At 33.9% G+C, this 288,358-nt stretch overlaps 16 protein-coding genes and 1 non-coding gene across 21 annotated transcripts in view; 10 read left to right on the forward strand and 7 right to left on the reverse strand.

Moving 5' to 3' along the window:
• LOC129803535 (transcription factor SOX-14) overlaps positions 1-6,140 on the forward strand; it is a 6,155-nt gene extending 15 nt beyond the window's left edge. Inside the window, exons 1-2 of the mRNA XM_055850167.1 lie at positions 1-491; positions 5,435-6,140. The exon at positions 1-491 is cut by the window's left edge and continues 15 nt beyond it. Of these exons, the coding sequence (XP_055706142.1) occupies positions 295-491; positions 5,435-5,900 (663 nt within the window). The 5' untranslated portion in view covers positions 1-294 and the 3' untranslated portion in view covers positions 5,901-6,140. The remainder of the gene's footprint in view (positions 492-5,434) is intronic.
• A 31,092-nt stretch (positions 6,141-37,232) lies between these two features.
• Positions 37,233-45,325, reverse strand: LOC129803497 (peroxisomal ATPase PEX1). Its single transcript, XM_055850098.1, has 3 exons — positions 45,119-45,325; positions 42,231-44,996; positions 37,233-37,561 (listed from the first exon to the last, which is right to left on the reverse strand). Exons 1-3 carry the CDS (start codon positions 45,209-45,211, stop codon positions 37,382-37,384), a joined length of 3,039 nt encoding a protein of 1,012 aa, XP_055706073.1. The 5' UTR covers positions 45,212-45,325; the 3' UTR covers positions 37,233-37,381.
• Positions 45,326-47,864: 2,539 nt separating this feature from the next.
• LOC129803513 (uncharacterized) lies at positions 47,865-49,783 on the forward strand. The gene has a single exon (XM_055850123.1). The coding sequence runs from the start codon at positions 48,095-48,097 to the stop codon at positions 49,739-49,741; it is 1,647 nt and encodes a 548-aa protein (XP_055706098.1). The 5' UTR covers positions 47,865-48,094; the 3' UTR covers positions 49,742-49,783.
• A 236-nt stretch (positions 49,784-50,019) lies between these two features.
• Positions 50,020-60,348, forward strand: LOC129800922 (zinc finger protein 271-like). The gene is made up of 5 exons (XM_055845665.1): positions 50,020-50,438; positions 50,517-51,236; positions 54,251-54,472; positions 54,529-55,224; positions 59,067-60,348. The coding sequence occupies exons 1-5, from the start codon at positions 50,137-50,139 to the stop codon at positions 60,121-60,123; spliced, it is 2,997 nt and encodes a 998-aa protein (XP_055701640.1). The 5' UTR covers positions 50,020-50,136; the 3' UTR covers positions 60,124-60,348.
• Positions 54,069-55,280, forward strand: LOC129803529 (zinc finger protein 287). Of its 2 annotated transcripts, none has more exons than XM_055850159.1 (2): positions 54,069-54,472; positions 54,526-55,280. In XM_055850159.1, the coding sequence occupies exons 1-2, from the start codon at positions 54,168-54,170 to the stop codon at positions 55,223-55,225; spliced, it is 1,005 nt and encodes a 334-aa protein (XP_055706134.1). In that variant the 5' UTR covers positions 54,069-54,167; the 3' UTR covers positions 55,226-55,280. The 2 variants fall into 2 exon arrangements, with proteins under 2 accessions (XP_055706134.1, XP_055706135.1); XM_055850160.1 differs by having other exon boundaries at positions 54,075-54,472; positions 54,529-55,280.
• A 4,125-nt stretch (positions 60,349-64,473) lies between the features above and the next one.
• Positions 64,474-66,780, forward strand: LOC129803527 (coiled-coil domain-containing protein 177). Its single transcript, XM_055850157.1, has one exon. The coding sequence runs from the start codon at positions 64,519-64,521 to the stop codon at positions 65,617-65,619; it is 1,101 nt and encodes a 366-aa protein (XP_055706132.1). The 5' UTR covers positions 64,474-64,518; the 3' UTR covers positions 65,620-66,780.
• On the reverse strand, positions 65,636-78,311 carry LOC129803501 (tetratricopeptide repeat protein 7B). The gene is made up of 5 exons (XM_055850104.1): positions 78,099-78,311; positions 77,758-78,037; positions 77,580-77,694; positions 72,262-73,636; positions 65,636-68,944 (listed from the first exon to the last, which is right to left on the reverse strand). The coding sequence occupies exons 1-5, from the start codon at positions 78,220-78,222 to the stop codon at positions 68,376-68,378; spliced, it is 2,463 nt and encodes an 820-aa protein (XP_055706079.1). The 5' UTR covers positions 78,223-78,311; the 3' UTR covers positions 65,636-68,375.
• A 3,303-nt stretch (positions 78,312-81,614) lies between these two features.
• LOC129800923 (alpha-(1,3)-fucosyltransferase C-like) lies at positions 81,615-88,698 on the forward strand. The gene is made up of 2 exons (XM_055845667.1): positions 81,615-82,210; positions 85,933-88,698. The coding sequence occupies exons 1-2, from the start codon at positions 81,615-81,617 to the stop codon at positions 86,390-86,392; spliced, it is 1,056 nt and encodes a 351-aa protein (XP_055701642.1). The 3' UTR covers positions 86,393-88,698.
• A 1,088-nt stretch (positions 88,699-89,786) lies between these two features.
• Positions 89,787-144,798, reverse strand: LOC129803496 (tyrosine-protein kinase-like otk). Of its 2 annotated transcripts, none has more exons than XM_055850097.1 (7): positions 144,551-144,798; positions 129,235-129,372; positions 128,946-129,107; positions 99,708-100,752; positions 95,759-96,033; positions 94,284-95,672; positions 89,787-90,615 (listed from the first exon to the last, which is right to left on the reverse strand). In XM_055850097.1, exons 1-6 carry the CDS (start codon positions 144,618-144,620, stop codon positions 94,312-94,314), a joined length of 3,051 nt encoding a protein of 1,016 aa, XP_055706072.1. In that variant the 5' UTR covers positions 144,621-144,798; the 3' UTR covers positions 89,787-90,615; positions 94,284-94,311. The 2 variants fall into 2 exon arrangements, with proteins under 2 accessions (XP_055706072.1, XP_055706071.1); XM_055850096.1 differs by having other exon boundaries at positions 129,235-129,375.
• Positions 144,799-148,474: 3,676 nt separating this feature from the next.
• On the forward strand, positions 148,475-150,776 carry LOC129803510 (glycerol kinase). Its single transcript, XM_055850120.1, has 2 exons — positions 148,475-148,682; positions 148,784-150,776. The coding sequence occupies exons 1-2, from the start codon at positions 148,611-148,613 to the stop codon at positions 150,509-150,511; spliced, it is 1,800 nt and encodes a 599-aa protein (XP_055706095.1). The 5' UTR covers positions 148,475-148,610; the 3' UTR covers positions 150,512-150,776.
• A 6,288-nt stretch (positions 150,777-157,064) lies between these two features.
• LOC129803519 (homogentisate 1,2-dioxygenase) lies at positions 157,065-165,511 on the reverse strand. 2 transcript variants are annotated; one of them, XM_055850133.1, is made up of 4 exons: positions 165,154-165,511; positions 157,958-158,815; positions 157,709-157,835; positions 157,065-157,645 (listed from the first exon to the last, which is right to left on the reverse strand). In XM_055850133.1, the coding sequence occupies exons 1-4, from the start codon at positions 165,178-165,180 to the stop codon at positions 157,335-157,337; spliced, it is 1,323 nt and encodes a 440-aa protein (XP_055706108.1). In that variant the 5' UTR covers positions 165,181-165,511; the 3' UTR covers positions 157,065-157,334. The 2 variants fall into 2 exon arrangements, with proteins under 2 accessions (XP_055706108.1, XP_055706109.1); XM_055850134.1 differs by having other exon boundaries at positions 165,163-165,501.
• A 395-nt stretch (positions 165,512-165,906) lies between these two features.
• LOC129803498 (protein piwi-like) lies at positions 165,907-183,867 on the forward strand. Of its 2 annotated transcripts, none has more exons than XM_055850099.1 (4): positions 165,907-166,024; positions 175,738-176,851; positions 176,922-177,102; positions 181,696-183,867. In XM_055850099.1, the coding sequence occupies exons 2-4, from the start codon at positions 175,769-175,771 to the stop codon at positions 183,369-183,371; spliced, it is 2,940 nt and encodes a 979-aa protein (XP_055706074.1). In that variant the 5' UTR covers positions 165,907-166,024; positions 175,738-175,768; the 3' UTR covers positions 183,372-183,867. The 2 variants fall into 2 exon arrangements, with proteins under 2 accessions (XP_055706074.1, XP_055706075.1); XM_055850100.1 differs by having other exon boundaries at positions 165,928-166,024; positions 175,735-176,851.
• A 1,021-nt stretch (positions 183,868-184,888) lies between these two features.
• Positions 184,889-210,780, forward strand: LOC129803499 (protein aubergine-like). The gene is made up of 5 exons (XM_055850102.1): positions 184,889-184,995; positions 196,804-197,607; positions 200,540-200,720; positions 200,784-201,270; positions 209,120-210,780. The coding sequence occupies exons 2-5, from the start codon at positions 196,813-196,815 to the stop codon at positions 210,312-210,314; spliced, it is 2,658 nt and encodes an 885-aa protein (XP_055706077.1). The 5' UTR covers positions 184,889-184,995; positions 196,804-196,812; the 3' UTR covers positions 210,315-210,780.
• A 3,725-nt stretch (positions 210,781-214,505) lies between these two features.
• LOC129803523 (uncharacterized) lies at positions 214,506-221,056 on the reverse strand. The gene is made up of 2 exons (XM_055850147.1): positions 220,532-221,056; positions 214,506-215,234 (listed from the first exon to the last, which is right to left on the reverse strand). Exons 1-2 carry the CDS (start codon positions 221,016-221,018, stop codon positions 214,534-214,536), a joined length of 1,188 nt encoding a protein of 395 aa, XP_055706122.1. The 5' UTR covers positions 221,019-221,056; the 3' UTR covers positions 214,506-214,533.
• Positions 221,057-221,233: 177 nt separating this feature from the next.
• On the reverse strand, positions 221,234-221,305 carry Trnad-guc (transfer RNA aspartic acid (anticodon GUC)). The gene has a single exon. It is a non-coding gene; the product is annotated as a tRNA-Asp (tRNA).
• Positions 221,306-228,386: 7,081 nt separating this feature from the next.
• Positions 228,387-278,203, reverse strand: LOC129803522 (dual specificity protein phosphatase Mpk3). The gene is made up of 4 exons (XM_055850146.1): positions 277,079-278,203; positions 245,672-245,792; positions 245,390-245,582; positions 228,387-236,215 (listed from the first exon to the last, which is right to left on the reverse strand). Exons 1-4 carry the CDS (start codon positions 277,428-277,430, stop codon positions 235,655-235,657), a joined length of 1,227 nt encoding a protein of 408 aa, XP_055706121.1. The 5' UTR covers positions 277,431-278,203; the 3' UTR covers positions 228,387-235,654.
• Positions 276,880-288,358, forward strand: part of LOC129803528 (UPF0489 protein C5orf22 homolog) — a 12,221-nt gene continuing 742 nt past the window's right edge. Inside the window, exons 1-2 of the mRNA XM_055850158.1 lie at positions 276,880-276,959; positions 288,010-288,358. The exon at positions 288,010-288,358 is cut by the window's right edge and continues 742 nt beyond it. Of these exons, the coding sequence (XP_055706133.1) occupies positions 288,033-288,358 (326 nt within the window). The 5' untranslated portion in view covers positions 276,880-276,959; positions 288,010-288,032. The remainder of the gene's footprint in view (positions 276,960-288,009) is intronic.

The raw sequence follows: 288,358 nt of genomic DNA on the forward strand, positions 1-288,358 counted from the left end.
TGAATATTCAGACGTCGAAGAACCACAGAACGGAACAGACCGCAAAGGACTTGAATGTAAAACAAAGTTATCGGAGATTTATTCACAATCTTCGGAATTATTGTGATTTCTTGTGAATCAAATATAGTGAATTATTTGTGATTTAGAACACACAAGGACATTTTATCATGAAATTTTCCACAGAGTTCAAAATGAAGAGAAATTTTTGACTGACAAAAAATTGTGTGCATTTTTATTAAAGACTTTTGTTTTTGGAGAAGAACTCAGTTAAGGCTATATAAACTTGTGAAAAAAATGTCCAAAAGCCAATCGGATCACATAAAACGCCCCATGAACGCCTTTATGGTGTGGTCTAGGGGACAACGACGAAAAATGGCCCAGGATAATCCCAAAATGCACAATTCAGAGATTTCCAAAAGACTTGGAGCTGAATGGAAACTCCTATCAGAATCCCAAAAGCGACCATTCATCGATGAAGCCAAGAGATTGAGGTAAGAAGATGAGTCCTTTGCAAAAAAAAAAAGACGCATCATTTTCAGTAAAACGTGCTAAGCAATTTTTTTCCACTATCATACCATGAAGATAACAAAAATGCTCAAGAGTGATAAGGGCACCCCAAAGAGAGAAAGATTATTTACTCCTCGATAGCGACAATCCTTAGCAGCATAAAGAATAAATAAAACTGCTTCACGTCCACTTTTGTGGTGAATAAACATTGGATTTCGATTGAACAAATAACAATTCTCTGGGTGTTCAATAAAAGTGTCGTGGATGAGACGTTGAATGAAGGAGATAAAAATAGCGGAATTGTGGATATTTAGATTATAAACATATCATTCCTTTTTTTTCTTCCCCTGTCACCACATATCACCTTTTCAGACAAATTATCAACGACTTTTTATTCTTCAACTTGAACCAATAGAACCCTACGTGTTTTCTTCATAACAAGATATTATCAAAAATCAAATATCGATTAGAAGAAAAAAGGGCTTCTTTTGATAATAAAGATGATTTGGGTGACCAATACGAGCGACTATGAGAAATCAACATTCTACATGCTCTTTTATAATGATTCAAACTAAATACACATTAGAAAATCAACATTATTCGATGTCGTCGGAATATCACAATAGATAGATTTGTTTAAAATTTATAACGTGCAAAAATTATGAAAGCTTGTCGAAGATAAAAAAAGCACACATTTACAAAAAAAGTGTCTTTCTTCAGTTTCTTTTACCATTGAATTAATTTTGTGAAAAAAAAAGTATAGGGGAAAGTGGCCTGCCTTTGAATGCTTTAATTTTTCTCTTACTTCTCAAAGCTAAAATTCCATTTTGTTAATCTAAGTTAATAGAAAACAGTTAATATTATTAACTATAGTTCACAAAATAGAATTTCGGACTACTCAAGCTTTGGACAACTCAATTTTTTCATATGCTTAATGTATTTCACTTATAGCTGTATTCTGAATATTAAAATATAACTTTAAAATAAAATATTAAAATATAATATTATAATGGGCAAAATTAATCTATAACAAATTGGAAAAAAATTGTTCGAAGCTTGACTCGGCCGAAGATAGAACGCTTTCCCCTAAGGGAATATGGGCTGAGGGTCACACCGCCCAAGAGCTCAAAGATCTTGAAAATTACACCACGCTCAGACACCTCCGATCGGTAGGGTAAATGTGCCAAATTTCGGCATAGTTGCATGCAAGCGCCAAAATCTCAAGTTTGAAATGTAATATTTTTAACCCTTAAACGACGAGACACTTTTTACGGGCTGAAAATTAACAATAAAAGTTAAACTGAGTAACATAATCTATGATAAGTTTTACATTTAACTTCGGAAAGTCCTACAGAGTCTGATTCGGTGTATTTTGTGCTTCTATGAACGATAGGGACAAAAATAGCCCAAAAATTTAAGTAATTTTTCTGACAATACCAATGAATAATATTTTTCGCTTTAATGAAAAATATTACGTATGAGTATAGTAGTTTTTATTGCCAAAACGATTTTGTTTAAAAAGATTGGGAGTGTAAAAAATAAATAAAATAAATTATGAATTTGAGAATTTAAAAATCGCCATTTTTGAGCTTAAATATTTACTACATAGCAAATAGCTAGAGACTTGCAAAAAATATTCTAGATTCCTTCAAATTTCTACTTTACAATAATGTACAGACATAAGAAAAAAATAACTTTAGTCAGGAAAAATTATTTTCTTTATGGGATACCGGTGTTCCAATCGTCCTTAAAGGGTTAATACAAATTGATTTTTTTCATTACTTCTTAAGTAGTGTTGCTTGGAATCTTGTAGACCGTTTATCGTCTTTATTTTCATTAAAATCATTCTTAATACATTTTAAAACGAACAAAAATTTAGACATAGCTTTGGTGGCCTATTTCGGCCACCTTCGTTCTCATAGTTCCTTGTTCTTTCGGTTTTCTTCCATTGTCTTTATCATCACATCTCGTTCGTCGAAGCAGCATTTTTCGTTATTTCTCTGCATTGCATAATTTATAGAGTACGTAAAAACTAAAAATTCATGGAAATTCGAGGAACAAAAAAATGGCCGGAATTGCAAGCCTTGCGAAATTTAGTACACTTATGCGACTTTTTCATATTTTTGTGGTTTTTGAAAATTCCTAATTACGAGGAAAATAAAGCATAACCAGCTGCAATTTTCGAATCCAAAGGTTTGTTCTGTTCAATAATTTCAATTTGGAAAGTGATATCTTCATATTTTATCTTTTTAATCAAAATATCCTTTATCTCAGAAAATCTTAGTCACTCAGGTTTTTAGGGCGAACAGATTCTAAATCGGTTTTAAATTCCAGAGGTTTTAATTTTTTAATTTATCTATGCTACCTCGAAAACCACTTTTGTCCCTCACACTATTTTCGAAATTCAATAGATATAATTTCAGTTGACTCAAACAATGGTGTCATTAAAAATGCGTCAAATTGTTCGTTGCTGAGATATCGCGTTTTGAAAATTGCTTTTATCATTATCAAACTTTAGGAAAAATAGAGTTAAAAGTGGATTTAAAACAGATTTGATTTACATTTTCTATGCTATTTTTGAAGTCCTTCCTATTTTTCCCATTTTTGAAGTGTGATCCTATTTTTCAGTAGAATTTTATTGAGAGAATCCGGTTTCAAAAAAGATTAACTTTTCTGTAAATTTCTTTCGAGTTTGTTCACATATCGAGTATACAGAAGGACAATTTAAATTACATCTTCGTATTTAAATAAAAATATTCTAATATTTGGCACTGCAGAAATGAATAGCAATATCTCCGGCATACCTTTTAAATCAGAAAAATTTCGTAAAATCAAAATTTACATCCTTTTCTATCTCAAAAGGCACTCTTCTTCTTCGTACTCAAAAATTGTTTTGAACTAAAATTGAATTTGTAGCGATATTCAAAAGAAAACGGGGACTGCAAAAAAAAAACATTTGAAGAAAAAATGGATGAGTTTTTTGATTTCAAGAAATTTTCCTGATCTAAAAAGTATGCTGGAGGTATGAAAAATTGATCACCGAAAAATCCAATTTTTTCAGTACTTAATGTAGAACTTTAAAACCGTGCAATTTTTATATAAAATTTATCAAAGATACAATAAAAAAGTTTTCCTTTCACATACAACCATCTTACATAATAATTAATTACGTAAATTATGCCCTAAACAGACTTACGGTTTAAGCTGAGAGACGTCTTAGTGGGAAACTAATGTATTCTAATCACAATTTACGTATATTTACATTTACGTGTATTTACAATTTAGTATATTTACGTTAAACCATTCCTAGGCTGGAAACATAGGTCTGTCTATCATATTAGACTCATCCTTGTGAATCAAAATGTCATAGATAAAATAATAGTGTTGAACACAACCTAACGTATACTTATCAAGTGTAATATAGTTTGTAAAATAACTAATAATTGTTATATGATTAATCCATAATTCAATTAATTATATTAAATAAACTACGATTAACCCATTAAAGACGATAACAAATCTTACAAACCAGATAATAAAAAATGCACTTAATTTATCAGTTTTAAAGACTTCGGGGACTACTAAAGTTCTTCAGGTATTTAATATCAATTACACGGAAAGTGCAGAGCTCAAATCACTAAATTTCTCTTTCTTATAAAAAAGGCTTTTTATCTTCTTTCTTAAAGATCGTGACCCATAGAGAAAATTATTTTTCCTGACCATCTAAAGTTATTTTTTTTCTAATGTGTGAACGTAATCACAAAGTAAAAGTTTGTAAGAATTTAGAACATTTTCTTCAAATCTCCAACTATTTGCTATATAGTAAGTATTTAAACTCAAAAATGACGAATTTTCAAATTAGCGCATTGATGAATGATTTTTTTTTATATTTCCAACTTTTTTTAAGCAAAAATCTCTTGGCATTAGAAAATACAATAAGTATAGATAATATTTTTCATAGGAACGAAAATTATGATTCAACGCCATTGACAGAAGAATTATTTTAATTTTTGGGCTATTTTTGTCCCTATCGTCCATAGAGACAAAAAATACACCGAATCATACTCTGTTGGATTTTCTAAGGTTAGATGTAAGACGCTTTATTCATTTTGTTTATCGGTGTAATTTTTATTGTTGTTTTTCGGTCAGTAAAAAACTTCTCGTCCTTAAAGGGTTAACAGCTGGAGTTTGATTCTCCAAGTGTCTTGGATAAAATGTAAATAAAACTCTATTTGCACAAATAAAACTCTATTTCGAGTTTTCAAACTATATTATTGCACAAAGTTAAAAAAAAAATGGAAAAGCTCACTAAATAGCACGATTTTTCGCAGGAAATTGAGTGAGCCTAAAAAAGTCCAGTTTTCTTTTGAAATATATATAAGGTGAATTGCCCTCAAGTCGACCGGTTTCATAATTCGACCGGTAGAGTTATTTATTCAATTTATTTATATTTGCACTAATATTTGCCGTGATCTAACATTAATAGGTCAATTATTCCATAAATGAATACGAATCAGTGACAATTTTTTAGAAATTCACCATCAAACATTCAAATATTGACCACCGGTCGAACAAAACGAAAAATAAATTTTCGCATTTTCGATAAAACGAAAATGCGATAAACGGTGAGCAAAAAAACTGTACGGTCAATCACTCGTACAGTTTTTTTTGCTCGTCGTTTGTCGCATTTTCGTTTTATTTCTTCAATTGTCTTATATTATTTTCATCTAGTGCCACCGAGTATAAGATAAGGTAACACGGTAATGGAAAATTTGCGTAAGAATTGCAATGGAAATGCATAAATTAACGAAATACGGTGAGGCTACGGCGAGCATTTTGTTGTCAATATGATTCTGCCCTAATCTACCTTAGATTAATATCTATAAATCGAATAGGATAATTTCACTTTGTTACTATTCACAAAAAGGGCATTGCACATGAAGGAGCATCCAGACTACAAATACCGACCACGACGGAAACCCAAAACCCTCGTGAAGTCACCCGTTCCACAAGGAAATCATCATCATTCACCCACCTCCAATAACCATCAACATTCCAACAAGGATTCTCCAATGCCAGCCAAGTACCCTTTTGTGCCCAGCCTTGACCTCAGTCTGAGTCTACCACCTAGGCCGCCGGGTTTTCCACTACCGCACTATTCCACCCTTGATCCAGCATTTGCCCTCGATCTCCAAGCACGACTTCAGGCCATGTGTGCCAACGGAGGTCTCTACCATCCTTGGCGGTACTTTGGTTGCCCCACCATTCTACCCACTTCAGATTCACCACCTTCACCACCCACACCCGTGTCATACGTCTGCGTCAAGTCACCCAAATCATCACCGCCGCCCCCAACGGCACCCGGGGCTCCACCACCATCCACAGTCATTTGACCCACACCGCTAAGGTTCAACGTGGAGCACACGGCTGTTTAGGGGCAATTGGAAAGAGCTAACAACTTGTACGAGAATGAACCCGAGTGAGAAATTTTCAAAATTACAAAAAAATATAGTTTTCCTGCAAGTTTAATGGGTTAGTTAGTGAATATAGTCTCAGTTATTCTGACATATTATGCAAATTTTCGAAAACCAACTTTATAAAATAATAAGTCCGATTCTATTTTAAATTGATAAATACCTAATACCAACGATTCAACGACGTAATACCTGAGCCTAAACAGAAGTAGATTTTGATTCTCCAATAGTGTCTTGGATGAAAGGTAAATGGAACTCTATTTGCACAAAAAGTCGTTGAAGTTCGAAGAATTCAAATTCAATTTCGAATTTTCATACTAAATTCTCGAACAAGTTGGGAAAAATTCATCAAATATTGCACTAAAAAGCTCGCAAAAGAGTTACTCAGTGATTATGGAGTGATTAAATATTGGGGCAAGAAGTAAACGTCGTTGTTCAGTTTTTTTCCTGACAACAATGTGTGAAGACCGACACTTTTTGACACTTGAGCACTACGAAATTCGAACAAGATGTAACTTCCGCCACCTTGCGAAAGTATTAAGAAGTAAGAAAGTCTCTTTTTTGGATCTTCAAATAGATTTTCGAATTTTTCAAGATATACTTCTGTACGGAAAAAATACCTCACTCAATCAAATTTACAGGGGTACAACTTGTTATTTTTTCGAAATTTTGTAATTTTGATTTATTTAAAAAATAATAATAAATCAAAATAATAATTATTTTTCAAAAATATAAACTTTTATTTAGTTATGCAATTAATTTGTAGAAAAATGGGCACAAAAGGAACTATTTTTGTTGTTTTTCTTTTTTATAAAAAAGGACATCGCACTTTAAGCTGTTCCCTGTTTTCATGTTACTCTTATTCGGGAAAGATATACCTACTCATTATTAAAAATTACAGGAGAAATTCTGCCCTTCTGGTGAAAAGGTAGAACCTGAAAGTTCTGATGAACACTATTTGACCTAACATTAGTATGAAACATATTTTTACAACAAATTGGATCTATTATTGACTTCTGAAAAATTGCTCAAAATAAGTTGAACCCTTGTAAATTCGAATGAGTGAATGAGCGACATAACATTGCGAAAACATTTCAAATAAGGTTAGGGTTATCCAGTAATCAATTTATTCCAATTATTCGTGCTATAATTCAATTTCCCTATGAAAATTTACGCCAAAGGCAAAAAAACAGCATTGACTATCCCTCCACAAAACGGAACAGGATAAAACCTCAAAATGGTCATCTCAATTAAAACAATTCCTCCCAGCAAATAATACATTGCGGATATAGACAGGTTAATGGTCTCATAATTGCATATCATCGAGACTCACACTTTGTCCAACCCCCAACCCAGGATGTTCGAAGAGGGTGACTGTATGAATGAAAGGGTTAAATTGCAGGGAATTTACAACCGAGATGTTTCAATTTACATCAAAATTATCTATTTCGTTTTAGCGTTATGGGCTCCGCATGAGGTTTTTACTTACGGAAAAATCTTCTCTTTTTCTTGAAGCCAATGTAAAACGCACGAAAATCGTCATGTGTATCTCATTATAAAATCTTCCTTGTAAATTTGTTTTTACAATTCCTAACTGTCCCGTAAAACTTGGAAAAAAACTATTAAGCCAATAAAACGTCAAGAAAAAAAATTAGTATGAAAGAATATTTTTAAAAATGTGATAGTTTTCATATCATTCAGAAGAGCAAATGAAAGAAAAAAAGATGTTAAAGATACAAGTAATCATGAGATGTAATAAATAAAAAATGAAAGAAATTAATTGCATTAATAATTTTTTTGAAATTCCTCTTTCTGCTGATCATTCCTTCTCCCCCTACCCTCCCCCATAAAATAAATTTTCATCCCCAAATACCAAAATTCAAAATGAGAGCGCGAGGGGAAGAAGTCGATAGAATCTTTCGATATCCGGTCAAGTTGGTGTAAAAAATAACCAAGAAGAAATGTGACAAAAGAGCATAAATCAACATATAAATCTTCTTGCTATTTTTTTCCATCCCACCCCCATAGTATATCCTATTGAAATTGGCATTTGGCGTATTCACAGTCAATAATACAACACTATAAAATGATATTATGTATTCTTGTCCATAAATTCATCCCTTTTGTCACCATCAATTTATTTCTCACCCCTTACAATAGCAAAAGAACTCAACGTCAGACCTTGTACATCGTCACCGTGGAATAAAGGTAAGGAGACGTTCTTTGTTGCTGTGAAAATCCCCAAAAACGAAGACAGGAAGCGTGAGAGGTAGGAAATGAAGATCATCGTGTTAAATATACAATTTACACTTGAATGTTCAAAACACTAGAAAGGGTATTTATGAGTGAAAGAATAAAAAAAATGATACTACATTGAATTTAATATTGCCAAGATTTTTGAAGGGTGGAAAACTCACAGGGAAGAGTATCCCAAAGCACACTACAGCAAGAAAATTGAGATGTTTAAGAACACTAGAAAACACTAGAAAAGAATTATTGCATGTTTTAATCAAAATGAGTATCTTTAAAATCTGGGTATAAATTAAAATGGTCAAACTCTGCGTAAATGTTTTATTTTCACTTCATTGTGAACAACATTGTAGGAATAAAAACATGACGGATTTATTTATAAATCGTCGGATAAATCATCACTTGCCGTAAATTCATTTTTGCGATTTTGAAATATGCATTTTGTTCATTAATAATTTGTAAGTAAGGTAAAGTGCCCTCAAGTTGACCGGTTCCTCAATTCGACCGGTAGAGTTATTTATTCAATTTATTTATATTTGCACTAATATTTGACTATGATCTAACATTAATAGGTCAATTATTCCATAAATAAATACGAATCCGTGACAATTTTATAGAAATTCACCATCAAACATTCAAATATTGACCACCGGTCGAGTCGAGGAACCGATCGACTCGAGGGAACTTTACCTTATTTGTTGTAACTTCCATTTTTAGTGAAGTCACGACAAGTTTTCCTACAAAGTTTTCTTTAATCAGCACTTCCCGAAACTTCTTGCAATATTTCTGATTTTATTGCAATTTTTTTCAATAAGACATTTATATACTTTTTCAAATATCCAGCTTAAATACTGGTAATTCATTTAACAATGTAAGAAAAAAATAAGTAACATACCTTCTGACTACCTGTCATCAAATCAAAAGAAAAAAACAATCCAACACACAAAATTTTTTTCAACAGAACTCATGAAATAAAATCTTGTAGGAATAGAAACATTGTTGGACATTTTTTAGTCTGGTTTGTCGAATAAAGACTCTTATTATCATTTTAATAATTGAAATTGATATTTTGTATTTTGGCAAATTACGGCTGAAGTGACGAAAAGTTCTTACTCTACCCTACTTTCTCGAGTTAACACACATTACATTAGTACTACTTTCTATATTTCTATTCAAAAGTGTCTCATTTACAACTAATTTTAAAAAAATAAAGCTGAGCTGAAAAATATGCCCCCTGACAAGTTGTCAAAATGAAGTTACGGCAAATGCTGATTTAACTGACGCGGTGGCAGCCAAAATCTCGAAAGCCAAAATCCCGCACGCCAAAATCCCGAAAGCCAAAATCCCAAATTTTCAAAATCCTGAACGGGATGAAATTATATGGAGGAAAATGTTTAGAATAATTTCCTAAGACACAGAAGATTTCTCTTTGCCTCCAGCAAGCGCGGGTACAATCGTGGGAGTAGCTGTGACACGCTTAAGAATTCGGGATTGTGGCTTTCGGGATTTTAGCCCATTCGGGATTTTGGCTTTCGGGATTTTGGCGTTCGGGATTTTAGCTTTCGGGATTTTGACCGAAACCCAACTGACGAAATGCTTTACTTATGTACATTGCTGCAAAGACGCAAATATTGCAATTACTTTTGGTGAAAAAGAAAACAATTCTAAAAATTCAAGGAATAAACGAACGTACAAAAAATAGGCACCTTCAAAATGTATCTTCATAATATCGCTCCTTGGAAATTACAAGAGGCTAACTCATTTTGAGCAATTTTTCAGGAGACAACACAAAAGATTCAATTTTGGGTAAATATAATTAGGGTAAATTAAGCTAATTCAAAACCTGCTCCAAATGGAAATTTCTCGCTACGTCAAATGGAAACGTCATTGTTTTCATGATAAATACAGTACTAAATTATTATATTTATATATTCTCTATACCACAATTTCATTATTTTGTTAATTTTGCTTCAAATAAAGCGAAGATCCATTAATATTCACAAATTTTAATTTGTTAATTTCTCAGAAAAATTAAAACTGTACCTTTCACAATCGAATTCTTCATCGACCGACCATGTTTTCCAATGAAAAACACAATAAAGTGACTGTTGTTTATTCGTTTTGTTTAACATTCATGTCATATTTCTGTTTAATTTTAGTTAAATTAAGTGCTAATCTTTATTGCTAACGCTACGTTAAGTTTTTAAATGAAATAATTACCTAATTCGTGAACAAAAAGCGTTTTTCTGAAGTGTCTGAATCAATAGGAAGCCCCGGAAATATGATATTTTTGGAGAGATTTTCTTATTGTTTTAGATGGAAAAGGAAAAAATACCAGGAATAAGAACAAATTCTGTACTCAGGAGCAACTCAACAAGGTTTTGGAAGCCCTTCGTCGCGGTTTCACTTACACTGTTTGTCTCCAATTAGAAAATTTTCCTTGTCTCCATTTGGATTAATTTGTTTTCAATAGAAGCATTGTGCACTCGTATATTTTTCTTGTATTTTAGAAGTTTTCAAATTATATCTAAAAAATTTTCACTAAACAGTAACATTCTAGAATTGTCAAGGAGCAAATTTACGTAATTCTCTTCAGAACATATATGAACTTAATGTGATGAATCTTCTGTCAAAGTTAAAGCATCTGGAAATGGTTTTGAATTAGGACATTTACCCTATTACGCTATTTAATAAACAAATAAAAAAATCGATTTTTGAAGCCTTCAAACCCGCTTACCCCCTTAATACAAGCTAAGATTCTTGACGATACCAGCTAGTATTGTCAGTGTTAAGCCATGGTAGTGACATATTCAGTATTTTACTGCAAGAGAATTCTAACTTTTTGAATTATTTCTAGGATTCTGGAATATTCGCGAAACATTCCTAGAGCAATTTCCAAGGATTTCTCTGTATAAATCACCACTTTCCTATACTAATAACTGCTCAAAGTACTACAAAAATATTGTTCAACCAACAATTTATCAAAATTCTACCAAAAAAAATTGTCATTTGTTCGTAAATGTTCGTAAAATGTTCGACAGGAGAACAAACATTTACGAACAAATGACAAAAATTTATGAACATTTTTTGTGTGTTTACGAACATTTACGAACATATGTTTGTAAAAGTACAAAAAATGCTCGTCAAATGATCATGTTACGAACAATGGCCTCAATTCTGAGACCAAGATCAAGATCAAAATTTCAAGCTGTCAAATATTTTCAAGATCAAGATTTCATATTCTGACGCCAAGTATTTATGGAATTTAAAATGTCTTAGCTAAGAACCAAGATTTCAAGATTTTCCACACTTAACGAAACGTCACTTCTGACAAATATCTTCATTTCTTTGAAAAATTTGTTGAAATTTCGCCATATAAATTAGAAAAGAAAGATTAATTATAGGTTGTATTAAATAATATATGACAGGCCATAATCGGGAATAAAAGAAGTTCAAACAAAACTTGTAACGTGTGATAAACCCTGAAATGCTTATACAAGATGTGATTATTTTGCAGGTATTCTCAGAGTGTTGTACTTCGAAACGTACATCTTGAAATATGTATCATTACGATTAAATTACAAGATCAAACATAGAATTTTTCATAGTAATTCTCTTTTTGTATCATCTCTTACAGAAATATTCCTTATCAAAAATAATTTCCGCATGGAACTCTTCATATTATTAGTATCTTGAAAATTCCAAGCACCTCCGAGAGGTTCTTGGAATTATTTCAAGAAAACAAGAAATTTGACGTCTTGAAATCTTGAAATATTGGTTCTAGAATTGCAAATTTTGATATCCACAAGGTTTGTGTCTTGGATTTCAAGATTTCAAAACATTTGACAGATTTGACATCTTAATCTTGATTTTTTGATTTCAGAATACCAAAATCTTGAAATTTTCTTGATCTTGATCTTGATCTTGGTCTCAGAATTGAGGCCAATGTTTGTGAAAAAATACAAACTTTTATGAACATGTTTGTGGGTTATACGATTCACGAGCATTTCGTAACTCTTCCATAGGAATTCACAAACATTTACGAACATTTATACAAAATTTTTTTTTCTGTGCCGTAAAATTAGTGAATATACTTTTAACTGTTGCTCAACAGATAGTATGAGCATGTAATCGAGCTTGAGATGAGATACACAAATCGTAACTTTTGTGTAAGATTACAATGATAGCCGTTTTTTTTTATTTAGTATTTATGTAACAAAAGTGTTTCATGATAGACTTGAAGTTTGCAAACAACATTCATTTTCACGACATGACATTTGCGCTCTTACACAAATTAATTGATAAGAATCAGAAACAATCAATGTGACAATAGAAACATCCAAAATGGTACGATTGAAGAAATGAATAAATTAGGCAAATCAATACTATTTGACACTGATGATACGACAAATTTGTCTTCCGTCAACCACATAGCGATTTATATTCAGCCACCCTTGAAATATTATTTGAAGAGGGCAAAAGGATGAAAGAGCTACTCTCTGCTTCGATGGTGCTGAGGATAATAAAAGCAAGAGGAATCGTGCAATCCTGTCACGTAGACACTGCAACAATGGTAATACAAAGGGTAAAATTTGCACATAGCGTCAATTGATAAAACATTCTCGCGCCATACATTCCATTCAACGTAATACAAAATTTTGCTGAGAAGTATATCAAGAATCTCAGTATTACTTTTATCCTATTATTTAAATGTTCATTCAAGAAGTACACAAGATGCTTACATTCCATGAATAACTGTTGGAAGAGTAATTTCACATGATAATTTACCATTGCCACCCACGAATAGTCAATCCTAAAATCAGATTGAAACGCAATTGACATGCATCTAAAGTATTGAGCTAAAATCAGTGCAAAAACCACCCTGAAACCCTCCGAAAAAAAAAGAATCCAACACACCCACACGATTCCATCCAGTGAAGGGGGTATTAAGGGCTATTCAGAAACATTTTAGCAAACAATTGCAAGATAATTCGTTTAGATCGGCACGCGTCATGCAACAATACCAACGATGAATAGAAGCTTTATTTGGTCATCAAAATGAAAACTATTTTCACCCATTCACACCCCCCCAAAAATTTTACCCAGTGCAACGCCCTGAATACAACAAATATTCATCATCAGGTTCAATTGCATCACTTGAAACTGACACAATTTGTTTAGAATGATTTTTATATCACCCCTCAAATAGGATGGTTATCTTTTTTTCTTTCACATTTTCAACCCTCAATTGGCGGAAAATTTCTCTTATGGACTTTTTACAAAGGAAGACACATCAGAAAATATTTTGAAAAATACTTTATTTAAAAAAAATTCAATGAAATATTTTTTATTAATTCGTAGGAAAAGTAATTCCCACAAACTCCCCAAAAAATGATACACGAATTTTCCTGAAATCAAACACATGTTTCAAATCATGGGAAGCAAGAATAAGATATTTCGTTGAAGAATCACAAAATAATTTTCATCCCTCTCAATTGTCACCCCTTCTCAAACATCTTACTTATTATTAGTGGTTGTTTTTCATCCCCATTCACGCCTCACTGTTAGAAAGAAAGAAAAAAACATTTGGGGTGTTGAGGCCTGACGAGGGTGATTTGTTGTTGTTGATAGCACAAAAGAGAAAAAAAACACATCCAAGGTGGAGATAAAATTTATGATGATATTTTCATAAGAGGATGTTTCTTTGAGAATTTATTTCAATGATATGTGGCTTTGTATAGCTTGGTGGAAAACAAGACATGAAATTTCTACCCCCTTAATATAGCAAAGATATATAAGTTGAAAAGTCAAGTCCTAATGATAAGAATGTATAAATTGATAGAAAAAGGGTTGATTTCATTTCTGATTTCATTCCTTTTCCTTCCGCAATCCTATTCGTGCTCAATCTCGAAGTCTTTGGAAAATAAATACTTTTATATTTTCTTTCTAACATCGTGATCTCAATAATAAGGTTTCTTTTTTTCTTAAATATTTTAAAATGGGTAGCAAAGCGTCCCAAGCTTTATAACTTATGGAGGGGTCCCCAGAAAGTCCCAAGTCTCTATCTCTAACTGTTTAGTCTCTAAACGAGATAACGGTCAGACAGATGGACAACGAACAGACGTATAAACAACGCGATATCAATTTTAAACATAGAGATATGTTGCGAAAAGTGGTCCTCGGGGTCTAAAAAAATCGAGGAATTATATATTGAAATTGGACTTTTTTCTTTTATTTTTAAGTGGAATTGACCATTATCATGATACAATTTAGCTTCGTAGGGGAGACCGGGGTAGAATTAGCTACCAAATTTCATTGTGTATAATTTGTACAAAAAATGTTTGTATGAGGCTGATAAATATTTTAATGAATAGTAAGGGAGGTATATATTTAGAATAAAGAGTGATTTCTCAATATTCCTTCGAAGGCAAACTATAAGATACCACTATAAGGCTATACGTGGCTAATTCTGCCCCGGTCTCCCCTATATGGTTCATTCATTTAAAAAGAGGAGACAAAACCCAATTTCAGAACTGCTTCAATTTAAAAGTGCCCGACTGTCCGCTACTGATCTCTCTCTCTCTCTCTCTCTCTCTCACTGTAAACTTCGAGCAATAAAAACTCGGTTTATCAGTTCCAAATTCGAACAACACCGAAAATCTTTTCGCATATCCGGAGTTTTTTTTTTTCAAAACGAAAAGACATTCGAACTTCAAATTCGAAAGCCAACAACATTTTTGCTTTTCAATTCGTCGACGTATTGGATGAATATATTTCCCGTTAAAATTTCGAAATGTTTCCCGTGTCAGTCAGTCTTCACTTTGTAATGGGCAAAAAAAAGCAAGGCTCGCAATATTCCGGCCCCAATATTCGATCTTTCATATAATCACTGAGAAATTTCTTTGACAACTTTTTAGTAGGATATTGAATACATTTTCATACCCCTTTGCGAAAATTGAGCTTGAATTCTTCAAACATCAGAGGCATTTGTGCAGAGAGACTTCCATTTACCTTCTATCCAAAATACTTATTATAGAGAATCAAAATCCAATTGTATCTGTAGAGAAGATGTGTGATTTGTAGTGAAGTGACTTAAAAGATTGCGTACTCTGTGCAAAATAATTATGTAGTTGACGTTCGAAAATTCAAAGTAAGTTTTCGAAAATTTATTTTTTTAAAACTGCACTCTTTTGAGTGTGTTAAAGGAATTCCAGACCAATTATATAAGGTCAACTGCTGAGAATAAGAAACGAATAACTCGCAGTAGGCAAATTTTACAGGAGAGCGATATGAAGCTGCGATTTTACATGCAAAGTATAGGATTTTTGAGATTTGAAACCTCTATAACTTTGAAAATAATTATCTTTCAAGTATGATATTCACAGGGAAGGTAGTGTATAAAGAAATATCCAAAAAGCAAATAAAACGATTTTTGTAAAAAATCGAGTTGTTCGACTTATATTCTGAGTGGTCGAAGTTATAAAAGAACATGAATATTACCAACTTTCGTTTATTTTATTCCTCTAAAAGCGAAAGATTGCCAAACTAAATTTCGAAACTGATCTTCAAATTGCTTTTCTCTGTTTGATGAAAATATATCTGTGATTAGGCAAAATATTAAAAAAAAAAGATATGGCAATTCCACCCAACTTTGCAGAATGTTCGAATTCACGAGAAAGTCCTCTTCGTGGGTTGTCTTTTGGTACAATGTTTGAATTTTCTATATTAGTAGTTTACTATCGTTCCAAACAGGTTAATAAATTATAAGGAAATAATTACAAAATTGATAAATAGTAAAGTAGAAAATCAGTATTACTTGTTTTAAATAAACTCTTGATTGTTTCCACAAGATTTAATAAAATTTGAAGATCATTCAAAAAATCCAAATTTGAGCAAATATAAAGTTAAAATTGAGCCATATAGAATGGTTGACTTTAGACTTCCATAATTCAAGTTGGCGATTTTTCCGGTCAAAAGTGACTATGAACGATATTTCCGCCTACACTAACGGCCAAAACATTAAATACACCCTTCGTAAGCTTAAATACACGTGATTTGGACCGGGAAAACGCTGTAATATCCAGTTCTATTGACTGAAATAGTTTCATATATAAACCTAAGAATGTTTTAAACAAGATTTGAGAAAATACATGAGCTACAAAATTTATAATTTGAGGATCAGTCAAAAATGAGCTTTTTGGGAAAAAATGCAAAAGTAGCTCTATATTCTAAAACTGATCTAATCTTTTAATAATCATTTAATACATATAAGCTAAATACTATTAGTAAATATTATTAAGAGTCAGAAAAACTGAAAATAATACCGAGGCAATATTTTTGGTATGGATTGTGGTCGGTTTCCGGTGTGATGTGTTCTGAAAGGGGTTTCTTCTATATGAATATTGAAATTTTCAGCCCAAATTCTACTTTTTCATATATTTTTTATTATTTTTCAAATTACTATTTATTATTGTTGCAATTTCATTTCTTTTACTTCATTATTTTATTTAAAAAACATGAATAAAATCATCAAATTCAGTTTTCCTCGAAGAATTTTCCTTTAGCTTTGGTAAGCGCCTCACATATTCGAGACATCCTGTTGACCAATTTCTACAAAATGTCTGAAGGAACTTTGCCCACACATCCTGAAGTGTTTCCACCAAGATTAGAACTGATGTCGCGCCTAATCTCGAACCTTGTGGTCGAGGAAATCCAAGAAAATTGCAATGAGGCTACAATCGGGTGACTGGCGTGTCTAACGCATTCGGTTTATTGGGCGTGGGTTTTTTTTCCAAGAGGATAACGATCCCAAGCATTCCTCAAAGCTTTGTAGAGGTTTCCTTCTTGAGAAAGAGAAACGCAGGGTCCTAAAATACATGCATTAGCCACCCCAATCACCCAATTGTAACGACATCGAAATTTTCTGGAATTTTCTAGACCAGATGGTTCGAGAGAAGACGCCGACATTAGTTCTAATCTTGGTAGAAACACTTCAGGATGTGTGGACAAAGTTCCTTCAGACATTTTGTAGAAATTGATCAACAGGATGTCTCGAATATGTGAGGCGCTTACCAAAGCTAAAGGAAAATTCTTCGAGGAAAACTGAATTTGATGATTTTATTCATGTTTTTTAAATAAAATAATGAAGTAAAAGAAATGAAATTGCAACAATAATAAATAGTAATTTGAAAAATAATAAAAAATATATGAAAAAGTAGAATTTGGGCTGAAAATTTCAATATTCAAAGAAGAAACCCCTTTCAGAACACATCACACCGGAAACCGACCACAATCCGTACCAAAAATATTCCCTCGGTATTATTTTCAGTTTTTCTGACTCTTAATAATATTTACTAATAGTATTTAGCCTATATTAAATGATTATTAAAAGATTAGATCAGTTTTAGAATGTGGGGCTACTTTTGCATTTTTTTCCAAAAAGCTAATTTTTGACTGATCCTCAAATTATAAATTTTGTAGCTCATGTATTTTCTCAAATTTTGTTTAAAACTGTTCTTAAGTTTATATATGAAACTATTTCAGTCAATAGAACTGGATATTACAGCGTTTTCCCGGTCCAAATCACGTGTATTTAAACTTACGAAGGGTGTATTTAATGTTTTGGCCGTTAGTGTAAGTGAGAAAAATCTGAACAAGATGTTTTTTTTAGGAATTGTAGGGGGGATAAAGAAGGCTAGGGAGAAGGGGGTAAAAGTACACAAATATACCTTTAAGATAACATCAGGAATTATTATTTCGACGAAGGCCACAAATCGATATCTCTTACAGTTTGGCCTCCAAGGCGATAGAAAGTCTAAAAATCTATAGAAATAAATATTTTCAAAAATTATTCTATTGCCGTTACTTTATCGACTTTATCGACAATTAAAACCGATGCAGTCGGGTCGGAAATTTCAGGACCTTTCAAAAAAATCCAAATTTGAAGAAATCAAATGAAAATTGAGCCGCATAGTGATTAACCTTTGACTTTTTATAATTCAAGATGGATTTTTCCGTTCAAGGGTGATTATGGACGAAATTCCCGGCTGAATTACCTCCAAAACATATCCAAAAATGAAATCGTAGAAGTAAATTTTGTGAAAAATCAGGAAAAATGTACTTTTGCAGGAATTGCAGGGATGTGACAAGAAAAAGAAAATCTAGATATAATGTTTTTTTATTAGAGATCACCGAAAACCGAAAATTGGTATTTTTTATCGTTTAAGCTCAAGAGCGGTGACAAATTGAAAAATGCGGATTTGATAACTCCAGTTAAAATCCGCAATTATAGTGAATTCTGCGTATTTTAAAAATAATTCACGAATTGTTTTATCGTAAGTGCGAGTGATTTTGACACCGTCCTGATCATAAGCTTTTCTTTAATTCTAATGTTTAAGAACGGTTCTCACCGATCAAACATGATTTTAAACCTGGTAATAGTAACGTAATGGTGTATTTTAGCTAAAATCCTGATTGTTAGAAATATTCTCTTTCCGATTCGCTTCTAAACTTGATGCGGTGTTTTGATTTCAGTTTCATGCAGATAAGATTTCATTTAAAACTTTCTTGCCAAACGAATACGAACCATATTTAAACTAACAAATGTTTCGTTTCTCTTAAAAATTTTCTATCTAAAAATACTGTCAAGTGCGCTAATCCGGGCGCTCCGCTATGTGGATTGTTATGACTACGCTAACTAGATAAAATCTACTTAAATAAATATTTCTATTTTTATTTCCGTAATATAGTCAATACAGTAACATAATATAACTATTCAACTTTGAGAAAATGCAAAAATAATATTTTTATCCATTGAATAAATCGATTGGATCGGTAAAGGAAATCCTTAAGTTCTAGAAGTCACCCGCAATTACGGCACATTAACAATCTCGCCTTTTGTTGATCTAGGCTTAGACTTATCACTGTTTTTTATGAAGCGAGCTTTCTACGAAAGTCATCTCTTTCAACTCATGTTCTCCTGTAAACTCTTCTACCCTCTTATACCCTTTTGTAACTTGACACGGCATTTCGATAAGACACCGACAAAGAGGTGAGGAAGACAACATCAAATCACAAAAAAAATCCTCCTTCTAGAATATGGAATTGTTATTATTGTAAAAATGACGTTGAAAGTATTAGAAATATAAAAGCGGATTGCGATGGATGAATTTGTACTGATTTCCAAGAGCCAAATTGCTTATTAGAAACAAAGTTTAAATATAAAATAAAACTTTCAGAGCTGAAAAGCTCTTTTCTTTATAGTTTCTTCCATTATAAGACGCCATTTTCCTTTATCTCCAAGAAGAAAGATGAATAAAAAAGAAGGACAAAAGTCATTGTCGTTTCTCTATGAGCTTTCCTCTCTGTCTTTCCCATATAGGAGCTTTCTGCTATTTCCTCCGCCAAAACACGAAAATGTTATGAAGAAAAGCCATGAAAATTTCCATCGTGTCTATTCTCTCTTCCACACGTTATATAGAGGGTATTTTTAACGTCTTTCCACCTACCCAACAATAACCAACACTTTGAGACACTTCCGTAGTGCTTTCTTCTCGCTTTTCTTGCCCTCATAATGCCATAATATGATCATAGCTTCTGATAACCTCCCCACACTCTCGTGAATTTTCCAGCATCATGTACAATCTTTTCCACAAGACCACCCATCTCATTTTCCAGTGTGGCATCTCTCCTTGCCACTTCATTGTCCGGAGAGGAGAATCACACTTTCCGGTGAATGATAAAAAAATATTTAGTGTGTCACACAAAGAAGAATTCTACCCTTCTTATATTTTGGAAAAGAGAGCAGAAACATCCAATGGAAATAAAAGTCTTCATCGCGAACCATTTGAGAGAGAAGAAAAAGAACCACAAACACATACCAACTAACCACCTACAAGTTACAAACCAAGAAAAAAAAGAATGTGGAGTGGAAATTGAATAAAATAACCTCAAACCATGGGGTAGAGAAAGTTCTACAAGAGGATGAGTACTCCAACCCCTATAAAAAAGATATAACCAAGCGGTACAAATTCTACATTATGGTGCAGAAGAATTGAAATTGTGGGTGACATACAAAAGCCATTGCAAATATAAATCTGCAAGATATGGTGTGTGTTCCTTGAGCGATAAGCCAACCCCCAAGCAAGAAGCGCTTCACATTGTTTCTGTCGCCACGATAAAAAGCTCAACTGCGGGTGGAGGAAATTATCATGACAAAACTCAAATATTGCCCTCTTCTCAACACTACTCCTTCTCCTTAGAATTTTTTCTCTCTTTTTTTCTTCATCACCCCTCGAAAATTGGCAAGAAATGAGTATGGGAATATTTTTTTTCTTAACGATTCTTCAGGCTTTCTCCTCATTAAGCTGTCTACACATTATGAGCATTTTTTAAAAAAATTCTTTAAAAAATTTTTTAAAAAATTTTTAAAAAAAAACTGTTTTTTAAAAAATTTTTTTAAAAAAAATGCCTCCACACTAGACTTAATTTTTGTAAAAAATTTCTGACAGATTACTCTCAGCATTTCACTTGGGATTATTTTTCATGAAAATTTGTCATTTGAGTGGTGGAAAAAGTGTGAAAAGTGTTTGTTGGAATTCCCTGGGATAGTTGTTAGTGAATGTTCGTGGAAAATTTTCCAAAATTGCGAAAGTGCAGTGTTTTTCTACAGAAGTTGTTCCCAGTGGAATCAATATTCCGGAGTGTGTGAACATAACCTCAAAATGTTGTTTTTCCCTAAAAATTTTGTGTGACTATCGCAGTTATTTATGTACAGAAATTGTTTTTCTTTGCGATAATCTGGAAACCAAGACATGCTCATCAGAAGAACCGCAGAAATTACTCGGAAGGACAAATTTGTTACCAGGAACAATGGGTAGAGTGGAGAAGAAGGTGTGCAGCTCAAAAGATCCTAGATTCCATTGATCAGCAGCTCTTTCTGGAAAAGCTTCAGGACTTCAGGAAAACTTATGGATACGTTTGGATGAACAGGAGTATTTGTAACCAAGAACATTGACGTAAGTACTATGAATATGCTAAAAAAAAACTCGCTGATTTTATTGCAAAGCTATTCCTGCAAAAAATTCAGGACTACAATTGGAAGAGCATGATAGTGGATGAGGGGAAGGACTTTGAGGAATAATTAGAAAGTGCTTCACCAAAATTCCTGCAAAAATTGATCCAGTGCAACTCTACAAATTTGATTCCGGATACTGGATGACACTGATTTGATTCCGGACACTGGTGATAATTATGATAAATTTTATGAAAAATAAATTCTCATATCTTGGTTTCCAATCCGAAATCTTTTATTGGTTATCCGGTGTACATTAAAGCCTTCTCCCTCTATCCACTACTGTCCAAGCAGGAGTCCCATGGAGGAAGCAAAAGTTTGTAGCCATCTCATCCTTGTGCTTCCGGATGGGAACATTTCCATCGTGGTTGAAAAGGATGAATGATGGGAGGTGGTTCTGGGGCTTCAAGTGATGGGCTGTGGTAACTACGGATGACTCTTGTATGTACTAGGATCTCCTCAGTGGCTCTGAATAGGTCTATTGTCTTGATTGATTTACCAGGTTCATGTTCCAAAATTCTTCAATTTCCTTCTTTCCATTCATGTTTTAATTTGGTGCACGAGGTTACTGTACCATAACAATCTTCAAGAATACACAGACATCACAACTTTCGGCAACTTCAAAAGAAAAATCAGCGAAAATGTTCCTCCACAGCTGGCTTTGATTCCACTGGGAACAACTTCTGTAGAAAAACACTGCACTTTCGCAATTTTGGAAAATTTTCCACGAACATTCACTAACAACTATCCCAGGGAATTCCAACAAACACTTTTCACACTTTTTCCACCACTCAAATGACAAATTTTCATGAAAAATGTCTCGAGTTGCTGTGATTTTTTAAAAAATTCTTTAAAAAACTGTTTTGTAAAAAATTGTCCCAGTGTGTAGAGGCATTTTTTTAAAAGAATTTTTTTAAAGAAAAAACCTTGATTTTTTAAAAAAAATGGGTCGTTTTTTTACAAAATCGCCTACACACTATACAAATTTCTGTAAAAAATCCAGTTTTTTTAAAAAAAATTTCACTAGTCTGGAGGCGATTTTTTTAAAGAACTTTTTTTAATGTCATTTTTTACAGAATTTTTTGATAATGTGTAGACAGCTTTAGCCACAAAAGACACATAATTGGCCCCAGAAGAGAAGAAAAAGTAGAAAATCTAAACAAAAGTTTCTCAAACTGACTAACATCTTCACAATAATCTAAATTGCTTTTTAATTTCAACCAAAATGTTGTTGGTATATACTGTTAACCAATATATGGAGACTCTACACTAATATTCTACTTTGCCCATCGCCGGCTTATCATTGGAAAACAACCTCCATAATACAACAAAAATAGAACAAAAAATTCTCGTCAAATGATCATGTTACGAACAATGTTTGTGGAAAAAGTACAAACGGTTAGGAGCTTTTCTTAATGAATTATATGATTTACGAACATTTCGTAAATCCCGAATGGTAATGCAACGATCCATCTCGAAAGGTTTTTAGGCGTAAACTATAAATGCATTCAATAGACGAAACCAATCCAGATTCTGCTGAAACGGTTTTGAACCTAGTCCCTACAAAAAACCTAAAAAGTTAAAACAACTCTGGCAGAGTTGAATTAACTCTACGAATATCGATGTAATTGTTACTCTTTTTCGTTGTAAATTTTAGTAGATAAAGTTGAAACAACTCTGCGTGCGAGTTGAATTAATTCGTCGGATATAAATGTAATTATTACTCTTTCTCGATGTAAAATTTCATCTTGACTGAAGTATATGCTTAAGTGTTTTCGTTTTAACAATATACTTCAGTCGAGAAGATTTTCGTGTGACAAAGTTCATAAGGAACAACAATTAGAAATATGCCTAACGGCGTTATCACACTTGCACATTAAAATTTTAATGTGATTCACATTAATTGTCACTTGTGAGCGTCCAAATATGTTATTTGTGTCTTTGAGTCACTTAATATTTGGGGTTTTTCTATTTATTGATAAAGAAGTGAACTTGGCCTGCAAAAATAAGTTCAAATTTACCTAAAGCATAAATATTTTTCACATTAAAAAATTAAAGAGAAAATCGCATTAATTTTTCGCATTAATGCTATAAATCAATTTATATCAAATTTTGCGGGCCAAGTCTACCGATTTATCAACAAATAGATCAAATTTTGAATATAAAATGATTCAAACACACAAATTATACATTTGGACTCTCACCAGCGACAATTATTGTGAATCATATTAAAATTCTAATGTGCAAGTGTGATAACACAGTAACAGTGCTTCATAAAGACATGTGCTTGCATCATAAGTGATATTTCGCTCGGAACATAGGGAACTTGAGGTCAAGAAAATATTAATAAAGAAAATAATAAAATAAAATAAAACATAAAATTGCAAAACATATTCATTTTGGGATTTGAAAGAATTATTCTAACTATAAAAAGATTTTTTTTTAACTCTTGAAACGAGTTGTTTTAACTCTTAAAATGAGTTATTTTCAGTGTTAAAAAGAGTATTTACACTCTTTTGTCAAATTTTAGGAAAACAAAGTTAAAACAACTCTTCCGAATATTACACCTAAATAGAAGTAAAATCAACTCTAAAATATTGTTAATCGAAAATCACAACAAAAAAGAGTTAATTCAACATCGATTCGAGTAAGTTTTACTCGATTATTTTTCTGAGTGTAGTAATGGTGCATTTTAGCTAAAATCCTGATTGTTAGAAATATTCTCTTTCCGATTCGTTTCTAAACTTGATGCGGTGTTATTGATTTCAGTTTCACGCAGCTAAGATTTCATTCAAAACTTTCTTGCCAAACGAATACGAACCATATTTAAACTAACAATGTCTCGTTCTTTTTCTTAAAATTTTCTATCTAAAATACTGTCAAGTGCGCTAATCCGGGCACTTCGCTATGTGGATTGTTATGACAACGCTAACTAGATAAAATCCACTTAAAATAATATTTCTATTTTTATTTCCGTAATATAGTCAATACAGTAACATAATATAACTATTCAGCTTTGAGAAAAAGCAAGAATTATATTTTTATCCATTAAATAAGTGAGTGTAATCAACTCATTTCAAACTTGTTCCAGCTGAGTTCTGTACTAAAAACTTTCCTTCAGAGATATTTTCGCTAATGACACCTGATTAATTGGAAACATTTATTGTTTTTTTTTCTTTGTCAGCGTCATTCAGAGCTCAGCATGCGCAAGCCAAAGTCCTTCTCATTGGAAAGGGCTGTGGTTACTGCTGAAGATCTCACGGAATGGTTTCAGAATTGTCGATAATATTCTTGTAAATTGAGTGATCCAATTAAAATACCATTTGACCCAACTAGCGAAGAGGCGATCCACTTAGTGAATGCTAACTTATTTCAATATTATTATAATTATTTTATAAATTTTCTTTAATATTTTTGATAATTCCTTTTATATTATGTTTCTGAATAAATTAGTGAATAATTCTATGTATTTAGCAGAAGTAAAAAGGAATTTCATCGGTCCAAAAACATGCGTTGAAGTAGCACTCTACGGAAAACGATCCGGTTACCGCACCTTACTATAGGCAGCACAATTCCTAGACCGTTATTTAGTTATTTATATTCTCAAAAGTAGGTACTTTCGAAAGAAATGCATTGGTGAAATTACGCCACCCTTCCCTAAGCTGATAACCATAAGGTACTTATAAATGGTTCACTCTTTCCCAGTTCTTCTAACCTAAACGACATCCCAACTAGAAGATTCCCCGGTCTGTCAGACTAACAGATCATAAGGGTTGCAGAATTGTAACACAGTATCCCGAAATAGACTTAAATAGTAACGGTTCCTGGAGATCCTGAGATCATAATCAGAAAATTATTATAGACAAGAAATCTACCCATTTTTGTAAAGAATTTACTAATTTTACAATGTGAGTAAAACGACGTAAAGGTATTTGTCAGTTCGTAATAGCCTATGAGAGTGTAGAGCGAATAGCGACTTGAACTTGCAAGAATTCAATTGGATCAACAACTAAACCATCTACATACATTTCCTTTTCTTCTGTTTTATTATGGCTACGGCCCAACTTTCAGATCGGTCAAATTTCATGAAATCAAAATTAGCGTCCCTTTTTTCATAGGATTTGCATAAGTCTATCCCACTCTTTCGGAGTCAAAATTTGATTGAACCAAATTTAATTTGGTGTGATATTTAAAAGAAGAAGAAGAGTTCAAAAGAGCGGGATAGTCATATATAAAGCTTTTAAGAAAGGGATGTGAATTTTGATTTTATGAAATTTTCCTGATCTAAAAGATGTTCCGGAGCCATTAGGGCTCCGACACACCTCTTAGATCAAGAAAATTTCATGAAATTAAAAATTCACATCCTTTTCTTTCCCATGAACTTTGCATATGTCTGTCTCATTCTTTCGCACTCCAAATTCTATTGAGCTAAATTGAATTTGGGGTGATGTTTAAAAGAAGAAGAAGAGTGCGAAAGAATGAGATAGACATATTCAAAGCATGTGAGAAAGAAAGGGATTCAAATCTCGATTTAATGAAATTTTCCTGATCTAAAAGATGTTCCGGAGCCATTAAAAACAAAATTAAATTTTGATCGCAAGTTTGAGAAACTCTGGGCAAAAAAAATAATGATGAAAAGAGAGCAGAGACAGAAGAAAATTTCAAATTGAAGAGGTAGAAAAGTTTTTTTTTCATACTTCACACTCAATGTAAGAATTGTATAATGAGGAGAAAGGAAATAAATTTGCTGTTGCTTCATTTGCAGCCATTTGTTAGTCTTTTAAACCAATTAGGAAATTTTCCTCTTGATTTTTTTCCCACATTTCTTACCTTTTGGGCTTTTTTTCCTCGGGGAAATTACTTATCGAAAGCAGAGGGACCATCTATTTGGGGTAAGTCACCTGAAATGAAAAAAATGAAGACTTTTTTTGTCTAGTTTTTGTTGATTGTAAATTTTAATCGCAAAATATAGTAACACAATGAACATGTTGATTGTAAAGATTTAGGAAATAAATTTATGTACATTTCGCATTATTATATCTCATTTTCTGTGCATTTTTCATCTACAGAAAAGTTCATTATTACTTGTTGTATACTTTAGAAAAAGTGTTTATAAAGTATACAAGTGAAACTTTTACCAAATTGATGCACTTTTCCTCAACTCAATGAATTTTCCAGTGTTTGTGGCACAAGAAAAATTATGGTAATTACACTTTTCTCATGTAAATATTCCCTTTTTGAACTCTCTCTCTTTCTCCCAAGACCACCCAAAAAAAGAACATTCATCCAAGATATTTAATCACATTTTGTTGGAAAACAAGAAAGTTGAATAGCTCTTTTGCTCATTTTTCTTCATTTTCGCGCCCTTTTCCCAAAGTCTCCTCAACAGCCAAAACTTTACAAGAAGCTCCCAGAGAAAATTCCTCAAGTGAATAAATCATTTTACTAATTACTTCATTATTGCCAAAAGAGAAACATTAGATTGTACACATTTGTTCTTCATAAGTAGAAAGGGATGGAAAATTTCACAAGTAGACACTTGAAAAGTTACCACGCGAAGAAGATTCTTGGATGGTGCAGGATGGAAAAGTTTTCCCATGGAAAATCCACTTTCTGTATAATTTTCGAAGATGGTTCATATATGGAAAAGTTCTCTCTTTCGCGGAAGTATTTCGCAGTTATTCACTTGATTAAATTCACCGCAACAGCAACTTCTTCTCAAGGAGACAACCACTCGTAAAATATCGCCCATTTCTTGTAAAATTTTACCCCAAACCCCATCCTATTCGAGAGGCATTTTCCATACATAACCAACCACAGTGGTAAATTTACATTGGGCAGGAAATGGATTTAAACCACACTGATTGGATTTTCAAATTTATTGTCCTTAAAATATGTTTATAACAATAAATTAAGCGGTACGCTGTGCGAGAGGAAATTAACAAGTTAAAGGAATGAGAAGGGTTGGAAAATTCCTGAGGGCATTATTTTGAGGAAACTTAGGCTTAGAGTTTATTGGTCTTCATATCAACGTATACGGGCTTCAGACCTAAGGCTTAGCCATATGGCTTAACTGCTCCAAGTTCTTATCTTTCACGATGCTTTGAGAAAATTTAACTTAGGATTGGATTATTAAGGATAAATGACCTATTAGGCTGTCAAAGAGCAAAGAAATTGCTCGCTATATAGGATTTTGATACCTTCGGGAACTGGGCTAAACCTCTAGTCTGAAGACCGCTATATAGTTATATGGCTGTTCTTTTCGCACGATATTTTCTTTGCAATCGTTATTTTCTTTGTATCAATCTTAAAATCCATGTGACAATTTGGTCCCACTTACACGGATAAGCGAGAATCTACTGCACTGAGAGAAATCCAAAAAAGTTAAAATAACATGGACTATTGTAAGTAGACTTACAATAGTCTTATTCGGAACCGACGAAATGTTAATTTTACCCTGCAGTATTGATCCAAAATCGGTGTAAATATTACCCTTTTTAGGTGTATTGGGGGTTAAAGTTACCCTTTTTCATGGTGATTTTATCCATAAAAAGGTGTAAAATTAACATTAAAAAATGTTGATATATTTTTACACCTAAAAGTGTTAAAGTTCTGAGGAGAAAAGTTAATCGCACCCTATTTTTTCTCAGTGTGTATAGGCACATTATGATAGTCATAGATTACGAATATGATAACCACAAAAAATCGATTTTTCCATGTGTCCTGTTGAACAGCCTTCTAATCGCTTTTACATATTACAAACGCTTCTGGGAAGAGTGAAAAGAGATCGGAAAATTCAATTAATTATTAATTTGAATTATTTAATTAATTCAATTAGGGCAAAGGCTCATAATTTTGGACAAAAGGTTCTTATAAGCATCAATATTCCAAGTTTGAAGTGCGATATTTTCAATACTAATTGATTTCTTTTGTTACTCTCTTTTCAGAATTGTTGTTTAGAAACTTCGCAAGCCGTTTATCGTCTTTGTTTTTACTAAAATTAGTCTTAATACGTTTAAAAATGAATTGATCTGTAGAGGTGAATTTGACTCGAATTTTGGACACCTTGGCTGTATATTTGGACAGCTAATTCGCCTCAATAGGAAGTCCATTGTTGTCCATTTCTAGAAACTATCTTACCAAGTCCTCTTCCAGTTTATATAAGTGAACCGTAGAATATCATAAGAAGCCCGGAAACTTTCCATATCATTCATTAAAATGAGTCGACATCGGTACTCCAAGTACCAACTCACTACATATCGTTCGTAGAGATGATGCTCCTTGGTTCTCCAGGCATTTATACAACCTAGTCATCAAAACAGCTGAAACTTCACGAAATTTCGAGAGAAAACGTTTGTCCAAAATGAGGAGTATCACCTCAGTTAAGAATCTGAGAAAATTGTCCATATTTTACACAAAACACAATATTCACAAGGTATATCTCACTTCAGACCAAATGTACAAATCACAATTAACGTGAATTAACACAATATTCAATGCTTATTTAATATCACTCAAAAACGTGTCTCAGTGGCGCAATAGGCAAGACCGTTGGTTCTTGGGCGGATGAGATCTCTGGCTCGATTCTCACAGTTGTGAGTTCGAGTCCCGCCCTGGGAGCATGAAAGACGCATCCACATAACGAGGAAGGCGCTCCTGGGCGATCTACACATGGACTTAGCGGATTCTTCCAACACGGGATACAACAGCAGCAATATAACATGATTACATTGCAATAAGTATTCCGACACGATTAATAAAAACTCAAAAGGATTATAATGCAAAATTATAAGGAAAAATTGTTAGTATACTTCACCACAGCTAAATGAGACTGAAGTAAAAACGAAATTCTGTCAAAGCAATTGCTCACACTGAAATTTCAACAAAGCAATTTTAACTCAAATCATATTCAAAATTTAACGAATTTAGTGTTAAAATCTTCCAAAAAACAAATATTTAGATAAAATTCATTATATATCAAATATTGGAATAAAAAACCATAATTTTAATCAATTTATATTTAGTGTCCAATTACCATCAAAGTGTCCAAATTTAGAAACTGTCCAAAATTATGAACTCTTACCCTAATCGATTTCAATGAACTTTTTTTCTTCTGTTGGCCTTCTATATTAAAACTATTTAAAATGGATAATGACCAGTGTGATAAGCCCAGATAAGCTTATTATAGATTCTTCACAGTCAACCTCGGAGTACTTGAAAATTCGATTGTGAGTTGAATTTTGGGCGTAGAGAATGCGCATTAAACAAATTTCATCTATTTCGATCGCCAAGAACAATTTGATCAATGCGATTCTTTACCCCCAAAATTCAATTCACAATCGAATTTTCACGCATTACATTGCAAGCACCCCGAGTTGCACGCATTTTAAAATCCCCTGTAAAGAATCTGAGCTACTATAAGGTTATCTGGGTTTATTACCGGTTTTTAACCCTTTAAGGACGATTGGGTCACTCGTGACCCAAAAATGAGATTTTTCCTATGGCCTCCTAAAGCTGTATTTTGCTCTAATAAGGTAGAAAAATTATTTTTTCTGACCTTCGATTTTTACCTTCTTGTCCTTAAACCCTTTAAGGACGATTGGGTCACCCGTGACCCATAGAGAAAATAATTTTTCCTGACTACCTGAAGTTATTTCTTTCTAATGTTTGTACATAATCACGAAGTAGAAAGATGTAGGAATCTAGGATATTTTTTGCAAATCTCCAGCTACTTGCTTTATAAAAAATATTTAGATTCTTTGAGACCAAAAATTGAATAAGATTTTTTAAAATTATTTTTTGATCGTTTTAATTTTTACTCGTACTCTAAATATTTTTTTTTATTATTACAAATATATTCAAGTTATTTATCCTTCAAAAATAACAGAGCAAACGAGTAAACTAGTCGTCTGGAAAATTTTGTGCTTTTTTACCTTTAAGGACGATTGGGTCATATATGACCCATAGTTTTCCAGGACTCCTTGGGATGGGAAAATTTCTTTTTAACCATAAATCTCTTATTTAGGCTAAAATATCGAGGGAAACTTGATTTCATTGAATTTCGCTCAGCGGAAAGCTTCTCGTCCTTAAAGGGTTAAAGCGTTAATCAATAATGCTTCACTGATGGTTCATTTGCAAGTACACAGCTCTCTCCGTTATCCGGCACTTCGATATCCGGCTGACAGCTGCCAATCACTGACAGATGACAGTGCCACTGGCAGTATGCAGCTTGTCCATCATAAATTAAAATGTTATTTTCACTTTATCAAAGCCTTTGATACTTTATTGTGATACAAAATAAAATATAAGCGCACCACAAAGAAAATTATGTTGTTTTTGGACAGAAAATAATTTCACACAACGCAAAACAGAAAAACCGTTGACCAGATTCGAAAAACCCAAATGTCATTTTGTTCCCACGTCAGCCGGATATCGGAGAGAGGTGTGTACGACGTGTCTTTCGAAATTTCAATAGATCGAATTTTTGCTTCCGAATAAAAAAATGCAAAATTGAGACTTTTCAAGTTCCAGACAAAATTTGGCTATAATTCAGGAGGAATTGTAGTACATTTTCAGGGAACTCTTCATATCTCAGCAAAATATACTCATCTCATTTTCTACTGTCCCTCGGGGAAGTGTTGAAGAATAAAATTCAATTGTCTTTCAATTTCCACCGTAACTTGAGCATGAAAAAGCTCCTTGAAAATTGTCAAGTGGTTGCTGTTGGCACAACATTTGATATTGTTGGATGATTGTGTTGTGCAAAGTATCAAGAGTGTATAAGAGTCATTTTGCTACCCGGCTGAATTTTCATTCGACGATTTCACGTCCAATTAGCCCCATGACACCCTACAAAATACACCATATTGCAATTTTCCACCGTGTTCAAAATTGAGTTAAAATCTTGAATATTGTGTTGATAAAGGCCCAAGAGTATGTTGTGAATTTACATATATAGCATTTTCCTCTTTTTATCAGAATGTGTCTCAAGAAGACAAGAATAATTTTAGCATGGATGGAAAATTGATCCTTGGCGCTTTTCTCTTGCTTTCACATTTTCTTGACTGCCAACAACCTCCAAGATATTGAAGTCTCTCAGACAAATTAACAAAATGCTGCTTTTTATCCCCAATGGCACTTTTTTTTCACTTCCTCACAACATCAATATTATTATATTGTAAAATATCAAGATTTTCAATTATCCATTCCTCCTTGATATTTCTCACATAGATTCCTCTTATAAAAAAATACCCTAAAGTTAAATGTTATTCATATTTTTATTCCTTCTCCACAATTTTGTTATTTATGATAGGATTTTTTTTCCGCAATGTTGATGGGAGATGGAAGAATTAATATTGGATGAACGTACCTGGCAATGATTGCAAATGAGAAAATTTTCCATCAAGATGCAATTTTGTCGCATTCATTTAATTATTTTGCAACCCATTTATCGATGCACATGGGAAAAATCCAATATGTGTACGGTGATAGAAGCTGAAAAAAAGTGCAAGACGAGGTCGAATGTCCTGTGATTTCTGTCGTTACATCCGCAAATTCAATTTTCATCAAATTGCAATTTTTCCAGTTGAACTACTTCATAGCACATGGTCGTTTTCTTGTAACTTTCTCAATACGGAATTACGAAATGTAGATACTTTGTTCCGGTAAAAAAAATGATATACATAAAAGCAACAGCCTACACCGAAAAGCTATAATTTTAAATTAAGACCCAAACAGTTTCTTAAGATTAAATTTAATTTACAGTTTGGTTGTGGAGGTAGGTTACCAATGCTAAGACGGCAATGAACCCAAATTGATGTACAGTACAACTCCGATAGAGTCGACCCCTAAAAATTTTAAATACCTTTAAAAAGTATATGAAAATTCCAGCATTAAAAAACAAACTTTAAAACTGCTTTTGTTGAGTATAAGAACCTGAGACATATTTTTTAACGAGTGAAATTGTAATGAGAATAATTAATAACTCTGAATATATTCACATATGAACGTATTCTATACATTCATATATCATATTCTATCTAGAATATATTCATATATGAATATATTCTTTATATCTAAGAATATATCTCTAAGAAAATATATTCTTAGAATATGTGCAATATTAATATTGCAGAAATATAGAAATCAATGAATTGACTCTATTGAAATTAGAATCGCATTGTATAATTTTTTTTGTCCGAAATAACTTCCATTCATTCTGGTATCTACAGTCCACTCCTACTGACATTAAATTATTTTGATTTTCTTGGTTTACAAATTTATAATTTTCTATGTATAACGGATTAAAATGAATCTTTTGAAAATTTTGAACATATTAATTTATCCTTCAAAACTCAAAATGCTCTGCAGAAAACAATTACAAACTGAGCAAAAATAATTTCGAATGTTTCCTTAAATGTTTTTTGTTTAAAATAGTCTTCAGACTAGAGCAGATGTGCAAGAACCGTTTGAAACCGGACAAACGTCAAATGAAACTTGTACGTCAATGATCAAAACGCTACTTGAACAAACTTATTTTCACGTTTATTCGGTTTCAACGGTTGTTGCACACCCCTTAACCCTTTAAGGACGATTGGAACACCGGTGTCCCATAAAGAAAATAATTTTTCCTGACTACCCAAAGTTATTTTTTCTTATGTCTATACATAATTGTAAAATAGAAGGTTGAAGGAATCTAGAATATTTTTGCAAATCTCCAGATATTTGCTACGAGTAAATATTTATGCTCAAAAATGGCGAATTTTTAAATTCTCAAATTCATAATTGATTTTATTTATTTTTCATACTTTCAATTTTTTTTAAGCAAAACCTTTTTGGCAATAAAAACTACAATACTCATATGTAATATTTTTCATTAAAGCGAAAAATATTATTCATTGGTATTGTCAGAAAATTCGCTTAAATTTTTAGGCTATTCTTGTCCCTATCGTTCATAGAAGCACAAAATACACCAAATCAGACTCTGTTGGACTTTCCAAGGTTAGATGTAAGAATTATCATTGATTATGTTTCTCAGTTTAATTTTTATTGTTGATTTTCAGTCCGTATAAAGTGTCTCGTCGTTAAAGGGTTAACTAGAGACTGAGCTCAGTTCTGGTTTTTTCTAAAGTACCAGAAATTATAATGATTTTCTAAGACAATATTTAGTCTAATTGTTATAAATAACAATATTAAATTTAAAAAAATCAAAAATATTGCTTATTGAGAACTTACAGCAGCTAAGCTCTTTGGCTGAGCCGACTAAGCCTTAAGCGGTATTTAGACTACAGGTTTAGCCCAGTTCCCGTAGTATCGGTTTCAGACCTGAGGCTTAGCTAGTTAGCTTAACTGCTCTAATTCTTTATCAATCATATTTTTTTGGAATAATTTAAATTTATTGAAATTTATTAGGCTCTCAAAGAGCAATAAAATTGCTCGCTATTTACGTTTTTGAGATCTTCGAGAACTGGGCTAAAACTCTCGTCTAAAGACTGCTTAGGTCTCAAAATCCTAAATAGTGTGCAATTTTATTGCTTTTTGAGAGCCTATAAAGTTATTTATCTTTAATATAATCAAATGCTAAGTTAAATTTTCCTAAAAAATTATGATTGATAAGAAATTAGAGTTAAACCATTTGGCTAAGCTTTAGGTCTGAAGCCCGTATTGCACATTCTTGAAACGCAATGACTAGCCGTATGGCTTAACTTCTCTAATTTCTTATCAGTAAAAATTTTTGAAAAATTTTGACTTACGATTATTAAGGGGAAATAGAATAGAATAGAATATATTAGAATAGAATAGAATAGAATTTCAGAATGAAATCATCCATTAAATTTTGTAAATCCAAGAAAATTGGTTGCTTTTTTTCAATTTTGATACTTTCGAGAACGGACCTTAACTCTTTCGCGTCTTTAGGGTCATATATGACCCGGGGAAAAAAGTTTCTTTTTGGCTATTTACATTAATTGAAATCTAACTGGAGTCTTGAGAAAATGAGCCAAGAATCTTACATCCTTCTATTATGATGTCGTGCACGAACAGATAGATTTCAATTAATGTAAATACCCAAAAAAAACTTTTTTCCCCGAGTCATGACATTACCCTAAAGACGCGAAAGAGTTAAGCTTAAGTCTGAAGACCACCTTAGGTCTCAATACCGCATGACGCCTTATTAAATTCATTGATTATGGCACAGTTTTCAATTTAATGTCATTCAATTTATTGAAATTTTACCTTTTAATCTTTCAAACTGTAATTAGATGAAATCTCTTTCTGTCAAATGAAAATTCAATTTAAAATGAAAAAATAAATTGAAATTTCAATTTTGATTTGATATAAACACAATTATATCTTATTTTACTTTCAAAGAGTAAGAAGTAAAATTTCAATCTGTTGAATTTCACTAAATTAAAAATGTGTGCCTGTTCCATTATATTCAAAATAAGATTGTAAAAAATTTCAGTTAAGCTGTCTACACATATGAGCATTTTTTAAAAAAATTCTTTAAAAAAATTTTTAAAAAATAAAAATGGGTCGGTTTTTTTTACAAAATTGCTTACATACTAGGCAAATTTCTGTAAAAAAATCCATTTTTTTACAAAAATTTTCACTAGTGTAGAGCCGATTCTTTTTAAAAACCTTTTTAGGGTTATTTTTTAAAGAATTTTTTTAAAAAATGCTCATAGTGTGTAGACAGCCTTAAAATGCATGGCTTAATTTGTGGACAGAAAGTTTTAGGTCCGCCTACTACTAAATTTATCGGAGTGACTTGTTCCTGAAAAATCATAGTATACTGTCATTTACCATTAAATAAACACTAAAACTGAGGTATGAGTTATTCGAAAAAAAATGTATTTAGGGTAAATGTCCTAATTCAAAACCATTTCCAGACGCTTTAACTTTGACAGAAGATTTAATACATTAAGTTTATATTTTTTCTGAAGAGAATTACATAAATTTGCTCCTTGACTCTTCTTGAATGTTACTGTTTAGTGAAAATTCTTTAGATATAATTTGAAAACTTCTTAAATACAAGAAAAATACGCGAGTGTAAAATGCTTCTATTGGAAACAAATTAATCGAAAAGGAGACAAGGGAAAGTTTCTAATTGGAGACAAACAGTGTAAATGAAAATGCAACGAAAGGCTTCCAAAATCTTGTTGAGTTGCTCCTGAGTGCAGGATTTGTTCTTATTCCTGGTGTTTTCTCCTTACCCATCTGAAACAATAAGAAAATCTCTCCAAAAAACATATTTCCGAGGTTTCCTATTGAAATATTTGCAGACACTTCAGAAAAACCCTTTTTGTTCACGAAATAGGTAATTATTTCATTTGAAAACTTCACGTAGTGTTAGCAATAAAGATTAAAACTTAATTTAACTAAAATTATCCAGAAATATGACATAAATGTTAAACAAAACGAATAAATAACAGTCACTTTATTGTGTTTTTTATTGGAAAACATGGTCGATCGATGAAAAATTCGATGGGGAAAAGGTACACTTTTAATTTTTCTGAGAAATTAACAAATTAAAATTTGTGAATATGAATGGATTTCGCTTTATTTGGAGCAAAATTAATTAAATAATGAAACTATGGTGTAGAAAATATATAAATATAGTAATTTAGTAGGGGAATGTAGGCATGGTTCGCACAGAGTGAATCTTCAAACGATGCGAATTTTGTCTTTGTTTGCATAGAGCTGACTTACCATTTTTCATCTCGTTTCATGAGCTTAATAATTATCTATCTTATGGCTAAGAAATGACGAACTAGATCTTTGCAAATAAAGAGAAAATTTGCGTTGTTTGAAGGTTCACTCTGTGCAAACCATGCCAACTTCCCCCTACTGTATTTATCATAAAAACAATGACGTTTCCATTTGGAGTAGCGAAAAATCTCCATTTAGAGCAGGTTTTGAATTAGCTTAATTTACCCTAAATAACATGGTTTCGTAAATTCCGATAACTTTACATAAAACTATAGCTTCTAGAATAATTTTTTAAAGATTTCACTTTGAAGAAAAGAATAAGATTTGTCTGTGCACAACTCTTTTTCACCATTCTTTCTTATCACAAACACAATATGAATAATAGATGGAATAAAACTCAATTCAATTTTCTCTATGTCGAATTGGCAAAAAGATGTATAGAAAAAAAAGAAATAGAAAATGTGTGAAAGGAAGAAAAGCCCAGGCCAGGCATGTGAGAAAAGGACTGGTGTGTGCAAATTTTCCTTTATTGTTGAAAAATGCAAAAGAAATCTCTTTTTATTGGGTGATAAATAAGGAGCAAAAGAAGAGAAGAACCAAAGTATAAGAATGTCTTGTGTGAGAAGAATTTTCTCCAGAGACTTTTTCCCTCATAATAGAGGATCATATCACAATTGGGGTATATATTCCTAATGTTTGTGTGGGAATTTTATTTTCTTCTTTTGAATATACCAGAGACATTTTCCCACCCTCTCTCTCTCTCACACTATACCACCCTCAATATAAGAGAAAGTCTTGTGAAATGGGAAAAAGGGTATTTTCTGTGGCAAATCAAAGAGGGAAAAACCATTTTCTTCTGCGCCTCCTTCACGCCCCCCGAAAAAAAAGAGGGAAAACCTTGGAAGAAAAACCATTCGAAAGGGATTAGTTTCACAAAATGTTTGAAGCTTCTTTTTCTAGCTCTTTCTCTCTTTCTATCCACTGCACCTATATCTTGTCATTCAATCACACCAATCTGACGATTGAATATTTTGAGAATTACCAATGAATCCTTCACTGAATCTCTACCACAAAATCAATTGGAATTTGCGTGAAAATCCTCAGCTATTCTCTCCATTTCAAAAGGGATTTTTCATTGTGCTGAACTTGCTTTTCAAGAAAATTCTCTCATTGGCTTGAAAAAAATAATGAAAATTCTATCTACAGAACAGATTTACTTATTTTTACTGAAATTTCTTTATTTCTTTTTTTTTTCTAAATCAGTCTTTGAGACATTTTTAGACTTTCCAAAACACAATACAATATTTCTCCAAAAAAACCAAACCTTACATACACCTTGCCCAATCCAAATTCATGACCTAAAAGAAAATTATGCTAAAGTCGCTCTTTTAGCCACAAAATCCCTATTAGCTGCCTGACGATCTTTGTTGGTGAACTTTGCATAAATCTTACGATATCGTGCAATGTCCTGCGAACTAAGTGAAGGCCTGGTAGTGGCTAGAGCCTCAAGAAGATGCTTCTGATAGAGCATCACACTATCCGGAACTTCCTGTACACAAAACATAAAAACAGGAAAATTCTCAATTTTCACTATCAAAAACCTCCAAAATCAAAAAAAAAAGAAACAATATGCGAAAGATAAAAGAAAATGAGTTTGAAAGTTGTTCATTGAAAGAGAAACGACAAGTCATCAAGTATAGTGATATCGGATAAATTGCTCGATTTGTCTTCAATTAACCCTCTCAACGAGAAACTCTATTGAATTTTCATTTACTCTTACTCCTCTTCACTTCATCATGAAGCGCTAATAGACAATAATTACCATCCATCGAGTTACTAGGTGAAAATTTTACCCATTTAACTTTATACTCACAGAGTTGGGGAAAGGATGTTTCAATAGAATTCTTGATATGGGATTAAATAAATTTAGGGGTTGAGATGAAAAAGAGTTTGTGGTTAATAATGAAACCCATCAGATATTAAACCTTATAAGAAAAGCAATTCAACTTTTTCAACAGATGTCATTTTTCATGTTTACGATAATTATTTAAATTTTGTGTTTTATTTCCCTTCCCGCGCGATTTTTCTTCCAAAATGTAACGTTTTGCTGTTTTTCCATCCGTCTGCCTGGTTACCAGAGCTAAAAGCCAAACGGTTAAAGATGGCAAATTGGGGTATTTGTGAATGCTATTTGGTGCCGACCAAAAACCTGAAAAGCCAAAATCTCGAAAGCCAAAATTCCGAACGCAAAATTCGAGGAAACAAAATCCCAAATGAGCTGAAATCTCGAATGAATCAAAATCCCGAAAACAAGAATCGCGAATGGTCAAAATCCTAAAAATGGACAAAATTACACGGAATATAGTTTAGAATAATTTTGCAAAACACAGAAAATTTAAATTTTTCTTTGCATCCAGCAAGAGCGTTTACAATCGTGGCAGTAGCTGAAATTATAATCACGTTTTTCATGATCTATTTTATATGTAGGAATTATGCGACGATATGCTGTCTATAGAGAATGGTCGAATTGGAGTATTAAGGCGTCTACACATTGGGAGCAATTTCCGTCAAAAATTGCGTTTTTGACAGAAATTTGACGTTTCCCCCTACAACGCTGCAGGGAATTTCCTTCAAAAAAGCAATTTTTGACAAAAATTGCTCCCAATGTGTAGAGGCCATTAAACATACTTCCGACCACCAAATTTTCACCTTGGTCCCAGGAACAACATATTCCTCGGAGTAATATAATGACCTCCTAGACACACTTGCGAATTAAGCCGAGAGATGGCTTAGTGGAACATTGTAGAAATGCAGTTTAACTATTATTTTAAATATAATTACGCTAAGTCGCCTCTCGGCTAATCCTCAAGTCTGTCAAGGCCCTAAGACTAAGGGCAGAATCACATTGATAGTAAAATGCTCACCGTCATCGTCAAAGCCCTCACCGTATTTCGTTAATTTACGCATTTTCATTGCAATTCTTACGCAAATTTTCCATTACAGTATTACCTTATCTCATACTCGGTGGCACTAGGTGAAAATAGTATAAGAAGATTGAATAAATAAAGCGAAAATGCGATAAACGGTGAGCAAAAAAACTGTACGAAAAACTGTAGCAAAAAATCCTACAGTTTTTTTTTGCTTACCGTTTATCGCATTTTCGCTTTATTTATTCAATTTTCTTATACTATATTCACCTAGTGCCACCGAGTATGAGACTAGGTAATATCGTAATGGAAAATTTGCGTAAGAATTGCAATGAAAATGCGTAAATCAGCGAAATACGGTGAGGGCTTTGACGGTGACGGTGAGCATTTTACTGTCAATGTGATTCTGCCCTAAGTCGACTTAGCATAGTATGGCATGGAGCCGTCAAAATGCGATTTTTTTTTTATTTTGGGATATGTTTTAGAGATTGTCAAGGTGAGCTTTTTGTTCATTAAATGCCCTAATAACGGTTCCTTTTAAGGTCAAAGCCTAATCAACTCTAAAAGGATATTAGGATATTAGGTGCTATTTTAAAAGTAAGCGTGTAGTCAAGATTTTAGTAAGACGGGAGCTACACTTTCAATAATGTCAACTGGATTATCTAAGGAGAATAGTTTTGAAATATTATCCTAAAAAGAAATGTTATTTCGAATTCAGAAAAAATAAGAGTTTCCTCGAAAAAATTGCAAAAACTCCAATAAAAATCTTTTATTTTTAAAGAATTTTAGGTTAATTGAAAAACTAGTAATTTTTTCTGGGGCCTTTAATTTTCACATATTTAAAAAAAAAATACTTAGTAGGAACTGTATTTAGAAGAAAATCTATGTCTCTGATCCATTGTATAAAATTTGTATGTAATGTATTTATTCCATTGTATAAAACCTTCTCATACCACAACCAGTTCCAGTTTCCAAGTTTATTAAAGGCAATCTTTTTCAGGACCTACAAATCAGTTCCAATCGGCTATGAACTAGTAAAAATAAAAATGGCGTAATAGTAAAAAAAAACTATACTATTCGATCTCGTGAGAACAGTGCTTTCCCTTTTGAATCTGATCGCAAAGCAACTTTTCTAACTGTGACATATACATTATCGGCCAAAGAAGCTATGTTCGATAAATCAGATGGAAAAATGATAGAAAAAATTAATTTTTCAATTTTTCCTTTTTGCAAATGAGTTGTTTATAAATTGTAAATATTATTTACGTGTTTCAAAAAAAAATTAACAAATTTTATTTCATGCCAAAAATAATTCTTTTTCAAAAGTTAATCATTTTTCATAGGCCAAAAGTTTCTTGACAAAATTTGAAAAAGTGGTTCAAAATGGTCAAATACGTGCAATTAACATCCTGTTACCCGTTATATTATGAAGTTATCTTATTTAAGACAAAAATCGTCGGTTTGCACAATTTTAAAGTTTTCAGTAGTCAATATAAACATATAAAAGTATAATGAAAAACACTGTATTTTTTATTAATATATAATTTAGGTTAAAATGGCGAGTTATAAGGAATTAAAAGAAGGAGAATCGTTCAGAAATATTTCCGGAATATAGGGAGTGTATCCAGTGTTCGCCAATGGAAAAGTGGTCACCCTAAGAGGAAAACACTTTTCTGGTCTTACCCAGAGCTTTCGGTTCCGATATGGACCTTCTTCATCGAAAACTCTGGGGAAGACCAAAAAGTGTTGTCCTCTTAGGGTGACCACTTTTCCACTGGCAAACACCGGATATACTCCCTATCAAGAAAATCGTGCAAATTCCTACTGTTAGATTATTTTCGGAATGAATTTGCGTCGTTATTTGTTTAATTTTGTGGAAAATCACGACAGCATATATATAAAACCGTCGAAACTTATGATGATGAGACACGAGTACATCTAAAAAACGCAATTGGTAGACCCAAAGTTTCGACTCAGAAGATTGGAAACCACATTGTGGGTATCTTTGATAGTGACCCCATAATTTCTGCTCCAGAAATCCAAAGAATACATTCAGTATTTCTTTTTCCTCATGATCACTTTATTATTACTCATATTAAATAATTTTTCTTCACTTTAATTTCAGAAATCAAATTATTAGACTCTTGCAGAAAGTAAACAAAGCAGATTTGACAACTGAGAATGTATGAATTGAAGTTAGCGTCGTCTATTGAAAAGCAATGGCGACAGGTGGTGAATCAATTTTATAATATTACCACTTTCCACCATGGCTAATCTTTACATAAAACTAATATAAAATGAAGCATTAACTAACTATATACAAATTTTATGTATTCACCGGATGTAATTAAATAGTAAGTAAAAGTTTCATGACACTTACAATATTTGGTAAGAAATATTGGATTCGATGCACTTGCTTAAAATATTCCTCTAAAAAATGCCCAAACATTTAAATTTAAAACAAAAAATTAGTGTTTTTCGATTCTATAAGTAACAGCAGTAGAATTTTATTTCACAAATAATGGAAAAATTGCGATTTCAATATAAATGGCTAAAAGTGGGGCACTGGCGAGAAGTGGTGTTCCCTGAGGATCTAAGTCACAAAATCAAGCATTCCGTGAGGCTGGAACGTTTTTCTATCGTAAAACTTAGTCAAAAGGATGTTCTTATGTACACTCAATGGGTTGAGCGGTAGACTGCTTGCTCTCTGATGCAAATTTCCGGGTTCGAATCTTCTTTAGGTCACTAAAAATGTTCTGGCAGTAAAGATGTACGAGAAGGCCGAGTTCCTGAATCCTCGGTCACACCGGAAGAGGGAGTGGAAAAATCCCTACATTTGAGAGAAATCCGAAAAAGTTAAAATAACATTCCGGAAATGTTAATTTTACCCTGCAGTATTGATCCGAAATCGGTGTAAATATTATCTTTTTTAGATGTATTGGGGGTTAAAGTTACCCTTTTTCATGTTGATTTTACCCTCAAAAGGTGTAAAATTAACATTAAAAAATGTTGATATATTTTTACACCTAAAAAGTGTTAAAGTTATGAGGAAAAAAGTTAATCGCACCCCTGTTTTTTCTCAGTGTAGTTACACACAAGAATAAACTGGGAAGCTGGGAACCTGTGGAAATTTAGGCGAATGTTCTACCAATTTGAGCCATGGTCCCTCAATTCGTAATAAATCTATAAACTTCCCAACTCTGTATTTGCATCTAATGGATGGTAATTAGTGCCTCCAGCGAGAAGACGTCACGCAGCGCAACTGATAACAGTGAAACAAGGAAAACTCACCTCGCTCCTCGCGAGAGCCTCTTTTACCGCAATCATCGTTGCAGACGTGAGAACACTGTGAATATCCGCTCCTGTAAAGTTTGCAGTTTTCTCTGCCATCTCCTTCCAACAAACATCCCCATTTAGATCGAGGCTCTTGGACAATTTCACAAAGATCTCCTGTCGAGCATTTGTATCAGGAATAGGACATTCTACAAGACGATCAATCCGACCAGAACGCAAAAGAGCCGGATCGAGAAGTTCTGGACGTGAGGTGGCCCCAATGACTGTTACTCCCTGAAGTGATTCTACTCCATCCAATTCAGTCAGGAGCTGATTAACCACACGATCTGTCACTCCTGTGGAATCATGACCCCGTCTAGGGGCTAAACTGTCGAATTCGTCAAAGAATAGAACACAGGGACGAGCACTTCGGGCTCGATCGAACAACTGTCGTACATTCTCTTCACTCTGACCAATGTACTTGGCCAGGAGTTCGGGTCCCTTTACCGAAATCATTCGCAGATGCCAGGCTTTGGCTATTTGGGCCATAAGGAAGGTTTTACCAACTCCTGGTGGACCAAAGAGCAAAACACCAGCTTGATTCCGAAGCGGAGATTCGGCAAAAATACTTGTGTACTTTGATGGCCAGAGAAGAACTTCTTCGAGAACTTCTGTAGCCTTTGCAAGGCCAGGTATCTCGTCGGATATTTCCTCGTCAGCCTCTTCATTCCTCCCACTATTGCTCTCTATACCTTCCAGGCAGAAATTACTTGTGATTTTTAGTGTTTCCTTGAGGATATCCTCAGTAAATCTTGGAGTCTTGGAATTCTCCTTGACACTGTGGAAAATTGCCCGTTCTATGAATTGCATAAGATCTCCAAATTTATAGCCTTCTGTCAATCTGGCAAATTTCTCCCAATTTACCTCACCACGGACACCACTTTTTCCTGCCACTTCCTGTAAGATGAATTGCCTGTCTGAACCATCGAGATCGGGAATCTTTACAAGACGCTGAAACAGATGCCTGCCCCGGGTTGTGTAAATCCTTCCGGAGAGAGACTTTACACTCCCCACGGTGGCAATTACAGAAATTGGAGCAGTGGCTGTGAATTCTAGGATTAGACTCTGAATGGTATCAGAGATTTTGGCATAGTATTCAGCATCTTGCGTATGCTGTTCTCCAACATTCTTGGTCAGCACATCGAGATTGTCCAGGAGCAGAATCGATGGACTCTGTGTGAGGCACGTGGTGAAGATGAGACGTAAATCTCGATGGATTGATTCGGGTTTTCTTCCCTTATTCCGAGAACAGAAAAAAATGTCAAAGTAGCAGTGATACGGTGCTTTTGATAGTCTCTCGAGGATTTCTTCACAAATTCGACTCTTCCCACTATTCGCACCGCCCACAATTAATAAATTTTCCGGAAGAGGTTTTCTCTGACGTCCATCGAGGCAGAGATTCCTTTTGAAATTCTCCACAGAATCCTCCACAATTCCCAAAAAAGATGGAACTTTGACAAATTCACTCTTTCCACTCTCCTCATCCTTTTTCTCATCTCCACCATTCCTGACCACTCTCACCTCGTCACTGACAAAAATCTTCGATTCCCTGACAATATCTCCATCCAAAAGGCAATACCTAAATGTCTCCGGAATCAATTTAATCGTTACAAATTGATTTTCTGCCAATTTAACTGTTTGTTCCTGATTCAGAACAATTGGAAGGATTTTCGTATTCTCCAGGATAAAATGCTTAAAATTATCCTCAATGTCCCTTCCTTCCCGGAAGGATAAATTTCTACTTGGAAGTAAATCAATTCGCTCAATAAAATTCAAAACTGTATTCTTCGCCTTCAATTCGATCCTTTCAAACGGTTTAACTCCCAGAAGACGCAAAAGGGGTTCATAAACTTCCATCGATGGATAGATATTGCTGGGAAAATCCTCATCTGACTGACGAATTTTCACACTGACAAAAGCCTCACGATTCTCAGGACTTTTCACCACATAAACACGACTGAGATCAAAATTTGGCGGTAAATTTGTTCTAGTGGTAAAAATCTCATTAATCTGATGATCATCCCTCCATTCCTTCGGTATAACACGAAATTCCACAGTTGTACTGGCTTCCAGAAGAAGTTCCCGATGGAGATCTTGCAGTAGATCAATTTTATGTTCAATCCTATTGGAATTATTGAATGTCGAGACATTTGCAACAGTTGAACTTTTTGATAGAGCAGAAAATTTCACAGTACTTTTACTATCATTCCTCGGCAAAATTTCCGGAAATTTATCTTCTGCCTCTTCCTGAGGAATATGCAGAGATGTTCTATTGGCCTTTTTGGCCGGAAGAGCCAATTGATTGCTCACAAAAGGTGCAACAATTAATTCAGTGTCATTTTCAATTCGCCCAAATTCCATCTCAGGCTCAATTTTATCAACTTTCAACACAACTGAGATACTCTTATTCAGCCACACCACAATCCTCTGATCAACACCAACAATCTTCGTTTGATCGAGCATTGTAGCCTGAATCCTCGAAGCACTGAGCTGTGTCATCTCCCAATCCGTCTGACTGGCCGGAGTAACAAACACCCGAGCCACATACTTAGCCTCAGACACCAAACTACACTTAACAATAGAACCCTCTTTGAGCCCCAATGCCTGAGCAGTTGCAGAATTCAATCCCACTTCTGTATCATGCAAATTGGTGCCCGGATACGATGCCCAAGACAGATGACATGTCTCACCATAGTTGAATGAAACATTGAGACATCCATGTTCCTAAAAAGTGATTCACCATGTGAATACAAGAAAAAGGTTCCCAGGGATCCTAGGATACCCAACACATATCGCTCATATGGAAAAACTTCCGGGAAATATAAGAAAAATGCCATTAAACTTACATAAGTAGAGACCAGACGAAAGTAGCCTTCCGGAAGGACAATATGATTATTTTTCAGTGGTTTATAAACCACAGTCATTGTACGTCTATACATCTCTCCACATAGACACTTTTCCACAGAATTTTCACAAAGTTTTCACAGTGATTTTGCGTTTTTATCTCTGCAAGAGCTGATGTCGTGTGTTTATTTTTAGCCATACTTCCCTTTAGAAAATTTCACAGATATTGTATTCAAGACAAGAGAAAAAGTTTACCCCAGAAAATTAAATTTCAAATTAGGGCGAGGTTGGGCTACTTTGAACTGTGGGGCTACATTATTATACAATTTTTTTTGCATATTTCTAATGGAAACTGGGTTTTACCATGATGTAATTTCGATACATAAAATAATTGTGTATCTAATCTAAATAATTGTAACGACAAGCTTGATTTAGAAATGCGGGAAGGTCGTATAACAATCTAGCCCCACAGTCAAAGTAGCCCCGCCTCCCCCTATCCTTCAAAAAAAGTAAGTGGAATGGAAATCAAAAGCGAAACATTCCGCAGAAGTATCTAATATTTTCCCTTGAGAAATTTAACAGAAATCTTTCATTTATTATTTTCAAGGAAATTGATTGTACAGAAGACAGTTTGTCCTATTTTGATTATTGCATAAATTGAATTTACATGATATTTTCATGGATTTTTTGTGATTTTTTTGTGTATTTATTTTTTTTCTTTTTGGTATTACTTAACAAATTATTCAGAGATTTTTCCAAAGGAAGGGCCAAAAGTAGAAAAAAATCTACGGAAAATACTCACAGTAAATATTTTCGGATATACTAATCAAAAAATTGGAACAAATTTTCTTAGAAATAATTTTTTTCAATCAAAATTGTACCCAGAGAAGACATTTATTATTTCTAATTTTTCTTCTTTACTGTTTTGATATGAAATATAATAACAATTTTGTTAGAATTTCATTTTGGAACCGCTCTGATATGAGCGGAACCAAAATATTACGTGAATTAGAGATTGATACTCAACAAATGTTTTGAAATCCAACGATTTTTTGTTGACCGAATCGACATCGACATTCTCTCTAAATACGAATGTTCAAAAAAAGTCACAGCGAGAAAGAATCTCAGTAAATTAGAGCACATTAGCTTAAAACTTTAAAACACGAGCCAAAAAATCACGTAAAATACTAAACTGGCATAAAATGCCAGTTCAGATATTCTCAACAAAAAAATAATTTTTCAATAGTCTTTTGTTCCGTGAGATTTCTACAGCAGTTCTATAACTCTTAAATTCATTTTCCAATAAATATTTTCCCATTTTCCTGTTATTTTTATGTAAATTTTCTGAAAAATAACTATAACTGCCAAAGTGAATTTTTACAGATTTTCGTAGCAAAAAGCCAATTTCTATTAAATTTCCTTTTTCCTAGCAATTTGGCAAGAACACATATCTATATATTTTCCTGTAAAATTTTCAAATTCTCATATATAGTTTGCGCTTTTGTTTAACACTTAAAAACCCAAAATGGCATTTTACTCCAATTTTAAGTTTGGAGCTTCAGTAGTTCATTCTATTCAATATTATGCTGCTAAAGTGATAAAACGAATATGTAGGGAATTTAATTTGATTTCGTTTAGTAGAAAAAAATAGTTGATAACTTTTCTAATATTTAAAAAATTGGAAAAAACCAAAAACCAAAAAAATTGGCGTAGAATACCAAATTGGCGTAAAATGCCACCTTTTTTTATATGGAGTTGGCATCAGAAATGGGCATTTGAATGGCTTATATTACATAACCTAAAAAATGTTAACATTTTTTGAGTTTTGCCACGATTCGAAAAAATCGCAAAAAATACGTGAAAATGTTAAAATAATAATTATTATTATTACTTTATTTAATCACAAGAATAGGGTCATCCCTTTTACAATATTGTGATAAAAAAATCAGAAAAAAGAGGAACATAAAAAATAGAGAATGACAAGAATTCAAAATTAAGAGTGTTCAAGAAACAAATTAATTGCTTCTAGGATCCAGCCTGAGGATAAAAATTCCGAATTGCAGCCGCAGAAATATGGCAATCACTCGGAAGAGAATTAAACTGAATGACGCTTTTTACAAAAAGCGACCGATAGAGGCAGTCATCTTGAACTGGTATGGTTAAAAATAAAATGATAAAATAATAGTTAAAAATAAAATAATATAAGACCTAGAATTGTTGTAGAGTGGTATTGTAAAAAAAAAATAAGGTGAAAATTCACATCACGCTTTGTTTTTCTTTTTCGATTCCCTGTTGGAATTTCACATAAAATTGTCTTAAAAATGGTGGAATTTTACGCCAATTTGGTATTCTACGCCCATTTTTTCCTATTTTTTAAATAATAGAAAAGTTCTTAACTATTTTTTTTCTACTCACCAGACGAAAGTTAATAAAATTCTCTATACATTCGTGTTATCATTTTAGTATAATATTGAATAGAATTCCTATTGTGAAGCTCTAAACGTAAAATTGAAAAATAAATAAATAAATAAATAAACATATCACAAAAACATCGCGATTTTTTCCACTTCGTCAATGTTTCAGAAAAAAATAATTTTATGACATATGAGTAGAAGTACACATAAGAATCATACATCCAATAAGATAAAAAAGCTCTATTACATTTTTGTGACTTTTCAACTACTAACCCCTAGATGGCAGACAAAATTGCCAAAAATTTCCCAAAACAAATCCCAATGCTGTCAGATCTGACGTTTAAATTTCTGTGTTTTGGTATTTTTCTGTAAAACCTGAACGATTTTCTCTATTTTCATCAATTTCTTGATAGGTTTTCCTGTATTTTCTAAAAGAAAAAGCAATAAGAGACAGTAAAAAATGAATTTAGAATTAGACTTTGTGGTTTAAATTGAGTGATTAAAGTGTGAAGGGTTTTCTTGGTAGTGTCGGAAGTCTCTGGAAAGCAGAGTATCTGCTGAACAATGTACGCAGATGGCTTCAAGTATTGGTTAGCATATTCAAAGAACAACATCAAGTATTATCGTTGTTGCTTGCACAAGAAACAATGCCCTGGACGATGTGTGGTGGAAGATGGTAGAGCTGTTAGAATTACAACTGAACACAATCACGATCCGGAACCCGATAGAATTGTCGTGGAGAAATTCCGGAAGGTTCTCACACGTCGAGCCGCCACAGAAACTACAGATCTGCATAATATCTATTGGGAGGAGGCTAGCCATAGGCATGGTGAGGCAGCTCTCTTGTATAGCTACAATCTTGCCGAGAGTGCAATGAGAAAGGCTCGACGGAAGCAATTGCCCACAGTTCCCACAACAATGTACGAACTGACTGAGGCACTGAAGGTATCAGAGCTATTCCGGGTGAGCTGTGGCAATCGCAAAGAAGCATTCTATCGAACTACAGTAGATCTGGAGGAAGGTAGCTGTGTCATCTTTATGCATGCCAAAACCCTTCAGGCTGTTGGCAAAGTCGAAGAGATGCATGTAGATGCATCAGTGGATTGTATAGCTCGACCCCGGGGACACCTTTTGACCATTCATGCTGTTCAGGGTCACAAAGGTGTTCCCATCTTGTATGCAATCCTCACTACAAAATCTCAATCAACTTTTGCGGCAGTTTTTGCCTTTCTACGAGAAAACTATCCCAGTCAAGTGGTACCTAGTATCATTCTGACCAACTTTGATGCTGCTATGCACTTTGCCCTACTCTACACATTCCCCGAGGCCAATCTCAAAGGATCCTGGTTTCACTATACAGACGCCGTTGTTGGACGCCTGAAGCACCTCAGGCTGCAGCGTGAGATTACAAAAGGACACGGAGCCTGTGCTCTCAAGATGCTCCTTGTCTTGCCTTTCCTGCCAGCAGATCACATGGCTGCTGGCCTGGTGGCCCTTAAGAAGTGGATGCAAGAGAAGAAAGTCTTCACCGTGGGCCTTTCCACAATCTGCACTTATGTGGAACATGAATGGCTGAGAGGAGTAGGCCCAGAGAAGATGTCAATGTTTGGAGTCAATCGCTGCACCAATACCTACGTCCAAACTTTCAACAAAGAACTCCTGGACACTATCGATGGAAGAAATAATATCATCTGGCACTTTCTCGATTCCCTAACTCACATTGCCACAAAGACCTACACAAAATTGGCCAGGAGGGCCAAGGATACAGGTCTTCCAGGACCTAAACCACCCCGAAAGACCCAAATGGCCACGGAAGAGATCATTCGAGTGGCAACAGAACAATGGATCAGGACTCCACTTCATCTCAGATCTCCCTTTCAATTCCTCCAAATGGCCAGTCACTGCATCAATGACAGTAACTATGCTGTAATTGTCAGCACAATTGCAGCCCCTCCGGACACCCCAGACACACCTGCAGCCCCACCGGCTACAAAACGAAAAGCTCCAGAGCCCATCATTGACATTCATAGCAATGTAACCTTCGTGGAAGTTCCCCAAATAACCCAGCCATTGAGATTCATTTCCTCTGATCCACCACCATTAGCCTTCTTTCCCAAAGTCACCGCCACAAAGAAGAATTTACGCACACGACCACGCTTCCCCCTAGAACCACCACCTCTTGTTCCCATTAGCAGAAGAAAAGTCTCATGAAAGTGTCTCTTAAGTCAGTAAATACAGAAAATCTCTGATAAACCTCTGAAGTTTTACTCTAAATTCATGATTTTCACCAGGAATTCAATGCTTCATTTGGGATTTCTCCTAACAACATCCTAAAAGTGTATCTAATCTTCAATTTTCCCCGAGAAAATTCCTGAAATTTCCACAATTCATCTGAGGAGAATCTAAAATAAAAAGCGATTCTCCTAGAGTGAACATTTTAACCGCCATTGTTTTCAGAAACCCTTCAAATGCAAATGCTGTCAGTTTTTTGACAGTGAAATTGGGGGAAACACCCTCGCACAGTTTTTGTTGATTTCTTGGCGTTTTTTCGCCAAAATAGCTATTTTTGCTGGTCAAAAATTGTTAATAAACCTACTGTGAAAGAGATGTGTCGTATCCTAATTTATGGATGTCATGCAGTTGACAAACAAATCACCACAGAAGGCACACAAACATTAATATCGTGCAGACAAATAATCGGTGACAACAAGGAAGATTTTACAAAGCAGGAATATAAAGCTGAAATTCTCATAAATCATGCACAATTTCCTGATTTGCATGAATTGGTATTTGTACAATCGGTAAAAGAGGAAGAACCAGAAGTTAAAAGTGAATCCGATGAGCCGTATCAGGAGTTTGTCGAGGCAATTGCAACGTTCTCAGAAAAAGAGGAATGTGAAAGGATTAAGTGAGTAGGAGAAACCTATAAAATGTTGTCCGGAAAGATTTTTCTTTTTTCTAAATTTTATTTTTTTATCCACTTTAGATCTTCAGAAAGTGATTCTCCTGCCCCAGACAATGATGACTACGAAGAAGGGGATGAAGAGGAGGAAGAAGAAGAAGATGTAAAACCAGTGATAAAGAAAAGAAAACCCAGAAAAACTGATCCTGAAGCACCATACAAATGTTCTCATTGTGAAAAAATTCTCAAAACAAGACGCACCTACCGGACCCACATAAAAATGCACCGAGAACGGAAATACATCTGCGAATTGTGTTCTAGGGGCTTTGTAAACTTTGAAAAATTGAAGAGACACATGCGAAAGCATACAGGAGAGAAGGCATTTGCCTGTACAATATGCCCAAAATCCTTCAATTCTCGTCACCATCTAGACGTTCACATTCGCAGTCATACAAATGAGAGGCCCTTTAAGTGTCATCTGTGTCCAAAATCCTTCCAGTCCAAGTCAAATCTCAATCCTCATCTCCGTGGACATACTGGAATTAAATCATTCGTTTGTGAAGTTTGTGGCAAAGCTCTAGCTACCATGGCCAGTCTCACGAAACACATGAATAGCCATGAAGATGTAAAATTCGAATGTTTCGTCTGCCAAAAGATATTCTCATCAGTAGGCACAAGAGATCGGCACCTGAAAACTCATACCGGCGAGAAGAAACACAAATGCACAATATGCGATAAAGCTTTTGTCCGGAAAGATCATGCTAAGAATCATATGCTCATGCACGTCAAACGTGGCAGAGACAAGCTCTAGGACCGGGATAATCAGCTCGATGGACCATCTATCGCAGCATCATGTTTCCCGTCTATCCCTAATTTTACTCCCATTTGACACTAGATTTAATTCATATATATTGTACGTAAGCTAAATATATATCATCTCCATATACTTCCTGTTTGCATTCCTTTAATCCTAAAAAAAAACTTGTAAGAGAAAGCATTCAGATAAGTATACAAGGGCATAAATTAATTGTAAATCTTGTAGATGCAAAATGTTTGAGAATGAGAATCCTGTCAACGTTATGCTGTCAGTCATCTTTTTTTATAATCACAGCTATTGTAATGCTATAGGTAAGTGCACTATCATTGATCGGGCTAAAACTTATAGAGCAGGTATCTTGAGACGTCAATGGATCTTCAGATAGAGTAGTGTATGACTTTGAAATCTCCAGTTCGAGTCTAGGTAATTGATCAATTCGACAGCTCCATTCCAAACTATTCTAAGTCGACTTAGAATTATATTAGGGGAGACTGGGGCAAAATTTACCAAAACGGATATTTTATTTTTTCACAAGCTACAGTAGACTCTCTCAAATTCAGGAATATGGGACCGAAATGTCACCCGAATTAGAGAGAAATTGGGGCGACAAACTTTTTGAAATGCAACGATTTTTTATTCATGTGCATATAGATATTGAGTTTACACACTGATATATATCGTAAATTGCATGAAAATCCCTCAATAACGCAAAATTACATCAAAACTAAGAAAAACCATGCCAAATTTGAGCACATTTTATTCATTTGATAATCATAATCAAACTTGAAAAATGACAACAAACTTTTTTCAAATGTAACCGCTGCTCGAATTAAAAAGTAGTCCAATCTTAAAAGAGCCAAATTAGCGAGAGTCTACTGTATCAGTGAATCTGAATCATTTCTATTTATCATTTATAGGAAATTTACCATTCTACAACTTTGCCGAAGTTATATTCCTCTAACTCAAAAGGAAATGCACTTTCCGAGCCATTTTCTAAAAGATGATTTTGTGAAAATTCTCAAAACACCTGGGGCAAATTTTGCCAAACGTGGGGTATTTTTTGTCATTTTCTTTCATTTTGTTACGGGTTCTAGTGAATCAAAAAAAATATTCAATTGAGATATTTTGATACAAAATTTATTCTTTTATAACTCAAAATAATAAAATTTATTTTCTTTATATGTTTTTCAAATTATATTCCAAAAACTATTTTTGGAAAAAAAAAAATTCTCTTCGCCGGATTATAAATGGCAGAAGAGCGAATTGGGCGAGTAGAACTGAACGAAGTTTGCCGAGTAAATGTCAGATAGCAAAACAGAGGAAAGAAAGGTGGAGGATAGTGTTTTGTGTTTATGGATCTTCAGAAAAATTCAAGCCATAAAAACACATTTGTGATGTTGGGAATTGTTCCAAAAGTCATTTAATCTCTTTCCGTTGCAATTGTGCTGTCTCAGAAATCAACTGCAGTTTAATCAGAACCAGTGACTGTATGTGCCTTTTCGCCATGAGAAATATTGGAATTATTCGTTTTTTGCCAATTATTGCCCCAATGCCTTCTGACAAATTTTACCCCGAGTGTTCATTTTTAATAAAACTAATTCTGGAGAAAACTGAGTTTATAAAATTTATAAACGAAAAACAGATTGGTGTTCAGGATATCCAAATTATATAGCAAACACACACTAATGCATAAATTTAGGAAAGCAAGTTGAAGAAAATTGATATTTCATGAAGGGCAAATATTTTAAAAACAGGGCTCAAAATTTCAATATTTTTTTTTTATTTTCTATATTCTTTGCTCGAATTCCTTAAAACCTCTGACGTTTATTGAGGTTCGTGAAGGCAATCTATGATAAAAATTTGAAGCCTCGGTTCATAAGATATTTCAAATTTACCGCGTGAAAAATATTTGCATACATTTAGCGGAATTTCGAAAACTATTTTATGAAGAAGCTCCCAATAGTAGGCATTTCACGTCAAATTCTTTCAGTCCGTTTCCTCTCAAGCCGGAACTCCCTGTATGGAATGCAACCGTCAATTTTTTACTGTCGTAACAGAGTCAAATTCATTTAGTCAACAAATGAAAAGTACTGTCAATGCGTTTACAATGATTCGTCCTCTAAGTAATGCTACAAATAGGACGTTCGAATAAAAAACCTATGCCAGTTACAAAAAAAAATTCAAATTGAATATAATGTGTGTAACCGGCATTGGTTTCTTGGTCGATACACGCACTTTTATAATGAATTCAATCATTTCACTTTTTTTTAAATTGAGATCTCTAAAAAACCACTAAAAAATCGGGGAAGATATTCTCTTCCTTTTGTGGAAGATCATTTTCGTATAGTGGTCTTCGGTGAATTGGCATCTAAAAAGAAATTTCAAGATGTACTCATTAAAAGAAACCCTAAGATTTGAGCTTTTCATTGATCATGGAAGTTTATTTTTTCACTACCTAGCACTGCACTGCATCACTAAACACTATCCAGCCCTAGCACTAAATCCATTTCGGCTCTTAGGATTGAGAAAGACTTTGTTTGTATAAATTTTCGGTCTTCAATTTCAACACACGTGAAACTTTTAGATTTTAGAATGCAATTAATGTTTGAAAATCCATGGGAGTTCAAGGGTATTATGTACTTGGGAACATTTTTAGAACCCCAAGGGGATTGCTTGAGAACACATTTTTTAGAAAGGTTTATTTTTAAAACTTATTTATCCTCAAGAAAATCCCAATTCATAAAACAAAAATGTATTCTGTTTTCACATGACAAAAGAAAGAATCATAGCGCAAATAAGCTAAAACAGGCTTATCATTAGAGTTTTATCAGAAAAGCCGGAGTTTGTTATTGTTGTGTTTGGCCCCAAAAAGGCACTTTTCAAAGTGAAATTTGAAAAACAAACTATATCATCCAGAGATGTGTCGTATTCTAATTTATGGATGTCACGCTGTGGAGCAGAAAATAACAACCGAAGGAGTACAAACGGTAATACCGTGCAGGCAAATTGATGACTCCAAGGACGACAAGAGAAACGAGAGATACCAAGAATTTGATGCAGAAATTGTGATAGCCCATGCCAGATTTCCTGAATCTCACAAATTAGTATTTGTTCAGAATGCTAAAGAAGAGGAGTTTGAGGTCAAGAGTGAAACTGAAGAACTTGGAGAAGTGGTCGTACCAATTGAACCATATTCACCAAAGGAAGAATCTGACAGACTGAGGTAAGACCGGTTGTTATTCCTAAAGATTCGATTAAATATTATAGTCTCATTAGTAGGTTGTCCGACAGTGAAGATCAAGAACGAGAAAATGAACCAAAGGTTGATCCATTGAAGAAGAGAAGGAAAGTACGAAAACCACAGAAACCTATTTCTGACGCTCCATACAACTGTTCAGAATGCGGAAAGATCCTCAAAGCCAGGCGAACCTATCTCACTCACATGCATAGACATCGCAAACGGAAGTATTTCTGTGAACTCTGTTCTAGAACCTTCACCGACCTAGAAAACCTAAAGAGGCATATGCGTAAACACACGGGAGAGAGAGCATTTCCCTGCAACATCTGTCCGAAATCTTTCAATTCTCGCTACCATCTCGAGGATCATATTCGCATCCATACAAATGAGCGCCCCTTCCAATGTTCCCACTGTCCAAATGCCTTCCCATCCAAGTCCAATCTTCATTCTCACATGCGAACTCATGTGGGAGTGAAGGTGGTCTGTGAATTATGCGGAAAAACTCTATCGTCAATGTCTTGCCTCACAAAACACATGACCAGCCACAAGGATCTAAAATTTGAGTGTTCTGTCTGCAAGAAAACCTTCTCCTCCATTGCAATACGCGATCGTCATGTAAAAACACATACCGGAGAGAAGAAACACAAATGCAACATTTGCGATAAAGCTTTTGTCCGAAAAGATCATGCTAAGAATCATATGGCTATGCATGTCAAGCGTGCCCGGGATAAGCCATAGTGATACAAATTTTAAAATTGAATAATTTTAGGGAAAAATAAATATCATAAACTAATAATTCGTGTTTTATTGGGTTTCCGGGTGTAAAATTTGGCGGGAAAGACATTTCAAGGTTATGTGCCCAGAAAAATTATGGAACTGCCCCATAAAAAATCTAAAAAAACATAATTGAGGTGAAACTATATTGAAAACGCTATTTTCACGTATTTCTAAAAGAATCTGGGTTTTAACGTTATGTAATTTAGAAAGACGAAACAATTAAATTAAAGATATAAAGGCAAGATCTAATTTGCTTTAAAATATCCGAAAAATAGCGTTTTCAATGTAGCCCCAATTCCCTCTATTTGATATTAAGCATTGAGACATACGATAGTCCGCCCTTTTGCTCTAACCATACCAATTTAATGAATTTTGGACTAAATTATGTAAAAAAAATGTATAAGGCATAGGCCCCTGTATCGGTCATTTATAATTGGTTATACACTGCTGGTAATAATCATAGCTCCACTTTTTCATACTGGAAAAACTTTGAAATTTTTTTTTTGGAAAAAAATCATTTGAAGATATTTTCATACCGATATGAAAAATTTATATTTGAATTTCATACCGTTGGAACTGTTTGTACTAGTAAAAAAAATTACCACTATTATAGTGTGTAATCTTTCACACCACTATTATAGTGTTAAATTTGGAAAAAATGTTTAATTAAAAATTGTTTAATTTAAAGTTGTTGAATTTCAAGTTGTTGAATTTGGAGTTGGTGAATTTAAAAATTGTTGAATTTTTGTGTGTAAACTCAAAAATTGTTGAATTCTACATATATGTTGAATTTTTGCTTTTTTAGACATATGGAATGTTTTTTGCTGTCTCAGGATCCCCCCTAATGTGAGATGCTTACATCTGATGCTCGAATCTTTACGATATATTTATTATACTTATAAATATTTGATGTTCTATATGACCTTTGCCCATCGAAATGCATCTCGACTGAAGTATAAGTCTTAAATGGAAATTCAACAATTTTTACATAACTTTTGTTTAAAAATTCAACAACTTTTGTTTAAATATTCAACAACTTTGGTTGAAATACACACGGCTTCACACTATAATAGTGTGAAAAATTATACTATAATAGTGTTAATTTTTGATCATGTGACAAAAAATACCATAAAGTTGTGTATTTTTTCACACTATAATAGTGGTAATTTTTAGAATTTTTCAACACTTTTACTGCACAAAAAAACATTGTTGAAATTTTTTTACCACTATTATAGTAGTAAAATGTCAAAAATTACCACTATAATGGTGTCAAATTTTCAACATTTTCGAATTAAACAATATTGTTGAAAATTTGGAACTATAATAGTGGTAATTTTCAATCACGTGACAAAAAATTACCAAAATGTTGTGTATTTTTTAAACATTTTTAATTTAAACAACTAAAATCGTCGATTTTGCACTATTATAGTAGTAAAATTTTACACATTTTTTTACTGTGTGTGATAGAATCTTTATCAAAATGGCGATTTTCGGATGGCAATAATTATAGCTCCACTCAATAAATTTGGCTCCAGACTATTTATTTTCAATCAGTGAAGGTAAGTATCTTTTAGTAATTTAATTAATAACTTTATTAAGCTAATTAGAATCATTTTTATGAAGTTTTTCATGAATTTCGCTGAAATTTTGTAAGAAAAATATTAAATGAGCAAAAATAAGGAATTAATTACAGTCTTGAAGAGGATGGAAATTGACAACCAAAAAATTTCCATAAAAATGACAATATTTTATCACCTTTCAGCCGAATTTGGCCATATAGCCGACATATATGCATTTTAAACCACTCCCAGGACTAAAAATCTTCTTTTGTTAGTGCTTTTGTTAGAAAAGTATACAATTTTCCGTGTTACAGTCGAAAAAACAAGTTATCTACCGAAATTTGATGTAAAAAATGCTGACTGCTTGGTCTCATCATGTCCTGGTGATTTTGTCGCAAATCAGAATCCCAAGTGACTAAAGGAGGCTTTATAATACTGGAACAAAAAAAATATCAAAAAGAAGTTTTTGCAACTTTTTGCAGTTTGATGAACAGAAGGTGTTTTACCTAATTTAAATGTTACAAATTTTTTTTTCGAAAAAAAATTGATAGGTCTTGTCTTAACTTGTTTTCTGTCTGAAAAAATAATTTTAAACCACTTAAAGCACTTAAATGACGTAAAACACCTTCAATTCATCAAACTGCAAAAAGCTTCTTTTTGATAATTTTTTATTTCAGTATTCTGAAGACCACCTTCGTGACTTGGGATTCTGGTTTGGGGCAGAATCAACAGGACATGATGAGACTAAGCAGTCAGCATTGTTTTACAGTAGACTCTCGCAAATTCAGCTCTTTTAAGATCGGGCTACTTTTTAATTCGGGCAGCGGTTACATTTGAAAAAAGTTTGTTGTCATTTTTCAAGTTTGATTATTATAATTATCAAATGAATCAAATATGCTCAAATTTGGCATGTTTCGTCTTAGTTTTGATGTGATTTTGCATTATTGAGGGATTTTCATGCAATTTACGTTATATATGAGTGTGTAAACTCAATATCTATTCTATATGCACATGAATAAAAAATCGTTGCATTTCAAAAAGTTTGTCGCCCGAATTTCTGTCTAATTCGGCTAACATTTCGGTCGCATATGCCCGAATTTGAGAGTCTTGTAATATGCAAACCTGAAGTAGAGGGTTAATATTATATTTGCTTATTGTTGTATTATTGTAACGATTGTAACGCTCTAGATTTAGGCCAGACAATGTCCAAAGCCCGAGCGTCAACCTTAAGCACAGAATACACTTTTTAATGACTGTTCAATAATTGTAAAAAGGCAGTATTGTATCAGAAGTGAAGGTGTAAAGAATAAACGCCCTTAAGGAAAAGTCGAAGTGTTTTCACTGGCGCGTAGCAGGACATCTCAGTCTACTGTACCCTTTTATATCACAATTTCACATTTTAATTAATTTTTTTCGGATTCCGGTCACCGAATCCAATGGAGTCAGCAAGCCTGAAAATTAGTTGACTCTATCGAGGTTTGACTGTATTTAAAAATTTAGATTTTATTAATTTATTTTAAATTTAAAGAGTTATTTTTCAATTTTGCTTAGTTATTAAATTTATTTTTGATTGCCGATTAATTATTTATTTATACAAAATTATGCCTGGATTTTTCAAGGTTAGCGGTTGCAAGGATTCGAGCTGCGAACCAAAGCTTTTAGGCCTTGGCCAAAAAACATGGCTACCAAAACCAAACAAATCAAGTAAGCTGTGGAACCTGTGGGGCCCTTGATTTTGTTTTCAAGACTCCTAATGAATTACTCAAAAATATATTATAAATTTTTAAGAATAGTCTTAAAAGCCTCTTTCCCGACTTGTGCCAAATAAATAACTTAAAACTGAGCAAGAAAATGGTGCTTTTCTGGAGAAACGGGACTTTCGTGGAATGCAATTATTCTTCAATTTTCTTAAAATTACGCACTTACCTCGGATATTTTTCACTCTTATCAGCTCCATTAATAACTAAAGAACACTTTTACACCATTTTCACTCAGTTTTTCACAAATTTTCACTACAAAAAATCACTTTTTCGAGAGCTGCAAACGGCTGCGATGCGAAGTAAACAAAATTTCACCGCCAACTGTTTTGCCTCCATTTTTTTATGAGAAACGTGAGAAACCTTTCATCTGTCGTCAAAATAAACTTTTGACAGCCAATGTTTTGGGATATTTTTTTCTGCCCAGTATTTTTGTGGAATTCCTGAGGGAATCTTGAAGCTATCTCTGTGTTTCCCTTGCTGAAGTCAGATAGATTATTTAGCTATGTGTAGAATATTAATCTATGGATGTCACAGTGTAGAAAACCATAGTACGAAGAATGGAACGACTACAATTGTTTTCTGCAGGAAAGATGAGGTTGGCCAGGATCAGAAACCTCTGGATGCTAAGTTTGAGTCAGAAATATTCTTATCACACGATGTCCTGCCAGAGACACGTGAAATCATGTTTGTGCCATGGGTCAATAAGGAGGAATTTGAAGAGAAACTGGAATCTGAAGAACCCCATCAGGAGAAAGTGGAAGTGATTGCATATTTTTCTAATGATTCCAACGATGATGAGGAGGATATTGCTAATGATGATGTAGTTAAGGAGGAATGTGAGGCAGAAGAGATTGAGAAGCCAGTCAAAAGGACTCGTCGGAGAAGAATGTCCGGAAGTGAAAGGGATCAGGAAGCGTATGACTATGTGACGGAAAATGGGCGATTGAAGTGCTCTCAGTGCTCAAAAACCCTCAAGACTCGGCGTAGCTACAGGAATCACATGAAACTCCACAAGAGACGAAGATTCAAGTGTGACAATTGTGGCAGAGGATTCTCCAGCATCGAGAAACTAGAGCGACACATGAGAATTCATACCGGCAAAAAGCCCTTCCTATGTGAACTCTGTCAGCGCAGCTTTGACTATCGCCACAGCCTGGATGTCCACATGAGAAGCCACACCAAGGAACGACCCTATTCCTGCGATCAGTGTACAAAAACCTACACAACCAAAGGGAATCTCAATCTGCATCTCAGAGCTCATGCCGGCATCAAGTTATTCGTTTGTGAACTCTGTGGAAAGACCTGTGACACCAGAGGAAACCTCCGCAAACATATGGAAATCCACAATGACGACAGAGTGTTTGAATGTAAAATCTGCCAGAAGACATTCCTTCATCCGGCATCCAGGGATCGCCATCTGAAATCCCATACGGGAGATAAAAAACACAAATGCGACATTTGTGATAAGAAATTCATGAGACGGGATCATGCAAAGAATCACATGGCATTGCATATCAAAAAGGGCAAGGATAGATTCTAGTTTTGAACCCGGATTCAGCATTTTTCCCCGCCATCCGGAAGCACATAACCTCACATTTGACTATCCGAAGCGCCGCCTTGCGTCAGGTAGTGAAATGTGCGCTGGCACTTTCCCGCTACTTTTGTCCATGATGAAAAGAAAATTAGTTTTTCACAATAATTTTCCAGTAATTACAGCATTTAATGTATCTAAATAAAATAATAAAGTGGAAAAAAATAATTAAAAAAATGGCTAAAAATTTATCTATTTTAATCTTTAACGTTACTGCTGCATTCGATTTTTTTTTTATATATTTCTTGAGAACATCTTTAAAGCTGGCTATACACTACACAAAATTTATTGCAAGATTTCTTTTCAATATCCAATATTGACAAGGTTTGCCTCCACATTGCAAAGATTTATTGACATAAAAGTTTCAATATTGAAGGAAATTGTCCAGTGTGTAGGCAATTATTGCAATATTTGGTTCAATATGGATCATTTTTTATTTTATTTTATTTCATTATTTTGAATGGCTACACACTAGGCCAAATAATGTCAATAAAAATTTCCAGTCACATTGAAATAAAATTTCAAAGAAATTCTAAACATCAAATTGATTTGATATTTCCTTCAATATTTTTTAATATCACTCACAGAACTGTTGAGTTTCTTTTGTTCATAAATGAAAACACATCATACAAGATCAAAATCCAAGTATCCAAGTAAGGTCACATGGTCACATCTTTTCCTGCTCCCTCCAGAAAATCCCAGATTCTTGGAATTTCGCTGTACATTTTGTCAAACCTTCCCAAGAACCCAGCTGGTTACAGTGCCGGATTAGGTGGGTTCACAAAATATAAATTATTACACAAAAAAAAAAAACAAAAGAAAAGAGCTTTTACCATTCCATTTCAAATTAATTTCCCGTAATTTTCGTCAAGGAAAAATTTTTTCTTCGTGGCTTTAGTAAGCTTTTAACTTACGAGATCCTCCGAAAGATTGAATTTAATTTATGTTTTGAATTTTACACGCATAAAAGAATATTTTTTTCATTATCGGAATTACCCTCCAAGAAATCCATGAAGCAAAATATTTGCCTTATACAGAGTGGCTGGAAAAAAGTGTAACAAACTAAGACGCTGTATTATTCTTATTTTCTGTTTAACTTTTTTGAAATAAGAATAAAATGGTAGTAAATATATAAAGATTTCATAAAAAAAATTCCATATTTTCTGCAACTGGCCTTAAACATGCAAGTTAAGGTACTTCTTCGCTCTATCGAGTATAACTTTTTGTTTGGATCGATAAAATCTTGTCGTTTTTTTTAGATTTTTAAGGCTTCATGTGGAGGTCCTTTCCATTTTTTTTAAAGATTGTTTACGACATACGCGCCTCACGGACCATTTGGTTGCAGATATGATGCAAATTTTGTTCAATTTGTTCAATTTTTTGTTCAATTCAGAATGATGACTAGAAATGAAGCAAATTATTTTTATAGCTCCATTAAAGCATTTTAAAATGCTACATGTATCGTTGTACCAAAATATGTATCGAAAAATGAAAAGTTTTATTGAATTTAGGTTTTGAAGAGCCTCACCAATAACTACTTCCAATTTGACAATAAAATATATCATCATCAAATTGTCACGTTTGAGTTCCATTACAGATTCAGGAAGTTAACAAAATATTTTTAGAAATGCTTTCGTGAGCTTTTAACCAATATAATGGGCTATTAATATGCAAAATATGAACCCACTGTTACAAGTGGTTCGGAAGTTATGAGCTCTGAATCTTGTTGCATTTTTCTTCAGCCACCCTTATAACATTGAATAAAGCTTTTGATATGTCTTTTAATGCACCTTTATAAGGCTAATAATGAGATTTTTTTATTGAAATTTCTAGAGAAGCTCATGAACCCCTTAAGAGTTCACAACTTTACTATTAGTAGTCACAGAGACAGATCAAGAACGCTATGAGAATTTCAGTTCTGTAACGCGTATTACTTAGACAGAGAATAAGTTTTAATTTTAAACGTTTCAGAATTTTTTCGAAAAAATCGAGAGATTGTACTGTTTTTTTTTTTTTTGATAGTTCAAATCGGTTCGAGTAGTAAAAGCAAGGTCTCAGGTCTCAGGTAAATTTAAAGTTGCTTAAATTTACCTGTAGCACGGAATACCGTTATTTTATGTAAAATGTTAAAGTTGCGACACTGTTGGAAAACGTCAGATTTTTGGGGCCCCCACAAATGGGCATTGGACCCCCACATTTGTAAATCCGGCCCTGGCTGGTTAGCACTTCTCACTTGCTTCCTCCAGGAAATCACAGAATACCCAAGTTGGTCAGAAGATTTCTGTTGATTTTTCCAGGAAATCATAGATCTTCTGGGATTTTGTTGTGTATTTTATCAAATATGCCCACAATAATCAAATTGGTTAGAAGATTACTCCAGCTTCTTCCAGGAAATCGCAGATCTTCTGGAATTTTCTTCTGTATTTTATCAAGAACACTCGAGATACCCAAGTTGGTCAGAAAATGTCTCATGGTTTCTCCAAGAAATCACATGTCTTCTGGGATTTTCTTCTATATTTTGTCAAGAATACCCAAAATACCCAAGTTGGTCTTGGAGCAACCAGAAGAAATCTTCTGACCAACATGAGTATCCCGAGCGTGCTTGACAAAAGATACAACAAAATCCCAGAAGATCTGAGATTTGCTTAAGGAAGTAGTGGAGAAATACTGACAAAGATGGGTTTCTGGAAAGAATTGAGCAGGATATACAGCAGAATCTCTGATACTGTCTACGATGATATTCTGAGATGTTTTCCTGTTCATAAACATGCTAATTCTAGGAGTTTTTCGATGTTTGAATGGAACTGAATCTCCGACTAGAATGGTATTTTAATAAGTTGCAATATTGAAGTTTTATTATTGAAGTTAGGCATACGCACAACGTCAATGCTCATCTTATCGCCATTATGGAAGCCTGTAAATGTTATGTTCCTGAAGGAAATCCAATCCTGATAGCCACAAGTTCCCTCTCGGGTGTAGAAGAATTGATTAATCCAAAAAGTAAAAATTATTTTGTTTCATAAATTCACGATCTAATATGCTTCTCTCGGGGTCGAATAAAAATAGTTTGGGTTTGCAAAAAGACCCTTGGTATTAAGAAAGTTAAAACATTCGTCAAAGAAGATACCGAAAGTTACAGATGTAGAAATAATCTTATAGATTACCAAGATATGAAAACCACCATCAAAAGTATATTAAAGCAAAACAGACGCAAGGACTGGACGAACGTTGACATGACCAACAAATTAAGACGAATCTTTCAAGACCCAGACAAGATACTGCACCCTGACATGAACCGCAAAAATAGCTGTATAATAACGAGACTCTAAACTGGACATACGAAAGCAACGCACTCCTACTTGATGGACAGAACCGACCCTCCTATTTGTTCCATTTGTAACGTTCCATTATCAGTAGAGCACATCCTCGTCAATTGTCCCGAATATTCTCATCTCAGAGACAGAATAGGCATCACCAACATTGAATTGAAAAAACTACTCGGTAACGATCTAACAAATTTAGTTAAAGTTACTCTTTTCATAAGAGAAACTAATTTAACAATTTAATTTTTTATTCTCTCAACTGTTACTCAAAATAGCAAATTCATCCATAGCAATTAGGTAAACTTTTGTTCCGTTCTTTCCATTATTAATTTTTTTCCTCATTTCTCAGGTAACTTTGTAAATAACTTTTCTATTTATCTCAAATGAATTAGACAGGTATAGATAGTTTTGTATTAGAATTGTAGCTCTACTTCTATTTGTCCCTGATTTTTTACATGTATATGGCGTTTTGCCGATACATTACAATAAATAATAATAAGTCAGTTTGTTCAGTGTGTAGACAAATATTGAAATATTGGTTTCAATATTTGCTTCAATAAGTTTTATGTCAATGTCACTTGAAATGTTATTATTGCAATAATTTGCCTAGTATGTAGACAGCTTAAGTGTACTTGTACTTGTCATTTTATAGCGTCTACACACTTGAGAAATTTATGTCCATATTGAAGCAAATTCCCTACGCTTGTGTAGGAAAAACTCTTCAATATGGACATAAATTGCTCTAGTGTGTAGAGGCCATTACCACTTTTATAAAGTTCCCTCCAATTTTCGTTGAGAGGTTATGTGAAATGCTTCCCGCCCACTTGTTGAAACCTTGCGTGAGTATTTTCCTCATTTCCACCCTTTCCCCCATTTCAAACCACCGTTGGAAATGGTGAAAAATACTTCCACTTAACCACACGGAAAAATCAATAGCGTGTTTGATCGATTGAACTGTCCTGTGTGGTGTTTTTCTTGTGCATTGGAATTACCTCAAGGGCTTCCGGAAGAGCCTGATAAAATGCTCACAAATTTTAAGAAGCGTATCAAAAAGTTGAGCAAATCACGGTCAGTGTCACCCTTCGTGCCACCACGGAGGCAATTCTGTTCAAATGAGATTCATGAGCCCACATTTGAGTGTTGTTTCGCTGAAGAAGATAACGATGGAGCATTTCTCGAGGATTTTCACTTGAAGCCTGCCAAGAGAAAGTCCGGAGAGAGTTTCTTCTTCTGGAATCTCTGTGACAAACTAGAGAGTGCCAGAATCACCGACAATACCCCTGTGATTGGGAAAATTTACGAAAAGTTGCCAGACCATGATAAAAAGATACTCAATCGAATGGCCAGAAAACGAACGGAGCAGAATCTCATGGCTGAAGATGCAGAAATTGCCCATAAGTACTGGGATGAGGAGAAACAGACCCGGCGAAATATGCTGGAGCAGCATCAGGAGCAGCTCAATCGAGTAATTCGGGAGAATAGGGAGAGAGAATCCAGAGAGACGGAAGATCGCCTGGCATGCCTAGAGAATCGTGAAAAGTACCATCGAGAGAAGCTGAAACGTGAAATCTGGAATAAGAATCAGCGCCTGAGTCATCGCCTGAGGAATCTCCAAGTAAAACGTGAGATGCGACAGTGTGAAAAGAGACGTGCTCAAATGCAGCGTCTCCAGGTTGCAGCCATCAATCAACAGGAACACGATCTGGACAATCAAATCCGCCAGCAAATCCTCTATGACCAACTCGAGGTAAAGATCGCCCGGGCTGAGTGTCTCAGACGACGCATCTTAGATGTTCAGAGAAATCGCATTCAAGCCGACAATGAACTACAACAACGAATCCATGCTATAAAATACCAAGAAGTGCAGAGACTTAATCAGTTCCGCCACCAAAAACTCCTGCTGCACGTAAAAGAGACAGACAGGCGAGCTGAGCAGATCCGGGAAGCCAAGAAGAGGGACTTAGAGGAGAGTCGACATGTGGCTGAGAGCTCAAGGACACTCAGGGACTTTATCCGTCGTTCCCTCAGTCCTGAAGTCTTCCGTGCCATGAACTGCCGCAGTGTAGCATCCGAGAGACCTGTCTCCAATCTCTCCTTCCAGAGTCACGTAAAACTAGGCTGACGTAAAAAACCAGAGATCTTCTATTTATTCTTTTATTCTTCCTTTCAAATTAATATACGAGCTTCTTCCTAGATGCTCACCAACAAGCCACTAAAATGCATCAACGACGATATAGATTTCAATAAAATACTCAACAAGATCAACAGTTTGCTATCCCTCCCCTTGAACCCGATCCCATTCACCGGTTCACTGCTAAGGATGGATTTCTTCTGAAGAGATTCCTTGAGAACAACACCAAAGTTACCGTTACTGTTTAGACTGCATCCTATTTGCTGAACCTAATAATAAAACCCTACAAATACTGAATTTTACTAGAGCTAGGTTCCAGAAACCATTTCAAACTGAAAAAAATCCTCCTATCCAATTTTTGGAACCTAACTTGGATCTGCTAATTTTTTAGTCTTTCAAAATCTAGGATCCGAGATTTAGTTGTAAAAAGGGAGCCTAAAAACACTTCAGAAAATATACAGGCGTTTTGAAGCTATTCTAGGTTCCAACAGAGTTTCTTGATATAAAAGTCTAAACTGAGAATAGGTTCTACGGTCGTTAAAGAACCTAAATTGCTTCCCAAAATAGAAAAAATTAAAGCGTTGCCTTAAAGACACAAATTTAAAACCTATATTCATCTAGGATCTTCGTATTTAGGTGTCCGATTAGATCATTCAGGTTCCAAAACTTGCAACGTAAACATAAATTCGAAATTGATAACTCTACTATCTGAAGTTAAGAGACTACGACTACAGAATAGGGCGATTACAGAAGTTAAAGCAAACTTGAACCTATTTTACAATACCCTTGTCAGGAGTTATAATGCTAAAGATCAGGGCCATAAAGTTTCAGGAATGAACAGGGATAAAAGAAATTTAGAAACTTAACCATTCTTAAATTTATCGAAATCCTAGATTTAAAAATCTAAAGACCTGTTCCGAGGTTCCTAATGGCAACTCAAGGCCTAACGTAAACTTGTAACTAAATATCGAAATTAATAAGGGTGGTACCTAGAATTAGAGGCTGAAAAAACGGTTTTAAGATTCCCTAAACATCTACTAGGACCAAAATAAATTTGGAACCTAGGTATTTTCGGAATTAATAACACCGGTATCTTGAATTAAAAAGTCGAAGAACAGGTTCAGCGTTCATAATACAACTGCGGGGTCCAACCAACATAAGAACTTAACAATTTTCGGGATTTACAATTTGCACCTGTACGACATCTACGTTGTCAAATCCAAATACCACCGGGGGATTTAACCTTTGGGGAGAAGCTAGTGCTAACAAAATTAAGTTGGAACCTATTTTCGAATTTAATAATGCCGGCACCTAGAATTAAAATCCTAAAAAGCGAGTTTAAACTTAAAGTTCACAATTCAATTTCCGAGGTCAGAGCAAAATGAGAACCTAACAATTTTCAAGATTTACAATCTGTTTCTAGAATTGAAATATCTATAGGCGAGTTCTAGGATCCGTAGTACAACTGCAGGGCTCAAAATAAAATCGAATTCTATTTTCGAAGTTATAGCACTGATATCTGGAACTAAGAGATTGAACACCGATTTTTTTCAATATTATTAAGGCCGGCTGTTAGATTTCTTGGATTCATGGAGAACCTACTAGGACCAGAAGAAACTTAAATCCTATTTTCGAAATTAATATCACCGGTACCTCGAGCTAAAAAAACGAAGACTCATTGCAAGATTAAGATTCAGATTTGTCTATGGGTCGGTTATATTCCTTGCGGAACCGCTGCACCCAGGCCACTTATTTGGGCCCATTATGCACTCCCCATTCTCCTGTTCTATCTTAACCCCCAAAGCGAGTAAACCTGCTCCATATCACAGTGCTCTGTGTGCGTTCTGATACACACAGTACCGCTTTATATCACGGTAAACCAACCTTGGTTTGTGGATCTGGGCAGTGAATGAGTATTTGTATTCGACTGAACTCTGCATGTCGAAACTTATTTCCTATACCAACCTCTCTTTTTAGGCGGTTCATTGTCAATGTATTGGCATTACTTTTCCATTCATTCACTGGACGAATTCGAGACTATTACAGCAGCTGAAAAATCTGCAGCTGCCCAGTCTCGAACCCTCGACCTCACCATAGCCACTGCTCTATCCACTGATCCACTGAGGCCTAGACTCATTGCAATATGTTTATAAGAAACTCAAATCAAAATAAGAACCTAGAATATGTGGAAATCAATAGCACCTAAATTTAAGCTTATGAAATCCTCCAAATCCTGAAATCAAGATCCTAAATTCCAGATTATTTTTTTTTATTTAATTTCAAACCAAAAAATCTTCGAAAAACTAAATTGAAATTTAAAAACTTGAATTGGTTTCGAACTTTAGTTTTTCTACTGAAGCAAGCCTAGAACCTGTAAGCTTTCGAAGTTAAGAAGAAAGTCCTGGATTTAAAATTCAAATTATTTTCTCATTTTCAAATTAAAAGATATTCTGAAAAATGTAATATCGGACCAAGAATTTTCGTCGTTAGGGAACAAGTTGTAGAATTTAATTGCAACGAACCTAAATTTATGTGGTAAAAAATACCGAACAGTAACAAAGGTTTAGGAAGACTATTGTATTCCTATAAATATAAGAATTAAGAACACGAAATTTTCCCGAGAAATCTCTTTTCGAAATCATCCTTAACAATCTAGGATCCTTCATCTGAAAGTCTCTTCTTTAATGAAGAATGTTATGCAGAATTGAGATGAAATCACTGAAGACAAATCACGAACCACTCTTTCCTTACTCAAACGTTAAAGCTACGGATGTAAATGGAAGTACCGGACAATGAGTTTCGAGTTGTAGGGCACTGGCCATACTGTCAGCTGCCGCTTCGAAATCATTTAGTGTCTCCAGCACTTGTCCAAGGGTGAACCACAGATGAGCATGATTTGGATCAATTTGTACAGCATCCCTTAGGACTTTTTCAGCTAGCCTAGGCTGACCTAGCAAATGGTAAGTTTCACCTAGGGCCCTAAGGGCATCGGTAAAATAGGGATTAACCGATACAGCATCCAGGAAGTTCTGCTTGGCCTCAGTCAACTGATTCTGATGGAGATATACCTGACCACGTTGGTACATTACCTGAGGTGACAGAAGATTGATAGTAGCTGCTTCTTGGACACAATTCATGGCTTCTGAGGGTTGATCCAGAGCCAAATAGACATCTGACATTAGGAGCCAAATGCGTATTTGCAGGACTAGAGCTTTCTGGGGCCCCTGGCGCGGACTAAAGGAACTCAGAGAACTAGCAGCTTCACTTAGAGCCTGTTCGATGCGAGAGGCGGATATTGAAGCAGCATGGACAGAACCTAATAGGTGGAATAGACAAGATAGGAACTATTAGGTGACATTCTCATATCACATCGGAGAGGAAATCGTTAAAGAGATTTCGGTTTTAAGAAACCGCTTAGTCATCAATATGAACTTGCGGTTTCCGACATAAACAATTTCGACCTCCCTTATCTATGTCTTGATTGTGTTTGCCAAACCGATCCCCTGGCTAAAGCCACAAAGAAACTCAGGCTAATCCGTCATACACTGAGGCCTTGGCTTAGGATCATCAATTAGGGGTCCTTTGCAACATTCTCGAGGATCAGCCTGATCCTATTTGAGCTCCTAAGTCCCTTAATCCTAAGTTCTAAATTCTTTTTTCTTAGCTGCAATGAGTCAGTAAAAAACCCAAAGGGTAACTTATTTGGGGAATTCGAGCCAGATTAGTCAGGATAGGTAAGGAACCCGGGAGATCCATGCATTTTCTAGGGTAACCGGAAAACCGGTACATTAAAAAAAACTGAGAAAGTCTAGGAACCTAGGAACTCATTTCGAGAAACCGAGAACTCGAATTACTCTGATTACTTATCAGTTACCCCTTAGTGAAAACCACTAATAGAATTAAGTGTGATTCCTTCTAATCACACCTATTGTAATCCACGGATTTTCCCAAAGTGCTCAGATCGAGCTGAAATTCACAGGGTATATGGCTTGAACATCCCTGATGCCGGAAATCATAAGCCGGGAATTTCGGGTCCGGCCGACCCAAATTTCTTTTTAAACATATCTAAGGTAAAGTACCCTGTAGTCGGCCGGTTTCTCAACTCGGTCAGTGCGACTATTTATTCAATTTACTTAGATTTGTTATAATATGGTCTTACCGATTTAACATTATAAGGTGTATTATATTATATATAACGTAAATCAGTGAAAATTTCATAGAAATTGACTATAAAACGTTAAAAAATTGGTTAAGTAATTCAACTGGCCGAGTTGAGAAACCGGCCGACTAGAGGGTACTTTACCTTACACGCGCGTACGACGATTTCTGCGCTATTAGTTTTTTGAAAAACCAGTTCTAAATCGGTTAAAAATCACATTTTGTAGTTTATCTCGAAATCTAAATATGCGATTTTGAAAATTTTTTGTTTATGTTGTAGCCCAGAAAATTTAGACGAATTTTAAAACAAATTTTTGTGACATTCGTCGACTAGTTCTCGAGATATTGCAGTTCAAAGATTTCAATTTTTCGCGGATTTTCGTGGAGCGCGAATTTTTTCGCGGATCACTATTCTTTCCGAGGATTTTCGCAGGTCACGAATTTTCACGGATTTTCGCGGGGTGCGTATTTTTTCGCGGATTTTCGCGGGGCTTGTACTTCTTCGCGGATTTTCGCGGGGCTTGTATTTCTTCGTAGATTTTCGAGGATTTTCGCAAATCACGAATTTTCACGGATTTTCGAGGGGACGCGTATTTTTTCACGGATTTTCGCGGGGCGCGATTTTTTTCGCGGATTTTCGCGGGGCTTGTATTTCTTCGCGGATTTTCGCGGGGCTTGTATTTCTTCGTAGATTTTCGCGGAGCGCAAAATTTTTCGCGGATCACGAATTTTTTCGAGGATTTTCGCAGGTCACGAACTTTTTCACTGATTTTTGTGGGGTGCGTATTTTTTCGCGGATTTTCGCGGGGCGCGTTTCTTTCACGGATTTTCGCGGGGTGCGTATTTTTTCGTGGATTTTCTTGGGGCGCAATTTTATTGCGGATTTTTACTGGGGTGCGATTTCTTCGCGGATTTTCGAAGGGCGCGTATTTTTTCGCAGATTTTTACGGCTTGCGTATTTTTTCGCGGGGCGCGTTTCTTTCACAGATTTTCGCGGGGCGCGTATTTTTTCGTGAATTTTCGCGGGGTGCGTATTTTTTCACGGATTTTCGCAAAGTGCGTATTTCTCGCGGATTTTCGCGGGGTGCGAATTTTTCGCGGGGCGCGTATTTTTTCGCGTATTTTTGCGGGGCGCAATTTTTTCACGGGTCGCGACTTTTCTCGCTGATTTTCACGAGGCGTGAATTTCTTCGCGAATTTTTGGAGGGGCGCGAATTTTTCGCAGATTCTTACGGATTGCGAATTTTTTCGGTAATTTTCGCGGGTCACGACTTTCTTCGCGGATTTTCGCGAGGCGTGATTTTTTCACGAATATTCGCGGGGTGCGTATTTTTTCGTGGATTTTCTCGGGTCGCGACATTCCTCGCGGATTTTCGCGAGGCGCGAATTTCTTCGCGGATTTTCGCAGGGTGCGTATTTTTTCGCAGATTTTTGCTGGGGTGGGATTTCTTCGCGGATTTTTCGAGGGGCGCGTATTTTTTCGCAGATTTTTACGGTTTGCGAACTTTTTCGCGGATTTTCGCGGGGCGCGAAGTTTTTCGCGTATTTTCGCGGGTCGCGACTTTCTTCGCGGATTTTCGCGAGGCGTGAATTTTTTCACGAATATTCGCGGGGTGCGTATTTTTTCGCGTATTTTCTCGGGTCGCGACTTTCCTCGCGGATTTTCGCGGGGTGCGTATTTTTTCGTGGATTTTCTTGGGGCGCGATTTTTTTTTGCAGATTTTTGCTGGGGTGCGATTTCTTCGCGGATTTTCGAGGGGCGCGTATTTTTTCGCAGATTTTTACGGCTCGCGAATTTTTTCGCGAATTTTCGCGGGGCGCGTTTCTTTCACGGATTTTCGCGGGACGCGTATTTTTTGCGGATTTTAGCTGGGGTGCGATTTCATCGCGGATTTTCGAGGGGCACGAATTGTTTCGCAGATTTTTACGGCTTGCGATTTCTTTCGCAGATTTTCGCGGAACACATATTTTTTCGCGGATTTTCGTGGGGCGCGAATTTTTCACGGATTTTCGCGCAGCGCGTATTTTTTCGCGGTTTTTTACAGAGGAGCGATTTCATCGCGGATTTTCGCGAGGCGCGAATTTTTCGCGGATTTTCGTGGGACGAGTATTTTTTCACGGACCGCGAATTTTTCCGCGGATATTCGTGGACAATGAATATTTTTGCGGATTCTCGCGAGTCGCTGAGAGAGGCTTTAGATGGATGTAGAGTATGAGGCCTCTATCTCTCATAGTTTCCGAGATAATCAACTTTAAAGATTTTGAGATACTTTTATGCATTTTTCATCCAATTTATGCATAAATATCGTTCGAATTTGCCACAATCCAAAATTGCAATGAAGGAATCGCACTTCTACAATCTAGGCTAGGCCTAGGCTTATCAATGGCTTTTCAATTTTAAGGTTAGAGCACTTAGCGAATTTCCCTTTTGCCGCTATTTAGTTAATAAGAGGAACCTGAAAAGAACAAACTTACTTGAATCCCTGTCCGAGAGCTGTGAAGAATGATGATGAGTACTTCTAGTGTCCGAATGCTTCTCCATGACATCTGCTGTGGATTCCCCGGACAATTGATTCTCGTACAACTCTTTCCACTTCATCAACAAAGTTTGAGTGGTCGCCAAAGCCCTCTCGCCCTCATTTAGATGCAGTTCCAATTGCGCCTTCAACTGATACAGACTCAAATTGTCCGGAAACTCCAGGATGGCATCTTCAACGACAACCAAAGCCTCCTTGTGACGTCGATTGGCTGTCAGAAGGAGCGCAAAGAGTTGTAGGCTGTTGGCATGCTCAGCTCGCAGGGCCAGGGCTGTCTGGATGTGCACCACGGCTGAGGGAATGTCATGTGTCAGAGCAAATTGCAGTGCCAGGTAGTATTCAGCCAGGTGATCATTTGGATCAGCCTGAACAGCCTTTTCAAAGGCCTCCAGAGCCTGTTTATGGTACTTCTCCCGTTCTGACCTCAGAGTAAAGCCCAGAGCAATTTGCTGCCAACCAATTCCCACCAGCAACTGTGCTCGGGATGGCCTCAGTCCCTTCACTTCTTTGCTGAGGGCTTTCTGGGCATGCTCAATTCCCTCTTGCATCCTGCCCAAATGTTCATAACACAGACGAGCTGACATGAGGCAAGGAAGTGGATCTGTGGGCACCAGGAGGGAAGATTCCGAGAGAGCTCTCACAGCCTGAGCATGATTCCCCGTACCTGCCAGGCTCAGAGCATACTGACGCCAAACGTGCTGCTCCCCAAAAGTAAACTTCAGAGCCTTCTCGAAACTCTGATGCAGCAGCGATGTCAAGCCCCAGCGAACTGTGGCCAGGGCCAGAAGATCATACACTGCAGTTGCATTGCCAATCGTATGAGCCCGAGCTTCCCGGAATTCTGGGCTCACTGACAAAACAGCATCCCTGACGGCCAGGGCTTCCGAGATCAAGAGCAGAAGGATTGTTTCTTCATGCTGATTGCGTGGGAGAAATTGATTCCGGCCGGAATACTTGTGAGGTTTCCAGAGTTTCTTGGAACTGGCATTGGCGTTCCGTGGGAGAGTTGAGGTGGTCGGTGGGGTATAGATTGTTCCTGAGACACCTCGCAGAAGCACCTCAGCCAATTGTCTGGCCAGTGTGAGTCTCAGGGTTTGCGTTGTTTTGGCCTCAACGGCTCTCAACATTGATCGATATCTGTCAATGGCTTCTTGAAGCTTACCTGCCTTTATCAGAACAATTGGAGCTCTCTGAAGTGCAGTCTCCAGAATTGCTCCCATTCTTCTTGGTTCTGTTGCAGTTGTATTGGCCACACTGTCCTGATCCTGCAGATACAGTAACCCCAAGTCTGCAGCACGTTCGAAAGAATTAATCTGGAAAGCGGAATTAAATTGCTCCAATAAAACCCTTCCCAAAAGCATAAAGGCAGCACAGTGACGTGTAGTATGCAATATTATGAAGTGCTGAATGCAAGTATTGCACTCTGCCCTAAATTGGATATATTGCTCATTGCAATATATTTGGGGAGTCAGTGTCATGGTAATCAACAAGGTGTAAGCATGAGTTGAATAAAGTGATCAAGAGGAAGAAAATAAGGCTTTAATTCTACAGGCGTATCCAGACACTTATGTGGGGAATGCGGTTGTACGCGAAGGCGCCCTTACAAAGGTAAAAATTGTTCGAGAGGGGGGTTTTATTGTTTATCAGTATCATTGACCACTATATTCCTTGAAAAATGTAACTTTTAATTTTGAGTTTAACAGGTTTAATTTTCAAAATGCAGTGAAATTTTAAGTATTTTTAATAAAAGTTAAACGCAAAAGTAGAAGCTCTCCTTTTCAAAGAATGTAGTACTCAATGTTGATCAACAGTAAAAATCAAAATTTTGAAGAATAGTATTTTGATTAAGATTATTTTGAAAACACGCACAGCTTAAGCATGAAATGGTTAAGATTGTACTGAAAACATGCACAGCTGTTAGACTTATTAAAACAGATGGTGCTCGCCAAAACCGGTACAGCCGAGCACAGCTCAAGAATAAAATGGATAAAATTGTGCATAAGTCCTGCATAGCTCAAACAAAATTGAATCTAAATTTTTAACAGTTTTCTTAATCTTAACCGTTTTATGCTTGAGCTATGCAGATTTCATGCACAATATTTGAGAAGTACCAGTTTTATACATATACTGAACCATCTCATACTTCAGCTGTGCGCATTTTCAGCACAATTTTAATTTAATATTTTGAAGTATGTTTTTATTTCAACTCGAAATTTTGAAAGAATATAAGGACAATATGCGTTTTAGGAGCCAAGAGCAGCGTCAACAAAGCTCTGCAAGAAATTAGGCGCCCCCAAAAAGCACCTGAAGGACTTTAAAGTGTCGTTTTTTATTTCAACACAAAATCTTGCAAAAATATAAGGGCAAAATGCTTTTTGAGAGCTTTATGGGCGCCAAGAAAGCCTTTAGTATAAATTGGACGCCTCAGAAAGTGAGGAAATTAAAAAACTTTTTCTTTACTTTTACGCGAAATTTTGATAGATAAGGACAACATGCATTTTAAACTGGGACCACAAAACGAGAGGAACGCGTAAATTAACGAAATACGGTGAGCATTTTACTGTCAATGTGATTCTGCCCTTAACTCTTTCCGGACCACAACATATCCAGAGAACGAATTTCAGTAAAACTCACTTTATTGTAAGTCTTAGTGGTCAAATATGATACTTTTGTAGAGAAAGAATTTTTTCCTCCTCTGGGAAGTTGGAAAACTTATGGCTACTCTCGTCCCCAAAAGAACGAAAAGGATACAAACTTCAATTTTCCCAAATCCAATATTATCGATTTTGCAAACTATTTGTGCGTGTCAAAGGACTCCTGTACGATGTTGATAACTAAAACAAGGTGAATTATTGACCGGTATCTTGTGGGATATCCAGGAAGTGCTAAAAAAGACACCCCATAACACTTTAAAACACATTTCTATCAACACGATGTTATTGTAGACACATTAAGCTTACTCAAAAGCATAAAAGACACTTTCTGGACAATCAGAATTCACCAAAATCAGGAACAATAGGAAAAATTTCCCTGAAAGGAATCTCCCACGCTGCCAAATGTCAAAATTATCGGCCATATTGGTAAAAATGTCGCTCCCGCTTGGAATTTTGTTACAAGGTTGGTGTCAAAAAGCAAATGGCGGGCATTGGAGGGATAACCTTACATTTGACCTCTAGACTCTAGATTTTTGGGGACGAGAGTACCCATAAAGTTTGAACAAGTTCTTTGAAAATTTAAGAAAAATTTGTTTTTCGAATTTATGTAATCTGTAATTGTTAGTTATCATACTTATTGGCCCCGAGAGGTTTTTCTTTATTCTGGTCTAGAAATATCAAAAAAAGTCACAATATCTGCAAGGAAGCAGAAAATCGAAAATTCACGATTTTTGACAAAAATATCAAGCTCAGGAGTTAATTGGGATCCTGCAAAAAGTATCCTAGATTTGGACATCCTTATAGTTTGTATTTATCCAGAAGAATCGGATTTTTATCGATTCTAGATAGTCTAAAAAAATTGTTGTTTCCATGGGTACCCAGTGTCCCAAAGGAGATGAAAGAGTTAACAAGCATTACCGATTAAACATTTTAGATAACTAAAAAGATGCGAGTAAAAATACTAATTTCTTAAAAATCGGTAATGGAATGATACAAAAACACGAAATTTAGGTCGACACTGTGTTTAAAGTTTTCACTTCACTATTCTCTACTTATAACACGGCGTCGCAGAATTCTTCATTTTATATAAACACTGTGATATCACCAAGAATAACTCTATTGAATTTTTCAAACAAAATTCAATGAAAAATATTCCATCTTTTCTGATACAGCTGTCTGGAAAGCTTGGAATGTGGAAAAAAAATCTACGGAAAATCGGCAAAATATCTACAGAAATTCGTCAGAGTGTGCACCAGGATTCGTCAGAAAATCTGCAAAAAATTCTGACGAATTTTGTCCCAAGCCCAAATAAAATTCGTAGGAATATCTACAAATTTCTCGGCAGATTTTCGGTAGAGATGTAGATTTTTCTGCGGAAATCTGCAAGATATTTGACGAAATTATTTGACGGGTGACTTTATGACGTAATTTAGATTACACAGTAGATTCTCGCTCAATCGCCTCTTTTTCATTCGGCCGAAAAATGTTGTTAACTATTTTTACGTTTTATTTTAAAGCAAAATTGCTCAATTTCGCTGTAGTTCCTCACGTTTTATCGTGATTCTTTATTATTGAGCGCTTTTTGTGAAATTTACAATGACTTTGACCCCCGAATCTCTCGATATTTGGATGACATTTTGCCCCATATGCCCGATTGAGAGAGAGTCTACTGTATTAACCCATTCAGACAATGCACTAGAAATACTAGACATAGAATGTTCATATTTTGGGATTAGTTTCCTATAGATTAATAAATCATTTTTTTGAAAAGAAAGAATTTTTATCTATTATGGGGGCGCATTATTTTTTCCAAGTAATTGAAGGACTAATAAAGTAATTAAAAATCCATTCCCGAAAGAAATTCTAATATCAATTGCCCAGAAATAAATCATCTAAAATCACTAAATTTGCGTAAGATGCATAATACCATGGTAAGGAATGGGTTAAAAAGTTTTAATGCAAATTAAAGTTAAATTCGAAAAAAGTTTGTTGCCATTTTTCAAGTTCGATTATGATTATCAAATGAAGCAAATATCCTTAAATTTGCCATGACTTGTCTTAGCTTTGATGTGATTTTGCTTTATTAGGAGGTTTTCATGAAATTTATAATAGCAATGAGCATGTAAACTCTATAATGGTTATGCAGATGAACAAAAAATCGTTGCATTTCAAACAATTTGCTGCCCGAATTTTTCTCTAATTAGGTTAGCATTTCGGTCCCAAATTCCTGAATTTGAGAGTCCACTGTATTTTTTTTTTTTTGGAAATCGGGGGACCCATACATTTTTCCAGGGAATTCGGGGAACCCAAAACATTTTCTGGGAACTCATGGGGAACCAATAAATTTTTCCAGGGAACCCTGGCTTACTCATACATTTTTCATGGAACTCATGGGGACCTGAGGAACCCATATATTTTCCTGGGAACTCACGGAAACCCATGTATTTTATTTAGGGAAGCCATTTCAGGAAACCTAGGGAGCCCATACATTTTGCAAGCTTCGGGGAATTTTGGGGACCTATATATATTTTGTGGAACCGGGAACTCGAGTCATTCTAATTGCTTATGAATCACCCTTTTGGTCAAAAAGCACTTTACTCACCATTTCAGATTCCCTCTCGGCTATTTTGTACCGGGAAGATCCTTTCTGTGGCCCCTGATTCTCCAAACTCAACCCTTTAATGGCATAAGACTCTGCTAGGATTCTTAAACTCCTCCTGAATAAAGAAAATAAAGATTAACTTAGTTCCTGACCAGAAATTCTGATCAGAAAAACTTACGGCGTGAGTTCCTTCTCACTCAGAGAATTCAATTCAGCCTTGACAAAGTGCTCAAGAACTTCATTGTACTGCCCACATGCATAAGCTAACTTTGCTAGCAACAGATGAGCATCCAGGGCGATTCCTGCCCTCTGGCCATCCTCGCCAGTGACCATTTGGAGGTAATTTTTGGCTTCGGAGAGACCAGTTTTGGCCTTGGCATAATTTGCTTCAATAGGTGGATTTTCATCGAGAAAACTCTCCAGTTTTCCCTCCCCTATCAGGAAATTGGACAAACTCTCTGGAAAACAGGGAACATTAGGATCATTTCTGATCATATCTAAAAATTCTCCTGGTCTTACCGTAGTGAGGGCTTCCTAATTTCAGTTCCTCTGCCAATTCTATCACTTTCTTCCACTTTCCCTCACTCCGGCAATTCTCAATTGCCATTTCAATCTTCCCACTACCACGGCTTCGGCTGGTCATCTTTGGAATCTACTGGGATGATCCAGGACACAGGAAAACAATATTGAAAATTTTTCCCAAGGAATCCGTCAAAACTTCAACACTACACTGAAGTTTTCACAAAAATTACAATGACTATTTTTGAAAATTGATCGTTAATACACTGTTAAATTTGAACACGCAAAAAAGGTAAAAAAAAGAATTAAATTTTCCAAATAAAAATTATACCACTGCCAAATTTTACTTTTTATTGCAAAGAATATGATACTTAATTTTTTTTTTCAAAATAATATTTTAACAGTGTGAAGTGTGATTTCATGTAAAAATATGGGAAACCCTTCAAATGTTTGTAAACATTTGAGTACACTGTTAGAAAATATTTCGTTACACTCAGAAAAATAATTTTGCCATTTTTCCACAGTAACTCAATCTTCTCATTAACCCATTCAGTCAATGTACCAAAAATACTTGAGATAGAATGTTCATATTTTGGGATTAGTTTCCTACATCCAAGAAAACACATTGGCAACCAGAATTCAAATCAGGAAAGAGGATGAAGGTCAATTTTAACAAATTCGACGGGATGTCGAATTTTCCGTCCGCCATTTTGAGCAAAATTTTTGCATGACTTTCTGCGAAGCGAGAAAATAACAACAAAATGTATTCCCATCTCTGTCGGCCCTGTCGGCCTATTTTTCCAAATAATTGAAGGACTAAAGTAACTAAAAATCCATTCCCGACAGAAATTCGAATATCAACTGACCTGAAATAAATCATCTAAAATCACTCAATTTGCGTATGATGTATAATACCATGGTAAGGAATGGGTTAAAAAGGGATGACAAAGCACTCAAAGCTTTGCGAGATGTTCGAATTCGTGATTTAGATGCTATATACCTCAAAAGTACTTTCCCGGCATAATGACAGTTTTTCAAATTTTAAAAAGGCTTCACAAAGTGAATTTATCAACCGAATAGGCTCATGTTTGAGGTCGTGGGAAAGGTCTTGGAATTTCTGACAAGTCTGAACCGGTTTCCATGAGTTATGGATTGTATAGTTCTGTTTGTTATATTATGTAACCTGGGCATTAATCAATAAATTATTATTATTATTATTAATAATTTATAATTATTATTATTTAAATTTATTATTATTATTATTATTATTTTGTGATTATAAAGTAAAGTACCCTCACTCGACCGGGTTCCTCGACTCCACCGGTAGGTCAATTTTTGAATGTTTCGTGGTCAATTTCGTCAATTTCTGTGAATTTGTCACTGGTTCGTATTATTCATGGAATGATTGGCATATTAATATTAAAACATACGCAAAATATTATAGCAAATATAAATAAATTGAATAGATGAATCTACTGGTCGAGACGAGGAACCGATCGAGCGGAGGTACTTTACCTTAATATTTAATATATAACAAAATTGTTTAGTAAATGATTTGAAGACAATATGAGAAAAGCTAAAATCTAGAGTTAGATGAGGATGCATATCAAAGTATGTAGGGGAAAGCGCGCTACCTTCGGACGATTTATGCTTCGCACAAATAATTTTTTTCATTGTTTTATAAATGAATTTGGTCCATTATAATATTTTAATAGCTAGTACAATGCCTCAAATTTTTAGAAAAGTTCTATGGGTGAAATCTATAAGGAATATAGAGAAAAAATGAATTATCCGAAGCTTGAGTCGTCCGAAGGTAGCGTGCTTTCCCCTATTTTATTCATTTTATTTTAATTGTAAGTTCTTATGTTTATTATGCGATATTAGGAGAAACTGAGGCAGTAGCAGTAGTAAACATGTGGTAGTTGTAAACAAGGATCTTTATGTCTACACTACCTGCAGCTCTGGATCTCACGTTGTAGTTATATTGTAACGCGTTTGCAATTGCGGTCAGGATAATCTCCATTATCATTTTGTTCCATTGCTATCATATCGTGTTGTTCTTAGTATTCTGAGTTTACTGCACATGACTTTCGTCGGTTGAATCTTGCGCACGACCTGTGATGTTGTTAGCTGTTACATTGGAGGAAATTGATCGTGTTCTTCTGATTTTCTCAAGCTTAGAAGAGGATATTTTTCTGGTACATAGGGACATAACTCTTCTGGTCTCCTAACACGTCTTTTTTATAACCCACTTGGGATAGGATTTTGCACGTCCGAAGTGGAATGGATATTTTGCATACCTCTCGGAAGGTTAAAAAAACACGTCTAAGTTTCTCCTATGTATATTTTGCTATTTTGTGGATGATTCTTGAGATATCCTTTATTCATGAGCTTAAATAGAAGAGGTCCGATCCGGTTCTGACCTCTATTTTATAGCCGGGTCGGGCTTACCCATACATTATCACTTTTTACATCTTGTCAATACATGGCAATGCTGTCCCTCACACTACTTTTGAATTATCATCTCCTTCTGGTATACCGGAAATTACGTAGATTATGCAAAATGTCCATTTTCGCAATTGGCACATTTGATTTAGGACTTTCACTTAAATCTGGTTTCTCCTCAAATAATGCTTGGTTGCAAAATTGCAACCAATCTTATCAGATAAACGAACGGCAGTGGTTTCTACGGTTTACCTAATGAGATTGGTCGAGGTAAATCGATCGGCAGCCGCAATTAAGCATTAATTAAGAGAAAATCGAAGTTCCCCACAGCGATAATATCTTGCGACTTCATTCCATTCCAAGCTTTTATGCCTTTTATGGCCGAATTTTTGACATTTAAAGCAGGGAAAGAGAGTTCGGGATGAATTCTCAAGTTAGTAAGTTCATATTCCATCTTTATATGACTGGCATATTGAAGGTTATAAAAAAGTGGTGGTGCCTCCGTTTCTTCCTATCCTTTCCTACCTATCAAGACCTTGAACTCTTCGTTTCTTTTTCTTTACTTTTCTATATATCACTCTTTTAAAAGTTTTTGAAGTACAGTAGACTGTCTCAAATTCATTAAAATTTGAACAAGGACTCACCTTCCCTCACCTTTTCCCTGACGAAAGAAGAATCACTTTTTATCAATAATTTTTCTCAGTGTAAAAAAGCTCTACAAATGTCTGGTGAATTTTATGATTTTAAATATTAACGACTTCTACATACAATTTACTACACCAAATCTTATCATGCTTCATGCTATGCTATATAAAGTTTATCATTTTCCCACAAATAATCACCTTTCTCGTATCTTTTGTACGCCATGGTATGATAAGATTAATTCAGTTTAGGAGAATAATCCAACCAGAAATGGACAAATTCACACATTTTTACTTTTCTCTCAATGGTCCAAATGGGAGAAAGTATCCCAAAATTCACTCAATCGCGTCAACAATTGTTCGTGAAATAAGTTCAGTGAGAAATCTTCGCGTGAGCATCTCGATTCTATCAATTTTTGCATTATTCACGATGATTGTGCTCATGAAGCAACAAATGAGTGCATGGCAGTTGCAAAATTTGGATGTGAATCCACATAAGAAATACATTTTACTTTATAAAGTGCCCAAATGGATGGAATTATTGGAAACCGATGATGACTGTGTGATAACACCGAATGAAAATGTACTTCCGTCTATTGAACTGTTCGATGCTGTTGTATTTAGTGCTGATAATCCAATTGAATTTCCAAGAAAGAGATCACCCAGTCAATTTTATGTCTTCAGTAGCACAAAATCTCCTTTGTACACAAATCAACATTTCACGAAGAATCAACTGCAGCTCTTCAATCTCTCAATGACCTACCGGAGGGATTCTGATATTTTCTGGCCTCATGGATTCATCTCTAATTATGTATTTTATCCCTCAAGAGAGTTCACAAAGCCCAAGTGGAAAGATCCAAATTTTAACGATAAAGTTGGAGTTAAAGTTAGCTCAATCATTGCGGGAAAGTCAAAATTTTCAGCCTGGATAACTGATTGCAGTGATAAATCTCAGAGAATGGATCTGATAACAGTTCTACAAAATTACATTGAAATTGATATCTTCGGAAATTGTGGATCATTCGAGTAATGTATAAAATATGAAGAAACACCTTAATTTTGCAATTTAAATTAAAAAAAAAACTTTTGGTTTCAATCGCTTCAATAAAATAAAAGTTATATTAACCCTTTAACGACGAGACACTTTTTACGGACTGAAAATCAACAATAAAAATTAAACTGAGAAACATAATCAATGATAAGTCTTACATCTAACCTTGGAAAGTCCAATAGAGTCTGATTCGGTATATTTTGTGCTTCTATGAACGATAGGGACAAAAATAGCCCAAAAATTTAAGTAATTTCACTGACAATACCAATGAATAATATTTTTCGCTTTAATGAAAAATATTACGTATGAGTATTGTAGTTTTTATTGCCAAAAGAGTTTTGCTTAAAAAAAAATGGAAGTATAAAAAATAAATAAAATCAATTATAAATTTGAGAATTTAAAAATTTGCCATTTTTGAGCTTGAATATTTACTACGTAGCAAATAGCTAGAGACTTGCAAAAAATATTCTAGATTCCTTCAACCTTCTACATTACAATTATGTACAGACATAAGAAAAAAAAACTTTAGGTACTCAGGAAAAAATATTTTCTTTATGGGACACCGGTGTTCCAATCGTCCTTACAGGGTTAAAGTTATAGGTATATTAAAAAATTTTGTTTGGGCGAAATATAGATATAAATGTCCTCTACAATTATGGCTAAACATCAAAATTGGTTGAGCAAGAGTTGACATAATTGAGTTTGTAATATGAAAATTGGTTTTCGACTGTGGCGCCCCTAGCGTTGGTCCCACTAAGTTCAAATGTTTTAGAAAGTTGTAGCGCTTTACAAGACCTTTAATTTATGCCCTTATTCGTCAAAATGTTAATTTAAACAGAATACAGTGGCGACAGGATAAATAGCACACTTCAGCGATTTTTCCTATTTTCATGTTTTATGATACAATATCAATCTTTTTTCCTGATCATGTTTTATTTTTTAGAAAATATAATGCCAATTTATAAATAAAAATGATAATGATAATGATAATATTAATATTATTATTGGTGATAATGATAATATTTATGTTATGTTATTATTAATGATAATGATAATATTTATATCTGTTAAAACCATACGTTTCTGTCATTTTTTTGAGTTTAGGTATAATTCATGTGGACAATTTAAATAGCACACCTTCATTGTCTCTGAAAATATTACCTGAAATTTACTTTTATTTTAATACTCATTTATTCCTGTACTTTTGATCATTAGCAGACATTAATGCCACAAATTTTCATAAAATAAAGTTATGAGAACTGAAAAATCATGTAAATAGAGACTTTGGTGGAGATTTACAGGCTTTAGGTAAAAAAGTTTATGATAACTAAGAATTTTTTGTAAATTATATTGTTTAAGGAAGATAACCATCAATTCAATATTTTTAAGACCAAACTTAAAAATCACACAAAAACTCGAAAATTTCGAGAAAGAATTACGATTTCTAGAGAAGATTCTGCCATTGTTCTTATAGTAAAACTGAATTTATTTGCCGCCGTTCCAAAAATAAAGGAATAAATTAAACAAAATTTGAAAAAGTAACTGATGTCAGCATTACTGAAAGCCAATTATCTAAAAAATACCCGGTTTAGAAGTATTTCCAGACGTACAGAGTTAGTATTCAAACGAAACCATAGGGGGAACTGGGGCAGTAGTAATCTGGGGTAGTTGTAACCACTGTGATTTTTTTCATTAATTTTAAGACTCCAGAGGATAAAACCCATAAGCATTCATAGATACCATGGGGATGTATGTCCACAGATAAATTGGTCAATAAAATCCTATATACTTTAAAAATAAAAATCATTTTCCTGAAAATGTTGATATTTCGATTATTTTGATCATTTGGATTTCCACCTGGAAATTAAAAATTGTGTAAAATAATCGAAATGTAGCAATACCAGTTCTTTCCTACATCTTTTAGGATTATATTAATGCATTTACTAGAGAAATTGAGATTCTCATTATTTCAAAAGAATTAATAATTGGTCAGAAAACAGCATTTGGGGTAGATGTAACCAGGCAATTTCAATTTCACAAAATGAGTAGGTAAAAGATCGGGAAATTGACCTTCATGCGAAATATCTATAATTCATAGATTACGAAAAAAAATGGCGGCACTGTGTTCAATAAAAAGTCACATGGTGTCAAAATATGGGGAAAATCCATTGAAAAATGTCTTTGATATGCATGCTTTTAGTTTTTTTGCTATTTTAATTATTCTTTGTAAAAAGTGTCGTGATTTTTTGAAAAATATACAGTCTTTATATATCTCTTAAGTAATTAAAATAATCGAGAGTGGTGCAAAGTTAATTTCAAGGGTGGGAAAAAAGGTGTTTACATCCTCCCCAGAAAGTGATTACTTCTACCCCAGGTATTTTGTGAAAAGAGAAAAATGCACAGGGACACAAATTTTATTTTTATGGAAAACTCAATTGTTTTCCAGCATCCGCATTACCCTCGACGAATTGCCTATACCCAAGGATAAAACATGAGCTAAGAAATATTTTCCAAAAAATCACGGTGTCCTTGGAAAATCACCTCAAATTCGCATGTATCGAAAATGGTTACATGTGCCCCAGTCTCCCCTACCTGTTGTTTGATTTTTGTTAAAGAGCATATGCAAAAGGTCTTGAAATTCTGGAATAATATTCTCTGAACCAATGTATTACTGTTTAATATCATTGGATATGACATAATAATAAAATATTAGATGCCTCAGAAGTCAAGAATTTTGTCCTTGATACATAATTAAGAACGTAAAACTTAGCGGTGGTAATTTTATAGTATGGGGTTACTTTTTGCGAAGTGACGTATGGCCTGTATATGGAATATCAGGCAATATAAACGAATTTGTTCACAAGAATATTTTTTGACGAGACATGTACTTCAAAATTGAAAAGAATTTGCTTTTGGTTTTTAAGTTTTAACCAAGCTAATGATCCCAAATAGACTGCCAAGTTTTAAAAGTCGTTTAATAAGAACAAAATTCACCTTTTGGAATGGCCGGGACGGTCTAAGCTAAGGATATCAATCCTGTTGAATTTAAATGAAAAGATTGACCACAAGATAAATCTCTCGTATGTGACTAATTTGGAATAGTTTTAAGTAGATATCTACACTACATGAAATACAATCGCATTGGAATAGTGTCAAATCCTTATTTCCTATTAATGATCCTTAGTTATCAAGCGCTATTTTTTCCAAAAGTTACGTACCTCATCACTAAATAATTAAAATTTAAATTTCAAATAGAATTGTAAGTGTTAATTGTAGTAGAATCTGAAAACTAACACTTCTTATAGGCAGGGTGTGCTATTTATATTGTCCTCTTAATATGTGCCATTTCAAGAATATTTTTACCGTACTAAATTTCTTAAACTTTCAGGTTTTTCCTTCATATTCAAAATGTATTTATATACTAGTTCATTCATTGTTATTAGTTTCATCATTTAAAAGGATAATTTTTCGAAAAATAAAACATATATTAAAGTGTCCGAAACTGTGCTATTTATCTCGTCGCCACTGTATATAGGCCAGTCAATTTTCGACCGTTGCCCGTTATAGCTCGGGTCAGGGGTTATCGAACGACTTGAGTTTTTTTATCCTTTGAGAATATAAGAATTTAAGAATTTCATTTTATTACAGAAAAAATCAACATTATCTAAAAAATCAATTTCATCGCGTCTCTTTTTAGTTGCCCAAAAACGAGCAATTCCGAGTGCCTGGATATTGTTGAACGTGATTATTTTTTCTATTTTGCTCTGGAGAATTCTCTATGCACCGATTACGTGACTGAGATGCTGTTTAACGCAATGGAATACTACGTAATACCTGTCGTCTATGGCCGGGTGAATTATGAGGACTTGCTCCCACCTCACTCCTTCATCGACGTCAACCAGTTCAACAGGACGACGGATCTAGCGAATTACCTCATGGAGCTCTCTTCTGATCCTGTGGAATATTCCAAGTATTTCTGGTGGAAGAAATTCTACCCAAAAATCAACATAAACAGAAACTACCGAAATCTCTGCAGAACCATCCATGAATTGTCTTCCAGTGAAACTTCTACTGAAGATGCTACTTTTTACTCAAACATTGAATCCTGGTGGAAGGACAATCAGTGCCTCGAATCACCGTCCATTCAATTAATCTAAAATCATTAAGTTCCTTTCACTTAAATGTGATAACTGTTTATTCATTTTCTCTTATCAATTTATAATGCCTTATCGTAAGTTTCTTCTTACAAATTTTACATTAAATATATTTTTTTTTACTTTTAGGGTAGAAAAAAAATCTCTCAAAAAAGTGTTTTATTTTATTGACTAGAAAATAGATGAAAAAAATCTTAGAAATATTTTTTCTTTTTCTTTTGCGTGTCCTTTTTCGACAACACTTCGGAATTTGTCGTTTTGCTATGTCAATTCATAGACCGACAAATTTTCCTCATTTTTTATTTTATTTCTTTTTTTTTTAGAAAAATGTTTATCAATTTATATTTCTTTCTCATCGATGAAACCGACATTTTGAGGACTTGAAAAGTAGGTATTTATGCAAAAGATGTATATTTTAAGAAATTGATATGAATTAATTTTATTTTAAAAGCAATGAAGTAGCGGAGAGTGGAGCACATTCAACAAGATATTTTCCCTCAAAACTTTATCTTAAAAGTTTTGTTTTTTTTTTTACTTTTCTGGAAATCTGGTTAGAAAATTGATCAGGCAGGAATCTTTTATTTAATTTAGCTTTAGATATTGAGATAATTTAAAATCACAAAATAATTTACTCTTCTATGAACATTTAATTTATATAAAAGACAAATTACTGATGTCCTTTAAAAATTATTAATGATTCTTCCTTTTTTTTAGCAAAATATAGTAAGATGTGGAATTTCGAACAGTATGGAAATCCGAACAAATCAATTTAGAATCGGGCAACCCTCTTGACATTTTATAAAATAAAAAAAATCAAGCGAAAAATCTTTAAATATTCTAGAATTGCATAATCACAATTTTATTGCTAAATTATCAAATTTCGAACTTTTCCATTGGTTTGTCCGGAATTGCATTCCGAGTTGCAAGCACCCCGATTTTTTAATGAGTTTTTTATTTACTCTTTTCTAACCACATCCTGACCTCCTAAAATATATTTTTTTTTGGTTTTTCTTTCGAAAACATGTCTAAGGATTTTCTTTTAGTTTTCGAATATGATTTTAGAACTTCCTAGGGTACTTAGGTAAACATATTGGTCATATATGCCATTTTGGGAATCTCAAGTGACTGTCGGCTCTTAGATGAATATATCCCAAGCTGTTTATACACTAGGAAAAATATGGATAAGTGAGCCTTCAATATAATACTCTTGATAAAAAACTTCAATTATTGAAGGAATTATTGAAGAAAATGCCTCCACACAGGAACTAATGGCTTCGTTCAGTAATAAACTTTCGAAGAGACAAAGCCACTCCAAAGCCAAACCAAACCTATTCGACAATCTACCGGAAGCCTAAAGTGCGAGTTCACGTACACGCCGCTTTAGCGCTGATTGTTCTGTCATGTCGAATTTCGATATTCTTGACACTTCAATCGTCAACAATGTCAACAAGAGTGTGCAAACATTTGCTGCAAAATGTGATTTTTTTTGTAGTTTTGTGGAACATCAGGATGGCAGAACGTTTGAATTGCAATTTTATTAAGATAAATGTCCTTTTCATGAATTTTTTCAGTTTTGTGTAACCCGTCGGTTTAAACGTTCGAACTTCCAACGGGTTTTTAGGTAAGTTCTCTCTGATTTACCTTCGAATCGGTAAAGGAAAAACCTCAACCGGAGAGAGCTCTCAAATCGGGAAGGTTATTACTGAACAAGAGGAATATGGAAGAAAAGACAATCCATATTGAAAAGAATATTGAAGAAATTGCCTACACACTAGACAAATTTCCTTCAATAATCCAAATTTATGTCCATATATTTTACTAATGTGTAGGCGATTTTCATCAATATAACATATTGATTGCAAATATTGATGAAATTTTTTCCTAGTGTACAGACAGCTTTACTTGTCTCACAGTTGTGAGTTCGAGTTCCGTGTTGTCCAACAATCCAACAATCGTTGCCCAACAACTCCGAAAGGGCGGAAAAAGCATCCACATTGCGGTGAAGACGCTCCTGGTAGGGATTGCAAATCCTCCCAGGTTTTTGGCTATGCGGAAGCTGACGCGGAAGAGATACAGTAGACTCTCACTCAATCGGCTCTTTTTCAATCGGGTGCAAAATTTTGTTGACAATTTTCACGTTTAATTATAAAGCTAATTCGCTCAAATTCGCTGTAGTTCTTCCTATTTTATCGTGATTCTTTATAATTGAGCGCTTTTTGTGGAATTTACAAAGGCTTTGACGCCCAAATCTATCGATAAACCGGATGACATTTTGCCCAAAATGCCCAATTGAGAGAGAGTCTACTGTAGGACCAAGGGGTAACTCATTCCCATTTTTTCTGACAAGGGGTTCTGGTTTCTCGGGTTTCGCGAAGCGTTTCTCGGACAATTGACGAGGGTTTCTCAATATGAGTTAGCCCTTGGATAGGACTGAAAATTAATTAAGGAAAGGGGTAGCAAAGCGTCCCAGGCTTTGCGAAAAGATCGAACTCGTGACTTAGATTCTATACCTCAAAAGTACTTTCGCATCATTTACCATTTAGCGGGTCTCAACCGATTTGAACCAATTCATAAATTACTCAAATAAAATTCCTATTGTGAACCTACGAAATGCTCGTAAATCGTATAACCCGCAAACAAGTTCGTAAAATTTAGTACTTTTTTAGAAACATTGTTCCTATAGGAATTCACAAACATTTACGAAAAAATTTACGAAATATTTTTTTCAGTATAGTCTTTTGACTTCTACTAGGAATCCTCGAGTTTCTTTCTTTGTTATTTCTCAAAGTGCTTTTTGGTTTCAAATAAACCGCGTATTTTATCTCGACTGAAGTATAACGTTAAGTTAAAAATAATTTTTGTAGCGACCTTCACTTTTGTAATTCACTGAGAATGTAAGATTTTTTCCTAAAGTATTCTAAGGCTTTCTCTATATGTACAGAAATCCCTCTTAGTTCGTTTTTCTTTTGCTTTGCCAATTTTTTTTATTTATCAAAAAATTCAACATCTTTTTAGCCTAGAACCAAGGTTTTACTCGGATAAAAAAAAAACTTTTTTTAATATGGCTCCCAATCAATGTGTTCCGCTCTCCCCTATACTCATGAAATTATTGGTATTTTTTGAAATATTTGACGTAGAAAATTGTGGCATTTTTTTTTAATTTTTGTATTTCTTATGTAAATATTTATGAAGATGCTTCATGAATTCAGTTGTATTTTCGTTGGTACGTTTTCTAATAATTTAATTTGTTTTATTTTCTTTTTGTAATCGTCTATTTGCAAATATGGAAAGCACTTACATTACTATCATACTCACCTATATTACTATCCTAGAATACAATATTACAGTAATTCATCATCTTTTCAAGTATAAATTGCTTAAATACACATTACAAATAATTTTCATCAATTCTTCTCATTCATCTATTGTTAATTTATTATTATTATTAATTTTTTATAAAAATGAGATGAGATTTTCTCTTATTTTAAATATCAATAGAAAAAGATTTGAAAGCCACATTTTGAGTTGCACGTTGAGAAGATGTGAAATAACTTCATTAAGAATTTTTATAAAATTTTTTATAATCGTCACATCTATAAGGAAGATTAATGTCGATTAATTAGACAATTTACGTCATTCACAATGTTTTTTTCTGTTTTTCTTTTTTGCAAAAAAAAAATACTATGTCACATTAGTTAAAAAGAAAAATGTGTTGTGTTAAAAAGCAAAATTTTATCACAATTCACATTCTTTTCATGGATATTTCTTGCATTTAATATAAATGTTTTATTTATATATATGAATTTTCTTGAAATTTATAATTATAATTTTTCATGAAACGTTTTTTAATTTCATTCCAAAAAACCTCTCAATTACTAAAATTCTTCTGATTTTAATACTCACAAAATGCAAATTTTCTAAACTTAAAAAGAAAATTTAAAAGTTTTTCTCATTTATCTCTTTTCTTTCTTTCTCAATAATTTAACAAGGAGTATCTTAAAAGAACATTTCACTCTCTTTACTTTATCTTCTATATTATGATAAGTATTATTTATATGGCAGTTTTTATCCATTAATTCGGGTCAAGTTATATTATATATACTCACACATTCAGCTTTCTAATGAATCCTTCTGTGTAGTTCTCTCTACTTTCTCACTCAAAGAAGACTCAAGAGGAAGAAAATTTATAGTCACTGGAAGTTTTGTCACGGAAGTCTTTAATGTCACTGCAATGTGCATAAAAGATCGAATTAATCTTGGGATATAGACTCTTTAAAACGCTTCAGAAGAGAATTATTGAAAGAAATAAAACATAATTCCTAATTGTGAACCACTTCCAATAACTTTTGAGCAAGGAATAGGAAATTGAGAGGAAGGTCAAAGGAATAAAAAAAACTGCTAAGAAATAAAATTATCTCTTAAAAGACAGATTTTAGAAACCTTCTTTGGAGAAAAAAAACTTAATTTGCGGTGCACAGTAGGGGAAATCTCTAACAATATGAGAATGCCATACGATAAATTTTGGTGGTAAATTCGGGAGCAGGATAACATTAGAGGTCAGCCAGCATCAAATCGCTATTGCAAGGAGCTCTCTAAAGCTCTCAGTAATTGATATAAATCGCATTTTCGAATAGCTTTCCCGAACTTGCCACATAAAAAATTTTAAATTTGTCATATGAAAATGTCATGCAGTTACGGAATTCCCCTACAGCAGAGATGTGCAAGAACCGTTTGAAACCGAACAAATGTCTAATGAAACTTGTACGTCAATGGTCAAAACGGTCAAAACGCTTACCTGAACAAACTTATTTTGACGTTTATTCGGTTTCAAACGGTTCTTGCATACCCCTGCCCCAGAGGGACATTGTCCGTGTCAATGGGGATTATATCGAAAATTTGAAAAAAAAATCTATAAGATTTTGAATGTTTTTTGACTTTGTTTAGTAACGTTGTTTACTTTGTTTTCGTTCATATCAATAAATTACGTTTTTTTAATTTAAAAAAAAAAGAAAGAGAGAGATAAGTCTAGATCAGCTTATTGTAAGTGAGATTCTTAACGTAAACTCACTCGGAATGCATGCAAATTCGATTTAGAGCTGAAGTTGGGGGACGCCATTCAGTTATCTTGAATCAAATTCGTGAAATTATACAAATTTTGTATTAAAACCAAAATATCAAGGATTTGGATGGAGTGACAGAAAAGTGTTATATGGGTGAAATGTAGACCAGAATGTTCTCTATAATTTTGCCGTAGAACTTGATCTAATCGATTAATCAGAAGCCGAGATAATCGACGTTGTTTGTTTCTGAACTCGTTTTTTCGACCAGATCGTTCCAAGTGTTCATTTGATGAACTTCAACTGTATCAAAGAATTGTTGTATTTTGTAAAACTTTCCATTTAAAACCCTATTTTAAGTGTCTTGGCGGAGTAGAGGCAGTCAAATTGGCATCTGAGTGGTTTCAAAGCGTTATTATGGGAAAAATCAATTTTTTCACACTTAAACGACAAAATCGGACAGATGGCGTAGTCTGATCGAAAAATGATGTATGGAGGAAATATAGAGACAAATGTTCTCTACAATTATGTCGAAGTAATCATCAAGATCGGTTAAGCACGTGTCGATATAATTGAGGTTATGTGATATTGATATTGGTTTTTCGACTGTGGCGCCCCTGGTGTTGGTCCTACGAAGATCAAATGTTCTAAAAGGTTGTTGCATTTTGTGAAATCTTTCGTTTGAGTCTAAAATCGGTCAAATAGAACCAGAAGTCTGTTATTGATGAGCAGGAATTTTGACGATGAAAGTGTCATGAAATGGGCGGTCTTTTGCAGCTACAGCAAGATACCCAAAATCTGGATTTCCACTAAAAATCTAGCAGAGAAGTATCAGAATCTTCTAAAGATCGTACTGACTCCATTTATTCAGATCTAGCTCCTTGAAGATGTGATCTTTCAACAAAACAACGCGTTTTATAAAGGTTTTAAGAAAAGAAATTGAAGATTTCTGACTAGTCAGTGCTTTGTTCGGGTTTACATCCATTAGAGAACCCTATAGGTGATACTATCCCGTCAAATTTTTGAGGACTGCTGTCAATACAATCCATCTGTAGCGCTGAAACTGCCATAAAACGGGTGGAAGGAAATTACTGGGGAGCCGCTTTAAAAACTATATGTGAGCAGTGAGCATAACAAATCACTTAATGAATAAGAATTTTAGGAAAGCAAAAGATGTTGCCGGAGTATCCAACACTACCTCACCGGAGAGACGCTCACAAATTATATACTTTTTTACGCGAAATACAGGATCCAGCTGGGAAATTTCACCCGAAATTTAAAAATTGATTCACTATTAACATAAACAGAAACAATTTTTAATGAAAACTAACCAATTTTCATGAAAAACACCGAAGAAAAACCTTCTGGACTTAACCCTTTAAGGATGATTGAAACACCGGTGTAACATAAAGAAAATAATTTTTCCTGACTACATAAAGTTATTTTTTCCTTATGTTTGTACGTAATTGCAAAATAGAAGATTGAAGGAATCTAGAATATTTTTTGGAAGTCTCCAGTTATTTGCTATATACTAAATATTTAAGCTTAACCCTTTATCGACGAGACACTTTTTACGGACTCAAAATCAACATCAAAAATTAAACTGAGAAACATAATCAATGACAAGTCTTACATCTAACCTTGGAAAGTCTAACAGAGTCTGATTCGATGTATTTTGTGCTTCTATGAACGATAGGGACAAAAATAGCCTAAAAATTTAAGTAAATTTTCTGACAATACCAATGAATAATATTTTTCGCTTTAATGAAAAATATTACATATGAGTATTGTAGTTTTTATTGCCAAAAGGGTTTTGCTTAAAAAAATTGGAAGTATAAAAAATAAATAAAATCAATTATGAATTTGAGAATTTAAAAATTCTCAATTTTTGAGCTTAAATATTTACTACATAGCAAATAACTAGAGACTTCCAGAAAATATCCTCGAGTTCTTCAACATTCTACTTTCCAATTATGTACAAACATAAGAAAAAAATAATTTTAGGTAGTCAGGAAAAATAATTTTCTTTATGGGACACCGGTGTTCCAATCGTCCTTAAAGGGTTAAAAATGGCGAATTTTTAAATTTTCAAATTCATAATTGATTTTATTTATTTTTTATGCTGCCAATTTTTTTTAAGCAAAACCCTTTTGGCAATAAAAACTACAATACTCATATGTAATATTTTTCATTAGATTTAAAATTATCATTCATTAGTATTGTCAGAAAAATTGCTTAAATTTTTAGGCTATTTTTGTCCCTATCGTCCATAGAGACAAAAAATACACCAAATCAGACTCTGTTGGCCTTTCGAAGACCAGATATAAGACCTTTTATTGGTTTTGTTCATTGGTTTCATTTTTATTGCTGATTTTCAGTCCGCGAAAACTGTCTCGTCGTTAAAGAGTTAACCACAAATCGTAAGACTGCTAGAAACACAATCGATTTGTCATATTTTTTGTAAGACTCTTTTCACACTGAGCAACGCAATTTAAATTCAAATTATACTTAAAATTTAACGTTCTTTGTGTTAATACGTCCTAAAATGAATAAATATTTGAAAGCAAAATGAATTCATTGACTATTCGAAGATAACATACATAATTTTAATTAATTTATTTCCATGGCCGAAATTACACTCAAAGTGGCCGAAATTAGAAGCTTGTCGAAATTTGGCACACTTCCCCTATTTTAGAATAATTATTTAAACAAAAAATAAGGAAACAGGAGATAGGGACAGGATATTAGTCACGGAAAAATTGGCAACTTTTAATAGTTTAATTCTAAAAAAAAACAAAAAACTAAATGAAAAATTGTAGAAAAAATCTTGTACTCACTAGTTTTAAATTGGAAGAGTTTGTCTCTCTACTGACTGTCTTTGGTGGGGCATTCGTTCTTCAGTGCATTGACGAGGGCAACGGTGAGCTGACTGAAAGATGGCCTTTCCTTAGCACTCGTAGTCCAGCAAGTCATTAGAATGGGCCTTAGGCATTCAGGAGTTGCCTCTGAAATACTCCATTCGAGCTTTCCGGCTTGAGCCTGTGCGAAAACCTCCTCATTGGACAGACTCTCAAAGGGAATTTCTGTTGCTCGCGTAAATAATTCCCACACTACAACTCCATATGCCCATACATCACTCTTTGTGGAGTAATCATCATCCTGAAGGCATTCCGGAGCTAACCATCGCAGAGGAATCACCTGATTGCGATACTTAAAGTACTCACGCGAGTATTTATCTCGACTTAGGGCAGGATAGGAAATTTTGGCGCGAAAATCACTGGAAATCACACAATTTCTCGTAGCTAAATCCCGATGAATGAACTTTGCCCGATAGATGGCATCCATACCACGGGCAATTTGATGGGCTAGTGTAAGAATTTGTGGTACATTGAGGGGCGGTGGTGGTGATTTTTTATCATCATCAGCCCCAGAAGTTTTCCCCGATGTTGCCAGGAGAAATTGCTTCAAATCACCCCAATCGGTATACTCGAGAACCAAATAGTGAGGATCTTTGTCACGGCACAGCCCAAAAAGGGCAGATACACTACGATAGGAAACACTACGAAATAGATCAATTTGTCTCTTAAATTCCGCACAAACAGCCTCATCTTTGACCTTATTGAGAGCCTTTATCAAAACCAATTTGTACGTAGTATCATTCTTCTTCTCTTCATCCACTTTGATCTCATTGAACTCCTCAATGGACGTCTTTGAACGCCTCTTTTCACTTTCAGTCGTCACTTTGGCATCCACCTTGCCATTTTCCATCACCCTTATTGCTCCTTCCTTGATCTTCCCCACAAAAACATCCCCAAATTCTCCCCGACCAATGGGAATGATGTCAAAGAGACTCGATCGTGCTAGAGTAATCTTATCAAATTCATCTCCAGACTTCTTGGAGCCCTTTGAGTGTCCACTAGAAGCATCATCACTTCTGTGTTCACCTCCAATAGCCACTCCATTGGCTTTTTTAGTACCCTTAGGCTTCAGACATGGTTCAACTTCCCCATTTCTCCCTTCAGCATCAACTCCACCATCCCCAGTTCCAGCTGTGCCATTTTCCTTCCCCGCCACATTCATTCGATTCTTCCTGGCCTGACGCTTATACCGACACCAAAGCATCAAAGCCACCACGAGAATAATATAAGCAGCAGCAAAGGACATTGTTATGAGTACAGCTCTTGTGATAGTAAATCCATCGGATGTCTCTTCACCCGTCGCACCAGCTGCCAAAATATCCCCCAAAGAAAAATCCCATTTTATTCACTTCCTGCCCAAAAAACTTCCCCAAAGATTAACCCCATCAACTCACATTTAACCACCAATCGTACTTCCTCCCTCTTCAATCCAGCACTATTCCCAATCGTACATCCATACTTTCCCTCATCCTCCGGATGTACCTCAGCTATAAATAGTGTCCCATTGTCCAGAAGACGAAAACGACCATCTTCAGATGCATTCACATTGAGATACTCCAAATCTTTGTCCCACTGAACTGTTGGCTTTGGATCCCCAATTGCCTGACAGTGAAACATTGCTATTCCCATTTCAGATGCCTGAACAGGACCCTCCGGTGCCACGAGAAATCTGAATGCAAATGCATTAAAAGCCAGAGATTTACATAAATTTAATATTTATCCATTTTATCACTCTTTAGCCGAGTGAGCAACAGGTGTTGCTGGAGCGAGAATGACTCTTGAAATCTTGCCAACATTTATTCAGAGTATATTTTTGAATGATTTATCAATTTTTCATCATTTAATCTATTTACTCAACAAATAATATTAAAAAGAAAAAAAAAGAACTCTGCAGAAAAAAATCAGATGAACTAAGAAACTAGAATTTTTTTTTCTGCAGCAGTAGAGGACACCGGGATACAATTAGCCTGTGGATTTTTCTCGTTTCCCTTAAAATGTATATTGAGTAAAGAATTTTTTAATGAAAGTGGGAATACATCCCTATTATTCCTTGAAATATTTATAATTCTGATCAAAGGCGTACCCAGGATTTCAGTAAGGGGGGGGGGGCTAAGTCTTAAATTTTGTTGGCCTGGGGGAGGGTACATAATTTTTATTTTGAAAAAAAAAAAAATCCTATCTTTATTCATTTCTGATAATAAATAAGCATATGCAAAAACATTAAATAGTGTTTTGGAGCTTATATTTTTTTAAACTTAATATGGAACATTGGCCTTAACATATCGTTTTGTGAAACCCTTCAAGGCAAAAAGGACTATCAGTCTTTAGAGAATTAATTTCCAGCTTTGACATTTTTATTTAACGAAAATTTACTTAAAACTAATAAACAGAATATTTTTTTCCAAATTTCTTTTCCAGCATAATAAAAGAAAAATAATTCAAGTTCTTGGGCATAAGAAGAAGATTTAAACTATATTTTCTGCATTTTAATTTTAAAAAAAAAATCAAAATTCAGCCATTATTGAGCTATGTTTTCTCATATTAAAAACGTTAAATTTCCTGTTAGGTTATGAATTAAACTAGTCCTCGAACGAAGGATTTTATGTTTACTTGATCATAACTTGTTCTATAAAACGAAACATGGTGTAAAATACTTCAAAAATGCCATTCGTTCAAGGACGCAACTTCAATAAGGGATATGCTGTTGAATATGACAATGATGATGATAATCAAAGACTGGTTCGACTCATTAGCTAACAGGAAATATTTGGTTTTTGGATTTCGGATGAATTTATTTCAAGAAATCTTGTCCATCGAAACGTAAATTTTTTTCAAAAAGATCTCCGAATTCCGAAAATCAGATCCCTACAGCAGAATTTTTAAAGGAAAATTTCAGAAAATATACTTTAAATGTTGTGCTTTTATATGCATAAGAGCTTGATTAAATAAAATTTTTATTATGTTGAGAAAAAAAGTTAGAAAATATGCTATTTTCAGCCTCTTTTTGACCCGCATGGCCCCTCAACAGATCAAAGTTCAAAGTCAATATACGACCTCAGCTTTAATTACATACATATTCTTAAATTTCACGTCTGACTGCTCCATTTGATGGCTTCAAATAAACTTTCGGAGTCCTTGGTGCTTTTTTTAAGCATATTTTTAAAATGTCTTAAGGCCTCTACACATTGGGAGTAATTTCCAAAAAAAAAAAATGCTTTTTAGAAGGAAATTTTCTGCACTTCTCTAGGTGGAAACGTCACAATATTCTGTGAAAAATGCAATTTTTGACGAAAACAGTTCCCAATATGTATAGGCCATTAAGAAGAAGATTATTAAAAATAATCGGTAGAATCATTTTAAGAATTTGCTATCTTCTCATATGGTCAACCGTTAGTGCCAAAAATACGATTTTTAGAAAACTCAAGCACGACTTTTCTAAAACATATTCTAACACTATATTTTTACTTTTTTTTTGTGGATTTTTAGGCTTTCTTTATAAATTCTTAAATATACCTTAAATATGTGAAAAAGATTACGTGACAACTTCCTTCTTTTCGAAATTACTGAATAAATTTATTACTGAAATTATGTTAGAAAAAGAAAGCAAAAATAGTTACGAAATATTTGCCCATTTTTACACTTGTTTTAATTCTTGAATGTAATACAGTACGTACAAAAGCCTTGTCCTGCCCCCCCCCCCCATTGGGCTTTTAATAGTTTTTGAGTTTTTATAAGTTCATTATTGTATTGACCACAAATGAGCAGTAAAACATCAAATTTTAAGAAGTGACTAAATTTACAACTTTAAAAGCCGTAGAATTTTCATGAAAGTTTCGATCTTTATGAATTGAAAAATTTGACCCATTTTTGGAAAGATTTGGAGCTTTTACTGGTCAAACCAATTTTTTTTGCTGAGGTGAATATATTTTTTACATTTAATTTTTTTGACGCTCTTAGGAGAGGTGCAGCTGCCCCCCCCCTGCCCCTAGCTGAGTACGCCCATGATTCTGATCCTGTTATGCTAAAGGAAGAAGTTTCGAGTCTTTTGAGGTCACGGTGTTTGTACCACTTTTAGAGCCCAAACGGTGAGAGATAGAGACTTGGGATCTTCGGGGAACCCCACATAAGTCGACCTTGGGACCATTTACCCTCACTTAGCTCACTAACCCCCCCCCCCCCCCCCCCGAAACTACAGTGGGTGTCAATAGTTTGTTACCTAATGAATGTTTGAGAAATCAAGTGAAAAAAATGATAGAAAAAATACTTTTTCAATTTTTTTTTTTGCAAATGAAAACTTTTGATTTCTCAAAAATGACCAACTTTTGGAAAACAAATATTTTTGATATGAAATAAAATTAATAATTTTTTTGAAAAATATAAATAATAACTACGGATTACAGGGAACTCATCTGCAAAAAGAAAAATTTTAAAAAGTATTTTTTTCTATCATTTTTTTCACTTGTTTTCTCAAACATGCATTAGGCAACAAACTATTGATAATTGATACTCACTGTATGTTTTTTCGGGATTTTCGTATGAATCCGAATATGATTCGTATGGAACGGGCGGACACTGAGGGGCATGTTAGTGATCCTAGGGTCAACTTATGGGGTTCCCCGAAGATTCCAAGTCGCTATCTCTAACCGTGTGGACTCTAGAATTGGCAACAGCCTAACGGACAAAACTAAGCAACTTATGACGAAGAGTAATGGATCAACTCTTCATGTAGAAAATTTCACTGTTTTCAAAAACTTAAAAAATCAAATTTACTTAAAAAGATTGATATCACGATTTTTTGTAAAATGAGTATAATATTACTCATTCTCCCATTCAAGTAATACACTAAAAAAAAGTTCTCATTTTTTTCAAATTCAAATAACAAAAAAAAATAAAGTTAATTGAAATAATAGTGTTGAATACTAGTTCCTTCCATGAAAGACTATTTTTCGATTTTGTAAATGGAAGTATTTCAGTGAATGTAGAAGAACCTTCTGGTAAATTCTCCTGGAAAACTTTTATCTGTTCAAATAGCAAAGGTGGCAGAGAAATAAAACTCTCCATCTTACTGACCATTTAATTAAAAACTTTTACACATTGAAATTGCCAAGGAGTAATTTTTCAATATATTGTCGCGTTCATTTTGTGTATTTTTATTTCTCACTATCTCTCAACTGCTAATTGAGATTTTTTCATTATTTTTTTTTAGGGGAACAATTTGTCCAACTTTCTATATTATATTCTGATAAAATTCCAATAAAATACTTGAGATTTTCAATGTTAATTAAATCGCAAATGCAATGTTGAATGACTATATAAAATTGGTTTGGAAGACAATTGACTTACCGTGGCGACATGACAACATTTATCGTGACTGTAGCATGAATCTCCCCTTGACGATTCTTTGCTGTGCAACTGTAATTCCCTCTGTGATCTGCAGTGACATTCCTAAAGATCAGAGTGCCATTGATGTCATCAACGGAGTCATCAATTGCCAATGGACCCTCCCTATGCCACTTAACTTGTGGCGATGGTGTCCCTTGGGCTTTACAGTGGAGCTTCCCCATTGCACCCAATTCCAGATTCTTCGATGTTGGTCTGGGCATAAATTTTAACTGTTCAATCACTTGGACATCAAACAGTGGACTAACAAATTTCAGCTCATTAGTTGATATTGCTACCACTTGGCAATCATAATTGCCCTCATCCGTTGCCACGGATTCCACAAACATTAGACTTCCATTGTCCTTGGACACTGTCACTCTGGGATCTTCCCGGACAATTGAAACATCCCCACTGAGTTCTGTTGAATCTCCCATTGGGAGTTCATCAACTGTATTGATATCCAGGGATCTAAAGGGTTTGCCATCTTTGCGCCATCTTATGGACAGAGGAATTCCATGATCAGTAAATGCACAAGCCAAACGAATTGGCTTCCCTTCGTCAATCACCACCGAAGCCTGTTCCTGCTTCATCGTCTCACCCACATTCAAGTCCAAATCCCTATTTTTTCTCTTTTCCCTACACAAATTCACCTCTTCATCACCCTTCTGGAGATTCCGAATCACCACGAGATTCTGCCCATGACATGGCACCCTTGATCGCTTTGCCGGAATTCTCAAGATAAAATTCCTCCGGCTAAAGACACTTCCTGCCTCATTGTGACCAGCACATCTATAAATTCCATTGTCCTCCTTCGTCACGCGACGAATGTGAAGTTTTCTCCTCGTAAAATCATATTTTTGTGGTTCTTTTGTCAATTTCACACCATTCCTAAACCACTCAATACGCACGTGTTCAGCCCCACTGCCCACAATAATGCACTTCAGTGTCACATCATCACCCTCCTGAATGGCTGGTGAGGCCAATTGAACAGCAGCAGAATGAATCCCTGAAAATCAATCACAACAACAACAAAAAAATCTAATGAAAAATGCATCAATCCCTTCGCAGCATCTTCATGAATTTATTCATTTTTGTCCTCTCAAACCATATCTTCTTCATAACTTCCAATTAAAACTCATACTTAATATTCCATAAACCCAATTTAATAATAATCTTTAAAAATTTTCATGGTGAAAAACTTTGCAAAAAAAAACAGCAAGAAACCCCGTCAATTTTCAAGTGAAAAATAAATGAAGATTGATTGGCAGGAATATAGGAGGAATCAAATAGGGCAAACCCGCCACCACCATACACAAAAAAAAAACAATCCACAATCATCCCATCAAACCTTAAAAAGATACTCTTGAGAGAATCCCACAACATGATGCAATAAATATCTCAAAGAGAATGATCCAAAAGTGACAGAAGAGGCGAACAATGAGATGAATTCTTGCCTTAATCATCCCAAGAATACCTTCAGCAGCCAAATAGCAAAAACCAAAAGAAAGACAAGTAAAAAATGCAGAAATCACATTGAATTGCCAATGAGGCATTTTTTTGTAGATACGACCCCTTCTTCTTAAACCACTCTGAGAATTTTATCGAAAATTTATAGCACGGGCGATAACTCGTTTTGAGAAAAGACAGAACTACCGCACCTTCGAAATCGAAGATGCTTATTCAATTTAAAAATTACTAATTTACCAATTTAGATTAATCCATAAATATTTTTAGCATTTTAATTATTTTAGCCTTATAATGTTCATTTGAGTAGGGTGGTATCACCACTTCTCGCCAATGCCCCACTTCTCGCCACTTATATTGAAATCGCTATTTCTCGCAATTTGTGAAATAAATGAGCCGCAAAGTTCTTTGTATTTTTACTGCTGCTACGTATAGAGTCGAGAAATAATAATTATTCGTTTTGTATTTACGATTTTGAACATTTTTTAGAGTAATTATTTTTAGCAAGTGCATCGAATCCAATATTTCTTATTAAATATACTAAGTGTCATCAAATTTTCATTAAGCAAAAAATACCTTTTTGGATCAATATTACTATTTCATAATAATAATTACTATTTCATTTTATATTATTTTTATATAAAAATGAGGCATGGCGAAAAGTGGTAATATTCTGGAATTTATTTTACCACCTGTCGCCATATCTTTTCAATAGGCGACGCTAACTTCACTTCGTACATTCTCAGTTGTCAGATCTGCATTTTTTATTTTCTGCAATAGACCTATAATTTGATTTCTCAAATAAAAGTGAAGAAAAATCGTTTAAAGTCCGTAATAATGAGGAAAAAAAAAGCTGAACGTATTCCTTTTATAACATTGCCTAAAATAATCAAGTTTGGACCTTTTCAACTGGGTGGCGAGAAGTGGTTACAGAACTGGCGAAAAGTGGTAAAAAATGGCGACGAAGTGGTTATTTTTGCATTGTTAATAAAAAATAGTAGCCGTACTCACTATGGCGCTGTTATCTTGTAATATCGTTATCTCGTTATGTTCTCGTAATGTATTTTATAATTGAAAAATTATAACAAGATAACAGATTACGGAGATTACGAGATAACAACGCCATAGTAGCCGTACTCACTATGGCGTTGTTATCTCGTAATCTCCGTAATCTGTTATCTTGTTATAATTTTTCATTTATAAAATACATTACGAGAACATAACGATATAACGAGATAAAGATATTACAAGATAACAGCGCCATAGTGAGTACGGCTAGTTTTTTAAGTAGTCCCGCGTTAAATTCTAGGACTATTGTTTTCACGAATTTAAAGCCAATACATCTAAGTAGTTTTGTGTCAAATTTGAGTTATCTTGTAATAAGAGTTCAAAAGTTATAATAAAATTAATTCTTCTTTTTCCTAAACATGGCGATAAGTGGTTACTCCACACTATAGAAGTATCTGAAGAAAAACAAAATTCACAAAAATTTGTCGATTAGTGACAAAGAATTATTAACATAATTTTTATCAATTAAAAAAAAAAACAGTGTGAAAAATTCGCGAAGCAATACTTATAAATAAGAAGTAAAATATTAAAAATTGTAGATGAATTATTTGGTACCACTAATGCGTATAAATTTAAGTTAAAGTACACAGTAAAAATTTTTGACACTGACCAAAATATTGGAACAAGTTTTCCTTGGAACAATTTTTTTTGGAATCAATTTGTAACTAGAGAAGATATTTGTTTGTTCAAAAAAGTTTTCTTTACAGTTTTGTTACGAAAAATAGTTACAATTTTCTTTGAGTTTTCTTTTGGAACAGTTTTGATACGGTGGAATGTCTACAAATTTGAGTTGATTTCGTTTTATACAAATTTGTTCCTGAAAGTTGGAATAGAATTTGTTGCACTTGGCTGTTTTGTTCCCACTGTCAAGAACAAATTGGTACATATTTTTTCATAACAATATTATTCCTACATCTGTAACATATTTGTTCCAAAAATTTTCGATGTCCGTGGACGAGGTAATTTTTGGAACGAAATTGTTACTCATATGGGGAATCTTTTTGTTCCCATTGTCGGAAACAAATTCATGTAAAAGATTTCGTCTTACAGTTAAGGCCTATACTTCAGTCGAGATGGATTTCGGTGGCGAAAGTTCATAAGGAACATCAAATAAGAATACACTTAAGAGTGTTTTATACAGACGCGTGAATGACGAAATTATATGAGAGTGCTGGAAGCAGGTGGGGAAGGGAATCTCGAATTAAAAAAGTGAAACCATGTAGCACGAAAATTGCTACAGATTTGGCGTTCTCCTCGCTTCGGTGTAAGAGTAGGGATACGATTTTATACTAGACGAGCTATTTTTTTGGAACAAATTCGTTACTAATATTAGGTATCTTTTTGTTTCTCCTAGAAGATACAAATTTATTCCAAAAATTTTCGGTGCCCGTGTATGAGCTACGTTTTGGAACAAATTCGTTATTAATATTGATTATCTTTTTGAGTCTCGTAAAATGAACGATATTGTGCCAAAAATTATGGTCTCCGTGGACGAGCTAATTTTTGGAACAAATATGTGTCGAAATTATTAGTATTACATTTAATGCCAGAAAAATTCCTTCTAGTTATAACCTAAAGGAGAGTAGAACTTGGCACACTTGCACCAAAAAGTGAGTTTTCTTCTATTTGACTAATTGAATCCCTAAATAAGACAAGCCCTCTTGTATAAAAATTACAAACGAGAAGATTCTACAAAGAACTTCGAGTCACAGAAGCCACATTAATCTTTCAATGACGAACTCTGATTAAAAAGCTCCCACTTACACCCCCGACAAAAGAGTTTGCAATGCAAAACGTGACCTATCGATAAGGGAAGAGACAGGCTAAAGATCAACTTGATAGTTCGAAATCACAAATGGTTCAGGATTTTTAAGGATCCTACGAGAAATATAATCGAAGAGTCTAAGATCATAAAAATACTTTAGATTCTATTAAATAGGTTTGCTGTCTTCATGTGGTAATATGAAGTTTAAAAATTTATTGAGATCGATGTATGCCCTTCCGATCGTAAAGGTACGAAATGCAAGGATACATTTCGTTTTTTGATTGGCAAAATTTTCAATATAACAAATTTATTCGGTATAGAATAAGTTGAGTTAAATTGAATTTTTGATGAGACAGTAGAGGTTTCCAAGAACCTTATTATATTTAAAAGAAAACAATAGCTAAGAAATTTAGCGGAGTGCTCGAGCTTGTAAGATTCATTAAGAAGAGTTATCCTATACCCGTTTTTACAATATCACCATGAGTGTTGCTAAAAAACTACAAATTGAATAGTTGAGTTTGGTTCTCATTAAAATGCAAAGCTTAAACCTATATAATTTGCAAAAGTATCATCAAGTTTGTCTATGTTAGATAAATATAAACTTGTACAAAAGCTACAAAAGTCAGTCACCTTAAGTTCAATTTTCCCATTTTTCTCTCCTGTTTATAAATCCCCTTGGCATCGCTACATCCGCCAAAAAAAAAAACATTCTGTATTCATTTAATGGTTTCTTATCAACTAACAATAATTTAACGAAAGAAGCCATGCAATAAAATCACCAATATACCTGAAATTTTAGCCGCAAAAAAAAACTTTCCTGAAAGAATCCTGCGCAATTGATAAGAATTTTTAAGTGATAATTCTTGTATAGCAAGCTAGCGGTGTCATCAAACGTATTAAGAAGTTCGAAATTAAATACAATTCAATTGAAAAAAAAATCGTAAATTTAGCGCCCCCCTCCCCCCTAAAAAAACAGACTAATGTTTTATCTCACCTCATCCGATTGAATATTTACTTTTTTCCATTAACTGTTTATTATCCATATAATTCTTTTCTCTATCACTCACAAGGGATTTTCTTGAGTACATTTAGGTGTTCTACTCTTGGGTAAACATTATAGCAAAGGTATATTTAACTGTTGAATGGGTTAATGGGGGCTTTGTCTGAAATTGACAAAAAAAATATATTCTGAATCATGGTATTCCACTTCATATTGATGATAAACTGAATGGAAAGAGTGTAAAGGTGCCACAAATTGATAATCAGATTCAATTTTGGGTTTTATCGATAGTTGGAATAGGAACACAAATTGAAAATTAATTATTGCTCGAACTCTTAAGAGAAAGCAATGTAATGAATCTAATGAATTTAAATGTCTTACTTCTAATGTGCTGAAATGCGGCTGCCGCCGGCTTATCACAATCTATCCCATTAAGGAAACGACATTAAGACTGCCAATTATTGAGTGGGACCAATTCAGCAGAAATAAGTTATTTGAGGGAGAAAGTAACAGATCGGCCAATTAGGCATGTGATATGCTGTTACAAGATTAAAGTGAGTATGAGATAGTACTGAGGACACAAATAGTAAGGAATTAAGGGGTATCTCCGGTCTAACGAAAAAAATTGTCACATTAAATCGAAAACACTTTTCTGTCTTGCCCAGAGCCTCCGGTCCCGATACAGGGGGGGTGACATTAACTCTGAAAAATGCGACCAGTTTTAGTGTAAATTTTTTCCTGTTTTCGTACACATTTCACGAGATATCTCCAAAACTACGTAGGTTGTCAATTTAGGGTTTTCGGTTGCCTTTTCGTTATTAAAATTTCCTTTATATTGTATTACCATTATTTTCTAATTCATTCTACAATGACAGGAAACAGCTAATAAACTCAAAAGTTTTTTCGGCACGCTAGAAAAATATGGGAAACATAGGAAACGTCATACCCCTGTCCCGATATGAACCTTCTGCAGTGGCCGATTAATTGTGTTTTCGCGGACTGATCTCTGAGGAAAAACCGCGAAAACACAATTCAGTCGACTACTGAGGAAGGTTTATATCTGGACCGAAAGCTCTGGAAAAGACCAAAAAAGTGTTTTCCTCTTAAGGTGACAACTTTTTTCGTTTGCGAAAACAGAAGATACCCTTGCTTAACAAGGAAATCACGCGAGTTCCCATCGTTCAGTGTAGGGGATTATGCAATGATCCGCACAGTCGTAGAGATTAGTGACTGGTAGCCCCTGGACTAGCCCAGCTTAATGGTGATTCCAGGGTGCAAATAGACGAAACAGAATCTGTCACATACCCGACATTTACGTTTGTGAACAAAGAAGAAGCATAGAAAACCCAAAGGAAATCCCAGTAAAACTAGCCGCAGACAGACCAGATGGAACGTATGAAAAAAGCACCGCATGTGAATCTTCTAAGAACTACTTCATGGGCAGCAAAATCAGATAAAAGATGCAGGATGGCGCAAGTCAACCAAAGATCAACTCTACGGTCTCTCAGACACGTAGTAGTACCAAAAAACTGCTTACGTAAAAACAGAAGAAAAGTGGACTTATGCCCTAGACACACTGACGGCTTAAGCCGAGAGACGACTTAGTGGAAAATGATGAAAATGTAGTTTAACCATTATTTCTAATATAATTACGCTAAGCCGTCTCACGGCTAATCTTCAGGTCTGTCAAGGCCGTTATGCCGAAAATAGACATAGACTGATCCTGGAGAATACTCAGATCGAAAAATTTGGCGGTAAAGGATCAGCATAAACATATACTGAGGATTAAGGATCAAGGATTAGCGTTCTCAGCATAAATTTTTGTTAAATGTCTACACTTTGATTGCTGAAACACTTCATCAAAGACTATCAATGGATTTTTCGTACAGCAAGGACCACTATGACCTTCCCATTACTCCATTCTTAATTACTCTCCATGTTTTATCACCCAATTGACATTTCGAAAAGTACCCAAAACCGCCCAAAGTGAAGTTTTATATTTTTGGCACTGGCGTTGATGTCGCTAAATCTCGTAAACTTCACTAGACCTCACGAATTTAGAAGATCAGCCTGATCCTCCAAATTATGGGCTGATCCGTGAGTGTATCGACCCCAAGCCACATTTTTCGGGCTGATCCCTAAGCCGATCCCTGTGTCTATTTTGGACTTTACTCTCATCATGGATTCCGGGTTTTGACGTCGTTTTCTTAAATAGGATTTGTATCGTAACTGATATGATGCATCGCCTAAATTAGTTAATCCTACGGATAGACAAGGACTTATGATACCAAGCCTCATAGTTCAAGATATACTATATTATTTTGTCATATTTTTTTTTAATATAAACCAGATGTTTTGCTAAAAAAAATGGTAGCGCGCGCTGTTTGTCCAGGAGTACATTATGGATCTAGAGACTAATCGGTTAGTGAAGGAAAGAAACACAGGGTTTTCGAGTTACCGAACGGTTTAAAAGTTACGGATTATATATTGAATCGAAATCGTTTAAATGGTCTTTAATTTCGTTGTAATCTTAACATGTTTTCATGTTAAAAACTCTGAGAACATTTGCGTCATCAGATTCTTAATCCGAGAGACAGGGGCCCATCAAGCCTCATAAAAAAATGAAGATATTTTTCACTTTTCCTTGTAAAAATTTTGCAGATATTGCACCGTGACTTAAACAAATTTGCTCGTAGTTCTTGTAGTATTTCGGCGAACATTATGAAATATGTATTTTTAGATAGTCGTTAACGCACAATTTCGAAATATGTCAGACTTACAAGTCAATTCTCTTTAGGAAAAAACTTGCCAATAGTCGTCAGTGCCTCTATGCAAAAACGTATGGAAAAATGAAATGTCGAGAGGCCCCTGCCGAGAGACCTCATCAAAATATTAATTTGACTAAATTCCAATCAGTTTTCCATTAACTAAGCAGTTTCTCGGCTTAAGCCGGGAGACGGATTAGTCAGAAACTGATGGAAATGTAATCCGATCATTATTTTGATTATAACTACGTTAGGCCGTCACTCGGCCTAAGTCGTAAATGTGTCTAGGGCATTAACTTAAGGAATGGGACATTTAAAGCTTGGGACATGGGACAGTTGGGTTTAATCCCACAATTGATAGTATACTGAATCACGACTGCGAGCACTCTACGAACTCTCCTTTGCCATTGTTTTTTATTTATACTGACTTTTATTGACTCAAACGTACAAATACTCTCACTATTGCTCAAACCGGCAAAAAAAGCAAGAAAAAATACAAGTCGATAAGGAAAACAAGACAGCAAAATTTCGTAATAAAAAAAGACCAGAAAGAGTCCCAAAAGGAAAAGGTGATGAGATATAAAACGATAATTATTGCGCCTACACGATAAAATGTTATGGATTTTGTGGCAATATCATCATGTTTTCTTCATGTTTCTTCTCCCGAAAGAAAAAGGCAATCAAAAAAGTTTTGCCGATTGAACTGTGGATGTTTTGAAAGTGAAAATTCCAATCAAATTAATTTTCCGGTAATTTTAATTTTCTCTCTCATCTCGCACATTGATATTCTTACTTTTTGGTATGTACAAAATTGGTGTATCTGTTTTGTGTCGATAGAAAAGGAGATGAAGTCTAAGGAAAAAGAATTTCTGGTATTTTTTTGCATCTTTTCTTCTGCTCCAATCTCCTCCTCTGTTCTTGTTTCTCTCGTTTTTTTTTATTATTTTGCTTCCTTCATTCCTCTTCAGACCATATACACTTATAAACTTCACACAAATCTCCACAAAAGATTCACTCCATCTCCCTTCTTCTTCATCTTCAATTTTCTCAAAAGCAATAACACCAGCAAGAAGAATATTTCCAAGGAGCCTCCCATTCTCCAATATCTTTTCAAGATTATGGTGTTCATTTAATGATAGGTTTCCGCTCCAAATTACCAATTCGTGTTGGCTTTTTATTTAATTACTTTAATATCTCATTCCTCTGATATCGCCACAAGGTATTAAAATATTGTTTGTGGTGGAAAATTGAAAGAAGTTTTTACAGGAAAGGCAAAGACAAGAATACCTTTAACTAACCCCTTCTTCAATACCTTCAGCTTCCCCTCAAAAACCTACAATCTTTATATGTAACATCGTGTTGTATTCCACGTTTTAGAAATTCACACGTAAAATTCACCTCACCTTTTTATGAATTCAATTCACGCCTTCATTCACCACCAAATTTCTCCCTGAAAACTGAAAATCCTTTCTCTAAATTAAATTTCACACTCGATTTAGTGACATTTCCAATATACTTTTTACCCTTTCATCCATTTAAAAGTGCATTCTCGGTGCCAGAGGTTACCAGTAAAAAACAAACTATCACTCCTTGTACGACGTATCATTCCTATGTATCTACTTAGATCGAAATGTGCACGAAAAATTCACACTAAATCTATATAAAATGACAGTTTTTTTGTCGCTATCCAATAATACCAATGTGTTTATAGTGTCTGGAACACATAATCCACTTCGATTTTTGACCAATGCAATGTTGCAATAGTGAAATATTGAAGCATCACGTACTCCAAAGTATGTCTTTAATGGTTCGTATTAGCCACCCAGACAAGGGAGTTTAATGAAACTTTTCAGAGAGAATTGTACATAGTGATATTAAAAGCAAATTTCATTTTATGTCTTTTCAAAATGAATTTTAGAAATGACTTGGAAGAAATATTACGGAAAGGGCAAATGTGGACACTCACTCAGAAAAGAGCGGGTCTAACATTCTATGGGATTTGCAAAAATATAGGTTTCTTTTTTCAAATTTTAAGATCCGAATCCGAATAGGGGAAGGCTTTGATGTTTCGCACACAAAAATGATATTCAAATATATTCAAAAACACCTATATTATAGAAGTCTTAATGTTAAAATTATCTTTTTATTTTATAACTTCAATAATGGTACCTTTATAATGTATTTCGAGTATTTCTTTTAATATACTGTTTGAAATTTTCAATAAGAAAATCAATGCTTAAATGCCCATATAATAATTCTTACATACTCTAATAAATTGGCTACCGATTAAAGATATGTAAGATTTACAAAAGTTTCAAGAATGAGCTATATAACACTACTTTTATGTACAGTTGGTTTTATCCATGTGACAAGTTGGAAAAATCACATAAACAACAAACATTAAAGGCAGGAAATTACAGTGAAAGAAATAACTTTGGAGGATTACCAAGAAAATACATTGATTTCTTATCTTTTTGCACTGCTCCTTCTTTCCTTTCACACTCTTTATATTGCATTATATATAGTGTATATAGTATATAGATTGAGAAACTTTGAAGGAATAATCTATATTCTATTGGTGTCCCCTTTTTCCAAAATGAAATTGCTATATAGGATTGGTGTGAGAATTCTTGTGCACAATTTTCCCATTATTTCCTTACATTTCACATTTGGGAACAAATCCCACCAGAATGACACGGTATCGATTTGTCCTAAATTCCATGAGATAATTCACCATCACTCTATTCTGCACAATCATTTGGGATTTCATGCTTTCCCTATACTGATTGTGATGATTACTATATAGACATGAAAGGAAAGATTAAAATCCCTCAAATTTTGAGGTAAAATACTGATTTAGATCGATTCTTTGATCTCTCAACAAATCCACCACAGATTTTTCTTTAACACAAAAATAAATCTGACTTTGATCCTTATAGTAAATCTCTGTAAAGGATGGATTTATCACTTTTCGCCACATTACTATCACTTTCAAGTCAGTTTAGAAATTATTTCAAAAAGGGGTTTCAAAGAATCCCATGCTTTGCGAAATGCTCGAACTCGTGATTTAGATGCTATACCGCAAAAGTACTTTTGCATCATTTACCGTTTACCAGTTCTCAACCAATTTGAACCGATTCATAAATCTCTCAAAAGATTCCTCAAAATAGTTTTAAAAGTAATAGGATTGATTTTCAGATAAAAATTAGTTATCGGTTATGAACCGGTTCATTACCGATTCAAAACCGACTGGAACCGCTTTAGTTTTATAGGAAATTCCAAGATCTTTCAAACGAACCGGTTCAGAGCCGATTGGAACCGGTTCAGTTTTATTAGAAAATTCCAAAACTTTTTAAACGACCCCAAACATGACCCCATTTGCTTGATGCGCACTCTAGTGTCTTTTTAACCTTTGACCTTGAAAAAACCGTTATTAGGAATAATTCAACGGTATTTTCGTATATGCACGAAATGTTCGCCTGAATAATCTCTAAAACATATACAAAAATGAAAAAATCGCACGATGCGTTCTCGAGCAATCCCAAAAAAACATAGTTTTGGAGGGGAAAGGGAGGGGTTAGGGGGAAAGGGAGGGGTTAGGGGGAAAATGAGGGGCATGTTAACGATCCTTGGGTCGACTTATGAAGGGGTCCCCCGAAGGTTCCAAGTCTCTATCTCTAACCGTTTGGTCGCTAAAGCTGGCGACAGCCGGACGGACAGACGGACAAACAGCGGGACGACATTTCTCAGAAATCGTCTGAAACGTGAAGATTTGTTGACAAAAGCGGTCTCCGGGGGGTGGAAGATGGAAATTTGGAGGGTGTGAAAAAAATCGAGTAGAGTTCGAGCAGTAAAATATATAGAATTGTTTCTGATTTTAGTGAGATTATTCGGAGAGAATCTCCGTCCGGATGCGGCAACACAACTGGTGTAGTTTTCAACTCAAAGATCAAAAACTCAACTCTTCTACCAGAGCTTTCGACACGCTCCGTATCTTCCTCAGTGGTCGAGTGTGTCAGTGATTTTTGGGTTTCGTTGGGTTTGCCACTGACACACTCGACCAATTCTCGACCAAGTTTTGAAATTCACTATCATTGAAAATTGAATTGTGACTAATGTTATGGGCCAGGATTTGTTCTAAACTTTCAGTGCATTTTGTGGTCATGTTATATCATGGCTATAACACAGTCATAAAGTAGTCATATGTGGTCATAATGTGGTTACAATGTAGTCATAAAGTGGTCATTATCACAGTGAACAGACTGGGATTTTCTACATGGTCATTGCTTTTTTACGCCTTCATCGCTTTTTTTACACGTGATAAAGTTATTCAAAAAATTGCAGCACAAAACCAATTTTTGCACTAATTTGATATTTTTTACGCCTTATGAGACAATATTCTTTAAAAAGAAAATGTTATATTAGTAAAATTTCCTGATTATAAGTACCTTGAGAAAAGAGCAAAGACACTGAGAAAAAAGAGGGTGCGATTAACTTTTTTTCCTCATAACTTAGGTGTAGAAATATATCAAAATTTTTTAATGTTAATTTTACACCTCTTTAAGGGTAAAATTAACATGAAAAAGGGTAACTTTTACCCCCAATACACCTAAAAAGGGTAATATTTACACCGATTTTGGATCAATACTGCAGGGTAAAATTAACATTTCCGTAATGTAATTTTAACTTTTTCGGATTTCTCTCAGTGGAGCGATTGACCGGTCAATTGCTTTTTGCTCTTGATTCAAGGTGTTTAGATTTGGCAAATTTTTCTAATAAATCATTTTCTTTTTAAAAAATATTGTCTCAGAGAACGGAAAAACATCAAATTGGTGCAAAAATTGGTTTGGTGCCGCAATTTTTTGAATATTTTTTCCATGTGTAAAAAAGCAATGAAGGCGTAAAAAAAGCAATGACAATGTAGAAAAGCCCAGTCTGTTCGCTGTGAATGTGGTTACAATGTAATCATAAAGTGGTCATAATGTAGTCATAATGTAGTTATATAGTGGTCGTAAAGTGATCATAATTTGGTCATAATGTCGTCACTAATATCTCTACACTCTAGAAACAATTTTCGTCAAAAAAGGCCAAGTAATTTTGACTTTTCTTTGTGGACTCTACACGATAGAGAAATTTATGTCCATATTGAAAAGTTTTGCCTACACAAGCGTAGAAAATTGGCTTCAATACGGACATAAATTTCTCTAGTATGTAGCGGCGGTAGAGGCCATTACAGTAGTAGGTGATTTCTTTTGAAAAAATAGTTTTTGACGGATATTGGTCCTAAATTCGTACAGGCCGTAAAATTCGTATTATTTCGCAAAAATAGTGTGGTATGAGAATTACCCCACTTTCCCCTATAATTTACTCTCATGTAAGCAAAAAAATTGCACATTTAAGTGACTTCAGCTGGAAATAGAAATCCTACCTACCATATGCCAAAATTTTGGTTATCAATAAATTTTTCGAACGTTAAGAGTATTAGCAAAATTCTCTTAATTTTTCATGCAACTCCCTCTTTGTAGTAAATGTGTCTGGTAGGTGCATTTAAATTAGACTTTTATGTGCATCAATGGTCACAGGCTTGTGAGAGGGTAAAAATGCAGAAGAGAGTCAGGAGGGAATAGTATAAATTCACGTGAGGGATGAAGTAAAAATGGGGATCTCATTCAACCATCAACCGAAAAAAAACACAACTTTCATTCCTCCCTCAGAGTCCTAATCGCAATCGTAAAATCCTGCCACCGTTTTCCACGTCCTCCCCCTGAATTTCTCTTCAACCCTAAACCCCTCATAACCTCTCTACTGTTTCTTCCCATTAACACAGTATATTTTCGTATATACGGCTGAGGATGAAATGGGGAAAATTGTGACTCGAGTGGCGCCCCTTTTTATGCCCTTTTCTCTCTTTCCCCTTTCACTCTCTGGAGTCCTTCCTCCTCATCTTTTGTGCCCTTCTTCCAATTTTCCCTTTTAGTTAGCACACCACTCTCTTTCACTCTCTCTCTCAATCTCTCCGTGTTACTTTCCCGCGTGCAGCTTTTCCCGCCATGCTGAAAACCATAAAATTTTACGACACTCTACTAAACACTAAACGTTATTCTGTTGGCATAGCAACGTCCTCAGTGTACAACATTTTCTACAATTTTCCATCTAACACCAACAACAACAACAAAATCCCAACATGATGAAAAAGCAAGTCAATGGCAAGAGAAGATTCGTGGACAGAAATAGATAAGAAGGAAAAACCGCACAAACTAAAATGCATCATCATCTTTCTTTTTTTTTATACAATGCAAACAACCGTCTTATGAGATGATGACAACAGATTCCATTGAATCCACTTAAATATGCAAAAGATTTATCCTGTCGATATCATCTGAGATATACAAAATGGAAAACAATGTAGTGAAGATATGAAGTTAATTAATGATCTTCCTTTAAGGCACAATATAAATTCGAGTTCTGAGGGTAGAAAATGCAATCTCTGTGACATTTACTCAAACTCCCCACAGTACAAAAACCCTCTATTGCAACAAAAGGAAGCTACCTTTTGAATTACCATGATATTCCATTGGTATTGCGCTCTAGTGCGGGAGAAAGACTCACATTTGACCTTTAATATCTGATACACAAGGTCATAGAAGGTCGCTGATGAAGAGTTGGGACTAAAGCCTGAGGACATCAAGCAATAATTCCAAAGGGTTTACTGCTGCTTGGGTTTGATATTGAATAAAGTCATAAACTTTGAGGAATATTGAACAAATCAAAATTGCGTCAAAAAAAAATAAGAGAATATTTGAAGAAGTCGAGATGAATAAAGTGATATGAATGTTATTTAAAATTATAATTTCCAAAAACTGGGCAAAACTGTATTGTACTTTTTCTAAGAACAAGTAACTCATTACAAAAGTGAAAATAAAATGTTAGTACTCTAAATCAAAGCTTTCAAATAAAGTCTCGTCTCTGATTTCATATTCAAAACATTAGGAATGGTTTGGTTCAAGGGAATGACATTTCCTATGTTTCTCATATGTTTCTAGCGCGGTTTTCTGGTTTATTAGCTGTTTTCTGTCAGTGTAGAATGAATTAGTAAATAATAGTAATACAAAATAAAAGCCAATTTAATATAGAATAGGCAACCGAAAACCCCAAATTGGCAACATACGTAGTTTTGGAGATACCTCGTGAAATGTGTACGAAAACAGGGAAAAATTTTCACTAAAATTGGTCGCATTTTTCAGAGCTAATGTCACGCTCCTGGTAGGGAATTCTGTAACAGTATGAGAATGTCATGTGACAAATCATCGTGGTTAAATTCTGTAGCAGGGTAGCATTAAAGGCCGGTGAGTATCGAATGACCATTACAAGCAGCTCTATGAACCTCTCAATGATTGATATGAGCCACATTTTCGAATAATCTTATGGAATTTACCACATAAAAAACTCTAAATTTGCCATATGACATTGTCATACTGTTCCAGAATTCCCCTCCAGGAGGGGAATTTGGTTTACAAATTTTTCTAAAGAAAAATAATTTTGAAACTTTTAATTTTATCAAAATCCGTCAATTAAAATTGAATTAATAGTTTAATGGCAATTCACTCGATTCACTCAATTTAACGAATTCAATCTATATAAAATCTAGATATATTATTCTGTCAGACTATACTTTCATAATGCCCTCGACAGACTTAAGGCTAAAATCCAAAGACGACTAAGCTAATTCATAGCCAAGTCAGTTCCTCTCACACTACAAACGAGGCTTAGCATTCACTGATATCCACAAAACACAGCCTTTGTGGGCTTTTATGCAGATATTTTTATTGCAATGTAATGTAGGGTAAATTAAGCTAATTCAAAACCTGCTCCAAATGGAAATTTTTCGCTACTCCAAATGGAAACGCCACTGTTGTCATGATAAATACAGTACTAAATTACTATATTTATATATTTTCCATAGCTCAGTTCCATTATTTAGTTAATTTCGCTCCAAATAAAGCGATTATTCATTCATATTTACAAATTTTATTTTGTTAATTTCTCAGAAAAATTAAAAGTGTACCTTTCACCATTGAATTTTTCATAGATCGACCATGTTTTCCAATGAAATACACAATAAGGTGACTGTTGTTTATTTGTTTTGTTTGATATTTATGTCATATTTCTGGCTAATTTTAGTTAAATTAAGTGCTAATTTTATTGTTAACTGTACGTGAAGTTTTCAAATGAAATAATTACCTATTTCGTGAACAAAAAGGGTTTTTCTGAAGTATCTGCAAATGCTTCAATAGGAAACCCCGGAAATATGATTTTTAAAAGAGATTTTCTTATTGTTTTGGATGGGAAAGGAGAAAATACCAGGAATAAGTACAAATCCTGCACTCAAGAGCAACTCAACAAGGTTTTGGAAGCCTTTCGTCGTGCTTTCACTTACACTGTTTGTCTCCAATTAGAAACTTTCCCTTTTCTCCATTTGGATTAATATGTTTCCAAATGGAAAATTACGCTCACGTATTTTTCTTGTATTTAAGAAGCTTTCAAATTATATCTAAAGAATTTTTACTAAACAGTAACATTCTAGAAGAGTCAAGAAGCAAATTTATGTAATTCTCTTCAGAAAAAAATATGAACTTAATTTGTTGAATCTTCTATCAAAGTTAAAGCGTCTGGACATGGTTTTGAATTAGGACATTTACCCTACTCTATTTAAAATGAAACTATTTGTAAATTTATATCACAGTTCACGTCCAATAATTATTGTTAATTACAATTATTTGTGAGGTGGAAGCTGTCTCACGACTTAAGCCAATTTAGGATATTCTAGTAAATAATCCGTGTTGTTATACGTGAATTGTGAAGTAAATTTACAAGGAGTTTCATTTTCAAACGAGTATTAGTGCATTTCGGTAGAAATATCTGCATAAAAATCCACGAAAATTATGTTTTGTGAGTGCCAGTAAAATGTTAAGCCTTTGTTTGCAGTATGTCAGGAACTGATTTGGCTATAAATGAGCTTAATTGTCTCCAGACTTTAGTTGTAAGTGTGTCCAGCACATGAGGCTTCCGATAAGCCAGAATCCCAAACTCCAAAATTTCGAATTCTTTAAACTTTAAAATGTCATAGCTACTTCCACGATTGCAATTGCGCTTGATGGAGGCAAAGGGAAATTTTCTGTGTTCTGGGAAATTATTCTACACATTATCCTCCATGTAATTTCGTACCTTTCAGGATATTGGCCATTCAGGATTTTCGCTTTCGAAATTTCGACCCATTCAGGATTTTGGTTTTTCGGGAATTTGGCTTTCAGAGATTTTAGCTTTCCGGGATTTTGATCCATTCGAAATTTTGTCTCTTCGAAATTTTGGCTTTTCGGGATTTTGATGTTCAAAGTTCCCGAATATCTCAAAATCTTAAATAGCGATCAATTTCTGTGCTTTTTGAGAGCCTAATAGATTTGTCCCTAATAATCCAATCCTAAGTTAAATTTTTCCAAAAAGTCGTAATTGATAAAAAATTAGAGTAGTTAAGCCATATAGCTAAACCTTAGGTCTGAAGCCCGTATTAGGCATTCAGGATTGTGGCCGGCATAGCTTCATAATTAGTATGTTACGTAAACGCTACATGAACAAACTAATTTTGACTTTTATTCGATTTCAAACGGTTCTTACTCGACCTTGCCTTAGGGCTCAAATAGACTCAGGTTGATCCTCGAGGATATTTAACATGTAACATTTGGCAGTAAAGATTTATACAAACTGTCATGCACTGAGGTCTTAGGCTTATCGATTGGGGATCCTTTGCATAAATTTCCATTACTTGATCCTTTATGACCAAATTTTAAGGCTAAATATTCTCGGCTAAATAAATAAAAATAAATCTATTTGGTGGGCCCTAAAGGCCCAATAGACTCAGGCTGTAAAATAACTCAGGCATAACCCTGTAAAATTTGGTAGTATAGTAGATTAATTCCAAACTGTCTTAGGGCCTTGACAGACTTGAGGATTAGCCGAAAGACGACTTAGCGTAATTGTATTAGAAATAATGGTAATACCGCATTTCTGCTATTTTCCACTAAGCCGTCTCCCGGCTTAAGTCGTAAGTGTGTCTAGGGTATTACACTTAGAGGTGCTTTCCATAAATTTCCTTTACCTAATTTTTTTACTGCCAAATTTTACAGGCCAAATATAATCAAGGATCAGCGTTACGGCCTCGACAGACCTGAGACCTATATTAAACCACATATCCATAATTTTCCACTAAGTCGTTTCTCGGTTTAAGTCGTAAGGAGCCGACTTGGTTATTCACAGGCTTAGTCGTCTCTGCACTTTATCCGTATGTGTGTCCCGCACATTACCCGGCTAGGAATTTCTAACAACCAACAGCGAAAAGTAACAAAATGTTAACAGCCGCTGTTACCAATTTCATGCAAATGGAAAGTAGGTGACGGTTGGCATGAAATTCATGCCAGTGCTGTTAGGTTTTTCAGTTACTTTAGCGCTCCAAGCGGTCGATCGCAAATACTTTTGACATTTAGCTATTGATGCGCGGTGATTGTGAAATATTGTGATAAAAAAGTGTAAAACTCTTTGTCCGGATGATAATTTTCTGCAAAATAATTAATGAGGTAAGTACCCAAGAAACATGTAATTATGTTGAAGAACTAGTAAAGGTATAAGGTTGCATTAATACACATTTATTTGCTGAAAATTAAGAGACTTCTAGGATTCATTTTACTTCACAAAATTCTGGGCAGATAAGCATCGTAACAGGCCTGAGATCTTGTTCATCCTCCTAAGAATCACATGTAGTATACAGTGAATCTATTTGTTCAGGAAATTTCAGTTGCAATCCCAAAAAAATCAGAAAATCTGTGGAATCCTGCGATTCGAAATCCTTTTGACAATTTCCTGGTGAGAATACCACCGGAAGTGGATAATAGTATCAACTATCCCTGTCTACAAGAGCTACTCCTCATTCACTATCGTGTATTCAGGAAATTTCAGCTGAAACCGCAAAAGAAATTGAGAAAATCTATGGAATCCCGCGAGTGAAAGACATCCTGTTTTTTTGACTATTTTTTGATCAAAACATCACCGGAAGTGGATATTAGTGTCAACTATGTCTATCTACAAGAGCTACTCTTCATTCACTAACGTTTGTCCAGGAAATTTGAACTGAAACTTCAAAAAATTGAGGACAATCTGTAGAATCCTGAAATTCAATGTTTCCCTCTCGTTTTTTGACAAATTCCTGGTCAAAAGATCACTGGGAGTGGATTTTATTCTCAATTACCCCTGTCTTCAAGATCTCTTACTCTCCCAGTAACGTTGGTCCAGGAAGTTTGGACTGGAATCTCCAAAAAATAGGGAATCCCTGGAATCCCGGCGATTTAAAATTTCCTTCTTGTATTTTGACAAATTCCTGATCAGAAGACCACCGGGAGTGAATTTTCTTCTTATACCCCTGTCTTCAACATCTCCTACTCTTCCAGTAACATTTGTTCAGGAAATCTGGACTGAAAACTCAAATAATTGAGGAAATCCATGAAATTTTGGCAATGAAAAATTTTCCTGTGTTATTAGAAGAATTCTTCAAATTTTTGGTTAGGAGGCCATCGGGATGTGGATATTAGCCTCAATTATTCCTTTCTACATCAAATCTTCCAATTTCAGATACGTTTATCCAGGAAGTTAATTATGGAACCTTGGAAATTAGAGAAAATCCGTGGAACTCCGGTTTACTCTGTTTAGTAAATTCTTTATTAGAAAACTTTCAGGAAGGTTCTTCCTTTTTCATTAATTTTTGTCTAGGAAGTTTGACCTAAGACCTCAAAAACTACGAAAATCGTCTTGTTATTTGACAAGTTTCTGGTCAGGACCAAGAGAACATTTGGAGTGTATTGTAGTCTTAATTATCACTCTTAAAGTAGGTCCTCTCCTGTTAGTATAGTCTAGAAAATTTGAATTGCAATCTTTAAAAGAAATAAAAAAAAATACATGGAATCTCTTGAACTAAAGTTTCTTATGGTTCTTGGACAAATTTTTGGATAGGAGACTGAAGATCGCGACTTTCAGCTTCAATTTTCCCTTTCTAAAACATCTACTCCTTTTTCAATGATTTTTGTTCAGGAACATTATATACTTAAGTTTTAAAAATTTGAGAAAATCTCAGAAAACTCACGATTTTTAACTTTCTTTTTGCTGTTTAACAAGAATCCTGGTCAAGAGACTTGGGAAGATCTCCTTCTATTCACTCTCTTATCTCTTACATTTTTTTCTTCTTTGGAACAGATATGGTTTTCAAAAGGCTACGATGGACATTCCCGAAGATACATTTAAAAATTTTCAACAATTTTCTTGGACAAGGGAGGATGAAGCAACAAGGCTCCTGGTAATGTTACAACTCATCAAAGACTGCGACAATAAGTTAAGTGAAAGTCCTGAAACCTCTCCAAGTCATCCAATCACCGAGTCTCCAGGGCGTTTAAACAGCGATATTTTATCTAAGCTTAATAATCTTTACAGTTAAGTTTAAATTGTTTTTCTCTTTTTTTATTTTTTTTTAAAATTTTTTCCAATCCATATACTCTATGCAATTTTTTAAGATAATTAAAAAAATCAATTGATAATATATAATAGTAAACTAGTTACTTTTATGAAATTTTTATAATATAATTTTTTTTTTCAAATAAAATAGATTTTTTACAGTGAATTTATGTTTTTTTTTTTAATGAAATAAGAAAAAAATGAGCCAATGGAAAGTAAAAAAGAATTAACAGAATTGTAATAACGCTGTTAGAATTCTGTTAGCTAGTTCATCTATCATCCACCAAGAGTGCTGCTCCTATGACATTTTCGTGTTAAAGTTGGTGATGTTTGTTCGGCAAACTAACAGCTCTGTTACTATTTCTGTTAACAACTAGCAGCTAGTTGTTAACACTGTGTTGGCCGGGTAGTTATGAAGCCTGTATTAGGCAGGTGCTGAAAGATGCCACTGCTTTTGTTACTGAGACAATCGTAACTCAATACTGGGTAAGCCTTAATTATCGCGGGCAGTAAACTCCGAAAAAGTTACAAAATGAATTGCACCCCCTTATGGCCTCCACACACTATAGAAATTTATGTCCATATTGAAGACTTTGTCCTACATAGGCGCAGGGAATTTGTTTCAATATGGACATAAATTTCTCTAGTGTGTAGAGGCCATTAGTTATCCATTTTTATCTTTGAACTGAAAAATCTACTAGAACAAAACTTATTCATTTTAACTCATCAAATCCTGTTGATTTTTGAGAAAATGGACAGATAGGACAGATATAAAATAAAATTATGGAAAATTAAATCAAAAATTTATTTAATAAAACATCCTAAACCTATCCGCATAATATTCAATTTGAAAGACGTGGATGGAAGGACAAAATGTCTATCTCTTAAGAAACAATTTCAATCTGTATCATCCTACAGTCATGCTTTCACGCATCATCCCTACATACCAATCTATTTTCATCTCCCATAGAAGGTCAAGAAAGACAGCCAAAATTGGTTAACATGGCAAAATTCAGTTTTCCCAACACGTTGCTCCTAGACATAATCCTTTTATGGAGGGTCCTTTCCATCTCAGAAATGGACTAAATTATTTGAAATTGCTCTAAAAGTTTTCACAATAAAGACTGGAAAGAATCTCTCGTTTTGATCCTAAGGTGAGTGAGAATATAGTTATACCATCCAAATGTGTGTTATTTCATATTCTTTTCCCTTTTATGTATATAGAAAAGAAAATTTGAAAGATAGAAAAATCAAATAACACTTTTTGATTACACAAGTTAAAATGTTCATTAAATATTAAATACAGAATGAGGGAAGAAGGAAAAATGCCGTAAAAGAAGAGGGAAATATAAAATCCATGAAGTGAGGGTATACCAAAGATGCAGAAGTACATTTTATGAGTTTATATTGAAAGAACATTTCACACGAGAATTTCTCATTGGGGCAAGTATAGTCGAAAAAAAGGGAATTTCATTAGGAAGCATATAAGTGCACTTGAAGAAAAGTAATAACACCATGAAATGTTGGTGAAAATTTTTCAATAGAGTACATCAATAGAGAATTTCTTCAGTCAATCCTATATTATCCTATTATTATATTGATAAATTCGGTATTGTGTATAAAATTGTTTTGTCGAACTTCACCCAATGAAATTGACAATATTTCTCTATCGTTCCTAGAGAGATAGAATTCCAAGTATTTTTTCATCTATTTTCCAACTTCAAACCTCGTGATGATCTCATAAAAGCCAGGAAAACCGGGAAGAAGACAAGGAGAGAGAGTGGAGTAAAAAGTCAAATATCAAATTGTTTACACAATAGCAACGTTTTCATGTTAAATTGTAAACATCAATCTATCTCCAATGTGCATTTGACTTCACTTGTTACCTCACCTCAACCCCTCCCTCACCCGAAAATATCATTTATACACAGAAAGAGGATGATGGTAAAAGAAGTTCATCTTTGGAAGATGGGTAGTGCGTTATGGGTAGATAATAAAAAAAAAGTGGTGTATTTGATTTATTTGTTTGCTCAAACTCACGCAACACACGAATTTACACACACAAAATATTATAAAGTTAATAGTAAGACACATAGATCTTCCTCCTTTAGCACTCTCTTCTCCATTCCATCCAAAAAAGCATTGAGAAAAGTTCTCGGGAAGAATGGAGGAAAGATGAAAAACCCACCACATCGTTTTTCATCTCTTTACTCCACCTCAGAGATTTCTGCTTAACACTTGAGATGTTTTTTTTTTTTATTTCTTATATATAGGGTCAATAGGGCCTATTCGGACTAGGCAATTTTCTCGTGTTTAATTCTTTAAGGATGAATAGTTCATGCCTGAAACATTTTTTCTCAAATTTTAAAGAATTTAAATATCATTTTCTTTAAAGGAATTATCATCATAATGATGCCATACCCGTTTTAGCTTCTATTGCAACTCCCAAGATATGCATCTTACTTATAATATTAACAGATCACTTAGGAAAGATGGATGTCCCCAAATAAACAGCATAGGAAAAAAACCTAACCATAAAGGCCATTTTGCAAGGGCAAATACATTAGTGGTCAGTAAAATATTCCAATTTGGTAAGTTAAAAAAATAAGTTAAATATCAGTGTGATACGCAACTACTTTACTGTCCTTTTACCAATAATATTTCATTGTTTCAAAACAATAAAAATTTATAATATTAAATATTTAAAAATTAGTAATATTTACTGGTCATTTCTAACAGTCTACCTCCCAGAGTCTACTTAGTTTTTAAGTTTCTTTAAAATTTCTAAGCTTTGCGAAACGGTCGAGCTCGTGAATATTATTAAATTTTCTTATTGATTTAATTCATGAGGAAAAGAGTTGTATTCACGAGTTCAAAGAATTCATAAAGTTTTTCCCACTGAGCAATTTTTCTTAAGTTTAGGGGAATGTGGGCATGGTTCGCTTCACACACACTTAACTTTCAGACGATGCGAATTTTCTCTTTGTTTACATGAGTTGGTTCAGCGCGCTACCTTCGGACGACTCAAGATTCGGACAATTCATTTTTTTTTCTATGTTCCTTAAATGTTTTACCCATAGCTTTTTCTGAAAATTTGAGGTATTGGACCAGCTATCAAAATAAAATATTATAATGGGCCAAATTCATTTATAACACATTGAAAAAGAGTATTTGTGCGAAGCATAAATCGTCCGAAGGTAGCGGGCTTTCCCCTAGCCACGTTTCATCTTGTTTAGGGGGAGGTGGGGCTACTTTGAGCTGTGAGGCTAGATTGTTATACGACTTTTTCACCTATTTCTAAATGAAGCTGGTTCTTACAATTATTTTATTTAGATACACAATTATTTTGTCTATCTAAATCATATCATGTTAAAACCCAGTTTCCTTTAGAAATATGCAAAAACATCGTATAACTATGTAGCCCCACAGCTCAAAGTAGCCCCATTTCCCCTATCTTGTTTCATGAGGGTAATAATTATCTATCTTATGACTATGAAATGATAAACTAGCTTTTTGCAAACAAAGGGAAAATCCGAAACGTTTGAAGGTTCACTGCGTGCGAACCATGCCTACATTCCCCTACTTGTTCACAACTGGTTTGAACCGATTTATAAATCAATTGAAATATTTCCTAAAAGAGCTTAGGAGTAATGAAATTGGCTTAAGCGGGGAGTGTCAATTACAAGGTCAAAAGTGGCCTCTGTTTTTTTATTGTTTAGTTTAAATCGATAGTTCAATCTTAAGAATCTTAAGAAGTTAATCTTAAGAACATTATTATTTATTATTTATTTCAAATTATTATTATTTACGTTATTTATTAAAATGCAAGAAATTAATAAAAATATTTAATTGGGGCAGAACTTTTTATAATTTTTTTGCAATTAATTTTGTGAATATAAATTAATTGTACTATTGTTAATAAATCAGCTCAAATTGCTATATTTGGGCAGAAAATTTATTCTATTGCCTCGAAGCGAAAACATAATTAATTTTTACTTTTTTTATATTATTATCTTAAATTTGTCATCATTTGAAAATGTCTGTGGGATATTTTTGTTAATGTTAATGATAACGATATGTTCAAATTGAATGCAAATTTATTAAAGGTATTTGCATTTGTGAAACATATTGTATTAAATTGCTCATACAGGAGATTGGGGATATTTGGGATACGCTGCGCGATGGATTTCCTTTGATTAATATGTTAATTTGATTTAAATAAATAAGCAATAATAAATGACATTGAGATTCTTCTTGAATAAAAAATATTGGATATCTTTACTTTTTGTGGCTTATGGCCTCTACACACCAGAGAAGTTTATGTCCATATTTGACCGTTTTATCGTAGACAATTTACTTCAATATGGACAAAATTTCCCTATTGGCTTCTCTAACGCCGTGGGGCACATTTGAGTTGGGGCAGCATTAAAATTCGCCCTTTTCTCCTATTTTTAAAAGGATTTTAAAAAAAAAAATTAAAAGGAACCTTATCGTGGTATAATTTAGCTCCAAAAACCAATTGCGAAGATAAATTACATTATTATAAGGCTCAATTTCAATTAAAAATAAGAGAATTTCAAAGCTGCCCCAATTTAAAGGTGCCTTACTTCGCCCTACAAACGATTTTAGGAAATTTTATGCAATAAAATAGGGTAAAGTGATACAAGTTGAACAATTCGCCGGTACAAGTTGGACATGGCTTTTTTCTTGATAAATACAGTACACGTTTTTAAGCACAAGGAACCAAATTATAAAACTAAAGCATTAAAAATATACAAATAAAAATGAAGTACTAAATTTATCAAGAAAAAAGCCCTGTCCAACTTGTACCACTTTACCCTAGTAGGATTTTTATGTTTCATTTTTTTATTTGTTTTTTTATTAAACTATCATGTTTTCGCTATATAATTAAATTATTGACGATTTTAGGAAAGTAATTTCAGAAAAATGCATATAAATTGGATCATTTTTTTTTAATTCAAAGTTTGATTAATCACAAAAAATGGGGATGTTTGGGACAATGCAATGGGTGTTATCGTGACGTGGACAATCCAGATAATATTATGGGTGCCACTTAAAATCCTTGTCATAGCTGTAAATCTGTTCCAATCGGTCATGAAACGGTAAAGAACCGGTTATGAACCGATGACTAATTGTGGAGCTCAGATGCAAAATTGAACATATCCTGTGGCTAAAGCATAGGATATGTTCAATTTTGCCTTTGAACTCCACAATTTTCGTCGGGAAATGTATTAGTCCTAAGCAATTTAGGCGGTTATTTAAGTGATTTATCAAACGGCTCAAATCTGTTGTAAACCGATGAAAAATTTTTGTCCGAAAACCATTTCTATTAGTTTTCAAACTATTTCCGGCAATCTTTTGAGTAATTTATGAGTCAGTTAAAATCATTTGTAAACCGGTAAACGTGCAAACTTAAAGCATGTAGACGAAAATATTTCCCATTAGCTTGACATAAAGTTAATCGCAGTAGACTTTAGATTCTGTTTTTTACTTCGTTGTCGTTTCAAGAGAATTTTATTTGCTTTTTTTGGTGAATTTTTTTGTTAAAAAAATGGATTTTTGACTGAGTAATTGCAAAATGATGGAGGCCATGCGAATATTCAAAGTTGACAATCATCTCAAAAATCCAAATGCGATTTATGCTGAGATTGCAAAATTGACCGGGAAGTGTTACAGAAGATTATAATTCGGTTCAAGGAACTCAAGACTGTTGCTCAGAAGCCAAGAGGAAGTAACCAAAAGCCTGGGATTTAAGCCTGGCACCTTTTCTGGAAACAACTCAATCTTTTCGTGTAAGATATTGGCAAAAAGATGGGAATACATTGGAGCTTGGTCTGTAAAATCAAGAAGAGGAATAGTTCTATAACCTACAAAGCTTAGGCTGCTTCCCATCGGACTGACAAATAGCGTCAAAGTGCTAAAACAAGGTTACGACCATTTTTCCAAAGGATTCCAAAGCTGCGGAAAAGATGTTTAATCCATCTTATACCGGAAGATTGAGAAGAAATACTGGGGAATTTTGACGACAAATCAGAAGAAGGATCAGACAGCTGCAAACTTGCCGGATATTTAGAGGAAGTGGGAGAAGCACGTCCGGGACCGTGGAGACGGGTTTGTCAAGTCCCTAATGATGGAAGTTAAGAAAAAGTTAAGAAGTTAAGTGCGATGGTTTTCCATCCCATCTTATCTATATATAGAACAATAAATCCAACTCATTTTTGAAATTATTAGGTAGTCTTATCACTAACATTTTACATTTTTAAAAGTTTCGCAACAATCCCGCTCTCCCCTATTTTTTAATTGAAATAGCATTTTACTAATTTAATCATGAATTTTTTTCAACTGCGGAATAGAACTTTAGAATTAAAAGTAAATTCATTATTAACATTTTAAATATATTCATTTTCTCAGAAATATAAACTTGCAGAAAAGATAAATTTTGCACTTTATGAAAAATATTTCATGTTTTTTTTCGTGCAAAAAAAAAACATGAATGAAATTAAAAAACAACAAATTATAGAAAAAAGTTATTAACCCTTTAAGAACGACTGGGTCATCCGTGACCCATAGAAAATAATTTTTCCTGACTAACCTGAAGTTATTTCTTTCTAATCTTTTTACCAAATCACAAAGTAGAAAGATGTAGGAATCTAGGATATTTTTTGCAAATCTCCAGATATTTGCTATATAAAAAATATTTGACCTCAAAAATAACGAATTTTCAAATTTTCGCATTGGTGCATGAATTTTAATGTTTTTAATCTTTTTAATATTTCTAATTTTTTTTAAGCAAAAACCTCTTGGGACTAGAAACTGTAGTAACTATACATAATATTTCTCAACAAAGTAAAAATTATAGTTTATTGGTATTTTCAGGAAAGCTTCATAATTTTCATGGGTCATATATGACCCAATCGTCCATAAAGGTAAAAAACACCGGATTTTGTCTCTAGTGGATTTTTGAAGATTTGAGGTTAGACTGCTTCATGTATTTGTTTATGTGTGCGCAAAATAGTTAATTATTCGTGTAATATTGTGTGATTTATCAATTAGCTGAGATTTCCTAGTGCAATACTGACTGAAGAAGGTAATATTTTGATAATTTATAAGATACTTCTGCGTAAATGTTGTAAATTCATAACTTTTTACTCTTGTACATGACTTCAAAAATGGAAAAAAAATTCATGATCAATGAACCCGAAATCATCCACATATTATGCTCGGAAGATAGCGATGATGCCGACAATCTTGTCCTGAACGAAAGCGACATAATATATTTGGAACAAGACGTGGATGAAGTGGACTTTGAAGTCTTCATCGAAAACGCATCAACTCCGGAAGAACTCCCGGATCCACAGCAATGTGCAACTGTACGTCTTAAATCCCCAGAGACAAACAACATTGCACCTATCCATTACCATCAAACATAATTCGAAGAAAACTGAGGTGCACATGGTGCTATCCAGAAAAAAGGATTATAAGACCAATTGTATTTGTGAGGCATGCGACATTTATCTCTGTGTTACCAGTACTCGCAATTGTTTCGATGAATATCATAAAATTTAAAAATGAAGTAAATAATACATTTCCTCATAAAAATTATTGTTTTTGTGTACAAGTCTTTAAGAGTCTTTGAGACCAAAAATTGAATGAGATTTTTTAAAATAAATTTTTGATCGTTTTAATTTTTACTCGTACTCTAAATATTTTGTTTATTATTACAAATATATTAAAGTTATTTATCCTTCAAAAATAACAGAGCAAACGAGTAAAGTAGTCGTCTGAAAAATTTTGTGCTTTTTTTACCTTTAAGGACGATTGGGTCATATATGACCCATAGTTTTCCAGGACTCCTAGGGATGGGAAAATTTCTTTTTAACCGTAAATCTCTTATTTTGGCTAAAATATCGAGGGAAACTTGATTTCGTTGAATTTCGCTCAGCGAAAAGCTTCTCGTTCTTAAAGGGTTAAACTTAATTTCGCTCAAGAGCATTTTCAGAGTTAGTTAAGCAATTTTAAAACGGCGATTTGACATTTAAATATTAAGACTAAGTATAATGCAATGTGCATTAAAATTTTCCATTAAATCGAAATTTAATACATTTCTAAATAGCTCCACTTGGCCCTACTCCTTATTCACTCTCCTCTTTTCACATTTTCCTCCTTAAATTTTCTTTAAACTTTCCCCTTCATGTACACCATTCCAATGGACTCTTATAAACATTCACTGTAGAGACGGTAAAGATGGGATATAGGTTTTTATGTGACAGTGAGGAAAAGCATTTTATGGGATAGAGAGAGAGACTTGAAAATGGTAGAAAATAAAGAAGATTCAATGCACAATTGAAGGCGCATCAAATCTTTGAACTTTATATTTATGTTGGAGGATCAACTTTTTATCAGACTTTTTTTTTTGCTTTAGGCGGCATTGAAAAGAACGACCGAGTAAAAGATAGAAAATCCTAAACACCCCAGAATAAGGAGTGAGAGTATATAAATCATCCAAACACCATGTGATAGTTGAAAACACATTCAGGGAGTAAAGAAAAAAATATAAGAAAACTCACAGACAATATCCAATGTTGCTGGTGGTGTTGCTTCTCTGGCACCAGTTAAAAGATTCTGCACAATACACACATAATCACCAGAATCTCTAACATGATTCACAGCTTTGATGGATAAAATTCCATCATTCTCAGTTAACCAAGTGGCATTTTCCACCGGAAGTCCTGAAAGATGAAAGGGAGAAGTATCATGCATGTTTCCACAAAATTCATTTAATATAAATTCCAGTGTAATCGCACCAGAGGAATACTATTACACTTGGTTCCCAAACATCTCCTACTAAATACTCACCATTGTGTGTCCAATAATAACTTATACTGTCCACTGTGGAGGCTCGGCACCTAAATACAGCTCTAAGACCTTCGGGAATTACGAGACTCTCTGGTAATTCTGTAAATCTCGATTCAGTACCACTGGCAACTCCTGGAACTACTACAAAAAAAGGGAAAACGAAGAAAAGAAAAATAGTGTGAGCGTGTACGAGAAACGATAAAAAATCTGTGTCATGAATTTATGAGGATTACACAAATAGCACGAGACATTTGTGTAGGATATCTGTCTGAGTCAAAGGACTTTAGGAGAGAGGGATGAGAAAAGGAGAATATGAGCAGAGAAAATCTTTGTAGTCTGACAAAGATTTTCCAAACAATACACATGCAATAGTATACAGTTTTTCTTAAAATTTCAACCTAATCCAAGGATATGTTTGTATATTGTTCAAATTCTGAAGAAAATGCAATTACGTAATCCTTTGATTTGCAAAATCTTATTCAAGAAAATCTTAATTTTATACAAAAGCCTTGGCATAGAGGACGAGGAGTGTGACAAAGTGAACAGTTCATCGCTGAATACTCGTCATTGTGTGAACACTGTATTCAGGAACCTACTCTAAGGCCTAATAAAAATGAATTTTGTATAAAATATATGTGGAGCTCAGAATGAAAAATGAATATATCCTACGGTTAAAGCATAGGATATGTTCATTTTTTATTCTGAGCTCCACATATAAATCACCGCTTCATGAGTGATTTAATCGAATTTAAACTTGTACAGGATTCAAAGGCCTTTCAGATATTTCAAATTTTATTTAAATTGAGTGATAAATACACTCTCCAGATCAGTTAACCTTTTGACCTTGAAAAAAAACCATGTAAGTGTGCCAAATTTCGGCCAGCTTGCAATTCCGGCCACATTTTTTGTTCCTCGAATTTCCATGAATTTTTAGTTTTTAAGAATAACAAAAAATGTAGCTTCGACAAACGAGAAGACGTGAAAAAGATATTGGAAGAATTCCCGAAGGGCAAGGAACTATGAGAATGAAGGTGGCCGAAATAGGGCACCAAAGCTATGTCTACATTTTTATTAATTTTAAAATGTATTAAGAATAATTTTAAAGTAAATAAAGACGTTAGACTGTTTACAAGGGTCTAAGCAATACTCCTAAAGTAGAAGGAATGAAAAAAATCAATTTCTATTAAAGATATTAAATTTCAATCTTGAGACATTGGCGCTTACATGCAACTATGCCGAAATTTGCCACACTTACCCTAGAACTATTTTATCTTTAAAGTACGGACAAAAATTAAATTGACTAAAGTTATTTCTGCAAGACAGTTTTTACACATCGTTTAGTCCAGAAACACTCATTAATAAGTCAACAACAGAAGGATCTTTTCGAAAGTGGTTAACACGAATTATGTCACAAAATTTATCTTTCAAATACTTTCACATCATTTATCGTTTACTGGTGTACAAGTGATTTGAACCGATTCATGAACGAGTTGAGTCTTTCGGACAAAAATTACTTATCCGTTTATAACCGGTTCACAACCTATTTGAACTAATTTATAAATCACTCAAAATATTTCCCAAAATACACCTTAGGAGTAATATAATTAAATTCCAAGTAAAGATTAGTTATCGGTTATGGGCCGGTTCATTACCGGTTCATAGCCGATTAGAATCGGTTTAGGCTAGTCAGGGATTCCAAAACCTTTCCAACGAGCCCAAACATAATACCATTCGTTTGAGAAAGGCACTCTCTTCTAGAGCCCTTTAAGCCTTTGACCTTGAAAAAGGGGATCTCAGTGGCGCAATAGGCACGAGATCTCTGGGCGGACGAGATCTCTGACTCGACTCGCAAAGTTGTGAGTTCGAGTTCAGCCCGTTTCACGCAACCGAATATCAGGAAGACAGTTCACTGTGATAAAACGTAAGAAAATGCACCACTTCTGCCCAAAAAACTCTGGGAGTATGAAAGAAGCATCCACACTGCGGGAATGCGCTCCTGGGCTGTCTATACATGGACTTGGCGGATTCTTTCATCATGGAATACAACAGCAATATAATATGATCACATTGTAATACAGTATTCCGATACGATTATTAACAATAACCTTGAAAAACCTTTATTGTGATTGATTCAACGGTATTTTCGTATATAGGCGAAATGTCTGCCTGGACAATCTCCGATCAATTCCAAAAAACATTTTTTTGTAAAGAGAATGGAAGGAGTGAACGAAAACGATGGGCATATGTTAATGGGTCGACTTAAGGGGGGTTCCTGCGAAGCTTCCAAGTCTCTATCCCTAACCATTTGGACTCTAGGTATGTCAACAGCCGGACAGACAAACAGCGTGACATCATTTCTCAGAAATCGTCTGAAACGCGGAAATACGTTGAAAAAGTGGTCTTCGGGGGGTTGAAGGTGGAAATTTTAAGAGTTGCTATGCGTACTTAAGTTTCAAAGTGGTCGGCAATGCAAGTCTGGCAACCCTTGAAGATAATATGCAGTGAACATCCGCCAATAAGGAGCATCAACACCAAAAATCATTTTTTAAAAAAAATCATATTATTGTTTCTCCAGAACGACTCCACAATAAATTGTTCATACCATTAGTATCACAAGAAAACGAAGACGACACATTACATACGAAAAACCATTTTTGCAAGTTAACAAATCAACGAAAACTTGCTTGCCAGAAAAGGAGAATGGTCAAAACTCCCCATACAAAATGAGAGCATTTTACCTTATAATTCCTTTCTGAGAGGAGGTAAAAAGCTGAAATTCGACATGGGACCAAGTTTAAGGAAGACTCTTTAACTAGCATACCACCCCAACACCCACCTGTCTGATAGTCCTAATATAGAAAGAATTCCCTCACACAAATTGTTATTAATCCACTGAATTGCATATTAGTACATCTTCTGTAGACAGCAAATCACCTTGATTACAATATCAAAAAAATCACCACTAATGCCAATTAGATTATATGAGGATATGTTTCTATCTTTCACGCATCAACAGATCTTAATGAGGCGAAAAATGAAATATAAAAAATCTGGAAACTGATTGTTAACGTTATTACTTATTCATTTTTTTTCATTCAATCAAGCTCGATCAAAAATTTCTTCGTGAGGATTGTTGAAAATACCTCTTCTCAGAAAAGAGTTATAAAGTAAAATGCTCTTATTTTGTATGGGGGCTATCAGAATGGAGGGTGGGGGGAGGGGGCGGTATGCATGGATAAAAAGTTTAAGTAATACACTGATCCTATACCGAATTCCATTAAGATCGCTTTAGCAGTTCTTGCGTAATTTGTTGTCAAGTTAGTGATTTATCGGCTGGATTGAGGCCTTTTTAGAAGGAGTTCCAGCGGTTATCGTCCTGGGTCCCGGAATTTTTTTTAATCTTGTACCAGTATCTGCAAAATGCGCCTACTCTCATCTCCTGGATAAAGATGAATCGGTGCCCATATATACATTTGACCATCCTTCCTTCTAAGAAATAGTTTTTATGCTCTAGAGTTTTTCCTCCATAGTTTACAACATTGGTCCCAGAATAAAAGTTGTTACCTATACCAATGTCTATCCATTGACATAGGTCCCGTTCGTGGCGATTCCGGGACCGGATTTGATCATTCTCCTTTCTTAGCGTATTTAAATCTTTTTTCTCAGGAAAATCTAAATTCATTCATTCATTTTCAACCGCTTATCCCTATTGGGGTCGCGGTCTTCATTCTTATTAATAAGTTTTAATTAAAAATGTTGCAATGTGGATCAACATGTGAATTAGGTAATTCTACCCTATGATTTGCTTAATCATCCAAAGTATCAAGCTATCCCCAAACCTGACGCAAATTCTGCAAGCCCTTAACTTATTTATGGAAATGGTCTTAAACCTTAAACATTTTCAAGGTCAAAGATTAAACATATCTTGAATGTGTATTTTTTAACCGTTTGTGACAAATTCTGATGTATTGAAAAGGTCTTGGAATCCCTGACAAGTTGATCAAACATAAATTTCGCTGTTTTCAGCAGTGATCAAAAAATCGGTAAAAATCGTTTGTGAGCCGCTAAACATAAAAATGAAGCAACACTATGCTTGATTTGAATTACTAAATTATTTTCTTAAAATCTAACAATTGATACAAGACTACTTTAAGAAGATATATGTCGCATCCAAGTCACGAATACGAGCATTTCGCAAACACAGAAAGCCTTGCACTAGAAAAATGAATTGAAGTTTGAGCTTAAAGAGATTATCTGAAAACCTTTGAAAATACAATGATATTTAACAATATTAAAAGTTTTCTTGCTACATCATGAAAATGCACAGAAAATACAAACTAATAAGGTGTAGTATTAGGTCCTCTGTGTGTACTTTGTAATAAAAAACCACAATAACATACTGGTTTTCACCATTTCATATACAATATATACACATATTCTCTGTCACCCTTCTGGCATTAAAAGAACACCGAGAGACAGAAGTATACAACCCCTTAATAATCGTAAATTTGAATTAAATATAAATTAAAGTGCTGCTGACTTTTCCAATGGGATGAAAAGGTACAGAATACACAGAGCTGGAGAAAAAACGTAAAACAGGAGAAAAAACGACCGACAGAATGAGATATAGTGAATCACTTTGGAAAACATTCACGAAATAAAAGTATGGAGAGAAAATGGAATGGTTGTACGAAAAAAACTGACGTCAATTGAGTGAGGGAAAATTTTCTTTCCCAAAAGTACTTCGGTTGCGATTTAACAGTGGTAACCACGATGAAATCTAACAAAATATTTTGTGTAAATCAATTTAAATTTGGTTATTAATGTTCTAAATATTGATTTACTGGAAAATATTTGAATTATTCCAAGTTAAAAAGTTAAGAAAATGCAATATTTATTACGTTTAAAGATTTTTTTATAGATACATTTCTCTGGTTTTGATTGTTTTTTTTTTATTAGTGACTAAAGATAAACTTAATGGATATAAATTTAGAAATATTTTAACATCTTTTTGTACTTTGTCAAAGAACCAGGAGAAAATCAAAGCGTTTCTAATTTCTACATCAAAGAAATAAATACTTTTGCCTCATGAATTTTATTGACTCAAGATGTTCATTAGAATACAAATACAGAAAAAACAACAAAACATTTGTCGCTATATTTTCAACCTCAACTGTAAATTGCAGATAAAAAGAAGATAGGAAAAAAGAGACGAAAAGCTCAATCCAATAACGACATTTTTTACTCTTTCCGTCTCAGTGAAAGGTGAAAATTCTCCATAATATAGCTTGATGTAAACATTTTGTTACAATGGGAAATGTCGGCTGCAAAAAGAATTTTTCTTTATAAATTTTGACTCTTCTTTTCACCCCAAAGACCTTATTGTACGATTGGAGAGATATCTGATAAAAAATATCAATAATTGTACTATTGTTTTTTTTTACAATTTTGTAGATTAGCTCTCATAATCACGAAAAAGAAAAAAATGCTAAATAGTGGAAGTCTTTCATATTTCGCACACACTTTCTAGCTTCAAACATTTCTTATTTTACCCATATTCTTTTACTGAAGTTGACCTGAAAAAATAGATCGAATTCATTAAAGGAATATAGGAAAAATTTGAAATGTTCGAAATCAGAGTGAGTGCGAAGCCTGAAAGCTTTCCCCTACTAAATTTATTATAATCAAATGCAGTTATTAGATGAATATTTACTGCTGAATGTTAAAAATAAGAATTGTATCACAGATTTGCGTTATTCTAGTTAAAATTAAAACAGGTTTAATATTATAGGTTTAACTAGAATATGGCAACCCCATGATTTGGGTCGTGAGGCCTCGTGAAGCAATTGGTAAGGATGTTTGGCTCTTGGACGGTGAGACCCCTAACTCGACGTATGCAGTTTTGAGATTAAGTCTCGTTCAATGCAAATGATTAACTCTTTCGCGTCATTAGGATCATATATGACCCGGGGAAAAACAATTTTTTTTGACTATTTACATTAATTGTAACTGTTTGTGCACGACATCATAATAGAAGGATGTAAGATTCAAGACTCCAGATATTCAGGAAAAGAAAATATTTGAGATTAAAAATCACTAATTTCGAACTTTGTGAAATGACTTTTCTTTTTCAAAAATTTTAATATTCATTTATTTTTTTCAGCAAAAAGTTCTTTAGAAACACAAAATAGAATATCCAAAGATTGTAGAGTGCATATTTTGATATAATAAATTACTCTTAATTTTCCAGAAAAGCACATAGAATTTTCCGGGTCATATCTGACCCTATTGTCGGCAAGGGTAACAGTGGTTTCGTCCCAAAGCTATAGCGAAATGTAGTTGGGACATTGTTTTTCTTTGTGAAATGAAGGTGGGACATCTTGCTCCTGGACATTTTATCTTATATCTGATGAATTATAACATATTTTGCAATATTTTAGAGTATTCTGTTAGCGTCTCATATAGTGCAATTGTATTGTGTGTGAATAAATATGTGGATAAGTTTATTTTTGCCAAATACCACTCAAAATATTCTGACAGTGACTGTTCAAGGGATTACCAGGAAGATTCCTTGAACACCAGGAGTACAGTGTTCATCAAGACAATCCAGTTTACCATGGTTTTGGCCAAATTAGTAACTTCAAGCAAAAAAAAACTCTTAAAAAGCCCGTGATATAGATTTTGAAAATGGTATGTACACTTCCCTTGAGGACAATAGGGTCATATATGACCCGGAGTTTTTCCGAGTTTTCACGCAATGAAAATTTTTTTCCACTCTAAACTATTATATTTGATCATAAAGCATTAGGAAAAACTCAATTTTACATGAATTCATCTGCTGAATAAAAGTGTAACGCGAAAGAGTTAAAGCGAATGAAGAGATACTTTTTAAACTGAATAAGGTATTAAGTGACAAAAAAGAAAATGGAGGTTGTACTATCTGTATACCCTCCAGGATTTTGTCATTAATATGCTTACAGCATTTTTTGACATTTAATATAATATTTTGGATTATATTATGCCAGAAAAGACTTTTTCTCGACTTGGTGACTTTTCGCGATTTTTATACGAATTAACTTATGCTCAGATCAGCTAATAATAAGTAAAAAAAAAATACAATTTGAACGAAATTTTCAGATATTAAGTTTTATTCTATAAAATGCTATATGTTGATAACTTTATTCCATATGTATGCAAAAAAATATGTACCTCTAAAATTGGAGGTATAAAAGTTTGACTTGAGCATTAATTCACTGTTTAAGAATACTCAATTTCATGTTTAAACATTACAAAACAGTAGTTCACCGCTGGATTATCTTTAGACTTCGAATAAACACATATACAGCTGTTTGAATTCTAAATTTTAAATTTATCGTTTAATCATCATCATCATTTTTAACCACTTTTCCCTATTGGGGTCGTGGGCCCGTGACACCCAATTTAACAGCCCACACTTGTCGCTCCTCCGCCACTTCAGGAAGATGTTCAGGTTCGATCCCAAGGCGCTCCAAGGAAAGATTCTGAATTTGATTCAGCCACCTTGCCCTAGGTCTGCCTCGAGGTCGACGCCTCCTCACAATGGCTTGCATAACTTTTCTGGGGAATCTTTTTCTTATCGTTTAATATTAAATCGTAATCTTATGCCCTAGACATACTTACGGCTTAAGCCGAGTGAAGGATTAGCGGAAAACCGATGGGAATATAATCTAATCATAATTTTACTTACAATTACGTTAAGCCGTATCTCGGCTTAAGCCATAGGTGTGTTCGGCACATTAAATAAAGTGAAAAATTTATTAAGATCCTAATGAATTTTATTTACATTTTAGGAGAAACATGAAACTTCTCCAAGTTGCTTTTATAAAATATCTACATAGGAGGAAGTGGGGCACCCTTGAATTGTGATAGCTTTAAAATCGGACTTTTTTATCCTATTTTCAAATGAAATATAGCCTTATAATAATGTAATTTAGCTTAACAATAATTGGTTTGTGAAGCTAAATTATATCATGATAAGATCCAATTTCATTTAAAAATAGGAGAAAAAAAACTCAGTTTCAAAGCTGTCCTAATTTAAAGATGCGACACTTCCCCCTATAAACCAAAAAGTCGAGGAATTCAAGATTTGAATACTTTGACATTGATTTCAGTTTTTTAATTGCCTTTGTCCTTGATTTGAAAACGGTGCGATATTTGAAAATATTGGAATTTATTTAAAAAAACAAAAATTATATATTAAATTTCAAAATATCCTTAAAAGATTATAAAAGTTATATAGTATCTTCCTGAATCTCTCCCTGAATAATAAAGATCCAGATATCTAGATATCTAGAAATGGTTCTTTTCGTTTTCGAACCTGTGACCTTCGATCCGAGGATCACTTCAAACACTCATCAAAAATTTCTAATTAAAATTTAAAAATTTATAATCAGGCGGAAAAATGTCCCCTTCTTTCTATGGCATATCCTAACAGATTTTTTTTCTATTGGCATAGAAATTAATGTAGGGGAAATTTCTTCAGATATAGCTTTCAACTATTGCCATAAAGGTCCAAAATAGAGATGAAGCAATTAAATATAGTGTTCTAAAAAGTAAAGAGAGTGATAGGGGTTATAAGTACAACATCAAGTTTATCATTTAACTTTTGCTGAAAACTTCTTGTCAGTATCTGTGATCACTTTTGTTTTCCCTTATTCAATTGTAAAGTGTTATTCATTAGTCACCTGGGAAAATTGCATATTCATCCACTCTCATTTTAAATAATTCAGGAGTTTTCTCTAAAAACATTTTAATAGAGTTTGATTGCCGAACAACAGGAAATTTTATATTGTCAAAGTAGATAATAAATTGAGAAAAGTGACTGATGAAAATATATTGATTATGTATGCAATCTAATATAAATTCCCATTGGAAAGGACACTAATAAATGCAATATCCATTTTCTATTTTAACACGGAGAGTATGTTCGAAAATCTCACTAATTCAACTGGATTATTCTCCATGGTTCAATAATCCAAATGACTCATGCACACTCCACTGAATTTCTCCCTCGAATTTCCACATTTTGGGAGGCACTCCACAACATACGGTACTCTTAGTATCACTTTCAATGGGAAGGAAGCACGTGAAAAAGACATAAAATTTCAGAAACCTTTTCAACATTGCGCCAAAGGAACTTTCAAACTGAAATGCTTAAATGGTAACAAAATACTCCAATTGGGATTCTACCTCACGTACTGTTGCAATGAAAATTTCCTATATATGTCGCCACCGATGAAGTGCTGAAATGGCTATTGAAGGCAGAAAAAGTGCCACTTATATGAGAGGATAGTACACCAAAAGACACCATCTAGCACTTTAATAATAACCCACTATATCTACTACACAACACTGAGGATTTCTCTTGGGGATGCGACATGGCTAATGAAGATGGCAATATATTTTAAAACGTGTCTCAAGCATATAATCCAGAAAAGGTAAAATGAATATTCATGAGTGTTGAAGCAAAGATAGTAGATTTCATCGAGTTATTATGAATATTTTATTATTTACTTCTTCCCACAACATTCCACAAACATCATTAATAATTGACATTATTTCAATTTAATCATTTTCAAATTTATTTTTTTTTATATTTCTAATGGACTTGTGTAATGAAAAAACAATATTTTATAAATTGCATTGTTTGTTAATTCTATCATCAATCGCGTAAATCAATGAGGAAAATATTAGTCTAATAGTAGGGCCATATCTTGAAAACATTCTTTTGATAAACTTAACAGGAATGTCTATCAATCAAAGCTTATCAATGGATGATATTTTTGGAAAGGTACACTGTAATCATAAACCAATTTCAAAAATAGAATCTTTTTTCTTTGATTTGGCAGCAAATCAATATGTGAAATAAAAAATGAATCACAAAGATTTAGAGAGAGAAAAATAACATTTTATAAGACGCATTAACCCTTTCAGAACGAAATGAGTTATCTTCCAATACTTTTTCACTGAGAAAAAAAAGAGGGTGCGATTAACTTTTTTCCTCATAATTTTAACAGTTTTTAGGTGTAAAAATATATCAACATTTTTTAATACTAATTTTACACCCTTTTAAAGGTAAAATTAACATGAAAAAGGGTAATTTTAACCCCCAATACACCCAAAAAGGGTAATATTTACACCGATTTTGGATCAATACTGCAGGGCAAAATTAACATTTCCGGAATGTTATTTTAACTTTTTCGGATTTCTCTCAGTGTTCAGCCTCAATCGGGAATATGGGGCGAAATGTCATCCGGTTTATCGATAGATTTGGGCGTCAAAGCCTTTGTAAATTCCACAAAAAGTGCTCAATTATAAAGAATCACAATAAAATAGGAAGAACTACAGCGAATTTGAGCTAATTAGCTTTATAATTAAGCGTGAAAATTGACAACAAAATTTGACGCCCGATTGAAAAAGAGCCGATTGAGTGAGAGTCTACTGTATAACTTAAATATATTATATTTTCTCAAAACTAATTTCTCAAACTAGGCCGGTGTACTTTCATTTTTCACAATTATTTTTAGAATAGGACATAACCCTAAGAACATTCAAACCATGCGAATTTTCTTTTGTTTGCAAACAGCTGCTGATTTGTGATTTCTCAATTTTCTGCATGCAAAAAAAAAAAGATTTAAAGGATTATCTTGTGCGAACCATGCCTACATTCCCCTACAGGATATACCCTACTCCCCCTACTCATATATCTTAAGTTTTAACTATTGAGAATAAATAGAACAAGTCTTCAGAAATTCACCTTTTTTTAACACTTAAAAAAGGATTAAACAAAAACTTATACCTTTTTAGGTTAAAAACCCACGGAACGTTTAAATATCACAATCTTAATTTTTGTAACAGTAGCAGAAAGGGATCTTAAATGTGGCAATCGGATAAAAATAATGGAAAAGTGGACAATTGCATGTTAATTCTAAAATAAATTAGTGAAAAGTTAATCTGGCAATGTTTCTAATGATTATGAAAATTTTAAATATTAGGGTAAATTAAGCTAATTCAAAACCTGAGGGCTAATTTTTGAAACTCTCACTCGCTCCCGCGAGCTCTTTAGTGGCCGAGAGAAATTGACTCGCACACCCCGCAGATTCTTGAATATGTGCAACGAGTAGTTTATATTTTAAAGAAGTCGTTACAGAAGGATTTGAATCTGCGGGGTGTGCGAGTCAATTTCTCTCGGCCACTAAAGAGCTCGCGGGTGAGAGTGAGAGTTTCAAAAATTAGCCCTCTGCTCCAAATGGAAATTTTTCGCTACTCCAAATGGAAACGTCATTGTTTTCATGATAAATACAGTACTAAATTATTATATTTAATAATTTTCTATACCTCAGTTTCATTATTTAGTTAATTTTGCTCCAAATAAAGCGAATATCCATTCATATTCACAAATTTTAATTTGTTAATTTCTCAGAAAAATTTAAAGTGTACCTTTTCACCATTGAATTTTTCATCGATCGACCATGTTTTCCAATGAAAAACACAATGAGGTGACTGTTGTTTATTCGTTTTGTTTAACATTTATGTCATATTTCTGGCTAATTTTAGTCAAATTAAGTGCTAATCTTTATTGTTAACGGTACGTGAAGTTTTCAAATGAAATAATTACCTAATTCGTGAACAAAAAGTATCTGCAAATGCTTCAATAGGAAACACCGCAAGTATGATATTTTTGGAGAGATTTTTTTATTGTTTTAGATGAGAAAGAAGAAAAGACCAGGAATAAGACCAAATACTACACTCAGGAGCAACTCAACAAGGTTTTGGAAGCCTTTTGTCGCGGTTCAACTTAGACTGTTTGTCTCCAATTAGAAACTTTCTCTTGTCTCCATTTGGATTAATATGTTTCCAATAGAAGCATTTTACACTCGCGTATTTTTCTTGTATTTAAGAAGTTTTCAAATTATATCTAAAGAATTTTCACTAAACAGTAACATTCTAGAAGAGTCAATGAGCAAATTTATGTAATTCTCTTCAGAAAAAATATGAACTCAATGTGTTGAATTTTCTGTCAAAGTTAAAGCGTCTGGAAATGGTTTTGAATTAGGACATTTACCCTATAATTTCTACTCAAAAGACAAAAACTATAAATAAATAAAATTCATTCTGTCTTTAAGTTAACGAAAAGCCCATAAATCTGTACATCACTGTTCATTCGAATTTACAAGGGCACAACTCGATTTTGATATTTTATAGAGAATTTAATATAAACTTAGATATTCTAGCGGTTTAGGAAAGTTATTTATATCCATCAATAAGACAACTTAGTGAATCAAAATATGCTCTTACTTTTCCCTCCAACGAATGAGTATATTTTTGTATGTTTTGGATCTTGCCTATATAGTTATTTCATTCATACATGCTAATAACCTTGAAACATTACTTCATGTATTTTCAAGGTCAAAGGTAATTACCCTTGAAATATGTCTTTTTGTCAATGAATTTTATTACAATATGAGATATCCCAAAAACATGATTCTAGAGGAGGAGTGCGATGAGAGGAAAACTAATATATCGTTATATTCGTCGTCTTAGTACACCTAAGAATGCAATTTTTGAACTTGCTGTAGGGTAAAGTGATATAATTTGGAATTAGTGTTACAAGTTGGACAATTCGCCGGTACAAGTTGGGCATGGCGTTTTTCTTGATAAATACAGTACAAAATTTTTTTTTAAAGCACAAAGAACCAAATTATAAAACTAACGCATTAAAAATATACAAATAAAAATGAAGTACTAAATTTATCAAGACAAAAAGCCCTGTCCAAATTGTACCATTGTCCAACTTGTACCACTGTCCAACTTGTACCACTGTCCAACTTGTACCATTTTACCCTATAGGGCGAACAACAATTATTTTGAGGTCTCAAAGTAACATTTTTTTTAGTTTTCAGAATTTAATAGATCATTTGCTTTTAATAATTCAATCCTAAGGTAAATTTTTCCCAAAAAAATCTTGACTGATACGAAATTACAGAGTTAGTCAATTGTACTGCAAATAAATTTAGATCACTATAACTTTGAAGCCGTTCGGGACAGCCTGCTCAAATTTTGCATAAAGTTAGGAAAGAATCACATTGACAGTAAAATGCTCACGGTATTTCTTTGATTTTCACTGCATTTTCACTACAATTCTTACGCAAATTCTCAATTACCGCATTACCTTATCTCATACTCGGTGGCACTAGGTGAAATAATATAAGAAAATTGAATAAATAAAACGAAAATGCGATAAGCGGTGAGCAAAAAAAACTAGGATTTTTTGCTACAATTTTTCGTACACTTTTTCTGCTCACAGTTTATCGTATTTTCGTTTTATTTCTTCAATTTTTTATACTATTTTCACCTAGTGTTACCGAGTATGAGATAAGGTAATACGGTAATGGCAAATTTGCATAAGAATTCCAATGAAAATGCGTAAATTAACGAATAACGGTGTGCTTTGACGGTGACGGTGAGCATTTTACTGTCAATGTGATTCTGCCCTTAGTTCATTTTTATTGGTTACAAGCTCACAAAAGCATTTATAAAATTTGTTGTGACAATTTATATATTATTTATATTTTAGAAAAAACACAAGAGACTGCTAATCGTTTGACCAATGCAAACAAAAAGCGGCGAGACACGGAAATTACGTTTCTTCTCGCCGTGAGACATCAAAAATTGCTTCGGTCTTTGTTACTTTTTGCGCCATACCTTTTGCTACTTTTTACCCCAAGTGGTCATTTTTAGTAAAATGATTTCTGGAGAAAAGAATCTTTGTAAAATTCTGAAATCGATAGTGGTTTCATATTCAAACAATCCAAATCATTTCGGAAATATTAACCAATCAATTTTGAAAAATAAGTTGGTCAAAATTGATATCTGTCGTAAGGAAAACATTTCAAAAATGGGGCTAAAAATTTCAATATATTTTTTTATTTTCTGAAATCCTTGTTCAAACTAACTATCCTAAGAAACTTACGACTTTGAAAAAGGGCTATATGGAGGCCATCTATGGAAAAAAATTTAAGCCGCTATCTCTTTTATCTTGGAAGATATTGAATTTTCAAATTTTCAATTTGTGACTTTTTGCCCCAGTCTCCAATATTATTTTATTTTTTTAATTGATTTTTTTTATGCTCTACCTTAAAAAAATTGCTCAAAATGATTTCTGATCCTGAGAATTTGTATGATCGGAACATACTTGCTACCTAGATAATGCAATGGTTTAAGTTTAGGTAAAAGAGCACACGCTCTACAATGCAAGGGTACCGGGTTCAAATCTACCTTGGATCAGAAAAAGTACAGAAATTCACAGAAATTAAACTCACATAATCCAAGTCCGAAAAGGACAACACTCTGGGAGACGTAGTTCCTTTACTGGATTTTTAAAGCTTTTTTTTATTTTGAAAAATTTAATTTATCTAACAGTTGATTGGTTCATTTGATCAGTTCTTAAGAAAGGATTAATAAAACTTATTGTACATGCTTATCTAAACATATTTCTAATTTTAAAAATCATTTCAATAATGCCAAAGCTAATTTATGAAAATTTTTAAAAGAATTTATCTGCAACGTTCTCAACACTTATGATGGTTCTTTTTTGAAACTCTTTATATATTCACACAGTGAAATAGCGATAAATGTTGAAAAAAGGAAGAACGGCAAAAGATGAGATAAAAGAGGCGTGCAAATTGCAGAAAGATGTCAATAAATTCAGGAAAGGTGAATGAGATTTTTATAAGCTGCAAGAGGTTCTTTTTTTCTTGCAGCAAAAGGCATAATCTCCTTTCGTGGGGAATCTTCATGTGAAATGAAATATTGGAATCTCTTGAATCTCTAATGAGTTTTCGATGTGCTCGCAAATGACTTGAGAAAACATCTTTTCATCCTCATCCCACAGATTCGGCACGGTTGCTTCTCCTTTGGAGGCATCTCTGTCGGCTGCAGAAAAGTGGCTTCATGGGGAACATTTCTTATTTCCGGAGACTCACTTTATACTCAAACGTATTTGTCTCAATTTTAGAACCATTCTCTTGTTGGAAATTCTCCATCAACTTTTTTTTTGACTTTCCCAGACATTTTCCCAAAAAAAAAAGATGAGTATCCGGAGTAAGCAAAATGCTTAGTAGGCTGTCTGGGAAGGTTCTTGGTGGCTCTCATTACCCCATTGCCAGGCTATTTTCAATTTATTGCTTCTAATTGAGTTTTGCAATGCAAATTGCATGGAAGTGTTGTGCAGAAATTGATAAGAAAAGGGAGAAAATGAGAAGAGGAAAGCACTTACAAAGAAACGCCGACAAATTTGCGACTATAAACAAAAATGCCGCTCCGCTGTTGCCTCCAAATTCCCACATTTTTCACATAAATTGCACCACTTTTTCCACTAAATCCACTCTAGGGCATCATCCTGAGGCACAGGCTGGACAATCCGGGCTCTAAATGTGACTCAAAACACTCAAAATTGGAAAATGTCTCAGAAGAAAGTCAAACAGCACACAACTTGCACCGGCGAACAACAAAAGAAGACTGACGACTACTTCGCTTTCGCCTTCCAACGAACCATTCCGCTGACAAAAATCGTTATTCGCCGTTGTCAGCGCAAGAACGAATCCACGGGGGTAATCATTATAAAATTTCTGTTCTGAACCTTTACCAAAATATCCCTTTTATCAAAATAACGCATCTTCTGCAAAATCGGGAAAAGGAAAAGTAAAAATCCAGATATACACAACATGACAAAAAACATAAAATAAAAAGAGAAATTTTAAAATAATAATTAAAATCAAGAAAAAATCACAGAAAGAAATGCAGAGAAAACAGCGGATTTAACATTTCTTTGGCTAATAAATTAACTTAACAGATTGATCAGTGCTAGGGGAAAGCTCGCTACCTTCGGACCGTAACGTTTTCACAGGCTAGAAAAAAAAATAATGAGAAAGAAAGAAAAACCTTATAAGAATAGAAATTTTAAGAAAACAAAAAATTGTAAGTGAAAAATTCTTTTTATAGTCCTTTTTATTTTTTCCCTTCAACAATATTTTTCTTCGGCTATTCAAGAAATTTGGTTAACAGTGTGAACTGAGCTCGCTGAGCTGGTGAATGCGAGAAAATCAGATCATTGTGTGATCACTCATGAACTCCTAAATCTAATGAATTGGCCAGAGTCAGTAAAGGCGAGAAGAATACAGCGTCTTGAGATTCCTCCAAGGATTTCTCATGAAATCCAAGACAAATAAGATTGCAGCATTCTGTGATGGTTTAGGTTTTTTATTTTTTTTTTCCACAAACGGAATAGTTCCTGATATTGGATTGGCCCTCTGAAGACACCATCGTTCGCGTCTGACGGGAGTTGCTCCAATATATTTGGTGGCAAATTCTCCTCAATAGTTCATTATATTTCATTTTCCGGGAATCCTGCAGAATAGAAAAAAGTTGAGGTTATACTACACATTCACCTATTTTCTTCTGGAAAGCGCACAGATATTAGAAATTTTGCAGAATATTAAAGAGTAGTAGTAGAGTAGTAATAAAGTAAAGTAATAAAGTAGAGTAGTAAGAATATTAAAGAGTAGTAATAGTAGTACGCCTTCCCCGTAGTGAATGCTTCTTCCATGCTCCTGAAGGTTTGTAGGCAGAGGCGGTGCATTTTATTACGTTTTATCACAGTGAAAAATGTATTTTCTCGACATTCAATTGACTGCACTGGGCGGGACTCGAATCACAACATTGAGAGTCGAGTCAGAGATCTCGTCCGCCCAAGACCAGATGTCTTGCCTATTGCACCACTGAGATCCCCTATGATGTTATAAAACTCCTGGAATATTATTGCAAATTTACATAATTTGAATATATAATTCCACCGGCCGACTTGAAGAACCCATAGTGGCCGACTTGTGAAACGGCCGACTAGACAGTACCTTATCTTATTTCAGCAGAGACCGGTTTGACTTATCGGATGTGACAGACACGTTTCTTTAGGCGTAGTAAATTTTAAGAAGTTTCAGTGGTTTTTCTTAGTGGAAACCCTACAAATTCACTACTACTATGTGCAGTGTCATAAGCCGAAAGGGTGATTTGTGTAGAAAATCCATGGAAAGCTACAGAAGAGGCGATTTATTCCGATTTTCTTCTGTGAGACAATCTGGCAAGAGATAGCGGTATTCAATCATTGAGAGCAATCATCGAGCAGAGATTCATTTTGTGCAGCACCAACACATTTAATTTGCATCGCTCTCACACCATACTACTTCATCTCATCGCTGGAGTTTGGAGTTGAGGCTTTGTAGATTGGTTGTGGTTAAATGATCGGTCCCCTTCAACTTCTTTTTGACGCATGTCTTGATTTGAAGATAATGGGAGAAATGCAGGACGTTTCTGGAACTCTAACTAATGAAAAGAAATTGTCTTTTATGGAACTTTAGTGTGGAGGTGCTTCAGGGTTTTTTTCTGGAAATCCGTGCTCTACCTTTACAGTAGTGAAATTACGGCACTGTACGATACAGTGGGGAGTGATGAGGAATCTTTGAAAGCGGCCAAACAAACTAAACTATAATCCCTAGAGTTCAATGATTCAGGAAAGGAAAGCATAAGAAAGAAATGGAAGGGAATGAAAAGGATGGGAAAGAAAAGAAATATAAGGAATTAATGGAAATGGGGGACACAAAGGGCTTTTGCGAGCGTAGTTGTCCAATACCAATTGGAAAGTCTCAAATCTACAATCTATCATCAATTGTTGATAATTCTGTGATAATTTAGTTAAATCTCTTACGAAAAACAAAAAAAATCACATTATTCAAAGGCATGAACGTTCGAAAAGTTCGAAGGGAGAGCGCTTTCCCCTATTAATGCGTTTTCTTTTCAAATGAATTTTGTTGCATTTAAAAAAATGGAGACAAATCAGTTAAAACCGCTTACATATTTAAAAAGAAAATGGGAAAATTATTTTTAAAAATTGTTCCGAGACCGAGATGAAATATAAAAAAAATTACTCTCGTTTTGATTGATACATCCTATAGAAAAATTGCTTTTTAGTCTTTTTATTGTTTTCATCACTTCTTATAAAGGAAAGTTATTTTACCCTATTTATAGTTTAATTCCAAAGAAGTGAACGCTATAAACATAATAAAACCAAAATACGATGATACTTGAAAGGATATGTTGAAATGTGTAAATAAACACAATATTTTAAAACAATTTAATATTATAGATAGTGTATTGCGATAAATACTTGACACATTACGAATTTTCAGCAAATGGAAACAACTTAAAATTAAAAGTATTGACAGCTAAATGCATTTTACATCATTTAAAATTCTTTTTTAATCATTTTAATCAAGTTAAAGCAAAATTATACGGAAACATTTTTTATTAGATCTTCAATGTATCTTAAGATCTAATAAAAAAAAATGTTTTCGTATAATTTTGCGTTAAGTTGATTAAAATGATTTTAAAAAATTATTAGATTTTCAATGTACAGTGCCCGCTCTCTAATCCGGATCGCCGTAATCCGGACGAGTTATCGACGGTTACATTTAAAATCATTTTGAGGTTATGTATGCACGAGTATTCAGCAATGAAAATGAATTATCCTGTGATGTTTTAGTTTAATAAATGAAGTATAATAGCATAGAATTCTCTAATTGTCTTTTTAAGCTTCTTTAAAACTTTTATTCTAATTCTAGAAAAAAAACTTGTATTATATTTTCGAGACGGTGAACAAAATCAAAAAATCCATCCGGATTACGAAGCTAACATCTGTCATATTGTCTCCCAATCATCCAGATAACGAAGCCGGCACTGTATTTTAAAACAATTTAATATTATAGATAGTGTATTGCGATAAATACTTGACACATTACAAATTTTCAGCAAATAGAAACAATTTAAAATTAAAAATATTGACAGAATGAATTTTACAGAATTTAAAATTCTTTTTTAATCATCTTAATCAACCTAAAGCAAAATTATACGAAAACATTTTTAATTAAATCTTCAATGTATCTCAGCAACCTGAATATAAAAGTTTGCCGTTTTCCCAATTTTAGATACCAAAGCTTTTTTTGTTTTTTGTTTTACTGAATGTAATATTTGTTTCTAATTCTTCTCTTCAACTCCTTCCTAAATGAAATTGTTTTTTTTTATTTGTAATGTTATGTTTCTGAGTGTTTGCAGCGTTTCTAGGGTTTTTTGGCAAAGGAAAATTTATTTTGTTATGATGTGCCCTTCGCCGTAGCGACCTCGCTGAATATCCAGTGCAACTGACGCAATTCAAAGTTGATGAGAAAAAATCAGAAAAGTCGTGTGATTTAGAGGGAAAATGTTGTTTTAGTGCTGATAGGGACGAAATGTCCAAGTTTGGAAGATTCGGACCACTCCTGGGCACCATCTACGTGGGCAATACACTCAGTAAATTCTTGGTAAGTGCAATTCTTTTGCAATTATTCATCATTGAATTACGTAACCTCGCCGGATTATTGATTTTGGGGGGATTTGTTGATGTTCCTGGACCACCATGCAGATCTATGCTGCGAGGAATGCTGAGATTCTTACATGTCATGAGGTGTCCCTGAAGCAGTTGAGTCCCAAACCCGGATGGATTGAGTATGATCCTGTGGATGTTTGGAAGACAATTATTGAATGCATTGAAGTGTGTATAAGAAATCTCGTGCTCCTGGATATCAATCCGCAGGATATCATTGCTGTAGGACTGACAAATCAACGTGAGACTGTGGTGGTGTGGTCTGTGGAGTCTGGGGAGGTTCTCCATAATGCGATAGCGTGGAATGATATCCGATGCGTGGAGACTGTTCAGCAATTGCTGAGGAAGGCTAAGAATCGTCCTAATTATTTAAAGGAGGTCTGTGGGCTGGTAATTAGTACGAATTTCAGTGCAGTGAAGATCAAATGGCTGATGGATAATGTCGCGGGGGTCCGGGAAGCTATTGATAGTGTGCAGTGTCATGTGGGGACTCTGGATTCGTGGATTCTGTGGAATCTCACGGGAGGAGTGGAATGTGGGGTTCACATGACGGATGTCACAAATGCCTCGAGGACAATGCTGATGAATTTGCAGACGAGGAAGTGGGACAAGTCCCTGTGTTCATTCTTTCAGATAAATCCTCATGTTCTGCCCCAAATTCGATCCTGCTCTGAGACTTATGGGTTTATTCATCGGGGTCCGCTGCAGGGGATCCCAATAGCCGGGTGCATTGGGGATCAGCAGGCAGCTCTGCTGGGTCAGATGTGCTTTCGTGCCGAACAGGCTCAGTGTACGTACGATGAGGGCTGTTTCTTGCTCGTGAACACTGGCCAGGAGATTATTGACTCGGACAATGGCCTTCTGAGTACAGTGGCATTCCAATTGGGTCCCACAGCGCCACCCTATTATGCCCTAGAAGGTGCTGTGGCCAATTCTGGATCGGCTGTGACGTGGCTCAGGGAAAATCTGCTCCTGGAGACGGAAATCAATCAGAATTCCCAAACTCTCGCCAATTCTATGAGTGATTCGACTTTTTTCTCACCCATTCAATCATCCTCGCCCTTTGGGACAACACCACTAGTCACTGCCGCCACTTCAACGCCCCCAAATTCCCTCCTGCCCATTGATAGAGGCCCCTCAAACGCTGAAGTGATCTTCATTCCAGCCTTCAGTGGCATCTACAGCCCCTACTGGCAGCACAAACCCAGAGGGATGCTAATAGGACTGACGAGCCACACGAGCTCCCGGCAAGTTGTCCATTCTGCCTACGAAGCCACCTGCTTCCAGACACGCCAAATTCTCGATGCTCTCCGGAAGGACTGTCACACATGGCGCCCTCTGGCGAAATTAATTGTCGGCGGAGAACTAATGGAGACTCCCTTCCTGCCTCAAATGCTCTCTGACTATTGCAATATCGACGTGGAGAGACCACAGATCTCCTCACCAGCCACCCTGGGAGCCATGCTGGCCACAGGACTCGCCATGGATGTGCTGACCCTGGAGAATACTCAAGCACTTCTAGCTCCTCCGGCTGATGTCCACCATCCGGCAATGTGTCAAGCAGCCAGTGATGCCAAGTACAAACGCTGGAGAAAAGCTGTCCGGATGTGCATAAAAAGTGGGACCGTGCTGACGGATGAGGACAGTGAGGACGAGGAGAAGGACATTGATCCTCATCGTAATGTGACAAATTCCATTCCGGGCTCTCTCTTCATCGTCTCATCTTTTGCATTGGTCATCTTGGCGGAAATTCTCAGGATATTCTAAAAGTAAGTCATGTGCATTTTATCCCAAAAGAAAAAGTATATTCTTCTAGTCAAGACACTGAGAAATCTCCGCGCACAATCCAGTCTGGGCATTTTTTCCCCTTGGAATCCTAGCTTAATTTGGTAGAAGGTTAAAAAAATATTAAAATGACGAGAGCTATCTAAGCAATAGTAAACTTGTGGACTTGCGTGTATATTCCAAATATTTATTAGTATAATATAGTTCAATCGGTAAAATAAAAAGTGTATCAAAACATTTAAAAAAACATTTTTTCTTGCATCATGACATGCATCCTTGAAATTAAAAGTCGTCAGTGTGGCTCTTCCTCTTCGTAGATTGCAAAATAAATCACAGAGGCGCCTCTAACGGCAACTAGAAGAACTTTGCATTCTTTAAAAAGTTGTAGGGCAATCAAAATTTGTCATGAATTTAGTAAATACCTTTCCAATAAATCCAAAGCTGCTTCCAATATGTTGAAAATTATGCCCCTTACAGGTGTTTGACGTTTAACATTGAAACTCCATTATAAAGGTCATTTCAAGGTCATTGACATGATTACGAATTCCCGGCTTGAGCCTGAATAAAGCAAAAGGGACAGATAATCCTAACCGGCTTATGTAGGTGAGATTCTTAACGTGAGCTAACTCGGAGTGCATGCAAATTCGATTTGGAGCTGAAGTTGGGAGACGCCATTCAGTTATCTTGAATCAAATTTGTGAAATTATACAAATTTTGTATTTAAACCAAAATATCAAGGATTGGGATAAACTGGCACAAAAGTGGTATATGGGTGAAATGTAGACCAGAATGTTCTCTATAATTTTGCCGTAGAACTTGAACTCATCGATTACTCAGAAGCCAAGATAAGCGAGGTTTTATGTTTCTTAACTCGTTTTTTCATCCAGAGTGCCCCAAGTAGTCATTTGTTAAACTTCAACTATATCAAAGAATTGTTGTATTTTGCGGGACTTTCCATTTAAACCCCTATTTTAAGTGTCTTGGTGGAGTAGAGGCAGTCAAATTGGCATCTGAGTGATTTCAAAGCGTTATTATTGGAAAAATCAATTTTTTCACACTTAAACGGCAAAATCGGAGTGATAGCGTAGTCTGAGTGGAAAATGATGTATGGACGAAATGTAGAGACAAATGTGCTCTACAATTATGTTGAAGTAATCATCAAAATCGGTTCAGCGACAATCGAGATAATTGAGGTTATGTGATATTGAAATTGGTTTTTCGACTGTGGCGCCCCTGGTGTTGGTCCCACGAAGTTCAAATATTCTAGAAAGTTGTAGCATTTGGTGAGATCTTTCGTTTGAGCTCTCATTCATCAAAATCGGTCACATAGAACCGGAGATATGATTTTTTGAATTTCGTGAACTTTGACCCCTCATATCTCCGGTTCTATTGAAACCACAGCGCGCATACGCACCATTTTGGAAACGTCCTAGACTGGACTACAACATACTAAAATTTCATTAACTTGCACAATGCCGTTTTTGAGAAAAGTGACTTTGAATTTCGATGAATTTTGACGCTATCACAGCGCCACCTGTGGTGACTTTTTGAACTTCCATCTGAAAGTGCTCATCGAAGCGAAACCAAAAAGGTAAAATTTAGGTCGCTATGTTAATTAGAACCGGAGATAGAGGCCGGTCAATGTTCGAACTTTGACCCCTTATAGCTCGGGTCAGGGGTTATAGATCGACTTAAGGTTTTTTTTGTTTGATAGGTATAATCAACGGCTACAACATACTAAAATTTCAGCCGGATGCACAATGGAATTTTTGAGTTATTTAACTTTTAATATTTAAAAATTTTCTTTTTAATAATAGCGCCCCTAGCGGTGGTTTTATGAACTTGCGATGTTAGAAGGGGAAGTGGCATTTCACGAGAGCTTTCCAAAAAGCCCTCACTTTTTAAATTCTGACAATTAGGACCGGAGTTATGGCCATTTTAAGAAATTTTTTTTGGACCCTTATAGCTCGGGTCAGGGGGGGCGGGGGACCTTAAGTTTGGTATTGATGGAAAGCTCTAAGGCCCAGCTATAACGTACTAAAATTTGAGCCCGCTCGATGCCATAGGGGCGGAGCTATTGAGAAAACAAAAAAAGGGGGGTCTTCAAAATGGCGGAAGGAGGGGTGGGGGGTGGGGGGTCTATGCACCAAGTTGCAATTTTCACCCGATATATAACCTTTGCCGAAAACCGCAAGTCGATATCTTTTTTAGTTTAGGAGCTATTAAGCTCCAAAGAGCGGCCGGCCGGCCGGCCGGCCGGCCGGCCAGCCGGCCGGCCGGGAACGTAAAATAGCCACATATATATTCGTGATCAGGAAGTGCTGAAACACATTTTGGCCAAGTTTGAGGTCGATCGGACGACATGAAATTTTGTTAGGATTATAGTAGGTGAGATTGTTAAGAATCTCACCTAATATTGCGGTCAAAAATCATCCCCAATTATGATTTTTTATTGCATGATGTGAATTTCGATTTAATTTCATGAAATCGAAATTCATGTTCTTTTCTATTTCAAACACTTTGCATAATGTCTAACTCATTCTTTCGGACTCTTCTTCTTCTTTTGATCATCAATAAACCAAATTAAATTTAAATTTGAGTAGGAAAGATTGACACATACGCAAAATGTTTGAGAAAGAAAGAGATACGAATTTTGATTTCACTAATTTTCCTGATGTAATACAATAGGCTCTCGCTCAATCGGTTGATAAATTTTGTTGACAATTTTCACGTTTAATTATGAAGCTAATTCGCTCAAATTCGCTGTAGTTCTTCCTATTTTATCGTGATTCTTTATAATTGAGCGCTTTTTGTGGAATTTACAAAGGCTTTGACGCCCAAATCTATCGATAAACTGGATGACATTTTGCCCCAAATGCCCATTTGAGAGAGAGTCTACTGTAGGTGTAATAGAAGAAAATAGTTGATTGGCAGTCATTACAACTATTCTTATCTCTCTCTTTCTTTATACGTCTCTTTCTTTCACTGCACCTCTTTTTATACGAAATTTGTAAGTGAGAGTGCAAAAGAGAATGTTCTTCAGTAGGTTAGCCCTTTAACGACGACACACATTTCACGGACCGAAAATCAACTATAAAAATTTAACCGATAATCAAAATCTATGAAACGTGTTCCATCTGACTTTGGGAAATCCAAAAGAGTCTGATCCGGTGCATTTTTACCTCTATGGACGATAGGGACAAAAATAGCCCAAAAATTTAAATCAATTTTCTGACAATACTAATGAATAATAATTTTTAGTCTAATGAAAAATATTATGTATGAGTATTGTAGTTTCTTTTTCCAAAACGGTTTTGCTTAAAAAAAATAGGAAGTATAAAAAATAACTAAAAACATTTTTCAATATCAAAATTTAAAAATTCGTCATTTTTAAGTTTAAATTTTTACTATATAGCAAATAGCTGGAGACTTGCAAAAAATATCCTAGATTCCTTCAACCTTCTACTTGGCAATTACGTACAAACGTAAAAAAAATAACTTGGGGTAGTCAGGAAAAATTATTTTCTTCATGGGACACCCGTGTTCCAATCGTCCTTAAAGGGTTTAAAAAATGCATTGGAATATTTTTTTATTGGAAATGATTGTTTTCGAGTGAGTCGTTGAGATCAACGACCGAAATTTTTCGGGTGTCGCTGTGATCACAGATAAATTGATTTCTAAAGTGAAAAAGAGATTGAATCAAAAAAATACACTTATCGTTAAATTTAGTTTCTTTGCGATTGGGTTTCATTTGCATGAAAAAAATAATAGATAAGCCTATTCATTAGCCAAGACACCCACCATTTTTCGTCGTGTGCTTTTTTTTGGGCTAGCCAAGTCACAAATCATTTGTCGGTTTATAGCATTTCGGGTGAGCCAAAACACTAACCTTTTTTCTGGTGGATTTCGGCTAACTTCAGCTATCAGAGAGAAATTACCTAAAAACCCGTTGGAAGTGCGAACGTTTAAACCGACGAGTTACAAAAAAGTGAGAAAGTTCATGAAATGGATATTTATCTTAATAGTATTACAATTCAAACGTTCTGCCATCCTGAAATTCTACAAAACTACGGAAAAATTAACTTTTTGCAGCAAAAGTTCGCACACTCCTTGTGGTTGTGACATGACGATTGAAGTGTCAAAAATAACGAAATTCGAAAAGGCAGAACAATCAGCGCTGAAGCGGCGGGTATATGAACTTTCACTTTAGGCTTCCGGTAGACTTTCGAAGAGGTTTGGCTTAGTTTTGGAGTGAATTTGTCTCTTTGAAAGCTTATTACTGAACGGAGCCATTAAAATTATTAAAAATCTGTCCTAAAGTGGTCTGAAATTCGTCCGAAAAAAGTTGGTGTGTCGGCTCACCCGAAAACCTATCACCCGAAAAATGGCTGGTGTCTTGGTTAGCCCAAAAGGCTTAGAGGGATATGGGGTACCTTTGAATTGGGACACTTTTGAAATTGGACCTTATAAGGCAAATTAGTTTTTGAATTGGTTTGTGGAGCTAAATTTTATCATAGTATAGTCCAATTCCATCTATAAGTAGGAAAAAACCCGCTAAATGTGTCCCAATTCAAAGGTATCCCACTTCTCCCTACCGATCTTTCAATATCAAACTTAGTGTTTCTAACTTTTCTGAAATTTAGTGTGTTAAGGCCTCACCTCTACACATTGGAAGCAATTTTGACATTTCTCCCTACAGGACTGCAGGCAATTTCCTTCAAAAATGTAATTTTTGACAAAAATTCATCCCAATGTGTAGAGGCCTTTAATGTTATCTCAATGTCAAAGCTCAAGGCATAGGTTTTTAACCAGTTTTGAATTGGTAATATTTTTTTGCCAGAAATTCAATTGTACACTCAATTATGTTTTTAGGCAGATTTTGATGTGATTTATTAATATGTTCAAAATGACTGTGAATTCCTACCGTGAACAACCAACCGTGATGAAGTCTTTTATACCCTTTATTCCCTACCGGAACCAAACTTTTGTTCCTTCGTTATTCTTCAAATGACTTTTTAGTTTCAAACCATAACCGCGTATTTCATATCGACTGAAGTATAACGTTAAATTAAAATTTATTTTTATAAGGAATGTAATTCACTGAGAATGCAAGATTTTTTTAAAAATATTCTAAGGTCTTTTCTAAACAGAAATCCCTCTTAGTTAGTTTTTTTTGAGCTGTACCAAATTATTAAATGTTGTCACTTTCTTTTATTATAAAGTTCAACATCTATCCAACCCGAAACCACGGTTTACTCGCTGATTACAGCGAATGATCCGAAAAAAGTTGTTATCTTAGCTTACTGTCGCTGCTTACAGCGACTCATCCGAAAAAAATCTCTTGGTGTGCCCATTGCTATCCGAAAAAATTGAAATTTCTTAAAGAATTTGATTTATTTACATTAGACTAGTATTTTTTTAAATAAAAAACATGTTTTATAAACTCCTTTTTCATTTAAAGTATTTTGTTTTATGGCGAAGTCAGTTAATCGCTGATTACACATATTCTTCGAAAAATGTTGTAGTATGTTTCCGATTGTAACATATTTTTTTCGGACAAGTCGTTATGATAGGCGAATAGGCACCAATAATTTTTCAAGTGATAGGCTTATATTGTGTTATCCAAGACAATCACCGCACCATCCATTTTTTGGGTAGAAGGCCTTTGAGTCTAGCTTTATCTGTCTATCTAGCTTTATCTTCACCATATAGCCTTTCGTGTGAGCTTAGACACCAACCTTCTTCGGATGGATTTCGTCTCATTCAGGATATAGTTATTAAAATGCAGAAACTAGTTTTCAAAATTCGACAGTGAAATTTCGAAAATTTTTTTTTTGATTTATTTAATTTAATCAAGCTATTTTAGACCTGTCAGAGCTTTTTTTTTAAAGATATTTATCTTAGACCGCAAAATATTTCAGAGGGTTTATACGGGTTCAAAAGCTTGGTATCGAAAGCCCTAAATGCTACCTAAACATGCTAAACATACTAAAATATAAAAATATCCAAAACAGCTTAGAGAGGAAAAGATTAAATTAATCTAATGACACAAATAAATGCCGTCTTCCTTATTTAATCCTTTTCGGAAACAACTTCTTTACTCTTCACAAATTATGTGGTGGATATTTTCTCAACGTACATACTCTTATTATCTAACCTGACATTTTAGATATATTGTTTTGGTAAAATAACAGAACAGAATTAATTAAACTTATTGCTATAAATTAAATCCGGATGGGAATTTTCTGATGTCTTCCTTTTCAGAATTTGTTTAGGATTGTGAAGATTATGTTAGGTACCTAATTTAATTCTAAGAATAGTCTCTGAGCCGAATATAAAATTGGAATCTTTCTCAGTTTCTCTCACTTAAAAAAATTGTGTATTTCAATTGCTCAAAGTAACCTTGTAAAAGTTATTTTCAAAGAAAATTTCGGATCTTCTTCGGAGAGAAAATATTCTACATTAATTATTGTAGGTTAGAGTAACTAAATATAACCTCATATCTTTTATAAAAATTAAAAAAAAAGACGGTGAATATTTTAAATCTCTCTCTTTATTTACCAAATTAACAAATTAATGAAGATTATGGCTCTTATTTTATTTTCATCAACTTTTCAATAATTTTTTTTAAGGTTATGTTCAATATAACCTCAAATTTCAAAGTAAATGCTTATAATAAAGTAATAAGTCACCTCTTTTTCTTCATAAGTGTACTTTAATTTTCTTATATTAAAATTATCCCTTCACCGTGTTGTATAAAATATATTTCTGGTTAAGAATCCTGCAGGATTCTTCAACGTGAAACCTAATCGCTGATTTTAAAATGTTTCTCGAGCGCCTGCCAGCACTCGTAGTACTTTGCATCGAGTTTCTGGCAAGTTTCAGCTCCCCATTTGGTCACTGCCATGCTCAATGATGATTCAAACATAAATGATTGGGTGCCGTCGGCTACTCTTTGTGGCTGAAGCTTAGCATTAGATGCTCCTTCGAAGCAATTTTTGTCGGGACCATGGGGGGTCATCATGGAGTGTAGCGAAGCGCCTCCGGGACGAAAGCCTCCTTCCTTTGCTTCATAAGATCCAAAAATCAATCCCATAAATTCACTCATGCAGTTTCCTGAAATCATGAAGGATTATTTAGTATTTAGTTGTTGAACGAAAAAAGATTTCACAATCTTACTGTGATAGTATGGTGGCCTGAATGTGTGTTCCTGAACTGACCATCTTGGAGGGAAGATAACAAAGTCTGCAATGGCTGTTCCGGGTTTTGAACTGGGGCACGTAAGAACGGTGAAAATGCTAGGATCCTACAAAAATTTGAACGTTGATTGTTTTCCGTTAGTTTGAATTTAAATTTTGACATTTCGAAGGACTGTCAGTTTTTCGAAAAATGAAAAATTTAACGATAGTAAGATTTCGAACTACTTACGCAATGATCAAAGCTGACCGAATTTATGACCATAAAATCGGCCAAACTGTATTTGTAAGGAGCGTAGTTTCCATGCCAGGCCACAACATCGAATGGACTATGTTTCTGTGTTGCTACAAAGAGAGCTCCCTGGAATTTTGAGATGATCTTGAAGGAATCCACTTCGCGATCCTCAAACCAGGCAACGGGTGTTTTAAAATCCCTTGGGTTAGCTAGTCCGTTTGCCCCAATAGGGCCTAGATCTGGTAGTCGAAAATGGTTGTCGTAGACTTCGAGGATGTAACCACGGGTGGGTCCTGTAACGGACACTGAAAAACGCATACCCTGCTGAATCACTACGATTTCATTGGGTTCCACGTGAATGCGCCCAAATTCCGTTACAATGTCCAGACTTCCTTGTTGAGGCACAATCAGAAAGTCTCCGTCGCTGTTGTAGAACGCTCGATTCACCATGGGAGCGTTGCACAAGTAAACATGAACCGCAACACCGTGACGCCCTCGGGCGTCTCCGGCTCCGCAAATTGTGTGAAATCCATCGACAAAATCAACAGTACCGGTCAGAGGTACATCGAAGGGGTTCCAGCGCATCTGGTTAGGATCTGGTGGTTGTTCGGACCAGTTGTCGTGAAAGTGAGGTGCTCCATTGTACCTGGTGAATGGCGTATGGACGACAGATGGACGAATTCGGTAGAGCCAGGAACGGGTATTTTCTGTGCGAGGAGCTGTAAAGGCTGATCCTGAGAGTTGTTCGGCATAGAGACCCCGAGCACATTTCTGCGGGGAATTCTGACCAACTGGCAAGGTATCAGGACAACGAGGATCTTCAGTTGCGAAATGGGATCCAAATCCCGTTAAGTACTGAAAGACATAATCATTGGAGTCTAAGGGCCTTGACAGACCTGAGGATTAGCCGAGAGACGGCTTAGCGTAATTATATTACAAAAAGTGTTTAAACTACATTTCCATAATTTTCCACTAAGTCGTCTCTCGGCTTAAGTCGTAAGTGTGTCTAGGACATTAGGGCCTTGACACCCTTAGGACTTAAGCCGAGTGACGGCTTAGTGGAAAATGATAAAAATGTAGTTAAACCGTTATTTCGAATATAATTAGGGCCTTGACAGACCTGAGGATTATCCGAGAGACGGCTTAGTGTAATTATATAAGAAATAATGGTCAAACTACATTTCCGTCATTTTCCACTAAGTCGTCTCTCGGCTTCAGTCCTAAGTGTGTCTAGGGCATTACGCTAAGCCGTCTCGTCTAATCCTCAAGTCTGTCAAGGCGCTTAAGAAAATTGTTCATTCGCTTATTTTCTACCAAAAATTATTCTTCGAAATAAATGGCCGAACTCTATTTTATCAAGCATTACGAATAATTCTTGATTTCGAACAAAATTATTTGGGTAAAAAATGTGAACGAAAGTTACTTTCATGCAATATCGAACAAAAAATACTTTTCGAACTAAAATATCGAATTTTATTTGTTCAAATTTTATTTAACTTTCAATATAAAAATAAAGCATAAAATTAACATTAAATCATTTTCAAAATCAGTTTCCGAAAAAAAATCTTGACTTCGAACAAAATTATTATGGAATGAAATTGTGTTGTATCCGAAATGTTGAAATAAATCAATAAATGAGATTGTAAAGAATCTCAGCTATAAAACAAATTAGATCATCATGCCTCCGGCACACCTTTTAAATCGGTAAAATACCATTTAATCAAAATTCGCGTTCCTTTCTTTCTCAAAAGTTTCGCACTCAAAATTAGACTGGATTAAATTTAATTTGGTGTGATGTTCAGAAGAAGAAGAAGAGTCCGAAAGAGCAGGATAGCCATATGCAAAACTTTTAAAACTTAGTGAATTTTGCCTTTATGAAATTCTCCTTTTCTAAAAGGTGTGCCAGAGTCATTAAAATAAATTTTTGTCATACGAATTTAATTTAAGTGCATAGCATTAAGATTTAAACTAGGGGAAATGCTTCTAATTTTGTCCAGTTTCTTATTTTGGACACTTTGAGGATAACATTGGACACTAAAAATAAATTGATTAAAATGATGGATTTTTATTCCAATATTTGATGAATAATGAATTCTATCTAAATATTTGTTCTTTTTGGAAGATTTTAACACTAAATACGTTAAAATTTGAATATGATTTGAGTTGAAATTGCTTTGTTGAAAATTCAGTGTGAGCAATTGCTTACGAGAAATATGACAGAACTTCGTGGCTTACTTCAGTCTTATTTAGTTTTGGTGAAGTACTAACAAAGTTTGTTCGCTGTTTTTGAGTGATATTATTGAATATTCATTGAATATTGTGTTGATTCACGTTACTGATGATTTGTACATTTGACCTGAAGTGAGATTTGCCTTGTGAATTATATTTTTCGTGTAAAAAATGGGAAATTTTTTAAGACATTCACCAGTCAGGTGATGATTCTTATTTTGGACAGGTGTTTTTCTCACGAAATTTCGTGAAGTTTTAGCTTTTGTGATGACTAGGTTGGACAAATGCCTGGAGAAATAAAGGAGCATCATCTCTACGAAAGAGATGCAGTGAGAAATGCCTTGAAAGGCTCCCGGAAAGGGCAGGAAATGAGCGAATCCGCACGTACTTGGAGTACCGAAGTCAACTCACTTTAATGAATGATATGGAAAGTTTCTGGGCTTCTTGTGACATTCCACGTTTCCCTTACATGACCAGGAAGAGGACTTGGTAAGATTGGTTCATAAAATGAAGAACAATGGGCATCCTGTTGAGGCGGATTATCTGTCCAAATTTACAGACAAGTTGTAAAAATTAATAACCAAGTTGTCCAAAATAAGAGTCAAATTCACCTCTACATATCAATTCATTTTTAAACGTATTAAAACTAATTTCAGTAAAAATGAGATGATAAATAGCTTGCCAAGTTTCTAAACAATCCTTCTGAAAAGAGAGTAACAAGAAAAGTCAATTAGTATTGAAAATATGGCACTTCAAACTTAGGATATCGATGCTTATATGCAGACTGTCCAAAATTATAAGCACTTCCCCTATATTATAATTGGATGTTTGAAGGTAAGTACAGGAGTCTCTCTGAAATTCGGACATTTGGAACCGAAATGTCACCCGAATTAGAGAGAAATTCGGACGTCAAATTGTTTGAAATGCAAGGATTTTTAGGTGTGATTCCTTCTAATCACACCTATTTGTTCTTTTGCATACACATATTAAGTTTAAATATTCATATTTTATGGCAAATTTCATGAAAACCTCTTAACCCTTTGAGGACGATTGGGTCACCGATGACCCAAAAATGAAATTTTTCCTACGGCATTCTAAAGCTGTATTTTGCTCTAAAAAAGTTAGAAAAAAAGATTTTTTCTGATCCTCAATTTTTGACCTTTTCTTCCTTAAAGGATTAATACTGCAAATGCAAAATCACATGACAAATGAGACAAGAAAAATTACGATTTTCAGAGTTAAGAATGATGGGTAACTTTTAAAATTTCCCGGGATTTTTTAAAAATATTTTCCTTAAGTGGATTAACCCTTATCCCTTTATGGACGAATGAGCCACTACTGTTGTCCTAAAAATAAAAACTAATTTATCGGACTACAGTAAAGTACCCTGTAGTCGGCCGGTTTCTCAACTCGGCCAGTGCGACTATTTATTCACTTTATACTTAGATTTGTTATAATATGGTCTTACCGATTTAAATTTATAAGAAGGTGTATTATATTATATATAACGTAAATCAGTGAAAATTTCATAGAAGTTCACTATAAAACGTTAATAAATTGGTTAAATAATTCAACTGGCCGAGTTGAGAAACCGGCCGACTAGGGGGTACTTTACCTTATTTAGAAGTCAAAATCACGTTCTAATCGAAAAAGAAAATGTTTTTGTTTTTGGAACATCGGTGTCCCACTTGTACTTAAAGTGTTAAGTGGTTAACGTGGGTTAAAAAGATTGATGACCATGTCACATTAATATTAAGATTAATATTTTCTGAACTGCGAGAATGGCAAAAAAAGACAGCAAGTGTTTTATCATGCCTCTCTCTCGCGCTTCGCTCGAAAACTGACCCAAAGCAATTAATCGAACGCAGTAATAGAGATTAGATTACTCATCGTATTACTCCACTAGAGTGTACTCTTTCTAACACACGTAACATTCCATTTGAAATTTTGCATAATATATACCTCTCTCTCCGACTTTCCCTAATATTAAAATTATTAATCTTATATGTGACACCGCGGTGAAAAACAATTTACTGTAGACTCTCTCTCAATCAGGAATATGGGGCGAAATGTCATCCGGTTTATCGATAGATTTGGGCCTGATAAAAGAGACTGAGGCTTGAAATTTTTATTATAGATAGCCTTCATGAACCTTCTTAAACTTACAAAGTTTCAAGGGATTCGAGGAAGGATTGTGTAAAATAAAAAAAAAAATAATGAAATTTTGAACCCTATTTTTGGAATATTTGGCTTACAGAAAATATCAATACTGATTAGCTCAATTTAAGCACATTTCTCGTTAAGATAAAGTAAAATTATCTTCGACAAAGTTGTAGAGGAATAAATTTCCTATAAAAATATGTCTATTTGATATTTTTAACGTTTGCGAGAGTAAAACGTCACAAATTATCCGAACACTGATAAAATTTGCCCCAGCAATTTTGAGAATCTCCACAAAATCGACTTTTAGATAATGATTCAAAAATCACATTCTTTCGAGATAGAGGAAAATAGTCTTCTGCAATTTTGTAGAGCAGTAAATTTTCTATTATTAATCGTATCGAGATATTTATTACAAGGTAATCATTTTTACAATGTCATATCTCGTGTTGGAAGAATCTGCGAAGTCCATTGTAGACTGCCCAGGAGCGCCTTCCCGTAGTATGGTGAATGCTTCTTCCATGCTCCCGGAGTTGTTGGGCGAGGCGGTGCATTTTTATTACGTTATATCACAGTGAAAATGTCTTTTTCTAAACATTCAGATCTTTGCACCGGGCGGGACTCGAACTCACAACAGTGAATCGAGCCAGGGAATCGATCCGCCCAAGAGTCAACGGTCTTGCCTATTGCGCCACTGATTCCCCAATTTTCTATTAGAATATGCTCATTATAAAACGTTTCAGTTTTCTTAGAGATCGTGAAAGAATTAAAAATATGCGTTTTGATAAGTTTAGCCCCAGTCTCCCCTAGTGTCGTCTTATAAAAAAATCTGATTAAAGAAAAAATAATCCACCATTCAAGTTCGTGTTTAACCTATCAGCTAAAAGGAATGTATTTGTTTTTTGGTCTTCAAATGAATTTACTTAGAGTAATCTTGTCTACCGCAAAGGTTTTTTTTTCAAAAACCGTCTTTAAAAATCAGGACACAATGGCTGAATTTTGAAAATTTTGAAAAGGAAATTTCAGAAAATATAGTTAAAATATTGCACTTTTATACGCTTAATGACCAGCGCACAATAACTTTTGTTTTGTAAACATGTTTTTGACATTTCAATGAGAGTGAATGAAATGTAGATCTAGTCATCTCGCTTTCTCTCACAGAACATTTTGAAAACATGTATACAAAACAAAAGTTATTGTGCGCTGGGCATAAGTTTGAATTAAATATTTTTTTTTATTATCTTAACTAACGTCATTGTCTTCGGATACATCCTCATACGGAGTGACATAGAGACGACCTTTTTCTTCAGCGGACGCCAGCCCACTGACACTTTGTTTGCCGAAGCAACTTACAGTAGACTCTCGCAAATTCGGCTCTTTTAAGATCGGGCTACTTTTTAATTCGGGCAGCGGTTGCATTTGAAAAAAGTGTGTTGTCATTTTTCAAGTTTGATTATGATTATCAAATGAATCAAATATGCTCAAATTTGGTATGGTTTGTCTTAGTTTTGATGTGATTTTGCATTATTGAGGGATTTTCATCCAATTTACGATATATATGAGTGTGTAAACTCAATATCTATATACATACATGAATAAAAAATCGTTGCATTTCAAAAACTTTGTCGCCCGAATTTCTGTCTAATTCGGCTGACATTTCGGTCCCATATGCCCGAATTTGAGAGAGTCTACTGTACTTTAATTTGCATTTGGAAATATTGTTTAAGGGAAGGGCGCGTAAAAAAATGTGCCTGCAGAAAAAGCGATCGCAGCGCCATAAAGGATACAATAAAGAAAACTGAGTCTTTACTAGACTATTTAGATTTTAGATCCGAAGACAATGCTAACGTGCAAATCCTAAAGCTCCAAAATAGAATCACACTGATCTTTGCGAATATTTAGCTTAGTCGCTCAAATTTTGTGATAAAGCATCAGCCATGTATAAGGGAAAGTATTTTTATTTATTAATGGATTCATGTCCCAGTACAATTTTTAAGTACATTATTGGGGCTGTATAAAAGTACATTATTGGGGCTGTATAAGTATTCTCCTTTCGAATTCGAACATTCATGCCTTCAAATAATGTGAATTTTCTTTTAGTTTTTCTAAGAGACTTATGCATTTCCATTAAATATTAGTTAGCTTATTTATCAATTATTGATAATTGTGTGATAAATCTGTAAGTATCTTAGGAAAAATAATAGAAAATTCATATTATTCGAAGGCATGAACGTTCGAAGGGACAGCACTTTCTCCTAGAGATGTTCTTTGCAGAAACTCTATCTTTATCTCTTATCGTTAAATTTTGCGGGCTGAAAATTCTCGAGGATCAGCCTATTTCTATTTTTGGTGCTTAACCGATTTAACAGTAAATATTTGATCATATAAAATTAGAATATTTAAAAAGACAACAAAAAATATAAATCCTTGCATGATCCATGATCCATTCATTTCTAAAAACTTAAAAATGAACACATTTGCCCCTTTGGCCTTATTTTTTTAATAGATAATTTTTCTCCAAAGATATTTCGATATCAAGCAAATCTTAGATTGTCTGCATTATATTGCTACTCTCTTGTGAATAATCTTTAATATCACTCTATTAAAACCAGTTTCTTTAAAATTTTTAATTTGTTTTCTAGGATTTATGAAATAAAGAGCAAAACACATTTTATGGAACATTTTAACACTGGTCTCACATTGAGAGACACTTGAGATCTCATTTTATGACTATTTTAGTTCACTGATAAGATCAGGGGCAATCATCACAGATTTTTCCAAGCAGCATTTCACAAAACTCTCACTTTCATCACCTTATAATCCAATGCCATGTTCTGCAAACTGATAAACTTTTCACTTATTCACTTGGGGCAAATAGCAAGAGATTTGAGAGGAATTTCCCAGGAGGAGATCTGTTCTTGTTCACTTGTGCGACAAAACTGCTGCCTTTTCGACGAAATTCCCTGGTTTTGCTTCTGAATCTTTTGAATATTTAATCAGAGATTTAACTAATAATGCCACGAGACGAGAAAAACAAACCTTGTTGTTGCTCCAGAACAAGTTTGTCTCCAAGCCACGATCATCGTTGCACGTCGATCACCTGGCGATCAGGAAGGTATGCTGTGATACTTGGAGCCACAAACCAATGATATTTTCTGCGTTCTATGATGAAAATCACACACCCATTTATTTTCTTCTGAGTCAACACGTCATATTTCAGTGGCGAATGATCAGTAGAGAGAGAAAATTCGATCCGTCGTCGTTGAGAAGAATTTGCTGATTTGCATAATTCTTATCACATCTTAGAATTTCTTATCTTTCGCTCCATGTATTTTGCCTTGTTTATCTATACAAGAAGCAAATTAATGTATTTGTTTTATTTATTTTATATATTTTTAAGAGTTCTTTTTTTTAATATACTTGAATTAATAATATTTTGCTGATTTTCTAAAAAAAATTATGCACAAAAAAGACCGTTGGGTCTTCTCACAAATTTTAATTTTTAAAACCCGGTTTCCCGATTCAAATAGCAGAGTCCTCTGTGTGATTTTTGTTCAATCAGCGCGTTTCCCCTCCTCGACCTCGCGGAGCATCATAGAATTCTGCCAAACTGAAGAAAACTGTGGCGTGTGTACTCCGATAAGTGTTTACGTTTTTGTGTTTTCTCAAGTAAAGGTAAGAATTTTTCCAGAAATTTTCAAACAGAGTCATTCTTTGAACATTTTTCAAAGTTTATTGGGTGATTGTTGCTACTGCAATATCGAAATTGTACATGAAAAATGTATTTTAGCGTTTTCCAGCAAGTTGTCAAACCCCATTTCAGTTTTTGGTGTTTTTTGGCGGAAAATACGCATAATTTTTCAGTGCTCGATAGTTAATTACATTTCCTGATGCTCTAAGATTGAAATTCCCATATTAGTACCAGCGGTAAGGGTGAATTTACATTGCAATCATGTGAAGAATTTCAGGGAGGAAGCGCCGGAGAAAATGTTGGTTAGGAGTCTCCGGAACTTTTTGGCGTGCGCAATTCTTTTAAGAATCCGTACAGTTGATTGTAAATCGACATTCCAAAGATTTCATATCATTTTGTTCTCTTAAAAATTAGAACTTTCCCAGGTGTAGAGAAAAATCTTCTGGATTTTACTCTCATATGCGATATTAATTCTCACCGGAGAGTCGCTTCAGGTCAGCTTCCCGGAAAGGTTTTTCTACCTGGATTCTACATTTTTATGTTTTAAAATAGCCAAGAAAAAGTTGGAAGATAAAAATCTCAAGGCCGTGCTATGCATGGAAGAGAAATACGCAGATTTATCAAATAATGATGCTAAAAAATTGTTTAACATTATTATGTTACTCTCACATAATAATATTCTTCCCGCCATTCAATATACAGTCCCTATCTTAACAACTAGAACAAGCAGTAAAAAAATATGTTCATTATTTCTAGATCTCGATATTATCGTTTTATTACTCATTTAACCCATTAAGGACGATTGGAACACCGGTGTCCCATAAAGAAAATAATTTTTCCTGACTACCTAGGGGAAGTGCTTATAATTTTGGACAATCTGCAAATAAGCAACGATATCCCAAGTTTGAAGTGCGATATTTTCAATACTAATTGACTTTTTTTGTTACTCTCTTTTCAGAAGGATTGTTTAGAAACTTGGCAAGCTATTTATCATCTCATTTTTACTAAAATTAGTTTTAATACGTTTAAAAATGAATTGATATGTAGAGGTGAATTTGACTCTTATTTTGGACAACTTGGTTATTAATTTTTACAACTTGTCTGTAAATTTGGACAGATAATCCGCCTCAACAGGATGCCCATTGTTCTTTATTTTATGAACCAATCTTACCAAGTCCTCTTCCTGTTCATGTAAGGGAAACGTAGAATGTCACAGAAGCCCAGAAACTTTCCATATCATTCATTAAAGTGAGTTGACTTCGATACTCCAAGTACGTGCGGATTCGCTCATTCCCTGACCTTTCCGGGAGCCTTTCAAGGCATTTCTCGCTACATCTCTTTCGTAGAGATGATGCTCCTTTGTTTCTCCAGGCATTTGTCCAACCTAGTCATCACAAAAGCTAAAACTTCACGAAATTTCGTGAGAAAAACACCTGTCCAAAATAAGAATCATCACCTCACTGGTGAATGTTTTAAAAAATTTCCCATTTTTCACACGAAAAATCTAATTCACAAGGCAAATCTCACTTCAGGTCAAATATACAAATCATCAGTAACGTGAATCAACACAGTATTCAATGAATATTCAATAATAGCACTCAAAAACAGCGAACAAACTTTGTTAGTACTTCACCAAAACTAAATAAGACTAAAGTATAAACACGAAGTTCTGTCATATTTCTCGTAAGCAATTGCTCACACTGAATTTTCAACAAAGCAATTTCAACTCAAATCATATTCAAAATTTAACGTATTTAGTGTCAAAATCTTCCAAAAAGAACAAATATTTAGATAGAATTCATTTTTCATCAAATATTGGAATAAAAATCCATCATTTTAATCAATTTATTTTTAGTGTCCAATGTTATCTTCAAAGTGTCCAAAATAAGAAACTGGACAAAATTATGAGCACTTACCCTAAAGTTATTTTTTTCTTATGTTTGTACGTAATTGAAAAGTAGAAGATTTAAGGAATCTAGGATATTTTTTGCAAGTCTCCAGCTATTTGCTAAAAAGTAAATGTTTAACCCTCTAACGGGTAAGACCGCCTCCAGGCGGTCATTCTATAAATCGCATTTACTGCGATAATATTACTTATTTGAAGTTGAAATACCTACAGTGTCCTCAGTTATAGTCTTACTAACTTATTTTCTGAAGCTGAACTCATTTTGAACTTTCGTTTGCTTACAATCTTCAGTTTTGTGTGACAGGTCAGAGAAAAAACAACAAAATGTCGTTTGCGACATTTTGCGTTTTCAAGTGCAAAAAAAGATTGTTTTAAAGTAATCTAACTGTAGTAAGAATCTGATTTCCTGAAAGATATGTTCTTCTAGTGTGTATATTTCAATTGATAAGTGTGAAAAAACTAGAAGTAAGAGTTTTGGAAGAAAAAAAGGAAAACCGCCTGTGGGCGGTCTTATCCGTTCAAGGGTAAAATTTTCAAAAATTATCGATTTTTTTATTTAATTGTTTTGGTTGTTTTAGTAAAATATATTATTATTTTGCAATATATTATATTAATCATGGAAAACAATTGAGTTTAAAATTCATATATTTTACTATTTGTTCACTATTTTTCAATTAAAATATTTCTGTCTTTTTATGCCTTAAACGGATATGACCGCCTGGAGGCGGTCTTTACCTTTTGTCAGCTGGCGCCCAAACGGAAAGAGATAATGAAGAATTAATGATATTTTTGAGTTCAGTGGACCATTAATTACCCTAGACAAAATTATTTAACTACTTATTTTGGATATTAAAGAAAACACCGTTAAAGGGTTAAGCTTAAAAATGACGAATTTTTAAAATGTCAGAATGAAAATAAATTTTGATTATTTTTCATACTTCCAATTTTTTTTATGCAAAACCGTTTTGGGAAAAAGAAACGACAATAATCAAATATAGTATTTTTCGTTAAAGTGAAAATTATTATTAATTGGTATTGTTAGAAAAATTACATAAATTTTTGGGCTATTTTTGTTCCTATCGCTCAAGGATATAAAAAATACGCCGAATCAGACTGTTGGATTTTCTAAGGCTAGATATAAGACCCTTTACTGATTTTGTATATTGGTTTAATTTTTATTGCTGATTTTCGGTCCGCAAAAACTGTCTCGTCGTTAAAGGGTTAACCCTTTAACGACGAGATACTTTTTGCGGACTGAAAATCAACAATAAAAATAAAATTGAGAAACATAATCAATGATAAGTCTTACATCTAACCTTGGAAAGTCCAATAGAGTCTGATTCGGTATATTTTGTGCTTCTATGAACGATAGGGACAAAATGTAATTTTTCTGACAATACCAATGAATAATATTTTTCGCTTTAATGAAAAATATTACGTATGAGTATTGTAGTTTTATTGCCAAAAGGGGTTTGCTTAAAAAACATTGGAAGTATAAAAAATAAAAAAAATCAGTTATGAATTTGAGAATTTAGAAATTCGCCATTTTTGAGCTTAAATATTTACTACGTAGCAAATAGCTAGAGACTTGCAAAAAATATTCTAGATTCCTTCAACCTTCTACTTTACAATTATGTACATACGAAAAAAATGACTTCAGGTAGTCAGAAAAAAATATTTTCTTTATGAGACACCGGTGTTCCAATCGTCCTTAAAGGGTTAAACGGGAGTATTTTGATTCCAAATCGGTCTATCGATATAAGATTCTTCAATGTGTTCTAGCATTCTTAATTTTTGTTTGTTTTTCATTGCTTTTATGGTTCCGGCACACCTTATATTTAGATCAGTAAAATTTCATAAAGTCAAAATTCACATCCCTTAATGCCATTAATACCTTAAGTCTTTCGTCTCTTTTGGGACTCTGGGTACCCATGGAATCAACAATTTTTTTAGACTATCTAGAATCGATAAAAATCCGATTCATTTGGATGATTACAAACTATAAGGATGTCCAAATCTAGGATATTTTTTTGCAGGATCTTAATTAACTCCTGAGCTAAGATATTGGTCAAAAATCGTGAATTTTCGATTTTCTGCTTCCTTGGACATATTGTGACTTTTTTCATATTTCTAGACCCGAATAAGGAAAAACCTCTCGGGGCCAATAAGTATGATAACTATCAATTACAGATTACATAAATTCGAAAAACAATTTTTTCATAAATTTTCAAAAAACTTGTTCAAAGTTGATGGGAATTCTCGTCCGCAAGAATCTAGAGGTCAAATGTAAGGTTATCCCGCCAATGCCCGCCATTTGCTTTTTGACACCAACCTTGTAACAAAATTCCAAGCGGGAGTGACATTTTTGCCAATATGGCCGATAATTTTGACATTTGGCAGCGCGGGAGGTTGCTTTCAGGGAAGTTTTTCCTATTCTTTCTGATTTTGGCGAATTCTGATTGCCCATGAAGTGTCTTTTATGCTTTTGAGAAAGCTTAATGTGTCTACAATAACATCGTGTTGAGAGAAATGTGTTTTAAAGTGTTATTGTGTGAAGTATTTTGAGGAATCTGTTGGCAAGCAGGAATTTGGTGTCTTGACCACTTCCTGGACATCCCACAGGATACTGGTCAATAATTCTTCTTGTTTTAGTGATCAACATTGTAAAGGGGTCATTTGACACGCAAAAATAATTCACAAAATTGATATTATTGACTTTTGGAAAATTGAAGTTTGTCTCCTTTTCGTTCTTTTGGGGACGAGAGTACACATGAGTTTTCCAATTTCCCAGAGGCGGAAAAAATTCTTTCTCTACAAAAGTATCATATTTGACCACTAAGACTTACAATAAAATGAGTTTTACTGAAATTCGTTTGCTGGATATGTTGTAGTCCGGAAAGAGCTAATCACCCCTTATCGGTAAAATTTCATGAAATCTAAATTCGTGTCCCTTTGGCGAAAGATTTTCATAAGTCAATCCCATTCTATCGGTCTCGAAATTGGAATAAATTAAATTTAATTTGTCGTGATGTTTAATTGAAGAAGAAGAGTATGCAAGCGTAGGACAGGCATATGCAAAACTTTTAAGAAAGAAAGGGATATGTAATATCTGATATTTGACTTTATGAAATTTTCCTGATCTAAAAGGTGTGCCGGAGACATTGAAGCCATTTACACCGCAGCATTGGATTGAGATTGAATTGTCCCAAAATCTGATTTTGGGACAATTTAGTCTCAATCTAAGGCGACAATCTAAACAGTTTCTTTGAGGCCATTTACACCGCTGCATTAGATTGAGACTGAACTGTTCCGAAATCCGATTTTGGAAATGGTTTTGAATTAGGACATTTACCTTACTTATTAAAAGAAACCCTCAGATTCGAGCTTTTCACTAATTATGGAAATTTATTTTGTCTATCATTTTCACTCAAGTTCTTGGCCAAAAGGGTCATCCTAGCCTTGAGAACTATCCACCAAATTTTATTTACACTCTGGAGAACAATAAAAACACGTGCAATGAGGAAATTCGATTACATTTCAGTTTTTGTTGTCGTTTCACTTTCTTCTTAAAAAATATTTTAGAATGTCCTCTTTGTAGTATAACCCCGAGGTAAAAACGCATTTTTTATATTATCTCAAAATCCTACAATGCTCTTTCGAAAATTGCTATATTTTTTGTAGAGCTGAGTAGATTTAACTTTATTACGAATCGTTTCGAAAACTTTAGAAAAGATAAAAAAAACATCCATATTTTGTTAAGCACGTCACACCACAAAATTTTATACACGACGATAGCATTTCCTATTATTCTGTCTTATAATGACAACTTTTCATGAAAGCTATTTAAATTTGGAGATTTTTGTTTTGTCAACTTGTAGTCAGTGATAATCTGTTTTAATGTGAGAAAAACCAAATCAATCAGGTATTGGACCAATTTTTCTCTTCGATTTCCGGAACATTGTCACTCACAATGAACTCTAATCAATGTTAATAAAGAGATAATGATTGGCAAAGTCTTCATCTTCTAGCCAGAGTTTCATCACTTTCATCTATGCCCTCCACGCCACTATATCAAAAACAAATATGAGCTCCTTTGATTTTGTAAAGTCCTTTTAAAAAATCAGTTTTTCTTCGAAAATAAATGAGATCTCTATTAGCCGAGACCGAGACACTTAAAAAACTTCATTAAAAAGTTTGATACTTGTGAGTCATGTGAATAAGGATGACGTCGGTCCTGAAAAGCCCGCGTTATCTAAATTTAGGTTCAGGTGGTTCAGGTACATTTCAGTATGAAGATCACAAAATGTGGCGATGAGTGTTTTTGCTGTTGTTGTAAGTTTGAATCGCGAAGATAATCTATTATAACTCTCTTGTTCAATTTTTAAAAGATCGTCATATTTAGATAAATTTGAAAGTCTTAACAGTAATAGCTACTAAAGAATTGACTCTGAATAATGAAAATATAACTAACTAACTAACTAACTATCCATAAGTATTATGCAGATTGCAGAATGGTTTATCTACCAATTCTTAGTTTAGTTAGTTTTATTTAATATTGAAAATGTTGTGAAAATTAAATATTAAAAAAAAAGTTGAAAGCAAAAGTGAACGGTCTCCTTTCTAGAGAATGTACTACTCAATGCTACTGATCAACAGTAAAAAATCAAAATTTTTTAGAATGAAGTGTTTGAGAACATTTTTTTTTCATTTTTTCAAAATAAAAAGTTTAAAGGTTATTACAAAAAACAAACGAAACGGATAAAATTGGCTCGACGCGATTCTTTACCCCAAAATTCAACTCACAATTAAATTTTCACGCATCCCGAATTGCAAGCATCATGAATTGCACGCATTTCGAGGATACATGTAAGAATCTCAGCTACCATAAGCTCATCCGGGCTTATCACTGGTCATTTTCTGTTTCAAATAGTCCAAAGAACGGTTCAGATTACGCTTCAAATCACGCACAGCTCAATCATAAAACGGTAAATGCTCTTAAAATCACGCACAGCCCGATCATAAAACGGTAAATTCGCTCAAAATCACGCACAGCCCGATCATAAAACCCTAAATGCGGAGAAATGCGAAAAATGACTAAAATCTTAGAAAAATTGCAATAGTAAACCATGAAATTTTGACAGTTCTCACACAAATTTTCCCATACACAAATTTCATTACACAAACTTAATTTTACTAGCATTATGTTAGTATCGTACTACAAATATGATAGTAATTTTAAAATTTACAACCAAAATGCTTGTGACAATACACAACTATTCCCATACACAACTTTATTTCTCACACAATTTTTTTTACTGTGTACTTATGAAACATAAAAATGTTAGACAAACCATTGCCGCTCTGAATATGGATAGGGAAGTGAGCGTGTATGACAGCCTGCTGATGCCAAAATCACACTAACACATATAGGTGAAAGCGAACATTGTTGTTCGGAACATGCCCAAACCGGCAGCATTTTCCCGGCTTCAGAACGGCAGTATCATTCTGATATGTTCAAAATTAAATATTTTTAAAATTTAACATAATTTTGTGTTATTTTTATAAAATACTTTCCGTGGTTTCCATCATTTATAGAAATAAGTGCAACTTTTTTTAAAAAAAAAATTCTACTTCCCTGTAAAGAAGGGGTGTGTGAACCGTGGCTATTTATACAAATTTTGAACACTTGCGAGTTCGAAAACTCCTATTTTTAAATTGTTTTAGGTTCTATACTTTCAATATCTCTTTGTTTTCCATTTTGTTCTTTTCTGTATTTCATATCTATTTTCTTACACAATTTTAAAAGAAAGAACTCTATTATTGTGTATAAATATAAATTATTAATTTTTCTGGAAGTATTATTTATAAAATTTACAAATATGTTTATTTTTCAAACAACTCCTTAACTAGGAGCTGAATAATTGCAACGTTATATAAGAAGAGTAGCTTCCGAATTTTCAATCGAGTATTAACAATATTTTAATTATTTATAGATTTTTTTTTATAAAACCTTTTTCAAAAATTTATTATGCGAGCTAACTTTTAAAATATTAAAACTAAAGAATTTATATCAGTAAATTTAACAATTGTCATGTAAAAACTGTAAAAGTAAAATTATAACACTGTCAATAAGAAAAGGATCTTTTGAATGAGCAGTTTTTAAAGGAGACTTTTTAATTAGCAGTTAAAATTTAATTTTTTTATCGAACAAAAAAGTCATTACAAAAGAAAAGTAAAGGATATAAAATATAGGTACATAGAGAAACTTTGGAAAATCAAACATATCGAAAATTCATGTCAGGTTTTATTCTTATGCAGCATTAACTGTCCGGGAAGTAACTACCCGGGAGTTATTGATGTTTTATAGTCCCTCTAAACTTTGAACGATCAATGTTTCCGGTTAAATTCAATAAAATCTTTCCATCGCTTCATAAGGTTTCAAGAAATTTATTTTACAACATTAAACCACAATTGACTGATCAATTATTTCTTATGGGACACTATTTCTGGTAGAAAAAATCTTTCAAATATAGCTATCTGGTGGTTCTTAACGTATTATGAGTCAATTTATACTGCAAAAATTACTAAATTTCTGGTTTATATCACTAAAAACTTATATTAGTTTATCCAGAGATTACTTTTTCAATATATAATCACAATTCGCTGTGCAACTGGGCCTCAATCTTGTAGCAAAAACCATCCGACAGTTACATCTCCGGAAGTTATTTATATATTAAAAGTTCTTCAAATCTACAAAAAAACACTAGTTTCTTGGTCAAAATCACCAAAAATCTTCTCATAGTTATATCATGCATTAACTGTTCTCATTTATTCACGATCTACTAAATAACTGAGGCCCCATTCTTTCAAAAAAAATCCGTCCGGGAGTTGGCTATCAGGGAGTATTTGGTATATTTTGATTGCAATAAAACTATGAAAAATTTAACTAATTTGGAGCATAAATCACTGAAGACCACTTGATAATGCATCACAATACCAAGTTTTAGCAATTTCAAAGTCCCACTTAATAAATTGGGGCCCTATTCTTCTTATAAAACATTGAAGTCTATTTGACATTTCAAAGTTAGGTTATAATTCGTTATTTTCTAGATTTCAACTATGTTTTGAACGGTTTTCACCGGTTTTTCGTCACTATATGTTAGAAAATCACTTGCTTTAACTAATTTAAGTGTTATTTTTACATAAAAAAACTTAAAAAATTAGCGAAAAACTAAGAAAATGTGGGAGAATCCCGCATGCAAACAACCGAGAATTGAAAACTCGCACACTAACGCAAAACCGAATAAGCAGGCTGTCATACACGCTCACTTCCCTATCTATATTCAGAGCGGCAATGGACAAACCTTATCATTTTTTCATGATGCGCGAAAAAAAGCCTCATTTGCTGGCTAAATGTACCCCGGTTTCCCCTACTGAAGAATTAAAGACTTGAAAGTGTTTAAAATTTTATTGTATGTACTGTATTTTCTTTATCCAATTCCGAAAAAAAGTCAAAAGTCATTGACTATAAGATTAGGAAAAAGCACATAGTAATTTTTAGAGCAATACCACTTGTAATTTATGAATATTTTTATATTGCGATAGAGATCTGAAAAAAATCAATTAATTTTTCTCTCGCACTTCCCATTATTTCAAAACAAAGTATCGAATAACAGAGAGTAAATTCTTATTTGAAAATTATCTTAGACAAATAAACATTGTGTAAAATGTGAATTGAAGAGATTTTGATTGGGTATAATGATAAAACTAATGCAGAATTCCTCTCAGCAGAGTGTTCTCTGTTGTGTGGAAATAAAACAAAATGTCCGATAGGCGGTACTATGAGCGGGATGAATACCGCGAGAGATCGCACGATCGTGGTCGTAGTCATGGACGGGATTACGAGAGGACCCATCGGGATCGCAATGGACGTCGAGATCATGGGGAGGGGAGCAGTAGTCATGGCTATGGGAGATCATCGCACAGTAGTAGGCACGATGATCGCTCAAGGTCCAATTCATCGCGATATGATAGGCGCAGTAGCCGAGAGAGAGATCGATATTCTCCACCAGGACGCTCCTCAGCCTACGAATCGTCTTCCCATCGTCCATATGAGTCATCACGGAGATCGTCTTATGGATCACCCGAGCGATCATCATCACGCTATGAATCCTCGTCCAGGAAGTCATCATATGACTATGATTCCTACGATAGACCCCGTGCATCATCATCAAAAGTCCCTTATTATGAATATGAAGGCGGCGGAAGTGGATCATCATCTCATAGATCACATTATCCATCTGAACGTTCACCACCACCACCGCTACCACAGCCATCTACATCCTTCAGGCCACCCAAGACCAGGGGATTCCGGGGCGGTGGTGGGGGGAGGGGATCAAAAAGGGGTGGTGGGGATGCATCACGTGGTTCTCGACGAGGAAATCGCGCCATAACTGACCTCATTGTCACCAGACCGACTTCGCTGAATACCAAAAAGGGCACAACAGGGACAACAATTACCCTCCTGGCCAATTACTTTAGGATCATAAAGAAGCCCGATTGGAATATCTACAAGTACCGTGTGGACTTTATTCCCGAAGTTGAGGCACTGAATCACAAGAAGGCCATCATGAGGCGTCAAATACCCAAATTGGGATCATTTCAATTTGACGGAGCAATGATTTTCTCACCGTACAAATATGCCAGTGATCCCATGGTGATTGTGGAAAAAGATGAAAAAGATGATCCAATTCAGATAAATGTTCGATTTGTGGGACAACTTCTGTCGACTGATGGGCAGTACACGCATCTCCTCAATCTCATCATGAGAGCCACAATTGAGAGTCTCAATATGCAGAGGGCCTATGGGCCAAAGGGTACCAAATACTTTGATGCTCTTCAGAAGGTATATTTTTTTTAATTCTTCAGAGTGATTTCCATGAATTGTACCTTGAGCTTTTCAATTGTCCCTTTAGATTGACATCAATACGCAAAATTTGCAAGTATGGCCAGGTTTCTGCACGGCTATCCGTCAACATGAGAGGGACATTATGATCTGCACAGAATTGACACACAAAGTCATTCGAATGGAGAATTGCTACAATGTCATGCAGCATTACTCCAGAGATCCGGATAGTGTCAAAAAGGAATTGATTGGTGAGTAACATGTTCCATTCTATTTTGTGACTTATGACCTCTGCACATTAGGGGCAATTTCTTTTAAATGCTTTTTTAAAGAAAATTTCCCCTATCCTTAACCCTTTATGGACGATTGGGACACCGGTGTCCCATAAAGAAAATAATTTTTCCTGACCACTTAAAGTTATTTATCCTTATGTTTGTACGTAAATTGCAAAGTAGAAGGTTGAAGGAATCTAAGATATTTTTTGGAAGTCTCCAGCTATTTGCTATATAGTAAAAAGATCATCAGATTCTTGGAACGGACTGGACTGAGCAGCGAAATTTGATAATGATCATAAAAAAAATTTGTTCCTAAAAAAAGGCAATATGGTACACACGGAGTAATGTCTTGAAAGACTAAAGGGCCCCCCACTTAAGGATCTCAGATCCGTTTCTCAATGGGCGCATATGGCCTATGTCGTCGCGCGCCTCAAAACATATAATAATAATAATAAATTTTAAATGCTTTTTTTTTAAATGCTCATAATGAAAATTAATTTTAATTATTTTTTATACTTCCAATTTTTTTTAAGCAAAACCCTTTCGGGAATTAAAACTACAATACTCAAACATACTATTTTTCATTAGATTGAAAATTATCGTTCATTAGTATTGTCAGAAAAATTACTTAAATATTTTGACTATTTTTGTTCTTATCGTTCGTACAGGCAAGAAATACATCAAGTCAGACTCTGTTGGCTTTTCGAAGCCCAGATATAAGACCTTCTACTGGTTTTGTTCATTGTTTTCATTTTTATTGCTGATTTTTGGTCCGCGAAAACTGTCTCGTCGTTAAAGGGTTAAACGTCAGATTTTTTTTTAAAAGCAATTTTTGACGAAAATTGCTTATAGTGTGTAGACATCATAGAGTTAACATGAAAAAATTTCATCCCAAAATCCGAAAATTATCGCAAAAAAAATTTACCGTTTTTCAGGCTAAATATCACTCTGAGAAACGGTTTTGAGAAGTCAGTTTGCCAACTAAATATAAAAAATATAGGAGAGCATGAGGCATTTCAGGAGCTGTTTTTTTTTTCAGGATATTGAATATAATATTTAAGCTAATTAAATTTACATACATAGCTTCACTTTTCAATTTGTCCTTATGAATACAGCGCAATTTTTACGTTTACTTACTATTCCAATTTTTTGCATTTTCGAAAGTTTTAAAACTGCACCACTCGGTCCTTAATCCGGTCATGCTTTTGATCATTTATAGCTCAGGTCAAAGGAAAACGAGAAATTAGACCTACAGTGTCCGCTCATCCGGATCAGCGTAATCCGGACGAGTTATCGACGATTACATTTAAAATAATTTTGAGGTTATGTATGCAATGCAAGTGTGTTTAGCAATGAAAATTAATTTCCTGTGATGTTTTTGTTTAATAAATGAAGTAAAATAGCATAGAATGTATATAGAATTATCCGAATTATCTAATTATGTCTTTTTAAGTTTCTTTAAAACTTTTATTCTAATTCTACAAAAAAAAATCTTGTATTATATTTTCGAAACCTTGAACAAATTCAAAAAATCCAACCGGGTTACAAAGCGGACATCTGTCAGATTGTTTCCCAATCATCCGGATTACAAGCGAGCACTATATCTTTTAAAAGTTTCCTATTTCAAACAAATTATGACAATGACATATTAAATTGTATTGAAATTGGACATAGGAGTTTCGAAATATTCGACATCGAAATTTTGAAAATTTCAGGGGTTCAAGAGTTTTTCGATTACTCGAACTTTAAGAGAGCGCAGATATAATCCGTTTTTTGTTTTCAATTTTTCACCGGCCTGGAGCGCGAGCGATATGAGATATCGATATCCGATCTTCGTTGACTCCCCCTATAAGTGAACATTACCTCCTTAGTTTTGTTTCTACCCAGTCAACTCCTCCTCCGTCATCAAAACCATGTTTTTTTTTGTTTATAAAACGGCACCTACATTATTTTTAGCTGAGATTGTTTACAATCTTAGCTTTTGTGGACCTCGTCAGATCGGGCCCAAATTTTGGATTTACACGTTTTGACACTCATAGATCACGAATATCATATGCGCTAAAAATCGATTTTCGTGGACGTCCTGTCCCGTCCCGTCCGTCGTATAACCACTTCTGAAGAGAGAACAGAGAGAGATATCGACAAGCGGTTTTCGGCAAAGGTTAAATGTCGATGGGCGGCTAGAAGTAGGTGATGTCAGATCCACCCTCCCCCTCCTTCCGCCATTTTGGAATACCCCTAAATTTTGTTTTTTTCAATAACTCAGCCCTAGTAACTATTATACCTAGGGTCTACTATTATTCAGACGTTTCGTCTGGTATTAGAGCTCTAAAGCTTACGAATTTGACAGTTCATTGCCGTTAGGGCAATGCTAGAAATGCCCTTGTCGTACTTAATATATAGAATCTATAATTTGTTTGCCGTCCTTAGTAGGGTATTTTAAAATTTCATCTGCAGGTAAGTAGTAACTCATATGCAATTAAAATTCTTCAGTTCCCCCAGTTTCAAAGTGTTCATCATGGAATCCTTGGGCACCCCAACCTTTTTCATGGTTTCCTTGCTTAAGTCGCCACTGTTCCTTTAACACAACACTTCAAACCCAAAGTTTTGAGAACATCGTCCACGATATTTTTCCATCTCTTACGGATGGAAAAATTTCCATCTCTTTCGCTCATACAGTTTCATGGGCATTCTCTCCTCTGGCTACGGCAATTGTGACCGAGTCAACACAATCTTCTTGCTCGAATAGAGGCTACAATGTCGGCTTCTTTATAAAACTCCTCCAGTTCATATTTCATCCTTGATCGGAATTCCCCCGTAGTTTCCACTTAGAAAGGTCCGTAGATTCGTCGTAAGACCCATCTCTCAAAGATCAGCAGCTTTCTTTCTTCTGTGCGCGTCAACGATACCGTTTCCAAACCATACGTTATGACTGGCTTCAGTATGGTTCCGTATATTTTGATCTTTTTTGACCACGAGACGTTGCATGTTCGAAATATCGATGAATGTGGAGTGTAGCTTTTATTTCCAGCCGCGAGCTTCTCATTAACCTCTATTCCAACTTCACTTCCCGTCGTCAGTACCGATACGAGGTATTTGAAGTCATTGACAACCTCAAAATTCCACTTGTCTAAAGTAACATTCTGACGGAATCTGGATGCTGCGTCGCCAGTGACCATGGATTTCGTTTTGCTTTTGTTGATCTTAAATCCCATCCTCTCAGCTTCTGTGGTTACTTCGACGAATGTCTTCTTCACCGCGAGTGTGGAGCTATCCGTAATATTGATGTCGTCCGCGTAGACCAAAAATTGCGAGAATTTATCATGGTTTCCTTGGCTACTTAGTTAAGTGTATCCCGTCCCGTCACCATGCGATCATCATGTAATCCTTGAGTCTACAACCTTTTTCGTGGTTTCATCGGGTTACTAAGTGTATCCTCTCGTCAAGCATCTTTGTGGAGTCCTTGGGTACTCCTATCTTTTCCACGGTTTTCTCGGGTTGCTAAGTGTACCCCGTCGCCAAGCGTTCCTCGTGGACTCTTTGCTTTGCGTACTTCAACCTTTGCCATGGTTTCCTCGAGTACTTAGCTAAGTGTATCTCGTCGCCAAGCGTTCCTCGTGGAATCCTTTTCCTCAGGTAGCTAATTGTACCCCGTCGCCAAGCGTTCCTTGTGGACTCCTTGCATACTTCAACCTTTGCCATGGTTTCCTCGAGTACTTAGCTAAGTGTATCCCGTCGCCTAGCCTTCCTCGTGGAATCCTTGGGTACTCTTATCTTTTCCACGGTTTCCCCGGATAGCTAAGTGTACCCCGTCGTCAAGCGTTCCTCGTAGACTCTTTGTGTACTTCAACCTTTGCCATGGTTTCCTCGAGTACTTAGCTAAGTGTATCCCGACGCCAAGCGTTCCTCGTGGAATCCTTGGGTAGTCCAATCTTTTTCACAGTTTCCTCGGGTAGCTAATTATACCCCGTCGCCAAGCGTTCCTCAAGGAATCCTTGGGTACTCTTATATTTTCCGAGATTCCTCTGGTAGCTAAGTGTACCCCGTCGCCAAGCGTTCCTCGTGGACTCTTTGCGTATTTCAACCTTTGCCATGATTTCCTCGAGTACTTAGCTAAGTGTACTCCGTCGCCAAGTGTTCCTCGTGGATTCTTTGCGTATTTCAACCTTTGCCATGGTTTCCTCGAGTACTTGTTAAGTGTATCCTGTCGCCAAGCGTTCCTCGTGGAATCCTTGGGTTCTCCTATCTTTTCCACGATTTCCTCGGGTAGCTAAGTGTACCCCATCGCCAAGCGTTCCTCGTGGACTCTTTGTGTACTTCAACCTTTGCCATGGATTCCTCGAGTACTTAGCTAAGTGTACCCCGTCGCCAAGCGTTCCTCGTAGAATCCTTGCGTGCTTCAACTCGTTCCATTGTTTCTTCAGATAGTTAAGTATACCCGGACGATTTCTTTATTATTTAAGGGTTGCCTAGCATTCTCTACAATAAGCTACTGCCTCTCTATATGCTAAGCCCACAGATTTTCGTAGTAGAACATGATACGATTGTCGTGCTTTTGTCTATTTGCAGGCAAAGTCGTTGTGACAGAGTACAACAATGCAACATATCGTATTGACGATGTGGACTTTTCTCTCTCACCGAGTTCGTCTTTTGAAAAGAAGTCTGGAGAAAGAACAACATTCCTCCAATACTTCCGTGATCGCTACAATTGCACTATTCGTGACACGCGTCAACCACTTCTAGTGTCCAGATCCAAGGCAAAGGATGTCCGTGCTGGACGTCCTGAAGTGCTCAATCTGGTGCCGGAATTATGTCGTTTGACGGGCTTGACGGAGGAGATGAGAACAAATTTCAGGTTGATGCGTGATCTTGCACAGCATACCCGTGTTAAGCCGGATATGCGAGTGAAGCGTTTTTTGGAGCTCAATCGTCGTATTCAGCACGAAGAGAAGGCTAGAGATGTGATGAGGAAGTGGGAGATGGATTTAGATAGGCATCTTGTTGAATTTACAGGACGTGTATTGCCGACGGAATTGATTTATTTTGGCAATAGGCAAGAGGAGACGCCTAGGAATGCCGATTGGACGGGAGCATTGACGAGGAATCGTCTGTTTGAAACGGATAAATTGATCAATTGGCACTGTGTGTGTACAAATCGAGATTTTGGAGTGGTGTCCAAATTTCTCAGTTTTTTGAGTAGTGCTGCAAGGAATTCAGGATTGGATTTGGCTGATCCTAGGATCATACGAATTGACAATCCTCGGGTGCAGGCCTATATCAATGCCATTGAGCAGGCTTGCAATGATTCCTCACAGATTATTATGTGTGTGGTACCCAGTCAGGATGCCAGTCGTTACGGTGCCATTAAGAAGAAGTCCTTTGTGGAAAGGGCTGTTCCAACTCAGGTTATATTGACAAAAGTTATGTCAAATGATAAGATTTTGAAGAGTGTTTCGGCAAAGTTGATGGTGCAGATGAATTGCAAATTGGGCAATGCACCGTGGACCGTGAAGATTCCGGCAAGTGGAATAATGACGGTGGGATTTGATGTGACGTATGATGTGAGGGATAAGAGAAAGTCCTATGGGGCTCTTGTGGCTACAATGGATCTGAGACAGTGCAATTCGTTCTTTAGCACGGTGTCTCAGCATTCGCATGGGGAAGAGATGAGTAACTTCCTTGTGGTTAATATGATGAAGGCACTCAAGCAGTATCAGTATATTCATCATGAACCACCAAAGAAGATCATTTTCTACCGAGATGGCGTTGGTGAGGGTGATCTTTCCCATGTGCTTGAATTTGAGGTTAGGAAGTTGTCAAATGATCTGAAGGCGATGTATGGCGAAGGAGCTCCGAAGTTGACCTATATCATCGTCACAAAGAGGATCAATACGCGTCTTTTTAGTCGAACGCATCATGGAGAGTGCACAAATGCTCCTCCTGGAACTGTCGTTGATGACATCATCACACTACCGGAACGATATGACTTCTTCATTGTGTCCCAATCCACCAAGGAAGGCACAATTTCACCCACGAGCTACAACGTTATTTTCGATGAATCAGGCTTTTCGGCTGATAAAATCCAAATTTGGACATACAAAATGACCCATCTCTATTACAATTGGAGTGGAAATGTCAAGGTCCCAGCCGTTTGTCAGTATGCCCAAAAGTTGGCCTTCCTCGTTGGTCAGTTCATTAATCAGGAACCAACTCATTTGTTGGAGAAGAAGTTGTATTTCTTGTAAGGAAGGGTCGAACTGATCAAAATGATAACGACAATTTGTAGTCGTTTCATCTTTTTATCATTTTTTTTTTTAAATTTTATTATTTTTTATAATCATTTGACGTCAATCATGATTCAAAATTTACCTAAAATAAAATGCATTCCATGCATTTTATTTTTCAAAATGTTTTTTTTTAAATTTCGGAATTTTATTTTATATTTTTTGTTTATTGTGAAAGAAACGTCAGAGATGTGGGCCAAAAGGAGTCTTGGCAGCTGTCAAAGTTTATTTGTTTTCTTTATTTTTTAAATAAAATTTCAAGTTCTTAATTATATAAAGTATTGGTTTTAAAATGGAAATATTTTATAAAATTTGTCAAGGATATATTTTACCAGTTTAAAAAATGAAAGAGTTATTTTTTGACGTTTCGTGTTTTAGGTTAGTTTCAACATAACCTCATTTGGTTTGATGTAATATCAAAATCCAACCGTTTCAGCAAATAAATGTTTTCCGACAATTTTCTATGTTTCTAAACCATGGCATTTTTAAACAAAATGTGAATTGTAATTGTGTAATTAAAAAAAAACAAACAATTTTTTATAATATTTTTTTTTAATATATTTCTTTAAATATTTCTTTCAAAGGAAATTCTTTTAATAAACTTTTGTATCCCGTATGTTTATTTTTTATTTATTTTTTTAATTTATATAAAAGTATTTCAAATCATTTTAAATAAAAAAATATATTTTTTATTTTTTTTCCTATTCACAAAGAAATAACTCGGAAAAATCAATTTATCTTATTTTGTGAAGATAAAGAAATTGTATAAAATCATCCTTTCGAAAACGTTTTTTTTCTTTTGTATTTAAAAATATAAAGGATATTATCCTTTTTCATTCTTCAAAGCCAATAAATGGCCTACACCTCTGATAAAAATCCTCAAAACAACTGAAACTAATTAATTTTCCATAAAAATATACATTGTGAATATAATCACGAGAAAACAAAAGTAATATTAAGATAATTTTACGTATTTTTGTAAAAAAGAAATCTCTGTAAACAAGAGAAAATTGAAAAAATAGAATTACAATAAAAGAAAATTATGAAAATAAAATTATTAAACACTATAAAAATTATTCTCTTTTCACAGAGACATGTATTTAGATTTTAAGAAATGTTGTACTTTATAATAATTATAGTTATTTGATGTAATAATGAATTATAGAATTTTCAATTGCTTTTTTTATTTTTCTCAAATAAAATAAAAATCTGGTAAATCACCTTAATTGTAGAATTCATGTACCTTTTTTCCATAGAGAAGAGAATAAAAGGACAATGTTGATTCAATGCGTTGTTTTTTATTAATTAATTAAATCAATATTAATAATAATTATTGAAAATAAAAAAAAGCAATCGTTTGAAAGTCACATTTAAAAATACCAACGGCATTGGAAGCGGTTCACTTTGATGACTACAGAGCCATCTACCGGATTCACAACAAATCTAAAGCCGGCACCTCATGATTCGCAATTTCATTTTTCGTTTCGTTCGTCAGGTTAGTTGGATTGCAGCATTCATAGTGTGAGGAAGTGTTAGAGATTCGTGTGGGAAAAGGAAGTTTTTCGAGGCAATTTAAAAATATTTGGTGAGTTTTTTTACACAGATTTCTTATTAATTGCACTCTTGATTCTCTTGAATGTGATTTATTGCACAATTTAGTTGCTTTATGTGCAAAAAATGTCCCGAAAAAGACTTTCAGAGCCCCCCAAGTTGGTAGCCATATTTAATCAGTTTTCCCACCGCGAAAATTCCTCATTTATCTTGAATTTCGTAAGATTCCTGTATTCCCTTCGTCAAATACCGAGGAAAAAGTATCCCAGGGATTATTTCCTAAGAAAAGTGCAACGCAATTTATGCTGATTTTGCAGATTTTATGCAAAATCATTAGTTGAAAAATTCACGATGAAACAAAGTATGGGGCCATCAAGTTAACTGCGATTGGGAACTGGAAAATTACGCAGTTCTTTTCCCTGGATTTTCCTAATTCTTTTTGCATACAGATTTACTATAAAATAAGTAAAAAGAGGAAAAGGCTTTTTTCATAAATTTATTCCAATTTAATAGAAATCCCTAAATAGACAAACAAAAAACTTCCAAAAATATCATGATGATACAAGTCTAACGGCGAATTTTTTTGTGCAAAACTCAATAAATATTCTATTTATTCAATTTATTTTGATTTTTTATATTATTTGGAGAAATGTGGATTAAAATCAAGCCCTTTTCGAGGAAAATATAGCAAATTTATCAAGGTTAACATCTGCAAGATTGCACATTTTGGAATGAACAATATTCCAGCTAATAGGCTTCGCACATAATATTATATGCAATTATTTTAAAGGCAAGATAAGCTGAACCGTTTTTAACATTTTCCATTGCCGTGTGTCAGAGGCAATTAAAATCCCAAGAGTTCAATCCTGACCGTGGTGTCACATATAAGATTAATATTAATATTAAGAAAAGCCGGAAAAAGAGGTGTATTAGTATGCAAGATTTCAAACAGAATACCACGTGTGTTAGAAAGAGTACACTCTAGTGGAGTAATACGATGAGTAAGACTGTTCGTATTACAGTAGAGTCTCTCAAATCTGAATCTCTCAAATTCGAACGCCGTTTGGATTCAAAATGTCAATTGTGAGGTTATGTTAGAAGGTCCGTATTCTATGTGAATGAAAATCATATTTATGTGCTTCTTCCTGAATGTTTACATACATTATAGTCGTGTAAAATGAAAAGGAAGTATGTTACGACAAAAACTTGCGAGAAAGTACGAGAATTTGATTCAAAGTACAATTTAATCTCACACAAATTTCGTTAGTTTTGAAAAAATCGTTCGAATTTGGGAGGTGAGAAATGTCAAAAATACCCCCCGAGCGTTCGAATTTAGAAGACTCTACTGTAATTGCTTTCTCAATCGTATTACAGGCAATTCGAGCAATTTTCCATGCGTGCCAACTGTGATTCAGTCAGTTTTCGAGCGAAACACAAGAGAGAGAGGCAAGATAAAACACTTGCTATCTTTTTTTTGCCATTCTCGCAGTTCAGAAAGTATTAATCTTATATGCGACATGGTCATCAGAATTTTGACCGGGAGCCCAGGCCCAGTGTATGTATATTTTGCCAGAAACTCCGGGTTTATATCAAGCTCCTATAACAAAATACCAAACATCAAACAGATAAATCATAGATCCTTATGACAACTTCTCAGGAGACGAAATTTTCAGTTCAATATTTTTTTTTTCTTAAAAATGAGCCCTGAATGCGATACTTTTGAGTCAAAATAATAAAAGTGGCACTAATAAACTGTAAGTTAACTTGAGAAAATATTTATAAAATTATTTAAAAGCTGCAATATTGAGAAATATGTTAGAAGAAACACAATAATATTTTGTCGTAACTTGCATCGTTTATAAAGCCGTAACTTCCAATGTATGGAGATTCTGGAAGTTACGAAAATTTCCTAAAATGCATTATATCAATTTCAATTACCCTAGTGATAATAAGCGCCTTTATTTGACTAAATTAATCAATTAAATTCTTATCCCTGTCCCTGAAAGCTTTTATTTCATAAGTTTTATTGAATAAATTTTGTGCGCCACGTAGCTTTTTTTGTTTTGAATTAATGACAGATGGGTAGGGATTTTTTCTCACTTTTTTTTCTCACAAATATCGAATCAAAATGATTTAATATTGCATTATTCGCACTGTCTTTGGATATATGGAAGAGTTTATAAACGTTTTATTGAGAAATATTGCAATTTTGCTGCAAATTACAAGGCACGCAAGTGAGCAAAAGAAGTTACGGCAAATGCTGATTATTGAAAATTTTGTATGGAAATTTGTCGTAACTTCCCCAAAAATGGAAGTTACGACAAATTCTGATAAATTTTTCTTAATTAAGGGCACTTACGATAATTTTTATTTAAAATAATTTTTAATTGGGCTTATAAAAATTTCTTTTTCACAAGTGCGTTTAATAAACAAAATTACGCTGATTCCAAATATGTATATATCTCAAAATCGCAAAAATGAAGTTACGATAAATGCTGATTTAACTGACGATATACAGTAGACTCTTCGATATCCAGCACTTCGATATCCGGGTGACAGCTGCCAAACACTGGCGGTTGATATATTCAAAATTATTTTCACTAAACATGAAGTTTGTCCAGAGTGAATTAAAGTATTATTAACATATTGTATCGAAGTTTTTAATACATAATTGTGATAAAAAATGAAACATAAGCACACCATGAAGAAAATTCTCTTTTTCTTTGTCAGACAGAAAATAAATTCACACTGCACAAAATAGAAAAACCGTTGATCATTCAAAAAACCTAAATGTCATTTTGTCCCCCAGTCTGCCGGATATCGAAGAGTCTACTGTACAAAACGTTTGAGATAGAAAGATAAGTGAATTTTAATTACATGAACTTTTCCTTAAACCCCCTTAAGAAGGATTGGTACACCGGTACCGGTGTCGTCCCATAAAAAACATAATTTTTCCTGACTACCTAAAGTTATTTTAGCTGAGATTCTTTACAATTTTTACAGTTTTTGTGGTCACAGGTGAAATCCGACCTCGTTAGATCGAGCCCAAATTTTGGATTTACACTTTTGACACTCATAGATCACGAATATCATATGCGCCAAAAATCGATTTTCGGGGACGTCCCGTCCGTCTGTCTGTCCGTCCGTAGTATAACCACTTCTGGAGAGAGAACGGAAAGATATCGACAATCGGTTTTCGGCAGAGGTTAAATGTCGATGGGCGGCTAGAAGTAGGTGATGTCAGATCCACCCCCTCTTTCCGCCAGTCTGAAACACCCCCAAATATTTGTTGTCTCAATAACTCAGCCCCTATGGCGTGCATAGATCTCAAATTTTAGTATGTTATAGCTGGACCTAAGAGCTTTCGATCAGTACCAAACTTAAGGTATCCCGACCTCTCTGACCCGAGCTAGAAGGGGTTAAAAAGGCATTTTTCGAATGGAACTATCTGGTTCTAATAATTGGAATTCGAAAAATTTTAGTGTTTTGGAAAGCACTCGTGAAGTACTACAACCCTCATGACACCCCAGTTTCATCCGATTTAATCGAAGGTCCGATTAATCGAAAAATCGATTTTCGATTAATCGATCTCGAATATTTCGAAAACTAGACGATGCTTTTTCTTTAAATTGTAGTATGTCGTAGCTAAGACCTTTCCAGCGGTGGGTCGCACTCCTTCCTCGATGTTCCCTGACCCGAGCTATAATCAAAAATGGTATGACCGGACTGCATTTTTGGTGTTTATGATATGCACTGTATCCGGACCCGTACTCTATCTATATGGACCGGACTCTATCTCTAATGTTTATTATATTAACCGATTTCAATGAACTTTTTTTCTTCCGTTAGCCTTCTGCACTCAAACTATTTAAAATAAAAAACGTTTGCTCGACGTGATTCTTTACACCCAAAATTCAATTCACAATAGAATTTTCACACATTCCTAGTTGCAAGCACTCCGAGTTGCACGCATTTCGAGCACTCTTAGAAAAAATTAGTTCGTACAAGCTCATATGCAGTTATTAGAACTATAAAATATAGTAAATATAGACCCAACTATATATTTAGTTTGGGTAACTAAATGAAATAGTTGACCACAGTTAGTTAAAGTATCCTTTTCATTTAGTTATCACAACTAAATCAAAATAGTAATGGGTACTATAACATATTAGTTCCAATTACTAAATAAATGGGGTTGATACCCATCTTATTGGCTGTAATAACTATATCATATTAGTTGTGGTTACTATATAGCATTCATTGTGATGCATATTTCTTACTAGTTGCTTAAAATTCGAAAGAGCTTCAACGCATTACTAAAATAAAAATCACTCTTTACTATTGGAAAAGTAGTCATAACTTTATGAAAATATAGGCCCATCTATTTACATTGGTTGTGAGAACTAAAAGGAATTAGTGACCAATATTAGTTGGGATAATGATTTCATTTAATTAACACAAGCAAATATAATTGTATGAAAGCACTATATGAAATAATTGCCGCAACTTATCCACGTAAATATTGTCTTATATTCTCACTACTAATAAATTTATTATGAGTATAATGTTTTAAGAATATAAGAACCATTTTAAATAGATTTGATAATAATCGCCCGAACAACTAATTTTCATTAGTAATCACGTCTAAACTTTTCTAAGAGTGAGGTCGCCTGTAAAGAATTTCAGCTACCATAAGCTTATCTGGGCTTATCACTGGTTTTTTTTTTTAACCCTCTAACGGTGTTTTCTTTGATATGCGAAAAAAGTTCTAAAACAATGTTTTCTAGGATAATTATGATCCAATTAAATCGAAAAAACCATCCTTTCTTCATTATCTCTTTTAGTTTAGGCGCTAGGTGAGAAAATATAAAATTTTTTTGAAACTCTTTTTGCTTCTAAAATTCACATTTTGAGTTTTTTCAAATTTTTTAAGTAAAATATACAAAGTAGAATGACATATCTTTCAGTAAAAAATAAATTTATTTTAGTCAGATAACTTTAAATCGGTATTTTTATGGAAATTGGAAATGAGTTTTTTTGCACAAATATTTTTTGTTGCTTTTTCTCTGACCTGTCACACAAAACTATGAATAGCAACAAAACGAAGAGTCAAAATGAGTTCAAACTTTCAAGAGATGTTTATAAGACTATTACCGAGGACACTATAGCACTTTTAAATAAATAAAACCTTTATTGTCGCTGTAAATATGATTTTTGTAAAGACCGCCTGGAGGCGGTCTTACCCGTTATAGGGTTAAGCAGCTGTGAATATATCCCACCCTCTCCTAATAATACTTAAGTTGATCGGACCAATCACAAATCCACATCACTCCTTTTCAAAACATACCTAATTGAATTTTCTTGAATGTTCAATATTTAATTTAACTAAGTCAGTTTTTCAGAGGTATTAGCTATTTGATTGGCTTTGGTTATATTCAAAATATTTCTCTTACTTTTTTCTTCAATTATAATCCTAAAATTTGATATCTTCGAAAGTTATGCATGCTTGATTTTCTTTCACAATTTATTACCTTACAAAATAGAGCACAAAAGTTCCTATTGAAACTTACCGACGCACATACTTTGCAGGACATAAATTATTTTTTCTGAAACAATAATATACCACTTGTAGGAGTTTGGTTGGAATATTTTTCTTGAATTTGCTCTTCATTTCATTTCTTTCCTTTAGTGTCTTGAGAAGGGAATCAAATTTCGAGGGAGAAGAAGAGTGTCTCATAAGCACTTTTCAATTCATGCTTTAGCTATAAAATTTAATGTCCACTAGATCTTTCAATTTGTTTCTTTCCCTTCACACACTTGTATTGTCATAAGATTAACATATATACACATATATAACAATTTTTAATCTATTAAAATAACATATATAACAATTTTTAATCTTAGAATATGATTTATGTGGCCGTAGATTACAGCATTTGTTTTTATGTTAATAAACTGAATGATTCATGAAACATTGAACTCTAAGAAAAAAAATCACAATTTCATTTTTTGTTTTACCCCAGAGGTCGCATATTATAGAATTTCAGAGAAATAAAAAGTGCTAAGATTTGTATGTCATCGTTTGTATCAGCAACTGTTCTATCTGTATTTCTAATTGTATCATCTGGATTATGACTATGCAGAGATGCATCATTTGTAAGAATTACAAATACAAAGTAAATGTAGATAGCATAACTGCTGATTCAAACGACGATATTCCTATGAATAATGGTCAGATCAGGGGCCTCTCAACATTTCATTTTTCCATACGTTTTTGCATAGAGGCACTGAAGACTATTGGCAAGTTTTTTCCTAAAGAGAATTGACTTATCAGTCTGATATATTTCGAAATCGTGCACTAAAAGCTATCTAAAAATATATATTTCATAATGCTTTATTTCATAATAGAAAAACTAGGAGCAAATTTGTTTAAGACGCGGTGCAATAGCTTCAAAATTTTTACAAGGAAAAGTGAAAAATATCTTCTCTTTTTATTAGGCTTGATAGGCCCCTGGGTCAGAGACTCGAAGGTATCTTTTCTTAAAAAAAAAACAACTTAAGAAATTTGCGTTATTATTAGTTTTTTCTTAAATGTTGTTATTTCAAAATGAAAAATAATTGAGATTTGAAACTCTCGATTGTTAAGAAATGTTTTTAAACTGTAATAATTATACATACTGTGTGCCTCAAACCAATGATATTCATCATTTGGCAATATTTTGAGGATTTTAAATATCATTTACACGACATCAAACTCCTTCATAGACTTCGTCATTTTAGTTATAGTAATCAATAAGATATTTAACAAATTACTATAAGAGCCAATTAGTTTTTTTTTTATTATTTTATATAAGTACTGATTTTATTTAACACAAGCAATGGCGCCTTGAAGAAAAAAGCAAGGGCATAAAAGGATGTTTCACCCAAAATTGTGGACACTTACAATTTTTCTAAGAAACGAGATATTTTTTACGTAACACATGTCAATAACAGTTTAGAGAAGAATGAATAACTGAGAGTCCTTTGATGTCCTTTCATTGCAGAAGAATATTTACAAAGTAATTTTAACTCTCAATAAAATATGTATATATATTTTTTTTTAATTTTAAAATTACAAAAAAATTGTTTAATATTGATACATGTTGACTTTATATAGTATAATTTCAAGACAATGATTTTGACGTTAATAGTAATTCAGTGGAAAAAATGACTAATTTTCATTATAAAAAATACATAAAAAGAATTATCTACTGAAAAATTGGTTTAATGAGATAAAATTAAAGTATTTTTTCAGTTTAAAAATAAAGACAGACTATATTTTAACCTAACAGTAGTCTTGCAGTAAAAATAGGAAGAATACGTAATTTCTTCACTCTATAGTCAAAAGAGTGATTTAAATTCTCAAAAGGCAATGAAGTCTTGGCACCAAAGATATACAAAGAAGACTCTGAAGTCTGAAGGCGATGACATGCCCAACTAAGAAAAGTGTCGATTATGATAAATAAACATCTAATCATTTGACAGTTATTTTTTCAGAAAAGAACAATAAGAAGAGGGTTGTTTATAAGAAAAATTCAAATTTTCTTAACAGTTTGCTACTGAGGGAGTAATTAAAATACTTTTAATACTCTGTGTCTCAGGAAGAGTTTCTTAATGAATATTGGTCATATTAAATAAAATGAATGGACTATGTATATTTGGAATATCCGAATTTGACAAACTACAATGACTTGCCCAAATTGCATTTTCGTATTACTATGACGACTATGACTGTAGAGAGACCGGGAATGTTTGAGACACTTTTACCGTGGTTTGACTTTAAGGTTTTATTCAAAAGAGACGAAAAACTTCTAGAATTTTATATGGCTCCATAATATACCTATACCCACAGATATTGACTTTAATACAAGTAATCGATGGAGCTCAGAAGAAATGGGCTTTCTTGGGAAAGGAAAAATATTTAATTTGTCGATTTGTCCCTAAGATCTCTGATCAGCAGTAACACAAAAAGGGATGTTCTGCTGTGTCCATGGACACAGCTTTTTTGCCACCAAATATTAAAACAAAGGACATCCATTTTTTTTTTTAAAGTCAAGATACATCTTAATGCCGCCCATAATTGTATTTTGGTTTAATGGGTCCCGGTCAAAATCCCAAAAGCCAAAATCACGAATTTTTAAAAGTGTCATAGCTACTCCCACGATTGCACCCGCGCTTGCAGGAGGCAAGGGGAAATCTTCTGTGTCTAAACATTTTCCTCCATATAATTTCATCCCTTTCAGTATTTTGAAAATTCGGGATTTTGGCTGCCACCGGGTTAAATAACATTTATTTTGACAAGTAATAAAAAAATCGTCTTGCCCTAAATACCCCCAGTCTCCCATACAGTAGACTCTCTCTCAATCGGGCACATGGGGCAAAATATCATCCAAATTATCGATAGATTTGGGCGTCAAATTCATTGTAAATTCCACAAAAAGCGCTCAATTATAAAGAATCATGATAAAATAAGACGAACTACAGCGAATTTGAGCAAATTTGCTTCATAATTAAACGTGAAACTTGCCAACAAAATTTTTCGCCCGATTGAAAAAGAGCCAATTGAGCGAGAGTCTACTGTATTAACATTTGGTTCAAATTAGGTACCAGATGATTTACTGGATTACTTACTCTTGACTCAGAAGTTAGACATTATATCCGATGACAAAAGTAATACCGACACCATTGTTTGATGAATTTTTCCCGATGTAAAATCGAATGAAGTGGCTGGATATGTCTGGGACATGGGGTAGTTTGGAACATTGAGAGAGTATTTCATTTATTTTAAAATTAATTGGTGACATTGCGATTTTTCTTGAGTAAAAGAATGGATGTCCTCTTTTTTTACTTTTTATTTTTTTTCTTTGTATTTAAATTGTGTTAGTTATATTGTATTTGCAAAAATATTGCCAGAAAAGCTTGAATAGATTTTACTTGTATTTTTCAAACGTTTCAGTTTGAAATGACAAAATTATGCATGGAGTTGTTTCGCTCACTTGGAATTTTCATGCAATACTAAATACTACTACTATAAATACTACTAGGGTAAATGTCCTAATTCAAAACCATTTCCAGACGCTTTAACTTTGTCAGAAAACTCAACACATTAAATTCAATTCTTTTTTAAAGACAATTACATAAATTTGCTCGTTAACTCTTCTAGAATGTTAGGGTAAAATACTTCTATTGGAAACAAATTAATCCAAATAGACCAAATAGAGACAAGGGAAATTTTCTAATTGGAGACAAACTGTGTAAGTGAAACCACGACGGAAGGCTTCCAAAATTTTGTTGAGTTGCTCTTGAGTGTAAGATTTGTTCTTATTCCTGGTCTTTTCTCCTTTCCCATCTGAAACAATAAGAAAATCTCTCCAAAAAAATCATATTTCCGGTATTTCCAACTGAAGCATTTGCAAACACTTCAGAAAAACCCTTTTTGTTCACGAAATAGGTAATTATTTCATTTGAAAACTTCACGTACCGTTAACAATGAAGATTAGCACTTAATTTCATATAATTCTTCCAGAAATATTAGATTAATGTAAAAAAAAAAGTAATAAAGAACAATCACCCTAATGTGTTTTTCATTAGAAAACATGGTCGATCGATGAAAAATACGATGGTGAAAAGGTACACTTTTAATTTTTCTGAGAAATTACAAATTAAAATTTGTGAATATGAATGGATTTTCGCTTTATTTGGAGCAAAATTAACTAAATAATGAAACTGAGGTATGGAAAATATATTAATAAAAATTTAATTCCGTATTTATCATGGAAGAAAATTTGTAGTGCCGTGGTTTTTTAGGAAATTGAAAATTTTTCTCCAAGTACACGTCCACCTCAGGAAATCCTCCAGTCGGATCGGTCCAGCAGATAGTGAATAACAAAAGGTATTGGCACCAATAGTATTTATTTCACTTCTTGAATTACAACCAGTGCTCTCAAGAGAAGTCACTGGCAACTGAACAATTATACTAATTTCGGCAGCCCTTTTATACCATAATCTCAGTTATAGAAGACACTATTCTCCAATCATTGAACCCTATTTTTCTTACTGCTGTTTGCGTTATTCCCTTTTTTATTTTACTATTGGTTGTGTGCTATTTTTGTCTCTATTTTTTTGTACTGCACCTGCACCCACGAGATGTGGACATCTCATAAATTATGATCGTAAATTATCTCTGCGCGATGGCTCCTTATTTTTTTGTCATTCTCCAAGTGAGAATTTCTCCATCGAACTCTTTTTAATTTCTTTTTGGTCTTGATCTTCGTCAATTCCCATAAATTATCTTCGCAGAGTGATCCATAGAATATGGATCATTACAGATCATCTTAAATTCCACCAAATAATTTTACAGAGTAATCCATAAGACTTGGATCACTACAAATTGATTGATTGATTTATTTTCCATTGATTGATGATGTTTCCATTTGGAGTAGCGAAAAGTTTCCATTTGGAGCAGGTTTTGAATTAGCTTAATTTACCCTACTAAAATACTACTACTGTAAATCGCAGAAGTTTTATTGTCAAAATATCTACAACACAAGAACACGACATTTTCAAGATGGCCTTGTGTCCCAAACAGCCCCTTCTTTGTCCCAATGTGCCCCAGAACGAGATTGTTCGGGACAAAACACTAGCTTTATATGTTTCTCTTCCAAGAAATTCCATTAATTTTTCTAGCTCCATCAAGTCTTTTAAAAACCAATAGGGGATACCTGTGGCAGTATTAACCCCATTAATTTATGGAAAATATGTTCGAATCTGATTTATAAATATTTCAATGAATATGGTGGGAGTTAAAATTACTCGAAATAAATTCATAGAAATTTGAGGAGAAAAAGAAATTTCCGAAATTTGGTACATTCACCCTACTCATAGTTTCTTTTTTTTTTAAATGCAAAACAGAGAAAAAATATGATATTAAAAAACCGAGCTTCTTTAAGAAGTTACCAGGGAGGGAATTCTGTAACTCGATGAACGCTTCACTAGTGAACATTTTCACTAGTGAAAGGTTCACGAGCTTCTCTTCACGACTGCTAGAAAAGTTATTCTGTACCTTTGCGTGAAGCAGAGAGGCGAAGTGTGTTGAAATTTTCATTAAATTTCAGATTTTCATCAATATTTGAACTAAATAACTATGGAAAACACTAGAATTGAGTATTAGAAATGATGTAGTGCTGTTTTTCAAGCTGAGTATGAAACAAAAATTCAATGGGTTCACCGAGTGATAACATCATCTTCACCGAAAAATTTACAAGTGAAACACATAACCTAAAAGTGATCCCTTCACGTGAAGCTATCGCAAGTTACAGAATCTCTTTTGTGATCACTTTAGTGAAGCGTTCACCAATTTTGACAGGTGATCACTTCACAGGGTTACAGAATTCCCCCCCAGGAATTTAACGAAAAATGATAGACATCTCTCATTTTATCTCATCTAAAGTCTGTGTAAGAACTATTTAATTTTTTATATTTTAATATTGTTCAAATACTTTATTTTATTAAAATCAAATAGTATTTTTTGCCTTTTCAAAGATAAGCTTTATAAATTTCTTATAGTTTCTAAAGATTCTCTGATTTCAATCGTAACATGAATAATAAATCGTTTTTCAATAGATTTCTATAAAAAAAGTCCAGTTAATTTTTTGTACTGGTAAACTGCAATCTTGCATATAGTATACAAAAAATTTTAGAGAAAAAGATATTTTTGTCTTTTTCTGACTTATTTGAGAGCATAAAACCTTTTAGTAGGTTGTATTTTACGTTTTTATTGCATGAGTTTTGTTTGTATTTTTAGACGGAGACAATGTCTGACAAAGGAATTTCTCAGATGTCAGCTGGACGGGCACGTGGTCGTGGTCGTGGGCAACAGCCAGAGCCCGGCCCCAGCAGTGGAGGAAATGGCAACGGACGCAGAGATCCGACACGAGGCGCAGGCAGCGGCGTCGTTGTGCATTCACAGGGTGGTAGCTACAGCGATGCAGCTCATCGTGTCCGACCGGGTGTTCCTGTGCAGCCGCTGTCGGCTGGCCGAGCTACGGCTCACTGCACTCAAGGTCCATCGACATCCAGGGGTGGTCCGGGTGATGCTCAAGCGGCCCGAAGCAGTGATCTGTCTCGTGGTGCTCGTCGTGGAAATCGAGCCATCAATGACATTATTGTTACGCGACCAAGTGCACTTAATACAAAGAAGGGAGAGACAGGGGAAGTGATTGGACTGGTGGCCAATTACTTTCGAATCCTGAAGAAGCCCGAATGGAATATTTACAAATATCGCGTGGATTTTTCACCAGATATTGAACTTTTGGGCCACAGGAAGGCAATGATGCGTCATCATGTTCCGCGTTTGGGATCTTTTCAGTTTGATGGTACAATCATATTTTCGCCCTACAAATACCAAAACGATCCGATGATTTTGATCGACAAAGATGATAAAGATCAAGCTATACAGATAACAATTCGATTTGTGGGTGAACTCCTGGCAACTGATGGCCAATACACGCATCTCCTCAATCTTATCATGAGGAGCACAATTGAAAGCCTCAATATGCAGAGGGCATATGGACCAAAGGGTACCAAATACTTTGATGCTCTGCAGAAGGTAGGGATCTTCCAAGATTTCCATAATTTTTAACAGATTTAAAGACGAAACTTATTATTCCGAGACCTTTTTAATCAATTGAAAATTGTTTAAATTTGTTGAGAGATAGCTTTTTGGAGATTATTTATCTTTTGACCTTGAGAACAACTATTGGGAATGATTCAAGGGCATTGTCAGCCATTTTCCACAAAGCATACTTTAAGCTGTTACCCTCTTCTACGTCAGTTATAAAGTGCTGTGCAAAACTATATCCGCACCCCAATAAATCAAGTTATCTAGTTTAAAACTTATTTATTTTTTATTTTTTATGGTGAACAATGAATAAAAATGTAAAATAATAAGATAAAAATTATGTTTCAACTATATTTATTTATTTTTTCTTAATTCTGGGCATGATTTAAAAAAAATAGTAAAAAATTACTTGTTCAAAGCCATATCCGCACTTTCGTTTTTTGGGAGTAAGTATAGAATCGAATAAAAACCGATAAACACAAATGCTAATAGTTAATCGCCTTTCCTTTTTTCTCAATAAACTGAAAAATGCGGTTGAGCACGGCTGTGATTAGTCTAGTGATCGTGTTTTGATCGATATTTTGCCCATGCCTGGAGGACCGCAGCAGTAAGCTCTCCAACATTGTCGTAGCAGCGATTTTCTGCGTATACAGTCCTGAATAGTATGTCCCACAAGTTCTCCACTGGATTCAGGTCCGGGGAGCATGCCGGCCATAGCAAAACTCGAATATTTTGAGCATCAAACCAGAGGGCCAATTTTTGAAACTCTCACTCGCACCCGCGAGCTCTTTAGTGGCCGAGAAAAATTGACTCGCACACTCCGGAAATTCTTGAGTACGTGCAACGAGTAGTTTATGTTATAAAGAAGTCGTTACAGAAGGATTTGAATCTACGGGGTGTGCGAGTGGATTTCTCTCGGCCACTAAAGAGCTCGCGAGTGCGAGTGAGAGTTTCAAAAATTGGGCGTCTCGGAACTCACATGCCCTCTGGCATTTTCTTGTTGAAAAATGTATGCATCACGACGTTCTTGTGTCAAGAAAGGAATGAGACTACCTCGAATGACTCCAATGTAGTCCCCGCGTTTCATTTTGTGTGTAGTGAGTCTGAGCTGGAGTGTTTCATGAGAGCAGAACGCGCCCCAGACCATGATCGATCATCCTCCAAAGTTGCGCTTGCTGAAATACACTGGTTCTTTTCGGAGATCACGCCAATAGAAATTATACCCATCGGGGCCGTCCAAATTAAACTTTTTCCCATCGGAAAAAAAATAATCTGGGAATAAAAGGAAATAAAAAAAAAAACAAATTTTTCGGAACTGGTTTACCTTGGACCAATCTTATTGTAGGTTTGCTCTTGCGAATTGCAAACGCACTGCGATGTGTTGAGGCTTGAGGCGCGGAGCAGTGATCATCCTGGATCTGACAATGTTTGGCGATCGTTTAATAGCCCTCCAAACTCTGGACCGTGATACATTCAGACCGAGTTCGGCCTTAATTGCATTGCAACTTCGAGCATTGCTTGATACTAGGCGCAATATATTCCTTTCAGTCCGTTGAGAAATGAGTTTTTTTCTTCCATGATGGCGTTCTTGATCATATCCGTAAGAATCCTTCAAAAAATGGCGGATTGTACCTTCATTCTGTTTCAATCGCCTCGCAATTTCTCGATTTGAGACTAAACTTCTCATTCTCACTAAACTTTTCACACACATGTATTACTAAAGAAACAATGATATATGACCGGAAGTAGGACTGCCAGATACGAAAAAATGGGGTGCGAATATAGTTTTGAACAGGGCAATTATTATTTATTCAATATACCCAACCCTCCCCAAAATACAGAATAGGCACTTTTCTCCATATCGTGCCGTATAATTTTTTATAAACAATTTTCAATGAATAATTAATTTTAAATAATAAAGAAAGAAAAATTAAGAATAACAATATTTACAATTACAATTCATTTAAATAATTTAATTCATTTAAGAAATTGACTGAACAGGGCAAAATCGTTAAAATTTTTCATATTTGAAATATATTTCTAAGAAGTGCCACACAAAAATTCTAATTTTGACTGTAATTAGTTTGTAATAACTTACTCTAAAGAAAAGTGTAAGACAATAAAATATATTTTTGCAATATTGTGTCAGAGCAAGGAATTCTGAGGTGGGGATATAGTTTTGCACAGCACTTTAGTAAGGTGGGGTAACTGGATCGTTTTTCGAAGAGTGCTACTTAAACACTTGTTTTTGGACTGATGAAATTCTTTTTTACTTCTTCTAAATCCATAGAATTATTCACTGTTTCATTCAGAAACATAATATAATGAAAAATTATCAAAAATATTAAAGAAAATTTATAAAATAATGATAATACAGAAATAAGTCAGCATGCACTAACTGGGTCGCCTTTTCGCTAATTCACTTTTAATTAAACCTTTGGATTTAAAATACTTTTTTCACAAGGAAAAAAAATGTTTTCAATCAATCAGCTCTCATTAGCGATAATATCACTGCTAGAAATTTTTAGTGAAAAACCCAGCTGGTACAAGATTGAAATGAGTCGATTACATTCACTTATTTAATGAATAAAAATATTATTTTTGCTTTTTCTTAAAATTGAATAGTTATATTATGTTACTGTAGTGACTATATCACGGAAATAAAAATAAAAACATTATTTTAAGTGGATTAGTCATAAACGATCCAGATAGCGAAGTGCCCGGATTAGCACACTTGACTGTACTTGGATTGTTTCAGGCTCGATTTTTTTGAAGAATTTTCTTAAATACATTCAGCGTTTTTCAATTGATCACTTTGACAACTCAATTTATTTGTTCTAGAAAATAAACAATGCAAATGAACAATCGTAACGCGAAACGTTCTACTTCAGCTCTCTTAAATATATTTTATTGTAACTAGATTGATATACGCGAGCACAACTTGCAAGTGTGGCCAGGATTCAGTACATCCATTCGCCAACATGAAACTGACATAATGATTTGCGCTGAAGTGACACACAAAGTCATTCGCATGGAGAGCTGCTATCGAGCAATGCAGGAATGTGGCCGAAATCAAGATGAAGTAAAGCGCCTCCTGATTGGTAAGTCATTGAGAAAAAAAAGGAAGATAAAACTGATACAGGAGAAATATTTCCCTTTTGCAGGTCAAAATGTTGTAACTGAGTACAATAATTTAACTTATCGCATTGACGATGTTGATTTCCAACTTTCGCCAAAATCTTCATTCGAGAAGAAGTCTGGAGAGAAGATCACATTCATCCAGTACTTCCGTGATCGCTACAACGCCACTATTCGTGATCCCCATCAGCCACTTCTGGTGTCCAGGGCAAAGGCACGTGATATCCGTGCTGGACGTCCGGAAGTGGTGAATCTCGTGCCGGAATTGTGCCGACTAACAGGATTGACAGATCAGCAAAGGACAAATAACAGGCTGATGAGGGATATGGCGCAGCATACGAGGATTGGTCCGCAAATGCGTATAAAGCGTTTTGTGGATTTGAATCGACGCATTCAAAATGAGCAGCGTGCTCAGGAGGTGATGCAGAAGTGGGAAATGAAACTCGATAGGCATCTTGTAGAGTTTCCAGGACGTGTTCTTCCGAAAGAAGAGATTCGCTTTGGTGGTGACATGTAAGTTTATTTTAATCAAAATTTTCTCAATTTCTTTGAAATATTTTATAAAAACTTCAGTATTACCGTCGAGACTGCACGTTTTTTCGCTGTTTTTCAACTTTGCCCTCTAAAAGTGGATAGTTAAAGTGAAAGGAGGGCGGTGAAAGGATAAAATTATTTGTATTCAATTGTTAGTGAATGGATTTTGTGCCACTAGCATTAATTTTAAAAAAATTTACTATGTTAAAAAAAATCAAGAAAAAAGGCTTGCACTTGGTACGGTGCGGATAACTGCACTTTTTAATAAATACTAAAAAATCAACAATTTCTGATAATTAACGACAATCAAGATATTCACATTTAAGGGTAAAATGCAGGAGATCCACAAGATGTAGTCGCCATCTTGATTTGACGTTTCTGTCCGCCATTTTGAATAAATGTCAAAACTTAAAACTGGTCCGATTGGGTTGAAATTTTAGTATGTTGTAGCTGATGTCAAGACCTTTTCAGAACGAGTCAATGTTACAGTGTACGTTAAGCATTTACCTAGATACAGAGGTTCAAAGTTTAAAATTTTTAAATATTCATATTTTGGCGATCTTTATTTTCTAATCCTGAATTTTAAAACCTAAACGAAATGCCCTCAGTAACCATTAAAAATGGTTCAAGCTTTTATTTTATATATTTATTTACTCTTACATAATTAAAATACGAAAAGTGCATTTATTTATTTATTTTTTATTTTTCATCTTTGCAAAAACAGTTTTTCCCATATTCTCAAATAATATGCTGTTGTAAACAAGAACATTACTTTTCTTTTTGTTTGTATGTTAGATCTCATCGCCTAACGATAGCACTGCCTTTTTTGTGATGGTTTCAATATAAGAAGCTCTCCGTAGTTCTGTGTTTATGAAAATGTCAAAATTTTGAACTTGGAGCCCTTAGTATCCAGACAATCGCTTGACCTAGGTCGGATTTTATATATTTTCTGAAAAGGCCTTGACATCAGCTAGAACATACAAAAATTTCAGCTCAATCGGATGAGATTTTTGTTTTGACAGTTATTCAAAATGGCGGACAGAATCGTCAAATCAAGATCGCGACCACACCATCTTGTAAATCTCAGTCATTTTGCCTTAAATTACCAAAAAATTGGATAATTTTTAGCCAAATGCTTCTATAATAAATCCTTAGAAAGATCATTATATGCAATTTTATAATATAAATCATGCGTTCTTAGAAAGATTATAGTGACAAAAAGTGTATTAATAAAAATAATGAACAAAATCGAAGTGGATTATTCTAGCCAGATAAATTTAGAATAGATTTGGGCAATTGACTACTCTGAAATCAATTTTGGAATTGCACCTTCAGATAACTTTTTCACGGAGCCGTTTTTTGACAAAATACCTATATTTGCATTTCATTGACTATTATTGAAACTACAAGAATCCTTTTGAGGATGATATTGTATATTGTACCTTACTTGATCTTGGTACTTATCCCTATATAATTTTGACATGGTAGACCGGATCGGCGTAGACCATCAATAAGTGCTAGAATTATTCAAAGTCTCACGAACAACAGAGTGCAAAGTCACCTGCAACGACGGTACCTTTATTATTCTCTATAGGGGAGACTGGGGCAAAAAGTCACAAAACGGATATTTTATTTTTTTTAGAAGCTACTCGAACGCTTCAAAAATTTCTAATTAGCGCAGTTTTATAGGAAATTTACCGCTCTACAACTTTGTGAAAGTAATATTTCTCTATTTTGTAAGGAAATATGTTTATCGAACCCAATTTCTAAAAGGTAATTTTGTGACAATTCGCAAAAATGCTGGGGCATAAGATACTATCACATTTTGATTCCCTTCATTACGGGCTTCCGTAAATTTGAAAAATACCGAAAGGACATATTTTCATAGAAAATTTATTCATCTAGGGTAAGTGTGCCAAATTTCGGCATAGTTGCATGCAAGCGTCAAAGTCTCAAGTTTGAAATGTAATATTTTAAAATACAAAGTGATTTTTTTTTCTAAAGAGTGTTGCTTGGAATCTAGTAAAGAGTTTACCGTCTTTATTTACTTTAAAATCATTCTTAATACATTTTAAAATGAATAAAAATATAGATATAGCTTTGGTGCCCTATTTCGGCCACATCATTCTCATAGTTCCTCTTACTCTTCAGGAATTCATCCAATGTTTTTTTCACGTCATCTCGTTTATCGAAGCTACATTTTTTGTAATTCTTTTGCATTGTATAATCTTTAGAGTGTGTAAAATCTAAAAGTTCATGGAAATTCGAGGAACAAACCCAGTTACCCTACACCATTGTAAAACACCAATTCTCTGCGAGAAAAGTGAGAAAACGAGAAAAGCGTTTTTCAAGCTATTTTTAAAAAAAAACACACAAAAGACTGCAAATCGTTTGACCAATGCAAACAACAAGCGGCGAGACGTGATAATGATGTTTCTTTTCGCCGTGAGACATCAGAAATTGTTGCGCTTTGTGTTAGTTTTTGCTCTATATCTTTTGTTACTTTTTACCCCAAGTGGCCATTTTTAATAAAAGGATTTCTGGAGAAAAGAACTTTTGTGAAAATCTAAAATAGATAGCGGATTCGTATTCATAAACTCCAAATTATTTAGAAAATATTCACCAGTGCATCAATTTTGGAAAATAAGTAGGTAATAATTATTATCTCTTGTATGGAAAATAGGGCTAAAAATTTCGATATTTTTTATTTTCTAAATTCCTTGTTCGAATTCTAACAAGGGAGGTCATCGAGTCATCAAATTCAGATTGGCTTCATATTGAGAACATAGACGCGGATAGGGATCATAAGGATCGTGTCATACTCAAAAAGTGCTAAATTTTTTTTTCCTTTGCAAAAAAAAGCAATCAAAGGATTCCATAAAATGTTAATGATAAAGAAAGTTCTAGAGCCAGCAGGAGCAGTCTTGTGGTGCAGCGGGCTAGCGGACGGTGTTTACAACGCAAAGGTCCCGAGTTCGATTCTTGCTTTGTGCCGCCTTATTGTTTTTTTTTTCTTCTATTATTTTTTATCTGTTTTTTTTTGTCGGATTTTTTTTTCATTGTCCGTAATTTTTCCTTAGTGTATCTATATTTGCTTTGCACTGTAATATACTCCTAATATGAATGTTTAACTAAAGTAAGTGTCTTAAAAGTTCTTCAACGCGTCTGCTTGTTTTAATTTTTTTTTTTAAGGAATAGAAATTAAGAATTCATCCATATACGGTCTTATTGGTCCTAGATATACATAGCGTTATTTTTATTTGCTTTTTTAAATCATTTGCCTAAGCAATGTGTCTTGCAAAATACATCAATAAATCTATGCACAAGAGATAGAGAATTTAAAAAACACTCACTCATTTTTAATTAATTGTCTGCAGAAAGATTTAAATGCAGTTTCAAATATGCATGGCACAAATCAGGATATGTTGATGAAAGGCCCGAAAAATTTGAAAATCCAAGTCAATACTGTTTTACAAAAGTTTATTTGGAAACTTGCTCTCAAACTGATTGTGAAAGCATATCTTTTATTCGATGTGCACATTGTGACTGTACATTCTGTTTTAATCATTTCTTTACAGAAATCCACATGCACTAATTAGTTATTAAACTAATTTGTGCATTGAGGACTTTTGTAAAGAAATGATTAAAACAGAGGACAATGTTCACAATGAGCACACCGAATTAAAGTATGACTCACAATCAATTTAGGCAAAAGCTCCCAATAAACTTTTTCAAAACAATATTGAATTGAATTTTCAAATATAACAAAATTCAACATATCTTGATTTTGTGCAGATTGCTAATTATAATAATTCTCTATCGCTTTGTACATAGATTTATTGATGTATTTTGCAAGACACATTGCTTAGGCAAGTGATTTAAAAAAGCAAATAAAAATAACGCTATGTATATCTAGGACCAATAAGACCGTATATGGATGAATTCTTAATTTCTATTCCTTAAAAAAAAAAATTAAAACAAGCAGACGCGTTGAAGAACTTTTAAGACACTTACTTTAGTTAAACATTCATATTAGGAGTATATTACAGTGCAAAGCAAATATAGATACACTAAGGAAAAATTACGGACAATGAAAAAAAAATCCGACAAAAAAAACAGATAAAAAATAATAGAAGAAAAAAAAAAACAATAAGGCGGCACAAAGCAAGAATCGAACTCGGGACCTTTGCGTTGTAAACACCGTCCGCTAGCCCGCTGCACCACAAGACTGCTCCTGCTGGCTCTAGAACTTTCTTTATCATTAACATTTTATGGAATCCTTTGATTGCTTTTTTTGCAAAGGAAAAAAAAATTAGCACTTTTTGAGTATGACACGATCCTTATGATCCCTATCCGCGTCTATGTTCTCAATATGAAGCCAATCTGAATTTGATGACTCGATGACCTTCCTTGTAAGAAACTTACAACATTGAAGAAGACCTATGGAGGCTGTGTATAGAAAAATTTTGAGCCGCTATCTTTTTTACCTTGAAAGATATTGAATTTTGAAATTTTCGATTTGTGACTTTCTTCCCCAGTCTCCCCTATAGATTAGTAATTGATTTGGAGTCATAATTGACTTGGTCTTATAATTTTGTCGTTCAAACGCGTTCAAACCCGTCAGATACATCGTCATTTATTTATTATTTTTTTTTCGAGAAGTCAGGAACCATAGGAATCTTGTCTATCAGGTACAAAAAAGATTCATTTCGAATTTTTTTCTGAAGTAGACATTTGCACTGCAGGTGCCTGGCTATAATTCAAAGGTTGAGACGCCTTTTTCTTTACTGTATTTGTCCTGTGTCAGCTCTAGTTGCTATCTCATACAAGTCAATTTGATTTTTTTTTTAATATCAACATGTGTCTTCAGACACTACAAAGCACACACACATGCATTTACGGTCACTTTCGTATCTTTTGGAGATCTTTGTTTTTGTTCTGTGACCTTTTTTTATTGGTCCTTTTATGATCTCTACATACTAGAGAAATGTATGTCCATATGCAGCAGTTTTTGCCTACATAAGCATAGGCAATTTGCTTAATTTATGAACATAATTTTTTCTAGTGTGTAGAAACTCTACTGAAACTATTAACACTTCGTAGACCCCTAACAAAATATTTTAATATTTTTACTTATATTTTAACATTCAGAGCCTCAGTAAATTCTTTTCTGGTATCTGTATCAGAAATTTCATTTCCTTGGTCACTGTATTTAAAAAGGGACAGATAATCCTAACCGGCTTATGTGGGTGAGATTCTTAACATGAGCTAACTTGGAATGCATGCAAATTCGATTTAGAGCTGAAGTTGTGGGACGCCATTCAGTTATCTTGCATCAAATTCGTGAAATTATACAAATTTTGTATTAAAACCAAAATATCACAGATTTGAATGAAGTGACAGAAAAGTGATATATTCACATCGAACAGACTGGGCTTTTTTACATGGTCATTGCTTTTTTACTCCTTCATTGCTTTTTTACACGTGGAAAAAATATTCAAAGAATTGCGGCATCAAACCAATTTTTGCATCAATTTGATCTTTTTCCGTTCTCTGAGACAATATTCTGTAAAAAGAAAATGATATTTTAGTAAAATTAGCCAAATTTAAATACCTTGAACAATAAGTAAAAAGCAACTGCCCGGTCAATTGCTTTTTCTTGACAGTTCCATATTATATAGTCCGTTAACATTCTCTATTTGAATTCACTGTTCGAAATTTCATCGACCGCCATCGAAATCAGCTGATGCCAGGAAAAACCAAAACAAAGGAAATTTTACTCATAAAACTCTTGTGAAAACCTTTGAAATGTATTTAAAATGAGTCTAGGCATTAGTGAAATTAAAGTTTAGTATAAATTACTTGTGAATAATGTGAACTACATTGTTTTGAACAACTGAAAATATTTCCCGCCTTGGACATTTTACTTACACTGGATGGCGCTGTTCTCAGTGAGTTTTCTAATCGAAACCAATGAAGGTGTCATATCACTTCTCCATTGCTTCTTTGAAAATCGATTAAAAGAGCAATGGCCCAGTTTGTTCGATGCTATTGGGTAAAATGAAGACCAGAATGATCTCTATAATTTTGCCATAGAACATGATCTCATCGATTACTCAGAAGCCGAGATAAGCGCGGTTTTTTGTTTTTGAACTCATTTTTTCGCCCAGACCGCCCCACATGTTCATTTGATGAACTTCAACTATATCAAAGAATTGTTGTATTTTGTGAGACTTTCCATTTAAAACTCTATTTTAAGTGTCTTGGTCGAGTAGAAGCAGTCAAATTGGCATCTGAGTGGTTTCAAAGCGTTATTATGGGAAAAGTCAATTTTTTTCACACTTAAACGGCAAAATCGGAGAGATAGCGTAGTCTGAGCGGTAAATGATCTATAGACGAAATGTAGACACAAATGCCCTCTACAATTCTGTCGAAGTAATCATAAAAATCGGTTCAGCGACAGTCGAGATAGGGTAAGTGTGCCAAATTCCGGCCAGCTTGCAATTTCGGCCACCTTTTTTTGTTCCTCGAATTTCCATAAACTTTTAGATTTTACGTACTCTAGAGATTATACAATGCAAAAGAATAACAAAAAAAAAATGTAGCTTCGACAAACGAGATGACGTGAAAAAGACATTGGAAGAATTCCCGAAGGGCAAGAAACTATGAGAATGAAGGTGGCCAAAATAGGGCACCAAAGCTATGTCTATATTTTTATTCATTTTAAAATGTATTAAGAATGATTTTAGTGTAAATAAAGACGGTAAACTCTTTACAAGATTCCAAGCAACACTCTTTCAGAAGAAAGAATTAAAAAAATCACTTTGTATTTAAAATATTACATTTCAAACTTGAGATTTTGACGCTTGCATGCAACTATGCCGAAATTTGGCACACTTACCCTAATTGAGGTTATGTGATATTGAAATTGGTTTTTCGATTGTGGCGCCCCTGGTGTTGGTCCTACGAGGTTCAAATTCAGAAAATTGTAGCATTTGGTGGGGTCTTTCGTTTAAGCCCACACTCATCAAAATCGGTCACATAGAAAAGGAGATATGATTTTTTGAATTTCGTGATCGAAAGCTCTAAGGCCCAGCTATAACATACTAATATTTGAGCCCGATCGATGCCATAGGGGTGGAGCTATTGTGAAAACAAAAAAAAGAGGGGTATGCACCAAGTTGCAATTTTCACTCGATATAACCTTTGCCGAAAACCGCAAGTCGATATCTCTCTTAGTTTGGGAGCTATAAGGCTCTAAACACCGGACGTACGGACGGAAACGGTTTTTAGCCAACCATATATTTGTGAGGCAAGAAGTGTCAAAACACGTTTTGGCAAAGTTTGGACGTGATCGGAGGATATGAAATTTTGTTAGGATTATAGTAGGTGAGATTGTTAAGAATCTCACCTAATACCGTTGAATCATTCCTAATAACGGTTTTTCAAGGTCAAACATTGAAAAGACACTAGGGAGTGTATTTATCAAGCGAATGGGGTCATGTTTGGGGTCGTTGGAAAGTTCTTGAAATATCCTATAAAACCGAACGGTTTCCAATCGGTTTTGGATCGGTAATGAACCGGTTCATAACCGATAAAAAAAATTTATCTGAGAATCAATCCTAAAATTATTTTGGGGGATTTTTTTAAGAGATTTATGAATCGGTTCAAATCGGTTGGGAACCGGTAAACGGTAAATGATGCGAAAGTACGCTTGCGTGGGACGCTTTGCCACCCCTTTTTTTTTCTTTTAATTCATAGAAATTGCTTTTCAGGTAGATTTTTCACTTTATTGAAATATTTGTGAATTTTATTTGGATTTAAACAGCTATGATAGGCCCAACAATGAAGCTGATTGGACTTTCTTGACGAAGAAGAATCGGCTGTTTGAGTGCGATCGATTGGTCAATTGGCATGTTATTTGCACAGATAGAGATTACAATTTGACCACAAAATTCCTCAGCATGATGATGAGTACGGCTGGAAGGGCAGGATTTCAGATCAGTAATGCCAAGTTCATTCGCATTCGAGATGATCGTTCCACATCTTATGTGCACGCCATTGAACAGGCCTGCAATGATTCTACGCAAATCATAATGTGTGTGGTGCCGAATCAGAGTGGAGATCGCTACAGTGCGATCAAGAAGAAGTCCTTGGTGGACAGGGCAGTACCCACGCAAGTGATGTGGACGAGGGTGATGTCAAATGATAAAGTCCTGGGTGGAGCAGTGTCAAAGGTTATGATTCAGATGAATTGTAAACTTGGCAATGCACCATGGACTGTGAGGATTCCCTTGAAGGGTGTAATGAATTGTGGCTTTGATGTGACCTTCGATGCCAATGACAAATCAAGGTCATATGGTGCCTTTGTGTCAACGATGGATCTAAGGCAGTGTAATACTTACTATTCGGCCATTTCACAGCATCGCCATGGAGAGGAAATGAGCAATTTCCTTGTTGTGAATATGATGAAGGCACTAAAGCAGTACGAGCAGATTCACAAGGAACCGCCAGGTCGCATCATATTCTATCGCGATGGTGTTGGCGAGGGTGATCTCAGTCATGTGATGGAATTCGAAGTCAGGAAGCTCGTTGATGATCTGAAGAAGGCATATGGGGAGAGAGCCCCAAAACTTGCTTATATCATTGTGACCAAGAGGATCAATACGCGCATCTTTAAGAAGATCAATGGAAGGGACGAAATCCAGAATCCACCTCCGGGAACTGTCGTTGACGATGTCATCACCCTTCCCGAACGCTATGATTTCTTCATTGTGTCCCAGAGTACGCGCCAGGGCACAATTGCTCCCACCAGTTACAACGTCATTTACGATCAAACGGGCCTTCCTGCTGATAAAATCCAAATTTGGACATACAAAATGACCCATCTCTATTACAATTGGAGTGGGAATGTCAAGGTTCCAGCCGTTTGTCAGTATGCCCAGAAGTTGGCCATCCTCGTTGGTCAGCACATTCATGCCGAGCCAAATGCGCTCCTCGAGAAGAGGCTCTACTTCCTCTAGATACCTCACGATTTTTCACCATCCTAAGTCGTATTCAAAAGTAAGTACGACGTTATTATTTTTTTCCTTCGTAAGTTTTCAAAAATATTTCCATTTATATTTTTCTTTCAATAATCTTTCTCTTTTCTATTGAAATTGCTTGATTTTTGTTATTTTACTAAGAATAAGCAAAAAAAAGAAAACATTTAAATTTCCAAAAGAGAATTTATAAACTTTGTTGTACTTTTTGCTACTATATGAATTTTTCTTTTTCATCCTTATAATTGCATTTGTCTCATGGATATTTTTTTATGTACGCAAAGTAAGATAGAAAATGTTTATTACTTTACGATCACTTTGAATTTTGAAATCTTGCATCTTTTACATTTGTCATTCTCAGCAACAAAGAATGCAAACAAAAAAATATCCATGCATTTTTTCTATTGTAAGCTCTAAAGTGCCTTAATAAAAATTGAATTATACTAAATTAGTCTTTTTTTTTTTCAAAAAAGTAAAAATTGAACATCTGTAAAGCTGAAAGGTAAAATTTTCTAAAAGGGTAAAAGGAACACCCATTGATACTTTTAGAACTCGTGTTAGGACTTATTGACAACCTACTCTGTACCATTTAAAATACGAAATTCGAACACTTATTATCGAAAAACGCAGATTAATGAAAAAACGTTATACTACTCAAATTTTATTTGATGCATTAACCCCTTAAGGACGAGAAGCTTTCCGCTGAGCGAAATTCAATGAAATAAAGTTTCCCTCGATATTTTAGCCTAAATAAGAGATTTGTGTGTGGGGGAGATGCACTCACCTAGAAAAATGAATGAAGCTATTAGTTGGGAGCTTCTAGGATCCGCGAAGGAGGACCCAGAAAAATGTTTTAGCTGCTGACTCCACCACAAGTTTGGGAAGGACCAGGAGCCCCAAAGCAGAGCCCCAAATAACTCACAATGTGATTGACACGCACTCACAATCCCTTTTCAATCTTCCAAATCCACTAAGTTAATTTAATGTTTTTAAACCACCACCATTTAATATTTCACTTCACTTGATTTAATAGATAAATTTAAGGGTAATAAGGAAAATGATTTATGATTTAATAATTTAATTCAGATTAACAAAACTTCACCACCAATTTTTCACGCGCCGAAAACGGAAGTATACGGTAATAAGTTTGGCAGAACCGGCTTCCAAAAGTCATCCCACTTTTTAGTGTTGCCAAAATAAAAGGCGCGAAGATAGCAACAAATGTGGGCATGGTGGACATTAATATTTTGAAAGTATTTAATTTTCAACGGTCCTCCGTACAAGATTTACGGTTAAAAAGAAATTTTCCCATCCTTAGGAGTCCTGGAAAACTATGGGTCATATATGACCCAATCGTCCTTAAAGGTAAAAAGCACAAAATTTTCCAGACGACTAGTTTACTCGTTTACTCTGTTTTTTGAAAGATAAAATAACTTGAATATATTTGTAATAAAAAAAAAGTTTAGAGTACTTACGAGTAAAAATTAAAACGATCAAAAATTAATTTTAAAAAATCTAATTCAATTTTTGGTCTCAAAGACTCTTGAAGACTTGTACACAAAAACAATAATTTTTTATAAAAAAAATGTATTATTTACTTCATTTTTAATTTTTATAATATTCATCGAAACAATTGCGAGTACTGGTAACACAGAGATAAATGTCGCATGCCTCACAAATACAATTGGTCTTATGCCAAACGCACAATAACTTTTGTTTGTAAACATGTTTACAAAACAAAAGTTATTGTGCGTTAGGCATTATAATGCTCAGCGCACAATAAGTTTTGTTTATCAACTTGTTTTCAAAATTTCAGATGAGAATGAGCGAGATGACTAGATCTAGATCTCACTCTCTCTCATTGAAATGTCAAAAACATGTTTACTAAACAAGTCATTGTGCGTTGGGCATAATGCCCAACGCACAATCACTTTTGTTTTGTAAACATGTTTTTGACATTTCAGTGAGAGTGAATGAAATCTAGATCTAGTCATCTCGCTCTCTCTGATAGAAAATTTTGAAAACATGCTTACAAACAAAAGTTATTGTGCGTTGGGCAAAATCCTCTTTTCTGATAGCACCATGTGCACCTTAGTTTTTTTCAAAACATGTTTGATGGTAATGGGTAGGTGCAATGTTGTTTGTCTCTGGGAATTTAAGACGTACAGTTGCATATTGCTGTGGATCCGGGAGTTCTTCCAGAGTTGATACGTTTTCGATGAAGACTTCAAAGTCCACTTCATCCACGTCTTGTTCCAAATATATTATGTCACTTTCGTTCAGGACAAGATTGTCGGCATTATCGCTATCTTCCGGGCATAATATGTGGATGATTTCAGGTTCAGTGATCATGAATTTTTTTTTCCATTTTTGAAGTCATGTACAAGAGTAAAAAGTTATGAATTTACAACATATACGCAGAAGTATCTTATAAATCGACGGTTCCATTCCATACTATGCTATCTCAGAATGACAACTTTTCAGGAGAGCCATTTGAAGTTGGTTATTTCCTATGCTGCCCGTGAATTTTTTTTTTCGAAAGTCTCAAATATCTCGTTATCCGATCATCGGATGACCACCAAATTTTCACCAGTTGAAGATCTCGGTCTCAAGAACAACATATCTCTCGGAGTAATATAAAGCTAAGTCGACTTAGCATAATGTGGAATGGAGCCGTCGAAATTATCAAAATATTACCTTCTTCAGTCAGTATTGCACTGGGAAATCTCAGCTAATTGTTATATCACTCAATATTACACGAATAATTAACTATTTTGCGCACACATAAACAAAAACATGAAACAGTCTAACCTTAAATCTTCGAAAATCCACTAGAGACAAATTCGGTGTTTTTTACCTTTATGGACGATTGGGTCATATATGACCCATGAAAATTATGAAGCCTTCTTGAAAATACCAATAAACTATAATTTTTACTTTGTTGAGAAATATTATGTAAAGTTATTATAGTTTCTAGTCCCAAGAAGTTTTTGCTTAAAAAAAATTAGAAATATTAAAAATATTAAAATTCAAGCACCAACGTGAAAATTCGTTATTTTTGAGCTCATTTTTTATATAGCAAATAGTTGGAGATTTGCAAAAAATATCCTACATCTTTCTACTTCGTGATTATGTACAAACATTAGAAAGAAATAACTTCAGGTAGTCAGGAAAAATTATTTTCTCTATGGGTCACGGGTGACCCAATCGTCCTTAAAGGGTTAAACGATTATAAGAAGTCGCAAAATTTATTGTTTTGTGACCAATATTACTGGTCAGGGGAGTTGGAGGGGGCCAAATTTTTCTTGCTTGGAAGATCTGAGTCCCAGATATTACTAAACACTGAAATTTAAACGTTATCGATTATATAGGGGTCAAATTATCGAGAAAACTAGTTGCACAAAGTTGTACTGCGTTTTTCCTATTTTTAGATTAACATGTCACTACAAGAAGAGGGAACAACCTATGAAATCGCCGATTTAGCTATTTTATCCTCAATAGTGAAGGAATGCAACAAGATACACGAAATAAATTAGAAACGTTTTGAAATGTGTGTTCCAGACAACACTTTTCTGCAGATTTGGAAAAATGAATATATAGCACAGATAATGATGGAATTTTTACCAACCTTTGGTAACCAGTATATAAAAGGGAATACCCATGATCACTTTGCGTATGTTAGAGCTACCTTGCAGAATTTTTGGAGAGCTTAACTAACTTAACGTAACTTAGCCACCCATATATTCGTGATAAGTTTGAGCCTGATCGGACGATATGAAATTTTGGTAGGATTATAGTCGGTGCGATTGTTAAGAATTTCACCTAAAATGTTTTTGAATTGGGATAGTTCATGGAAATTTCAAGAGAAAATCAGAGGATATGTTCCTCCAGAGCTGTTTGAATTCCACTAGAAACATCTTCAGAAAAAGACATCTCCCTCGCATTTTTTCTAACCTGCTGACCATTTCTCAAGAAGAAACTTAAGGTCCACCACGTTAAGTTTCTGAGATATCTTAAGATAAAGATTTTCAAGCAATTTGTAGAAATATTTGATGAAACTTGTTTTATCTCAACGGTACAACATAGGTAGTTGTCAAAAGATGATTTGTAGAGGAGGATTCCACGAATACTTACCTGGAACAGCCTGTCCTACTTTCCTTAAAATTATCAACATTTTATAAATTATTTTATTGAAACTTATTTAAGCGGTAGGTAATTGTAACATTTTTTTGTAATTTTCATATTTTAAATCCTTGGGTAAAATAACTTTGGACTTTTTTACAAATTCGGAAAGTTGACAACAGATCACATTGCCAACAGTATAATCGGAGAAGTTCTGGTTTTTATGTTGTTTATCTCCAAATCCAGCTTTATCACAAATATCCTTACACATAGGCTCAAATTTGTCGCTATGGGGATTGTTGGATCCAACGAAAACTATTGAAGAATTGGTTTTTGGGTAGAAAACAGCTTTCCAGAAGATATTTGGAACAGGAATCACATTATCGTCGCTCAAGTAGATGTCCTGGGTGGCTTTTTTGTTGGACAATCTGAGAATGCCCAAAATTCCTGTGACAACAGACAAATTGTCTTGTAGTGCTTTAGCCAGATTCCTCACATGTCTCTCCACTCTGAGCCAATTCCCTTGGTTGATTGATTGAAATTGTGGAGCTGTATTGATGTACAATTCTGTGGCATGTTGTTCAGTACCGAAAACAAAATCCACCTCAGGACTGAGGTGACCACGTGCCAAGTAGTGCAGAGGTTTTCGAAAGAATTTCTGCGATTGACCGAAAATTCTCTTAAACCGTGAAATGTGGGTTATGTAGAGTTGATTGATTTTCACGCGTCCATAAATGCCTTTCGTTGACCGAAAATTTCCTCGTTCTTGCTTTACATGATCTGAAATTTAATTTTAAAGAAAATTGTGATCTTCCATAGTATATCGGTTATACTGGAAAATATTAAAAATTAATGAATCACTGAAATTTGTTTTCTCAAATAATTCACAATATATGTAAAAAATCAATAAAAATATAGACTGTGTGTAATATCGGACACAGATTTTTGCCTCTTGCAACTCTCCAATGACATTTTTTGCAGTATTTCTTTTGTAGAGGCGACGCTTTTTTTCTTTATTTAGAATTGTACAACCTTTGGAAAATATAGGAAAACTAAAAAAAAAACATGAAATTTGGGAAACAAAAGAAGTGTTCGATAGTGCCAGATGTCCGACATTAGGCACAGTTTCCCTATTGTGCCCGGCTGTAGTGGCAATATTCCATTGAAAAAGTTAAAAAAAAAAGAGAAGGCGAATAATTAAATTCCCTCTTAATATTGTTTGAGGGGAAGGCTTTCGGGTTCCGCACACACTCTTGCTTCAAACACTTCATATTTTTCCCATGTTCTTTTAATGAATCTGATCTATTTGTGGCCATATATTTTAAGAGCTTAAGTCACACATTTCCTGAAAAAAAACCTTAGATTGATTAAAGGAAAAATATGAAGTATTTGAAGCCAGAATAGTTTGAAGACTGAAAGACTTTCCCTAAGTAAATTGGGTAGACGTCCATATGTAATAAAATGTGTACGGATACTTTTTTTATGAAACATTTTTAAAAGAACAGCCCTATGTTTTGGACTTTCTCTTTGGCTTCGCAAGGAGTTTATTGGCGCCAAGTTTCAGGTCGAACGCATAGCAATAAACTTCAAATCCCTCACTAGAGGGTCAGGGTCAGACCGTCCATAAATGTACTGCTATGATCATCAAGTAATACTCTGCTGCAGATAATAGTGCTAAAACGGCTGTCATTATGTTAACAACTTAATATATGTCCCAGGGGTCCCAGGTATTTTTTTTTGATAAAAGATCATAATGTCGCTTGAATCAGGAACTGTCGTAACTTTCTCGCTACCTGAATCAACAGCTTCTAAAGTGCGCATTTTTTCCTATCTTTAAATGGAATTGAACCTTACCGTGATATTGTTTGGCTTTCCAAACCCACCGTGAAGGTAAATTACGTAAATTACATTTTGATAAGCCTTAATTTCATTTAAAAATAGTAGAAAAGTCCATTTTCAAAGGTCCCAATTCAAAGACGCCCCACTTCCCCCTATTTACTGATTAATGTGCCGAGTAAGTTACCATAATTGTTGATTGATGGTCTGATTTCTAGGCACAGTAAATGTGAAGTTCTATTCGAATTATTTAAAATAGGGAAGACACAAATAAATTTAATGTTTTCTTTCTAGCTTTAGTAATTTTAAGGTTTACTACAGTAGACTCTCTCAAATTCAGGCATATGGGACCGAAATGTCAGCCGAATTAGACAGAAATTCGGGCGACAAACTTTTTGAAATGCAACGATTTTTTATTCATGTGCATACAGATATTGAGTTTACACACTCATATATATCGTAAATTGCATGAAAATCCCTCAATAATGCAAAATCACATCAAAACTAAGACAAAACATGCCAAATTTTAGCATATTTGATTCATTTGATAATCATAATCAAACTTGAAAAATGACAACAAACTTTTTTCAAATGTAACCGCTGCCAGAATTAAAAAGTACAGTAGAGTCTCGCTATAGGCCATCGCTCTATAGTCCACAATTTATCGACCGTTGATTTCAAAACATTGATTTTAAGTTAGGTTATGTTTTTTAGTATGCGACATGCATAATTATTTTAATATTTTTGGCAAACTTTATTGAGTAGTTGTGATAATTGTGATCCACAATGAAGAGAGCGAGGACAAGTACCACAATCGCAAAGAAAGTGGAAGCCGTCGAGCAATTTCAATACTAAAAATCGTTGATAATTTTAAAAAATTACATGGACTAGTGCGACCCAAGTGTCAAATTTGAAACCAAATATGGACTATAGCGAGACTCTACTGTAGCCCGATCTTAAAAGAGCCGAATTACCGAGAGTCTACTGTACTTGCTTAAAGCCTTTATATGATTTTGACATTTTATTAGAGAATACGAATTGGATTTTAACAAAACTTTAATTTAAGATTTAACTGTGCTATCACTAGGATTTTCACAATTTAATTTTGAATTCAATTGAGCATTAAGATATCTAGATTTTACTTGAAAATTCTCACGGCCAGGACACATTTTGCAAGAAATTTGCTCAATTTTATTGGATGATTGCATAAGTTCGTAGGACTGCTTTAGATAAATTTCAACTGATATTTTCTTTTAGAAATATAATTTGTATAATCAAGGATATAGTCTCCTTTAATCTTAACACCTGTCCTCAAAAGATATATAACCTTATCAATCCCATTTTTTAAGAAAGAACCTGTTTTTTTCTTGAAAGTTCGCAAGGTCGTTTTAGACAGCTTCCAAGGAGTCCATATTTTTGGGCATCAAACTATTCTGTAGAGATTGAAACATATGATAATCTGAAGGGTCAATATCTGAAAAATATTCTTGGTTCCGGATAATTTCCTATTGTAATTCCTGTAATTCTGACAGCGTCTGGTATTCCATGCATGATTTATTGTTGTCATTTTGGACAATTATGCCCTTTCTTTTGGCCGATATCGGAAATTTCTATTAAATAGACGCATTGAATCTAACTGTGTTATCACACTTGCACATTAAAATTTTAATATGATTCACATTAATTGTCGCTGGTGAGAGTCCAAATGTGTAACGTGTGTGTTTGAATCATTTTATATTCAAAATTTGATCTATTTGTTGATAAAGAGGTAGACTTGGTCCGCAAAATTTGATATAACTTGATTTATAGCATTAATGCGAAAAATTAATGCGATTTTCTCTTTAATTTTTTTAATGTGCAAAATATTTTTGCTTTAGGTAAATTTAAACTTATTTTTGCAGGCCAAGTCCACTTCTTTATCAATAAATAGAAAAACCCCAAATATTAAGTGACTCAAAGACACAAATAACATATTTGGACGCTCACAAGCGACAATTAATGTGAATCACATTAAAATTTTAATGTGCAAGTGTGATAACGCCGTAAGGAAATAGTTACGGTGCTTATGTTTCATGTTTATTTCATTGCGTTGGAGTACAGTTCTGTCTCTTTATATGCACACTCTCTATATGCACAGCTTTTATGTCGGTTGCATTCAAAATCAATTTGTTTACATTTTGACACAGTAATAAAGAAAATTATTTTCTTGGTAACTAATTTTTCTCGTTTTTAATTATCTTAATTTTATTTTTTCTGTCTCATATTATAGTTAAAATAACACGGGGAATTCTAGAACAATAAAAAAATAATAATGTTTTAAAAGAAAGAAAAAAACCGTTGGGAATTTCAAAAAAAGTTGTGCATATTCAGAGAGAGAACTGTCAAAAAAAGTACCCAAACTGTGCATATAGCGAGACAGCACTGTAGCTCAAAGTGAAATTTCCCTGAAATCCTATCAAATTTACAGCAACTCTTTCAACACTTACAAATCTGCTTTTACAAAGCTTAGCTGTTTTTTCGTGGACCTTTTCCACTGTTGTATGTTGTTGTATTAGATCCATTTCTCATCACTTATCACCAATCGATCCAGAAAAGTTTCTTCATCCCAATATATCAGGAGAGAAATAGCTACATTCCCTACAATCATACGGTTCCCCTTAGTCCTTTCAGTCAAAAATTGTGACACTAATTTATTGTTATTTTAAAAACGTATCAAAGCTTTTCTAAATAGCGAAATACGATCCGATTATTATTGTCCAACATCTTCACAATCTGTTCAATTGTTATCCTCAAATTTTCATCCGCTAGGATACTCACCATATTGCCATTAATGCTAGAGGCCGTTTAAAATGGAGTTGATGTTTCAAAGGATAAATCCTAATTTCAGAATTTTCGAAGACACATTTTAATCGTTCTAAAAGAAAGAACTTGATGTAAATAAACGCCCAAAATGCTTTTCCGTGGAAATTTATCACTTAAACCTTTCCAAAATTTACCTAACATTAAATGTTGCAAATGAAACTTTTTGTTCCACATTTTGGAAATGTTCTCCAAAGGACATATCGACTTATTTGAAGGATACTTGGCATTAGAGGGATATAAGACACTATGGACACTATAATCTTTCCAGTATAAGCAAAAAAGTAAACATGAATTGTGGAGGTAAGCTACGGCATACCCTTTAACGACCTGCGTGAAAAAATCCCACGAGCTTATGCAATCATGCAATAAATAGTACCGCGAGATATTTAATTGTGAATGACTCCGGAAAATGTGTGTCTTATAGGTCTATAATAGTATGTCTTATAAGTCACATATCTGTTATGCAGAAGGATCCCTAAAGCCAGAAGATAGATTTGTAGGGAAAGGTCTCATGAAGTGACTCTCATACAGTCCTATTGATGAAGATTTGTATGAAGTCCACCAAATTGGATATTTCTAGGCACAACAATTTACTTCGAATAGCTTTGGAGGAACTTAATGCATTACTCTCGATACTCAAGCCTCACTTAATACAAGTTTATCATTAAAGCACTGTATTTATATCATTTTTTGCCCCCAAAAAATATTAGAGTGAAATAATTTATTAAGAACAATTTGGTTCAAAAGATTACTTGTTCAACTGCAATATAATTGAAAAGAATGAGCAATTTTAGCATTATAATTTCGAATTCACATTGATTTGAGCAAGCACATTTATGCTATTTTAACATATTTAAACGTGTTTTAGTGGACCAAGTATTAGTTTATATCTATAAATAAGTGAACAAACAATAAATTTAATTGATTATGAATGCAAAATAAAAAATAACGCATAGGAACTAATTCATTTGAAAATTAATTTGAATTTATAAATTGAAAATATCCTAGTCTGATAGCACCGTAAAGCTTGAAGATTATTTCTGAATTTCAGGGAACTCTTCAAAATTTTAATCAAAATAAGATATGACATCATTTTTAATCTTGATTTCAATTTTATAAAATGGTTTTGACTGTTGTTTTAAAGTCAAAAACCAGTGTATTTCTCTCATAAGATCTATATTGACTGAACTTTATTTAAAATTTAGCAAAGTAGATTTCAAAACAATTTATATTCTTTCCGAGTGGGGCTCACAAATTATTTACATTTTCTACAAGAGAGTCACACAGAGCTGTTAAAGCTGAAAAGATCTTATTAGTTTCATGATATTTTCCATGAGATTTAATTGATTGTGAAGCGTAATTTATTGCGTTTTTCTTACATCCAACAGCTTTTCCATTTATGACATGGTAAGAGTAGATTGGTGACAATTTTTCTTTGTCAAAGCACGTTCGGTAGATAATGTGGAAATCTTTTGAGGGAAGTGGAAATCCAACATTGTACCATTTTCCATCTTTTCCACATTCCTCCTCTGTCTGCACTATTTCACTTTTAGCACTCTCACTGCAGAAGTAGTTTTCGAAGGGAAGAATACGAGGAGAACTGCAGGTGATTTTATTAGATTCCTTTGTATTTGGACAGTACAATGTGAGAGTGTCACCAATATTAAAATTAATTGATGACGCATCGGGTGTAATAGCACTGAATGATCCATTCTTAAATTGTGTTAGATAAATTGGTTCACCGGTTTTGGGTACACTGTTTGGGAAATTGATTGAACATGATTTTGGGGCACTTTGAGCACCTTTTGAAATCACAATTACCACTAAAAGTGAAATTGAAGTATGAAGTATTAGGTTGTTACTCATTGTACGTAGAATTGACTGAATGATTGAGTTTTCCAACAAGCAGAACTCTTTATATAATGCTGCAGTGTGTGCTTTAGAGATTTTTCAGTAATTATATTCTCACCTGTTGCAATATTTGCATTTAATTGTGTTGATTGCGACATTAATTTGCTTCTGGAAGGATGCTTCTCTTGCAAAAGTATTCAAATTTAGTGAAAAAATGGAGGAAAAAGATCCTCCCCGGCGGGGAATCGAACCCCGGTCTCCCGCGTGACAGGCGGGGATACTGACCACTATACTACCGAGGACTTGTGATCTCTGTGATCAGAATTTGAGCTCGCCGACTCAGCATCTATATTCTCTACCGCTATGTCTATTAATACAAGTAATGTTGTGTATAGGAGATCGCTGGTAAATATTATAGAACACAGTCATAATATCTGTTTATTAGAATTAAAAAAATGCCTAAAAAGAGATGTATAATTTAGACCAAAGATCGTATACTATTTTTGAAGTTGGATAATCTACGTCTATTAGTTAAGGTTTTCCTTAAATGCGAGTTCTAATTTTATGGGCACTCCGAGAAGCAAACAACCTTCCTTTTCAATATATAGGCCACCAAGATAGATTTTTAATATAGATAAGGAGGGTACATAATATCGATTGTAAAAAATGTACCTTTCTGTAAACATGCGCCACAATCTTTCTCTCAACAAAGAACCATGAAGATGTGAACTGTCTCAGGACTTTAGTCTGTTTTCATGATTTGTAATTAATTCAAATTAATTCAGTAATTTAATAATTAAAATTATTAAATTTAAAAGTAACATTATATATAATTATGAGTAAGCGGAGTAAATGATCTTCGTCATTATCTTGAAACTCATAAAATGATCTCATTTGAAACATACAAATTTTCCCTCTTTTCGTTTGTTTACACAAGTATTCTAAAGAAGCGCTGGAGAGCTACAAAATGTGTATTTCCACTCATTCCCAGAGCCCAAATTTTAAAAAAGTAGTCAAGTCAAATCATGTCCAAGATCAACACGAAATTATGATTTTTGGTACACTAGTAATTTCACTTTTGTCCTTGAAAATTCATTAGAATTGAGAATAAATTAGAAGAAGTTGACACTTTTATCGCCCTCCGCGCTTAAGATCATAGAATGAGTTAAAAGGGAGAAAATTCAGCGAACTCATAAATGTACCGTTAAGAGATGATGATCTCATTATTTTTACTATTAGATCACAGAGATCTTAAATAAGCAATTTTTTTGGACAGAATACAGTGGACATCGAAAGAAGCAACAAGTCTTCTTTATTTTGCAAATTCTGATTTCCCCGCTCGGAAATCATAATTAAGTGATCGCAAAATCTCTACTTATTTCAAATATTCAAGTTAATTTGATTATTATCAAGGCCACCACATCGCTAAAGTCCATCGAATTTCGCAACATGATTTCATTATTTCCTTTTTTCAGCCAGTGGAGAGTTGCATTAAATTTCATGAAATCTAAATTCACATCTCTATCTTTCTCCAAATATTGCATATACAGTGCAGGACAAAATTGTACCAATAGTTAAGTCAAGTCATATCATGTTCAATCATGTTTGTATGATCACCACTGAATTCTTATTTTTTGTACTCCCTAATAATTCCATTTTGTATTTAAAATCTTGAAGACTCATTAGAGTTGAGAATAAATTAAAAGAAGTTGACACTTTTATTGCCTTCTGCACTTGGACAAGTTAAAAGGGAGAAATTCAGAGAACCCATTAATGAATCACAAGGAAATGGTGATCTCATTATTTTTACTATTGAATCACAAAGATCTTGAGCAGTGGCTCAAAAGTTATATAAGATGTAAAAACACAATTTTGGATAGAATAAAGTGGACATCGAGAGAAGCAAGAAGTCTTCTTTATTTTCAACATTATGATTTCCCCGCTCGGAAATCATAATTCAATGTTTCATAATTTCTATAAAGCACTTAATATCTCGAAATCTAATTTACATTTTTGACTCTAACTTTTTTTCTTAGAGAGCTCTATTATAAAGCTACAAATTGTATCTTATTAGGATTTTTTAGAAGAAGGACTAATATTTTTGTAGAGCCTTTTAAAAAAATGATGCATTGGTACAATTTTGTCAATATTAGGTGAGATTTTTAACAATCTCACCTACTATAATCCTAACAAAATCTCATGTCCTCCGATCGACCCCAAACTTTGCCAAAATGTGTTTCGCCACTTCCTGATCACGAATATATATGTGGCTAAGTTACGTTCCCGGCCGGCCGGCCGCTCTTTGGAGCTTAATAGCTCCTAAACTAAAAGAGATATCGACTTGCGGTTTTCGGCAAAGGTTATATAGGGTGGAATCACCAGTTCTCGCCAGTGCCCCACTTCTCGCCACTTACATTGAAATCTCTATTTTTCGCAATTTATGAAATAAATGAGTCGCAATTTTTTTGTATTGTTTCTGCTTCTACGCATAGAATCGAAAAATAATAATTATTCGTTTTGGATTCACGATTTTGATCACTTTTTAGAGCAATATTTTAAGCAAGTGCATCGAATCCAACATCTCTTACCAAATGTACTAAGTGTCGTCAAATTTTCATCAGGCCAAAAATACCTATTTGGGTAAATAATTTGTCTATTGAATATTTAATTGCACTTGTGGAATACATAAAATTTGTATTTAGTCAAGTAATATTTCATTTTATATTATTTTTGTATAAAAATGAGGCATGGCGAGAAGTGGTAATATTCTGGAATTGATTTTACCACCTGTCGCCATATCTTTTCAATAGGCGACGCTAACTTCACTTCGTACATTCTCAGTTGTCAAATCTGCATTGTTTACTTTCTGCAAAAGCCCCATAATTTGATTTCTCAAATAAAAGTGAAGAAAAATTATTTAAAGAGAGTAATAATAAAGTGATCACAAGGAAAGAAAAATGGTGAATGCATTCTTTTCATAGCATTGCCTAAAATAACCGAGTGTGGTTCTTTTCAAGTGGGTGGCGAGAAGTGGTTACAAATTTTACAAAACTGGCGAAAAGTGATAAAAAGTGGCGACGAAATGGTTATTTTTGCATTATTAATAAAAATCAGTTTTTTAAGTAGTCCAGCGTTATGTTCTAGGATTATTGTTTTCACGTATCTAGAGCCAATACATCTAAGTAACTTTGTGTCAAATTTGACTTATCTTGTAACAAGGATTCAAAAGTTATGATTAAATGAATTTAATTTTTTCCTAAACATGGCGATAGCCGGTTATTCCACCCTATCGGGTGAAAATTGCAACTTGATGAATTGACCCCCCACCCCTCCTTCCGCCATTTTGAATACCCCCCTTTTTTGTTTTCTCAATAGCTCAGCCCCTATGGCATCGATCGAGCTAAAATTTTAGTATGTTATAGCTGGGCCTTAGGGCTTTCCATCAATACCAAACTTAAGGTCCCCCGACCCCCCTGACCCGAGCAATAAGGGTCCAAAAACAATTCTTAAAATGGCCACAACTTCGATTCTAATTATCAGATTTTAAAAAGTGAGGGCGTTTTGGAAAGCTCTCGTGAAATGCCATTTCCCCTTATTAAAAAGAAGATTTTTCAATTTTCTAAGTTAAATAACTCAAAAATTCCTTTGTGCATCGAGCTGAAATTTTAGTATGTTGTAGCTGCTGATTATACCTATCAAACAAAAAATACTTAAGTCGATCCATAACCCCTGACCCGAGCTATAAGGGGTCAAAGTTCGAAAATTGACCGGCCTCTATCTCCGGTTCTAATTTACATTTTGAGCTAAATTTTGGGTTTTTGGTTTCGTCTCGATGAGCACTTTCAGATGGAAGTTCAAAAAATCACCACAGATAGCGCTGATATAGCGTCAAAATTCAAACTAATTTTTCTCAAATACGGCATTGTGCAAATTAATCAAATTTTAGAGTGTTGTAGACTAGACTATGAGGTTTCCAAAAAGTGGCGTGGGTTCACTGTGGTTTCAATAGAACCGGATATATGAGGGGTCAAAGTTCACGAAATTCAAAAAATCATATCTCCGATTCTATTTGACCGATTTTGATGATTGAGGGCTCAAATGAAAGATTTCATAAAATGTTACAACTTTCTAGAACATTTGAACTTCGTTGAACCAACACCAGGGGCGCCACAGTCGAAAAACCAAATTCAAATTCACATAACCTCAATTATCTCGACATGTGCTTAACCGAACTTGGTGATTACTTCGTCATAATTGTAGAGGACATTTATGTCTATATTTCGTCCATACATCATTTTTCGATCAGATAATGAGATCTGTCCGATTTTGTCGTTTAAGTGTGAAAAAATTGATTTTTCCAATAATAACGCTTTGAAATCACTCAGATGCCAATTTGACTGCTTCTACTCGACCAAGACACTTAAAATAGGGTTTTAAATGGAAAGTCTCTCAAAATACAACAATTCTTTGATATAGTTGAAGTTCATCAAATAAACACTTGGGGCGCTCTGGGCGAAAAAACGAGTTCACAAACAAACAACCACGCTTATCTTGGCTTCTGAGTAATCGATGAGATCAAGTTCTATAGTAAAATTATAGAGAACATTCTGGTCTACATTTCACCCATATATCACTTTTGTGCCAGTTCATCCAAATCCTTGATATTTTGGTTTAAATACAAAATTTGTATAATTTCACGAATTTGCTTCAAGATAACTGAATGGTGTCCCCCAATTTTTGCTCTTAATCGAATTTGCATGCATTCCGAGTTAGCTCATATTAAGAATCTCACCTACAATAAGCAGATCTAGGCTCATCACTAGCTTTTACCATGTTTAATCATATTTTGGTGGGCCAAGTATTGGTTTATATCAATAAATGGGCGAAAACCTATCAATTCAAATGATTTTTAATGGAAAATAACGTATAGAAACAATTTATCTGAAAATTAAATTCAATTTACAATTTGAAAAAATCCTAGTGTGATACCACGGTATGCAAGAATATTATTATTATTATTAAAAGATGTTAAAAATATTTTTTTTTAAATTGGCAAATTTGCACGGACGTATTTGACGTTTAAAATTTTGGGGATGAGCCTGCCCAAAAATTGAACAGTTTTTTTTTTGAATATAACAAAAAATTGTTTTTTTAAATTCATACAATTTGTAATTGTCGGTGATCATATTTATTGGTTCCGAGTGGTTTTACCTTATTCTGCTCTAGAAATATGAAAAAAACACAATACCTGCAAGCCCTGCAAGGAAGCAAAATTTCTAAAATTCACTATTTTTGCCTTAAAATATCTTAGCTCAGGAATTAATTATGTTCCTACAAAAGATATCCTAGATTTTTATGTCCTTCCTCATAGTATGTACTCACCTATAAAATTCGAATTTTATCGATTCAAAATTGCCAAAAAAATGTTTTTCCATGCGTACGCAAAATGCCAAAGAAGGCGAAAGAGTTGAGAAGGTCCATGAACGTTAGAAAAAAATTGAAGCCTCCAGTCTCTTTCTTTTAACTATTTTGGAAAATATTGAGTTTTTATGTAAACCTTTAAAAACATTTTTCACTTTTGCTAAAGTCATACTCATACTGTAATTTTTTCCTTGCGTTTAACACTTCAAAATTCTTGCAAAAGTCGATGAATAAAAAAAAGTAAGATGTCCAAAAAAAAAGTTTCTTCCACAAATTATACCCTTTGAGTTCCTCTAACAAATAGTCCTTTTGCGAGAATTGTGGGTTACTCCTGGTCCCAGCAGTAGATGGCCAAAAAAGACGTTGCAAAATGTGTTTTCTTCGACATAAATGGTTGTGGATGATTATGGTTTATCCATAGCAGATTAAGTATACCAGATTCTAAAAGCTAATGAACCAAGCTTTCCAACAATAGTTCACTCATCCAATTTTTTTTCACCAGGAGCTGAGATATACCACTCCAAACTTTAGACCTCTTCTACTGACAGAATATATGAACTCATTTAATATATAGCAAATAGCTGGAGATTTGCAAAAAATATCTCAGATTCCTTCAACATTCTTTTTTACAATTAAGTACAAACATAAGAAAAAAAATAACTTTAGGTAGTCAGGGAAAATTATTTTCTTTATGGGACACCGGTGTTCCAATCGTCCTTAACACTTCGTAGAACCCTAACTAAAAGTGTCACGGAAGGACCAAGTGGCAGCCGCTGCCATTTATCGAATTTTACATAATATTTTGATATTTTTACTTATATTTAAACATTCGGAGCTTTAGTCAGTTCTTTTCTGGTGTCTGAATCAAAAATTTCATCTCCTTGGGTACTGTATCTAAAGATTTTAACCATTCGATGTTTTCATCGTTATCAGAAACATGGAGTAAGGGAAAGTAGTCTGCCTTTAAATGCGGCAGCCTTTGAATGTTTTAATTTTTCTCTTATTTTTCAAAGCAAAAATTCTACTTTATGAACAATAGTTAATCCTATTAACTATTTTCTATTAACTTCGCTTAACAAAATGGACTTTTAGCTTTGGGAAGTAAGAGAAAAATTGAATAATTCCCAAAATTATTCATATTTCCCAATTCAATATTTCCAAAAATTCTTCTCAATAATTTGCAAAAACACTTTCAATTTGTTCTTTTAAGGCTTTTATACACTAACAATCAAGAAAATTACATCTGCAGAACGTCAAACTCCCATATAAAATGCATATGGCAGCAACTGCCACTTGGTCCTTCCGAGTGCAGTTTTTGTTTTTGCAATATATGTACATTAATATTTAATTTTTATTAAAAATGTTATAACGAAAAAATGGCTAGATAAATTTTGCACGCATTCAATCAGGCCTCCAGGCGTAATGATATATTCTTCACTATAAAAATAAAATTGAAAACTAAATTGGCAGCGGCTGCCACTAGGGTCCTTCCAAGTGTTAAAGGGTTAAATACCGAATACTGAAACCACTTCATCAAATCCTGGCTACGTCCTTGCTGAATGGCATCCAGCAACTTCAGTTCTAAATCTAATTTGCATGCATTCCGAGTTAGCTCACATTAAGAATCTCACCTACAATAAGCCGGTTAGGATTATCTGTTCCTTTGATTATGAATAACCCCTTGATCCACGATGACAAAAAAACATAATAAAACAATAGAAAAATCAATTTGCACTTTTTTTATTCTTTATGTTCTTACATTTTCTTTTTCACTTCTTTTTTAATGGCAAATCTCAAATTTTTTACATATTTTTTGTCCATTAATAAATACTTTGTGTTTATTTTTTTCACTTTGTCAGTTTTTACAATAATAAATCTTTTTTTTTCATATTCCTTGAATCAATAGGGATTTTCTTTTTCTGAATATTTTTTGTTGTTGTTTTCTTATGTGCAGTTGGAATACAATATAACTGTAAGTAAAATATTGTAAATTTACAATTGATTAATGTTTTTTTTTCTGTATATTTTTTCACATTTAGCTTCCGTTGATGTTTTACATGTATAACTTTTTTTCTTTAGAAAATATTTCTGGGATTTCTTTTTTTTTAATTCTACGGAGTTTATTCAATTTTCTTTTGTCCCTTTGAAGGTTCAAATAATTTGGCCAAATTCCTTACAAATGGAATTTATTCTGCGACATTTTTTTCTTTGTTTTTTTTTTTTATTAGAATAGAAACTCTTGGAAATGCTTTCATTAGAATATAAGTATCTTGGTTATTATTTTTTTTTCTTTCAAGCTGAGGTAAATTTGCCAGTGCTCTATTTTGTTAAATTCACAATTTATTTGTGATGAAAAATTTTTTGGCTATATTTTATTCATGTTTTTCTCTCTGAAAAATCTAATTTTTTTCTTCATTCATGAAAAAATATATGAATTCTTTCTATTTCTTTTTTTTGCAAATTCTAGAAGACTTTTCATAGTGTTTATCGAAAAATATATGTATTTTTCTTTTTCTTTCATTAAATCCTTCTTTTTTTTTTAATTACCTATGATCCTACGTTATTTTTTTTCTTTAGTATTGATCTTAAGAGTTATCTCTTCTAAATTCACCGGTATTGTAATTATGATTAGGTTGTATGGAAGTGGAAACCTTTTATTCATTAAAAATACTATGTTATGCGAAAATTCTCTTATTTGTTTATTTATTTTCTTTTTAATAATCTTACGTGTTTTGAGGAATGTGTTTCAGAGGCAAATTACTTTTTTTTTATTAGGGTTTTATTTTTCTTTAATTTTTTTAATTTTGTTAGAAATGCTTACATTTTATTTTATTGGCCATTTTCTTTTATTTTAAAAATACTTTTTTTTTGACAAATATGTTTTCATTCTGTGGGCAAAAAAAAAAACAATTTATGTAAAAATATTCAGTTTTCTATTTATATTTATTGGAATGAAAAATTTGTTGAATATATTTTGAAAATAAAAAAAAATATTTATAGAGGTTTTTTACTCTCTTAATCTTTTATTAATCAAAATGTAAAATTAAAAGTAGAGAGTAAATAACTTTGGCTATTTTCTTGAACTATAAAAAGTTTCTCGTATTTTTACTGTCATTACTTATTATTTAAAAAAAAAATGCACATTTTCTGCATTTTCAATGCAATCTCTTATATATTTTTTTTAATTTCAAGTTATTTCTGCAAATAGCAAAAATATTTTAGTGAGAACATTCTTTGGACTCTAAATTAAATATAGTAATATATTTTGTTTTGTGTCATTAAAGCTTCTCTAAGCTTTGCTTTTTAAGTTTTTTTCTTTTTAAAGGAAGAAATCTAATTCAGAGTTTTATTATTAAATAACAATTATTACTGTTTGTTTTTAGAATCTGCAACGTGTCTCACGTTTATTTTCTCTTCAATAATTACATATAACAAAGTGACAAATTGTAATTTTTTTTACCTAATATTTTATTCTATTTTCTTGCACATTCATTTGAACAAATAAACATTTCTTCAGACGACAAATAATTACTGAAAAGAAAATATAAAAGAAAATATTGCATCTGTATGCATAATTTTTTTTCTTCCTTGTTATTATTACACTTTTAATTTTTAATTAGAACATTTTCTAAATATATGAAGAATCATTTTCTCTTGTCAAATATCAATAAATTTTTTATACATGAATATTTTTATTCTTTCTAATTAAAATTTCAATATAGATATTTATATCTGGTTTAGAAAGAAATCCGCTGAAATGTTCAGCAAATATTTCATAAATATTTTTTTTTGTTTTTTAAATATTAGTGTGTCGATTTTATTCTGATTACATGATTAATCAACAAATTACTACACAACATTTTCTTGTTTTTTCTTAAGCTGCCAAAAAATAATATGTTCAAGACATGATGCTCTAAAAATGCATCTTTTTATCTTAATGATCTTTTCAACAAGGAGGAATTGTCTCGGATGAATCAAAATTCAAAATTACCTTTTTTGTCTTGGACATCATTCACACGTAGTTAAATATTTAATCCTATAAAATATTTTAGTTCGATCGTGATCTCTCATTGGCTGGAGTGTCCGACGTTATCACACTTGCACATTAAAATTTTAATGTGATTCACATTAATTGTCGTTTGTGAGCGTCCAAATATGTTATTTGTGTCTTTGAGTCACTTAATATTTGGGGTTTTTCTATTTATTGATAAAGAAGTGGACTTGGCCTGCTAAAATAAGTTTAAATTTACCTAAAGCATAAATATTTTTCACATTAAAAAATTAAAGAGAAAATCGCATTAATTTTTCGCATTAATGCTGTAAATCAATTTATATCAAATTTTGCGGGCCAAGTCTACCTTTTTATCAACAAATAGATCAAATTTTGAATATAAAATGATTCAAACACAAAAATTACACATTTGGACTCTCACCAGCGACAATTAATGTGAATCATATTAAAATTTTAATGTGCAAGTGTGATAACACAGTAAAGCATTCAAAGCTTCCACCAATCAATTAACGCAATTGAAATAAAATACTTGATATAGTGTTTAATATTTATTAACATGTGAACAATGCTCTATGCAAAATATTTGCCGTTGAAATCAGTGCAATAAATTCTATGTTTAAATATTGGGAAATAATAATAAAGACATTAATGTCTGCAAATCCACAAAGGCTCTGATCGAAAATTCAAAGCACACTTTCGTCAAATTACTGGACTTTCTTAGGAAAACTACAAGATTTTTGTTGGGCTAGATGTTACTTAGAAAATTTAATTAATTTTTAAATATTAAAAAATATTTATTTCTCCAATTTTTGTGAAACAGGGGCACAACTCATGTTGGTCTTTATAACTGTCACTCTTATTCACTCCGAAAAGGTGTATCCTTCATTTAAAAATATAGAGGCACTAGTTCTGTTCTGCAAAAAGAAATCTACAGTAGACTCTCTCTCAATCGGGAATATGGGGCAAAATGTCATCCGGTTTAGCGATAGAATTAAGCGTCAAAGCCTTTGTAAATTCCACAAAAAACGCTCAATTATAAAGAATCACGATAAAATAGGAAGAACTGCAGCGAATTCGAGCAAATTAGTTTTATAATTAAACGTGAAAATTGTCAACAAAATTTGTCGCCCGATTGATAAAGAGCCGATTGAGTGAGAGTCTACTATATTTAAAAAGTGTGAAAATATTGATTTGTTGGATTGCTCAAACCGCTCAAACTAAAAGAAAAGGGATAAATTGTTTTGTTCGAACAACGTGAGAAAGTTTTTAGGTGTGATTCCTTCTAATCACATCTGTTGTAATCCTCGAATTTTCTCAAAGTGCTCCGATCGAGCTAAAATTCACAGGGTAAATGTTTTGAACATCCCTGATGCCGAAAATCATAAGCCGGCAATTTCGGATCCAGCAGGCCGTCCGTAGTACGCAATATCTCTGGTTTGAAAAGAAATATTTTCATTTTTTTTTAAATATATATGCCCGCGTACGACGATTTCTGTGTTATTAGTTTTTTGGAAAACCGGTTCTAAATCGGTTAAAAATCATGTTTTGTAGTTTATCTAGAAATATAAGCATGCGATTTTGAAAATTTTATGTTTATATTGTAGCCTAGAAAATTTAGACCAATTTAAAAAAAAATTAAGACATTCGTCGAACAGTTCTCGAGATATTTCACTTTAAAATTTGAATTTTAAGAAAATTTGCTCATAGCGTCAGGCGGGAAAAAAGCGGGAGAAGTGGCGTCGAACAAGCTTTTCCATATTATATCACTCTCTCTCCCCGTCAAATAATTTCGTCAGATATCTTTAAGATTTCTGCAGAAAATATCTACACTTCTGCTAAAAATCTGCCGATAAATCGGTAGATATTCCTACGAATTTTATTTGGGCTTGGGACAAAATTCGTCAGAAATTTTTGCAGATTTTCTGACGAATCCTGGTACATACTCTGACGAATTTCTATAGATTTTTCTACATTTCCGACTTTCCAGACATCTGTGTCTGAAAAGATGGAATATTTTTCACTCAAGTTTGCAAAATTCAATAGAGTGATTCTTGGTGATATCCAGTGTTTATATAAAATAAATAATTCTGCCACGTCGTGTTATAAGTAGAGAATAGTGAAGTGAAAACTTTAAACACAGTGTCGACATAAATTTCGTGTTTTTGTATCATTCGATTGGCGATTTTTAAGAAATTAGTATTTTTGCTCGCATCTTTTTTATCTAAAATGTTTGATCGGTAATACTTGTTAAGCAGAGCATACCATTTTCTTTGTAACTTCTACAGCAGTGTCTTGATAAATCAACAATATTTTTGTTGAGACAATGGAGACTATGCAGATTTTCCGTAGAATTTCTGCCGAAAATCTACAGATTTTCTACGTAGAAATTCTGCCGAAAATCTACAGAATTTCTCTAAATGTACTAGAATATACCGTTACAATTCAAAAAACCTACGAGTAAAATCGGCAGATAGAGCAATGATTTGACTTTCTCTCTTTCTCTCTCTACATAGTGAGTCTGTATTCGAAGATTTGTAATGTGACATATACCATTCGCGATCCGCGTTTTTTCGCGGATCTCCGCGAGACGCGAATTTCTTCGCGGATTTTCATGGGGCGCGTATTTTCTCGCGGATTTTCGCGGGGCGCGTATAGGGCCATTTGCCTAAAGCGAGACAGTTTGGAAAGTTGGACAAAGCAGTGTGGGATGTGAGACACCTCCTTAAAAACTTGATAATAAATCATATAAATATTTAAATTTTCGATAAAAAGATTATTAAATTTAATTTTATGATTATTTTAGAAGTTAAAAATGCAAAAATCGTTATAAAACAATCAAAGGGTGACTTGCAAGAAGAATTTTAAAAATGTATTGCATGCGTGATATCCATAACCTAGCTTGACACAGTAGTTGTCATTTTTTCTGTTTCTCATCGGAGTTGCTAGGAAAATATCAAAGTATTTTGTTTGATTTTTCAGCATAATTTGTGAAATATTGTTAAGTCCGTAGTGAAAATCGAAGGACATACATCCATTTAAAAGGTGAATAAAAAATATTTGTGAAATATTACAGTTAAAAAAGAGATTCAAGCATTCAAAACAAGTTTGATGAAATCTTGGACACGTTGATTTTGTGAATGAATTTGGTGGTTTTGTGCAGTGAAATCATGTTCACAAAGACGACAAAGATCCTTAGGTACCCAGAGAAATAGTTGCAACCGCAGTTAGTAGCTGATAAGGAGAAAATCTCATGCAGAAAGGCTGCAAAGATTTCCAGATTCCGAAGACCACTTTTTCTGACAGAATGGATAGTAAATATCGCAAAAAACATCTGGAGAACGACAAAGAGGAGCCTCTACAGAACTCCCAAAGGAAGTGGTAAAGGACCTGGGTGGATTGAGTATCCAAATCTGCTAAAAAGTTTCATCTGCTTTAAAGCTGTAACTGCTGGACAGCGCGAGGCGTCTGTGAAATTTACAGAACCTCTTTTTGGTTTGACGTCCAGGAAGTTCTTGTCAATTAGGGCTCCTGAACTGTTAACCGGACATAAAGGAGGAATTAGCATTACCATCCAATTTGCAAGTATACACAGAAAACCCTCAAAATTTTATTTTCTACATATTTCGTATGATATTTTGTCATTAATATCAATATGTCCAGCTTTCCAAAAATTTTGTCCATCTTTTCAAAATGTGTTGTTTTTTAATTTGATAGAATATTCCAATTAATTGGTTGAAATATCTATTACAAACTGTTAAGATTCTGTTAGAATATTTCACAAACAATCTCATGATGCAAAGAAAATGAAAAAATTATATATTTATTCGGCTTAAAAATGCATTTGAAATTGAACTTTTTCTTAAGTGTCTCGCTTTCCATTATTCACCCTATTTTCACGGATTTTCGCGGGTCGCGAATTTTTTCACGGATTTTCGTGGAGCGTAAGAAAGGACGTAAAATTTGAGGCCTCTCTCTCTCATAGTTTCCTAGATAATCGACTTTAAAGATTTTTAGACACTTTTATGCATTTCTCATCCAATTTTCCTCATTAATAACGATAATAAGTTACATACAATTTAAACGAAATTTGCATTATTTATGTATAAATATCGTTCGGGTTTGCCACAATCCAAATTTTCAATGAAGGAATCGCACCTCTATAAGCTAATCTAGGCTTATCACTGGCTTTACAATGAATTGTATCTTGGATGGTGTCTCCTGGGAAATTGCTCGGAATTAGTTTGATCTGTTTAAATTAAATTTTTTAATATTTCTTTGTAAAAGAAGTATCCCGTGTTTAGCTATAACTTTGTGAAACTCAATCGAATTCTATAATTGAAATTCTGAAATATTAAATCTCAAAAATTCAAAGAAATAGAATGTTTTTCGACTGGCGGTGATTTTTGCGAACTAGTAGCGATGTTCCAAGAAAATGTAGAAATTAACTAGATCTTTCATTTTGTCCATCGATGAACAAATTATCACTGGAACAGAATTTCTATTTCTAATGGCAGTTGCGGATTAATTTCTGGATAAAAAAATTTAAAAACTGAAAAGGAAAAACATAAATTCCTTCAATTCATTTTCTTGCACTGATTTCTTCCAGCAAACCTGTTGAATTATTTTCCCCTAAACCAAAATTCATATCTACACGTTTTTTTTTTATCAGATCAATACTGAATCACAACACCTGCTTTTTTTAGTACGTTTTCTCAATAAATTTATATATTTCTGCAATTTTCCCCCCTTTGACCTTCAATCATTTCACCATTCAACTGGGAATTTTATTCATTTTCCAATTGCAGATTTATCAGAGGGATTTGTGCATATTGCTCACAAGTTCTTCGGTCGACCAAAGAAAAAAAAAAGAAAATGTATTGAATGAGAAAATTCCCCTCTTGCTTATTTTAGAATTGTAAGGTAGGTAGGTTTTTTTTCCTTTTTTCATTTTCTTTCCTTCTCTTTTTTTCCCTTTTTTCAAACTACGATTTTCACGCAGGCAAAGAATTTCGTGCACTTGCCCATACTGGCTTTTTTTTCTTGACTCCCCCAAAATAAAAAAAAATAAAATAAAATAAAACTTGGGGAGAATGGTGAATCCACAGATTATTCGGATTGACAGTCATTTGCATTGATTTCAATCGTCAGAGACATTGGTATTGGTCTCATCTGTGTCCTCAACACTGGGCAACACGAAACTCTTCCCCACGAGCCGGCCTCATTTGGGCGTCTCTGTGTCTCCCGGTGTCCAGCGATCGAACTCAATGCCCGAATCTGGACTCACTCCAGTTGTTGTGGCTAAAAAATCCGTCTGCATGCACTTGCACTCCACCTCAATGCACGCACACGAGTACTTGGTGGCACGTGTCGTCCTGGCCAGAAGTGGCTGCTGCGGTGCATCGCCCACAGCACTTCCCGGACGTCCCGTTGGCGTTGATTTGAGCTGACGCTCAAAGGAGTGCAGCTGCTCCATAAAGTGAAAATTGGGTGAGACGTCGGGTTTGCGGGATCGCACCAGTGAGAAGGCGTCATTGAGGCAGAGTGAACGTGCGTGCATGAGATATGCCAGTGTCACAGTAACGGAGCGTGAGACACCAGCCAGGCAGTGGACAAGTACAGCAGCTCCCTTCGTGCGTGCCTCCTCGATGAACTGAATAGCCGTGGGAAAGTACACGGCTACATCCTGACTCCAGTGGTCAGTGATGGGAATCTGAAGGTACTGAATACCACCAGAACCTTCAAACACATTTGGCAGATCCGGTGTCACATTCAACACATACTGCAAAAGAACGTTTAGATAAGAAAATTTATTAGGTTTTATTTTTTTAAAGAAAATTATAATAATATTAGATGAGTTCACATAAGCGGGATCTCACACAGAAAAAAAAATTGTAAAAATGTTTGTAAATGTTTGTGAATTCCCATGGGGGAGTTACAAAATGCTCGTGAATCGTATAACCCACAAACATGTTCGTAAAAGTTTGTACTTTTTTCACAAACATTGTTCGTAACATGACCACTTGACGAACTTTTTTTGTACTTTTACAAACATTTGTTCGTAAAATTTTGTCATTTGTTCATGAATGTTCATAAAATGTTCGTCAGGAAAACAAACATTTACGAACAAATGACAAAAATTTACGAACATTTACGAACAAATGTTTGTAAAAGTACAAAAAATGTTCGTCAAATGATCATGTTACGAACAATGTTTGTGAAAAAAGTACAAACTTTTACGAACATGTTTGTGGGTTATACGATTCACGAGCATTTCCTAACTCCCCCATAGGAATTCACAAACATTTACGAACATTTTTACAATATATTTTTTTTCTGTGCAGTGGCGCAATAGGCAAGACCATATATCCCCGGCTTAACTGAAGATCTGAGTGTCTAGTAAAATACATTTTCACTGTGATAAAACGTAATAAAATGCACCGCTTCTGCCCAAAAAAAAACTTCATCAAGAGCACGGAATAAGCATTCACTATTCACTACGGGGAAGGCGCTCCTGGGCGATCTACGATCTACTATCAGCAATTCTTTGAACACGGGATATACGACAACACGATTGAATTGTAACAAGTATATCCCGATATGATTAATAGTAATGGTTCACATAAGGATATCAGTATAAATGGCCTCTACAGGCTATCGAAACTTGGTAGAGAAAGTACTTTGATAGGACCTGTAGGGGAATTCTGTAATTTTCGTGGCATTGCCACGCGTGAGTTCGAAACCTGACAATGCCATTCGAGCTTTCTTTGTCATATCATATGAGTTCGAAAACACAATTCATTGAATTTTTAATGAAATCCCTTTACTTGATGATTTTATGAAAATACAGTACGTGTTGGTTGATTTGTTTAATACAATTCATTGTCATTTGAATTGCCAGAAATCTCAAATATGTGACTTCTGACAATGCTACGTGAGCTGAAATGGCAATGTCATGGCTACGGAATCGCATTTTCGAAAAAGCTCTCCTAAGATTCAAACCCAATTTGTCATACGTCATTTCCATTTAGGCGTCTCTATACGGGGGGATTTCGAAATGCACCCCACTGTGCTATGCACTGATGAGTCTCGGGAAATCTCCCCTAGTGGTTCATTCCTGAGATAAATTTTCTCCACCCTCTGTTATAAATTCTCCAAGTGTGCTCTAACTAAAATAGATAGTCTGGAAGACTTTCTATTTTATTTCGAAACGTTTCAAACGTCAATCACACAGTGTTTTACAATCAAGGAATTTGTTAAAGAGTGGTAAAGTTAATATTTATGCCTGGTGACGAAAACTTCATAAGGAAAAAGAGATGAAGCACCCATCCTCCATATCAAAACTGTCCTACCACAGGATTTTATGCCAATACTGTTGCTAAATAAAGAAAATATGCTAAGTTTTTATTTTTCTATATATAAATCAACTTTAATCTATTTAACTATTTCGACTATTTCTTTATTTCTATTTAAGGATGTCTATTTAACAATTCGACCATATTAAGAAGATTAAACGATACATTCAGAAGAGTGATCGATACCGTGTCCCTATTTCACCTGCTTTTAGACTTTTTTTTGAAAATAATTCACGAGAAAAACATCTCTGGAAAAACAAAAAAATTTAAAATCGCTTGAAATGTCAAAATATTCGAACATAAACAAATTGAGCTTTCGAAGAGGGACAGTGGGGGATTTTTGTGTCAAAATGGCGGTTTCGAAATAAAATCCCCCCGTTGAGATGCTCCCAAAGTGGTTAGTTAAAGTGAAAGGAGGGGGGGGGGGGTGAATGGGTAAAATTATTTCTATACAGTTGTTAATGAATGGATTTTGAATTTGCACTTTTTAATAATTACTAAAAAGTCAACAATTTCTGATAATAAATGACAATGAAGATCTTTACATCTAAGGGTAAGGTGCACGAGATCTACAAGATGACGTGGTCCTCATCCTGATTTGCCATTTCTGTCCGCCATTTTGAATAACTGTCAAAACTTTAAACTTGTCCTATTAGATTGAAATTTTAGTATGTTGTAGCTCATGTAAATACCTTTTCAAAATGTATCTTTTTTACGACTTAGGTCTAGCAATTACCTAAATACAGAGGCTCAAAGTTAAAAATTTTAAAATATTCATATTTTGGCGATCTTTAGTTTCTAATCCTGAATTTTGAAACCTATACGAAATGCCTCAGTAGCCATTAAAAATAGTTGAGGCTTTTATTTTATATATTTATTTTTGTCTTTCAAAATTAGAAAAATATTTTTTTTTTATTTTTTTATCTTTGCGAAAAAAAAAACAGTTTTTCAGATACTCATATAATATCCTGTTATAAACAAAAATATTAATATTTTTGTTTGTTAGATCTCATCGCCTAACAATAGCGCTGTTTTTTTTGTGATGGTTTCGATAATAGAAGCTCCTCGTAGTTCTGTACTCGTGAAAGTGTCAAAATTTTGAACTTGCACCCCCTGTATCCAGACAATCGCTTGACCTAGGTCGGATTTTATATATGTTCTAAAAAGGCCTTGAGATCAGCTAGAACATACTAAAATTTCAGCAATTTCTTTATATTGGATCCGAGCTCAAAATATTAAAATCTTGGCGTGGCCACCTGACCTCTTGAACTCTTGACTTCAATCCAATTGAAAATATTTGCGGGATTCTTGATTGCCATATTTACGCCAATATTCGCCAATACATTTACGTTTTGGAGTTAAAATCTGCAATTTTTGGATGCCTGGAAGAAACCTGAAGATAAGTTCGTCGAAAATTTAATCGATAATATGCTAAATCGCATTCTTGAAATACTTCAGAAAATCGCTGGAATCAGTAATTTTAAAGATGTGCATAAAAATTATCTCGCTTAATAATATTACAAAATATTTTATTGACATTATCGTAGTTTTACGTTCAAAAACATGTAAAATTGATATTCTTTCTAGTTTCTATTCTATTATAATAATTCTATCATTATTCTATTATAAAATTCTATTATAATTCTATTATAAAATTCTATTATAATTCTATTATAATAGTCTTCTGCACTGTTGCAGAACAGTAAATTTCCTATAAGAATATGCTCATTATAAAACGTTTAAGTTTTCTCAGAGCTTGTGGAAGAATTAAATATGCGTTTTGACAACTTTTGCCCCAGTCTCTCCTATTTGCCCCAGCATTTTTAAGAATCGTAACAAAATCACCTTAAAAAAGGCTCAATAAATGCATTTCCTTACGAAATAGAGAAGAATAACTTTCACAGAGTTGTATAGCGGTAATTTTTCCTATAAAACTGCGCTAATTTGAAATTTCTGAAGCGCTCGGGTAGCTTGTACAAAAAAAAATAAATATCCGTTTTGTGACTTTTTGCCTCAGTCTCCCCTAATTTAATCGTTTAAGTTTAAAAAATAGTAGAAATAGATTTTACTTGATGATTTTTCTCTATTGCTTTTCCTTTCCGGGAAGTCCAGAAAGAAGATAATAAGATAAGAACTATTCTGTGAAAAACGCCTAAGGAAATTGCGTCCTAGTTTTTCAGCTATTGAATATCATAAGAAGAAAGTTTAATAAAAAGAAGAATAAGCTGGAATCTCCATTATTTGAAATTTCTTAGAATTTTAAAATTTTTCAAATGCCTCTGTGAGTGCATTATTGAAGAAATTTCTCACAAGAGAAATATTATGTGTGTAGATATTTGATATTATATTGATATGTGAATTTCCTTGTTGAACTATGTACATTCCTTTTTTCAGATTTTTTTCAATGGGGATATTGATAGAAAATGTGAAAAGTTATTGAAATTCAATAAAGTCATAAAGCCGAGAATAACTATATGAAAAATTTATCGTTTATTGGCACGTTTTCCTTTTTAAAATAATTTAATTGATTCAATTGAAATTTATCAGGCTGTAAAAGTAGATTTTAAATAAATTGTATCATATTATATTTATGGGATATATAAGTGTATACCATTAACTGATAGAGAAAATCATATTTGTGAAATTTCCTGAGAATTTGCAACTTTCCAAACAATCAAGCATGAGCATCAACCACAAATAGAAGCTTTTCAATAAATGGAAAAGCTTTCGAATATGAATTATTAATTACATTCATCTGACGAGGATATATTTAGAAAAACCCCCACAGATATTCTGTTGCGAACATAAAGCTTTTTCAATTATAATTGTGGGGCCCCTCTTTCTGGGCTTTAAAAACAAACACCATTACGTCATTGTTTCTTTTCCATCCACTCTTTTGTTGTTTTTTTTTGCCAGCCCACAGGGAGCAAAAAAAAGGAAAAGCCACATTAAATAATTCTACAAACTACCAGCAATACAAATCCCTTGAGCAGATTTTAAATATTTGTTTGAATACTGAAAAAAATTTAAACTTTTATTTTAAACTATCTCTGGTAAAGCGTAGGTTTTAGTCTTTTATGTGGACATAAAGTAAAAATCAAGCTTTATATTGTGTTAAGGGTAAACTGTCTCGGAAGCAGTATTTCAAAAATCCAGTAAATTTCCCCGGAATTTTAAAACGATTTGATATACGCTTGAATTTGTTTATTTTAAATACATTTTTAATTAGGGTAAGGGCTCATAATTTTGGACAGTCTCCTTATAGGCATTGATGTTCCAAGTTTGAAGTGCGATATTTTCAATACTCATTTTTTTGTTACTCTCTGTTCAGAAGGGTTGATTAGAAACCTGGCAAGTTGTTTATTGTCTTTGTTCTTACTAAAATTAGTCTTAATACGTTTAAAAATGAATTGATATGTAGAGGTGACTTTGACTCGAATTTTGGACAATTTGGTTGTATATTTGGACAGCTAATTCGCCTCAATTGGATGCCCATTGTTCTCCATTTCAAGAACCAATCTTACTAAGTCCTCTTCCTGTTCATGTAAGGGAACCGTAGAACGTCACAAGAAGCCCGGTAACTTTCCATATCATTAATTAAAGTGAATTGACTTCGGTACTCCAAGTACGCACGGATTCGCGCATTGCCTGGCGAATTCGGGAGCCTTTTAAGGCTTTTCTCATTACATCTCGTTCCAGGCATTTGTACGAAATTTATACGAAATTTCGAGGAAAAAACCCCTGTTCAAAATAAAAACTATCACCTCTCTGATGAATCTCTTAGAAAACTTCCTATTTTTTACACGAAAAATGTAATTCACAAGGCAAATCCCACTTCAGGTCAAATGTACATATCACCATTAACGTGAATCAACATAATATTCAATGAATATTCAATAATATCACTCAAAAAAAGCGAAGAAACATTGTTAGTACTTCACCACAGCTAAATAAGACTGAAGTAAACACGAAGTTCTGTCACATTTCTCGGAAGCAATTGCTCACACTGAATTTTCAACAAAGCAATTTTAACTCAAATCATATTCAAAATTTAACGTATTTAGTGTTAAAATCTTCCAAAAAGAACAAATATTTAGATAGATATCATCATTCATTGAATATTGGAATAAAAATCCATCATTTTAATCAATTTATTGTCCAATTTTACCCTCAAAGTGTCCAAATTTGGAAACTGTCCAAAATTATGAGCCTTTCCGCTATGTCGTATCATTTTAAATTTAAATTGTTATTTCATATTTACGTTGGAAAAATAAATATTTTTCAACATAAATGATTTTCATTGAAATTATATCAATTAGAGTTTTATTTTAATTAAATGAAATCTTCATGACGGAATTTCTCATCAATTTTAAACATTTCGCAGAAATCTTTCCGTTTCGCAATTTATTGTGTTTACCAATTCTCAACCAAGTCATACCACTTATTCCCCCTAAAATTTGTATAAAATTACGCTGAGATAATATAATTTAATTTCGGATAAAATTAATATCAGTTCAGCCAGCCTTGTCAAAAATTTAAAAACCCTCTTAGTTTGAACTTGTCCTAATCTGTCAAAAAGTAGGGGAATGTAGTTCGGAATGGAAAAAATAAATACAGTACAGTAGACTCTCAATTGGCCCTTTTTCAATCGGGCGAACAATTTTGTTGGCAATTTTACGTTTAATTATGAAGCTAATTCGCTCAAATTCGCTGTAGTTCTTCCTATTTTATCGCGCTTCTTTATAATTGAGCGCTTTTTGTGAAATTTACATAGGCTTTGACGCCCAAATCTATCGATAAACCGGATGACATTTTGCCCCAAATGCCCAATTGAGAGAGAGTCTACTGTAGAGTTCCTCAAATTTGAACATTTGGGGGATATAGATGACATTTCTCACTCCTCAAATTTGAACAATATTTTCAAAAACTTAACGGAATTCACTTTCCCTAAATTAAGAAAAATAACATGTACGTTTTTCTTTTCGTAATGCGAGTTTATATTTTTTCTGTTTGTGCCATAATATTATTCACTTCTAAATTAATGATGGCTCAATCATTGCGATCATAGGCTTAATCAAAAAATCTTAAGACAAGAAAGAAAAGACAAGGGAACTTTCAATCGGTCAAAACGCTTAAAATCACGAGAAGAAAATTATTTTGTTGAAAAATGATTACATGGTCAATATACACTGAGAAAAAAACGGGGATGCGATTAACTGTTTTTCCTCATAATTTTAACACTTTTTAGGTGTAAAAATATATCAACATATTTTAATGTTAATTTTACACCTTTTTAAGTGTAAAATTAACATGAAAAATGGTAACTTTAACCCCTAATACACCTAAAAAGCATAATATTTACACTGATTTCGGATCAATACTGGATAAACATTTCTGGAATGTTATTTTAACTTTTTCGGATTTCTCTCAGTGTATAACTGCTGGGTAGCTCGGTCGGGGCGTCTATGTGAAATTTACAGAACCTCTTTTTGCTTGGACGTCCAGGAAGTTCTTGGTAATTAGCGTTCCTCAACTGTTACCCGGACATAAAGGAGGGATTAGCATAACCATCCAATGTGCATGTATGCGCAGAAAACCCTCAACATTTGATTTTCTACATATTTCTTATAATATTTTGTCATTAAAATCAATATGTCCAACTTTCCAAAAATTTTTGTCCAACTTTCCAAAATTTTGTCCATCTTTTCAAAATGTGTTGTTTTTTAATTTGATGAAATATTCCAATTAATTGGTTTAAATATCTATTAAAAACAGTTAAGATTCTGTTAGAATATTTCACAAGGAATCTCGTGAAACAAAGAAAGGATAAAATATAAGTATTGAGTTTAAAAATTCATTTGAAATTGAACTTTTTCTTTGTCCCACTTTCCACAATTTACCCTAGGTGTCAACAGTATTTTGCATATATTGCGGCATATTTGTAACTTATTCGAAAGAAATCTACAGCTTTGCAATTTTTCGGTATGCATAAAGCAATTTCGCGTGGTTTTTCTCGGTCCCGAAAATATTCATATTCCCGGGACCCTTAATGTTTTGAAGATCGATACATAGGTTCTACATTTTTTAATAAAAGTTATAGGGTAAGCCGTACTGATGCGGCTATTTATAAGTTATGTTAAGGAGGTTTTTTGAATCACCTGGCAACAGGTGACTAACAGCCAAGCCTATCGCAAAAGTTAATTTGCGTCCAATTGGATTATCTACAAATCTTTAAAATTAAGTCATTAAGTTAGGAACTTATGCTTAGGGGAAAGTACTTTCCCTTCGAACATTCATATCTTCAAATAATGTGATTTTTTAATAAATAAAAATCTTAAATAATGTGATTACACTCAGAAAAATAATTGAGTAAAATTTACTCGAATGGATGTTGAATTAACTCTTCCTCGTTGTGATTTTCGATTAACTATATTTTAGAGTTGGTTTTACTTTTATTTAGGTGTAATATTCGGAAGAGTTGTTTTAACTTTTTTTTCTTAAAATTTGCATGACAAAAGGGTGTAAATAACTCTTTTTAAGATTGAAAATAACTCGTTTCAAGAGTTAAAATAACTCTTTCAAATCCCAAAATGAATATGTTTTGGAATTTTATGTTTTTTTTATTTTATCATTTTCTTTAATAATATTTTCTTGACCCTGTAGTTCCCTATTCCGAGCGAAATTATCACATATGATGCACGCCGAACATGTCTTCATGAAACACTGTTAGGCATATTTCTAGTTGATGTTCCTTATGAACTTTGTCACACGAAAATCTTCTTGACTGAAGTATATTCTTAAAACGAAAACACTTAGATTCTCTCTCAATCGGGAATATGGGGCAAAATGTCATCCGGTTTAGCGATAGAATTGAGCGTCAAAGCCTTGGTGAATTCCACAAAAAGCGCTCAATTTATAAAGAATCACGATAAAATAGGAAGAACTACAGCGAATTTGAGCGAATTATTCATTCATTTATTCGTGAAAATTGTCAACAAAATTTTTCGCCCGATTGAAAAAGAGCCGATTGAGTGAGAGTCTACTGTACATCGAAAAAGAGTAACAATTACATCGATATTCGTAGAGTTAATTCAACTCTGCCATAGAGTTGTTTTAACTTTTTAGGTTTTTTCTTAGTGTATTGATAAGCTAACTAATATTTCATAGAAATGTGTAAGTTTATTATAAAAATAAATGAAAATTCACATTATTCGAAGGCATATAAACGTTAGAAAATAGAGTACTTTCCCTTCTTTTACTTAAATAGTATTTTACTTAAATTATACTGATTTTAAATAAATAAAACATCACGGAAATCCTCGTATAGCATTGAGTAAATGGAAGCTCCAGTGTATTGCAATTCCTATAGAGTTGAAGCAATAAAAAGCTCTTCGTGTAGTGTTATATATGATTTTCCTTGAGTGAATGGTGAAACCTTATTCTACTTTCCAAGTTTTTCTATATAACTTCAAATTATTTTTTTTTCTATATGTTCTACCAGAAAACTTTTTGTATCGTGTAATTTTCCAAAGTTTTGTTTTGAAAGATATGGAAGAAGTTTTTTGATTGAAAAGTTCAATAATAATGTCTATTGAACATACCTGAATATTATATTTCTGTAGTGCCCTGGAATCTTCACTGTGCGATGCATTACCGAGAAAGAGTCCCGGAAGAATTTCCACTGGAGCCCCATTTGAGGTGATACTGTGCGAATGCGTTGAACTTTCACAGTCCGACGACTCGGCAGAACTACTGCAAGCAGAGTCTGATTGTGGCGTAGAAATCCGCAGGGATCTTTTGAGTGAGTGACAGAGAGAGAGAGTCCCAATTTTAAGTTGAATCTAATCCAATATTCCAACTTTTAAAGTATCATATGTACTCACCTCAATCCCATGAGTTGTTCAGCTGGTGTTTGTCCACCATGAGTCATTTTGGCATCAACATTGCTGTCTGACGACTCCTCGCACCATTCTGGAAATGAAGATCTAAAGCTCCCAAAGGATTCTGCAAAGATACACATAATACCATCATTGAAAAGATGTGAATGTGATTTTGAAGTTTATATTTTGTTTCTATTTGAAACCACATTACTGTTGGGAAAACAATCAGGATATATGTTACATCCAAGAGACACATATACTGAATAAGTTATTCTTTCCATTTTTGGATTTCTAAGAAATACTGTCCATTAGTTTGATTACCTGGAGCGGAAAGAAATTAGGTATAATAAGGTGCGGTAACTGGATCGTTTTCCAAAGAGTGCTACTTAAACGCTTGTTTTTGGACTCATGAAATTCTTTTTTACTCCTTCTAAATCCATAGAATTATTCACTGTTTCATTCAGAAACATAATATAAGAAAAAATATCAAAAATATTAAAGAAAGTTTATAAAATAATGATAATACTAAAATAAATTAGCATTCACTAAGTGGATCGCCTCTTCGCTAATTGGGTCAAATGGTCTTTTAATTGGATCACTCAATTTAGAAGCCTATTAAAACGAGAAAATACTTTTTAAAAATATTTATTGCGTTGTGAACGGCAATCTTTAGTGTAATATCAGTTTTATGAACAACCTTTGGAGGAACAAGTTGGCCAGTAGCAGCCACCATTTAGAGTGCTGTGGCACATTCCTTCGGTCTAGAATTTTTAAGAGCTCGCACAACACGTGAACCGTTCCTGGCCAATACATTTCCATCTTCTGGTGTCAAGAAAAAGGTACTTTCGTCGATATTATAAACCCGGTCTGGTGAAATGGTCAGCAGATCGTGTTCTGTGAAATATTCTCGACAATTCTGAAACCATTCCGTGAGATCTTCAGCAGTAAACACAGCCCTTTCCAATCAGAAGGACTTTGCCTCCTGTTTCATGTTACTTTGGCTTGAGAATGCTGAGCTCTGGATGACGCTTGAGAAAATTCCTGAACCAAGCATCTCCAACTGTAAAATAGTTTGGAATTTTGAAGATCTCGCAGATGATTTTGACGTTGTCTAAAATTTGTTCTTTGCCGATGGGATCATCCGCACATCGCGAAACTTTTGTAAGCGTCGTTGGCCTGCCATTGGGGCACTCTTTCGGGTATCTGCCATTTGTTGTACAGTGTAGCCCTTGGTACATCAAATGTTTCATGTTCACGTATAATTGGATTACGAAACTAGAGAAACCAGAAGCTGATGTCAGTAAAAATGGGAATGAGTTACCCCTTGACTAGATATATTTTGATTCAGATACTAAATTTTCAAGTCCCACACTGAGAGAAATCCGAAAAAGTTAAAATAATATTCCGGAAATGTTAATTTTACCCTGCAGTATTTATCCGAAATCGGTGTAAATATTACCCTTTTTAGGTGTATTAGGGGTTAAAGTTACCCTTTTTTCATATTGATTTTACCCTTAAAAAGGTGTAAAATTAACATTAAAAAATGTCGATATATTTTTACACATAAAAAGTGTTAAAGTTATGAGGAAAAAAAGTTAATCGCACCCTCTTTTTTTTCTCAGTGTAGTAACGTCTCCAAAAAGTAATCTTATAATCTTCATATACACAGAAAGAAATATTTTGTAAAATTATTCGTAAACGTTTGTGAATTCCTATTGGGAGCCTAACACAGAAAAATGGAAAATTTTTAAACAGAAACACCCAGGAATTTATTTTCAAATCCCATTCAATGATTGCCAATGATTGTAGACAATTTATCGTCTTTATTTACTTTAAAATCATTCATAATATATTTTAAAATGAATAAAAATGTAGACATAGCATTGGTGCCCTATTTCGGCCACCTTCATTCTCATAGTTCCTCTTACTCTTGAGGAATTCTTCCAATGTCTTTGTCACGTCATTTCGTTTGTCAAAGCTATATTTTTTGTTATTCTTTTGCATTGTATAATCTCTAGAGTATGTAAAAAATAAAAAAAATCATGGAAATTCGAGGAACAAAAAAGGTGGCCGGAATTGCAAGCTGGCCGGAATTTGGCACACTTACCCTAGTATATTTTGATTCGCAAGACTTACATTATCTCCTTAAGCCAAAGAATATTTACTCATCTAAAAACATAAAGTTTTAATCGTTGCACGCATTTAAGAGAAGGATTCTACGGTAAATTCTTGGCCTTAAACGAAAAGATCAAAAATTCCAGAGCTCATGTGATACATGACGCTATCGAGATATAAAAATGTTTTTAAGCAAGTAGGATAAATTAAGCTAATTCAAAACCTGCTTTAAAAGGAAATTTTTCGCTATTCCAAATGGAAACTTCATTGTTTTCATGATAAATACACTACTAAGTTATTATATTTATATATTTTCTATATCACAGTTTCATTATTTAGTAAATTTTGCTCCAAATAAAGCAAAAATCCATTCATATTCACAAATTTTAATTTGTTAATTTCTCAGAAAAATTAAAAGTGTACCTTTTCACCATCGAATTTTTCAGCGTTCGACCATGTTTTCCAAAGAAAAACACAATAAGGTGACTTTGTTTATTCGTTTTGTTTAACATTTATGTCGTATTTCTGGCTAATTTTAGTCAAATTAAGTGCTAATCTTTATTGTTAACGGTACGTGAAGTTTTAAAATGAAATAATTACCAATTTCGTGAACAAAAAGGGTTTTTATGAAGTGTCTGCAAATACTTCAATAGGAAACCCCGGAAATATGATTTTTTTTGAAGACATTTTCTTATTGTTTTTGATAGGAAAGGAGAAAAGACCAGGAATAAGAACAAATCCTGCACTCAAGAGCAACTCAACAAGGTTTTGGAAGCCTTTCGTTGCGGTTTCACTTACACTGTTTGTCTCCAATTAGAAACTTTCCCTTCTCTCCATTTGGATTAATTTGTTTCCAATAGAAGCATTTTGCACTCGTGTATTTTTCCTGTATTTAAGAAGTTTTGAAATTATATCTAAAAAATTTTCACTAAACAGTAACATTCTATAAGAGTCAAGGAGTAAATTTATGTAATTCTCTTCAGTAAAATATATGAACTTAGTGTTGAATCTTCTGTCAAAGTTAAAGCGTCTGTAAATGGTTATGAATTAGGACATTTACCCTACGACCAGTCAGCTGAGATGTTGACTTCTCAACATGGGAAGCTTTCAGGAGGAGACTATGGTTTAAGGAGGCAAGGCTGACCCAGGTTTCGATGGACCAATGGACCAGAACTCCACCTAATTAAGTTTACGCAACTAATGAACAGTGAAGTGTTAGTGTAATTCAAATTACGAGGTGTCTTTGTCGAGCTAAGACTATGGGAATTAGTTGTAGCGCAGGTTTGGGAATTAAACAACCGACTGACGCTGGTAAGGGGTTATAATATTATGAAGCATTGTAGCATAATTTAAGATTTATTTTTTATGATTTCTAACTCAGATCAGGAGTAAATTTCTATAATTGAGAGGTTTAAAGCCCAAAAAATCCTAAAATTTAAATAAATTAAATAGCCTAAAAATACATAAAAATTAACTAATTAAAAATAAAGGAAAATTGTATTATTGGGTAATTGAGAATAAATTATTTGTCTGGTGTATTCCTCAAAATTGTTAAAGCCTAAAATTCTACCAAAATCAATATATTAGGCTTAAAGTTCTTTGATTTAATGAGTATTTTCTACGCCTACACTGGTTACAGCTAGCACCACATTTTGCCACAACACCACCATCCCCCAATTTCCACATTGTTATGCATATATACACAGATATTGTAGGGAATTTTCGGAATTTTCTCATTGGAAATTAGTGTGAACCGTGAACCACCTACGATATCACTCTCTACAATAATATATAGGATATTGTGAATGTGTATGCATGGAAGGGAAATGATAGAAGATTCTTCAATCTTTATCGTCATCTTTGACTCCCAAACAATTTCATCCAAAAAACCCACGCACAGCCATATACAATCTCACTTGGTTAGGAATCGCACCATCATCACATTAAGAGATGGAACTCCTCTCACTTTTTTTCTTCTACCCTTGGCGTCGGGCCTCCTTTTCTGCTCCACTCACTCACCCATTGTATGCCAAATCATCAACCTTAAACGCCCACACGAAGTAGTAGCAGAAGCCCAAATGCGAGGGTGACACGGCGCCGCAGGGGAGGCTTCAGCAGCCTGCCTATAGATGGGTATTCTCTGCGAGGCATTCACCAACTTCTTGTTCCACATTTCATTCATTCATGAAGTTTTCGTGAAAGAAAATCAATAAGGTGAGCAAGATAGAACAAATTTTGCCCTGACTGCTGAACAGAGATGACAATAATTTTCACTGATACACCCTCACACGGTAGCATATAGCCCAAATAGAATCATTTCTTCACTGGGGGGATATTACATCACCAATGATTCCCTCTTGCGTCGTAAACGCAAAATTGACCACCGTCACCATCACATTTCAGCACCTTATGCCTTCTTTCATTTAACTCCTCGCATTTCAAACGTTAAAATGAAAACATCAGCAAGATCACAATTAAATGCTACCATCCATTCAGTATTTCTTCTTTACAAGAATATTCATACAATTACACTAAACTATTAATGTGTGATTTGTGAAGGTCATACGCTTTCTTGAAACTCTTTTATTAGTGTGAATTGTGGATACATCCTCACTAAATAATATACTCCTTCATGTAATAACCACAAGTTCTCTTGTAGCGATACGGCTATTTTAAAATAGTCTATGTTGATTCCCTTAAACTTTTCTGTTTATTTCTCTAAATACCAGCCACCTCTCTAGGGATCACTTTATTTGAGAAAAATTACGTTAGATTGTTTGGTCGTCAACGATCGCAGATTTCAAACGGTTAAGATTAGCAACTTGAGATCTTCAATGAAATTTTGCTTAAGTCGACTAAAGGAAACGGAAAATACTTTACTTTTTCGACGGTAAAAAGAAAAGGAAACCACGAAGAAGTACTCATGAGTATAAAAGCCCAAATTTAGTATGAAAGCCTGTAAAATTTGGCAATAAAGGATCATGTAAAGGAAATTTATGCATAGATGTCCAAATTGTCTAAATATTGTCGAAGATCAATTTGAGTATATTTGGGGCTTAAGGCTTGTAGGGAAGGGTGGGGCAGTTCACGCGTGCAAGGTTTTCGAAAATATAAAATTTGAGAAATGTGTTGTACAGTGGCGACAAAATAAATAGCACAGTTTCGGACACTGTAATGTATGCTTTATTTTTCAAAAAATTATGATTTTAAATGATGAAACTAATAATAACACTGTGCAACAATTTTGAACTTTTTTTTGTCCCTGGGTTCTCATGCTATTTTCTCTATTGCTAGGGTCAAATGATTTACGAAAATACTTATCATTTTGATTTCATTTGGATTTTGCGCCTGGAATCTAGGCAATACCGTTTTTGCCGTTTTTTGATACTTGGATGCCTATATCTCCAATTCTGCTGAACCGATTTATTTCTTACTTTGGAACAATTTGTTATCCTTTACATGCCCGATAAATCCTCTGAACAGATGAAGTTCATACAACTGACACCAGAGGCGCTGTAGACTCATAAATGTCAGAAAACATGGAAAAATCGAAATTTTTAGAAACTTTAATCAAGAGTATCTCGAAAACAAAAACTGTCCTTTAAAATCTGTTTTATGGGTTTGATAGAGAATTTTATAAGCTACATTTTCGTTCATATACAACTTTTTGCTCAGATTATTTTTTAGCCTCGAAATTGAGGTTCAAACGAAAAACGAGCACCCAGCCAACTAGAGAAAACCCTCATTATTTCACTCATTTTGACTTCTTCTTTTCAAATTTAGAAAATTAAGAGTATTTCTTTAACTTGTTTTTGACAACTGTAGAAGTTTAAGCATTTTTATTGTTTTATAAAGTGTGTTTAGATATAATACAAGTTAATAACTCAAATAATATCCTTAGTAACTATAGATTTCAGTCTAACTTGAATCTTAAAAAAAATTATTACAAAAAAGGCATATTATTTGCATAATTTTAAATATTTCATATTAAATTTATGTTTTAATCAATAAGCATCTATTTTACCTTTTATATACAAGTAATTCATGGAAAACTCTGCATTAAAGCCTTTTTAAAAATTCAATTTTTTTTATTCCTTTTAACCCTCTAACGGTGTTTTCTTTAATATGCGAAAAAAAGTTCTAAAACAATGTTTTCTAGGATAATTATGATCCAATAAAGTCGAAAAAACCATCCATTCTTCATTACCTCTTTTAGTTTAGGCGCTAGGTGAGAAAATATAAAAATTTTTTGAAACTCTTTTTGCTCTTAAAATTCACATTTTTATTTTTTTCAATTTTTTTTAAATAAAATATACAAAGTAGAATGACATATCTTTCAGTAAAAAGTAAATTTATTTTAATCAGATGACTTTAAATCGGTATTTTTATGGAAATTGGAAATGAGTTTTCTTGCACAAATATTTTTTGTTGCTTTTTCTCTGACCTGTCACACAAAACTGGGAATAGCAACAAAACGAAGACTCAAAATGAGTTCAAACTTTCAAGAGATGTTTTTAAGACTATTACCGAGGACACTATAGCACTTTTAAATAAATAAAACTTTTATTGTCGCTGTAAATGTAATTTTTGTGTAGACCGCCTGAATGCGGTCTTACCCGTTAGAGGGTTAAGAAAGACTGAAGCGTGCACAGTAAAAAATGTTTGGCTGTATAAGTAGGCTTTGGATTCTATTTTTTTTCTTCAGTGTCGTTTGAAGAGAATTTAATTAGCTTTCTGAGGGGGGTCCGTGGTGCAATTGGTAAGAGCGCTCGGCTCTTGGGCGGTGTGACCCCCGGCTCGACTGTCACAGTTGTGAGTTCGAGTCCCGCCCGGTGCAAACGACTGAAGCGTCTGAATAGACATATTTCTCATACACAATGTAATCTGAATAAAAATTTGTAAACCGAAAAATGTACAAAATGGCAAAAAAGCCCGGTACATCAAAATAAATAAATAATAATAATTAGCTTTCTTTTGGTGAAATTCTTGTGAAAAAATATAGATTTTTGACTAAGTTATTGCAAAAAGATGGAGAGCTTCTTTTAAGATCCAAATTTTAAGAAGCTTAAGAATCCAAATGCGAGTTATGCTAAGATCGCGAAATTGACTGAGTAGTGTGCCACTCTATCGCCCAGAAGACTATAATTCGGTTCAAGGAACTCAACACTATTGCTCAGAAGCCAGAAGAATAAGAGCGAAAGCCTGGGGATTCCAGGTCAAGAGGTTGGAAAAGAAAGTGCTAGAGCTTTATGAGATGCAACTCAATCTTTCTGTGTGAAATGTTGGCAAAAAAATGGAAATACTTTAGAGCATAGTCCATAAAATAAGAGGAGTGGTTTGATAACCTACAAAGCTCAGGCTGCTTCCCATTGGACCGACAAACACGGTCAGTGTTTAAAAAAGTCACGGAAACTCAACGATCATCTTATCAAAGGATTCCAAGGCTAAAGGAATCATGTTCAATCCGTCCTGCACTCTGGAATATAGAAATATACTGGGAGATTTTGAAGACAAATCTCAGAAAGAAGGATCAGACAGCTGAAAACTTGCCGGATTTTGAGAAAAGTGGAAGAAAGTCGTCCGAGACCGTGGAGACGAATTTGTCAAGTCCATAATGAAGGGAATTAAGAAGAAGGTGCGAGAATTCGGCGAGAAGTCATTGGATTAAAAAAAAAAAAAACAAAATCCTATAAAAATCCCAAAAAAATTGTCTTTCAGAAAATACATTTGTTTTCTTTTTCATATACATATACTGTGGTTAATATGTGAGATCCATTTTTCAATGGCCAAAATTTATCGTATACACGCTTTATAACACCTCTGTCTTTAATTCTACCGCTGGCACATCTTGCCCCGGGCTCCTCTAATTTAAATTTTGAAAGAAACTGTCTACAGTTTACCGAATGTTTAAAAAATTGATCAAAGTGATAGGGGAGGTCTATAGCTCTTCCAAGTAAAGTCCGACTAACCAGGGGTGACATGATAACTTATTTTCGATACTATCGACTGTCGATTCTGAAAAATTTAAACGATAGCTGCACTTCCTGTAACTAATATAGATGTTTATTAACAGTCTCATTCTTTTAAGAATTTCACACTGAATGGCCCAACAATGCGTAAAATGTCGCCATTCGCTTAATCTAACAGATATAGATTTATCGATACTATCGATTCGATAGTGTCTAAAAGTTATCATTCCATCCCAGGTTTTCGGACTTAGAGAACACGAAGTGCATTTAAAATTAAAAACTGTATACAAAATAAGGTCAAAGGAATACACCTGTTCGCCAGGTAACCCTTATTAACTCTTTCGTCAAAATTTTCTAATTTTCCTTCTTATAAGCTTTCAAATTTCATATTCTCATTGTTACTGGATGGGTGTCAATAGGTCATAACACAAGTTCTTAAAGTGTCAATATGTTGTCATTTTCACCCTAAAAAGAACAACATTTGTGCTGCTTTATTCAGTCTTTAGTTAGTGTTAAAATACAGCGGTGCTTCATGAAAATTGAGAGTGTCTATTTCCTATACATAGTATAAAAGTTCCTATTATCTTACAACCACTCTCATTATTATTTATAATCGGATTCCAGTAGCAATCAGCGATGGGACATAATTGAAAATCTATATTTAAACTCGTATTGAATGCCATTTATAATGCAATTTCCGCTACAAATATCCTTGCTGTCTCAAATGCACAACGAGTAGAAATAATTTCTACATATCCAACAGTGTGCAGAAAGATAAGCAAGAATAACTAGCAATTTTTCTGATTTTTTTTTCCAAAAATGATAAAAAAAATTAAGTAAAAAAAAACTATATCACTTTCAATTTATGTTTGTTTTCTTTAACCCTTTTCTGAGAAATTTCCATTTGTCGTCTAAAACATTTCACCCCCTTAACAATTTTATTTCCAATTAAACTTGAATCACTTTTCCCCAGAACCCCAACTCCTCCAAATACCTCTCCACACGGGGCTCAGATGTTTATCAAATTTTGCCTATTGAGGATCGGTCTGTAATACAAAAACCTCCCCAAATCGTTCACCAACCCACCCAAAAAAGGACGAAAAATGAGCCTAGGACGAAGGTGATGAGTGAGAAAAGGAGAGAAGGACGCAGAGAGAATGTTTTGTGCGTGGGCGACGCGCTTTTGGCATGTCGACACTGATAAATATGCGACGAGGAGATTGTAGGTCCCCCCTCAGAAATTTTGGGGGCGTGAAAGAGGATTTCACTGCGTCGTCATTGCTTTTCACCCTCGCAGACGCTTCTGATTCACAGCGTCATCAATTTACTATACAGATACATCACGCATACATTAAATCTATTCCAAAGGGTATAGGTAGGAAAAAAAAAGGAAATTGCTTGAAATTTTGCTTCAATGGCTCCTGTATGTGACCTTTCACACAATTTGACGCAATTTCCTGTACCGTTCTCTATATAACATAGAGACATTTAGAACAATAAACATTCACGCACCTTGTGTCACGCACAGATATCCAACCTCTTCTTATGCATTTCCATTTTCTACAGAAAAAAAAATCCCAAATATAGAAACCAAGAGATCCTTATCATTTGTAATCTTCTCATTTTTATTTAGACATAATTAAATTTTGTATTTTTGCTACCACAAACTCTTGAAAATTTCTTTATACTTTTTTCTTCATCCTTTTAACTTATTCAAACAAGAAAACTTGGATGTCAGAGAGATGAATTATGAGAGAGAGAGAAAAAAATCAATAGAGAAATATACACTGTCTACAAGAAAAATTCATCATCTTGCCATTTTAGCATCAATTCAGCACTGGATTTCCTCCTACATTACATCCATTCATGAGACAGTGATAATAAATGAAAGTAAAAGCAAAGGGTATACAACTGGGTAAATTTTATATCACTAAAACTTTGTAAGTTTTATAAGATGAAAATTTTATCAAACATTCTGTTTTAGTGGATTTTTTAACTTTTTTAAATTATATTGATACATTGATACAATGATACAATGTACGGAGCCTGGCTTAACTTCTTTAATTCCTTATTAATCATAATTTTTCGGGAAACTTAATTTTTTGGAAGAGTAAATGATGCATTAGATTCCGAAAAACAAATACAGTAGAACCCCGCTATATGCCATCGCTCTATAGTCCACAATTTATCGACCGTTGATTTCAAAACACTGATTTTAAGTTAGGTTACGTTTTTTAGTACGCCACATGCAATGTTGTCATAATTATTTTAATATTTTTGGCAAACTTTATTGAATAGTTGTGATAATTGTAATCCATAATGAAGAGAGCGAGGACAAGTATCACATTCGCAAAGAAAGAAGAAGCCGTCGAGCAATTCAATACGATAATTAAAAAAAATGACATTGATTATAGTGCGACCCAAGTGTCAAATCTGGAACCAAATATGGACTATAGCGAGGCTCTACTGTAAAATTGTGGTTGTTGTTCAGGATTTTGAGACTTTGCTTCGCAGAAGTAAGCTAAAACTCTAATCTGAAGACCGCTTAAGACTTATGCCGAAAATAGACACAGGCTGATCCTCGAGAATATTCAGCTCGAAAAATTTGGCGGTAAAAGATCAGCCCAAACTATCATACACTGAATCCTAAAATAGACACAAGGATCGGCTTAGGGATCAGCCCGAAAAATGAGGATTGGTGTCAATATACTCAGGGATTAGACCGAAATTTGGAGGATCAGGCTGATCTTCTAAATTCATGAGGTCTAGTGAAAATCTAGTCTTCAAATTTTAAGTTGATCCCTGAGTGTATTGACATCAATCCTCATTTTTCAAGCTGATCCTTAAGCCAATCCCTGTGTCTATTTTGGGCTTTACGTTTAGCCATACGGCTTAATTTTTCTAATTTCTCATTTGATACAAAAGAAATTTACAGGTTGTCTGAAAAGTTCTCGTAAAATATATAAAATAGCCATTACATAATTCTAAAACCAATTTTTTAAATTTCATCTTGGAATGAAATTCCATTGCCTTTAAATCCATTTTATCAAAGGACTTAATCACTGCGCAAAGTTACAATTATTTCATTTTGAAAAATTCTGTCACATGTCAATTTTAATTGACTTACAAGACAAGAAAGAATTGTAAGATCGAAATAAAACTTGATATAAGAATCATGGGCACTCAATGGGTCAAGTGGTAGAGCATTCGCTCTATGATGCAAGTATCCCGGGTTCGAATCCCCTTTAGGTCACCAGGAATTTTTCTGGCGTTAAAGGTGTTTGGATTATATCCAGTGAGCTTCACTGCGCTTGATTCCACTGAGAATCTCATCGCGTACAAGAAAAAATAATAATGCATGTCTAGAAATCCCCTCGCGGGAAGGCCTTGTTCCTTCATGAAATGTTGTGCCAGCATTATTATTATTATTATATTAGTATAAGAATCATACTAAGTGTGTTACCAAGATAAGGGAGCATCCAGTACTGCTGGACAACAAACTGACGAATGGGGGATTGGCATATTGATGAAGTGCCTCACTGAAGGTACAGCGTAAGTCGTTGTAGCTGTCCCCCTTCGGCTTAAATTTAAAGGTCACCGGGCCAAAAGTAACCGGGAAGTTTGCGGCTACCATAATTGTGACTCTCACTTAAAATTCTACCGTTTATTTCCCCTTCTTTTCCTTCCCGTTTACTTTAGATATTCTTTAACGTGAGCTTTTCAAACAATCTTTATGTGTCAATCCAACCAAATATATCAATGACCTTCAACCCTTTTCTTCTAAGGTTTTTTCAAGGTCAAATATTCTTTACATCTGCAATCCATTGCAGTGTGCAGTAGCACCATTTCATATAATATACATACATCTTGCATATTCTGTTTAGTTAGTTTTTTTTAATATTTAAGTTACAATCTTAAGCCTCCCAAGGAGTAATATTATTTTTCCTTTAATCCGTGAATACAGTTTTGCGCAAAAATACGTCAACGCTTTATGACCATTTGGTATAAAAGTCTTCCGAGGACTTCCTTCACTACAATTAAAGCGCTCCATTTTACTTAAGCCTATGTTTTCTATCTTTTAGTGATTGTCTAGACAGAGATTTCACCAACATATGTCAATGTACTTGATTCATTCTCTCTGAAGATTTATGGAGGTCCAAGGTTAAGTATCTCTTACCCTCTAGAGAGTTTAGAATAATTTGAAATATATTTAATTTCCGGAAAATTTTGAACCGATTTTTAAACAATCCTAATTAGGGTAAGTGTACCAAATTCCGGCCAGCTTGCAATTACGGCCGCCTTTTTTGTTCCTCGTATTTCCATGAATTTTTAGTTTTTACATACTCTAGAGATTATACAAGGCAAAAGAATAACAAAAAATGTAGCTTCGACAAACGAGATGACGTAAAAAAGACATTGAAACAATTCCCTAAGGGCAAAGAACTATGAGAATGATGTGGCCGAAATTGGGCACCAAAGCTATGTCTACATTTTTATTCATTTTAAAATGTATTAAGAATGATTTTAGAGTAAATAAAGACGATAAACGGTTTACAAGGTTCCAAGCAACATTCCTTAAGAAGGAATCAAAAAATCAATTTTTATTAAAAATATTACATTTCAAACTTGAGACTTTGGCGCTTACATGCAACTATGCCGAAATTTGGCACACATACCCTAATCCTCTATTCTATTTAATTACATACTAATCAATTAGATGTTAAAAAATACAATACTAATACATATTTGAGATTTTGAATAAGTATTTAGTTAATTTCCACATCGGTTTAAGGTTTGTCTCAAGATCGCTTTCCTCAGTAAGATTTTCAATTCTGTCAATTATGCATTCTCTATTTCTTATTCTGGCTTAACCAGACAAAATTAGAAAGTTTTGCTACCCCTTATTCATTAAATTCATAATTTTCGTGACATTTGCAACATTCCATAATTCTTTCCATAGAGACTACTGAATTGAGTAGTCCCCTAAGGTTACATTAGAGCATTGAGAACATGTGTCACATTTTTAGTATTCCTTAACCCCTTGTGCAAAGATCGGTCCTACACAAAAACTTTCAGGAAAAAGCCATGTTAAGGGAAGAAAAGAAGCTCCAAAATTACACCTGATCCACAGAATTTCATCCACAATACACACGGACTATTCATCTCACAAAGTCTAACACGCAGCAATAACAGACATACCAGGCAAAATGTATTTTAACATTTTTGGGTATGAGTGAAGAAATATGATAAAATTATTTAGACATTTTTAACGAATGTTCCTCTTCGTTGGTAAATTCTCTTTTGGATGTTGTATGAAGGTCATGAACCCCCCACGCAAAATTGAATGCGTTTTGCGCATTTTTCATCTCCTTCACTCCCCCATTGATTTAATTTTGCTTCATACATAAACACAGAGATATTATATACAAAGTATTTTGTGATTTTGCTCATTCTACATTCTCTAAGTATCATTCTTCATTTTGGTAACAGAATTTTCCACACTAAAAGCCCTCCTCTCTTTGGGTTTGTACATAGAAAACGTGGAAACTCTGTCCTTTTCGTTCTTTCTGCTCAAGAAGATTATACTCTGGGAAAATGCTTTAGGCACAGAAAACATAAAATGAATTTTTGAAAAAAAAGGTACAATTGTTTCTCTGTGCTTATGCTCATAATGAAATTCACATTAATTCAACAACCAACGTCAGAAACACACATCATCAGACCAAAATAAGAGACAGAGAGGCACTTCCATTTCAGTTAATTGTCCATTTGTATTGTGATTATTAATAAAATGTAGGAGAGGCGTGTGATCACCTGTCCATACGACATTTACCACAAAAATTTGAAAAATGTGTGAAAAGTACAATCTCATGTTTTTATATTGGCGATACTTTATGAAAATCGAACATTATATCCTTAAGACTTTAACGACTTTAACATATTTTCGGTTGGATCAACAACTGCATTTGTTGCAAATGACGCATCGCTGCGTAATCGTCTGCAACAAATTAAAATACAAATAAAATGCAGATAGCACAGTTGCTGATCCAATTCAAAAAAATTACCTCAGAGTGGTTCTTGGAAATTTTCGTAATTTGAATTTTCAACAGAAATTTCTTTATTCATGTATGGAATTTGGAATTTGGTCCTAGAAATCCCCGAAGATTTCACACATGGGAATACGGATGAAATCACTAGAGAAATTACCTCGCTTAGAGGTAGAAATTTCCTATGGATATTACAGATATTTCCCAAGGGCATTTTTAGCTTCAGAAAAATCGGTAACATCCTGGAGAACTTTTGATAATTTCTTGTGAAAATTTTCTTAGGTAGTTTCCAAAAGAATTCCCTGTACTTGCAATTGAATTCAGTTTTTAGCATACGGTAAATTGAATAAAAAAATTGTAGGTGTGATGGATTGTAATGTAATACCTATTTCTCTCGATAAGTCCCTTTTTTTCTTGAAAACTATACACAATCTTGTATTTAGAAGAGCTCTTCATAAAAAAACACACTTGCTTTTTTCTCGTTTCACAGTTAACTCACTTTTTCAATGTATTTTTTTTGGTTACTACTTTTCAAACATTTTTATTAATAATATTATTAAACTGCAAAAATAGAAATGCTTTGATTTCGAGTATAAAAAAATTTTACAAATGTTTCCATCGACGTGTTATTTTTTTCCTACATTCTGGGGTAAAATAATATCTAGATATACCTGCTTTATCTATGATTCTATCTATGGAATTAATTTAATTATCTTTTTTACGTTTATTAATATGTTTATTTTAAAATTTCCATTTATAATTGGATAGTAAATCAACTATTTCCGTCTGTTTTTATTTCTTTTTAAAAAAATTTATAATATTATAAGCAAAAAATTCCCGTCAATAGTCTTAAATCTTCAATCTAATCAACTCTACTGTGCGGAAAAGCATTGTGAATGATGGCGCACGAAAAGAATTCGCATATGAGATCATTCGTTCGCAGAATGCAGAGGAAAGGCATTTTTTTTTTACTTCAGATTATTTCATACATCACACGAGAGAATTGTTGAAAAGGAATTGAAATGGATAGCAGAGGCATGAGGAAAAAAAATAATATACCCAAAGAATGATGGTTTTTAGAGAATGAAGGAGGGCGGAGTTCAATTAATAACGATCAAACATACTGAGAAATGCACCATGAGATTCTTTCTCTTCATATCTCACTTATATATTTAATTGTCTTTTATCTCCCTCCATAATGTATATATATGTATATATTGAGTGTCTCTTGAGCGTAATTATATAAAACTATGTGGCAATGGAGGAAAAAAAGCGTTGACAAGATAGATAGAAATCAATGAATTGGGCGAGTTTATTCTCAATGAATAACATTTACGTTCCACATAAAATATACTTTCTATATATACATATATCTGATACAATCAATTTTTATATCATTGACTTGTTATTAAATTTTATGGCATTTGAATCAAAACTTTCCTCAAGAGAGGAAACATCTATACTCGAAATATAAGGGAAGATTTTCAGGCTTCGCACACACTCTAGCTTCGAACACTTCATATTTTTCCCATATTCTTTTAATGAATAGCGCGACAGTACAATAGAAAACTCTCCATAATTTCCTTATCCCATTTGAGAGTAGATAAAGATCATATATCTCCCTATCCTTCTCTATCCTTTATCGAGTAGCTGTGCTACTGTGGAAACTGGTTCTAACAGGTGGAGTGCCTCTGTTAGCCCGGTCAAAGGGGTACCGATCGTTGTGGATATCGGTAGTATGCCACAAAAGTTCAAGTCCTCCGGTCGGGATCTAACCTAATGCCAATATATTTTAACAGCTAGTCTTAAGGAATACATTTCCTCAAAAAATTAGGTCAGATTCATTAACCATTTAACCCTTTAACGACGAGACACTTTTTACGGACTGAAAATCAACAATAAAAATTAAACTGAGGAACATAATCAATGATAAGTCTTACATCTAACTTTGTAAACTCTAATAGAGTCTGATTCGGTGTATTTTGTGCTTCTATAACCGATAGGGACAAAAATAGCACAAAATTTTAAGTAATTTTTCTGACAATACCAATGAATAGGGGAGACTTACACTCAGAAAAAAACGGGGGGTGCGATTAACTTTTTTTCCTCATAACTTTAACGCTTTTTAGGTGTAAAAATATATCAACATTTTTTAATGTTGATATATTATATTACATGTATATATTATATTATATGTATATATTATATTATATGTTGATATGTCCAAAATTGATGCACTGGTAAATATTACCTAAATGATTTGGACTCTTTGAATACGAAACCACTATCTATTTTAGAATTTTACAAATATTCTTTTCTCCAGAAATCCTTTTATTAAAAATGACCACTTGGGGTAAAAAGTAACAAAAGGTATGAAGCAAAAAGTAACAAAGACCGAAGCAATTTCTGACGTCTCACGGCGAGAAGAAACGTCATTTCCATGTCTCACCGCTTTTTGTTTGCATTGGTCAAACGATTAGCAGTCTCTTGTGTATATTTTTTTCTAAAATAGCTTGAAAAGCACTTTTCTCGTTCAGATAGAAAAAACTGTGTTTCAAAAAGGTGTAGAAGAATAAATTTTCTATAAAAATATGTCACGTAGCTATTTTCTTTAACCCATTCAGTCAAGGTACCAGAAATACTTGAGATAGAATGTTCATATTTTGAGATTAGTTTCCTACAGATTAATTGATGAATTTTTTGAAAAGAAATTTTTTTTATCTATTATGGGGGCGCGCGGAACCCCTGTCAAACACATGTCTTAACGGTCACTGAATTTAAATTCTGTGCATTAATTCATTACAAACTCTATTGATTTAGATAGAGTAACTATCCAAGAAAACAAATTGGCAACTAGAATTCAAATCAGGAAAGAGGAAGGAGGTCAATTTTAACAAATTCGACGGGATGTCGTATTTTCCGTGCGTCATTTTGAGCAAAAATTTTACATGACCATCCGCGAAGCAAGAAAACAATAACAAAATGTATTTTCATTTCTGTCGGACTATTTTTTCCAAGTAATTGAAGAACTAAAGTTACTAAAAATCCATTCCCGACAGCAATTCGGATAAAAATTGCGCAGGAATAAATCATCTAAAATCACTCAATTTGCGTATGATGTATAATACCATGGTAAGGAATGGGTTAAATTTACGAAAGTCCGTAATAAAGCAAATCAAAATGTGATAATATCCTATACCTGGTACTATTTGCCCCAGCATTTTTGAGAATGGTCACAAAATTACCTTTTAGAAAACAGCTCGATAAATGTATTTGCTTACACAATAGAGAAAAATGAATTTCACAAAGTTGTAGAACAGTAACTTTCCTATAAGACTGCACTAATTAGAAATTTCTGGGGCGCTAGGGTAGCTTGTAAAAAAATAAAATATCCGTTTTGTGACTTTTTTCCCCAGTCTCTCCTAATATTTTTCGCTTTAATGAAAAATATTATGTATGACTATTGTAGTTTTTATTGCCAAAAGGGTTTTGCTTAAAAAATATTAGAAATATAAAAAAATAAATAAAATCAATTATGAATTTGAGAATTTAAAAATTCGCCATTTTTGAGCTTAAATATTTACTGCATATCAAATAGCTAGAGACTTGCAAAAAATATTGTAGATTCCTTCAACCTTCTACTTTATAATTATGTACAGACATAAGAAAATTAATTTTATTTAGTCAGGAAAAATTATTTTCTTTATGGGACACCGGTGTTCCACTCGTCCTTAAAGGGTTAAGGACGAATGGGACACCAGTGTCCCAAAAATAAAAACGGATTATACTTAGTCGTATACTCGTCCTTAAAGGGTTAAAGTAACATGAGAAAAACATGAAGCGTTCGAAGCCAGAGTGTATGCGAAGCGTGAAAGTCTTCCCCTATTCATGTGTTTTCCCTCACTTTCGATCAATGCTGCCAAAGCTCTCAAAGTGTGTGAATGAAAGAGTCATTCATTTACATAAAGTGTCATGTGGTCTCATATTATATCGATTACCCACAACTTTTAACACTCACACACAGTTTTAAATGTATAATGAATATCTATATAAATAGCGGCAGAAAAAACATACGAAACAATTTCATGAATGAAAATCACAGAGGAGACATTCTCCTTTGTAGCACATTTGAGAGGGGGAGATAGAAATGAAGGTGCTTTTCTTTTTACGTGGAATCATGAATAATTTTTTTTTACTTCTCTTCTTATTTTACCTCTTCATCCCATTTAAAAAAAAATTACAACAGCAAAAACTCCCACACAATCTTCGACAGAATGTTCGTTCATAGGTAAAAGAGAATGGAAGGAAATGAAATATTTCTCTTTTATTTTCCTATTTAACTTATATTTTATCATCGCAATTTTATTTGCCTATATCTTTTTTTTCTACTGTTCCTTGTACACACCAAAACAGGATAGACATGCGACAAAAAAAATGTATATATACAAGAAAATGTAAATTATTCAAATGGGAGACGTTTTTGATGGTGAAAAATAGGTAGCACAGAGGAAATTCTTTATTTACACATTGGATTTCCATTGAAATTTGCACCATACATTCTGGTGTTTATTCATCTTCCGTCCGGGAAGTGACAAATAGAGTGAATGGAGAGAGAGACCCAGAACGAAAAGTGCGAGATGATGGCAAAAGAGGAGCGGCGCTTGACCGGGAATCTGCTATTCTTTATTTTTTTCATTCCCTGGTCATTCTTTTTTTTACCATCGTACATTTCCATGAAATGACCATTTTACACAAAAACCCATTTCATTTTGCTAATTGAAAGTGATATCTTTTCCTCTTATGTTTATTGATAAAATAAATAGAAGTAAAAAAAAAAAGAAATCTCCGTGAACGAAGCCGAACTATTCAACAATACCACAGACAAGTAATTCATTTATTCTGACCATAAGCAATTCATCGGAAATTCCACAAAAAAAAGAACAGACTGTTTTTCGACAATTCCAAACTACTTTGCATATTTCACTCATCACTTAAAAATCCATATCATTGTTTCACCTTTTTGTATCTTTAGGCATTTTTAGAAGATCCGTCTGCGTGGCAATTTTTTCATTTATTTTTTTTTTTAGAAAAAAAAACATTTAATACGACCTTCGATATGGGGCAAATGACCCGGTTTCTTTTTCCGACAAGGTGACACTATAGAATATTTGATGATAGAATGAGTATATTTTTCATTGAACATCTATCCCAAAATAGAAATCAATTGTCGTGTATTAATATCCTAAACCACTGAATTTTCTTCAAAATATAAAAGTTGCAATAATATTCACCATTGCAGTGATAGAAGGGGCCTCACCTATCACTGAGTTTGTAGTAGAAAAATAAAGATCAATAAACTATTTGATCTGTGGACTAAATACGTAGAACCTACTGAGAATCTTGCCCATCCCTTAGATGCCTGATGGGACTTCTTTCGATTATCATGATTATCAATGACAAATACAACCCCCTATATAAGTTCCAATCTAAGTATCTCGACTGTGGAACTTATTAGTTCCACAGTTAATAGTTGAATTATCTAGTCATCAATTTGAATCGATACAATTTATTTGGCAAATAGATCACTGATTCAGGTACACGGTAAAAAATTTCGGCACATATTTGTTCTAAAAATTAGCTCGTCCATGGACACCCAAATTTTTGGCACAATCTTGTTCCTTTTACGATATTCAGGAAGATATTCAACATTACTAACAAATGTGTTCTAAAAATTAGCTCGTCCATGGACACCGAAAATTTTTGGAACAAATTTGTAACTTCTAGGAGAAACAAAAAGGATTAGGACGCCAAATTTGTGGCATTTTTCGAGCTACAATATTTATGGTTTTACTTTTTTTTTAAATTCGAGATTCCCGAGATTCTCTTCCCCTCCTGCTGCCAGCACTCGCAAATGATCTTGTAATGAACGCGTCTGTATAAAACACTGCTAAGTTGACTTTTATTTGATATTCCTTATGAACTTTTACCATTGAAATCCATTTCGAGTGAAGTATAGGCCTTAACTGTTAGATAAAACGGACGAAGTTACACAAATTTATTTCCGACAATAGGAACAAATTTATATAAAACGAAATCGACTCAAATTTGTAAATATTCCACCATTTCAAAACAGTTCTAAAAGAAAACATTAACACAACCGTCACTCTATTTCGTAACAAAACCGTAAAGAAAATATATTGGAACAAAGAAATATCTTCTGCAGGTACATAGGGCAAGTGTGTCAAATTTCGGCATAGTTGCATGCAAGCGCCAAAGTCTCAAGTTTGAAATGTAATATTTTTAATAAAAATTGATTTTTTTAATCCTTATTAGGGAGTGTTGCTTGGAACCTTGTAAACCGTTTATCGTCTTTATTTACTCTAAAATCATTCTTAATACATTTTAAAATTAATAAAAATATGGACGTAGCTTTGGTGCCCTATTTCGGCCACCTTCATTCTCATAGTTCCTTGCCCTTCGGGAATTCTTCCAATATCTTTTTCACGTCATCTCGTTTGTCGAAGCTATATTTTTTGTTATTCTTTTGCATTGTATAATCCTTAGAGTATGTAAAAACTAAAAATTCATGGAAATTCGAGGAACAAAAAGGTGGCCGGAATTGCAAGCTGACCGGAATTTGGCACACTTACCCTATTTGTTCTAAAAAAAATGTTTCAAAGAAAATTTGTTCCAATATTTTGGTCAGTGTCCAAGTTTTTGCTGTGTACTGACAGTGATCTCAGTCTTTTGAAGTATATATCGACAGCTCAGAACATAAAACGAATAACTCGCGAATGGTCAACTTTACAGGACAGCGTTTTCAAGGTGAGATTTTACATGCTCAGTAGAGGATTTTTAAAGATTTGAAACCCCTATAACTTTGGGAATAATTGACTTTCCGGTACAATATTTACAGGGAAGGTAGAAGGTGTCAAGGAGTCCTCGAAAATCGAAAAAAAAAATTTTCAAAAAATCGAACTTATTCGACTTATATTCTGAAAAGTCGACATTATTTGTGCAATTTTGTAAAAATAATTGTGGTGAATAACCAAAACAAACGATTACCTTGTATTCCTTTTTTTACTGTGTAGGGGCAACTAGGATTAACAAATTTTACTATATTGAACTTATGTGTTTTTCTCTTGAAATTCAATGCTTTCATTGATTTTGTTTTGTGCTATAATTAACAAATTTCCAAGAAATTTGATTTTAATAAATCGCTAATATTACCCTTAGAATGAAAATTGCAGTTATATACTGGGAATTTTACACGCCGATTACACAAACATTAAAATTTTCCGATAAAATTCATAGGAAAATCTATTTGGAAACCGTTACGATTTTATTACTAACCAAAAGAAAATAATCATTTCACAACAGTTCATCTCTTTCTGGGATTCTCTCAATGGTTTAAAATTCAGTAGAAGAAAAAAAATATATCTATGGAAAATTCTTTCAATTGAAACAACTTTCTCGCAATTGTTTTCCAGTTTCATTCATCTTCTCCCTTCTTCATCCACATTCTCTATAATAAGTTTCATTGAGAAGAAGAAAAAAATTTCTTTTCGGCGATGAAGAAAATTTATAGAAACGGCGCGAATTGATGGAATAACCAGGGTCTTATTGATATTTTTCCAAGCGAAAAATTTGATTATATTTCACTGTATGTGTGATGATTCTAAAAGATGAAGTATACATTAAAAATTTGGTGTGAAAGAACAAACAGACCACGCTTTTTCATGGGCGGCAAGAGTCCGTAAAAAGAGTCAAATACCGAAACAAAAAAAAATAAGTAGAGGAACAAGAGAAGAAAAAAAAAGAACGATGGAGAATCTGAATAACAGGAAGTAGCGTCTTCAATCGGTTAAACAACACACCATAACTTTTATTATTTCCCTCCTTCTCACTCATTCACAACACATACCACTATACACAGTGTCTCATTCATGCCCATTTTCATATTCTTGTCGTCAATTCTCCATTCTTCGTGGAATTTCACACATGAAATTCTTTTGAAGGAAATAGTCTCATAGGTTAAGGAGAAAAGAACCAAGATAAAGTGAAGAAAATTCTTCAGCTATAAAATTGTTCTGGCGAAGAAAAAGAATTATCCATTCATTCACTTATCATCTTTAGTGTGATTGAAACTGCTCAAAAGATGCGTTTATTATTAAATTTAATTCAAGGAATGTTTTGAAAATTCGAAAAAAAGGTTATGTTACAAAGTTAGGTTATGTTATATGACATAACCTATAGGGTAAGTGCTCATAATTTTGTCCAGTTTCTTATTTTGGACACTTTGAAGATAAAATTGGACACTAAAAATAAATTGATTAAAATGATGGATTTTTATTCCAATATTTGATGAAAAATGAATTCTATTTAAATATTTGTTCTTTTTGGAAGATTTTGACACTAAATACGTTAAATTTTGAATATGATTTGAGTTGAAATTGCTTTGTTGAAAATTCAGTGTGAGCAATTGCTTACGAGAAATATGACAGAACTTCGTGGCTTACTTCAGTCTTATTTAGTTTTGGTGAAGTACTAACAAAGTTTGTTCGCTGTTTTTGAGTGATATTGTTGAATATTCATTGAATATTGTGTTGATTCACGTTTCTGATGATTTGTACAGTTGACCTGAAGTGAGATTTGCCTTGTGAATTATATTTTTCGTGTGAAAAATGGGAAATTTTTTAAGACATTCACCAGTGAGGTGATGATTCTTATTTTGGACAGGTGTTTTTCTCACGAAATTTCGTGAAGTTTTAGCTTTTGTCATGACTAGGTTGGACAAATGCCTGGAGAAACAAAGGAGCATCATCTCTACGAAAGAGATGTAGCGAGAAATGCCTTGAAAGGCTCCCGGAAAGGTCAGGGAATGAGCGAATCCGCACGTACTTGGAGCACCGAAGTCAACTCACTTTAATGAATGATATGGAAAGTTTCCGGGCTTCTTGTGACATTCTACGTCTCCCTTAAATGAACAGGAAGAGGACTTGATAAGATTGGTTCATCAAATGAAGAACAATGGGCATCCTATTGAGGCGGATTAGCTGTCCAAATTTACAGCCAAGTTGGACAAATTAATAAACAAGTTGTCCAAAATAAGAGCCAAGGTCACCTCTACTTATCAATTCATTTTTAAACGTATTAAAACTAATTTTAATAAAAATAAGACGATAAATAGCTTGCTAAGTTTCTAAACAACCCTTCTGAAAAGAGAGTAACAAGAAATGTCAATTAGTATAGAAAATATCGCACTTCAAACTTGGAACTTCGATGCTTATATGCAGACTGTCCAAAATTATAAGCACTTCCCCTATAGGGATCATACTTTTAACTGCAAAAATTATATATTTCACATTTATTTTATTGTTTTTCCTTTCAATTCTATCTGAAAAAGCACTTTGTTCTAAGTTGCAATTTTTAATCTCCTAAAAAAAATTGTGTAACGCATTTTTATTAAAAGTTCGGCCAAAAGGATGTTTTTGTTCTTAATATTGCCTTTAAAAATCGATTTAAACAAGAGCAAAAAACGTTTTTCAAATTGTTTTCATTATTTTTATCTCAAGCTCCTTGAATAAGTTTAAAAATTTATAAAAAACTAACATAAATTCTCGTTTCGATATTACTAAATTTTTACTCTAGGAAACAAATGAAATATTAACAGATAGTTTCTTAAATATTAAAATCCAAAATCAATTGATAGATCTTCAAATATTCTTTTTTTTAGGGAATGACACTTTAATATTAGATCAAAAAATTGTAGTCCTCGTTATTTTTGTTAAGTGTCATGAGAATGGCATTTCGAATAACAAAGTGTCAATTAAGGGTCTCAATCTATTCTAAAATCCAAAATCTTAACGCTCACAATCGGAGTAATTCTATATGAAAAGGCATTCGAAGATCGTCTTTGAAAACTTAAAAATACAGTTTTATTTCTAATTTCGTTGCTGGAGTATTTCCTGTTCGAATTTCGAAGAACCTCGAGTGTCAACATTGTGTCAATGTTCAGTTTGTTGTGGGAAAAGCAAAGCAATGACGATAATAATATTTCTGTTCTATTTTCTTAATTTCCTTAATTTCCTCTTAATAGTCCAACTGTTGCAAATTTTTTTTTTAAATTGTACGAAAATTCAATTTAAAAATTAAAATTCATTCTGGATTTTTCGAACATCAACATTTGGTGCAAGTACAGGCTCTGCTCAGTAATAAACTTTTAAACAAACAGATAAGGCCACTCCAAAAACCAAGCTAAACTTATTTCAAAATCGATTGGAAGTCTCCAAAGTGCAAGTTCACGTATTCGTCGCTTAAGCTCTGGTTGTAATTCTATTTCGAATTTTCGGTATTCATGACATCTTCATTACTAACAACGTCAAAAACGGTACATAAACGATTGATGAGAAAAGTAAATTTTTGTGCAGTTTCATGGAATTTCAGGATGGCTGAATGTGTAAAATTTCAATTTCATTAAAATAAATGTTTCTCACGTAAGCTTTGTGCAATTGATAGATTTAAATTTTCGAACTTCCAACCAGTTTTTAGATAAGTTCACTCTCGAATCGGTGCAATTCAATAAATCAATGCAATAAATCTTAACCAGAGATAGTTCTCAAATTGGGTAAGATATTCTGAACGTAAAGAAAGTATCATTTATCTTTTAGTAGAGACACTTCTAGAGTATGAAACTCCGGATATGAGCAAACCGGGTAAAGGCTATCGTACTATTCACAACTGGAGTTTTGTAGCCTGAAGAACCCTACTCATCAGGAGCAATTTTATAAAAAATGTTCTTTAAAACAAAATTACTCCTATCATTGTAGGCAGAAACAGACACGTCATTAAACAAAAGATAATTTTTGATTAAAATTTCTTCAGAGGCCATTAAAATTTCGGCTAAGAGGGAAAGGAACTTTATTCGCACAAAAGATCATCTATTGAGATGACTTCAATTCTTTGATGCATATCGATGGCATTTTACTCCATTTAAATTTTTTTGGAATCTATAATTCGAATTTCGACATGCAATGGGTTAAATAGCAGAGCGTTTTTACAAATGGCGCAAGTGTTGTGGGTTTGAATCTACGTTACAATACAAAGGGGTGACATTAGCTCTGAAAAATGCGACCGATTTTAGTGTAAATTTTTCCCTGCTTTCGTATACATTTCACAAGATATCTCCAAAACCACGTAGGTTTCCAATTTGTAGTTTTCGGTTGCACATTCAATATTAAGATGGTTTTTATTTTGTATTTATATTTTTTGCCAATTCATTCTACACTGACAGAAAACAGCTAATAAACCCGAAAGTTTTTTCGGCACACTACACTGAGAAAAAAAAGAGGGTGCCATTAACTTTTTTTCCTCGTAACTTTAACACTTTTTAGGTGTAAAAATATATCAACATTTTTTAATGTTAATTTTACACCTTTTTAAGTGTAAATTTGACATGAAAATGGTAACTTTAACCCATAATACACCTAAAAAGCATAATATTTACACCGATTTCGGATCAATAATGCAGGGTAAAATTAACATTTCCGGAATGTTATTTTAACTTTTTCGGATTTCTCTTATAGTGTAGAAACATACGAAATGTCATGCCCCTGTTACAATATATAATAATAATAATAAGACCTAGTTCTTCCAGAAGATGTTGAGCAGCATTGTGATTGTTATACTATTAAAATTCGAATTAGATAGTTTTAAATTTCGAAATTGGTTATTAGACTATTTACTTAAGTTTGTGGGATGTATTAACCCTCTTATCTACTTAAAGTACTTCCTCCACAAAAATATGAAGTGAAACTTTGTCAACAATTCACTTTGAGTGATTTCAATCAATAACCATTTCGCCAGTTTAGTTGATAGTTTCAGCCCATTTTAAATTGAATTCGTAATAGCTTTTTCATTCAAGAGCATTATTACAGTTGCGAGCAATCAGCGAAGTTGTGAGACTGTTTAATTTTCTTTTCATTCAACCCAATGAGCTTTTCTTCTTGCACTTTCCTCATTTTCCTGTTAAAGTTGTTATCATTACAAATTCCACAGGAATACATTTGAATAAAATAGTCAACATCATCTCATTCTAATATGGAATAGTCAAATGAATGAGACGTTCTTATGAATCGCAACACCCATTTTCATTAGTAAAACTCCGTTTATACAGTGCATTGATTATATATGTATCCAAAGTTCTTCATTTGTGTTTGTTGGGTTGATTCAAATAAACTATAGCGCGTCACTTTCATTCATAATCTGTCGTTTTTGCCCACACAATCAATTTGCTATCTCACTCATATACATAATGCCTTCACACAATTTTTTTCCCATATTACAACCTATTCGAGAAACAACTCTCACACACAACCAATTGCCCAATATTCAACCAAAAAAAAAGAACACGAAAACACATTCACAAATCCATTTTGTTGAGCAATTCATCTTATTTTTTTTTACGTCTTCCTCCCTGTCCATATATCCAAAATAATCAATAAAACCATGTGTGATTGGTAATATAATGAGGATTTCTCACTCATGGTCTCCCCAATTTCAACCCATAAGAAAAGCACACACATGGTGAGAAAAACAGAGGAAGCTGATGGGAGTAAAAAGGCAACAAAAAGGAGAGATGGAGAGGTCAGAGACAGAGAGAACATTTTATATAAATTGAAAGTGTTTGACCTTTGAACTAAAACTGGGGGGAGCTCTAGGAAAGAAGATACATTGAAGATGAAAGAAAATTTCAAAACTAAAATGCTCTTTTTCTCACATAACATAGCACTCAAATATATATACATATATATACATCCCGTATATATTTATATATATGGAAAATTAATTGATTTGTCGTGGAGACGTTCGCTTCATTAAGTAACATTTCCGGTGTGAACAATTTTTATTAATCAATTAACAATTTAATGCTCACTGACCTAAAAAATTTTATCAATTAACTCTTCCATTCTTTGACTATAAATTCACTCAAGCATAGCTCCAAGAGCAAGGATTTCCATTCAAGAAGCAATACACTAACAACATTACTCAGGAAATTTTATTTTATGTACAAGAAAAAAAAAGCATCTCATTCAGTGGCTGGTGAAATAGCAATATTGCAAAGTAAAAACTCTTTTTGACGTCTTTATCTTAACCCAAGAAATCTCAATGAATTGATAAGCTCACGACAATCAGCAACTCATTCACAAGTTTGATAAGCACGATTTTTTTATTGCCATTTCATTGACTCAGGGCAAACAATTCATTTTATATCTGCTTGTAAATATTTTTCATGTAGTCTCGAGTGCACTTGATCCCGTGGTCCGTTTCAGTTTAATTCAGCTTGTAACCATCAGGGAATAGTGTTAATAATTCAATAATTTTATTGCAGAACCTCCAAAAGTGGGCAATATATTAAATATCGACATTTCCCCACTGGCGCCTAGAACATCATATTTTTTTTAATTTAGAAATTTTAAAGTTTTTTGCCATATCTTACTGTCTGTCTATCATTGACCTTGAGACCAAGTGGATAGAGATATTGATTTTGTGTCATTCTATGACCCCTCTATAAGACCGTATTCAGACTAAAGGTTTAGCCCAGTTCCCAAGGGTCTCAAACCCTTAAACAGCAACCGATTTTATTGATTTTTCAAAATGTAATAGGTCATTTGCCCTTAATAATCCAACCCTAAGTCAACATTTTCCAAAAGATCTTAACTAATAAGATATTAGAGAAGTTAATCCATATGGCTAAGCCTTAGGTCTGAAGCCCGTAAGTTTACATACTACTTCTTCTTGCCGACCTTACCGATCAAAATTACCTTAAATATTTTCAAAATAAGTCTAATAAGTTTACCATATAAACCTCATCCTCATAATTCTTAGTCGGGTATTTCGTGTACACAAACCAACCCAATAACCTTCAATTACTCCTTCTTGAACTTCCTCAAGGTCAAAATGTAATTCATTTTCAAGGTCTAAAAAATCCTTAAAATTCTAAAGAAATCCAAACCAGTAGGGGGAAATGGGACCACATTTCAAGGCTGATTTGTAATCTATGATAAAAATATTTGATTTTAAGGTGTCAAATTGCTTTGAGTTTTTAAGCTAAGATCTAACAAACCTCGCAATATCGAAGCCGCAGTAAATATGACTAACTCCTTTAAGATTTCTTAACCCTTTAACGACGAGACACTTTTTACGGAACGAAAATCAACAATAAAAATTTAACCGATAAACAAAATCAATGAAACGTCTTACATCTGACTTTGGAAAATCCAAAAGATTCTGATTCGATGCATTTCTTACCTCTACGACCGATAGGGACAAAAATAGCCCAAAAATTTAAGTAATTTTTCTGACAATACCAATGAATAATAATTTTCAGTCTAATGAAAAATATTACGTATTAAATATTGTAGTTTCTTTTTCCAAAACGGTTTGGCTTGAAAAAAATTAGAAGTATAAAAAATAATTAAAATCATTTTTCAATATGAGAATTTAAAAATTCGTCATTTTTAAGGTTAAATATTTACTATATAGCAGATAGTTGGAGACTTGCAAAAAATATCCTAAATTCCTTCAACCTTCTACTTTTTAATTATGTACAAACATAAGAAAAAAATAATTTCAGGTAGTCAGGAAAAATTATTTTCTTTATGAGACACCAGTGTTCCAATCGTCCTTAAAGGGTTAAAATGAAGAACTGGTCGGGAAAGTCTTTTAAAATTTTAACCTTTAATTTTAACATTAAATATTTAATTTAAATCTTCAAATGAACTTTAAAATCCCTCAATAATGCAAAATCACATCAAAACTAAGACAAACCATGCCAAACTTGAGCATATTTGATTCATTTGATAATCATAATCAAACTTGAAAAATGACAACAAACTTTTTTCAAATGCAACCGCTGACCGAATTAAAAAGTAGCCCGATCTTAAAAGAGCCGAATTTGCGAGAGTCTACTGTAGAAGAATTGATAGCGCTGAAGCGGCGGATATATGAACTGACACTTTAGACTTTCGGTCGATTTTCGAACAAGTTTGGCTTGGTTTCGGAATGACTTTGAAAGGCCATTTACACCGTCGTATTAGATTGAAGTTAAAGGGATTAAAAATCCCAAAATCTGAATCTAATCGTTTGAGTTTTAACCCTTTAAGGACGATTGGGTCACCGGTGACCCAAATATGAAATTTTTACTACGGGCTTCTAAAGTCATGTTTCGCTCTAAAAAGGCGGAAAAAATTATTTTTTCTGACACCCAATTTTAAACTTTCTCGTCCTTAAAGGGTTAACATCGTAATGTGGAGAATGAATTAGATTTTTAGCGAGATGATTTTTTTGTGAGGTTAAAAATGATAGAAATATCATTTTCCTACGGGCTTAGGATATATCCTTGCTCTTGTCTTTTTAGCCTTTTCAGCTCATACTTTTTTAAGCTCAATAAAAACATTTTTAACTGATATATTATATTTTTTGATGTCTCTTTAAATTTGAAGAAATTATACCAATTTTGATTAACCCATTCAGTCAATGTACCAGAAATACTTGAAATAGAATGTTCATATTTTGGGATTGGTTTTCTACCGATTAATAGATGATTTTTTTTAAAAGAAAAAAATTATCTATTATGGGAGCGCGGGGAGCCCCTGTCAAACACATGTATTAACGGTCACTGAATTCAAATTTTGTGCGTTAATTCATTGCAAACTCTATTGCTTTAGATAGAGTTACCATCCAAGAAAATAAATTAGCAACTAGATCTCAAACCAGGAAAGAGGAAAGAGGCAAATTTTAAGAAATTCGACGGGATGTCGAATTTTCCGTCCGCCATTTTGAGCAAACATTTTGCATAACAAAATAAAAACAAAATGTATTTCCATCTCTGTCGGACTATTTTCCAAAGTAATTGAAGAACTAAAGTTACTAAAAAACCATTCCCGACAGCAATTCGAATAAAAATTGCCCAGGAATAAATCATCTAAAATCACTCAATTTGCGTATGATGTATAATACCATGGTAAGGAATAGGTTAATAGATGTAACAACGGGTGTAACCTATGAGAAAAACGGAAAGCTTGTATAGGAGAAGGCTTTCAGGCTTTGAACACACTCTGGCTTCGAACACTTCATTTTTCCCATATTCATTTAATGAACATTTAACAAATACGAAGTGTTCGAACCAGAGTGTGTGCAAAGCCTAAAAGCTTCCCCCTAATTCAGAGTAATCTAGTCTTTTTGTATGATTAAATTTCTTACTTAACGGCGTTATCACACTTGCACATTAAAATTTTAATGTGATTCACATTAATTGTCGCTTGTGAGCGTCCAAATATGTTATTTGTGTCTTTGAGTCACTTAATATTTGGGATTTTTCTATTTATTGATAAAGAAGTGGACTTGGCCTTCAAAAATAAGTTTAAATTTACCTAAAGAATAAATATTTTTCACATTAAAAAATTAATGAGAAAATCGCATTAATTTTTCGCATTAATGCTATAAATCAATTTATATCAAATTTTGCGGGCCAAGTCTACTTTTTTATCAACAAATAGATCAAATTTTGTATATAAAATGATTCAAACACACAAATTACTTATTTGAACTCTCACCAGAGGCAATTAATGTGAATCATATTAAAATTTTAATGTGCAAGTGAGATAACACAGTAAGTCTGTGAATTTCTTGGAGTTTTATGAGTCTGTAGCTGCGAATATTCCTCTTCATTTTTTTTCTATTTTAAGGGAGTTTTTAAAAGAAAACTCTCAATTTTCCGCGCTGTCTTATAAGCAGAAAAAAAATATTCTGTGGAAAATCTTCGTCAATCTTTCTTAAAAGAGAAAATTAAATATAAAAAGAACAGGAAGGACACTGAAAATTTCACAAAGGATTTCCAGGGATTCATTTCAAAATGTGATTTCAAAAAATGCCAGCTAAAAGGCTATCGGAGAATTTTCCAAGAATCAGGAAGTCTCTTGAGCAGTATATACACGGCACGTGAAGGAAAGTGGGAAAAAATATTTGGAGTATTTTTCAAACACTCGCAACACTTGAGTCACTATCATTGTGTAGGTACTGTTGTGATGTGCGAGAAGGTCACACACTTGTGAAACGCACTGTTTCCCCAAAAATCTCAACATTTGCACGTGCAGAGAGGTAAGTAAATATTCAATATATATTCCTGATCTTCCCTAGTACTAGTTTAAGGTATATTTTGGGGTCAGAGTGTGTGTTTTAGGGCGAAAAATTGCACGGGAAATCCAAGTCAAACTTACCTTCGAGACATACAACATGGCAGCCATCTTGTTTGAGTCGACGATGCAACACATTAATTGTGTCATTTGTTGCATCCGCGTCGTGATACAGGACAAAGATACCCTCCTTGTACCCATTAATGATCCTCTGCTTTAGAATACGACACTTGATCGTGGACGTAATGTCAATCTTCCCAGCTGCCAGGCGCCTCAGCATTATGCTGGGTATGGAAAAGTTTACAGCCGAACGAATGTGACATTCTGCATATAAATTCGTGCTGCGACAATCCAATATTATGAGATCTCTCGTGGCTGACCTCAGCTCTGCCTGGAGCCACTCCTTGGTCACTGTGTCCCTCTCTGAATCTGGCATTTTCTCCTCAAACAAACACTCTGTTTTCTTTCCTTCCAAAAGCCTCAAAATTGCACGACAAAACTCGTGTTTATCACTTCAAAAGGGAGGATTTCACAGACTTTTCACTCCATTTAGCCCAACATTGTGTGAAATCTAGGGAATCACTTATGGTTCTAAATGCACTGTTTTCTAATTTCTGGAATATTTCTTAACAATATTGCTCTTGACATGCTAAGAAAAGAGCCAAGAGCATAACACTACAAACTCACACAACGTTCCAACTACTTGTGACACCCAAGTTATTTTGCCACTAGAACGGCACTCCTCGTAGTAGTGCCACAGCAGAGTGATTCTCAATGAAATCCACTAAATCCCGCTAAAATATGTTTCATGAAACCTTTGGGTTTCAGGCATATTTCGTAGATTCAATGAAACATTTCATTCAATTTTAAATTAGATTAGAAATATTTCGATGGCTCCATTCAATAGTATTCTAAATCTATAAATTTTGCTAAAAATATGTCACCATAAATTCGACAGCACAAAATATGAAACGAATAAGTCAATTTTACAGGAAAGCGATTTCAAACTGAGATTTTAAATCAGGAGGGTAGCAAGTCTGATAAAATGAGAAGTTACAGTAGACTCTCTCTTAATCGGGAATATGGGGCGAAATGTCATCCGGTTTAGCATTAGAATTGAGCGTCAAAGCCTTTGTAAATTCCACAAAAAGCGCTCAAATATAAAGAATCACGATAAAATAGGAAGAACTACAGCGAATTTCAGCAAATTTGCTTCATAATTAAATGTGAAAATTGTCACCAAAATTTGACGCCCGATTGAAAACGGGCCGATTGAGTGAGAGTCTACTGTACTTTACTTCTCATTGGTCTCATTCCTGCAATTTTCTAACTCATTTGAAGTAATTACTTTAAAAAACAAAAACTATAAAAAAAAAACGTTAACTATACCAAATAAGTTACTGATTTTTAATTAAATTAAGATATGTGAAGCCCACATGATATAATATTACTCCTTATCTATAGACTTATGTTTTAATTATTTCAAGCAGTTCATAAAAAAAAACATTAATTCATTTACCAATTTGAATATTTTTTTTAAAAACAAGACATTTTGCGAGTAATGCACCAACGGCCGATTTGACTTAGATAACACTTTGTCTTCAAATAACTTTCACAGTTTTCTTCTCGATTCATACAAAAGAATAGCCATAATTCTGTTTTAGTTTCCGGGGATATCATGAGATACACTTTTTTTTGGAAAGCTTAGAAAACCCACTTTCGATGGACATTTATTATACGTCTCAAAACTCTTTGAGAAAAAATCCCCAAATACTTTTATAGAAAAATTGTTAATTTGCGGCACAACAATTTCTTAATTTTTCTAGACTTTCTGCTGAAATTATTGCACTGCACAGCATTTTTCAGGTATAGCATTTAAAGTCACGAGTTCTAGTACTTCGCAAAGCCTGAAATGCTTTGTCACCCCTGTTTTTAAAAGGAAGTGACCTTATCATAATGTATAGTATAGTTTAGCTGCTTAAAATTGGTCAGAGACGATAAATTATGTCATGATAAGGCCCAGCCCAGTTGAATTTAAAACTATGAGGAAAAAGCCTTATTTTTGAAGTACCTAATTCAAAAGTTTCCCCTTTTCCCCCTACAGTTTTAACACTAAACCTACCGAGCCCGGTCAAATTGGCCTTTTGGACATATTTATAATATTTACGTAGACTTACTGTGTTGTCACACTTGCACATTAAAATTTTAATATGATTCACATTGATTGTCGCTAGTGAGAGTCCAAACGCGTAATTTGTGTGTTTGAATCATTTTATATTCAAAATTTGATCTATTTGTTGACAAAAAGGTAGACTTGGCCCGCAAAATTTGATATAAATTGATTTATAGCATTAATGCGAAAAATTAATTCTATTTTCTCTTTAATTTTTTTAAAGTGAAAAATATTTATGCTTTAGGTAAATTTAAACTTATTTTTGCAGGCCAAGTCCACTTCTTTATCAATAAATAGAAAAATCCCAAATATTAAGTGACTCAAAGACACAAATAACATATTTGGACGCTCACAAGCGACAATTAATGTGAATCACATTAAAATTTTAATGTGCAAGTGTGATAACGCCGGTAAACGTTCAATTGCCACTACCTAAGTGTATGACTTTTCTTAATATGTCCATGTGATATATTTTTGAGTATTTGTTTTTTATTTTGTTTTGTCTTTTTCGAGAAACTTTTCATGTGCTCTACCTACCACGACCGTTCAATTTGACCGATATTGTAATAGGTAATCACAGACTATATACTATCACCTATATTCTGTCCTGGATATTTTAGAGAGTCCCCTAGAGTCCATTTCATCCATTTACAGCAAAGACAACTAACACCTCCTTCCCCAAGATGCTAAAAAATCGGGCAGAAGGGAAGAATTTCTTCTGATTTATTTTTTGACCAAAATAATAGAGCTAGCCACTTAAAATGTTCTGACAACCCCCTCTCCCCCCAAAGTTAATGCAAAGAATCCAAACACCATATGGACTTTCTTATCATCTCACTCCTTCACCTCCAGAAACTACTCTTTTGGAAATATCTCAAAAACTAATTCATCGATTCCTTTCATTTTTGATATGTTTTAGAGGTAGTCAAGCCAGGAATTTCGTCCTTCGGCACCAATACTCCCCAAAAATTCTTTCTTGCAGTTTTCAAGGTCAGTGTTTTTAAACTATTTTAGTTGTTCTATAACATTCTAAAACTGAATAAAAGTGCTCTAGGCTTATGCAACATCTCTAGATCTCTTAAAATAAATGAAAATTTTGTCCAAATCCATCAAAAAATCTAACCTCCTAAGCAAAATGACCATTGACCTTGAAAACACCCGGAAGGAATATTCGGAGAATATTTTTGTCTGAGGGCGAAATGTCTGCCTTGACTACCTCTAAAACATATCCAGAAATGAAAGGCATCGATGTATTAGTTTTTGAGATATTCCCAAAACAATAGTTTCTGGAGGTGAAGGAGGGGGGATGAGAAGAAAATCCATATGGTATTTGGATTCCTTGCATTAACTTTGCTATTGCTATCACTTTGGTCAAAAAAATAAATCAGAAGAAATTCTTCCCTTCTGCCCGATTTTTTACCATCTGGAGGAAGGAGGGGTTGGTTGTGTTTGCTGTAAATCGATGAAATGGACTCTAGGAGCCTCTCTGAATTATCCAAGACTGAAAGGAGGGGATAGTATTGTCTTTAATAGCATTTTTCAGTACCGGTCACTTTGACCGGGTATGGTAGGAATAGGAATAGATACACAGTAAAAAATGTGTAAAATTTTACTACTATAATAGTGCAAAATCGACCATTTTAGTTGTTTAATTTAAAAATGTTTAAAAAATACACAACATTTTGGTAATTTATTGTCACGTGATTGAAAATTACCACTATTATAGTTTAAAAATTTTGAACAATGTTGTTTAATTTGAAAATGTGTAAAATTTTAACACTACAATAGTGTGAAATCGGATAAATTAAATATTTAATTGCGATCTGTGTAAAATTTCTCATTGTTATAATCATAAAAATTTTTCAACAATATTTTGTGATTTAAAACTGTTTGACAAATTCTAAAAATTACCACTATTATAGTATGATTACAGTTTTTCACATTATTATAGTGTGAAAAAATACACAACTTTATGGTATTTTTTGTCACATGTTCAAAAATTAACACTATTATAGTTTGATCATAATTTTTAACACTATTATAGTGTGAAGCCTTGTGTATTTCAACCAAATTTGTTGAATTTTTAAACAAAAGTTGTGCAAAATTGTTGAATTTCCATTTAATACATATACTTCAGTCGAGATGCTTTTCAGTGGGCAAAAGTCATATAGAACATCAAATATTTATTTGCATAATAAGTATATCGTGAAGATCCGAGCATCAGGTGTAATCATTTCGCATTAGAGGGGATCCTGAGTACAGGAAAAACCAATAAAAATGTCTAAAAAGACAAAAAAAATCAAAATCTTCAAAATGAAAAAAAAAATTCAACAATAAACAGAATTCAACAATTTTTAAATTCAACAACTTTAAATTAAACAATTTTAAATTAAACACTTTTTCCAAATTTAACACTACTATAATACTGATGTGAAAGATTACACACTATAATAGTGTTAATTTTTTTATTGTGTAATAAAAATCTCGGTAGGTTAATTGTTAAGGGGTTAATTCGTATTATGCAGAATGTTTCGTTAAACAGGTGAAACATTTTAATGAAACATGAAACTTTCAAAACTAATGTTTCATAGGGTCTTGCAGAATGTTTCACATGTAATTCATTCAATAAATATCAAATTTCTTAATAGTAATCAAAGCTTTTCTAAGTAAAAGCTTTAAATTTTCTCACACTTAATTGTTCTTAATTGGCTTAATTTAATCAAGCTTAATACACTAGAAAACTTCCATAGTATTTTAAAAATGAGAAAATTTTCTCAAACACCTGCAGAAAAATCACTAGGTGTGTTTGGTGGTGTTGGTGCAAGAGGCGCTGATGGCGCATGAATAGAAATGAGACGACCTGTGATTGGCTGATTGTGAAGTAGCGACGTCACTTCATTCATGAATTTCGTGAAACTCCAAAAGCGCAAAGACGCGCCAATTTTCACTCGAGGTCACTGCGCTTGTGCAATGGCGCGCACAACCTGTGCTACCCCACATCCCAATTTTGGATGAATATCCTCCCAAATATTCCACTCTCCCTCTCACTTTCTGTAATTTATGCTATCGCCCACGCAAGAGTCTCTCCTTATCGGCAATCTTTTTTTAGCACACACAAATTTGTCCTTGTTTTTTTTTCTTCACCAGCAAATATTGCAAGAGAAAAAAACCGACAGTGGCCCTACATTCTTTTTTAAGGCACCTTCAAAAATAGCTCAGTTTTCTATAATCCCCAACTACACCTATACCTTCTTGGAATTATATAGAGAGAAAAAAAGAAACAAACGAGAAAAACAGAGAGATAAGAGGTCGTTTTACCGTGATTTCCCCACGATTTGGCGGTATTTTTTCCAAGCCTCTGTGAGTTACATTCTTTTCAACCCTCATCAGCAGAACCTCCAGCCAAGAAAGGAATGGGAAAAATGAGGAGGTCGATTCACATTTTTGTGCGTGGGTGTCTTTCACATTCACTCTCTCTCGCTAGAGCTTCCCCCCTTTTTCGCTCCCACATCTTCCGGCCACAATTCCGTAGCAACATTTTCACAAGCCCTCACGAGGCATTATCGCATGATATACATACATTATATATGTATATATCACTAAGCACGGATATTCCCTCCATATGACTCTCCTCAAAATCAAAATGAATGAAGACGAAAAGTTTCCAATGAAAATGGCAAAAATAGATTCAAGTATGAATGAAAATGTCTGGGGAAACCCCAATAAATTTCATTTCGATTTATGTTCTCCTGCTTTTTATTTGTTATCAATGAGGTCTACAAGAAAAAGAAAACCTATACATTAAAGTGGATAAGTTGAATGTTCTCATGAACATTTTCAATTTAATATATTAATATATTTTTGCAATATATGTAGAAAAACTACAGTAGCCTAGTAATATAGAACAAGAATCATCGCATGTTAAAAGTTATCGTTTTCTATTGGTTAATGGTCTGAAATTTGCAAAAAATAGAAATTTTAGTACACAGAAAATATTTTGTAAAAATGTTCGTAAATGTTTGTGAATTCCTATGGGGGAGTTACAAAATGTTCGTGAATCGTATAATCCACAAACAAGTTCGTAAAAGTTTGTACTTTTTCACAAACATTGTTCGTAACATGATCATTTGACGAACATTTTTTGTACTTTTACAAACATTTGTTCGTAAATGTTCGACAGGAAAAGAAACATTTACGAATAAATGACAAAATTTTACGAACATTTTTGTGTGTTTACGAACATTTACGAACAAATGTTTGTAAAAGTACAAAAAATGCTCGTCAAGTGATCATGTTACGAACAATCTTTGTAAAAAAGACTACAAACTTTTACGAATTTGTTTGTGCGTTATACTATTTACGAGCATTTCGTAACTGTCCCATAGGAATTCACAAACATTTACGAACATTTTTACAAAATATTTTTTTCTGTGTATAACGATTTTTATTCGTTAAAATCTCATGTCCTCCGATCGTGCTCAAACTTTGCCAAAATGTGATTCGCTACTCCATGGATTACCGTCCGTCCAGCCGCTGTTTCGTCGAAAGACTTTCAATCAAACTTAATTACTCGGGTGAAAATTGCAACTTGGTGTATTGACCTGCTACCACCCTTCCTTCTGCCTTTTGTTTCTCAATAGTTTGGCTCCTATATGGATCGGGCTTACATTTTAGTATGCTATTGGGTGTATAAAAATGTGGATACCTCAGAAATAGCGCAACTTCATGGATCTCGGTCAAACTTCCGAAAGCCAAAATCTGGGAAATTTTCGAAGTAAAATTTCGAAAGAAAAAATCTTGAAAGCCCAAATCTCGAATGGATCAAAATCCGGTATAGCCAAAATCCAGAAAACCCAAAATCCCGAGAGACCGATTTCTCGAATTCTTAAAAGCGTCATAGATACACCCACGCTTGGGAAATTTTCCTTGTTTTGGGTGATCATTCTACACATTATCCTCCGTATAATTTTGTTTGTTTTAGGATTTTGACGTTTGGGATTTCGAATTTCGGGTTTTTGGCGTACGAAATTTTGGATTTCGGAATTTTAACATTCTCGAGTTTAGATTTCGGAATTTTAGCTTTTTGAGATTTTGGTTCTTTTTTAATCTTCGCTTTCTGGATTTTGGCGTTCGGGATTTTGACCCATTTAGGATTTTGCCGTTGAAGTATAAAAAATTATTTTTTTCACATAATAACGCTATGAAAATAAGCAGATACTGATATTATCTCTTTTATTCGACCATGTCACTTAAAATAATGTTTCTATTAAAAAAAAAGTCTTACAAAATTTACAATCAATTTTTTCTAAATTGTTATAAATTTTTTATAAATCTTTATTGAAACCTTTCCTAAGTTAATTTCTTTGGCATTCTCAACGGAGCGTTTAACGGTTTGCGACCAAAAATGCCTGCTATGGCATTTTTTGACAGCAAACCTAGACTTCATGTAAAGTTCCGGGCTATCAGAGAGATTAAGAAACTACTAGCAATGTTCTCACCAAGGACGTTGTGAGGGAGGACACTTACTCCTTCGCTTTACATGATATTGAGTAAAGAAAAAAACTAAAACGAAATATAATTTATGAACACCCATATTTAGCTCATACCTTCCTTAAATGTATTTTCACTAAGGAAAAGAACCTTTGTTATCTTGAAAGGAGCTTTTTTTAATCTTATGAACTTTCCAAAAATCCCAAAACCATTCAATTTGGAAGAAAAATGGCTTCATTTTGATATTTTTATTATAAATTTTCATTTAACCCTTTGACGATGATTGGGTCACCGGTGACTCAAAAATGAAATTTTTCCTATGGCCATCTAAAGTTTGTTCAAAAAAGGCGGAAGAATGATTTTTTCTGACCCTTAATTTTTGACTCTCTCGTCTTTAGGGTTAAAAGGTTCATAAATCTGAATATCAAAAACTTCAAATAGATTTTTAAAAGGATTTGGGAAGCTTTTGATTAACTTAAAAAAACTACGATATCGTTTTATAAGGACCTTTAAGAAATTTTTCAAACTTTTCACATCTGCACAAAATAATCAAAATCAGTCTAGGAATTTACCGGAAATTTCTTGAAGGAAAAATGTTCTTTGAGCTTTCGACTTACGAAATTTAACAGATTTATCAAGATTAGGGTGTAAAATAGTTTTTTTTTAATACATAAGAACATTTTTTTAAATTTTTATATGTTTTAGAGGTTATCTATACGTGCATTTCCTCCATAAACGAAAATACCGATGAATTATTCCTAATATGTTTTTTTCAAGATCAAATGTTAAAAGGCTATAGAGCGCGTGTTTCTTAACCGAATTGAGTCCTGTTTGGGTAGATGGAAAGGTCTTGGAATTTCAGACAAGTCTAAACCGGTTTTAATCACTTATTTATTTAATCATCAATTTATATTCGAAATACAATTCTATTACTCCTAAATTATTTCGCACAAACTTTTGTATAATTTATTAATCGGTTCAAATCGGCTGAGAAGCCACGGTGAATTGAAGTAGACGGTAAACATTAAAAACGTAAAGCCGTAAACGGTAAAAATAACTTTTGAAGTATAATTATTGCATTGTGAAGAAACCGGTGAGCGTCGGGGATATAGGGCAGCTCAGAAAAACAACGATTCTTCCCAAAGCTTTCGGCTTAGTCTCCAAGCCTTCCTCAGTGGTCAAATTTAACAATTCCTTGCTTTGTCATATGGTCTAGGGATGCACAGGACATGGGATTTTGACAATCCCATCAATCCCATCAATCCCTTCACAATACAAATATTCCGTCGGAAACCACATAAGTATAATTATTGCATCTAAGCTACGAGTTTAAGAATTTCGAAAAGCATGGGGACACTTTGTCAAACCTTTTGATACAATAATTTTCCTTTTGGGACATTATTTTTAAGCTTAAACGTGCTTTCCTGTGAACAGAAAAAATATTTGATAAAATTGTTCGTAAATGTTTGTAAATTCCTGGGGACCCGCGAAATGCTGGTAAATAAACCACTAAAAAGTTTATAATGTTTTGTACTTTTTTCTCAAACATTGGTTGTAACATAATCATTTGATGAGTAGGGGAGACTGGGGCAAGAAGAAACAAAATGGATATTTTATTTTTTTTTACAAGCTACCCTAGCGCCCAGAAATTTCTAATTAGTACAGTTTTATAGGAAATTTACTGCTGTACAACTTTGTGAAAGTCATTTTCCTCTATTTTGCAAGAAATATATTTATCGAGCAGTTTTCTGAAAGATAATTTTGTGATCATTCTCAAAAATACTGGGGCAAATAGTAACAGGCATGGGATATTACCACATTTTAATTTGCTTTATTACGAGCTTTCAGAAATTGCTTCGGTATTTGTTACTTTTTGCTCCATACCTTTTGTTACTTTTTACCCCAAGTGGTCATTATAAATAAAAGGATTTTTTTTGGAGAAAAGAGTCTTTGTAAAATTCTAAAATAGATAGTGGTTTCGTATTCAAAAAATCCAAATCATTTAGGAAATACTTACCAGTGCATCAATTTTAGAAAATAAATAGGTAAAAATTGATAACTGTTGCAAGGAAAACATTTCAAAAATAGAGCTAAAAATTTCAATATTTTTTTATTTTCTGAATTCCTTGTTCGAATTCCAAGAAACTTACGACTTTGAAGAAAGTCTATGGAGGCCATCTATGGAAAAAAAATCCAATCTTTTATCTTGGAAAATATTGAATTTTCAAATTTTCAATTTGTGACTTTTTGCCCCAGTCTCCTTTATTTTTTGTTCTTTAACAAACATATGTTAGGTTGAAAAAATTTTACTAATAAATGACAAAATTTTACAAACACTATATTCGTGCATATTTACGAACATTTGCGAACAAAAAATGTTTGTAAAAGAACAAAAACGCCTCGTCAAGTGATCAATCATATTATCAAAAATATTTGTCATCCACAAATTTTTTACGAACTTTTTATTTATATATTTACAATCATTTCGTAAGTTCCCAGTAAATTTACAAACATTTACAATTTTTTTGTGTAAGAAAAGCCACTCAAAATATCCATGAGAACGCATTTTTGTATCTCTGTCAAACCAATTAAAATAATCAAAATCGGTGCAGAAATGGATTAAAAAGCAGAATTTTCTTAAAGAACAGTTCCTAAATATTTTTTTTAAATATCTAAAAATGTAAGTTTCTAGTAAAAGTTTTTATTGGTTTTTCAATTAGCTCAAAAAAAATCCGAAGGATTTGTTTTTGCATTTTTTTCAAAAAAAAAAAATAAATAAAACACTTGTTCTTAGCGTTTTGAAATATATTTTTTGGGTTTAGAGAGTTCGTGGTGCAATTGGTAAGACCATTCGGCTCCTGGGCGGTGTGACCCCCTGCTCGACTGTCACAGTTGTGAGTTCGAGTCCCGCCCGGTGCAAATGATTAAATCGTATGAATGGACATTTTTCACGAAACATTGTAAAGTGAAATAAATAAATTGGTAAACTGAACAATGTACAAAATGGCAATAAAAGCCCGCACTGAGAGAAATCCGAAAAAGTTAAAATAACATTCCGGAAATGCTAATTTTACCCTGCATTATCGATCCGAAATCGGTGTAAATATTACCCTTTTTATGTGTATTAGGGGTTAAATTAACCCTTTTTCATGTTGATTTTACCCTTAAAAAGGTGTAAAATTAACAATAAAAAATGTTGATATATTTTTACACCTAAAAAGTGTTAAAATTACGAGGAAAAAAAAGTTAATCGCACTCTTTTTTTTCTCTTTTTTGGGATAATCTTCCTAAAATACCCATTTGTCCCTTTCTATAATATTTACAAATGACTTTTAAATATTTTTTTCAACAGAATTGAACAAAACAGTGAGGGAAATGGAGAAGAAATTACGTACCTTTGACAAAATTCCCATCTTTATCGTCGAGGATCACAATGATGTTCTGCAGTTCATCTACCGCTGCTTCGGATCACGTCATTTGCCCTTCGAGGGAAATACATTGATTCACTTTGATGCCCATCCTGATCTCACGGTGCCCATGAAGTTGCCATCTGAGACCGTTTATGACCGTGAAACTCTTTTGTCGTCACTCAGCATCGAGAATTGGATAATTCCAACGTGCTTTGCCGGTCACGTGAGCCGAATTTTTTGGGTGCGTCAGGAATGGGCATCACAAATCCCACCTGGACGGCATGATTTTGT

This window comes from Phlebotomus papatasi, chromosome 2 (genome assembly GCF_024763615.1).
Source record: "Phlebotomus papatasi isolate M1 chromosome 2, Ppap_2.1, whole genome shotgun sequence".
Taxonomy (NCBI): Eukaryota; Metazoa; Arthropoda; class Insecta; order Diptera; family Psychodidae; genus Phlebotomus; species Phlebotomus papatasi.

Excerpts from the sequence above, each read along its gene's own strand:
- LOC129803497 (XM_055850098.1), bottom strand. The coding sequence starts at position 45,211 with ATGTATAGACGTACAATGACTGTGGTTTATAAACCACTGAAAAATAAT. Across the intron at positions 44,997-45,118 it reads TTCGTCTGGTCTCTACTTAT|GAACATGGATGTCTCAATGT; the intron begins GTAAGTTTAATG and ends ATCACTTTTTAG. Across the intron at positions 37,562-42,230 it reads AGGCTCTCGCGAGGAGCGAG|GAAGTTCCGGATAGTGTGAT; the intron begins GTGAGTTTTCCT and ends TTTTGTGTACAG.
- LOC129803513 (XM_055850123.1), top strand. The coding sequence starts at position 48,095 with ATGTACGCAGATGGCTTCAAGTATTGGTTAGCATATTCAAAGAACAAC.
- LOC129800922 (XM_055845665.1), top strand. The coding sequence starts at position 50,137 with ATGTGTCGTATCCTAATTTATGGATGTCATGCAGTTGACAAACAAATC. Across the intron at positions 50,439-50,516 it reads GAGGAATGTGAAAGGATTAA|ATCTTCAGAAAGTGATTCTC; the intron begins GTGAGTAGGAGA and ends TATCCACTTTAG. Across the intron at positions 51,237-54,250 it reads GTCAAACGTGGCAGAGACAA|GCAAATTGATGACTCCAAGG; the intron begins GCTCTAGGACCG and ends AATACCGTGCAG.
- LOC129803529 (XM_055850159.1), top strand. The coding sequence starts at position 54,168 with ATGTGTCGTATTCTAATTTATGGATGTCACGCTGTGGAGCAGAAAATA. Across the intron at positions 54,473-54,525 it reads GAAGAATCTGACAGACTGAG|TAGGTTGTCCGACAGTGAAG; the intron begins GTAAGACCGGTT and ends TAGTCTCATTAG.
- LOC129803527 (XM_055850157.1), top strand. The coding sequence starts at position 64,519 with ATGCTCACAAATTTTAAGAAGCGTATCAAAAAGTTGAGCAAATCACGG.
- LOC129803501 (XM_055850104.1), bottom strand. The coding sequence starts at position 78,222 with ATGACCAGCCGAAGCCGTGGTAGTGGGAAGATTGAAATGGCAATTGAG. Across the intron at positions 73,637-77,579 it reads CCGAGAGGGAATCTGAAATG|ATTAATTCTTTCGAACGTGC; the intron begins GTGAGTAAAGTG and ends TCCGCTTTCCAG. Across the intron at positions 68,945-72,261 it reads GCTCTCGGACAGGGATTCAA|GTTCTGTCCATGCTGCTTCA; the intron begins GTAAGTTTGTTC and ends TCCACCTATTAG.
- LOC129800923 (XM_055845667.1), top strand. The coding sequence starts at position 81,615 with ATGATTGTGCTCATGAAGCAACAAATGAGTGCATGGCAGTTGCAAAAT. Across the intron at positions 82,211-85,932 it reads GGAAATTGTGGATCATTCGA|TTGCCCAAAAACGAGCAATT; the intron begins GTAATGTATAAA and ends GTCTCTTTTTAG.
- LOC129803496 (XM_055850096.1), bottom strand. The coding sequence starts at position 144,620 with ATGTGGGAATTTGGAGGCAACAGCGGAGCGGCATTTTTGTTTATAGTC. Across the intron at positions 129,376-144,550 it reads AAATTTGTCGGCGTTTCTTT|TAGTTCCAGGAGTTGCCAGT; the intron begins GTAAGTGCTTTC and ends CTTTTTTTGTAG. Across the intron at positions 100,753-128,945 it reads AGCAACATTGGATATTGTCT|GGATTCATTCTGCTGCTGTT; the intron begins GTGAGTTTTCTT and ends ATTGATTTTCAG.
- LOC129803510 (XM_055850120.1), top strand. The coding sequence starts at position 148,611 with ATGTCCAAGTTTGGAAGATTCGGACCACTCCTGGGCACCATCTACGTG. Across the intron at positions 148,683-148,783 it reads ATACACTCAGTAAATTCTTG|ATCTATGCTGCGAGGAATGC; the intron begins GTAAGTGCAATT and ends ACCACCATGCAG.
- LOC129803519 (XM_055850133.1), bottom strand. The coding sequence starts at position 165,180 with ATGGCATTGGATTATAAGGTGATGAAA. Across the intron at positions 157,836-157,957 it reads CGGTCAGCTTTGATCATTGC|GATCCTAGCATTTTCACCGT; the intron begins GTAAGTAGTTCG and ends AAATTTTTGTAG. Across the intron at positions 157,646-157,708 it reads CAGGCCACCATACTATCACA|GAAACTGCATGAGTGAATTT; the intron begins GTAAGATTGTGA and ends TCATGATTTCAG.
- LOC129803498 (XM_055850099.1), top strand. The coding sequence starts at position 175,769 with ATGTCCGATAGGCGGTACTATGAGCGGGATGAATACCGCGAGAGATCG. Across the intron at positions 176,852-176,921 it reads ACTTTGATGCTCTTCAGAAG|ATTGACATCAATACGCAAAA; the intron begins GTATATTTTTTT and ends TTGTCCCTTTAG. Across the intron at positions 177,103-181,695 it reads TGTCAAAAAGGAATTGATTG|GCAAAGTCGTTGTGACAGAG; the intron begins GTGAGTAACATG and ends GTCTATTTGCAG.
- LOC129803499 (XM_055850102.1), top strand. The coding sequence starts at position 196,813 with ATGTCTGACAAAGGAATTTCTCAGATGTCAGCTGGACGGGCACGTGGT. Across the intron at positions 197,608-200,539 it reads ACTTTGATGCTCTGCAGAAG|ATTGATATACGCGAGCACAA; the intron begins GTAGGGATCTTC and ends TATTGTAACTAG. Across the intron at positions 200,721-200,783 it reads AGTAAAGCGCCTCCTGATTG|GTCAAAATGTTGTAACTGAG; the intron begins GTAAGTCATTGA and ends TCCCTTTTGCAG.
- LOC129803523 (XM_055850147.1), bottom strand. The coding sequence starts at position 221,018 with ATGAGTAACAACCTAATACTTCATACTTCAATTTCACTTTTAGTGGTA. Across the intron at positions 215,235-220,531 it reads AAATGGAAAAGCTGTTGGAT|ATCATGTAAAGCAAGAACGA; the intron begins GTAAGAAAAACG and ends ATTAAATTTCAG.
- LOC129803522 (XM_055850146.1), bottom strand. The coding sequence starts at position 277,430 with ATGCCAGATTCAGAGAGGGACACAGTGACCAAGGAGTGGCTCCAGGCA. Across the intron at positions 245,793-277,078 it reads CCATGTTGTATGTCTCGAAG|AATCCTTTGGGAGCTTTAGA; the intron begins GTAAGTTTGACT and ends GTATCTTTGCAG. Across the intron at positions 245,583-245,671 it reads GAACAACTCATGGGATTGAG|ATCCCTGCGGATTTCTACGC; the intron begins GTGAGTACATAT and ends CTCACTCAAAAG.